Below are 288,358 nucleotides of genomic sequence, written 5' to 3'. Positions count from 1 at the left end.
TAGGAATAGCCATTTAGAAAACATATCCTTAGGGCCGATTCATACTCCTAATTTAGAGCCGAATAAAAGTCGGTTCGGCGCTGTAGAGCCTACAATTTGACGTCATTTGAGGTTCGGGGGGGGGGGGTGGGTACCGTCCTAAAGTCGGCTCTTCGGTGCTACTGAAAATTTCTGACGAGCCGAAAAGTGCCGAAACAGTGGTAAAATAGGAGTATGAATCGGCCCTTAATCTGTAACCGTTGTGAGGTCCGTATTGGGACATGGCTGACGCATTTCTGGGGGTCAGGAGAACCCCTGAATTAGACGGTAGACTTAATTAGAGCATGGAAAAGTATGGAATTTTGAAATTCGACATTGGTTTAATTTTACATTGTACAGAAAATAAACGGAAATATACAGTTGACATGCCCATGTGGATGGAACGGAGTTCCCGCTCCCCTCGGCGGCCAGGGGCGAACCACCGGGTCCGGGATGCTGGGGTTGCATCTCCACCACATCCATCCACCTCCAGTGGTAAGTTGAATTGATTTATGTCACTGGGCCAATAAGTTAGCTGGGTTATTTTCCCATGCAATACAGCCAAGTTAATTATACAAGTTGACAGCGGTCAAACACACCGTCGGAGCTCCGTGGTACTGGTAGGTAGAACATACAGTAGTAAGCCTGTGACATGTTCAAAATATAGACATGAATACCAAAGTCGATCGGGATGTATATTGAGAATTCCACTCTTCGAAGTCGGCGCTCGTAGCCTCGTACAGGGGTCCATTAGTCATCTATGGACTATGGACGTAGGGGGGGTCCATTTGTAGACATGGCTAACGCATTTCTGGGGGTCAGGAATTAGACGGTACACCTGAAATTAGAGCTTGGAAAAATATGGAATTTAGAAATTCGACATTGGCATGTTTAATTTTACATTATGTAAAATTTTCATTCCACAGCGAAGGTTCTCCTGCCCTTTTTGTTGGGAGAGTTTCCGCCGTCCTAAACATTTAGGAGTACATGTAAATGCACGCCATGTAGTACCAGCACCAGTACCTCCTCCAAAGGTAAGTTGAAATAATTTATGTAACTGGGCCTCATGCAATAACTTTCTAGGAATAGCCATTTAGAAAACATATCCTTAGGGCCGATTCATACTCCTATTTTAGAGCCGAATAAAAGTCGGTTCGGCGCTGTAGAGCCTACAATTTGACGTCATTTGAGGTTCGGGGGGGGGGGGTGGGGGGTGGGGGGGTGGGTACCGTCCTAAAGTCGGCTCTTCGGTGCTACTGAAAATTTCTGACGAGCCGAAAAGTGCCGAAACAGTGGTAAAATAGGAGTATGAATCGGCCCTTAATCTGTAACCGTTGTGAGGTCCGTATTGGGACATGGCTGACGCATTTCTGGGGGTCAGGAGAACCCCTGAATTAGACGGTAGTCTTAATTAGAGCATGGAAAAGTATGGAATTTTGAAATTCGACATTGGTTTAATTTTACATTGTACAGAAAATAAACGGAAATATACAGTTGACATGCCCATGTGGATGGAACGGAGTTCCCGCTCCCCTCGGCGGCCAGGGGCGAACCACCGGGTCCGGGATGCTGGGGTTGCATCTCGTCCAAAACCATGTATTTTGGATACAGGTAGGTAGAACATAGTAAGCCTGTGACATGTTCAAAATATAGACATGAATACCAAAGTCGATCGGGATGTATATTTAGAATTCCACTCTTCAAAGTCGGTGCTCGTAGCCTCGTAAAGGCAGTGACGTCCCTTAAAAGCGACAGGTTCTCTGTCTGCCGTCTCCCCTCTGCTCCGTTAACATTATGGGTAACTCATTCGATTTAAATGTGAAATACTCCTCTATTGACAAAACAATATATGTTGACAAAGACACTTCATACATTTGGAAACATATTTTTATTCAAATCAATATAGTCTTCAGTTCATTTCATATTATTTTAAAAGTAGGCTAACTACACTTGAATTTCATTGGACTTCAATGGGCTGGCCTGCAGTACACCGTTCAAATGGACCAGAAGTGGGGACGCAGTCTCATTTGGTGGTGTGAAATTTTTAGTCCCCGTGTGTCTCTATGCCCAACAATAGTTTTATTGTATTTGTGCAATACGTAAAGGCTTTTGTGTTTTGAGCTTGTACATAGCTATTTTTGCTATTTGAATTGAAATCCTGAATTATCTTTTGCCATTTCTTTTTTGGAATCCTGAAAAGTTCCCTTTTATTTAATTTCAAATGCAAATTTAGTTATAGTCATGTTAACTTTACGAACTAAATCCAAATACATGACTAAAATAAGTGTCTCCATTCATTACAGGCACCCCCCTTCCCATGCAACATTTGCTATCGAACATTTCCCAACGCCAATGATCTCACAAGGCACAGAGATCTTTAATCACTAACGGTAAGATTTTCCACGACATTGAATACAAATATTATCTTTGTAAACCGTGTGACAGGAGACACGTGTGAGCACACTTTGTGATAGGACTTGCAGTCAGTCAGGCACTGAAGGAAATGTCTCTACAATTAACCCATTCAGGACGGGAACTTTTTAATACATAGTTTAGTCATAGCACATCATAGTACATAGTATAGCATAGTATAGTATACATAGTTTATATGTATAGTTTCATTATATAGATATTCCACTGATGGACGCCCACGACATCCGTTTCTGTGCTGTGTGTTCACCCTCTAAATCGCCCCCGCAGTCTGAGGTTGGATTTGCGTCCAGCAGGTAGCAGTAAACGTAACGTAAAGGAAAAACAGCAAGGAGCACTTCTTTTTGATCAGCTTGAGAGGAAGGAACACATGGGAGAGAGGAGTGCCACCATTTAAAATCATTCACCCATACACCAATCGAGAGGTTCGTTTTTGGTAAAATTATGTTGTTTTACAACGAATTGCAAATAAGACACTTTTTATAGTGCATTAAAAAAAAGCTATCTGAAATCTTTATCTTTATAATAACCTTACAGAATGGAACCTACACCACCACCCAAACGTCCATGCCGTGGATATTCCCCCCGAACCCACTCCAACCCCCCTCCTGAGCAGTTGGCTCCCCCCGCATCCCAGCACAGATCCAGCCCAGATCTCCCGGAGGACGAGGAGGAAGCGGACAAGTCTCTCCCCTCCCCCATACCCGACCCTGAGGCTCCAGGGTCCAACTCCAATCCCGGAGGAGGAGGGACGATGACAATGAGGAGTATTTTACCACGACGAGTATCTCTCAGTTCTCCCAGAACTTTGAAGAGGAGTCCCTGGAGCCCCCGGAGGGTCCAAAGCCGCCTTATTTTATTTATTTTAAATAAAAGTTGTTTGTTTCTAATTTAATCGGAGTGATCATTCTAGGATGTACCAGGTAATAGGAATAGCTGTTTGGGGAGGCACTGGGGGGGGGGGGGGGGGGGGGGGGGGCACACTGAGGGACATAAAGTGGTCCACCAACATCTGAAGCCGGATTAGGTTTAGAAAGGGGCAGTTTGGGAAATTGGGCGGAAAAAGTGCACAGCCCCAGACCCAGCTCCAGGCCCAGCACCAGGCCGAATACGGTAGTTGTTTTGAGCATACAGACACCATTAACCGCAAAGCAGCCGTTACAAGGCCCCTGGCCGTGGGATTTAATGGGAGCGTCCCCCAGGTGTCCCCCCCCCACCAGTCAGAGTGACTGCGGGGTGCCTGCCCATTGTGTCCACATTAAAGAAGGCAAAATGGGTGTTGTACGCCTAGTAAAGCTGAATATGTCGACTCTGAAAGCTTAATTAAGCTTGAAAATTAATGCATTGTTTTGGGCATTAAAATCCTTGGGTTTGTCTGTTAGGCAAATAGCATGAATGTTCCTCATGGTAACAACACAGATAGCACAGCATCTGCTAAAACATTTTTTGACAAATTTACCTTTGTGTGTTCAAATGAGTTTTAAGCATTTAGCCTGGAATGTTCAGACCACCATAAGTGAAGATTTGTGTTCAAATGTCCAGACGTTTTTAGAATGAGCTGCTACTGTGTTGCAGGCAGTCTCAATCCAAACTGTCCTATACAGTGTGGGACGGATAGCGCACTGTAATATATACAGTATCTCAATGGCAGTCTAAAATTCTGTTAGTTTGACAAAAATAATAAGTTTTGTATTTGTTTCTCTGGCTTGGAGTATACTATAGCACTGAACCATACACTAACAAAGGCCTTTCAAAGACGCATCTGATGCCATGAGTGTGATTTCATATGGACTTGAACACTTAGTCATCATATAGCCTTTTTATTTCGTTTTTAAATTGTCAGTGAAAAAAAGTAGTAGACTAACATTTCGTCAACAAAATCAAACACTGTGGCTGAGTAGCCTGTTGTTGAGGGGACTCGAGAAGTCACTATGAACATTTAGACGAGGGAATACTGTTGCTTTAAGAGTGACTATCCAGAATGTTTCTTTTTAGAGTTGCTTTAGTCTGTTCCCCAGACTAAAATGACCACATTGATAAGTGACTTGAAATGTTCAATTTTTATTAAAAGAAAGTGGTTGTGATTATGACATGTCCAACACACTGCTCTGCTAACTAAAGTGTGTATAATACTTTATAAGACTTTGACCACACTGGTCCAGCATACTTTAACGCATTAAAACCGGGAAAGCATCTGTCTTTTGGGATTTTAGCAATATAGCAACATATACATTTCTGAAAACTCTTTACAACAGTGCATGGCTCTGAAAGACAACACTGGCTGTAGATCAGCCATTGTTGTGTATGTGGCCTATGAACACAACTTATAACGAAATAAAACACTGGAGAAGGGGGCTCAGGTTTATAGTACTTTACTGGTCAAAGACAGAACTGACACATCAATCAAGGGTATACAATGCAGCTGCGCAGGACCTAAGAGCGCCTAGCACAAGGCAGAGTGGTCTGCCACATAAAGTAGTCCCTGGAGAAGCAATACACTACAGCCATTATTTAACTTTTCTTTCAAACCATGTTGAATATTTAATCAATGTTCACTTCTGGGGGGTCCCTGGCACAAATCTTCAGATGGGGGTCCACAGCCATACACATACATATCATTTTGGGGGTTCCTTGGCACGAAAGTTTGAGAACTATACTGAAGGCATTGGTAGAATCAGGACAGCACAATTAGACAACTGGAAGCACCTGCCGCCAGTGACTTAGCCCATATGGCACTGCTCTGATTCACTCCCCACTGCAATCTTGAGTTGACCAAAAAATGCCAATAAATAGATTTCATGGATTTAATTTGGGCAGAGTGAAAAAGATGTCTTAGTCACTCTCATGACATAATGCACTTCCTTCAGAATGACTCATTTAAAGTAGAATTTAAACTCAGGAATCAAAGAAAAATAACCAAAAGTGACTGGTTATGTCAGCCAAAATGGAAGTAGCTAGGCAAGTCCCACATAGGACCATTCTAGCCACTCTCAACTAAAAACGACTAAACTAAAAATCACATGAGTGTAACAGGACAATGAGGACATGCCGCTGTTCTGTGCTGCATTGACTGACTGAGTGAGAATTTGAGAAAGCAGGAGTGTGGTACTGGAAGACTTTTATAGGGGTGTTGGGCGGGGCAACACCTGCAATCAGGAATGAACAGCAGGTGTGCAGCCTAATAAGGAGCACAAGCCAGATTTTAACCCTTAGCATGATCTGTCAGTTGCAATGTTTACAAGTTTCAAAGGGTTAGTTTTGTATTTGTTTCTCCGGCTTGGAGTATACTATAGCACTGAACCACATACACTAAGAAAGGCCTTCAAAGACGCATCTGATGCCATGAGTGTGATTTAATATGGACTTGAACAACTTTGTTGAAAATTCAACAAACGTCACAATCACATGGTCAGAATGTGACCAAAAGTCATATATCTCTGCGTAACACTACTACTAACCATAGGGTTAGCTTATTTAAAATGAAAGGTCTGAAACACGTGCTTCTAAAGGTGCAAGCAACATATTTCTCCGACATTTGGTTCAAGAGGTCTTTGTTTAATGTTAAAACCTTTTTATCCCAATGGGATTTCCTTTTTTCAATGTCCAAGCAAGTCTCAGAAACTGTTCCTAAACCCCCAAACAGGTGTCTGTGAACACCCTTTATATTAGAAAATTTGGCCTCTGACCACTAGAAGTGGGTGAAAGTTTGATTTTATTTTATTAAAAAAACTGCCTGTAGTTCCGTCCAGGAGGGAGCGGATAAACGTTTTTAAAGCAAACATTGAACTAACTAGAACTGCACTCTGTCGTGTGCATACTTGCTTGTTGCACACTAGTAGGCCATAAATGGCCAACTAGTGCGCAAGCAGAGCACGCAAGTCCTTTCGACCGCTGTAAACTGTCAAATCTCAGTATCTCTGTGAAGGAACGTTTGAAATGTATAATTTTTAGATGTAACTATTTGCTACCTACCTACTTTATGCATATAAACACCTAGTATTATTAAGTATGATTCAAGTTTCTATCTATATAAGTTTGGGTGAAGAGCTAGTCATACATATACACACCACGTACTCTGGTCCCAGCAGATCAGGCACAACTTGCTATTTTATTTTTACTGATTATGTATATAGTATACGTATGACTAGCTCTAAATGATGACGTAAGAGATATGGTCATTTGTGGTCGTTTGGTCCCAGCAAAGCAGGCATATACTATATAGGCATATACTATATATATAGTATATAGGCATATACTATATACATATACATATATACTATATAGAGTGTGTAGTTGTAAGTTGATTAGCGGTATACTGTGGTTACTTTGCGCCAAAAACCGTGACAGCTGTCCCGCCATTTGATGTTTATGCAAGAAAACAGCAAATCTGTGCCTGGTTTGCTGGGACCAAACAACCACAAATGACCATATTTCTTACGTCATCATTAAGAGCTAGTCATACATATACACACCACGTACTCTGGTCCCAGCAGATCAGGCACAATTTGCCATTTTATTTTTACTGATTATGTATATAGTATACGTATGACTAGCTGTAAATGATGGCGTAAGAAATATATATAGTATATATATAGTATATAGGCATATACTATATACGTATACATATATACTATATAGAGTGTGTAGTTGTAAGTTGATTAGCGGTATACTGTGGTTACTTTGCGCCAAAAACTGTGACAGCTGTCCCGCCATTTGATGTTTATGCAAGAAAACAGCAAATCTGTGCCTGGTTTGCTGGGACCAAATGACCACAAATGACCATATTTCTTACGTCATCATTAAGAGCTAGTCATACATATACACACCACGTACTCTGGTCCCAGCAGATCAGGCACAATTTGCTATTTTATTTTTACTGATTATGTATATAGTATACGTATGACTAGCTCTAAATGATGACGTAAGAAATATATAGTATATAGGTATATACTATATACGTATTATACTCTATACTCTATACTCTATACTGTATAAAGTGTGTAGTTGTAAGTTGATTAGCGGTATACTGTGGTTACTTTGCGCCAAAAACCGTGACCCGCCATTTGATGTTTATGCAAGAAAACAGCAAATCTGTGCCTGGTTTGCTGGGACCAAATGACCACAAATGACCATATTTCTTACGTCATCATTAAGAGCTAGTCATACATATATACACCACGTACTCTGGTCCCAGCAGATCAGGCACAATTTGCTATTTTATTTTTACTGATTATGTATATAGTATACGTATGACTAGCTCTAAATGATGACGTAAGAAATATGGTCATTTGTGGTCATTTATTCCCAGCAAAACAGGCACAGATTTGATGTTTTTCTGCATAAACATCGAATGGCGGGACAGCTGTCACGGCGGAAGAGACCGGGCGAAAACATTACTTACTGCTTGCGCAAGTAAAAACAAACATTAAGCCTGTATATAGGAGGGGCTAGCGCCCCTCAAAAATCACACCAGTGTGAAGTGAGGGGTGATGTTATCATTATACATCATCATACATCATCTCACTTTTGTTTTGTTTACACAATGGTTGTGTTTACACAAACACTCCAAACTGTCCATCCATTGTCAATGGCATTCAATGTTTGTGTTTGCACAAACACTCCAAACTGGCCATTCATAGTCAGTGGCATTCAATTGTGTTAGGACACGCAATCAGTTCTGTTACATGAGTCAATAATATCACTATGAAGTGACGTTGGTGTTCTCATCAGAATCACACAACCATCATGAAGATGTAGGTCTTATTTATAAATGGGCAAACATTTGCAACATTTGCAAACTACAATAAGGGAGCAGAAAAAAGAAGCAGCAGTGCTTCGTGGGTCCTTACAAATAGAAAACAGTAACAGGTGCTCTTTGGAGTTTCTGTTTGTTTGTTTCAGGACAAAGAAAATCAGCACTGGGAAGAAAAGGGACGGTGCCAAACTAAGGTCCAAGGCAACTCTGTTCAGTTCAAGTAGAAAAATACAGCTGAGCAGGGTTAATTTTGACAGCAAATTTTGATTTAGTTTTAGTCAGTCTTGAGTAAAATGTAATTTAGTTTTAGTCATCTGAAATGTTTTAGTGCTAGTCTAGTTTTAGTCGACTAAATATCGCAAGATTTTAGTCAACTAAATCTACAGTTGACTAAAATGTGTTATGGCGGTGCCTTGATGGTGATTTTACACTTGGTTGCATGTTGCATGTTGAAAATAGATCTACAAACTGAGCTTGAAGATCCGCTATTTTATAGTTCTACTGGATCTCTTCTCCACTAGTCCCTCCCTAACATTTTAGTCTAGTTTATATTTGTTGACAATTGTATATATACACTTAGTCTTAGTCATCATATGGCCTAGTTTTTATTTTGTTCTTAGTTTGTCAGTGAAGAAAGATAGTAGACTAACATATTCCTTTGACAAAATAGTAGCTACAAGCTCAGATTTTTTTGATCGGCAATTTTTTTGGCCAATGTTCCCCCAGAATGGAATATTGTGTGGGGTGGGGTCACTGAGGAGTGAGGATTGTTTGAAATATGCCCGTGAAAAGGTTGAGAGAGAGAGAGAGAGAGAGAGAGAACACTAAGGATTTTAGTTTGCTAGATTCAATAAATCAGCCAAGAGCACGCTTAGACTGGCGAAGAGTATCTCCTCTGACCCCTTACATGTTTGAAATGATGAATATCAACTGTTGCCCTCCATGAGGCGGTTTAGAGTCCCGAAATATAAGAAAAACAGGCTAAAGAACTCTTTTGTACACCAGTTCTGCTTTTAAACCTATTGTTCTTGTTCCTGTCCGCTTCTATGTGATTTGTGTCCTGTAATGTATATTTTGTAATATGTCTTGTCTGTATCTTGAACTGTGACGTCATGGACGAAAAACACATTTCAGTGAAAGCTGACAATAAAGTTGTATCGTATCGTATTATTACTGGATATATTTCCTGTGCCAGTACAAAGTACAAGCACAGTTTATGGAATTTATTTAACCCCTGCATCGGTTAACCTTTGTTTGATATAAGATGGAAAAGACAGAACAAATTTGCTATATAACATGAAAATGTACAGTATACAGAAAACTCCTGGTACCCATACAGTACAGTACAGTACAGTAGGTAACCTTTTTTACAAACACTGTGGATCAATTGCCTGATTCTCTCTATATACTGACATTGTATATTGCAATTTCCTTATGTCAAGCGTTGTAGATTAAATAATCTTCCAAAGATGAAGGAATGACGAAGTGAAGTGTTGAGACGGTATTGAGAAGATGCATACAGAGAGCAAGCCTCCCCAACCCTAATCCTAAACAGTTCTTATATTCTAGTCTTAACAAAGATGCTATACTGATTTTACTGAATGTCTATACAAGGCGACACACAAATAAGTATACCTTTGCTGACGTGGAGGAGTGGAGGAGTCAAGTCAGCTGTTAGATTGACAGCTGTAGTTGAATTAGACTGAGCACATTGGTGAGCAATTGGATACTGAATGGAAGGCAGAGAAATTCAGATTTTACAGAGGCCAGTTTCGAATTGCAGCCATCCGTAGGTGCCCTTTGAGAGCGGTTTTGAAGGAGTCAAGGGATTCACATGTCTTAATGACTGTTGGTAGGGCGTTCCACATTTTGGTGGCATAGGAGCGAAAAGAATTTAGTCCCTTGTTTGTGCCGAATCTGGGTTGTACTTCGTTTACATTAAGGAAGTATTTAGACAGGTACATGGGTATCTTGGTGGTGTATCGAATCTTGTGGACCAGACCCATTGCAAGATGCTGTACTCTGTCGTCGACCCTAAGCCATCCCAGCCTGTCAAAGTGGGCAGGGGTGAGGTGGGTTCGGGGGGTGAGGCCAAGTAGGAGCCTGACCAGTTTGTTTTGGGAGGTCTGGAGCCTTGTTTTAAGGGCCTTTGAGGTGCTGTGGTACCAAGAGGTGGATGCATAGTCAAAGAAACCTTGTACGAGGGCTCCTGTTAAGGTCTTCAAGGTGTTTTTGCTGACCAGTGAGGAGATCCTGTAAAGGAATCTTGTTCTTTGATTGACTTTTTTGATTACGTTGGTGGCCATTTTACCGGAAAGATTGGCCTCCAGGATGGAACCTAGGTAGGTAATTTGATCTTTTCGTGTGATAATATTGTCACCCACTCTAACCAAGAAGCCATCTGCCTTGCTGAGATTACTATTTGATCCGAAGAGGATGGATTCAGTTTTTCCCAGGTGTAAGGATAGTTTGTTATCAGCGAGCCAGGTGCAGATTCTACCGAGTTCAGAGCTGAGGGTCTTTTCAACCTGCAGTTTGTTCCTGTCCGAGACCAGCAGTGCTGAGTCATCTGCGAACAGGAACAAGTTGCAGTCACAAGCTGAAGTCATGTCGTTAACATATATTAGGAACAGTAAAGGCCCCAGTATGCTTCCTTGTGGGACGCCACAGCTCACTGGGAGGGGAGGGGACAGTGTTCCGTTCACCTCCACCATCTGTTCTCTCCCCTCCAGGTAGGATTGCATCCAGCTCACTGATGTGCTATCAAAACCAATAGCTTTAAGCTTGTTAACCAGTATGGAGTGGTTCACGGTGTCAAAAGCCTTTTGGAGGTCCAGCATGACCATGCCGCAGTATTTTCCAGCGTCCACCTCGTGTTTGATGTGGTCGCTCAAATAGAGGAGGCATGTGTCAACAATTCTACACATTCTAAATCCTGACAGTTTTCTGAAAAACCCTGTGTTTCTATGTCAGTCGTTCTCAAACATTTTCATGTCAGGTCCCAAAATGTAATTGGCCGCAGACCCCCATCTGAAAATATGTTGTTCCAGGGACCCCCCTCTCCCAGAAGCAAAGATTTGAGTTAAAACGATCACTCTGAAAGAATATATATTCAAAGATTTGCACCACATTTTCACGATTTTTTCAAAAATAGCAGATCTACAAGCTCATATATAGTGCGGCACTCGGTGGCGTGCTGTGAGCTTGTAGATCTGCTATTTTTCAATAGCTAAAGTATAACATAATGCTTAAAACACCAAAAAGGGGTTTCCACCCAGAATGGGTTAACTCATTTTGCTGGTTACTTACATATATATATATATATATATATATATATATATATATATATATACACACATTACACACACACACACACACACACACACACACACACACATATATACCGGTATATAGTTTTTGTCATATATTTAACCAATGAAAAGTCTTTACAGTCGCGCAAATGTATTCTATAATATAAATATAAATCATCTAAGCATATAGGCCTATATAGCTTGCTACTTAGCGGAGAGAAAGAAAAAAAAAAATATATAAAACATAAATATTATTTTAAAATATATTTCCGTGAACGGGAATGGCAGCTTCCTTATACTCAGCTCACGGGGGCTATAGTTCCAGACTGGAATAGTTGTCTGTCTTCGTGAGATTATAGACCTCATTGGAACACAGGTTCTTCTTTTTTTCTCCATTTCCTGTTTTTGGACATACAGGGTCGTGTGTGCCCCCCCCGGACACTAGTGTTGTTTTTGGCAGCACATTTTTATTTTAGTTTTAGTCATAGTCTCTCAAATAGATTTCATTTAGCTTTAGTCACATTTTTAGTCACCTGTAATGTCTTAGTGTTATAGTTTTAGTCGACTAAATGTCATAAGATTTTAGTCGACTAAATCCACGGTTCATTTAGTCGACTAAAATTTGTGTTGGGGGCCTTGATGCTGTCGTAATGACTGATTTGACACTTGTTGAAAATAGCAGATCTACAAGCCATTTCCAGCATGCAACCAAAAACGGTAGTTGACGAACTAGTTTTAGTCGACGAAAACAACACTGCCCGACACAGTAATGCTAGATTAGCCAGGATGGAAACCACACAAGCCTGTGATATGATGATGTGTTGAGGTGATCTCTGTCTATATGGACAGGCTTTGGACTGTAGTGCTAAACCCATATACGCCAGTCACTGCATGAATAGAGTGTGCTGCGCAGTGCATGGTGGAAAAAGTATTCAAATGTTTTATTTAAGTAAAAGTATACTATACTGCATACTGTAGATGTACTCTGTTACAAGTAAAAGTCCTGTATTTTAAATATGCATTGTGAGCTTGTAGATCGGCTATTTTCAAATGGTCAAAATGTATAGGGCCAGGAGTGGTTAATGGATGTTTTCCAATCAAAATTACAATCTCCAAAGTAACTAAAGTTTTCAAATAAATGCATCAGAGTAAAAGTACAATATTTGGATCCAAAATGCAGTGGAGTAGTGAAGTAAGTACTGGAAATTGGAAATACTCAAGTAAAGTACAAAATTCCTCAAAATTGTACTTAAGTACAGTACTTAAGTAAATGTACTTAGTTACTTTCCACCACTGGTGCTGCCTGCATGCGGTATGATCCGGGTTGCAGCGTTTGTCAAGATAAATACATCGAGGGCAAGCGAAAGAAAAAAAAACTCACTTCCCCGACCGCCACGACAGAAATAGTCTCCTCTTTGAAATGGAAAACAATTCTAAAGGTTTACGTTTGCCAGACCTATACGTCGTCGAATCGCTGTCACCGCGATATCTGTGAAATGGATTTTCTCGCAGTTTGTACACGGGCCAGCTGCTACTCTGCCACGGTACTGATTGCTACAGTCTCCAGACTCCTGTGTCATGGTTTGCGTGCCCGATAGTTTTGAAGTATGCTCCACAGAAGTACATTACGGTACAATATCAATATTTCTATGTATTCATGAGGTCATGTCATCGTGTCTATATCCATCAAATACATCTGTGTGTGTGCGTGCAGACTGTGGGCCTGTGCCGCGGCCTAGCGGTCCAGGCACCTCGGCCGGCAATCCAGCGTGTCGCGGGTTCGAGTCCCGAGCCCGTCGGGCCCTGCCGCATGTCCGCCCCCCCCCCCCCCCCCCCTGTGTGTGTGTGTGTGTGTGTGTGTTTGTGTGTGAGCGCATTCTGTAATGTATAGTCTATATATACAACCTTTGATAAGCCGTCAAATAATAATAATAATAATAAACTTTATTTATATAGCACCTTTCATGCATAAATGTAGCTCAAAGTGCTTTACAGGGCAGAAAAGATAATAAAAACAAAAGCAAAACAAAACAAAACAGCATTAAAACAGGCATGCAGTTAAAATACAATAGCGCAGTGTCAAATCAGGAGAAGGCAGTGGTACAAAGATAAGAACAGATAAAGCAAGGCAACGACATTAAAAGAAACAAGCAGTAATAAAATACAGTGAGAACATGAATAATAAAAAATAAATAAAAGATCACTTACAAGCAATGTTGTAGAGGTGGGTCTTGAGCTGAGCTTTAAAAATGTCTACAGAGGCTGCCTGACGAAGGTACAGTGGGAGCTTGTTCCATGCCGACGGCCCGTAGAAGCAAAAAGCTGCTTTCCCCGTATTCTTTTGTTACCATTTTTTTAGGCAAAGCGAGGCCAGCAGTGGAAGACCTTAGGGGCCGGTTTGGGACATATTTAGGCAGGCAGTCATGTAGGTAGGAAGGTGCGAGACCATTGAGAGCTTTATAGACAAGTAAAATTATTTTAAAATCAATCCTAAAAACAACCGGAAGCCAGTGCAGTGAAGCCAAAACTGGGGTAATATGTTCTCTCATCTTAGTTCTAGTTAAAACTCTAGCTGCTGCATTTTGGACAAGTTGTAGTCTGTCAGTTGTTTTCTTAGGCAGTCCTGAAAAGAGTGCATTGCAGTAGTCAAGCCGAGAAAAAACAAAGGCGTGGATTAGCGTTTTAGCATCGTCCAAGGACAAATAGGCTCTGATTCGTGCAATATTTCTAAGGTGAAAAAAGGCAATCTTGGTAACATGATTAATGTGTGAATTAAAATTCAATTCAGAATCAATAATAACCCCCAGGTTCTTTACTGCAGTGTTTCTCAACCCATGTACCGCGGCACTTTACTGTGCCGTTTGATCTGTCCAGGTGTGCCGCGAGATTTTGACCGAAAGTAACACTATCCCTCCCCCGAAAGCGGCGATAACAACATGACGACGGAACAATAGACTAACGACCATCGGCCATATAAATGTTAATTAGCTCCCTCCAGAAAGACACCACCAGAACCCGACAGCAGCACAGACAGCGCCGCCGTGTCACCTGCATCTGATGACGGCACAGCAAGCGGTCCCTCGCCGCCGGGGGGAACAACAACGGCGACTACTACCAATGCAACGCCTACAAAGAAAGCCCCTGCCAGACTGTACCGTGATGATTACATGAAGTTTGGCTTCACGTTTACTGGGGATACAACGTACCCGATTCCGCTGTGTATAGTTTGTGGATTCAAGCTTGCAAAACAGCGGCATGGTTCAGAGTAAACTGAAGCGTCACCTTGATACCAATCATGATGAACTCGCTACAAAGGACAAACACTTTTTCGTGAGTTTGAAAGAAAAAAAGGAGAAAGACACAACGAAGCAGGCAAGTCTCTTGATACGCAGTACCACTAAGACTTGTTGGCAAAGAATATCCAGCCATCACAGCCAGCGCAATGGCAGTGCTGCTCCCCTTTTCCACAACCTACCTGTGTGAGCTTAGCTTTTCAAGCCTGACTTGCATAAAAAACAAACGCAGAGAGAGACTGAGAGCAGTTGATGAGGAGCTCCGTGTCTGTTTGTCCAGCATCCCAGCCAGGATAAAAACTCTTTGTTCAGGAAAACAAGCTCAAGGTTCACACTAAGACAGAACTTTGTACAAAAGTGCTCAAGTTTAAGACCATTGTATTGTGGCAAAAGATTTTTGTTCTTGTTTTTACAACTTATTTAGAAGTATTACTTTGCATTGACAAATTGAACATGTGTGTGCTATATTTTGTATGAGTTTTCAAAGATAAATTGGTGAAACTGAGTCACTGTCTCTGTCCTTTTCTTTCTCTTTAAAGTTATTTGACGAGTTCTGTCATGTGTGTTTTTAAAAGTATATTGGGTTCATATATATATATACACCGGTATATAGTATATACACACACCGTATATCTAGGTGTGCCCCGAGATTTTTAGGCTATGAAGTGTGCCCTGGGACAAAAAAGGTTGAGAAACACTGCTTTACTGTACTGTTACTTTCTACAGTCAGGTTGCCAAGTCTGCTTATTATTGATTATTTCTGCTCGCTAGAACCGATTATGAGAACTTCTGTCTTATCCTCATTTAGCTTGAGAAAGTTCTCACTCATCCAACATTTGATGCTAGACAGACAGGTCAACAGTGGGTCTAAAGCACAGGGATCATCTGGGGCCACAGAGAGATATAGTTGGGTATCATCAGCATAGAAATGAAAATTGACTCCGTGATTGGTAATGAGTTCGCCCAATGGCAGTATGTACAAGGAGAAAAGCAGAGGACCAAGAATCGAGCCCTGTGGAATACCAGAACTGATGTCGTGTTTGTCTGAGTCAAACTCGGCTAGATTGACAAAGTAACTTCTGTTTGATAGGTAGGAGGTGAACCAGGACAGGGCCGTACCAGACAGGCCTATCCAGTGTTCCAAACGCTGTATTAAAATTGAATGATCAATCGTGTCAAATGCAGCCGTTAAATCTAGAAGTAAGAGAACAGAAATCAACCATAAAAGGCCGATTCTACAAATGCCTTCTTCTAAAACGGTGGAAGGAATATACTTGTATTTGGCCGCGGATCTCTCACCTGAAGGTTTTGTGCCAGAGATCCCTATAAAAGTGAAGATTTTAGTTTAAAGTCCTCCCCCCCCCCCCCCCCCTCCCTTCCCCTCTCTTCGGTAACAGGTACGGTCACCCCAAAACCATCTCGCCCCTCGATCTTTCCGCCAACACCACGCCGACCGCTCGGCCTGGCGGTTCTTGTATTCTTTATTCGAGATTAAGTTTAGGGAGAGGCATATAGTTTTACTGGGGTTAAGGTTAGGTATAACTGCTGCCCTGGCAAAACTCAAGCCCATAATATGGAAAGACAAAAACATCAGTCTGATGTCAAAGGTGAGACTACTGCGTTCACTTGTCATGTCAATCCTTCTCTATGCTTGTGAAACTTGGACTCTTACAGCTGAGCTACAGAAGAGAATACAGAGTATGGAAATGAGATGCTACAGAAGACCCATGGGCATCTCCTATACACCCAACATGTCACAATCGAGGAAGTACGGCAAAAGATCAGCCAAGCCATCGGCCCACATGATGACCTTCTGACCAATGTCATGAAGCGTAAACTGAGGTGGTACTACGGACACATCACCAGATCCTCAGGCCTTGCAAAGACCATCCTGCAAGGCACCATATATACGAGGTGGCAGGAGAAGAGGGAGACAAAAGAAAAGATGGGAAGATATCATCGGAGAATGGACACACTTGAAACTCAGCGAGGCAACGAGAGCTGCCGAGGACAGAGAGGGATGGAGAGAGCTGGTCAACAGATCGTCTGTGGTGCCCCAACGACCCTCCGGGGTTACGGGATAGGTGAAGGTGAAGAAGTTTTACTGTGGTTAAGTTTAGATATAGGGTTGGGTTTAGGCATATAGTTTTACTGAGGTTAAGTTTAGGTATAGGGTTAGGTTTAGGCATATAGTTTTACTGAGGTTAAGTTTAGGTATAGGGTTAGGTTTAGGCATATAGTTTTACTGAGGTTAAGTTTAGGTATAGGGTTAGGTTTAGGCATATAGTTTTACTGAGGTTAAGTTTAGGTAAAGGGTTAGGTTTAGGCATATAGTTTTACTGAGGTTAAGTTTAGGTATAGGGTTATGTTTAGGCATATAGTTTTACTGAGGTTAAGTTTAGGAATAAGGTTAGGTTTAGGCATATAGTTTTACTGACGTTAAGTTTAGGTATAGCGTTAGGTTTAGGCATATAGTTTTACTGGGTTAGGGTTAGGGTTAGGGTTAGGAATAAGGTTAGGTTTAACCAGTGGCGTGCACAGACATTTAGAGGGGCAGGTGCTCAAGTGAAAAAAAAGGGGCACCTTGTGCAGCTCGTGGAACCGGCCGGTTGCCTTAATAGTGTGAGATTTATAGATTTTGGGGCCTAAATTATATATTAGAAGCTTTTTATCAAGAATTGATCAATGTCACCATGGTCCACATAATGTACACAAAACAGTGGCGTGCACAGATAGACACTAGGGGGTGATCTAGCACGCCACTGCGTTTAACCTTATTCCAAATTTACTTAGGTTACTTTAGGAATACCAGGCCGCATAGTTCCGCCGGCTGTACGCCCGGGGCGAGTTGGTAAAGGGGCGAGTCGTCTGGTATTCCTTTCCTCTACACCAAATGTCTTCACTGAATAGAGCGCCCTCGCCGTTCATTTTCCTCATAGGCATTTCTTAAAGTATTTATTTAAAGATGGTTACGCCGCGGACAAAGCCAACTCGGATCGTGACAAATCATGACAATTAACACAATATTTTGGGCTGATCAAATCATTAGAAAGAAGAAAATAAAGGCAGGAGACAACACTATTTGTTTTGTTTTTCTTCTTATAAATGATTTGATCGGCCCAAAACATTGTGTTCATTGTCATGATTTGTCACGATCCGAGTTGGCTTTGTCCGCGGCGTAACCGTCTTTAAATAAATACTTTAAGAAATGCCTATGGGAAAAATGTATTGGGATTTATTTCCTGGGCCACTCGGGGAGGGACTGCGACGCTCTATAGGGTTCATTCATGTGGTTAAACTAACAGAATATCTTCAGGACACATTTGAAATGATTCAGCAAGTATTTCATGCACACATAGACAGCATCCATTCACTGTATCCTCACAGAAACCCCCCTCCCCCCTCCCGGACACTGAAAACAACAGTCTCTCACTCTAGACTGTAGTATACTCTCTGCTTCGCTCACACTTTCAGTACAGGAACCCCCCTTTTTGGTGTTTTAAACATTATGTTATGCTTTAGCTATTGAAAAATAGCAGACCTACAAGCTCGTAGCACAGCACTTAGGCCCCTTTTCCACCGGGGTTGAACCAGTTCGGTTCTTTCTTCCCGCCAAATATTGAACCAGTTCAGAGTGTTCCCAATGTGAACCACAAAACGGTGGTTCAGCTTTGTAATTGCACGCAGCGCTTTGTGAACCGAGACGATATAAGTGGGTGTGTCAGTAGGTTGGAACTTGTCAGTGGGTTGGAACTTGGGAGGTCGCAGACACAGTGACACACACACACGCAACAGATATTCGATGCGATCAACCATCTTTGAACAAAAATATGTTTACATTAATTGCCAACGCAAACATGAAACGATCCAAACGTATACGGATGCATCGCGATCCAGAATCCAGCTGAGACTTGCGGGGCGTTATAATAACTTGTAACCTTGACATCACAACCTCGCGGATACCGTTTACATCGGTTTGTGTTGTGCAACGCCCTCGGGGCGTCTGCGGGCATGACGGATCCTTCTCCCTTTCAACATTTTGTGTTTACGTATAATAGCGCCACCAAATCGTGACAATGTGGCGCAAATCTTTGAATATATATCCTTTCAGAGCAAACATTTTTAACTCAAATCTTTGCTTGCTTCTGAGGGGGGGGGGGGGGTTCAGATGGTGGTCCGCGGGCAAATACAGATCATTCTGAGGGTCCTTGACATGGCAAAAGGTTGAGCACGACTGACAGAATCATAGGTTTTTCAGAAAACTATTTTTTTTTCATTTAGATTTGGGTCTAAATGGGTTAATAAAAGCAGAGCGATGAGTCAGGTCCGACATTCACATTTTGGTATATGGCTTCACAGATCAGAGAGGAGGAGGAAGACGGCTCCACACGGAAACCAAAATGGGGTTCACCAATACGGCCTGATTCTAATAAAACTATAGGCTCGCTAATCTGGAGAAAATGGCTAATGTGTCGTGTTTGGTCTGTCATTTCGCTACTGGATAAATGATCCCTCTGGGCCGACGGTCGGGGGAAGTTGAAAGGAGCGCCGCATTCCTGCTGCCTCAGAAAACCATGTTATTTACTAGACAAGAAGAAGCCGCGCGAGAAACCAGAGCCATGTCACACTCAGGGAGAGATCCCATGCTCCGGAGCGGCAGATTAGTGACCAAACTACCAATTTCCTATTATAGCCCTCCTTTGAATATAGGCATGACACTGACTGATAATTCCTGTCTGCGATTGGCCGACGCCCTGCAGTGCTTCTCGGGGGGCTGCGATTATTGGCCGCCCCCCCGGCGTCACTCCAGAGACTTTGGTATATATAATATAAAGTGCCCGCCACAGACTGCCTGCTGTTTGCTGCGGCGTGTGTTGAGCCGCGACATAAATCGCTGGCCTTACAAATGTTCATTCCGCGTCGACGTCATCGCCAAAGTGTGTTGTCAGCACATGCACTGTCTGGGGAGGTGAACCCGAATGCCATCTTAACCACACGGTGATGTCATTTCCTGATTTTAGGGCCACGATATTGCGGTGGTGGGGGATATTGGAGTGGGGCAGGGGGGGTTGTGGGGGCTGGTAGAGGGTGGTGGTGGGAGCGCGCGCACGTGGGGGGGGGGGGGGCTGGAGGCCAGGGTATATAGTTGTTGGCCTGAATGGGGTCTAATTAAAGATGTATGAAAGAAAAGAGGCCCCTGGAAGGGATATAGGGGGGCCGGGGCCCGCCGCCGCCGCGCGTGGAGAGAGAGAGAGAGAGAGAGAGAGCTCTTACATCTTATGGACGGCACGAGACCATGTCTCCATGACGAGGCTTCCTCGCCTCGCCGCAAACGAACTGAGAGGCACTGCATGTGGACGTCTGCGCATTCTGAGAGAGAGAGAGAGAGAGAGAGAGAGAAACAGAGAGAGAGAGAGAGAGAGAAACAGATATAGAGAGAGAGATGTTTAGAGTGTAGACTGAGTGATTCTCAAACGTTTTAATATGCATTATAAGCCACAGACTTTGAACTCCCTCAAGGACCCTCCTGGGGGGGGGGGGGGGGTCGCAGGACTGCATGTTTACTAGTAAACCAGTGGTTTAGACAAGCAGGCATGGCGGCGGGCACAGACAAGCACGCACGCGCATACGCACGCACGCGCGCACGCACGGAGCAATGGTATATGAGTCAGGTTAAATCATATAGTTTGTTGTTCTGCATAGAACAGGCCATACGAGATCTTATTTCTCATTTCATCCTGTAAATCTATTCAAAAGTGGACCCTTTTGGTTTTTCACGGCACAAACTATAGAGGTATATATGGAAAATGCATGGAAAATCCTGGCAGTTCGTTCTCTCTCTCTCTCTCTCTCTCTCTCTCTCTCGTTATTTCAAGACCGGCGTTGTCTGCACAGACAAACGTGAATGAAAATGGCAGCCGCTTAATTGAAATAAGAGCGCCGACATCAACAACGGAAAGCATATCCAAGGATTGCGTTATAAATTATAGCTCCCACGCCGATCCAAAAAAAAAAGCCAGCTCCGTGCTCTGCTGCGCCCAAAGGAGCCGCTGCGCGTTCATTTGTGCCGATCTGTTTACGCGAGCGTGATTGTCTGAACGGAGCAGAGATTTATGACCTATTTACTCTCATCATCATCATCATCGCCGGTGTCTGGAAAGCCTGCTCAGATAAAGACGACAATCACAGATTAAATCATTTAGACCTGAGAAAAGATTCTATATACGATCGAATGTCTTCTAAATCCTGACAGTTTTCTTGAAAAACCTGTCAGTGCATTCTCCTACATTTACTATGTCAGTGCATTCTCCTACATTTAAAAACCTGTCAGTGCATTCTCCTACATTTAAAAACCTGTCAGTGCATTCTCCTACATTTAAAAACCTGTCAGTGCATTCTCCTACATTTAAAAACCTGTCAGTGCATTCTCCTACATGTTCACGTCAAGGGACCCCCAAAAATATATTATGTATTTGGCCCTCGACCCGCAATCTGGAAATATGTTGTTCCAGGGGACCTTTTGTTAAAACCTTTGGCTCTGAAAGAATATATATTCAAAGATTTGCGCCACATTTTCACGATAAAAATAAATAAATAGCAGACCTACAAGCTCGTAAGAGTGCCGCGCTACGAGCTTGTAGATCTGCTATTGTTCAACAGCTAAAGCACAACAACAACAACACAATGCTGTAAAACACCAAAAAGGGGTTGCCGCCCAGAATGGCTTAAATCAAACTGTGATTTTATCAGATAAACACACCGTTGTGCGGGTTCAGTTTGTATACTATTTGTTGTACGGTATATATAGACATGTGCACTGTGTAAATGAGGCGGGCTTTAGAAGAAACTGTGTTACATTTAAGATTTATTTTCCCCTAATTAGTCGAGGTTTTTGTTTTTGATTAACACTTAGCCCGCTAGCGTTTATTGAAAAAATGTGGATCCAATTCACGCCGGCATTTTTTCCCCTGTTGAGTTTTTGAAAAGGCACATTTCCAGACTTCCGGAAGTAGACATATCCTATAGTAAGTTTAACAGGGTCTCGCTCAACATGTTGTTTACAAGATGGATCTGTACCGGGGGGCACTGGAGGGCTCCACGTCGCCGGCTCTGTGCCGTCAAAGAAACGTTGTTTTGACCAAAAAATGCCATCTGGGACAAGGACTAGGAGATACAGCTATAGGCGATTGAAAGAAACGGATAGATGGCGAGGGCGATCTAAGATGGCGATCCATTGTCATGACGACAACAGGTATAGCTATACCCGATGCTAACGCAAGCATAGCACTATGGCTTGATCCATCGAAAGCGCTATAAAAAAGCGACAATTGCCGTCGATCTACGGCAACAGCGGCGAGCGTAGCGTCAAACAGCAGGCTTCAAATTGACCTGGATCTACGGCAACGGCGCGGAAACGGTTAATCAGCCCCTTTTTTGAGGAGGTCAGCCTTGTTGCGTGTAAACATGGCACGGCGGTACTCCACGGCTCATTTGCTAAGAAAATGGTGCATCGCGGGGGCTGTTTGATGGTGAGATCTTTTGGGGGGAGAGAGACACGCAGACCGGGCCGGGCTGGGGGCCCGGGGGGGCCGCCCCGCCACACGAGGGCCCCATGGCAGGGAGATGCCGTTCTGCTCGCTGGTGTTTAAGCCATTCTGTCCGGGAAAAACCCCCTTTTTGGTGTTGTAAAAAAGCATTATGTTATACGCTTTAGCTATTGAAAAAAAAAGCAGATCTACAAGCTCATACCGCGCTACGAGCTTGTATAGGTCTGCTATTTTTTTGGGGAAAAGTCGTGAAAATGTGCCTCAGATCTTTGATTATAAATGACAGAGTGAACATTTGGACTCAAATCTTTGCTTCTGGGGGGGGGGGGGGGGGGGGTCCCTGGAACAACATATTTCCAGATGGGGGTCGACGGCCAATTACATATAATCTTGGGGTCCCTTGACGTGAACATGTTTGAGAACGACTGACATATGAGTATTACGATTCATGTTCTGTTGTAAGTAGGATAAACTGACATATGAGTATTACGATTCATGTTCTGTTGTAAGTAGGATAAACTGACATATGAGTATTACGATTCATGTTCTGTTGTAAGTAGGATGAGTATTACGATTCATGTTCTGTTGTAAGTAGGATAAACTGACATATGAGTATTACGATTCATGTTCTGTTGTAAGTAGGATAAACTTTGACATATGAGTATTACGATTCATGTTCTGTTGTAAGTAGGATAAACTTTTAGCTTCTGCCTACTCCTTTTGATCATCTTCATGTTTTGTTTTGTTTTCATAACAGCTTACATTCATTGTCGTATTTGAAACTGAAGGATGATCAAATAAACTAAACTAAACATAGAAACATGAAGTTTTTCAAGAAAACTGTCAGGATTTAGAAGACATTTTGTAGAATGGTCCTCAGGTCTACATGGGTTATACCGGTTCATCCTGGGGCCAGGATTAGGACTCTACGGGTAAAAATAGGAAGCCGTACAGTATGTCTCTTGATTACAGAACAACAATGAACCCAACATGTGGTGCTGAGGGATGGCGTGTGCAGTAAAATTTCCTTCCAGGACCGCAGCGGATTTAGACCTGACGACGATTCTATACAAATGCCTTCTAAATCCTGACAGTTTTCTGAAAAAACCCATGTTTCTATGTATATGTCAGTGGTTCTCAAACATTTTCATGTCTAGGACCCCCAAAATTATATGTATTTTACCGTCGACCCCCATCTGGAAATATGTTGTTCCAGGGACCTCCCCCCCTCCCCAGAAGCAAAGATTTGAGTTAGAAACGTTCGCTCTGAAAGAATATATTCAAACGTTTGGGCCACATTTTCACGATTTTTCAAAAAATAGCAGATCTACAAACTCATAGCGCGGCACCGAGTGCCGCGCCGAGTGCCGAGTTTGTAGATCTGCTGTTTTTCAACAGCTATAAAGTACAACATAATGCTTTTAAAACACCAAAAGGGGTTCCCGCCCAGAATGGGTGGTTTTAAACCTTTATTTGCATCTTCGCTTCAAGTTTCAAATGTTTGGAGGATTCCCGATTTGGGAAGCCCGGCTATAACCGATATGTAAACACGACGAGGCACATGGACGGAGGCTCTCGTGCGGACACAATGAGACGAGAACGTTCCGAGGCTTCTTGTGTTCTCGAGTTGCACTGGTACAGTTTTAACCCGTTTATACCTGAGGCATGGGGCAGTTTGTTGTAATGACAGTGTCCCCCCCACCACCCCGATTGAGTCTGGTCTGAGGATCATTCTACAAATGTCTTCTATATAAATCCTGACAAGTTTTCTGAGAAAACTATATGTTTCCGTCAGCGGTTCTCAAACATTTCCATGTCAAGGACCCCCGGAAATATCTGTATTTGGCCGCCGACCCCCCATCTGATAATATGTTGTTCCAGGGGCCCTTATATTAAGCAACAATTATTTAAAAAAAGTTCGCTGTGAAAGAATATATATTCAAAGATTTGCACCACATTCGTACCATTTTTCAAAAAAATAGCAGACCTATACAAGCTCGTAGCGTTGCACTCGGTGCCGCGCTATGAGCTTGTAGATCTGCTATTTTTCAACCGCTAAAGTATAACATAATGCTTTAAAACACCAAAAGGGTGTTCCCGTTCTGAATGGGTTAACACAGCCTGCAGTGGATCCAATGTGCGGTTCACCAAACCACAGGTCAACATGTCAAACTGCAGATGTCTGTGACTGCATGCTGCTGCACTGCACTGAGTATCACTGTATTTACTGTGGTAATATACCTATCTATCACTCCTGTTGTATTCAACCACAACAGCAGAGGGCACTGTGCCCATTCACTGCTCAATTAGCCTGGCAAGACACCTGGTGTCTCTAATAACATAATCAGAGACTAAAAACGAGACACCTGTGGGTTTCTTTTTATTTTTATTGATTGAAATATCTATTAAGTTTTCAGAATGAAACATTTCAAGCACAACTCAATACAAAGACTGTTAACTGTGAGTCTACGACCCAATAAAGCATTACACTGGTTTACAAGAGGGTCCACCTCATTGTTCAATTAATCAAAACATTTTAGAGATGCACAAATAGACACTTCTATATAGCCAGAGAACAGAACAGGAATTCATCATAAAGGAGGTAAAGAGGGAAAAGAAACATATAGAAACTAGCTGTGCTGAGTAAATGTAACTTTTTAGTTTGTGCGTTTGTTTTTTGAAAAGGCTCAGATTTGGACTGCTTATATTAAAGCTGTAGGCTATGTGCGTTCAAACGGAAGAAAGACTCAATGTATAACTCTCACTGTGGTTATACCTGCACACCAATTTACTGTTGTTTTGGCCAAAGTCTGGTGAAAGTCTATATTATGGCCCAAATGGGTTATTAAAATGTAATAATAAATTGGACTCACACACCAGACTTTAGTTGACAACATGGACAACATGTCTGTTTCTACCCATTTAGACCGCTGAGGACGATTCTACAAATGTCTTCTGAATCCAGGAGGCATACTATCATCCGACAGAGCATTGCTCCAAAGGAGCAATGCTCCGAGGTGCGCTGCGGGTCGGGAGAGGGTTGCGGTTAGGTTTAGGTGTCTGCCCCGGGGGAGGTTAGGGTTAGGGTGAGGGAGGAGGTAGGTTGTCGTTCGGACCAATGCTCCGTCGGATGAAAGTACTGCACTCTCTGAATCCTGGCAGTTTTCTGAAAAACCCTATGTTTCTATGTCAGTTGGTTCTCAAACATTTTCATGTCAAGGATCCCCAAAAATATATGTAATTGGCCGCTGACCGCCCCATCTGAAAATATGTCGTTCCAGGGACCCACCCCAGAAGCAAATATTTGAATTAAAAACGTTCGCTTTGAAAGAATATATATTCAAAGATTTGCGGCACACTTTCACGATTTTTCAAAAATAGCAGATCTACAAGCTCGTAGTGCGGCACTCGGCTACGAGCTTGTATAGATCTGCTATTGTTCAATAGCTAAAGTATAACATGATGCTTAAAACACCGAAAGGGGTTCCCGTCCAGAATGGGTTAACTCTTTGTACATGCTTTCTTGAATAAATAAACAACCGTAATCGTCTTTCTGAAGAACTTCTGCAGTAGAGATATAATTAACATGCATTCAAATTTGAAGAGAATAATTTAAAGCCGTGTAGAAGAGTGTCATGTATTAGTATTATGTATAGTGGTATAGCCTATACATACTGGTAATTGGTGCATTCATATAGTGCCTTTATCCAAGACGCTTTATTCACACACCTTTACATAGATTGTGCATTACATGCACCCATTCACACACATTCACACACCTCTACATAGTATGTGCATTACATACACACACACATCCACACACCGATGGGGATGGAAACCATGCAAGGCACCAACCAGCGCATCAGGAGCAATTAGGGGTTCAGAGTCTTGCTCAAGGACACTTCGACACTAACTCTGGGGGAGCCCGGGTTCGAACTGGGAACCTTGCGGTTAACATCCGGCCACTCTACCCCTGAACCACCGCCGCCCCACCATACTGTATACTGTACTATATACAGTATGTTCAACCCTTCACTCGGCTGCTGCCAAACACAAAGGACAAAAACAAAATACAAGCTGTCATTAACTATGTAAGGTCATAATCAAACAAAAAACAATAACTGAAATGCACTCATTTCACTTCAATAACCATAGTTGCATCATTAAGCTACAGCACTGAATCACTAGTCACTTCAGTAATCAAAATAAACAGGTTGTTTTAACTCATATTTCTTCCATATTCAATTAAAGATCATCACATCAACTTAGCAAGCCTATATGCAACTTAAATCAAACTATTATAGCTAATTATAGCAGTTAAATTTGGCCTAGGAGCACAAAAAACATAAATAACTTTTAGAACAAATTTAAGCAACAAAAATAAACTGCAATGCAGAAACAATTAACGCACCAGTGGCATTCCCCTTGATGGCTTGAGGTTTCAGTCTTCCCAGCTCCAATGTTTTCAGTTAGGCTGCATCCGAATTGCTAGGGTTGTTCCCTACTCCCTACCCCCCATACGGGGATCCAGACTCTAGTGGACTCTATAGTGATGATTTCAGACAATACTCCCTGTATGGGGAGCACCGACTCTGACGTCAATATCGGTAGAGGGCGCTGTAGGTCCGCGGGTTCATGTACTTTTTATTTGCATGAAATCCCCATTAGGTTTTTTCAGATCGCCTCATAAAGAACTGTTTGAAAAATAAACAAATCATCCCGGCCGTTTCACTCATTTGGATATGAAGGATCAACTGACTACAAGAAACCAGTCAAAACGCTGCTGCTGAATTTTCGCTAGGAACAGACTGTATCAAATAAGTGACTGCAGGCTGTCACCTCCCTGCAAGGACAATTAAAAAAATAAAATAAATTCATGAATGAATAAAGAAAAAATAGGTTAATGAAAATATGTTTGCAGGCATTTAGGATAAAAAGGTTATTTTAAAATAACATAGGCCTATGAAAAATAGCCGATCTATAAGCAACGCGACGTCCGTGTTGTGAGCTTGTATCGGGTAGGCCTACTTTTGGTAAATAATTACCAAAAGTAGCCGATCTACAAGCTCTGCTCACAATAATAATACGGACGTTTGGTGTTAACAGAAACAGCAGTCCAATAAATGACTGCCTACATAATGAAGTTTTAATGTATTTATCGCAATTCAATTAAATAATGTTAGATAGCATATTTTTTCATGGCAGGAATTAATGAATATTAATAAAACATATGTTCGGACACAATTAATGTGTCTCACATGCATGTATTTAGCCTACGTTTGTGATAAAGAATCTCACAAATGTATTCTACAGCAAGCAACTGATTCCTCTCCTAACGTCATGCGCTGGGCCTGGGTGATACAATGGATCAGTAATACTATTGCAAATGAGTAATTTATTATAAATAAAATAAAACAATTTAAAATAAATGCACAGATCATTTGTCTCGAGATCTGTAGCTTCGAGATCCGCCAGGGAAGGGAAAACGAAAGTTTAAAAAGTACATTTGTGTTGAGTTATTTCGCTGGTTCAACTTCTGCCTCTTCTGAGTTGGAGCGCAATGAGCACATGCATGCAGAAGCAGCGCACGTGCGCAAACGCGTGCATGTGCGCTCAAGAGCGAGCTTGAGCAATGCATTATGGGGCAGATTTGCTTCGCTGTGTTTTTGTAGTGACCATCGGATGCTCCCTACAATTCCCGGTGCATTGTGGGATACTTCAGTCCACTATGTTAGGGTGCAAAAATGCTCACTACACATTCGGACACTACAACAAAATGGCGGAACGCCAAAGTAGTGCACTATATGGGGCATAGGGAATGAATTCGGACGCAGCCTTAGTCTTTCAGTTCTTCTGCTTTCTTCTGCTTCTCTCCATGCAGAGTTCTCCACTGCTGCTGCTCTCATACTGAACAAACACTTCCTGTTTTCAGTGCCTCTCCCCAATCAGTGATTGTCACCAGGTGCTGACTCATGATCAGTGATTGACACCAATGATTGATGCTAATTAGGCCAATTTGGGGTTTTGACAGCACAATGAGAAACCATCATGGATCGCTGTGGAGTTGAAGTATACTTTTGGAAATACCATGCATGTAACAGTACAGTAGAAACCCAGCCAGAGAGAGAGTGAGAGAGAGAGAGAGAGAGAGAGAGAGAGAGCCAGAAGACCTTAAGAGGAGAAGGAAGCCATTACACTTTTAAGATGTCAACTTCACTTTTGTGAAATATTGTTAAATATTAGAAGAACAACGTGGCGTATGGCGAAGGTAAAGTGAGCTCCACAACAAGGGGATTTTTTTTCTCTCTCTCCCTACTGATTGCTGAAATGTGCCAGCTTGGATTCATACTGCTCTGGGATTTAGCCGGGGATGGAATTCACTTTTAAATCATTCTGGACGGGAACCCCTTTTTGGTGTTCATAACTTCTAAGCATTGTGCTGTATAGCCTACTTTAGCTATTGGAAAAATAGCTGATCTACACGCTACGGCTACGAGCTTGCAGATCTGCTATCGTGAAAACGTGGCGCAAATCTTTGAATAAGTAGGCCTATGTATTATTTTCTTTCAGAGCGAACATTTTTAACTCAAATATTTGCTTCTGCAGGGGGGGGGGGGTCCCAAGAACTACAAGTTTCATATGGGGGTCGGAGGCCAAATACATTCGATTCTAGGGGTCCTTGAATGAATGAAACAGTATGAGAACCATTGATGAAGAAAACCTATAGGTTTTTCCGAAAACGGTCATGATTTATAGAAGACATTTTGTCGAATCGGTCTCGGTCTATAAGTGGCTTGAACGGGGAACCCCTTTTGGTGTTTCAACTATAAGCCTCGTGTTATACTTTAGCTATTGAAAAATAGCAGATCTGCAAGCGAGTGGCGCGCTACGAGCTTGCAGGTCTGCTATTTTTGAAAAATCGTGAAAACGCGGCACACATCTGTGAATATATATCTTTTTTTTGGACGTCGGGCCTAAATGGGTTAAAAGGGTCTGACATGGAGCGGCACGGCCTGGAACCCTTCATCCCTCGCATTATAGGAAAGAAAGGATTCTCCGTTTGCAGAGTATAACACAACCTCAGAGCTCACGTATAGGCAGGCAGACTATGGCTTTCACTCCCCTGCATTAAAACGCTCTCTATATACGAGGTGTCTCTGCTTGCATTTGGAAAAGCAGGGTGTCAATATCGCCCGTTTACGACACAGCCATGAAATGCCTGGACGCCGGCTACAACTATTCATTACTCACACCGATTCAAATCCACCGCGTAATCACTCGGCCGTGTGGGTAACGTGAGTAATGAGTATAACTCTGTCAGACAGTTATAGCAAATAATGAAATTAATTTATTTAATGGTTATCACAACCCTCTCTCTCACATGCGACACGGTACATTAACACTGTGTCTGTTCTGCCTCTGCCATTAACAGTAATACTCTCTCAGAGTCATAGACATACTGTATACTGTACAACACAACAATTTCACTATATATTAGTAGTCTCAGTATGTTATTTTTCTTTGCTTTTTAACCACTTTCAACCTACTGTAGAGCTCAAGTGGAAGCTTTATTTAATTTCATGTCATTTCATTTTATTTTATTTTATTTTATTCACTGATGTTCATTGTTTAGTCATGATATTTGCATATAAATACCCCCCACAGAGGCAGAAATTATCAAAAAACTTAAAAATCTCTGGACTTTTACCTTTAACCCTGAAAAAAGTAAGTAAAATGCCTGTAATATATATATTTTTTGTGATCATTACAATGTCTATAGAACATGTTTAATTTAAGGCACAATCCAGGATGGTTTAGAATGAACATACAATGGTATAGATTAGGGCTATATATTCATTTATACAGTAACCCCATCATGAATTGAAATATAGTTTTACTCCAATGTTTAACAATTCCAATGTAAAACAAGCCAATTCCCGAAAATACAGTAACAATGATTTACGTTCATAAGAGCCGAGACAATCACCTCGACAATGTCTCCACTGCATGCTCTGACGCACGCACACGCACACGCACACACGCACACGCACAGACGCACACGCACACACGCACACACACACACACACACACACACACACACACACACACACACACACACACACACACACACACACACGTTTATGTTTGTAGCACTGATTGGGCATGTAATATTTAACCCATTTTAGGACTGAGGCCCATTCTAAAAACGCCTTCATTCTAAATGTCAAGGACCCCCATATTTACACTATTTATCCCGCTGACCCCCATTTGAAAAGATATGCCAGGACCCCCCATAAGAGAAGATCTTTTTTACGGCTCTAGCAGTGATTCTCAACCCGTTTAATTTCAAGGACCCCCCCCCCCCCCCAGTTTGACATGAATTAGTCTACGGACTGCCACTGGTATAATACCACTGGTATAATACTGTGTGCATAGCAACCACTACGCCAAATGGGGTTCCCGTTATATGCAATATGACGTGCACATCTACGGTGGTCTGCCTACTCATCAATTATTGAGAAACGTAGACCCCGGTGTTGAGTTATAGGATACCTACGGCTTTCCTTTTCACCCGACAGCAACCATTTACAATTCATTGAGAAATGATTATGTGCTGAAAGGGTTTTTGAGGCCTGTTGTTTTGGGCAGCAGCATTTGATTTGAGTTTTTTTTTTAGTCCTATAGTCTTTTGAATAGTTTTCATTTATCGGTTTTTAATAGTCACATTTTAGTCACCTGGAATGTTTTAGTGTTTAGTCTAGTTTTAGTCGACTAAATGTCATGCGATTTAGTCGACTAAAATGTATTTTGGAGGCGCCTTGATGCCGTCGTAATGGCTGATTTTACGTGTGCTGAAAATAGCCGATCTACAAGCTCGCAACGCGTCGCGCTGCGAGCTTGTTGACCTGATATTTTCAGCATACAACCAAGTGTAAAATAAATGACTCCACTATAGTCCCTTCCTAACATTTTAGTCTCGTTTTTATTTCTTGACGGAATTGTCGATATATATATACATTCTTAGGTTTAGTCATCATAGCTTAGTTTTCATTTAAGTTTCTATTTAGTTTTCGTCAGTGAAAAAAGGTAGTCGACGAACATTTTTCGTCACAGTGTTAATCGACGAAAACAACACTGTGAATAATAAAAGCGCCACAACAAAGCATCCCGGGCTGCCCATAGAGTTAGTTAACTTTTCCATCACTGTTGTTCATTTTGGAAAGTCAAAGTTTCTCAAAGTTCATCACAGAACTACACAGCCTCGTAAGAGAGCTCACGGCTTTTAAATGAAACCCCAAAAGCATGTTTAAACGCAAACCAGAACCCTCTAATTATAAACTACACAGACGGTGTTGAAAGTCTTATTTAAATTAAACGCCACAAACACGACTGCGACGCCACAGGAATCGTAAAATATATGACATTGACATTATACTTTTTAATTGATATTCATATATTTTTTTATTACATTTTCATAAGAACTTTATTGGAGTATTATCCCGTTCTGGGCAGGAACCCCTATTGGTGTTATAAGCATTATATTATACTATAAATAGCAGATCTACAAGCTCATAGCGCGGCACTCGGTGCCGTGCTATGAGCTTGTAGATCTGCTTTTTTATCGTGAAAATGTGGCGGAAATCTTTGAATATATATTCTTTCAGAGCTTCAAATATATTTGAGGGGGGGGTCGGCGGGCAAAATACATATAGTTTCTGTAGGTCCTTGACATGAAATATTGAGAACCCCACTGACTTAGAAACATGAGGGTTTTCAGAAAACTCATGATTCAGAAGACATTTTCAAAATTTCGAAGTCAGGTCTAAATGGGTTAAATAAAATAAAAAATGCTCTAAAATTATACTTTCACTCCCATTAATGCCAAAAGGTCACTGGGCGGGCATCATGCTATTAATTTACAGTATACACACCATGCCCCCCCCCCCCCATAGGATAGGATATATGCATCCACACACAGTACAGTAACACACACTGTATACTGCAACTGTACGTTTATGCTGAGTGATTGACAAAGACAGGTTGCCGTATCGCACGGCAGTTCAGTTCAAAATCTCCTACACTAACAAACAAAAAATAAACCTCCCTATGATGTCACACATATAGGGAAGTTTATATAGGGCAACATTTGAGACCATGTGTGTCACGCACGCACGCACGCATGCATGCACGCACGCACGCACGCACGTGCACACACGCACGCACGCACGCACGCACGCACGCACAGTTTAGTGGTGTGAAAATCCCCCTCGTCCCATGGGAGCTGTCAAATTAGTGGTGGTTAAACCAGTGCGCTATACAGAGTCGAGGGCGGCTAATGCCTAATTCATACGCGTCCGTTCGCGACGTGTCGTTATAGCTTGTAGATCGGCTATTATTTTCAGCGCACAGTTCAGGCCCGAGAGGCATAGAGAGAGAGAGAGAGAGAGAGAGACAGAGACAGAGACAGAGACAGAGAGAGAGAGAGAGGCAGCGAAGGCACAGTCACGGAGAACCCACCCCCCCCCCCCCCCCCCGTGCCACAAGGCCTGGGTCCGTACTGAAATGAAACCATATGAGCATTAATATGCACCCTGGGCCCACGCTGAAGGATTACCTTACAGAGCTCCCAAATTATCCTAATTTGTTAAGTAAACACAGTGTTTTTTCTGTGGGACCTTTTACATGGGGGATAGAGGGATATGGGCGGTTGGGGGGGGTCACCGGATGTGGTAATACTACAGGACCCCCCCCCCCTCCAAGACCGGTGGCAAGGCTTTTCAGTGGTCTGTTAAAGCAATTTCCATCATAATGAATCTAATTTCCTCTCCTCTTGCCCACATGCTGCACCTTCGTTATATGTGCGGTTTAAACCACTGATATCGCTGTTTAACGCGGGGGCACAGGAAATATCAATACTTCCTTTTAGGCGACCATGAAGTCTAAACGTTTATTGAGTAGGAAAAGTGCTTCTGGAGATGTCTGACAAGTGAGTATAGGCATTACAGACGGCGAGGGTGGCTGTGGGGTCGTCCAAAGAGACAGCCGATATTCAAAGCCGACAGCCTCCGCTCTGAGTGGCATCCTCTAAATCGGTATTGCGAATAAGAGTTTTGACCGCAGACCGCGCTAACAATTGTGAATAAATTTGACTGAGGGACTGCCATTGGATTCTTTTGAATTATTTTCATGTCATATGAAAGCAGGGAATCATAGCTTCAAATTGACATGTTTGGTTGTTCAGTTTGACCCACCAGTTTAGGAGATATGGCTTATAGAGTATACCGGTAATGTCTTGCCGAAAACAGCGAGTTGAGAAAACAGGCTTGAAAGGTTCACTTCTGTGGTCTCACCTAGGTACATTTTTCTATTTTTCAGCTCTGACACTTATTTCAGACATGCTCTAGTTATGTGAAGAGTCTGCCTGTGCTATTAACTCATTTTGGATTAAAACAAATAGTTTTTCTCCTCCGGTGAAAAGCTGGAGTTTGCGCGATGGCAGGCTCTCAGTCAAATCTGGTCACAATTTCAAAGAGCTTCCAAAAGCATGGGATACAATTGACAGTGACATGCCACCGGTATAAAATGTTCCCCCGCTCATTTTTCTTTTACATGGAAATGTAATTTGACCGTCTATAGCGTATAATACTTTATTTACACGTATATTCCTACTATTTCCACCACAACTAAGTCGCTGCCTCGGGCAGACTGGGATATTTTCCCCCTCAAAGTCAAAGGCGTTTTTTCCCTCGTGGGTGAATATTCACTGTTTGAACTGTAAAAACAACAAGTCAAAGTAGGACTACATACAACAGCCAGAAAGAAATCCCACACTTGCCAATACCGACACTTTGCTTCTAATTATTATTTTTTTCTCAACACATTGCATGTCAGTATTAGAACACCATCGTTGATGTTCTGTAATTAGTTTTCTAGGCTACTTCTCCGTTTTAAAATGGGACGGCTAAATTGGAATCTGCAAAAACATAATGCATTCAACATGCATAGTTTCTATATGGATTATTAGTTGTTTACGTTGGCCGTGCGTGCGTGCATGCAGGCTTGACATTTTATATTTCTCAACTATTAATCTTTTTTGCGTGTGTGGTTTTGAAAAGGCAAGTTTATATAACATATGGAAGTCATGAAGATTATGAAATCCTGCTGACAGAAAAGCACTGCAGTATAAAGTATAGGGAAAAAAAACAAAACGAGCGTTTCAACGGTTGCAAAATTGCAGCGATAACATTGCCGAATATATATATACCTCTTGAACTGCCAAATGCATGTATTTATTACCGTCCGTGCCATGACGTGCAATCATTTTAGGGCACACGTCAGATCGTGCTTTTATAAACCTTGCAGAGTGACTTGCAAAGAAATATGAATACACGCACAGCTAAGAATGTGTCGGGGTCCGCAAGTCCAAAAACCCAAGCTGACGCAACGCGCTGCATGCACTTCTTAGGAAAGTTTCAGTATGGTGGGGTGGAGGAGGGGGGGGGGGGGGTCAGATAGCTCTCCCGGTCCAAAATAAATTGCCCACTTTTCCTGAGGCAAGGCTATATAGGAATGGTTCAGATTTATTGTGCGTTGCGTTTTTGGAGGAAGATCGTATGCATGTGGTCAGTCGCAGTGACCCAGCCTACCTCTCACGTTACGCCCTATATATAACATCCACCCTCAGCCTCCCTCACTCTCTCTCTCTGTCTCTCTCTCTCTCTCTCTCTCTCCCCTCTCTCTCTCTCACTCACTCACCCACTCACTCACACACGCACAACTTCCCTGGAACCAACCTCCTCCTTCCACACTGCAGGGCCTGGCTGCATGGCTGCAGGGCCCCGCGTCTTCTCCTCCTGTCATCCGAGATATACCTCCTCAGCCCTCTCTGACCGTGTTTACCCACACTCTCCGCCTGGCAACCCCGCCCGCATGCTCAGGATTACCCAAAGGCCTTTCCTTTCAACGCCTTGCAACCATCTCTAGCCTTATATCCTTCCATCCGTTTTTTTTTCTCTCTGGGAAAAATCAGGACCGTGGAGGTGTGAGGCGAGCTGAAGAGAGTCGGGGCTTTGCAAGAGGAGAGAGCAAAGCGATTGAGGCTTCACTATACCTCGACTCCTTTCTTTTCACTCTGCTCTCTCGCACCGCCGTCCAGAGTTCTCAGTGGGTCCCTCGCGTGTGTGCCGTTTTGGGGGGAAGTTTTGTGTGTGTGTTTTTTTTTGTTTTGTTTTCGTGGGGACTATGGATCACTCTCTGTTTGGCTGTTTGCGCAGCCCTCACGCCACGGCTCAGGGCCTTCACCCTGCCTTCACGGCGCAGTCGCCGCTGACCCTGCACGGGCGCTCGGACCACGTCTCCTACCCGGACCTCGTCCCGCCGGGCCCCGCCGCGTCTCCCTGCGGCTACAACGCCGGAGACGAGGGGGGCTTGTTCGGCGGCCTGCCTCACCACCGAGGCCACCTGTCCTCCCACTCCCAGCAGCAGCAGCAGCAGCAGCATCCTCACCACCACCACCACCACCACCACCACACCCCGCATCACCAGTCCAGCTGGCACGTCGTCCCCCAGATGTCCTCCTCCTCCTCCTCCTCGCCCAGCGTCCGGCACGGCGGCCTCGTCGTCTGTCACGAGGCCTCGACCCCGGAGCTTTGCTCCGCGGGGGGCGGGGCTCCTCCGAACCTGTGCGTCTCGAACCCGAGTCTGGGCGGTGGTGGCGTTGACCCCACCGCCGCCGCTGGGGCGCCGTCGTGCCTCTCGGGGGAGTACGGCCGGCAGAGTCTGTCTCCGGAGGTGTCGGAGAGGCAGAACAATAAAGGGAAAAGTGACAGTTCAGGTAAGACGATGAATGGTCCATGTGTATTAAGAACTGAGTGGCATTGACTCAAAGGTTTGGCCGGGATGGTTTGGTTTTGCTTGCGGTAAATTTTCGTAAAACCACGTTGCTTTATTAAACCGGTTTGGTACAGTTCTACCGCACGAAATGGTTTAGATTTGATGATGTAGATTAGGAACATACAGTGAATATCAGTTATACTGTATAGCCTATATACAGTATACATGTAACATTTGATAATAGGCCTATGGTTTTCTAATCAAGAGAAATACAATAATAATAATATTAATGTCCTAATCATGGATTTTTTTTGAGGATTTGTTTAGTGTCAATAAAGGCATTTTATTTCCTGAGTATATGGATCAATCTACAGGTTAATAATTTAAGCCGCCAGGGAAAAGGCACAATGGAAATTATATAACATACAGTATATTATTCAGGCATAATATAGTAAGATTACGTTAATATATGTTCAAGGACTTTCAAACCATAAAGTAAACTGTAAAATATATTATATTTGTTTGAGTGCTCGCACACATCACACACACGCGCACGCACGCACGGACGCATGCACACACACACACACACACACACACACACACACACACACACACACACACACACACACACACACACACAGACACACACAGACACACACACACACGGTCTGTGCATCTGTAAGACCTCAAACTAATACAATATTATCCTCTTTTTTTTAAATAGCCTGCTAATGCCTTCTGATGGTTCCAAACTCTTTTTTTATGTCTCTCTTGAGAATGAGAGCTCAGCTCTCAATGAGAACCGTACAGTATATGAACAAACGTTCAATAAATATATTTTTATTTTTTTGTAATTTAAGTACAATTTAATTTCCAGTAAATGCAATTATTAGAATATTGATTTACCTATATATATATATATATATATATATATATATATATATATATATATATATATATATATATAATTATAATTATTAATGACACATAATGAAAAAAGACATAACCCATTTTTGGTTCATATACTGCAACAGAACACCAGCGTAGCTTCCCGTAGCTCATGGTGATAAGATTTAAAATCATAGTGAGATGTGTTTTTTTAAATCATGGCTTAAAGTTTACATTCTCCTCATAACGTGATATTCCACCACCAGGCGATTAATAGCCTACAGGTGCAATGTTTTTGTGGAGCCGGCTTTTAAACTCTCACAATGAGCACACCTGGGTTCTGGAAAGACAAACGAGTATATAGTATAGTGGCTTTAGAAACGATATACCTCGAGTCACAGCTGTTAAAAACGTTCGCTCTGAAAGAATATAATTATATTCCAAATGTGTGCCACATTTTCATGATTTTTCAAAAATAGCAGATCTACAAGCTCGTTTTTCAATAGGTAAAGCATGACATAATGCTTCAAACACCAAAAGGGGTTCACGCCCGGAACGGGTTGCAGTGGGCACACCTGGGTTCTGGAATGACAAACGAGTTGTGGTGGTGGGGGTGGTGGGGGGCATCATGCCACACATAGGCTCTGCATGGCCTGACAGCGTGTCGCGTGTTCGAGTCCCGTTCATGACGACCTTTCCCTTCTCTCTCTCTCTCTCTCTCTCTCTCTCTCTATATCTCTCTCCCTCTCTCCTCATGTCCGTCTTCACTGTAACAGTGAATAAAGGCAGAGAAGCAAAAAAATTATCACGACTTCTGTGTCAAATAACCGCACACCACCATGCCTAATAAACACCCCACAATCAATCAATGGAAATTAATTGCTAGAGAAGATGAGGAGCAGCACACTTAAAAAAAATATATATATAGCATATGCTGCATGCGGCATGTTTTCACATTGAAGCTCTGAAACTCAGACAACCAATCGATCTGTATATATACACACACACACAGGGTGGGGTTCAGAATGAAAAGCTTTGCCTGGCTGGTAAAATGGCGGATGGTGGACATGCACGCTATAATGCTCTTTTTTTAAAGCAGGGCAACGGAGAGCAAAGTGCAGGCCATGTGTCGAAGCCAGCCGAGGTCTTTCATTGGTCAGTGCGCAGGGCAAGGTTCACCTCCCTGGGTGTCAGTCGACCGCTTTCTACAGGCCCTCATTTTGGACATAATTATCATTATAGGCGATAATGTAAAAAGGGAAGAAAAAATATATATTTTCATAAATAACTGATCTACAAGTTCACAACGCACCACGATGCATTGCAATCTTGTATATTAGGCTATTTGTTCTATATTCGTGCGGCGACGAGGCATTATAAATATAGTTTAACCCATTTAGAAATCTTGTGCCTTCTAAATCCTTAAAAAAAAACCTATGTTGCTTGCTATATATATATATATATATATATATATATACTGTATAGCTAAAATCTAAAATGACACTGATGCGTTCCTGCGGATTGATTGGGTTAAAGGCCTATATATATATGGTTGCAAACACAAAACCTTGCAGGTCAACAACGGTGACATTTCATGTCATGGAGCACCCATTCTCTATATACCTTTTATTCTTCTTCTTCTTATTATTTTTTATTTTTTATAACCAGACATCATGTCTCTATACTCCATTCAGGCCAAAAGACATGAAATCAATTCATCATGGAATACGGCTGTGCCAGCCTGAGTCTCAGCGAGTGCCATCCATGCCATCACGTTGACTGACATTCTGTCTACTTTAAGGCTTCTGCCAATGCCCATAACCCATTTAGGACCGACACCACATTCTAAAAATGTCTTTGAGAGACAGTTTTCTGAAAAACCCTATGTTTCTAGGTCAGTGGTGCTCAATATTTCATGTCATGGACCCCCAAAAATGATATATTCGGTGCCGCGCTACGAGCTTGTAGATCTGCTCAACAACAGCTAAAAGTATCACATAATGCTTCAAACACCAAAAGGCGTTCCTGTTCAGAACGGGTTAACCAAATCCTATTTCCCAACTTTAACTTCATTGGCACTTTACAGAAACCACAAAGTTTCCTTTCTTTTGGGACTCTGTATTTTCTTTTTCTTTTAGGAATGACGTTGTGATGATGAAATATACATGCGGGCTGTTAAATACAAACCTCCTTGGAAGATTATAGCGAATGAAAACAGAAATACGTTGTACGTTGTAAAAAAAAAAAGAGGCTGAAAATATAAGCGGAGCGCGCCACCACGGCAATTTCCACAACGCTTAACTGTACCGTGTGAAATAAATTAATGGCTTTGGATATCATGACACATAATACCTTGATCTGGTCAACTTTCTTGATGTCATCATAATGGCGTTTTGTAATACATATGAAATGTTTGAATGTCTGCTGTTGCCCTCACATTGTGGCACATGTGTCTCTTTCCTGGCAGTCTGCCGGCACGCTTACGGTACACAACTAATGAGAAGTACATATAGGTCTATATATATACACCAGATTTATGTGTTGTGTGGACCAGGCAAATGTGAATAAATTATAATATAAGTGAAGTATTAGTATAGTTTTTAGCAACAAAAAAAAGAATAACCCATTTAGACCTGAGGACGATTCCACTAAATGTCGTCTAAATCCTGGCAGTTTTCTGAAAAACCTCATGTTTCTATGTCAGTTGGTTTTCAAACATTTTCATGTCAAGGACCCCCAGAATATATGTAATTGGGCCCCGACCCCCATCTGAAGATATGTTGTTCCAGGAACCCCCCCCCCCGCCCCCAGTAGCAAAGATTTGAGTAAAAAACGTTCGCTCTGAAAGAATATATTCAAACATTTGCGCCACATTTTCACGATTTTTTTCTTAAAACACCAAAAATTGGTTAAAGTTGCAATCCAGAACTAATGTATGAATCATTTAAATCAGTACAGTAGGGTGCATCTACAGTGGTTGGAGTTCGTCCACTCTTCGGTATAGGATGGTCTGCAAATAGCTATAATACCGCCTGAAGAAAGTGAAGATCATACGTTAAGTGCAACATGTCTGTCCCTGACCGAGCGGGGATTCCCTCTTGAAAGAGCGCTAGACGTTTGTTCAAATATTGGGTAGGATAAAACATAAGAATTGCATAAGTGTAATGAAGGACAGAAGGGAAAGTAGAGTTTCACCCTAATAAAAGGGGGAAAAGGTCCATAATGCAAGTATGCAAAGTATTTATTTATATATAAATAACTAACATTTGCTTATATATCGCTACAACAAATATTGTCATTTAACATATAGGCACAGGTCTCCACCAGGGCAGGTCAGGTTGTGGCCTCCTGGTGGCGCTATGTGAAAAGGATGCCATTTCTTCTTACGCCTTGGATGGCAATTGGATGATTTGAGGCATGTTGTTTTGCAAAAATCCACCTGTTGGCGGCGCTATGACTGTGCCAATGTGAAAAGGGTGGGATATATTCCTCAGCCTAGTAGGAAAGTCCGTGAAAGATTTCACGTAAATTGCACTCATTGCGTTTATCATTTGAGGCTTTTTGTTCAAAAGCCAATGTTAGCCAATTAGGATGGAATATGAAAGATCGGACAGATCCGTCTTGAACACATGACTATAGAGATAGTGTGTAAAGATTTGCGGGATTTTTGGACAGAATCTGGAGGAGTAATATCAAGAAATGTGTTTTTCAAAAGTCGGCCTCCTGGTGGTGCTATAACAGGCCGTTCTGGAAGTTTTTTGGGCAGAGGTTCATCGTTGGCATCCAGGGAGTGTGCGTGCAAAAAACTGGCACCGACCGGGTTAATGGTGCCGGAGATTAGCTGGTAACAGACGGACGGAGGCACACACACACACACACACACACACACACACACACACACACACACACACACACACACACACACACACACACACACACACGGCATGGTTGGAGACAATAATACAGTAGTATTTGTCAATCTTCGTCACTTTGGACAAACTGTGAGCAACTGTAAATATACTAGTGGACAATGGACATCTCAACATGCTTCAGACTGGTCTGTCTGTATCATGAAGAGTCTGAGCATGGCTGAACTTGAGGCGAAAATGTGATTAATCTGCTGGGGCACCCCAGTAGCTCATCAACGGGTACACCCCAGTAGCTCAGCACCGGGTACCCCAGTACCCCAGTAGCTCATCAACGGGTACCCCAGTAGCTCATCAACGGGTACCCCAGTACCCCAGTAGCTCATCAACGGGTACCCCAGTAGCTCATCAACAGGTACCCCAGTACCCCAGTAGCTCATCAACGGGTACTATACCAAGGCACCAGTCAATCGGATTCGGTCCCCTTTTGCTCCGCTGTCCGGTCCCTCTCCTGGCATTTCTGCATCTCTATACTCACTGTCAAACAAGCAGACAATGCTGGAAGAAATCATCTTGAAAAGCAAAGAAAGTCGTGATGCAAAATGTTAACCAGCGCTGATCTTAAACAATGCAAACTTTGCAGTTGCAAACAATGAATATGCAATAATGAAGAATCTTGATCCTTGTCGGAAGCAGTAAATGTATGCAGTAAAATGCTGAGCGTTAATTTGATTCTGAAGTGTAAAATTAGCCCTCAGGATCTTAATTATTGCACAGGATCCAGGCTATATGAAACTAACAACACAAGGAAAATTCTGTGTAGACTAGAGACCAGTATTGTTTTTGTTGTTGTTAGTTGTTGTTAGTTTTACTCATAGTCTTTTGAATAGTTTATTTAGTTTTAGTCACATTTTAGTCACCTGGAATGTTTTAGTGTTAGTCTAGTTTTAGTCGTGATTTTATGTGATTTTACTAAATAAACTGCAGATTTAGTCGACTAAAATGTATTTTGGCGGGCCTTGATGCCGTCGTAATGGCTGATTTTACAATTGCTGAATATAGCCGAGCTACAAGCTCGCGTCGTGAGCTTGTATATCAGCTACAGTATTTTCAGCATGCAACCAAGTGTAAAATGACTTATACTGGATCTCTTGTCCACTAGTCCCTTCCTAACATTTTAGTCTAGTTTTTATTTCTTGACGAAATTGTCGATATTATATTTAGTCTCATAGTTTTAGTCATCACGGCTTAGTTTTCATTTCGTTTCCATTTCGTTTTCGTCAGTGAAAAAAGGTAGTCGACGGACATTTTTCGTTGACGAAAACAACACTGGACTAGAGACATCCTTGTCAGACTTGTACTGAGCACAGCACAGGGGACAGATCTGCTAACAGTCAGAAAAGACAAAAAATAAATCAGACACTTCTAGCGTACGAGTCCAATATCCCCATAATAAAACGTGATTGGCACTCCAAATAGTTTTGCTTCCATTTCATTTTCATTATAAACTGGCCCCTGCCATTTATCAAAACGCCCCCCCCCCCCCCCCTCCCTTTTTTTCTCTTCTCTCTTTCTTCCATTTTTTTCTTTTCTGCGTCGTAGAGAGTCAAACTGTGGCTGGAAAATGTTCTGTTTTTCATTTCAGATTCCCAAGACGGGAGCTATAAGTCAGACATGAACAGCAAACCCAGGAAGGAGCGCACAGCCTTCACCAAGGAGCAGATCCGAGAGCTGGAGTCCGAGTTTGCACACCACAACTATCTGACCCGACTGAGACGCTACGAGATCGCCGTCAACCTCGACCTCACGGAAAGACAAGTACGTTTCAAAGTACAGTACAGCGTGACGTGACGGACTCACCCCGCTCTTACACTGTCAAATTCCTTTGTACACTCGAAGAGTGTACAAAAGAAATGGACCCCCTTGGGTCTATATATGTCCACAGACAATAAGACCCCAAAAAGAAACAGGAGGAACCCTATATGAACTATCTATGAAAACGTGTCATTTATTGCTATGGTAATGCATGCTAATTAACGTATACCTTTTGATGTGAGCTTCAAACAAAACAGAAAAAAGAAATCTCAAGGGGGGAAAACTTAAATACATCAATAATTGCTGTAATTATTCAACGTCCACCACATTCACTCGAGAATCCCAGAACTTGATGTCTCGCATTGCTTGCAAATATGACACCGGTCAATATATATAGTATGGCTCCCATTAAAAAGCTGCACAGGACTTCACCGCTGAAAGAAAAGAAAAGAAAAGGGAACTGTGTTTTGACATTAGCAAACGGTTCGACATGTCGTACTAATGTTCTGGGGCTAATCGATTCCAAACCACCGGGACTCTTTGAAATGTCAGCGGCAGCGCTGCTGCTGGTCTTGGTGTGCCTGTGAAGTGACGTTCTGATGCTTTGTGTCAGAGTCCAGATGGTTTTTCTTAATCCTTGTACCAGAAACACTTGTATGTGAACCACACTGAGACAAAACCCCACCCTCTCTCTCTCTCTGCTGCCGTTCAACTCGACGCTTCAAAGTGTTTGGGAAACGTTATTATAATATGTGTGAATAATTATGGCGAAGAAGAAAGAGGCAGACGATATACCATTCCCGTGTTTGTCTTAAAAAGGAAAAGTAACAGATTCGTTTCAAAATCACATCAGACAAAAAAAGTTAACCGTGGTGGTGAGTTAGTCGTGACGGAGACACATGTCCAAATCCTGTCATCAGTGTTGTATTATACTGTCGCAAATTACTCTGATGTTGCAAAATCATTAAAAAAAAAAAAAAAAAAAAAAAACGCTCCCAAATAAACACTGCTTCATATTTTGTCTGCACGTCGGGGGGGCGGGGGGGGGGGGGGGGGGGGGGGCGGAAAAAAGAACCACAGCACTTTTCTCTCTACGTAATCTCAGAGCAAAACAGTACAAAACTCAGTACATCCCACAAGTGCTCCTGGAGAGAGATCTGTTTGGCTAAAGCCAGTCAAAGTGTCTTGGCTGAGGCCAAAGCCAGACAAACCCACCCAGGATTTAGGCCTTCCTGCCTGCAAGCTTGGGTCCCTCACCACTCCCCCTCATATTGGCTGGCCTCTCACACAACATTCCCAATACCAGTCCAATAAATCTGTGTGTGCGCGTGCGTGTGCGTGCGCGTGCGTTGCATTGCGTGTGCGTGGGGGTCGATCCTGGATCCAGACCACTTTAACATCATTACTATTATCTTACAGCCTTCGCCTCCCACTGTTAACTACTGTATAGCTTTACACGCCATGATTGCAAAATTGGCCGGCCTCCACATGCATGCATGGGACTATACAGTTTACAGTAGCCTAGAACCGAACGCGCAGCCGTACACACCGTATCGGCTCCATTCGACCTCGTTCCAAAAAGCCAGGGAAATGAAACGTGTGTATATACGTAATGTAACAGCATATCGGGGTAGTCTTCTTTTAGTCATACTAGTTGGTTTAGCGACTAAGCCGTTTATGAGAAAATGAGCCGCACATGCGTCTTGTTTACTCTTGTAAACTTAACTCCCGCCGTTTTGAGTGGCAGGGCCCGCTATGCGGCACGACCTAAAATAAATCCCACAGGATAAGGCCCGGCGTGAGGAAGAATGTTGTGTCACCGTCCCGGGGGACACACAAGGAGCGCTGAGTGGTGTGTACCGGTGTTGTTTTTGGCAGCAAAGTTTGATTTTAGTTTTAGTCATATATAGTCTTTTGAATAGTTTTCATTTAGTTTTGGTCACATTTTAGTCACCGGGAATGTTTTAGTGTTAGTCTAGTTTCAGTCGACTAAATCTACAGTTGATTTAGTCGAACAAAATGTATTTTGGCGTGCCTTGATGCCGTCATAACAGTTTTTTTCAACAGCTGACAAGCTCACAATAGCTGACAAGCGCGACGCGTTGTGAGCTTGTAGATCAGCTATTTTCAGCATGCGACCAATTGTAAAATGACGTATACTGGATCTCTTGTCCACTAGTCCATTCCTAACATTTTAGTCTAGTTTTTAATCTGTTGACAGAATTGTCAGTATATTTAGTCTTATAGTTTTAGTCATCATAGCTTAGTGTGTACTGCATGCAGAGGGGGGCGATGGGCAGTTTTTGGACAGTAACAAAGTATTTACTACATTTACTACTAAAATATACTTCTTAATGTACACTAAAATATACATTCAGATTGAATAAGCTGTTATTATAACTATAAGGTCAGACCCATTTAGGTCTGACCTCAACATTTAAAAAAAAATCTTCTAAATCTTCTAAAAATAAATATTTTCACGATTCTTCAAAAATAGCAGACCTACAAGCTTGTAATCGCGCCACTCTGTGTAGATTGTAGATCTGCTATTTTCCAATAGCTAAATTATAACATAATGTTTAAAACACCAAAAGGGGTTCCCGCCCAAAATGGGTTTAACTATCTAAGATGTTTTAACTTTCTGAATGTTTGGGGGGATCTTCATGGAAACATTCAAACTGAATGTGAAGGAGGCCTACTGGGAGGAAGCCATGTGTGTCATAGGCTCAATATGTCAGTTTGACACATTCAGTAGATCCCGTGATCTTTTGTGGCCAGATGTAATTTCTTGGGGTAGGACTATAGTAAATAATAAAAAAAGAAATCGCTATAACACTTTGTAAAAAAATATATATATTCAGCCCCATGCTCGAATGCCCCCGCCCCCCCTGTCAAAAACAGCTAAAATCCCTAAAACGAAAGAAAGCAGCAAATAAAAAGATCTCTAATAACCACCTAAAACATGAACCTTGGTTGAAAAAAAAACTTAAGTTGTCCTTTAAGCACTTAAGCTCTACTTAAAAAAAGAAAATCTCATATTTACAAAATTATATCGAAAGTGGAACACCATGCACAAAGATGATTTATCAGCTTCCATTTAGCGCTCCAGTTTTCTCTGTTAATTTTTCGTTTCATCACTTGCTATTTTAATTTCACTTGCCTCTATCCATGAGTTCAAGTGTTGTTTTAGTGTTAGTCTACTTTTAGTCGACTAAATAATAAGATATTAGTCGACTAAATCTACAGTTGATTCCGTCGTAATGACTTAAAACTTTCTGAAAATAGCCGACGCTTGTAGATGTAGCTTGTAGATTTTCAGCATGGAACCAAGTGTAAAATGACTTATACTGGATCTCTTGTCCACTATAGTCCCCTCACTAACATTTTTGTCTAGTTTTTTAGTTGTTGACAAAATTGTCACTATATTTAGTCTCATAGTTTTAGTCATCGTAGAGAGGAGGTTAATCGAGGGGAACCGTGGGGTTTTAGGGTGTAGAGGAGGTTAAAGGAGAATTCCATACTAGAAGGCTTTCTTACCTTTATTTGTAGTTAATTGTTACCTCCTCACCAAAGAGGTCCAGGTGTTATTTGTAGTTGTTACGTCCCCACAAAAGAGGTCCAGGTGTTATTTGTAGTTGTTACCTCCCCACCAAAGAGGTCCAGGTGTTATTTGTAGTTGTTACCTCCCCACCAAAGAGGTCCAGGTGTTATTTGTAGTTGTTACCTCCCCACCAAAGAGGCCCAGGTGTTATTTGTAGTTGTTACCTCCCTACCAAAGAGGTCCAGGTGTTATTTGTAGTTGTTACGTCCCCACCAAAGAGGTCCAGGTGTTATATGTAGTTGTTACGTCCCCACCAAAGAGGTCCAGGTGTTATTTGTAGTTGTTACCTGTACCTCCCCACCAAAGAGGTCCAGGTGTTATTTGTAGTTGTTACGTCCCCACCAAAGAGGTCCAGGTGTTATTTGTAGTTGTTACCTGTACTTCCCCACCAAAGCGGTCCAGGTGTTATTTGTAGTTGTTACCTGTACTTCCCCACCAAAGAGATCCAGGTGTTATTTGTAGTTGTTACCTCCCCACCAAAGAGGCCCAGGTGTTATTTGTAGTTGTTATGTCCCCACCAAAGAGGTCCAGGTGTTTTTTGTAGTTGTTACGTCCCCACCAAAGAGGTCCAGGTGTTATTTGTAGTTGTTATGTCCCCACCAAAGAGGTCCAGGTGTTTTTTGTAGTTGTTACGTCCCCACCAAAGAGGTCCAGGTGTTATTTGTAGTTGTTACCTGTACTTCCCCACCAAAGAGATCCAGGTGTTATTTGTAGTTGTTACCTCCCCACCAAAGAGGCCCAGGTGTTATTTGTAGAGGAGGTTATAATAGAGGGGTGGTCCTGGGGTTGTAGGGTGTAGAGGAGGTTATAATAGAGGGGTGGTCCTGGGGTTGTAGGGTGTAGAGGAGGTTATAATAGAGGGGTGGTCCTGGGGTTGTAGGGTGTAGAGGAGGTTATAATAGAGGGGTGGTCCTGGGGTTGTAGGGTGTAGAGGAGGTTATAATAGAGGGGTGGTCCTGGGGTTGTAGGGTGTAGAGGAGGTTATAATAGAGGGGTGGTTCTGGGGGGGTTGTGTAGGGTGTAGAGGAGGTTATAATAGAGGGGTGGTCCTGGGGGGGTTGTGTAGGGTGTAGAGGAGGTTATAATAGAGGGGTGGTCCTGGGGGGGTTGTGTAGGGTGTAGAGGAGGTTATAATAGAGGGGTGGTCCTGGGGGGTTGTATATAGAGGAGGTTATAATAGAGGGGTGGTCCTGGGGGGGTTGTAGGGTGCAGAGGAGGTTATAATAGAGGGGTGGTCCTGGGGGGTTGTGTAGGGTGTAGAGGAGGTTATAATAGAGGGGTGGTCCTGGGGGGGTTGTAGGGTGTAGAGGAGGTTATAATAGAGGGGTGGTCCTGGGGGGGTTGTGTAGGGTGTAGAGGAGGTTATAATAGAGGGGTGGTCCTGGGGGGTTGTATATAGAGGAGGTTATAATAGAGGGGTGGTCCTGGGGGGTTGTATAGTGTGTAGAGGAGGTTATAATAGAGGGGTGGTCCTGGGGGGTTGTAGGGTGCAGAGGAGGTTATAATAGAGGGGTGGTTCTGGGGGGGTTGTGTAGGGTGTAGAGGAGGTTATAATAGAGGGGTGGTCCTGGGGGGTTGTATATAGAGGAGGTTATAATAGAGGGGTGGTCCTGGGGGGTTGTATAGGGTGTAGAGGAGGTTATAATAGAGGGGTGGTCCTGGGGGGGTTGTGTAGGGTGTAGAGGAGGTTATAATAGAGGGGTGGTCCTGGGGGGGTTGTGTAGGGTGTAGAGGAGGTTATAATAGAGGGGTGGTCCTGGGGGGGTTGTAGGGTGTAGAGGAGGTTGTAATAGAGGGGTGGTCCTGGGGGGGTTGTGTAGGGTGTAGAGGAGGTTATAATAGAGGGGTGGTCCTGGGGGGTTGTATAGGGTGTAGAGGAGGTTATAATAGAGGGGTGGTCCTGGGGGGGTTGTGTAGGGTGTAGAGGAGGTTATAATAGAGGGGTGGTCCTGGGGGGTTGTATAGGGTGTAGAGGAGGTTGTAATAGAGGGGTGGTCCTGGGGGGGTTGTGTAGGGTGTAGAGGAGGTTATAATAGAGGGGTGGTCCTGGGGGGTTGTATAGGGTGTAGAGGAGGTTATAATAGAGGGGTGGTCCTGGGGGGTTGTATAGTGTGTAGAGGAGGTTATAATAGAGGGGTGGTCCTGGGGGGTTGTATATAGAGGAGGTTATAATAGAGGGGTGGTCCTGGGGGGGTTGTGTAGGGTGTAGAGGAGGTTATAATAGAGGGGTGGTCCTGGGGGGTTGTATATAGAGGAGGTTATAATAGAGGGGTGGTCCTGGGGGGTTGTATATAGAGGAGGTTATAATAGAGGGGTGGTCCTGGGGGGTTGTATATAGAGGAGGTTATAATAGAGGGGTGGTCCTGGGGGGTTGTATAGGGTGTAGAGGAGGTTATAATAGAGGGGTGGTCCTGGGGGGGTTGTGTAGGGTGTAGAGGAGGTTATAATAGAGGGGTGGTCCTGGGGGGGTTGTGTAGGGTGTAGAGGAGGTTATAATAGAGGGGTGGTCCTGGGGGGGTTGTGTAGGGTGTAGAGGAGGTTATAATAGAGGGGTGGTCCTGGGGGGTTGTATATAGAGGAGGTTATAATAGAGGGGTGGTCCTGGGGGGGTTGTAGACCCAGCTAATCCACTGGACGTCATCCGACCGGTCCGTTTTAGGCAGCATGCTATAATCATCACTATATGGACACAGATACTAAACAAGCTGTTGAGTCAGGCCATGGGGAACGGGCGCGGGTCCAGCGTAGGGACCCCGCGGCATCCGTCAGCGTGCGTCAGCACATACCTGGCCATGTGGAAGAAATAAGACCCCCGACCGACGCCATGCCAAGCCCTCCTAATCAGTAGCCCCCACCACCCCACCACCGTATATACTCCTCCACGCCACACCCCAAAGCAAGGCCAATGAAAAAAAACTGCCCCGAGACTGTAGCCCGATTCCTTTTTGGCAGCGCGGAGGTCGTATAATAATGATCCGGAGACCGGAGCTGAGGGTTAATGATTTTTTTTTTTCACTCCTCATAGCCTACGGTGCCAGAGATGTGCCCATGAAGTGACACTGTTGGGGTTTATATTATATAAGCTCTATGCCGTGTGGGAAACAGGAAAAGCAGAGTGGCGTCTGTGCTGTGCTGGCAGACAGGTCCGTTTCACCGGGGCCTGTAAATCTCCCAGACACCACCGTGACACCGTCAGACACACACACACTGATATAGTCGAGGGGTTCACTTCACATGCAAACAGAATCAGGACGTTATAGGGTTTCCTGACAGCAACCGGGGCGCGGGGGAATGACAGGGTTTTTACTGAGAGAGGGGATCCGTTGCCAAGAAAACCCTGCAGCCGATAAAAAAATGCCCCGACGAAACACATTCACAATGGCATCGGGTTACGTTATATACCTTGTGCCATGCGTCGTTCGTTACTTTGGCGGACGCGGAGACAGCTGCCTAGGATGCCGTACGTCCACGTTGGGACGTTGTGGGTTTGATTTGTTATCCAACGCAGTCGCATCGACTGTGTTTTGGGTTACGAGTGTCGAATGTATAAGGTAGCCCTGTTAACCCATTTAGACCTGAGGACGATTCTACAAATGTCTTCTAAATCATGACAGTTTTCTGAAAAACCTCATGTTTCTATGTCAGTCGTTCTCAAACTATTTCATGTCAAGAAACCCTAAAATTATGAATGTATTTAATACCCCCCCCATCTGAAAATATGTAGTTCCAAGGACCCCCCCCCCCCCCCCCCCCCCAGAAGCAAAGATTCAAGTTAAAAACGTTTGCTCTGAAAGAATATATATTCAAAGATTTGCGACGCATTTTCATGATTGAAAAATAAATAAATAGCAGACCCTACAAGCTTGTAGCGTGGCACTCGGTGCCGAACTATGAGCTTGTAGATCTGCCATTTTCCAATAGCTAAAGTAGTATAACATAATGCTTTAAAACACCAAAAGGGTGTTCCCGTCGTCCAGAATGGATTAATATCACTACGGCTAATCTTGGTCTATAGACTCCACAGCAGAAGGTTCAGCTGTCCTTGGGAAGGCCATGGCCTTGACTCACAGCTATCAGTATATAGCACGTACCATCCATCCTCACTTTCACACCTCATTTGGAGGCATGCTGACGCAAGCGAAGCAAAGTGCATTCAGCTGATTTATAACCACTAACTCTGGTGTGTCCCCCTTTTCTTTATTATGTGCTTCCTCTTCCGGTTTTTAGCAGGCGAAAATGGTTTTCCAAAAAAAAGTCGTGTAGATCAGTTATTTTCGCTATTCGTCGTAAGCGTATATAGGACTTACTTAACTGGTAAACAAATATATAATATCTATATCTATTTATATAATAATAATAATCATAATAATAATAATAATAATAAATATCTAAATCTATATCTATCTATATAAATAATAAAAAATAATAATATCTAATTAAAGCTCATCGTTACTTTTTTAATCATGAAACATAATATATTTTAAAAAAAAATACATGAGTGCAAACAAAACATAAATAAACTAAACCAAACCTATATAGCTGCATCCTGGCATCATGTGACACCGTCTGTCTGTCTGTCTGTCTGTCTGTCTGTCTGTCTGTCTGTCTGTCTGTCTGTCTGTCTGTCTGTCTGTCTGTCTGTCTGTCTCACTGTCTGTCTGTCTCACTGTCTGTCTGTCTCACTGTCTGTCTGTCTGTCTGCAGGTGAAGGTGTGGTTCCAGAACAGGAGGATGAAATGGAAGCGGGTGAAAGGCGGCCAGCAGGGGGCGGCGACGGGGGCGGCGCGAGAGAACAAGGAGCTGGTGAACGTGAAGAAGGGAGCCCTGCTGCCGTCGGAGTTCTCGGCGGGCATGGCGGCGTTGCACCACTCCTCCACCTCCCCGGGACTCAACGAGGACAGTCACGACAGCGACCAGAGCTCCGAGCACGCTCAGTTATTATGACCCTATTAAAACACACAGACTGCATGGCCCCTTTTTCCCCCCCACCGGTTGGGAACCGGTTCAGTTCAGAACCAACCCGTTTTTAAGTCCATGAGCCAGACCTCCGAAATTGGAACGTTAAACCCATTTTTATATTCAAAGATTTGCGCCACATTTTCACGATTTTTCAAAAACAGCAGAGCTACAAGCTCGTAGTGCGGCACCGAGTGCTGCGATACGAGCTTGTAGATCTGCTGGTTTTCAATAGCTAAAGTACAACATAATGCTTTAAATACCAAAAGGGGTTCCCGCCCAAAATGGGTTAAATTATGAATTCAGTGGGCAAAACCACACCTATATTAAATTGTTTATAGGATCAATATAAGTAAATTAATATATGATGACCCTTCCACAGGAATAGCCTTTTCATATTTATCACACATTTTGTAATTTTCACCTACAGTAGGCCATAATAGTAAAAATGCAATTAATAGTTGTCACCATGAAACTTCCCCAGTTGATAACTTACACTAAGACAATGATTTATTGTATTACAACATTTTCTGAAATTGTGCATTTAAATATGAAAATTAGGTATTGTGAAGGAAAATGTGCAAAAAAAAGCTACTATATACTGTGGAAGGGTTATCATATATTAATTTACTTATATTGACAATTTAATATAGGTATGGATTTGCACAGTTAATTCCCAATTAACCCATCCTGGACGGGAAAACCCTTTTGGTGTTTTAACTAAGCATTATGTTATACTTTAGCTCAGGGTTCCCCAAATAATTTTCCACAAGGGCCATATTTTGACTAGCGTACCAGGCTGGGGGCCGAGTCTGCACGCGCGAGGTCGAGGTCTTGCCCTGAAAATTCATTTTCAGGGCAAGACCCCATTTGAAAAGGATGCCCAGTTTGACATGCATAGGCTACTGACCCCCATTTAATGCCACTTATATCTGGGACCCTTAAAAAAAAAAAAAAAAAAACTTTTCTTTTTATTTATTATTCTTTCATGGGCCACAAGGGGGCGCTCTGTGGGCCGCAAATGGCCCGCGGGCCGCCTATTGGGGTACCCTGCTTTAGCTATTGAAAAATAGCAGATCTACAAGCTCATAGCGCGCCACCGAGTGGCGCGCTACGAGCTTGTAGGTCTGCTATTTTTGAAAAGTCGTGAAAATGACATTTTTTCAGGCCTAAAATGGGTCAACGTTCCAATTTCCGGAGGCCCGGCTCACGCAGACTAAAAAAGTGGTTCTGAAAAAGGGGTCAGACCGCCTTGTTGTTCAGGAATATGTCTGTTCCTACTGAGAGAGGTGCCGAGTTCTAAAGTCCAAGTGGGGAAGGATCATTGAATTGTCATCAGGACAGAAGAGGTTTATACTGGATGAAGTTTACTGGAGGGTTTTTTATGTCGGACACATGTAAAAATGTTTTACTGATACTTGCTGTGAGCGGAGCGTCATAACAAAGAGGCCGGGCGGGGGGGGGGGGGGGGGGGAGGGGACGGACGGACAAAGACTTTGTGAACATTCCAAAGACACTTTGCATTAAATTGAGTGACATTTTGCACTGTTAAAAGGATTTGCTTTGATAAATTTTTACTGTATTGATTGAACAAGGATTGCAAAAGGAAAAAAAGGGAAGGAAAAAAAATGTAAGGGTGGGTGTACAAAGGACTGAAAAGGGGACACACCACAGTTTTTAATAATTTATATTACATAAGGGTACTAAGCCTTTACTAAACTTTTACAGTTACATTTTACATTATAAGACGCTGTAACTGGACAAGGCATGTTTGGCAAAACATCTCTCTTTTGGATTTGCATTTAGCTTTTTCTTTAAAAAGTTTTACTTGCTTAAAATCATTACATGAAACAACAACTGAGAACTGTTTTTTGGAAGCAAATAAAACGCGACAAAATCAATCTCGTCGTTTTGGAAAACCTAAATAAAGCGACAGAAGCGACAAAAAAAAACAACACATTTTAAATCCGTAAGCAAGTTATTTTAGATTGAGGATTTCTTTGCCTTCGCGTATGCGTGGTCGTTCTATTTTCTGGAGTGGCATTTTGGCATGCGAGCCTGCAGCCTATTTTACATGTGCAGCTGGTTATTCAATAGCTCGTCGAGTTTGGATTTAGCTGAATTGTGGCTTTCCAGTTCTCCTCGGATCATACGCAGACACAAGTTGGACCGTGGAGTTTGTTGTATATGCACTTTTAAGGTCTAAAAACTCCAATCCCGGCATTTGTCACTCTTTGCGAGACGTATACGTATCTGATTAACCACACCCGATGTGGATATATTTGTATAAGACATTCTTCTGATCAAAGTGGTACAAAATGTCATTACTTCTGTGGAAATGGCACGGAGCTTTGCCTGGAGTCCGGTACTGACGGAGGGGAAATACTTAAGCAATATTACACGAGAGGGTGTGGTTTAGCGTGGTTGTTGTTGCCACAACAGTGATGCGGCCAGGAACGAGACGTGTATAGTTCCGCAAGCATCACTGAAGTGGCAATAATCACGTTAAACCACACCCTCGGGTGTAATATTGCAATTATACAACAGTCACCCTTAAAACTAAGAAAATCGCTGAAAAAACAAGTTTTCTTTAATGACCGATGTATAGTCACTACGACCACAAATGTCCCGAGACACTACCTAGCCTAGCCACCGAGTTTGCTAGCGCTCTGGGAAAACAGAGTTCTTTGTTTTGATTAGGTGTTACTAGGAGTGGTGCTCGTTTGATCCACGGCTAGAAGGCTGTTTCAACCAATCACATTGCTTCCTCGAAACGACCTGTTGTATAATGTAGGTTCATGCACGGCTCTTTGTCTCTGCCATATCCGTCCACTGTACATGTCACAGAGTTGTCAAAAGCATGACATGACAGAGCAAACGGCAGCCAATACTGTATGTCTCATTCACATACAGTACATGTAGGCCTACTGTATACAGCAGTGTTGTTTTTGGCAGCAAATTTGGGATTTTAGTTTTAGTCAGTATAGTCTCTTGCATAGTTTATTTAGTTTTCAGTCACATTTTAGTCACCCGGAATGTTTTAGTGTTAGTCTAGTTTTAGTCGACTGAATGTCATAAGATTTCAGTCGACTAAAATCTACAGTTGATACAGTCGACTAAAATGTGTTTCGGCGGGCCTTAAGGCCGTCGTATAACGGCTGATTTTACACTGGCTGAAAATAGCCAATCTACAAGCTCACAACGCGTCGCTCACAATGTCGACGGACATTTCTTCCATCTTAGTTTTAGTCGACGAAATCAACACTGCTGTACAGTACAGTACATGAGGCCACGGACAAAACTCAAATGCTTCTTCATGTCGGGGGGGCGGGGCAGAGAGTATTTCTAAACAAACTCACAAATACCGTAATGTCTTAACAACAGTGTTTCCTGATGTGTACATGAATACTTTATAATAAAAAAATATAAAAAATATAAAATTGTACAGAATGTGTAAATATGTAATTAGTTGGTTAAGTTGGGAGTTGATTTTTAGAAACAAGCTATCCATCCTGTTTTGCCTTGATTGGGCATAAGGTTCTAGATCAAGTGCATGAAGTTGTAAATTCAGCATTTTGTCATTTTGGCCTCCTTAGAGGCTCTCGTTTTAACAAGCACGTAATTTGGGACAAGCCTGCGACCGGCTCTCGGGTTTTGCACTTGAACATTTTTTGGAGAGACGGACAGACCGACTCCCGAGGGGATTATTATTTTTGTAGCTGCAGCTAAAAATGTATATGTGACATATACTCTGCCGAAACGTGCACTATACTTAAATAGACCTGACACCATGATTCTACAAATGTCTTCTAAATCACGACAGTTTTCTGAAAAACCCTATGTTTCTTATGTCAGTGGTGCTCAACCTTTTTCATGTCAAGGACCCCCAGAATTGTCTGTATTTGGCCGCCGACCCCATGTGAGAATATGTTGTTCCAGACCCCCCCCCCCTCCCCCCCCCCCCCCCCCCGAAGCAAAGATTTGAGTTAAACGTACGCTCTGAACAAATATATATTATTCAAAGATTTGCACCACATTTTCTCAATTTAAAAAAATAGCAGACCTACAAGCTTGTAGATCTGCTATTTTTCAATAGCTAAAGTATAACGTAATGCTTTAAAACACCAAAAGGGGGTTCCCGCCCCAAAACGGGTTAAACCAAATGGACCTGTATAGTGTAAGTATCTGCTCTGGCCATGGCAGCTCATCATGTTCATGTGTGGTGGTTTCATCTCACATATACAGTAGCCTATAACGTGCGTTGCCGTTAACTTCACAACAGCGGTTTGGGCTTATGGAGAGCGCCGAAGTCCTGACGTCACTCGCTCATCCCCTTCGGGTTGGGCCTGGTTCAACGGAAGTATAATTTCCCTATGGAGAATAACATGGGGGTCATCTTTAAAATCGTTTCATATATATAAGCATTGTGGTCCTAAAAAAAATAAACAAGCTGTCTCTGCTGTTATTGTCAGAGGGGTGTCTCTGTATCGTTTGCGACAGTCAGTCACTCGTATTATGATAGTCTGTTTCTAGCGAAAATGTTAACTAATTCAGTAGCGGTAACAATAGCGTTTTCTCTCAGTCAGTTGATTCTTCATATCCATACGAGTGAAACGGCCCCGGGATGACCTGTTTATTTTTCAAACACAGTTCTCATAGAGGCGATCTAAAATCCAATGCAAATTAAAAGTGTATGAAACCCGTGGATTTGCGCCCTCTACCGATGTTGACGTCAGACTTCGGTGCTGTATGGAGGAGCATGAGGGAAAAGCATGAGGGGAAATACATAATGTTTGGTTGGAGTCAGCTAGCTTTATGCAGCGGTGTTGTTTTCGTCGACTAAAACTAAGACGTGTAAGTGTTGTTTTCGTCGACTAAAACTAAAAAATACGAAAAATGTTCGTTGATTACCTTGTTCCACTGACGAAAACGAAATGGAAACTAAATAAAAAGCTAAGCTATGATGACTAAAACTAAGACTAAATATACTGGCAATTTCATCAACAACTAAAAACTAGACTAAAATGTTAGGAAGGGACTAGTGGACAAGAGATCCAGTACAAGTCATTTTACACATTTTACACAAGCACACAACGCTTGTGAGCTTGTAGATCGGCTATTTTCAGCAAGTGTAAAAACCAGTCATTACGACAGCCTCAAGGCCCGCTGAAATACATTTTAGTTGACTAAATCAACTGTAGATTTAGTCGACTAAACTCTTATGGCATTAAGTCGACTAAAACTAGACTAACCCTAAAACATTCCAGGTGACTAAAAAGTGACTAAAACTAAATGAAAACTATTCAAGAGACCACGACTAAAACTAAAATCAAAATGTGCTGCCAAAAGCAACACTGTTATGCAGATTGCGTTCATGTCTGTGCAGAGTAGAGTCGAATACTGGACAACTCACCCCGGTGCTTGCCCGTTTTTCCTCCCGGAATTTTCGAGGGGATAACTTTGTAATATGCTATTGGCTGTTTGTATTCTTTTTGGAAAAATATAAAATGATACTCCTGTGGAAAGGCTATATTATTTTACTTATATTGACCCTATAAACAATTTAGTATTATTTAGTATATGTATAAGGTTTTGCCCACTCAAATGGTACCTTGAACTTCACTGTAGTAGCTTTTCATAAATTATATTTGTACTTAGGCTGTCTGCTGTCATGCAAGTTTATAGTTAGAGAAAATCAAAGTCCAGCCGTCTGCTGTCCTAGCCTGGTTAATAAACCAGACTAATATCGCACGGACCGCGGGATATTAGTCTGGGGAGGCTCAGCTTGGATTTCATTTCCAGGGAAACATTTTCTCTTTGACGCAATTGGTCAGAGCTACTGTCAGTCAAAGGTCTCAAGCATTGAAAGTCACTGTACCAAAGCCCGCCCATATTGCATACCGTGTCCCGATTGGCCGCCCACATTCTCTGGTGTAGGAAATGGGCGTACAATTGAGCCTCTCCAGACCGAAATCCGCCGGCAGGCAATTTATTTTTGTCAACGGCTGATTCGGTCTGGTTTATTAACCAGGCTACTGCTGTCCAGCCTCTCCCACCCCTCACTGGGGAACATTCTGGGAGGAAAACAGAAACGGGGTGAGTTGTCTTGTTACTGTAGAGTCTACTGCAGACCAGCAATGTGTGTCTGAGCTTCGAGGGCCTTCGGTTGGTGGCAGCTTGGTTGGTTCCACTGTGCTTTAAGGACAGTGGTTCCCAAACCTTTTCATGTCAAGGACCCCCAAATTGACACTCATTAGCCCACAGACCCCCATTTGAAGAGATGGACCCCCAAATTGACACTAATTAGCCCGCGGACCCCCCCGCCATTTGAAGAGATAATGCCAAGGACCACCCATAAAAGAAGATTTTTACGGCTCTAGCAGTGATTCTCAACCCGTTTAATTTCAAGGACCCCCCCCCCAGTTCGACATTAGTCTATTTCTATTAGTCATTTCTATCTCTGAGAGACCCCAATTTGTATTGTAAAATCAATGTTAATATAACTCTGAGAGTGTACAAATGGAACCCAACGGACCCGTTACACTCTCAGAGTTACAGACCCATAAGAGTCCATTTGGTTCCTAATTATCATTTAGCTGGGGGTGTCAGGGTGCGATCAGAGGACCCAAAAGCAGTACGACCAAAAGGCAAGATTCAAAGTTCAGGATGTTTATTAAATTATAAACTTAAACTTCCCATAAAATGGGGCAGGCAAAACAAGGACACAGTAAACACGCTGACATGGAATGACGAACTGACAAGGGACTGAATAAACTGGGGTATATAAATAGACAAAGACTAACTAGACACAGGTGAACTCAAAATACAATCAAACACAGGATAGGCTAACAGGACAAAGAGGACACAGGTGAAAACACTGACACATCACAAGGTAGCTGAGACAAGGTAGGGAACAGCAACTAGGCAGACAGGAAACACTAGGGACCATACTACAAAATAAGATACACAAAACCAACCGGGTAACAGAAAACCAAACAGAACAAGACATGGCAAAATACTGAACATAAAACAACCACATAACCATTAAGGTCAAGCCACATATTAGTCCAGTGGTTTGGACATAAGTCAATGCTCAAATACAAAGGCAGAGGAGCGAGGCGTGACAGGGGGGACCCCCTGGAACTCCCTCAAGGACCCCCTGGGGGTCCCCGGGCAACACAGGAAGCATTCCACCTTTGTCAGGATGTGATGTGACATTCATCGCAAACTAATGAGGCCGAAAAGTGAAAACATTACTATTCCAATAAGTATTAGAAGAGTGTAAGTGAAAGTCTTCATTTTGTGTATCCCATGCTGTTCTGAACATCAAATTATTTTTAGTTTTGTATATATTGTTTGTGTCTTTCGCCTTTATTTTATATTTTTTTATAGAGGGACACAGACAGTAGGCGGGAGAGAGATGGGGGAGTGACATGCAGTAAAGGCCGTCGGGATCGGGATTCGAACCCGCGGGCCGCGGCACACTGCCAGACTGGATTACCAGCCAAGGTGCCTGGACCGCTGAGCCACGGCCCAGGCCGAACGTCGAATTCTTGCCCGTTATAATATTGAACCACTTAAACCCTATAGAATGCCAATATAGTTCAAATAGCTGATCTACAAGCTCAGAGCTGGTTGCAGTGCAACGCAGAGTGAGCTTGAAGATGCCTATATGCCCAGAATAGCTATAGGATTGCTATAGGATTCATGTGGTTAAAAATTAAGGTACAATTTTTGCACGGGGAGAAGACGCACTTAACCCATTTTGGGCGCCGGAACCCCTTTTGGTGTTTTAACCGTTATACTTTTAACTATTGAAAAATAGCAGATCTACAAGCTCATAGCGCGCCACTACGAGCCTGTATAGGTCTGCTATTTTTGAAAAAAGAAAAAAGTGAAAATGCGGCACAAATCTTTGAACATAATATTTTTTACGTCCGGCCTAAAATGGGTTAAAAAAAGCCTTTGTGTTTTTGGAATGCATCTGGCCTGTGTAACTTTTGATCTTGGATGAACCTTAATTCCACCTTGACCCTCGTGGGGACCAGCCTTTCCTCTCTGCAGGAAGGGTAATGTTGTCATTACGACGGGCCACGCCAAGAACAACACGGCCCCAAAAACTGAAGACTTTTCCACATTGGACTCAAGTGTCTGCCTCTGCCTTCTGCCAACAAAATGATTTAGTATCATTTGCCATATAGCGTAGGTGTTGATAGACGGTGTATACACAGGACTACGATACGATACCTCGAGCTATCGTGAATATTGCCGATCCCTCTCCAAACCAGCTCCGACAAAGACCGCTCGATCCAAGCGTTTAGCGCTGCGAGACAGAGAGAGACAGACTGCAGCAAGCAAACCGTGGCTTTCATCAGCGCAAGCAAAATGAAATAGATACGAGGATGGTTCTATTTTCAAAAGTGAGCCTCAGTTTTTCCCTCAGTGACCAAATGCTGCACGGAAGAATAACATTGACCACGGAGGATGATGCCTGCGTTGGATTTCTCACCGTTTTTGCAGACACTTTGGTACGCTTCCAGGCCTGGACTGGCTGGACACATACATGGTTCATCTGGGAGAGATTAAAAAAAAAGAGCCATCTGTGAAAAATCTACAACTGCTACATGTTTATTCAAATAATTAGGCATAACCGAGAGATCTGGTGTGATCACAGTCATCCTGGCTGGATGATACACGTTCCAGGGTTCAGGCCTGACGTCGAAGTTTTTAAAAAAAAGTTTTCTAAATCATGACAATTGTCGGAAAGATCTGAGGCACATTTTAACGATTTTTCAAAAATAGCAGACCTGCAAGCTCATAGCGCGCCACCGAGTGGCGCGCTATGAGCTTGTAGATCTGCTATTTTTGAATAGCTAAATTATAACATAATGTTTAAAACACCAAAAAGGGGTTCCCGCACAAAATGGGTTAAGGCAAGTATATATAGCGGATCTTATTCACTTTCACTGGGACATTATTTGGATTTTACTTTATTGAAATCGACACGACTTGACTTTCAGAGTTTCAAAGATTAACTCAGAAGCTGGAAAATGTGGATACGTGTTTATATATGCATACACTGTAGAGGATTAAATTAGCTTAATATTGTAATGATAACCTTTCGTAAGCTTAATTCCATCACAGGACGGTGAGTGGAGAGCTGACTAAATACGAGGCCGAGGGATTGAGTCGTGCTCAGGAAATTGTTCCGATTCTGAAGATTATGGCCGGATGATATTGAATGACGAAATGCAGGAAACCACATAGCCCTCCAATAACCTGGCAGGGGACCATGAGTGACAGCTGTTTTACCCATTTAGGGCTTCGTTTATTGGAATAAGGGCCTTTTTTCTTTTTTTTTTTTACAATTTGTGGTATGAAGGAATCGCCTGCCACACCAAGAATTGAAGATGTAAAAGCAAAATGTGCACTTCACACCTGGACTAATAAAAAACCATGTCTCGATATGTAATTATTCTGAAGGCAAGCTAATGCATTCTAACTAAATACATTTTCTCTACCATATGCGTTATGCAATACAGTAAATATAAATGACGCGCGCGCACACGCACGCACGCACGCAATGGGCAACTTAAAAAATAGAAGAAAAAAAATACACCATAGTAGTGATGTCATGGATTGGTCTCCAAATTATCAAGTTGTCTGCGAGTATAAGTAAATAAATATTTGGCCATATTTAATTTGGCCTGTCAGGGTGCCATCAGAGGACCCAAAAGCAGTACGACCAAAAGGCAAGATTCAAAGTTCAGGATGTTTATTAAATTATAAACTTAAACGTCCCATAACATGGGGAAGGCAAAACAAGGACACAGTAAACACTCTGACATGGAATGACGAACTGACAAGGGACTGAACAAACTGGGGTATATAAATAGACAAAGACTAACTAGACACAGGTGAACTCAAAATACAATCAAACACAGGATAGGCTAACAGGACAAAGAGGACACAGGTGAAAACACTGACACATCACAAGGTAGGTGAGACAAGGTAGGGAACAGCAACTAGGCAGACAGGAAACACTAGGGACCATACTACAAAATAAGATACACAAAACCAACCGGGTAACAGAAAACCAAACAGAACAAGACATGGCAAAATACTGAACATAAAACAACCACATAACCATTAAGGTCAAGCCACATATTAGTCCAGTGGTTTGGACCTAAGTCAATGCTCAAATACAAAGGCAGAGGAGCGAGGCGTGACATGGCCAAATATTGGACGCAACGTCAGGGGCCGGGCGAATGGGCAAAATATACCTACTGTATATGGCTTGGACATGGTCCGATGTCAGTGCAAATTGGTGTTCTTAAAGCCATAACCACACCAAAAGGGTCGGTTACCCTTTTGGTGTTAACGCTAAAACCGTCTGGACACCCTTGGTGTGGTTTTGGCCATTGGATTCCATGCGTTGAATCACTAGTAGGGACAACGGGCGTCAACGTGCAACAGGACACATATCACACAGTCGCAGCGGCGTGCTCAGACATTTAGAGGGGCAGGTGCTCAAGTGAAAAAAGGGCACCTTGTGTGCAGCGCGTGGAACCGGGCCGGTTGCCTTAATATAGTGTGAGATTTATAGATTTTGGGGCATAAATAATATATTAGAAGATTTTTTTTAATCAAGAATTGATCAATGTCACCATGGTCAACATATTGTACAACACTGTATACAAAAAAAGGGGGAGTTTTTTGGGGGGTGTTCCCCCAAAAGGGCACATTGCTGTCCAGAGGGCAAGGGCATGGTGCTCTAGCACCCCCTAGTGTCTATCTGTGCACGCCACTGCCGCAGGGACTGCGCTAAAACCGTCTTGACCCTTTGGTGTGGTTAATGCTTCAGGCAACGCGCAACATCACATCGCCACTGTTAGGCTATATATGGTTCCTGCTGTGACGTCAGTCACCGGGCGGCAGTGCTTAGTTTTCTGCTTGTGTGTGAGTGTGCGTGCTTGCATGCATGCGTGTGTGTGTGCGTGCGTGCGTTGCTTGTGTATGCCTTTACCCTGTTCACAAGGCTGGGACATACATGTGGTCACAATGAATCTGACCTTTGACCTTTCTTTAACCAACTACTTCTAATCCACCTCATCCTTGAATGCAAGTGGACCTGTGTGCCCCTTTTGGTGTTTTACGCGTTATGTTATGCTATTGAAAAATAGAAGATCTACAAGCTCATATCGAGCTTGTAGGTCTGCTATTTTTGGAAATATCATGAAAATGTGGGGTCCTTGACATGAAATATTGAGAACCGCATTGTCATGATTTAGAAGACATTTCTTATTAATTTCGTCCAAGGTTAAGATCACAGTGACCTTAACCTTGACCACCCATTTTTTATCCGTGGAGGATGAGCTGAACTATTTCTGTTTAGGTACGTAAACACATCCGGCTCACCAAATGCTGTCGGCCGTGAGACCAAAACCTGTAGGCATGATTTGAAACTACATGATTCATTCTTTAAATTTGTCATATTTTATCTTAACCCCTTTTGGTGTTTTAAGCGTTACGTTATACTTTAGCTATTGAAAAATAGCAGATCTACAAGCTCATAGCACGCTCATGGCGTGCTATGAGCTTGTGGGTCTGCTATTTTTATATTATTTTATAATATTTGCTTCTGGGGGGGGGGGGGGGGGGGTCCCTGGAACTTCATATTTTGAGATGGGGGGTCCGTGGCCCAATGGAGATAATTCTGGGGGTCCTTGACATGAAAAAGGTTGAGCACAACTGACATAGAAACATGGGTTTTTCAGAAAACTATTAGGATTCAGAATGCTTTTTTTTATCGACCTCAGTCCAAAATGGGTTAAAAGGCAATATTTCTCTCTATGTGTGGGATCCTGTGTGGCCGCTCGCTGACCGAGACACCTGCAGATTCATTCACTGAATGCTAGTTCAGTAGTGTCTCCGTGTGTCTCAGTGTTTCAAGAAAGCACACATTAGCCAACACAGCTCAGTATAATTACATGCAACTCAGGAGGTACAGTACTGTCTTATTTATATCTTGTTATAATGTTTTATTTTCTCCACCAGGCCGAAGGCATGGGGGGAGAGTATGTTTTGCACTCCGTCTGTCCGTCCGTCCGTGTGTGTGTGTGTGTGTGTGTGTCCGTGAGCAGCTAATCTCGGCCACCGTTAACCCGGTCGATGCCAAATTTTGCACACACACTCCCTGGATGCCAAAGATGAACTTCTGCCCCAAACTTTCCAGAACGGCCTGTTATAGCGCCACCAGGAGGCCGCTTTGTGCAAAACAAGTTTTTGCACAGTACACCTACAGATTTTGTCCAAACATCACGCAAATTGGTACACAGTCTCTCTAGAGCCATTCAACGAAACCGGTCTTTCAGATTTCTCAGACTCCATCCTGATTGGTTAAGATTGGCTTCCAAAGTTCACAGGAGTGCTCAGTTTCAAACAAAATGCTGCAAATCATGAACACATCGCGTGATTTCCGTGAAATTGTGCACCCACATTCCCACTAGGCCGAGGACGGAAATGCCACATGAACAATTTCAACTCAGCCTCAAGGTGGCGCTATAACTGGCTGAAAAGTGTTTTTACCTCTAACTGCACGGATCTGTGGATAACTTTGTATGCCAACTCCCTAGAGGCCAAGGAAAAACCTTTGCCTGGAATTTTTCACATCTGCTCTTTATAGCGCCACCAGGAGGCCGACATATGTAAAACATTTTTTTTTATACTTTTGTTGCCCTTTTATCCAACCACCAGATGAAGGCAAGCTGCAATGTCCTACATTCCTATCCTGGTGGAGACCTGTGCCCAGAAGGGCACTTTTTCTAGTTGTATTTTATATTATAGGTATAGAGGCCCAGGGCTTCTTGCCTCCTCCTGGCACTTCCCCTTTTGTTCTTTTCATGCTTCAATGTATTGCTATATACCAAGGGTTCTCACCCCCCAAATTAATTTGGGGGGTCCCCAAATAATTAAAAAAATAATAATAATGAATGGCTGGAAAATGGAAATTGAGAGTTTACATGCATGCATAAAATGTCCTTAATGATTATATCTGGTTCCAGTATTCATTTATGATATATATATATATATTATTAAGGTTATTTTTGCAGTCAGTTTGTATTGGTGGTGGGGAGGGGGGCGGGGCGGGGGTCGCGAGACATGGCCAAAGCATTTCCAAAAAAAAAGTTGAGAACCCCATGCTCTATACTGTGCTAAAATAAATAAATAAAAATCTAATCAAACTGTCGCGGCTAACTCAATGTAATCACTGCAACTCAGGAGGTACTTACTGTCGCGGCTAACTCAATGTAATCTCTGCAACTCAGCAGTGTTGTTTTTGGCAGCAAATTTCCATTTTAGTTTTAGTCATTAGTCTCTTGAATAGTTTTAATTTAGTTTTAGTCAGATTTTAGTCACCTGGAATGTTTTAGTCTTAGTCTAGTTTTAGTCAACTAAATATCATACGATTTTAGTCGACTAAATCTACAGTTGATTTAGTCGACTAAGATGTATTTTGGCGGGCCTTGTTGCCGTTGTAATGACAGGTTTTACACTTAAATAGCAGATCTACAAGCTTGTAGAAAAATAACGTAGAAACCGTCTTCCAGTGACATCATCGATGGGGAATACAAGCTAATAAAAACTGCAGGCTTTTTAGTCCTGAAAAGTTTCAATGCGAAAATGGAAGCCATCGTTCTCACGATAATGAAAATCTAAACAAATCTTGTTTAAAAAAATCTGCCTAATGATGATGTCACTGGAAGACGGTTTCTAAACTGCCCACAGCCCTCCTATGAGACACAGACTGAGTAGAAATAAATCGTGCCATTTTATCATGATTATTAGTGAGGACCTATTATAATGAAGATAGGTTGAAAAGTGGTGAAGTGGTCCTTTAAAACCCTACAGTATTATACTCTATTGTCTGACAAATATCGATGATTTGAAAACTTTGAAACGTTTGCACCACTACTTTGTTGATAAAACAAAATATTATATATATATATATATTATATTTTGCGTATAATGAAATAGATATAGGCCAGGCTTGAAAGAATAGTCAATAACGGGATACCCGCCTTGCTTCAATTCATTCTTTTGGCGAATGAACTATCTTTTTGAATCATGAAGTGTCGTGACCTCGAAAAGCACGTGTTGCTTCACATAGAGCTGCGGGAGGTGGCCGAGCGCACAGATATTCTTTGTTGCACTCGGCAGCGTGACAACATTATGAGAACTCTTGCAACCCACACGGCCTGTGCTGCTTTCAGAGCAACGCTGACCTGTATATACACTACGTCCAACACTAACCTCACTAGCTGCTCCCTTCCCTTCCCGCACCCCAGCACCACTACACCCCACCCCCACGCCCCACCCCAAACCCCTCTCTCTGGGCTGCGTGCCGAGATGTACACCTGCATGTTGGAGGAATACTATAGTATTCCCTGTCAGATGAGCTGCCTTGTGAAAAGCTCTCTAATAAGGCGTTTGTCTAACCCGTTCTGGTCGGGAGGGAACCCCTCTTGGGGTTTTTTTAAGAATGATATCCTTTACCTATTGAAAAATAGGAGTGAACTACGAACTACGAGCTTGTGTCGCTAGTGTCAGCAAATCTTTGAATATAATATTCTTTCAGAGCGAACGTTTTTAACTCAAATCTTTGCTTCTGGGGGAACAACATATTTTCAGATAAGGGGGGGTCGGTGGGCCAAATACATAATAATCTTTGGGGGTCCTTGACATGAAATATTGAGCACCACTGATATAGAAACACATATAGGTATTTCACCAAACGGTCATGATTTAGAAGACCTTTCTGTGAAGTGTCGACGTCAGGCCTAAATGGGCTAAGACACAGCCCACCCTCACCCCCGTGTCTCAACACAAAAGAGTGCAAGAGAACATGGCAGCTGGCTGCAATATAAAGAGAAAGGCTCACTTCCTGTTTCATCTGCTGCGTTGGTGCGGCGCAATCTGGTCCGTGTCAGCGCTACATATGAGTCTCATTTAATGTGTCAGTCTCCTGACAAATTGCCTACAGTGCTCGGGCTAATAGTCGAGTTATCCGTCATTACATTAAAACTGTTACTGCTGCTTATATATATACGCCAAGATATTAAAACTAGCTCTTTTTTCTAATGTAATGTCAGATCATGGCATCAATATATCTGTATCAACAACGGCAGAGAAGTAGCGCTTAAATAGAAGTAGAGTAAAACAAGATCAATGCAAAATATAAATGTGTGTATGAGTTGTCGAAATGAGCGCTGCATTAAAAGGCCAGCGTTGACTTGACTACAACTCAATGAAGTAGAGGAACAACTATGCTTCCAGATTTACATATCCTCTCATCCATGCGTACGTTTCATGCCATTATTTGCCAAAAGAAACACTGAGACAAGATGGCTGTTTGTGTCTGGGGGGCGCTCCAGTGTTTTTTCGCTCTGCAGACTGATGCAGTTAATAGTTATAGGGGGGGAGGAAAAAGGATTCACACAGCATTAAGCATGGAAAGAAAAGCAAGAAGCGTTGAGTATACCATCATCAATACAACAATGGGGCCTGATAACTTCTATGATATATTGTGCTAATGGCTTCTTCTTACTCAAATAAACAGAATTGCAGCTGATTTGTGAAGCCAGCGGGTGTGTTGTGGTCGGAGGTGGCTTAATTTCACATTCACTATCCTACACACTAAAATCTGGAGTGCTATAAAGTCCATTGACTATGCCTATAAGTTCCATTATTCCAAGGTGTAGAACGCAATCGAATGACTGATCATTAAAATAAACCACGAATGCTTTGAAGATTTTCAAGCGGGACCCGATCCAGAGAATGTAGAGCACCACTTTGCTGTAGTAGGCCCTATACAGTTTGTTTTTGGAGGAAGCCATTGGATAATACATTTATTTCAGCACGTTATGAAAATCAACTTGCAGACAACATAATGTGTATATGTGTACATTTACATGTGTATAGGTATGTATGTGTGTATGTGCGTGTTTGTGTATATATATGTATATATATATTTCTTCCATTATTTTACTACTATGTTTGTTTTAACCTGATTGTTTTATATTGTGTCACTGTTCAGCACTTTGTAACCTTGTTTCGAAAAGTGCTCTATAAATAAAATGTACTTACTTACTTACTTACAACTGAAGCTGGGCTGATAGGTCACGTGAAATGATACTGGTACCATTATTTGTCTTTGTAAAAGTTATGTTATTGTTGTATTTCAATGCATTTTAAAATGCAAATTGACTTGGAAAGTCCCTGGGGAAATATTATTGATTCACTAACTAAATTAAAACACCCACGACTTCTTAACAGTGCAGTGATGTTTAGACAACAATGACTCAGTCATTCGTATAAGTCTGATAATATTTGAATGACTTTGAAGAAAATTTAAATACTCTAAATAAAAAATAACAACAACAACTTGTAGATCAGCTTTTCTGCGACTGTTCACACCAGAATAGGGACACTATAAGGGTCAATGTGGTTAACAGAAACATAATGTGCAATGTTTTTGTACGAGGGCCGGAGCTGTGAATGAACAACGATGTGAATGGATGGATGGCCGGTCTGGACTTTTAATTTTAAACTCTGAATGTTTGCAAATGGACCCATAAGGCTCACTATTGCACAGCACTGTCTGTGTGTGTGTGTGTGTGTGTGTGTGTGTGTGTGTGGGGGGGGGGGGGGGGGGGGGGGGGGAATGGAACACACAACAGGTTTCCTTCTGGTGTTGCAGTCTTTATATAGATCTATCTGGTATGTTTCTGTCATCTTTTCATCCAGGTCTCCTGGATGAAAAGAGTAGGTCTCCTACTCTAGTCTGCAGCTCTGTTGCTCTGGCAGTCGGTCTCTACGGGTGGAACGCTCTCAAGACGAAAATGCATACAAACGTTTTAGTGGATTTACAAAAGGAAACTATGATTTACAGCCCCCCCCCCCCCACCCCCACCCACACACACACACACACACCAGATGGTTTAGCGGCACCAGATGTTGAATTGCGAGCACGTCTCGTCGGCCAGGTTGTCCGATACCTGCGTGTCGTCTGTACAAAAGACGACATAAATAATTGCGATGTTAATGTTATCGCGGTGGGGGGGGCGATGGGGAGAAATGCAGCCTATGTATGCGGTCGGGTGTCGGGAGCTGTTGTTGCCTCAGTGTGTCTGCAGTAAAACCCGACCGATCTTTGGGCTCCAAAGTCGATCCCGATTTTCCTATACGACTCTTATTATCACCAATGTTTTGTCCAATTCCTTTTTTTTGTATCAAGTAATTTAAGTGCACAAGTTTTTAATACATGTCTGAAAATAATAAACAAATATTATTTTTCATAGATTTTTCATTTCATTTTCATCTAAATATAATATTTAACTTTAACCTATTCATTGACAAAGCAAACCACTATAAGCCCTACTGAAAATCTCTGTTTTTTTTGCGAATTGAGATTACTTCTGAGCTTGTATAGTAGATTGAAAAAGTAAAAGGGGACACCAGGTTGAAAATGGTTAAAAATCTTCACATGTTATATCATCAAAAAAGTAAAATGACCGATATGTCGGCTAAACTGATATGTTGGTCGGGATCTAGCAGGCCTGTGCACCCATAGACATCAAAGGGGGCTTCATTCCCTGCCCCTTCACCCGTCTGTAAAACAACTGCCCTTTCCAGACCACGAATGCAGCGTTTACTACACGGTGAAAGAAATGCAACATTTTCTCCGAAGTCTCCTAAACATTTTTTTTCCCCTAAATCCATGCCGTTACACACCGCATATCCGGCAGATAAAGAGTTCAGGGTTGCGCCCCGAAAATAGCTGATCTACAAGCTGATCTCTCAACGCGTCGCAGCGCGACGCGTTGAGAGCATGTAGATCTGCTATTTTGGGCCAAAATGTCAGCCCCCTGCCTCTCTAACACTCTCTGCACGTGCCTGGGATCTAGTGAGTGGTTTCCTCATATGTCTGCAGCCTATACTAGATGCCCGAAAGCCGATCAGCCAGGAAATAATCTCCCAGTTTTATAGAAGCAGAACAGTTTGACATTTATGCGGTATAGCAAAGATATGATTTTCTGGTGGGGGGGATGTTACATCTTGTTCATCTCTTGACACAGAGCTTGTTTACTCTGATTTACAACACTGAATCTTCCTTCAAAGTCACTTTCCTGCTGCGTTTCCAGGGTTTTGTTCTTCGAGTAAAAGCTTGGGGATATTATATTTAGAAAAGGAAGCTGACCTATTTAAGTATAAAAATAAAAAAACGAAAGTAATTCCAGCGATCCGTAACATATTCATAGACAACTATGTCAACCACATTTTCCGTGGAAGTCCCACAATATCATTAGATTATGTTTATATTTTTTTCCCTTTTTCTGGGGATTTCCAGGTCTTCCCTCTTCCAGAGGGATATATCATTTCGCTCCGCCATACTTCATTCAGCTCACTGAACTCAGCTGTGTGCCTGTTTAATTTGCAATTTTCCAAGGTTTTGGTTTTCCAGTCATCGGGACGTTATATTCTAGCGCTTCCTTGATGGCCGTCTCTGTTGCAGCTTGACGTGCCGCATGCTGTCATTGCCCCGTTGGCTTTTTCCAACCACCGGCGTTCCTGACAACGCACCAGCGGGGCCGTCAGGACTTTTTGGACGACGTTCCGTTTCCGCGAGGACCACAAATAACCCGACACCGCGGCACGAGTGGACTTTTTACTTTTCTCTTTCCCCTCCCGCGTGCACCCTTAAGCATTGCATTATACTTTAGCTATTGAAAAATAGCACATCTACGAGCTTGTAGATCTGCTATTTTTTTTTTTTTTTATCGTGATAATGTGCCGCAAATCTTTGAATATATATATATTCTTTCAGAGTGGAACGTTTTTAACTCAAATCTGGAAACATCCCTGGAACAACATATTTTCAGATGGGGGAGGGGGGGGTCGGTCGGCTGCCAATTACGTATGTATATGTATGGTGGTCCTTGACATGAAAATATTTGACAAACATTGTTTTTTCAGAAAACTTATTTTAGAAGACATCCGTAGAATCGTCCTCATGGGTCTAAAGGGGTTAAGGACAACGTGCATATATGGCAGATGATCTGTAATAACCGACGTATACTGTAGCCTACTGTACCGTAAATACAAATATTTTCAACAGATGCCAAAACATCCATGAAATGTGCAGCGATAAAGAAAGCAATTAGGGGGGGGTAAAATAACAAACACAGACGGAAGGCTATACGGAGGATACGGAGGTTAAATACAAGGCCCATGTGGTGAAGCAGAGACTTGCGGCGAGGCGACGGCTGGTCCTTGGAGACTAAATAAAGCAGGAGAAGAGAAGGAGGGAAGTGAAGGGTTGCTGAAAGACAAACCCGAGTTCTGGCCCTCCATCGCCGTCCACACACACACACACACACACACACACACACACCCTCCTCTCTCTCTCTCTCTCACACACACACACACACACACACACACACACACACACACACACACACACACACACACACACACACACACACATGCACACACATACACACCCTTGCCATCCTCTCTCTCACACACACACACACACCCTCGCCATCCTCTCTCACACACACACACACACACACCCTAACCATCCTCGCGAGTAACGTTATGCCTGCCTGCAAGCCTGTCACATTTAAAGACAAACCCTTTCTTCTGTCCAGGCCTCGCCACTCTCTCTCTCTCACAAACACGCACACACACGCACACGCGCACACACACACACACACACACACACACACACACACACACACGTGCACACACACACACACGCACGCACACACACACACACACACACACACACACACACACACACACACATTTCTGAACATCCATGAAGAGTGCCCTCTTATGGGATTTCAGGCCCTTCCTCTCTAAAGCAGGGATTCTGTCTGGGAAAAAAGAGCTAGAACTTTAGGGTATACCGGTATAGGATATGAAACTTTCTGATTTCTATTGAGTGTCAAAATTCTCAATATATACACTAATATAAAACTACAACCAATAGTATTTGGTAGTAGTTTATTAACAGTTTGCAGAGTTACAGTACATTTCAAGCACAACTCAATAGAGAAAACTGTCAACTGTGAGTGGACGACACCATAAAAGCATTAAACGCGTTCACAAGAGGGTCCCTACGCAAAGCATTTGCCACCTTGCAATATGGTAGTTTGCTCATAACATGCTCACAGTGTCCAGATGCAGAGAGAGTTGAACCCATATGCAGAGTCACACAGCTAACAAGGGCAGATTTCAGAGAAGTTGAACGCAGGACAAAATCAGGAACACAAGAAAAAAATACAAAGCAGTCAAACACAGGACCTACTCGAAACTAGCCCAAACATTTAGACTCTCGTAGAGGTTTTTTTTTCCCGATTCTGACGAATCTCTCTACGTTTGTGCCTCAAAATCACTCTTACCTTGTGCAAATGCAAAATCTAAGCTGCTTTTTCGTTTGCCCCACTTGTCCGGTGGGTGTGCGTCAAACAATTACACACCGTAGGACCGTAGTTTTCAACAAAAAAGGTATTTTTATCCACTCTGTCCATACTCTGTCTCGGAATCTGGCGGCCATCTTGGTTTTCTCTCCATTGTAAATGCGCAAGAGAACCCTGGCCGCTAGGGGCGCGGGCAATGTTCTGTTGCGCATTTACCGCATTCACAATGGGGGATTCCGAGACAGAGTGGATTAAAATACCTTTTTTATTGAAAACTACGGTCCTATACGGTGTGTAATTGTTTGACGCTTAGATTTTGCATTTGCACAAGGTAAGAGTGATTTTGAGGCACAAACGTTGCTCGCTCGACCATATTTGGGGGTAAATCTTTTAGACTCTCGTAGAGAGATTCGTCAGAATCGAAGAAAGAAAACCTCTACGAGAGTCTAAATGTTTGGGCTAACTCGAAACCAGGAACACGCATCGGTGACACCAAACTATCAACTGACAAAGAAGGTTTGCAATGAGCTGCAGTTATATTACAGGGGGGCAGGCTGATTGTAGAAGTGTTCACAGGTGGGCTGACGAGGGAGTTGGAGACAGGTGAGTATATGGGACTGCAGTGTGGAGGAATGGAGGGTGGGAGTGGCCAGGGCTGGCTTGGGGGGTGCTTTCGTTATTCTACCACAGGTCGTTTCGAGGAAGCAATCTGATTGGTTGAAACAGCCTTCTAGCCGGTGGTTAAACCAGCACCGTTCACCACCTAATCAAAACAAAGAATTCAGCCGCTCTGTTCTCCCAGGGCGCTAGCAAACTCGGTGGCTAGGCTAGCTAGTTTATTGGGACATTTGTGGTCGTAGTGACTACATCTGTCACTTCAGTGATGCTTGCGGAACTCGACTCTGTCTCGTTCCTGACCACATCCCTGTCGTGGCAATAATCACGTTAACCCACACCCTCGAGTGTAATATTGCTTAAATGCGCACCGGGAGCGCACTCGCCTGTTAGTTTGCATTGCACAGTTCGCTCATAGTGCGCTATTTCCGAACGCGCCCGTGGTCTGTGGAGAGACTATAGACCCTGACACACATTATGCATTATACCCTATCACACCATGACTAATGCTTAGACTCTTAGGCCCTCATTTATCAATCGAGTGTAAAATCTGCCACAGATTCGAGTGCAGGTTTCGTAGTACACCCACGTCGCCACGGCATTTATAAAGTGATCGCAAACAGCTGATCCTTCCTTAATTTTGTTCTCACGTTAATAAATGTCACGGCTGAATTTGATCTGGCACGCCCTAAGAAATCAAGCCTCGCCCTCGTTTTTGCGACATGAACAACGGCAATACGTTTCCTGAAACCATGGTTACATGAAAAAATAGGTTTCTCCCGTGCCTTGCTGCCCGCCTCTCCCCCTCTCTCATACACACGCACAGCACGCACACGCAACTTGCAAGCCCAACTAACTGGTGTGTTGTTAAACAAATAAAGAACGAACACCTGCATGAATTAAATAAAGCGTGCGTGCGGGGGGTGAGGCGGGCAGCAAGGGAAGCGAAGCGAGAGGAGAAACAGACAACTAAATAAAGTTGTAGGCCTACCCTGTGACCAACTTTATTTAATTCATGCAGGGTCCCTGTCTGTTTCCCTCTCACCTCGCTTGCCTTGCTGTCATGCACGCACGCACCTACATGACACATTAAATAAAGCTGTCTGTTTCTCCTCTCGCTTCGCTTCCCCCTCACCCCCCGCACGCACGCACGCACATATCGCTATTTGCAACTTTAACTGTGTGTTGTTAGTTGTATATTAAATTATTAAAGTATTTTTAATTTAATATACAACAAGATATATTAGTGAACGAAAACCTGAACCTGTGAACCATAATTAAATAACAAATAGGCACACTGACACACACGCTGCTGTTTTACAGGTGCTCCTCCTGTCCTGTCTGTCTGTCTGTCTGTCTGTCTCTCTCTATCACAGTGGTCCGTCCGTGACCAACTGACCATGCACGTTCCGACGTTCGCCAGTCTATTTAGATTGCCTCGCAGTCGTTAGTCACTGTTATATGAATGTGCAGCCAAAACCATAGCCTCATGTGGCTGGTGCATGGGCTGGCTGGGTAATATACCTATATATCCGATGCAGTTCCCACTTGCGCTGGGAGCCTGGCACGGTACATTTGGCATTCGAGCGACGCGTCGGGTTTATTATATTGCACATACCGTAAGAAAGACATCGGCCTTCATGCTGTAGATTAGGCTACAGTAGGCTATACCTGCACGTTGGGACTCCGCAGCTGAGCTGCAGCAGCTGCTGCACTATACTCTCCAACGTCCCGTCATGGAAATATTTCAGCACAGACAGCCCAAATCCTCGCATGTACGTATATGCGCTCATGCAAAACACTGTTTAAATGGCTTAAGCATCTCTTGCAACATTGTTTTTAATTGCGCGATTTTATCTCCTACTAATTTCATATGACACATGTATTCCTTAATATTTTTATTTTTATTTATTTTTACATGTAGCCCATATACATTATACATACCTTTTATATAAACATTTTAGGAGTGAATACATATATGTTTTGATGCCTGTGACAGCCTCTCAGCAGTTCAGACAAGGCTGCTCCGCTTGTGTAAAACAGAAAAACAGCGTACGCCAGCTCGCGACCAGACGTGACTATTTGTCCTACTCAAGTTCAATTTCAAGCTTTGCCGGAAATGTTAAATGCCGAAAATGTCGGTAATTTCGGCGTGCGCCCATATTTTGGCGTACGCACGGTTGATAAATGAGGGCCTTACTGTATGACGGTGTCACTTTGTGAAAACAGTCCATCAACAAGCTGACAACACGTTGTGAGCAAACTTGTACTGTAGGTCGGCTATTTTCGGAAAGCAACACCAGTGCTGCATGACAATGTATCATTTAGGCTTAATACCCATTTAGACCTTCTACAAATGCCTTCTAAATCATGACAGTTTTCTGAAAAACCCTACAGTATGTTTCTATATTAGTGGTTCTCAAAGTATTCCATGTGAAGGATCCCAGAAATGTTATGAAATTGGGACCCCCATCTGAAAATATTGTTCCAAGCAAAGATTTGAGTTATAAACATTCGCTGTGAAATAATATATATTCAAAGATTTGTGTCACGTTTTCACGTTTAAAAAAAAATAGCAGACCTACAAGCTCGTAGCGCGGTACTCGGTGCCGCGCTATGAGCCCATATGTACCAAAGATATTAAATGTTCCATGCATTATATACAAGTCTTCCATGGTGTTCTTCCATCTATTCCGTAACGTATACAGACACAATATTGTATTTCTGCCACCCGGTTTACTTCCACCAATTAGAACATTCTGTTAGACTATAGAGTACAGGGTGTGCTTCATCATCATCATTACATCTTTCATTAGAAGTGTGAGAAATTCTACACGTCCTTTCCATGTGTCGTCTTACAGAAAGTAACTATATACCCCGTGTGACACATCTGGGCCAATCACAAAATGCCACATTTGCATATATATATATATATATATATATATATATATATATATATATATATATATAGTGTATGTATGTACAGTGCGTGCATGTGCGTGTGCGTGTGCGCGTGTGCGTGTGTACAAGAGGATTGGATAGAACTCTCACACCTACTGTACGGTACTGTACGTGGCTTTCTCAGACCACACGTTGTCTATGTCTGTGTCCATTTTGTTTATGGTTACGTGATGACGTGGTAGTGTGATTACTGATTAGTGAGTAACAAGTAAGAAGAAAACAAAAACAATCTTAACCCATGGTGCATGAATGCCCCACCACTATTGTGTTGGGTGGGTCCATCGTAGATCTACGTTGAACCCACCCGACACAATAGTGGTGGTCCCCAGGCTGCTCAGTCAGAATGGTGGTCCCTGGGTCAAAACCAGTTGAAAACCCCTGCTGTATCGGATCGGCCCTTATTTGGTCATATCGGTTCACATCGGTATCGGCGAATATGCCAGTCTAACCAGCGATCCGACACAGGGGTAAGGGGTCGACACTATGCCAGTCTAACCAGCGATCCGACACAGGGGTAAGGGGTCGACACTATGCCAGTCTAACCAGCGATCCGACACAGGGGTATGGGGTCGACACTATGCCAGTCTAACCAGCGATCCGACACAGGGGTAGGTTGTCGACACTATGCCAGTCTAACCAGCGATCCAACACAGGGGTAAGGGGTCGACACTATGCCAGTCTAACCAGCGATCCGACACAGGGGTAAGGGGTCGACACTATGCCAGTCTAACCAGCGATCCGACACAGGGGTAAGGGGTCGACACTATGCCAGTCTAACCAGCGATCCGACACAGGGGTAAGGGGTCGACACTATGCCAGTCTAACCAGCGATCCGACACAGGGGTAAGGGGTCGACACTATGCCAGTCTAACCACAGATCCGACACAGGGGTAAGGGGTCGACAGTGACACTATATGCCAGTCTAACCAGCGATCCGACACAGGGGTAAGGGGTCGACACTATGCCAGTCTAACCAGCGATCCGACACAGGGGTAAGGGGTCGACACTATGCCAGTCTAACCAGCGATCCGACACAGGGGTAAGGGGTCGACACTATGCCAGTCTAACCAGCGATCCGACACAGGGGTAAGGGGTCGACACTATGCCAGTCTAACCAGCGATCCGACACAGGGGTAAGGGGTCGACTCTATGCCAGTCTAACCAGCGATCTAACACAGGGGTAAGGGGTCGACACTATGCCAGTCTAACCACAGATCCGACACAGGGGTAAGGGGTCGACACTATGCCAGTCTAACCACAGATCCGACACAGGGGTAAAGGGTCGACACTATGCGAGTCTAACCAGCGATCCGACACATGTGTAAGGGGTCGACACTATGCCAGTCTAACCAGCGATCCGACACAGGGGTAAGGGGTCGACACTATGCCAGTCTAACCAGCGATCCGACACAGGGGTAAGGGGTCGACACTATGCAAGTCTAACCACAGATCCGACACAGGGGTAAGGGGTCGACACTATGCCAGTCTAACCAGCGATCCGACACAGGGGTAAGGGGTCGACACTATGCAAGTCTAACCACAGATCCGACACAGGGGTAAGGGGTCGACACTATGCCAGTCTAACCACAGATCCGACACAGGGGTAAGGGGTCGACACTATGCCAGTCTAACCAGCGATCTGACACAGGGGTAAGGGGTCGACACTATGCCAGTCTAACCAGCGATCCGACACAGGGGGAAGGAGTCGACACTATGGCAGGTAAATATAATGTTGGGGCACGTGGAGTTTGCTTTGGAGTTGCCCAAACTGCAAGTGCACTTTTGAATACGTATTTGATCCATGAAAATCCCCCTGAAAATAGTTCCGTGGGTTGATGTCGAACCGGAAAAATATGCGACCGTCGCGACGCGGAACAACAACAACAACAAGCAGTGAGGGCTGCTTGGAGTGCAGTTGAAACCATACAGTTCACTTGAATTTGAACTCATTTTCCCAGAAGCCCTTGCAGCCCAGAGCATTTCCGGTTTCGTCATCATAACAACGCGACGGCCTCGTCACCACCAGGTCCGCGGTAAATCCGCTATTTCTTTTTAACTATCAAAAAGAAACGCTGAATTAAACACATAAAACAAATAGCGGGTTTTATAGCGGAAACATGGATTAAATAGGGTTATGCAGCAGAACTGTTAATGTGTACAGTGTGGCGACGTGTGCCGACGTGGCACATACTGTCTGCACACGTGTACGCATAACAATTATGACACATAGGCCTGCGATATTCAGAATTTACAGCAAGGGATTGCTTGAAAATAATAAACAGCCAAAACCTAAGCCAAATAAATGCAAACTGAGGGTTTAAAGCTTTAAACCCTTGCAGTAATGTTGATGGTTTAGGACTTTTGGGGTTATTTTATTGACACAAATGAATAATTTGTTAATAACAGTGACAAGGACCGTATGTGTCACTGTTATTCACCGTTACCCCTTTTTTTTGGGGGGGGGGGGGGGACCTGAGCTTGAGCCTCTTCGCGGTCACGCGGACGCTCAAGCTCAGGGGCCCCCCCTAGCTCAGGGGCCCCCCTGGGCCTGGGCCCAACAGGCCCCGTTGGATGATCCTCCCCTGACCACGAGGGTTTGAGGACAACCCATTAAAACAACACGGTAGATGGAGATGGACAAGCTAGGACTCATGGGGAAACTGCAGGCAGCGAGCGTTTCCAAAAGGCCCCTAAAAACAGGTGCGTCAGTCAGGCCTTCCCTTCCTGACGTTTGAAAGACCAGCAGGGAGGTTTCGGAGTGAGAGTCGAGAGCCGTATTAAGCGGTGGCGGGCACGCAGAGGAGGGACTATAAACAAGTTCCACGGGAAATATAACGTTGAGTGACCAGGAGGAGTTCTATACACACATGGAACCACAGAACCTTTAACCACTTTACAGCCTGCTGGGGGAAACGTACACTATAGACAGCCCCGGGTGGATACGACTCATTAGAGGAAGGTTCACCTGGAGTGTGACAGATCTGAAAAAAGTCACAAAAGCTTATTTTGGGGGGGGGGGGGGGGGGATTTGGTTATAATGGTGATCCATTTTCTAAAATGGATTTTACAGTATAGTCGACGTCCATTTTGGAATTCATGGCGTACGTCCCACATTTTAATCAACGGAATGGAAAAACGCTACCATATAGTTATAACCCGAGACGTACTCTCATCCATTTCGCGATCAGGAGAAAAAAAAGAAGAAGGCTATGAAATTTGTCCATTTCCCCCCCCCCCATCTCAGGAAGCAGTAAGTCATCCGAAACGGGATATAGTAAATATATGGTGGACTTATTGAAAAAAGTGACCCCTCAATCCCTAACCTTGCGGGTTCATCCTCCGTAACAAATCACGTTGAATATACCATCGACAGTCCAAGACAAACCAAACGCAGGGAATCCATACACCTGTTTCTGCAGCAATTGTCCTCCTACATCAGCAACCGCAATTGGGCCTTTTAGATAAATTGAGGCCTACGCTAGCTCCTTTCAAAGTTTAATAACCAGATATAAAGTACATAGGAAAGAAGCACATGTGCTAATGGCCATCTCTCTCGCTCTCTCTCTCTCTCTCTCTCTCTCTCGCACATGTTTTGACCGGTCTTTCATCACTTTCTCCCTCGCTCTCTCTCTCTCCCCCGCACACATTTCTGAAAGAGGTCTGGCATGTGTTAAACCATTCTGGGCGGGAACCCCCTTTTGGTGTTTTTCTAAAGCATTATGTTATACTTTAGCTATTGGAAAAATAGCAGATCTACGAGCTTGTAGATCTGCTTTCTTTTATCGTGAAAATGTGGCGGAAATATTTCAATATTTATTCTTTCAGAGCGAACGTTTTTAACACAAATCTTCAGCTTCTTCTGAGGGGATCCCTGGAACAACATATTTTCAGATGGGGGGTCCGCTGGCCAAATACAGATAATTCTGGTGGGGTTCTTGACGTGAAAAAAGGTTGAGCACCCACTGACATAGAAACACGAGGGTTTTTTCAGAAAACTGTCATGATTTAGATTTTTTTTTAAAGAATGGTCCTCAAGTCAAAATGGGTTAAACTGTCCGGAATATGAGAAAGAGAAGGAAAGACGACGGCGTGGGGGGGGGGGGGGGGAGTGGAAGAGAGAGAGAGTGAACAAATGCGGGCCAAGGTGGGTGGGAAGCGTACAGAGAGAAAATAAGAGTGAAAAACGAACGGAGGAGGTAGAGAAAGCACAGGTCCAGATTATGAAAGTATAAAAAAATAAAATAAAATAAAACACGACGTCTCAGGCCTTTTTGGTCAGCGTTGCAGTGTGAATACTGCACTGGGCTTGAACCCTCTCATGTTAGCGCCACGGTCAACAGTGTATAATAAACTACAAAGGTTCTTTCACTGCGCTGCTGCCCACGCCGACACGCTCTGCGGGCGGCGCGGTGGTGTGGCGATGTGGCGGTCCCGGTCCCTCTGTGGGCCGCGACGCTGTGATCACAGCAGAGGAGGAGGAGGACAAACAACCATCCAGACCCGTCCGGTTCTGAGCCCTCCATCACGCTGCTTTCCACCTAACTCTCAGGATGATAGTATACGCTGTCTCCCCCCTCCCTTCTAGCACTGTCTCTCTGGCTGGATGTTATTGTTTAAAGAATAAACCCCCATATCCCCATCCCCTCACCCGACCCCCGTCCCTCTCGACCCGGGTGCAGGGGGGTGGTGTGGGGGTGGGGTTTGGCTCAACTCCCCCCCCCCCCCCCGACAGTGAGGGCTTCATAAATCTTCGCTGTGACTGGAAGTTCCTGGCTGTGCAGGTTTGGAGGGCGGACAAAAGCACCAAACGCGGTCAGGAAACGGCACTGCGGCAGCTAGCAGCATGCCCGAGGGGCCGTGGAATAACATCAACATTGGCCCCTGGCTGGCCGCGCGTGCGTGCGCTCACGTGTGTGTGTGTGTGTGTACCGACGGGGTCACGGGGGGTCGTGTGACATGTGCAGACAAACGTGGATGACTATAGGGGACAGTGGTGTGAAAAATGACACGAGGAGCGAACGGGAGTGTGAGGTGTTGTTGGCGCACGGAAGCTGCAGAAAAGCCCTGCTAATTGGTGGCTTAACAGGGGGGGGGGGGGGCTGTTCTAGAAAGCTGTTGCTGTTGCTTCTGCACTGTTGAGTGTCTGTCAACACACCAGCCTGACCGGGCATCGAGCGTTTCAACACACCAGCCTGACCGGGCATCGAGCGTTTCAACACCCAGCCTGACCGGGCATCGAGTGTTTCAACACCCCAGCCTGACCGGGCATCGAGCGTTTCAACACACCAGCCTGACCGGGCATCGAGCGTTTCAACACCCCAGCCTGACCGGGCATCAAGCGTTTCAACACACCAGCCTGACCGGGCATCGAGTGTTTCAACACACCAGCCTGGCCGGGCATCGAGCGTTTCAACCATAGACTGTGAAAAATATGGACAAAGTGCTCCCCGGGTCTAACATGGACGTAAAATGAAGCCTGTAAGTGTAATTCCTTGCACTGTAAGTCGCCATATTTCTAGATCCGTTTGGGCCCAGCTGGCCATTGGCTGGCTCCATTTGGGCCCAGCTGGCCATTGGCTGGCCCAGACAACGAGGCGGGACTTCTCCCCTTACTCTTCGTTGGTTTTTATTTTGACTGAACGGGGGGTGGATCCCGTTCATAGACTGTAACGTTAGCCACGCCCCTCAGAACATACGCGAATTTATGGTTATTTTTTAAATAAATGGGACCATAATTTTCCAAAAAGAATATTATGACATGAGAAATGAGACTTTAAACTAGTGAATGGAAGCAGAAAGTATTCATGACCATGTTTATTAAGGTAATACAGTCTAGGTGAAGTTGGGCCCAAATACATGGGCTGTTTTGGGCCCAATGACAGCGCCACAACAGGCCATTATATGAACTTTCAGGATGTCCCGATTTCCTTAGTGGCTTCACGAAATATCTGTCTGACTGCCCCCCTGGTTTCAACCCCAGCCTGACGGGGCATCGAGCGTTTCACTCTCATGCATGCGTAGCTTAGACTGCCCTCATGTGCTCTCTTCCCAGTGTGCCTCCTGCACTGCAAAAGTGTTCTCTTTTGTGTGAAGCTCCAAACAGTGTTGAACAGTTTTCATTTAGTTTTATCACATTTTAGTCACCTGGAATGTCTTAGTGTTATAGTCTAGTTTTAGTCGACTAAATGTCATGCGATTTTAGTCGACTAAATCTACAGTTGATTTAGTCGACATCAAGGCGGTGCCTTGATGCCGTCGTAATGACTGTTTTTACACTTGCTGAAAATAGCCGATCTACAAGCTCACAACGACGGTAAAATGACTCTCTTGTCCACTATCCCTTCCTAGCATTTTTTTGTCTAGTTTTTAATTATTGGCGAAATTGTCAGTATATTTAGTCTTCTTTTTGTCATCATAGCTTAGTTTTCATGTAGTTTCCATTTAGTTTGTCAGTGAAAAAAGGTAGTCGACGAACATTTTTTGCGTCTTAGTTTTAGTCGACGAAAACAAACACTGGCTCCAAATGGACCCCTCCGTTTGGTTCCGTTTGTAGCACACCCTCAGAGCTTGTATTAACACTCAGGACTTTTATATTGAGTGTAGGATGAAAAACGATAACAACTGAGGAAGGCAGCATGCTGAGAGAGATTACTCTTTCATATTGACAGATCTTCAATCCACAGAGAAATGTTTCTATTGTCCAGATTTGACGAGTTTCAAATTTATTTGGAAGTTTTTAACAATGACATCAATGGCAGACAATAATCGTTTTATTTGACCACATTTTAACCACATCCAAGAAGTACGGAGAGAAAAAACTGCAGACTAATTCTGAATTCACACAGCCGTCATTTCCTCCTTTTGTTCCTTTGTTTGACGATACACTATTTGCGTTTTACGAGACCTTCGGCCTGTTACGAGAGTTGTCAATATTACATATTAACACGGCAAATCCCCGTTGCACCTCAGCATGCACAGCTCCCATTTTTAAAGAGACTTTGCTGGCTCTCATATAGCGCGCGAGAGCGAGAGCCATATCCCAACAACCATGGATGGAATATGCACCATGTATTCTTGGGCCAGGAGGACAGGAGGAGGATGGAGGAGACGGTGGCGTGCAGAAAGTGTTGCGATGACAGAGAACGGTTTGTCCGGTGTCCTGGGGCTTAAGCCTCTGTTTGGGTTGGCGGCCCGTATACTGTGCGGCTCTCACGTGCCAAATACCAAAAGGCTCTCTCACACCCCATTGATAACATGACTGACAGGGTGTCCAGTTACCCCAGCTAGACTGCAAATCAATGCCTCATTTAAGAGCCCACTGCACGGTGACTGTCTGCGAGGAGGGAGGGAGCTCGAGGCGAACGCGATTAGTGGGCGACTTTGATTTCCGTCATTTACAGCCACGCTCTTTGGAGATAATGCCGACGCGGCATGTGTGCGCAAAACGGCGTGAGCGAGTGCATTTGGTGTTGGATTCGATTGTTGCACACTTGGAGCTCGTAGATTTTTCTTTTCTTTATTTCACGTGGCCTGGAGCGTGGCTCAGCGGTCCAGGCACCTTGGCTGGTAATCCAGTCTGGTAGTGTGCCCTTACTGCGTGTCACTCCCCCATCTGTCTCCCCATTTCCTGTCAGCCTACTGTCTGTCCCTCTATAAAAAAATATAAAATAAAGGCGGAAGCCGCAAGAAAATACATAAAAACTGAAAATCTATAATTTCTTCCTTCCGAGAGTGTGGCATTTGGTCTCCAGTAAAGCCCAACTTATGCTTGAATAAACTAAGCATAATTCTTGCAGCTCACCTCACATTATCTGCAGCTAAACTCCACTCTCCAATGCAGGCAGACAGCGTGCTGCAGCAGATGATGATCTGTGGAACTGAAGCAGGCAGACAGTGTGCTGCAGCAGATGATGCTATATGTGGAACTGAAGCAGGCAGACAGTGTGCTGCAGCAGATGATCTGTGGAACTGAAGCAGGCAGACAGTGTGCTGCAGCAGATGATCTGTGGAACTGAAGCAGGCAGACAGTGTGCTGCAGCCTGCAGCAGATGATCTGTGGAACTGAAGCAGGCAGACAGTGTGCTGCAGCCTGCAGCAGATGATGATATATGTGGAACTGAAGCAGGCAGACAGTGTGCTGCAGCAGATGATGATATGTGGAACTGAAGCAGGCAGACAGTGTGCTGCAGCAGATGATGATATGTGGAACTGAAGCAGGCAGACAGTGTGCTGCAGCAGATGATGATATGTGGAACTGAAGCAGGCAGACTGTGTGCTGCAGCAGATGATGATCTGTGGAACTGAAGCAGGCAGACAGTGTGCTGCAGCAGATGATGATATGTGGAACTGAAGCAGGCAGACAGTGTGCTGCAGCAGATGATGATATGTGGAACTGAAGCAGGCAGACAGTGTGCTGCAGCAGATGATGATCTGTGGAACTGAAGCAGGCAGACAGTGTGCTGCAGCAGATGATGATATGTGGAACTGAAGCAGGCAGACAGTGTGCTGCAGCAGATGGTGATCTGTGGAACTGAAGCAGGCAGACAGTGTGCTGCAGCAGATGATGATCTGTGGAACTGAAGCAGGCAGACAGTGTGCTGCAGCAGATGATGATCTGTGGAACTGAAGCAGGCAGACAGTGTGCTGCAGCAGATGATGATCTGTGGAACTGAAGCAGGCAGACAGTGTGCTGCAGCAAGATTCAAGATTGCTTTATTTGTCATTCTTTCCAGCAGAAAAAAAAACGAAATCCATGTTTCTCCTAGTTAAAAGACAACACAGGCTCTTACAAGAATAAATATGTCAAGTGCAAGACAATACTCTGAATATAAATACGTTCTAAAAACGACAGGAATCCATGAAGAAAAAGCACAGCCAGATAAATAGAATAAAAAAAACATTTTAAAAACTGAACAGTTCATGTCATCAGTTCATGTCCTATATCTGCCAGGGAGACAACCAGTAGAGTTCAAAAGTCTGATCGCCTGGGGAAAGAAACTGGTGATGATGACATGTAGAACTGAAGCCTTGGACAGCCTTAATTCCAGTGACACTCCACACATCAATCAGCCATTCTAAACCCATGCCTCTCCGAAGAACACTTTCAACTTTTCTGTTGTTTTAGAGAAGGTTGGCGGGAAGTTTGTTTATTATGTGCAGATATGAATGGCAGTGAGTGTGTGTGCGTGTGTGTGTGCGTGCGTGCGTACACACACACACACGCACTGGTTGTTCTGACCCTGGTGTTGGGAAGGACACCTACTGGCTGTTCTGACCCTGGTATCGGGAAGGAAACCTACTGGTTGTTCTGACCCTGGTGTCGGGAAGGACACCTACTGGTTGTTCTGACCCTGGTGTCGGGAAGGACACCTACCTACTGCTTGTTCTGACCCTGGTGTCGGGAAGGACACCTACTTGTTCTGACCCTGGGGTCGGGAAGGACACCTACTGGTTGTTCTGACCCTGGTGTCGGGAAGGACAGCTACTGGTTGTTCTGACCCTGGTGTCGGGAAGGACGCCTACTGGTTGTTCTGACCCTGGTGTCGGGAAGGACAGCTACTGGTTGTTCTGACCCTGGGCGACTAACGGATAGAGAAAGCATAGTGAAAGGATATGGTTGTTCTGCCTGAAACCGACGAGTGCATCATCTCCCCTGGCCGAGCGGGGAGGCCGTTTGGTCTCTCTTAAATACGGATTGCAGCTTTATAAAGACTGCTAAATGGTCTCTGCGTTTCTGTGGAGGGCTGGCAAATGTTAACACCACGTGGCCTTATAGCGGGGCAGAAGAACAACTGAAGATGATTCTTTGTCAGCAGCTCTTTGCGATTTTCTTCTTGCTCCACCAAAATACTCGAACGGCAGCCAACGTATACAATACTCGGTAAACATATTTCAAAGCCACGGGTTCAGCCATTCGGCTGCTTCTACTTGGCTGGCAGAGACACGTCTGTGTATTTCACTTGGCACGCACGTCTCCGGCTGAAATTCCCTGCGCAGAGAGTGGAATAATTACAACAACAACGACGACGACAAAGATTCAGCAGTCTTTTATTCGTCTTGCTGTTTTGATAAAAAAGCACAGGCTGGCATTATACAATGACTTTAACCCATTTTGGGCGGGAACCCCTTTTGGTGTTTTTTTGAGTATTTATGTTATGCTTTAGCTGTTGAAAAATAGAAGATCTACAAGCTCGTATAACGCAGCACTCGGTGCCTTGCTTGTAGGTCTGCTATTTTTGATAGATTGTGAAAATGTGACGCAAATCTTTGAATATATATTCTTTCAGAGTGAACGTATTCTAAGTCCCTGGAAAAACATATTTGCAGATGGGGGGTCGGCGGCCAATTACATATATGGATCCCTTGACATGAAAATGTTTGAGAACGACTGACATATAGAAAACGGTCAGGATTTTAGAAGAAATTTTGTAGAATCGTCGTCAGGTCTAAAATGGGTTAAACAGACGAAACAGAGCCTGTTTCAACATCCTGTGTGGCCCTAAGGTAGAGATATAAGCCTCTCTGGGTGCCTTTATGGTGTCAGTATGAAGCTATAGATGACATTCTGTATAGATGGGAGGGTCTGGGGGGCAGTCCTTCTGAGAGTCAACAGCTATATGTTGACAGCGTATAGCAGGGTGCTGGAGCGCTGCTTTGGGTGAGGACCAGTATAAGCTTGGCATATCAGGGACGTGCACACATAGACATCAAAGGGGGCTTCAGCCCCCCTGCCCCGTCTGTAAAACAACTGCCCTTTCCACTAGACCACAAATGCAGCATTTACTACATGGTGAAAGAAATGCAAAATGCCCCTCCTTTCCATGCCATGCCGGAAGGCAGCATTCAGGAGAATTGCCCCCCCCCCCCCCCCAAAGTCTCCTGAACTGGCATTTTGGCGTTGAACTAATTTGTTTCTAAATCCATGTCGTTACACACCGCATCTCCACTATAGCTAAAGAGTGCTGGGCTGCGCCCCGAACATAGCTGATCTACAAGCTCACAACGCGTTGCGCTGCGCCGCGTTGTGAGCTTGTAGATCTGCTTTGTTCGCTACTTTTGTCCAAAAGTGCCCTCTTCCGGGATTTCAGCCCCTGCCTCTCTAACTGGCCCCAGGTTTACTTATCTGTGAAAAGAAAAGCGTGGTCACAACGTATAAGACGGATGTGTCCTCCGGAACATCCGTCAGATGTGTTTCCCCCCGGATTTGCTGTCATTTCCTTGGGCGATCGATACTTCCGCTAAAAAAGACTCCATGGCAGGGCTTTCTTGTCGCAGTTACTGTAAAAAACGTATTTTATTTAAAATGCCACAAAACAAACGAACAAACCGTTGGCAGAGCCACGCCGTAAACAATGTCAGGTTGTCACCTTAAGGCTTCACTCACACTGTCACAACAGAATGTTGTATAGCTGATGCATGAGACTTGTTGACTGTTGATTGGGCAGCGGTGGCCGAATGGTTTGCGGAGCGGTCTTGATATCGGAAGGTCGCTAGTTCATATCCCCGGACCGGCACGTTAAAATCACCACCGCTGAAGTGCCCTTTGGACAAGGCATTGAAGTTCTTGAGCTTAGTCCAGTTACCCTGGGTAAACATAGTACCTTTCCTTTGTAAGCTCACAATTAATTTCCAATGGAAGTCATGTGGTTTGAAGAGACAAACGTGTTGGATACATCAGCTTGTAGGCAAAAATGTTGTATCAAACCATGTGACTTCCATTGGAAATGCATTGGGGCGGCCATGAAACTTACATCTTGCTTACATCTACCATGCAACATTGTTGTATGCTATACTGTATAGGTGTGAGTGAAGCCATATTCATCCTTTTAATCGTGGTTTCCTGGTTCCTCAGTGGAAAATGATTCTTGAGTATTATGGTGAGGAACTCTTGAGTCTGTGTACCGATTCAAGATTCAACAAAAGTTTATACAAAATCATGATCACACTTAAACTAGACTCTTTAGACGGTTTACATTTGGCTGCACACGCTGCAAATGTCCACGCCTGTTTTCTCTCAAAACGGTAAAAAGGATTAGCCTCAAGAGAGTAAGATTACATTTGTTTATTCATGGCCACTCCAACATGCTAGACAATTACAATGAATCGCAGGTCAAGGTTTTAATAACAGGTTAAGGCTTTAATAACTGATTTAAAATCAAGCGGTGCAAGACAACTTGAATTCAGATAAAAACAAATCCTTGATTAGTCCTAAACTGTGCATAATTGAAGCCTTTTTTTGGTGCAACCCGGCCTTATTTACAGTGAAGTGAATGTTCCCTCTGTCATTAGTAGTGTTAAGTAACAGCGTCAGCGTCTATAAGCGTTAACTATGCAGGCTTATCTGTGTGTAAACAAGCGACCAGTTGTGGGGCTGGACCTTGTACAGTACAGTACAGTACAGTACAGTACAGTACAGTACAGTACAGTACAGTACAGTACAGTACAGTACAGTACAGTACAGTACAGTACAGTACAGTACAGTACAGTACAGTACAGTACAGTACAGTACAGTACAGTACAGTCCTGGACCCAATCGGGTCAAATGACATAAATGCAGGCAGCATTATTTGCAGACATTGTTGTATGGAGAGGTACATTGTAAAAAAGACTGTTGGTTTAACCACCCCCCCCCCCCCCCCCCCCCCCCGACATTTCCTGCATGGCTGCCTGGTGGAGTGAGAGAGAGGGAGAGAGGGAGAGAGAGAGAGAGAGAGAGAGAGAGGAACAGTGATCCCCATGAGCGGCTCTGGTGGGAGTCTTAACACATTTTGACCTGAGAACGATTCTTAAAAAATGTCTTCTAAATCTAAAAGTTATCTGAAAAACCTATGTTTCTATGTCAGTGGTTCTCAAACCATATCATGTCAAGGACCCCCAGAATTATTATTATGTGTAATTGGCCGCCGACCCCCATATGGAAATATGTTGTTCCAGGGACCCCCCCCCCCCCCCCAATAAATAGCAGACCTACAAAGCTTGTCTGTAGCGCGGCACTTATACGGGCTTGTATATCTGCAATAATTCTTTGAATAGCATAAAGTATAACATAATGCTTTAAAAAAAAAAACACCAACTGGGGGTTCCCGTACAGAATGTCTTAATGGTCACTGGGCTACGGTGAAACCTGTGTCTCATGCTAACATGAAAACAATGAGTCTTTTATTGTTGCACATGAGAAGCACACCATAGTGTGCTCTTTCATTGGAGTGGGTGTCCATATCTGTTTTTGTAGTTTGTTTCTCAGCCAAAAGGGAGAGAGCTGCTAGCTGCCTTTGGATTTACAGCCCCCGGGCTTTATCACGCAGGATGCTTTCTATAATATTAATCATAACTGTAACAGTTGAGACGGTTTATTGGTTGAGATTTATGCCTTCCTGTCTGTTCAGATGTACGGAGTACTGGCGACGCTTTTCTGAATGTAATGTTAATGTATTGTTAACGCGTTCTGAACGAGAAACCCTTTTGGTGTTTTAAGCATTGTTGTAACGGCGAACGTTTTTAACTCAAATCTTTGCTTCTGGGGGGAGGGGGGGGGGCTCCCTGGAACAACATATTTAGATGGGGGTCGGCGGCCATTTACATAATATGCTGTAATTCTGGGGGTCCTTGACGTGAAAATGTTTGAGAACCACTGATATAGAAACATTGTTTTTTAAGAAAACTGTCAGGATTTAGAAGACATTTGTAGAATCAGGTCTAAATGGGTTCAAATCTAATGTAATGTAATGTATATTATTAATACACAACTACTGGTTGTGAAGCAACATTTCAACTCCCAGTTCTCAGCTGTAATATTGGACTGCGTGACTACATTCTGATGTGTATTTGCCGTATAGATGGATGGAAAAGCAAACACTTAAACACAACACTAGAAATATAAGAAATACAGGCTCTTTTGTAGCCTATACACCAGTCTGTTCTGCTTCTAAACCAAAATCGGCACACACAAATTCCTATTTGTATCCTGTAATGTATCTTTTTATAATACTAGCCCTTACCCGTTCTGAATATTATGAACACCAAATGATGTACAGTGTGGGTAATGCGATGTAATAGATCACATTACTGATTGGGAGGGAATTGTCCTGTTGTGTGTTGTAGTGCAGCAGCTGCAGGGTCCAGGCGTTGGTGGTGATGATACAAAAATCCTCCACAGTCTACTGTGAAGTTGTGAACCCGTAGCACTGATGCGAGGTCCGTGCCATGGATGGTCCAACTTGTACGGCAGTTGCTTTAGCCAAGCGCTGTTGTTTGGCGTGTGGCGTAAGATAGCCGAGGGATGTTTCTTTTGTGCTTTGGCATGACTTAAACTGTAGTTTTTGGTGGTGGTATAGAAAGAAGTGACTGTCCGTCTCTGTGTTGTTGCGGACAGGGATGGAATGTTGTGTGTGTGTGTGTGTGTGTGTGTGTGTGTGTGTGTGTGTGTGTGTGTGTGTGTGTGTGTGTGTGTCTCACAGCGTGGGGCTGGAGGTGCGGTCACAGTGGTGGGGACAGATGTTGCACTGAAAACTGTGTGCCAATATTAATCTGTTGCCGTCCCAAGATGCATTTCAGTGGTGACACTGCATGGTGGCACGTGATTTCCGGGGAGATGAGTTGTTTTTGACGCAAATTAATTTAATTAAGGTGATTGTTAGAATGTTTGGCGTGTGTAATGCGGGGCAGATTGAGGTTGGACAGGGCTGTGCGGCGCTATAGGTTCCGTGAGGCTGTCCGCGCGTTGTGGCGTTGTGAGGAGGCACTTTGCTCTATGCGGAAGTGGACAGACACACACACAGCGGTGCTTGAATTTAATAATGATATTGTGTCTGTCTTGTCTGTATCTTGAACGGTGACGTCATGGACGCAAAACAAATTTCAATGCAAGCTGACAATAAAGTTGTATTGTATCGTATGTGGAAGTATAGATTCATACTGTAGTGTAGGTGATGTAGTGTTACATCAAATAAATACCGGTATGCAGTATCAGAGCCTTGACAATTTATTGACACTTCTGGGCACTCTCATATTTTGGACAAAGAATTATGTTTAGGGTTTAAGGATGTCAACTTTGAAATGTGTCGAGTGCCTTTGAATTTATGATTTCATATTTCAATCGAAAGTATGAATCATAAGTGATAAAGGGATATTAAACTAGAAAAAGTGCCCCTCGGGGCACAGGTCTCCACCAGGGCAGGTCAGGTTGTGGCCTCCTGGAATATGAAATATCGGACAGATCCGTCTTGAACACATGACTATAGAGATAGTGTGTAACGATTTGCGGGATCTTTGGACAGAATCTGGAGGAGTAATATAAAAAAATGTGTTTTTCAAAAGTCGGCCTCCTGGTGGCGCTATAACAGCCCGTTCTGGAAATGTTGGCATCGACCGGGTTAACACATTTGATGCTAAAGACGAGTATATGTGTCTTACTCTTACTTTTTTCTCGAAACGACCCGGTTGCCAGGCAACGCCTTGCTAAGCCCCGCCTGCAGGCCCGGTTTCGTGCGCACGCAACATTCACTTCCTTATTTTAGCCCCATCTTAATCCATTAAGACCTGACCTGAGATCAGATTCTATATAATTTCTTCTAAATCCTGTCATTTTTTGGATGTCGGTAGTTCTCATACTTGTCAACGACAGGAGGAGTATATCATGTTTGGGAAATATGTGTGTTTGGAGTGGCTTGTTGTAAGCCAAGTTATTGTCTCCACCAGGCCAAAGGCATGGTGAGAGAGTATGTTTTGCACTCCGTCCGTCCGTCCGTCCGTCCGTCTGTCCGTCTGTGAACAGCTAATCTCCGGCACCGTTAACCATATGGACCCGTCCCTATTCTGGGAGTGAGCATTAGTCGAAAATAGCCGCTGTGAGCTTGTTGATGGTTGTAGAGGGGGAGAAAGGAGGGCGGATAGCATACACCTAATATAATAACCAATACTTAATAGGAGGGGGAGTCCAGCCTGGCCAGCATACACCATAAATGACGTCCTAGCACACAAACCAGTGTTGTTTTTGGCAGCAAATTTCGATTTTAGTTTTAGTCATATAGACTTCTGAATAGTTTTCATTTAGTCTTAGTCACATTTTAGTCACCCGGAATGTTTTAGTGTTAGTCTAGTTTTAGTCTTAAATATCATACGATTTTAGTCGACTAAATCGACAGTTGATTTAGTCGACTAAAATATATTTTGGTGGGCGTTGATGCCGTAGTAATGGCTGATTTTACACTTGCTGAAAATAGCCGATCTACAAGCTCACAACGCGTCTCAGCTTGTAGATCAGCTATTTTCAGCATGCAACCAAGTGCAAAATTACTTATAATGGATCTCTTGTCCACTAGTCCCTTCCTAACATTTTAGTCTAGTTTGTATTTGTTGACAAAATGTACAGTATATTTAGTCTTAGTTTTAGTCATCATGGCTTAGTTTTCATTTAGTTTCCATTTAGTTTTTGTCAGTGATCGTCATAGTTTTAGTCGACAAATTCAACACTGACATAAACCCTTAATGCCTTCTACCCAATGTATCATAAATAATCCCTACATGCCATATTGGTCTAATAATTATGGCACATAATAAATTACACGTTCCGGGCATCGCTGATGACCCAGATAGCCCATAATATAATTGCACGAAACCTTCCAAGTGATCAACTAGATATGGGAGACATGGCCACTGTCTGTGTCCCTTTTACATGACCATATATGGAGATCATTGATGACCATGACGTCGATTTTTTCCAAATCGCCCAAAACACTGAATGCTTAGAAGATGTTTAGAAGATTTAGAACACTTTCCTGGGGGTCTTTATGTGTGTAATATGTGTTTTTTAGATATTTTAGATTTTTTGCAGTGAGCCCTGCAGTGTCTCTGATGTCATCGACACTGGGCTCACTTGGACTATGGACTAGAATTCCCATAATGCTTTGGTGCACTGCTCCTCCTCCTCCTCCTCCTGCGACTACAACATATATTCCATGCAGGAAGTAAATGACGGCCAAGCTACACCAGGCTTCTCTCGCGCGTTTACTACATCGATCTGTCAGATGCGCGGCAGGTTTGTGCGGGACCTTCCGGGAGGATATATAGATACTCGCGGAGTCGCGCATGGGGGCATAAGCACGTAAACATTTTTGAACCGATCCTATTTTTTGAGCACGCGTAGGATGGCCCGCTGTATCCGTGCGTCTGGTGTAGCTGGTATCATTGACATATATTGGTCCTATCCACACGCACTGTACGCACGCAAAATTGCCTGGTGTAGCTTGGCCGTGACACTGTAAGAGACACTGCTGGACTCACTGCCAAAATCTAAAATATCTAAAACCATGCACGTATTGCACACACAAAGACCCCCAGGAAAGTGTTCTATAAATCTTCTAAACGTCATTAACATATATATTTTTAACTTTCCTCGGCCGCGCACACGGTTGTTCAGAGAGGTTGAGGTGCGTGCTTCTTTTCTTTAACCCATTTTGCGTGGGAATCCATTTTGGTGTTAGCATTATGTCATGCTTTAGCTATTGAAAAATAGCAGATATACAAGCTCATAGCGCGCCACCGAGTGGCGCGCTACGAGCTTGTAGGTCTGCTATTTTTGAAAAATCGAAGAGCGACTGACATAGAAGACATTTTTTAGAATCTGATCACAGGTCAGAATGGAAAACTGTCAGGATGTAGAAGACATTTTTAGAATCTGATCTCAGGTCAGAATGGGTTAAAGATCATAGATATTGTAGTACCGACATCATACACTGACTAGCCTCATGCGTATTACGGTAATGGGTCCACATTTGACAAAATCTTTATTTTCATGCATGACCTATACTCTGTCGCAGTTCCAGTTTAAAACTATTTCTTCCCATCACTTCGCAGGGCCATAAAAACATCCACATTTGTTGTTTGCAAACCTGCAAAGCAACATGTTCATGTACGCAGTGTCTGTGCAAGTGTAACCTATACAGTATGTCCACAGTATATTATGCAAGTATGCCAGCCTGTGTGTGTGTGTGTATAGCACAGTGGTTCCCAAAGTGGGGTCCGGGGACCCCCAGGGGTCCTTGAGAGAGTTCCAGGGGGTCCCCAGCTAAATGATAGTTAGGAACCAGATGGACCCTTATGGGGCTGTAAGTTAAATTAACATTGATTTTGCAATATAAATTGGGGGTCCGTAGACTAATGCATGTCAAACTGGGGGGGTCCTGGAAATTAAAACTGGTTGAAAATCAGTGCTAGAGCCGTAAAAATCCTCTTATGGGGGTCCTTGGCATATAATTCTAATGGGGGTCCGTGGGCTAATTAGTGTCAATTTGGGGGTCCTTGGTTTGGTTTGGGAACCACTGCTATAGCATACAATGTGTATACACGTGCATGGCGTTGACCATGGGTCGGTTCCAGCCAGTGTTGATTTCGTCGACTAAAACTAAGACGGAAAATGTTCCGAAAACTAAGCTATGATGACTAAAAATAAGAGTAAATATATTGACAATTTTGTCAACAAATAAAAACTAGACTAAAATGTTAGGAAGGGACTAGTGGACAAGAGATCCAGTATATAAGTCATTTTACACTTGGTTTGCGACGCGTTGTGAGCTTGTAGATCGGCTATTTTCAGCAAATGTAAAATCAGCCATTACGACGGCATCGAGGCCCGCCAAAATACATTTTAGTCGACTGAATCAGCCGTAGATTTAGTCGACTACAATCTTATGATATTTAGTCTACTAAAACTAGACTAACACTAAAACATTCCATGGGTGACTAAAATGTGACTGAAACTAAATGAAAACTATTCAAGAGACTAAAACTAAAATCTAAATTTGCTGCCAAAAACAACACCGGCTCCGGCAAGGAGGGGCGATGGAGCTTCTGACCGAATCCAATTCAACATGATGTATCACTTCAGAAGCGGAGCGCCAATTGACCGTAAAATTGACGTGCTGTTCCGTAGCGGCGCGGTGGCAGCGCTGAGCGGCCTCTCATTACTCGGGTTCCCTCCTAAAAAACCCTGCCATCCCGCATCTGGAGTCAATTAAGGGTGTCTGCCACTAACGAGGGAGTGGAGGGAGGGGGGAGCTGATGGGATTCACACGTGTGTCTGACGGCCGGCCGGCCGGGCGTCTTTTTTCTTTTATTGTATAGTGCAGCACATCTGCTGGCTCAGGTGGGGTTTCACCAGGGAGCCTCATCCTCCTCCCATTGGGGTTTATATAATACAACACGCAATTATATCAATCCAAATTAGGCCAGGATTACTCCATTTTTTAGGTTTTAGATTATTTTGTGTGGCATAAATCAGTGCCAACTCCCCCCCCCCCCGTCAGGTGTAAAGGAGCAACTTGGACACTCACGAAGGAAGCATGAGAGTTCCATAATGGGACTAGGTTGGCGGAGGGTGTGTAGAGCCCAGGATCACATTAGATAACTGACACAGGGGGGTCAGTTACAAAATGGGTTACAAAAACGTGGGATAAAAAAAAGAGGAAAGTAGCAAAACCTCTTAACTCCATTGGACCCTCAAACTGTCTGCCACCACCTCTCCCCCTCTCATGGAAGTAATTGACAATATATAAAGTCACCACACCAACTTTGATGAGGCAGTATTGCTTTGTTTTAAAAATATATGGTTTTCTTAATTTCCTGAAAAATGTACATTTTTATTTATTTATGAGGTTTCCTCCCGACAGCAGAGATATTCATGTTTTATTTGTCGTAAAAGCCAGGCAACTAAAATATTTGCGTTGGAGTCTTACACGGTTCTTAAAGTACTGTAGACTTAACGTCTTTGTAGTAGTAATAGCAGACTACTAAAACCTTTAGAGTTAAATCTTTTAGTTATAGTTGCAAAATCCGTAGCCTATACTTTTGATGTCCTATATATCCGGGATTTGAATTGAAACCTGGTCTCCCACGGGGCCGTGTGGAGACTAGGGGTGCACGGTTATGAAATTATGACCGATATCCGATATCCGGTTCTTTGCAGGGTCATATCTGCCGATACCGATTCTGACCGATTCCGATGTTATACAGAGGACCACAATGGAAACAATCCTTAATAAAGTATTCAATCAATTAATATAAGTATATACGCTTTTCCAAGTGTCTGTTTTCACAACTGAATGACTACTGAATGAGATAGTGCACAAATTAAATGTAGAAAAATGTACACTTTCTTTTTTACTTAAGATTGTACATCATGTGGCTTTTGTTCTAGACTAGAGGTACTAGACACTTTTGATTTATATTGAACTCATTGACGATTCTTTTTTACATTTTTCATTTAAAAAACAATTTGCTGGTGAAAACCGCTTCTATATTATTATTGAGACCGATCCGATACCAATATGTCATTTTTATGGTCGATCTGGCCGATTCCGATTATATGCTATACCGATTAATGCTGCATCCCTAGTGGAGACCATGCACACATTGATGGATGGGCGATGCCCGCTTGATCAGGGAAAATATACTATACTAGCACTCGTGAGCTTCAGGCGGTTAGTTTTCATTTCAGTTTTCATTTAGTTTCAGTCACATTTTAGCCACCTGGAATGTTTTAGTGTCAAGTCTATAATCTACAGTTGATTTAGTCGACTAACATGTATTTTGGTGGGCCTTGGGTGCCGTCGCAATGACTGATTTTACACTTGCTCAAAATAGTCGATCTACAAGCTCACAACATGTCGCAGCGCGATTTTAAGCATGCAACAAAGTGTAACATCACTTGTAATGGATCTCTTGTCCACTAGTCCCTTCCTAACATTTTAGTCTAGTTTTTATTTGTTGACAAAATCAACAGTATATTTAGTCTTCGTTGTAGTCATCATAGCTTAGTTTTCATTTAGTTTCCATTTAGTGTTTGTCAGTGGAAAAAGGTAGTCGACGGACCTTTTTAGTCGACAAAAACAACACTGCCAGTGAGTGTCCTATACTCCATGCCAGGGTGTACATTTCTCAATTGAAGAGCAGGGAGACCACCTCCAACTGGACTGCATCTTTTTAAGTCTAATAGATTATCGTGGATCATTGTCAGGAGGCCATGATCGAACCTTAACCTGACTCCGCCAGATTGCGGCAGTATTGAGTTCACACGTTCCCTCCTCCTGCCTGCATCTGGGATCTCTCGAGCAGAACCCGGAAGCAGCGGGACAAAAATCGGATATCATATCTCCATAATAATCTCGAGTTGTAGTCCTGTTAGGTGGAGTTTACATTTGCGCTGTGGTGGCAGCGCTTCGATATGAGCGTCACAGTCCCGCCCCCTTTCACGACGACACCACCAGGCCCAGGAAATGAATCGCAATGCATTTTTCCCCATAGACATTTCAAAAAGTATTTATTTAAAGACCTTTTAAGCGTCGTAACGAAGCCAACTCGAGTCGTGACAAATCATGACAACAAACACAATATTTTGGACCAAACAAATAATTACAAAAAAGAAAAACAACAAAACAAGTGTTGTAACCTGCCGTTTTCTTCTGCTTTCTAATTCTTTGTTCGGCCCAAAACATTGTGTTTATTGTCATGATTTGTCACGACAAGAGTTGGCTTTGTCCGGGGCGTAAACGTCTCTAAATAAATACTTTCTGAAAAGTCTATGAGGAAAATGAACGGGGAATTCTTTCCCGGGTCTCTCGAGGGGGCGGGACTGCGACATAAGTCTCGCGTCGATCCCGCCTCTAGCGGCCGCATATCGCTCCGGAGTACATCGTCTCTGCCCGAGAGACACCAGACGCTCCCATCTGGCACAATGCAAATGTTGTCCAGCAGGGGCAGTGGTTCCACCAGGCTAGATCGAACCCCCATTTCAAATGATTCTACATGTGCTTATGCTTTGGTTAAATTAAATGGTTCAAATGTCATAATAATAATGAGTATATGAAAGACTCAAAAGATGAATAGTGGTGATTTTGAAATGTTTACATTAGGAGTCACACCACAATTTGTTATGTTTGTATTGTAAAAAGCTAAAAAGCAAGGCTTTTGCACACCTACAGGACAGGCGACAGGTGCGTAGGAGAGGGTACGGTGCCCCAAAAATGTACGGTGCCCCCAAAATGAACCTATGCGGCCTTCATCAGGCTATCTTTGAAAGATAGCCTGATGAAGGCCGCACGCATAGGCCGAAACGTTGCTATTTCCCTAAAAATAAAAGTTGGTCACTGCATTTGAAGACAGTGTGCGGTTGTTTTCCTTGTTCTTTTTCTTTATTGTAAAAAGCTAAAAAGGAAAAAAATAAGCTCCACAGGCCTCATGAACAAGGAGGTTGGGGGTCCCCAGCCCTCCTGAACAAGGACCCCCATCTGAAAATATGTTGTTCCAGACAGTGACCTCCCAGAAGCAAAGATTTGAGTTGAAAACGTTCGCTCTGAAAGAATATTATGTTCAAAGATTTGCGCCGGATTTTAAAAAATAGAAGATCTACAAGCTCGTAGCGCGGCACTCGAGCTTGTAGATATTCTATTTTTCAATAGCTTAAAGTATAACATAAATACCTTTAATGTGTTTCTGTTACATTCCCTTAGTAGGTCTAGGGGTATTAATAAGGGATGCAACACGGCTGGCACGAGAATTGTGATTTATTCAACGTTTGTGAAAAAGGTATATATAAACAATAAAGAATACAACTGGAAATGCAAAACAAAAGACAGGCTATATGGGGCAACTCAAATAAACCATCAGAACTATCTAGCCCTACTCTAAAGGATCACACAATACTCTGACCTAACTCTAACCAATAAATGAAATGAAAAGGGTTACACAAATTCAATCTACCTAAACTGTCTACACTAACAACTGCCCTAACAAAGGTTTACAAAAAGTAAGCACCCATACGCCGTTATTTATATATATTATATTATATACTATATATATCTCTCTATATATATATATATATATAACTATAATATCAGTTGTATAACTTTAGTTCAGAAATCACAGATCACTATATATTATATTATATACTATATATCTCTCTATATATATATATATAATTATAATATCAGTGGTATCTTTAGCTCAGAATCACACAGAACACAGAGTATATGGCTCAGGGGACTCCACACAGGTTTAGCCCCTGGCCTATATGCTTTAAACAATGGTTTTACCCTCGAGCTTTAAGCTCCTACATGGACAGAGTACTTCACAGTATGAATGACTGAGAGACAATGCCAACGAGTGCATGTCACAGGTGCTGTTAAGTAGGGCTCCCAAGCTGGTCCTCTGAGAGCGGATTGGTTCCTGGTGACGAGGGGGGGTGGGTAGACAGAAGGGAGGTTGATGATTCGTCTCCGCCTCCACGCCCCACAGCAGACCTGTGACTTGAAAGGACTAATCAGTACTCTATTCATAATGTACCCTACTCTTACTCGTTGTATCCTAAATAATATATATATATATATATATATAGATATGCACATAACCACGTTATCATATACCATACACACATATATATATAGGCCTACTTGAACACCATAATATATATACACATATATATATATGCATAACCACGCTATCATATACCACATATATATATATATATATATATATATATATAAACATAATCCCCGATTATGTAACAGTTTCATTTACTTCACTCAACAACCACTTCAATTGAAGTGGAAGGCGTGGGAAGGTCCGGCCAGTCGCGCTGCCATTTATCTAATGGTTTTCATGGAACAGGACCTTAACGATCTAATGGTTTTCACGGAACAGGACCTGAATCGCTGAGCATCGGAGAACTTGTTCCCAAGGTTGTCGAAAATAGCACGTTAACGATACAACATCCAGATTCTGACGCGAATGCCCACGGCTTAACCCATTTTGGACTGAAGTCGATTAAAAAAAGGCTTCAAAAACCTAACATTTTTTTTACATTTATCAAGGAATTATCTGTATTTGGCCGCAGACCCCCATCTGAAAACATGTTGTTCCAGGGACCCCCACAGAAGCCAATATTTTTGTTTAAAAGTTTCGCTCTGAAATATATACAGATTTGTGCCACATTTTCACGACTTTTCAAAAATAGCAGACCTACAAGCTCGTAGCGCGCCACTCGGTGGCGCGCTATGAGCTTGAAGATCTGCTATTTTTCAATAGCTAAATTATAACATAATTCTTAAAACGCCAACAGGGGGTCCCGCCCAAAATGGGTTAAACCGAGCAGGGGGACGTTTTGAAGTCGTGCCAGTCGATTAACTGTGGCTTACAGCTGCGGACCCGTGGAAACGGAATTTAATTGCGTTCGTTATATTATAAAGAGTGAAAAAGTAAGACGGTGTAGGGCGGTGAATTAATGCCATGCCCCAGCGTGTGATATATGGCTGCCTTCAAAAGTATACTATAGTGGAGGTTTTTCTCGAGCAAAAAAGCTATGGGGTCTGGATTGTTAAAACCCCTTGTGACAGACATCTGCTCTTGTGTCGTGAAGGACTGTGGCAGTGCATGTGAACATGCATGCATGGGAGACAGTTATGGTGTTTCTCATTATGTCTGGCTGACTGTAAGCGCCGCGGTCTTACCACCGTATCAGGCCTTTCTTCTCACCGTGTGCATTCGTATTGACGCGGTCAGACATGCATTTGTGTTGAATTTGTCTAGCCTTTAATTGCTGTGACGTGCGTGCGTGCGTGTGCGATTGTCTATGCATGTCTATAGGTCTATGTATGCACGCACACACACACGCACAGTCGCACACACACACCTGTGTCCGTGGGAATACGTGTGTCTCTGATTTGTCTGTATAATGATGTAACACCTGGCCCCCGTGTGGGACGTTTGAAGGCTATAAGCATGTCCCACAGTAATTATTACCCAGCAGGCCCTGCAGCATGATGGCGGCGGCGTCTGGCCTGGGTCCCACCAGTGAGGTCACCACCACCACGTCCGTGGTGGTGGTGGACAGCCAATAAAAACGCACCTGCCTGCATGCCTGGCTTCTACAAAAGCCTCCCATGCACCGCATGCTGAAACCGCGGTGGTATTCTAATAAGGCGTGATTGATGAGGCATTATCTGGTGCAGGTGAGGTACGTTAGCCTGATTGTCAGACTCTGACCAGCTGCTCTGCAGTCGAGTGGGCGGGGTCTATGGGCTGGAAACCAGGCTAGGTGAGGTACTAGTGTATACAGTATATCCCCAGTTTGTAATATCACAGGGACAATCGTTTACAGGTCATGCTGCCAAAGACTATAGTCATTGGTTAGACATGGGTTAAGGTTAGGTTTAGGATGAGGGTTTGGAACCGGGTGCAGTACTTAATTTAGACAGTTTTTGGTTTAGACTAGTCATTGGTTAGACCACTCATTAGTCCTACAACTACAACCTATGGGGTGCATACATAGTTTAGCCAGTTTTTGGTTTAGACTAGTCATTGGTTAGACCGGTCATTAGTCCTACAACTACAACCTATATCTCAAACCCTCACCCTAAACCTATAACCTCCCACGGGGCAGCACACCTAAACCTAACCTTAACCCATGTCTAACCAATCACTAGTCTAAACCAAAAACTGTCTAAACTAAGTATACTGCACCCGCCAAGGCGATAAATGCGTTCCGATGTCGTCGTTATAATAAAGCGAGATAGGGTTTCTACAACCCGTTCTGGGCGGTAACCCCTTTTGGTGTTTGAAGCATTGTGTTTCTGGTGAAAAATACCAGATCTACTTTTGAGAAAAATGCCGAAAATGTGGCGCAAATCTTTGAATACCGTCGTATATGTTCTTTCACAGCGAATTAACTAAAATCTTTGCTTCTGAGGAGCCGTGGATCAACATGTTTTCAGATGGGGGCCAAATACAGATAATTCTGGGGGTCCTTGGCATGACATAGTGTGAGAACCACTGACGTAGAAACATGGGTTTTTCAGAAAACCTTTAGTATAGACATTTTTAGTGTAGACACATCGGCCCCGCAGGTCTAAATGGGTTAATCCATTCTGGACGGGAACCCCTTTTGGTGTTTGGAAAAATAGCAGATCTACAAGCTCATAGTGCGCTCATAGTGGCGCGCTACGAGCTTGTATAGGTCTGCTATTTTTGAAAAATCGTGAAAATATTTATTTCAGAAAACTGGAGGATTTAGAAGAAATCTTAAACATTTCGAGGTCAGGCCAAAATGGGATAATCGTAGGCATGTAACGATACACTCAACTCACGATACGATACGTATCACGATATGAGGTTCACAATACGATTTTTCACGATATTTTCAACACAATGATTTTCCAGACAAATTACTTTTATTTTTTATTTTTTATGATTTATCTTCCCCCCAAAGCTTTTTTCACAATTTGTATTTAACTACATTGCAAAGATAATTGCCTTCCTTGATGTATTAATGAGCATCAATAACGACCATCACCTGGGCACAGTCACAGACACATATACAGCTCCCCTCTCCAGGCCTCTACTGTCTCATTTCTATCCAAAATAATGTGAATATGATGGAATATGATTACAGCTGACATTTCTTATCACACACTAGCCCCCCCCCCCCCCCCCCCCCTAAAAAAATAAAAAATAAAAAGAAAGTTTTTTTGTTTTTGTTTTTTTTTATCGATACATATCGTCGGGATATAATATCGATATATTGCGATATACGATATATCGTTACATGCCTAGTTAATCGTGGTGCAGTTTGTCTTGAATGGCATGCTGTGCCGTTTCATTCAGAACACTATCATACTCTATAGCTGGCGTTCTTCCTTCATACCCCTCGACCTGCTACGGACGGCTCTGGGGCTCATATATCATCAGCCGTTTCATTACGGCTCTATAAAAAATGCTGGGGGACTGCAATTAATGGCTTTGGTGTTTCCTCTCCAGGAAAAATAATGTGGAGGGTTTTTTTTTACGGAAAACATTTTGCACGTATAGCTATAGCTCTTTTTCCGGGCCCTCCCTGAGCTTGGCCCTCATGGGGGGACCATCTGCTGACAGGGCCACAGGGGGCTAAGGGCCAAAGGGGGCTATACGGGCCACAGGGGGCTAAGGGCCACAGGGGGCTATACGGGCCACAGGGGGCTAAGGGCCACAGGAGACTAAGGGCCACAGGGGGCTAAGGGCCACAGGGGGCTAAGGGCCACAGGGGGCTATACGGGCCACAGGGGGCTAAGGGCCACAGGGGGCTAAGGGCCACAGGGGGCTACGGGCCACAGGGGGCTAAGGGCCAAAGGGGGCTATACGGGCCACAGGGGGCTACGGGCCACAGGGGGCTATACGGGCCACAGGGGGCTATACGGGCCACAGGGGGCTAAGGGCCACAGGGGGCTAAGGGCCACAGGGGGCTATACGGGCCACAGGGGGCTAAGGGCCACAGGGGGCTAAGGGCCACAGGGGGCTATACGGGCCACAGGGGGCTAAGGGCCACAGGGGGCTAAGGGCCACAGGGGGCTACGGGCCACAGGGGGCTATACGGGCCACAGGGGGCTATACGGGCCACAGGGGGCTAAGGGCCACAGGGGGCTAAGGGCCACAGGGGGCTAAGGGCCACAGGGGGCTAAGGGCCACAGGGGGCTATACGGGCCACAGGGGGCTAAGGGCCACAGGGGGCTAAGGGCCACAGGGGGCTAAGGGCCACAGGGGGCTAAGGGCCACAGGGGGCTATACGGGCCACAGGGGGCTAAGGGCCACAGGGGGCTAAGGGCCACAGGGGGCTAAGGGCCACAGGGGGCTACGGGCCACAGGGGGCTAAGGGCCACAGGGGGCTATACGGGCCACAGGGGGCTAAGGGCCAAAGGGGGCTATACGGGCCACAGGGGGCTAAGGGCCACAGGGGGCTATACGGGCCACAGGGGGCTAAGGGCCAAAGGGGGCTATACGGGCCACAGGGGGCTAAGGGCCAAAGGGGGCTATACGGGCCACAGGGGGCTAAGGGCCACAGGGGGCTAAGGGCCACAGGGGGCTAAGGGCCAAAGGGGGCTATACGGGCCACAGGGGGCTAAGGGCCACAGGGGGCTAAGGGCCACAGGGGGCTAAGGGCCACAGGGGGCTAAGGGCCACAGGGGGCTACGGGCCACAGGGGGCTATACGGGCCACAGGGGGCTAAGGGCCAAAGGGGGCTAAGGGCCACAGGGGGCTAAGGGCCACAGGGGGCTAAGGGCCACAGGGGGCTATACGGGCCACAGGGGGCTAAGGGCCACAGGGGGCTAAGGGCCACAGGGGGCTATACGGGCCACAGGGCGCTAAGGGCCACAGGGGGCTATACGGGCCACAGGGGGCTAAGGGCCACAGGGGGCTAAGGGCCACAGGGGGCTATACGGGCCACAGGGCGCTAAGGGCCACAGGGGGCTAAGGGCCAGGCAGCTTAGGGTAGAGTGTTTATTGCTTTTGGGGCCACGGGTCAGTGGGCTATGGGTATGGCATGAGAAAACATGGGCCAGCCAGTCATGCTCCTGTAGGGGAATCCATTCCTCTCCTCTGTCCGACCTCTCCCCTGCATGCTGAGATTATTCCCACTGACTCCTTAGACACATGAAGACTCCATTAGTACTCTACTATAGGCCTATACTTGACATGCCGTGTGCACTGACTGGTAACACTTTAAGCTGACACTTTAAGCCAGTGTTGTTTTCGTCGACTAAAAATGTTCGTCGACTACCTTTTTTACTGACGAAAACTAAATAGAAACTAAATGAAAACTAAGCAATGGTGACTAAAACTAAGACTAAATATAGACACTTTCGTCAACAAATAAAAACTAGACTAAAATGTTAGGAAGGGACTAGTGGACAAGTGTAGTTGCATGCTGAAAATAGCAGATCTACAACGCGTCGCAGCGTGGGCTTGTAGATCGGCTATTGTAGATTGGCTATATCTATGTGTGTGTGAATGGGTGAATGTAATGCACAATCTATGTAAAGCGCCTTGGATAAAGGCACTATATAAATGGACCATTTACCAAATATTGCCATTGATCATAATTATCTGTTCTTCTTTGCTTCTATTTGTATTGTCTCTCTCTCTCCAAGTAACCTGTTGTCTCTCTCTCTCTCCTATAAGTAACCTGTTCTCTCTCTCTCTCTCTCTCTCTCTCTCTCTCTCTCTCTCTTCTCTCTCTCTCTCTCTCTCTCTCTTCTCTCTCTCTCTCTCTCTCTCTCTCTCTCTCTCTCTCTCTCTCTCTCCCTCTCTCTCTCTTATAAGTAACCTGTTGTCTCTCTCTCTCTCTCCTATAAGTAACCTGTTGTCTCTCTCTCTCCTATAAGTAACCTGTTGTCACTCTCTCTCTCTCTCCTATAAGTAACCTGTTGTCACTCTCTCTCTCTATAAGTAACCTGTTGTCTCTCTCTCTCCTATAAGTAACCTGTTGTCACTCTCTCTCTCCTATAAGTAACCTGTTGTCTCTCTCTCTCTCCTATAAGTAACCTGTTGTCTCTCTCTCTCTCTCTCTCCTATAAGTAACCTGTTGTCACTCTCTCTCTCTCTCCTATAAGTAACCTGTTGTCACTCTCTCTCTCTCCTATAAGTAACCTGTTGTCACTCTCTCTATCTCCTATAAGTAACCTGTTGTCACTCTCTCTCTCTCTCCTATAAGTAACCTGTTGTCACTCTCTCTCTCCTATAAGTAACCTGTTGTCACTCTCTCTCTCCTATAAGTAACCTGTTGTCACTCTCTCTCTCCTATAAGTAACCTGTTGTCTCTCTCTCTCCTATAAGTAACCTGTTGTCTCTCTCTCTCTCCTATAAGTAACCTGTTGTCACTCTCTCTCTCTCCTATAAGTAACCTGTTGTCTCTCTCTCTCCTATAAGTAACCTGTTGTCACTCTCTCTCTCTCTCCTATAAGTAACCTGTTGTCTCTCTCTCTCCTATAAGTAACCTGTTGTCTCTCTCTCTCCTATAAGTAACCTGTTGTCTCTCTCTCTCCTATAAGTAACCTGTTGTCTCTCTCTCTCCTATAAGTAACCTGTTGTCTCTCTCTCTCCTATAAGTAACCTGTTGTCTCTCTCTCTCCTATAAGTCGATATACTTCGATTCTTGAAATTAAAATAGATTTTTCGATGCAGTTACTATATCGTTACACCCCTAGGCTTAACCCATTCTGGGCGGGAACCCCTTTTGGTGTTAGCACTTTAGCTATTGAAAAATAGCAGATCTACAAGCTCATAGGCGCGCCACCGAGTGGCGCACTACGAGCTTGTAGGTCTGCTATTTTTTTTAAATCGACTGACATAGAAACATAGCTTTTTCAGAAAACTGTCAGGATGTAGAAGACATTTTTAGAATCTGATCTCAGGTCAAAATGTCTCTGTGCTAATGACAAAGCCAACGCTGACATGAACCTTCTCATACAGGTCAAGGAAGCTCTGAGAAGGAAGAGAAGTGGTCACGTGACTGGGCTGCGCCATGACACTTTCATGGACACTTTCATGGGAGCCAAACTCACACCCGAAGTGCAATGAATACATGGCAGTGAATGGAGCCGGCTGGACCAGCTCATAACAAACCTTATTTATGAATAATTGAGACCTTTATCATATAATCGGTTCACACACAGGTTGTTTTATAATCACTTACTTTTCCATGTGCACAGAGTGCACATGCAGTATATAATTTTATCTGAGGATCTAGACAGCAGCAGGTATCGTTTCTGGCTTCGAAAGTATCGCGAGATTTGGCTGCCAGACAGGAAACGGTGGGAAGTCTTGTGATACTTGGTACGGCAGAAAGGTACGTTGTGCTCTTTAGATACCATACCTCCATACAAATTACACAGTGTACACATCGAAAAGCAACACAGCAGACAATGTATTACAATGTCTTCTGTTATTTTCCAGAAGTGATTACTTTACAAAAGGTCTCAGTCATATATAAATAATGTTTGTTCATGAGCTGGTCACTATGAGCTCTCATTGACTCCAGTGCATTCTGCCAAACTTCCGGGTATAGTTTGGCTCTCATATGAAAGTGTCCATGAAAGTGTCCTGGCGCAGCCCAGTCACGTGACCACTTCTCTTCCTTCTCAGAGCTTCCTTGATACAGGTACCATAATAGCAAAGGGTCACTGAGTTGCAGTGAGTTCTGACAATCATGTGGAGCATCTAGACCTCCATGTTTGTTTACCTGTCAGACCAATCGACGCGGGTTCTCCATCTCCACTCTCCGGGGAGGGACAGGACCAGTGGTAAGACTGGGATCTTGGTGGAAGCTCTCATGCTGTTGGAAGGCCCATTAAGCTGAGAGGATGCGGTCATGGACAGCCGGGTGTGTCGGTGTTGATCTATGCGTCCCAGGAGCAGCACTGCATGCTGCGGGCTGGAGCTGTTGTGATGACTGGGGGCTTCCTCCTGACTTCCAGGGTGGCTTCCGGTCAAGAGAGGCTCTGGTATAATTAGTCTGGCTCTCCTCCTCCAAATACAGCTTAAGCCATTCTGACCTGAGATCAGATTCTAAAAATGTCTTCTACTTCCTGACAGTTTTCTGAAAAATGTTTCTATGTCAGTCGTTCTTCGATTTTTCAAAAATAGCAGATCTACAAGCTCGTAGCGCGCCACTTGGTGGCACGCTATGAGCTTGTAGATCTGCTATTTTTCAATAGCTAAAGCATAACATAATGCTAACACCAAAATGGGTTCCCGCCTAGAATGGGTTTTAATGGGTGAAGGACAGTGGTGGGAAAAGTGCTCAGATGTTTTACTTAAGTAAAAGTATGAATACCGCAATGTAGATGTACTCCGTTACTAAATAGAAGTCCCGTATTAAAAATGTACTCAAGTAAAAGAACAAAAGTATCGGCATCGAAATGTATTTAAAGTACTAAAAGTAAAAGTACTGATGTTGCAGAATGTCCCATTTATTTCACATGTTCAAAATGTGTTCAAAATCGTTTGATAATGCTATTTTCACAAATGGCCGAAATGTATATATCATATGGTTGAAGTGGTTAATGTATGTTTAAGTAACTACTAACGTTTTCAAATAATTGTAGTGGAATAAAAGTAAAACTTTCGGCTACGGTAAAGTAGGCTACAAGTACCTCAAAAGTGTACTTATAAGTACAGTACAAGTAAAAGTACGCCTACTGGTCCTATAAGGAACAACTCATATCGTGCAGAGTCACCTGAAAATGGACACACACACCCTGGACTTCCACTCATCAGGACAAAAAAAAAAAGAAAAGTATATTGCTTTCTGATGTGTGTTGAATGTGTGTGTTTTTTTTACTAGAACACCGGGGCCATAAATCAAGATGTGCTCGCCCCCCTCCCCCCGTCCCCCGTCCCCCCTTCATTTGCGCTAAACACACCACCAACGAACCAACACACGCAAATATCCAACGAATGCACACCCTCACGCAAGCAATCAGACGAGAACGGGGAAAGCAGCACACACGACCAAAATAGCCGACATACAACGAGCTCGTATAGAGCATTGTGGACGTTTCGCGTTGTGAGCTTAATTGTATATATGTGTGCTATTTTCACGTGTGACAGTGTCATACAACAGAGCATAAATTATGAATTAGGGTTTACATAGCCACTAGAGGGTGACTATATGCCTTTGAAACCCTGCGTGTGTGCGTGCGTGCGACCGTGCCGTGCCGTGCGTGCCGTGCACGTCTGTCTGTGCACCAGATGTGGAGCAGTGAGAGTCCCTCGCTCGGCTCTGTAGGTGGTGGGTGTTTCTGAACGTGTCGGCAGCCATATGGACAGAGGGAGGGTTTGGAAACATCCCATTACAAGTCGTACATCAGAGGCCTGACAGGCCCCCGATTCCGGCCCTGTTTTGATTTCAGTCACGAGTGCAGCTGCTCCAGAGCCTTTTAGACTATGTTTTTTTTTTTCCCCAAGTCATTTTAACCCCTCGCAGGCCACGTATACGCCACAGCCTGGGCTATAGACCTGCAGGTGGTCCTGCGGGACACCAGTGTGAGATATTTAGCAGTATGGGCGTCTGGTCTGTTGCATGCATGAATCTTTTTTTTTTTTTTTTTTAATACTTCTGTTGGTCAAAGATTTGTCTTTGTGTGCATTCCCACGTTTAAAAAAAAAAAAGTCTACATGCGTGAGCTGGTTTAGAACGGACAGGGGCCGTTGAGCCTACTGTGAACTCACCGTATGTATGAGGCCTAGTATAGCCTACTGCGAACTCACCGTACTGTATGTATGAGGCCTAGTATAGCCTACTGCGAACTCACCGTACTGTATGTATGAGGCCTAGTATAGCCTACTGCGAACTCACCGTATGTATGAGGCCTAGTATAGCCTACTGCGAACTCACCGTACTGTATGTATGAGGCCTAGTATAGCCTACTGCGAACTCACCGTACTGTATGTATGAGGCCTAGTATAGCCTACTGCGAACTCACCGTATGTATGAGGCCTAGTATAGCCTACTGCGAACTCACCGTATGTATGAGGCCTAGTATAGCCTACTGCGAACTCACTGTATGTATGAGGCCTAGTATAGCCTACTGCGAACTCACCGTATGTATGAGGCCTAGTATAGCCTACTGCGAACTCACCGTATGTATGAGGCCTAGTATAGCCTACTGCGAACTCACTGTATGTATGAGGCCTAGTATAGCCTACTGCAAACTCACCGTATGCGCCCAGTTCCTTCGTTCCTGTATTGTTTATTTTCTATGAAGGGGGGAGGGGGGGGGGAGTTAAAAGTGCAAAATGAAATATTACCAAACGTCCTGGCCATGAGCGATAATGTGCGAGAATAGTAGAGTCTGTCTCTGAAGCGCAGGGAATTGTCTCAACTTCCAATACAGAGACACAGTGTGTGTGTGTGTGTGTGTGTGTGTGTGTGTGTGCGTGCGTGCGTGCGTGCGTGCGTGCGTGCGTGCGTGCGTGCGTGCGTGCGTGCGTGCGTGCGTGCGTGCGTGCGTGCGTGCGTGCGTGCGTGTTTGCGTGCCGTGGTCCGACATTTACAATCCCCACAATGCCGCGGGACATAATATGCTAACACAGCCATCACTTCCCTTCCATTCGCAACAAGGGTGCATAAACAAGAACTGGGTTAAGATTCAAACATGACAAATTATAGCTTTTCCTCGAAACTAAACTTTTCTTATCTCGCTCAGGGGAACGTCTCGGTCCAAGAGCAGAAACTAAATATATTGGCTGTTAACTCCCTTCAGAAAACGGAAGACACCGAATAAAGACTCCAACCTTTCTAAATCAACTGTTTGGTTGTGAGTAGAGGCTCCCTCTGGGAGGGATTGGTTTCTCCCTCCCAGAATGCCACACCTCACACTTTCCTAAGCCGTCCTCTCTCTGGCGTGACATCATAACTGATGGCCTATCCTGGCAAGTGTCCTTAACGAGGTCCACAAGCCAGTGACTGACACATGTGTACACTCACACACACATAAGCATGCACGCACACAACGTCCGCGCGCGTGCGCACACACACGCACGCACACACACACACACACACACACACACACACACACACACACACACGCACACAGGGTTCCCCTACATCTCCTGAGTGGTCTTGGCAGCTTGCGAAGAATATAGAGTTGGAGAACCACAATGAGAAAACCCAGGGAGGACCACTGCTCTTCATCTGGGGAAACAAGACTTGACTCCTGGCTCAGTCGGACCATCCACACTGGGCTATTTAGAGTTTTCTACTAGCGCTATCCGTCTCTCAACCTTTGTTATGCTTGGTGGGGATACTGACAGGGTCGAGGTGAACTATGGGGGAAGTACATTGAATCTTGTTGAATAAAATGCACGCAGGCCGTGCCTTATTGGCGAAAGATTATTCAGAGAAAAACAATATTTGAATTATCTAAAGATAGATGACCGACGGGGCTTATATTCATCCTCGTTGTGACAAAGAGAAATAGGCCTATAAAACCACCTAATGACAGTCGTAGTGTGCTGTGTAATTATAGCATTATCCCATTAATTGTTGTCAGATTGTCTGTCTGTCTGTCTGTCTGTCTGTCTGTCTGTCTGCCTGCCTGCATGCCTGCCTGGCTGCCTGTCTGTCTGTCCTAAATATGGACTTTACTACCTGTAGGTCATCAATCATCATTTCATAGGTAACCGGCCGTCATTATCATATCAGACTTTAACTAACTGTAGATGATTGGACAGCGTTATGATCCATTTAATTTACCTTGTAATCAAACTGCAACAGGAGTTTGACTATTAACTCCTGTTGAAAAAACCAAATCAGTGCCAAAATCAATTGAACACACAATTCAATCATACAGCTGATCAGTGACAAAAAACAAAACAAAGTTTCTCTGATCTCTTGACTGGATTAACAGCACCACCATCTGGAGCCTTCAGGAACTTCTGTTCTCACGTTAAACAAAATACTTTCTAATGACAAATTGACAATGGAACTGGTAGTTTAATATAAATCAGCTAGTCTCTATACATTACGGCATTTTACCTGAGAAATATTGGCTCATACAATAATTGGGCATTCCAAATTCCATTATTTTATGGTTTAGAAGTTCTACAATGAGAACAGATATGAGTGGTCTGGAATTCCAATGGTCTCTCTTCTTTATATGTATTTAATATTTTCTATATTTATTGTCTTTATACATTTCCAATGAGTTTAAGAAGCATAGACTCAAGGTGTGAGTTTAGCACTGTCTGTTTTGTCTATTAACTTCCCAGGCACTCTAGGGGCCGGCACCATATTTAGTATGATAGCTCATTGTGATGTATTCATATTTTACTATGTACCTATTTATACTCGCATGATTTTTTATCCTGTCTTGGTACCATAATTAGTCTTTTTTTGATACTGTGTAAGAGGATAACAGTTGACACCTGACTTGAATTACTTACTGTTGATTGTATCTCACATATTATATAAAGACCTCACTTCCTGTTATCTTGTCATAACGCTGACGAACGCGTTCATTATCAACTCTCGTTAATGGTAAATAAAAAAAGTGTGAAAAGGACATACAATGAGTGCTGGCATTTTCTTCATTTCAACCTGAGAAATATGCCACTATTAAGCTGTGTTGTTTTCGCCGACAAAGAACTAAGACGAAAAATGTTCGGCGACTACCTTTTTTCACTAAAGAAAACTAAATGAAAACTAAGCTACAATGACTAAAACTAAGACTACATATGTTGACAATTTCGTCAACAAATAAACTAAAATGTTAGGAAGGGACTATAGTGGACAAGAGATCCAGTATAAGTCATTTTACACTTGGTTACATGCTGAAAATAGCCGATCTACAAGCTCACAACACGTCGCAGCGCGACACATTGTGAGCTTGTAGATCGTATTGACTGTTAAAACAGTCATTACGATGGAATCAAGGCCTGCCAAAATACATTTTATCTAAAACTAGACTAAACACTAAAACACTAAAACAGGTGACTAAAATGTGACTGTTCACAATCACTTGCAATGTAGGCTGGCGACAAACGAGGAAATGACAGTCAGAACCAGCAGCTAAAACCATCAAAAAGAAAATACACATTGGCGTTTGTGCATGTGATGTTCACATCCTTGTACCATGCATCAGCATGAATTGTGGTAACACTCGGTGCAGGAAGTGCTTCAAAATAGGAGCTCTGGGTGGCCGGGGTTGTCTCAGCGCTTTTACTCTGAAAGCCATGACCCAGAAACAATCTACTAAAAAAAGTTGACTTTACATTGCTAGCTTACATTGCGATCATTTTAATTCATACGATATATGTTCATATTTTGCGGGAGAGACGGATGAGGAGCAGAAATGAAGCGCCAGCATATCGATCCGTTCATAACCACGGAGAGCGCCCTGGATTAGGAGATATGAGTCATTCTTTCCGCCGCGCTAACATGTAAGTCAACAGTAAGCTAATAATTGCCCAGAGCGTAGCATACGGCAGCCAAAAAAAAATGAATAGTCTTATCTTGCCCCGTATCTTTGAGGGTGCCTTAAGACGTCTACAGACGTCGGATGTACAGTTCGGTTCGAATCCCTAAGACGCTTATAGACGTCCTATGTGCAGTTTGTGTTAAGGAAGTATTTAGACAGGTACATGGGTATCTTGGTGGTGTATCGAATCTTGTGGACCAGACCCATTGCAAGATGCTGTACTCTGTCGTCGACCCTAAGCCATTCCAGCCTGTCAAAGTAGGCAGGGGTGAGGTGGGTTCGGGGGGTGAGGCCAAGTAGGAGCCTGACCAGTTTGTTTTGGGAGGTCTGGAGCCTTGTTTTTAGGGCTTTTGAGGTGTTGTGTTACCATGAGGTGCATGCATAGTCAAAGAAACCTTGTACAAGGGCTCCTGTTAAGGTCTTCAAGGTGTTTTTGTTGAGGATCTTGTTCTTTGATTGACTTTTTTTATTACGTTGGTGGCCATTTTATCACCGGAAAGATTAGCCTCCAGGATGGAACCTAGGTAGGTAATTTCATCTTTTTGTGTGATAATATTGTCACCCACTCTAACCAAGAAGCCATCTGCCTGAGATTACTATTTGATCCGAAGAGAATGGATTCAGTTTTTCCCATGTGTAAGGATAGTTGGTTATCAGCGAGCCAGGTGCAGATTCTACCGAGTTCAGAGCTGAGGGTCTTTTCAACCTGCAGTTTGTTCCTGTCCGAGACCAGCAGTGCTGAGTCATCTGCGAACAGGAACAGGTTGCAGTCACAAGCTGATGTCATGTCGTTTACATATATTAGGAACAGTAAAGGCCCTAGTATGCTTCCTTGTGGAACGCCACAGCTCACTGGGAGGGGGGGGGGGGGACAGTGTTCCGTTCACCTCCATCTGTTCTCTCCCCTCCAGGTAGGATTGCATCCAGCTCACTGATGTGCTATCAAAACCAATAGCTTTTAGCTTGTTAACCAGTATGGAGTGGTTCACGGTGTCAAACGCCTTTTGGAGGTCCAGCATGACCATGCCGCAGTATTTGCCAGCCTCCACCTCATGTTTGATGTGGTCGCTCAAATAGAGAAGGCATGTGTCAGTGGAGTGGGATGTTCTGAAGCCAGATTGGAACTCGTACATTCATTTATTTGTGGCAAGATACTTTTCAACCTGTTCATAGACTATTTTTTCCATCACTTTCGAGATGGAGCTTAGAATAGAAATAGGGCGGTATAGTTGCCGGGGTCTAATTTACTCCCTTTCTTGTGCAAGGGGGTTACTTTGGCCAGTTTGGAATCTTCGGGGACCTGTCCCTGTTTGATGGAGAGGTGTACTATGTGGGTGATTATTGGAGCTATTGAGATGGCTGAGTCTCTGAGGAATTTGGAGGGAATATTGTCATGGCCAGTGGCCTTGTGGGGTTGGAGGGCACTCAATTTCATCGTACCTCCTCAGTTGTTAACATAACTAGTTTAAAATCGTCTTTACAAACACCTAGGTTTCTAGAAGGTTGTAATGTGCTCTACACCAAAGAGCCCAGAGTGGGAGGGCAGTTTGTTAACCAGAGTTGTTGCTATGTTTGTAAAGAAGATGTTCAAGTAGTTGGCCACATCAAGTTTGTCAGTGATGAGTGTGTCGTTCGATTTGATGTTTATGTTTGAAAACCTGGTTTTTAGTTTCTGACCACAGCCAAGTTGATTGTTTAGTAGCTTCCAGAGCTCACGAGGATTGTTTTTGTTTTCCTCTGCTTTATCATTGATGAAGTTACTTTTAGCTGATTTAGTCATGGTAGGCCTACACTGTTTCTTAGCTTGTTTCGTTGGGTTTTTAGGATGTCCAGTTGCGTTTGGAGATCACTGTCGGAACGCTTGGCTAGCTTGGACTTGCATTTAAGAAGTTCAGATCATTTTTTGTCTCTGGCTTTCATTGCAGTCAGTATGTCCGAATTCATCCATTGCTCCGAGCGGGATTTGACCCTAATGGTTCTCAAAGGAGCCATGTTGTTTAGTACTGATGTAAATTTGGTTTTGAAGCCAAGCCATGCTTCCTCAACTAGTGAGCTCCTGAGCTCATCGGACCAATCCAGTTTCTTCAGTTCCAGGTTAAAGGCCTCGCTAGAGTAGGTTTTGAGGTCCCTAGATATGACTGTTTTGTGACAGTCAGACTTTAGTTTTTGTTTTTTGCGGGTACAGAAAATCATAAAATTATCACTAAGCCCACATACAATAACCCCTTTCTTGGAGATTCTGGATTTGTCCGAGGACAGTATGAGATCAATGACAGTTTGAGTAGAATTGCACACTCTCGTAGGTTTGGTAATTAGCTGACTGACACTATGTATAGATCACAGAACTTACTGAATGACTTAAACACAGGTGATTCCTTACGTTGCATGCAGTGGCGGTTCTAGGTGATGTTGGTTGGAGGGGCTGCCTAAGAAATCTTATGCTACGGGCCAATATACGATAGTATATGCTGATTGATTTATTAACAGTTTGCAGAATTACAGTACATTTCAAGTACAACTCAATACAAAAACATGCTATCCATTGTTCACCCTATACTACAGCATGTTCACAGAATACTGGTCTACAGCAACAACAGCATCAACATCACATTCCACAACAACCCAGCCAGTACCCATGCAGTGCTACTCAGAAAATCTATTACACTATGCTACCCAACTAGTTCAACCTGCAGCAATAGCATCATATTCCAGATATCAAAGTACAGCAATGCCACTATACTACAGGCCTATACTTTGTTACAGCAAATGCTCCACAACAACAGAAGTGCATGCCCACAACAAACACTCCACTGAACATTGTTTGTATTTGTATGTACAGAATAGATAGCTGCTCTTATACTGTCATTAATAATAACAGTACGCATGCACGCACACACACACGCGCGCGCGCGCGTCGGTGCCGTTTCGAAACAAGCAACTTGCAAGGCACGCACGTGCGCACGCACACGGCACCGAAACAACACTAACACACGCACACAAACACAGCCTCTCTCTCTCTCTCTTCCCAACTCAATGAGAGCTCGAGCCACTTTCAATGTGATTAAACCAGCGATTATGTTTCTTAACTTTGTGAGATGAATAAAGCAGACCACTCTACCTTTCTGTGGGTCCGTCAGTGTGCGGTCAGCTGTCTGCCCCAAGCAAGAATGTCAAACTCACAAAACGTATTCTTCGTCTCCTTTCCTTTTGTTATATCCAAAATGGACGATATGCTCCCAGTCTCTTAACTTAATTTTCCCCTCCACGGACACGGGACAAAACGGATTATAAAGTAAATAATAAACTTATTTCATTTAAAATAGGCTACTTCTTTCACATCATAAACAACCACACACGAGCAGGTGGCCAGGTGCTGTGATTGGTCAATAGCCAATGACCTCACGGTCTGAGGCGGGCATTAGGGCTGAGCACAGCCCTCTATTGGCTCTGTAGACTGGGGCTGAGAGATTTTAGCCCCAATGGCAAGTAAACCAAGCAGGCGTGTCTTGGCAGCTGTCAATCATTCAACGCAATGAAAGCCAATGGAAGCATTTTGGGCTGTAAAAAATCAGCCCATTTTGACCTATTTTGTGTTTTTCTTGTAACTATTTGATGCTGTTGCTGCTTTAGATTATGCCAGAATATAAAAGTATCTATTCTAAAACATTTTAATAATAATTTCTCATCTTTACTCCATAAGATAGGGGGGGCTCAGCCCCCCTTGCCCATAGATACGAGCAGGCCCGGCGCCAGGATGAAATGACAGAGGGGGCAATCGGGAGCAGGTATTGGACATGAAGACAATGCGCCACATTTGCATATCTATAGAGGGCGGAGGCGCACGATTTTGTTGGCTTCCTTCCAATGCCTGGAAATGTACCATTGTTTTGTCTGTAACTATTTGATCTAAGGGGGCAAAGAGGTTGATTTAGGGGGTAAATAACCCCTTTGCCCCCTCGTGGCGCCGGGCCTGGATACGAGCCATCCCTGGTTGCATGTCTGTATTGTAGTTGCCGATCAGGATTTTCTCTACACATTCCTCCCCAGCTAAGAACCCCTCAAGTATATCATAGAACCCATGTTGGTCAGGTGGTCTGTAGACGGTGCCCACTAATACCCTAATAGCATTTTTTTAACCCACACAGTTTCAATTTCATCATGCTGTAAGTCAGTACGAGTAACATATTCAGTGCCGTCGTCCAGGTTTGTAGGTTCTGGTAGTAGGCCTGGAGTGCGAAAGTAGGCTATTCTGAGTGTCCAAAGAGCATTGAACACGCCTCCAGGTCTTAAGTTAAGTAATAAGACCTGGTAGGGGAGAGCCGCCAAGGATGTAACATTTTGCCCGTTTCATTTTTTTACTCAGAGATCCGTTTATCTACACATGTAATATTTTCAGGCAACGGACCTACACATGTCTGCTACCATAAACCACTTCAAGTTATTTTTTTGATGAAACAGATCGGGAGTTATTAAACCGAACGTGGACGCTGTTTCAGTGTTACATTTGCTGCGCATATCGGATTAATTGTAACGGCATGCATGATAAATGTAACAACGCTAAAAAACACCATTAAACATATCGTTTTCAGCTTAAAGCAATTATATTTCATTAAAGCAACTCCTTAGCATTGTTTTCATACCATGGATGTGATAAGAAAATGTATCAAAAATAAGGGAAATATTAAATAGTATCGGGTGTACCAGTTTGGGCTTTTTTTTTTTTTTTGGTCAGTTCAGTGGGGAAATACATTGATTAAACAAACGTTTGATTGATTGAGTTGTACAATGTTATACAACCCTACAATAATTTTAGAATACACTACACAATACAATACAATTTTAGAACATATAATATTGGCCAATATGTCAAATATGTAAATATTACATATAATGGTATTTAATGGAAAGCGGACCATTTGTAACATGTTACAAATGGCCCACTTTTGCAAGTTGTTCTTTGCCGTTGCTTACAGACCAGAATGAACGTGAATTCCGTCTAAACACGATGCAAACTAATGAAGAACATAAGCATGAAGACATCCATGTGGATTTTTATTCACCAACATCAAAGAAAAAAATTGTAGCACACATATACTCCAGGTGTAAAATTATACGCCTTTTGAAAAAAGTCAGTTTTTCGCCAATAACTCCCCGTAGGATAAAGGTAAACACTTCAAACTTCCTGGGCACGTAGAGTACGTTGCTGTACACATACTGACGCGATGGCGTCATGGTGGCGTTGACCAATCAAGAGATAACGTCCATGTTACAACCGTGAAGCGTTACAATCGTGGCGGCTCTCCCCTACTTAAGACACTGCCCATAGACTGGGCAGGCCTGGACTGGTGGCCTAGTCTCTACTACCCACTCAATCTCCCACTCGTCACCATGTCGAGATCCTGACATAATACAGTGTGCAGGGCTGTTAAACCGTAATTCCTTGGGTGTGCCCCCGTAGTAGTAGCAGACAAGATAGTGTGTCGACATCATAAACGTTAACATTCCACGTTTTGATTCGTGCTGCAGAACCTGTGATGCATGCCCTTCCCTTTATGCCTGCCTGGCCTGCGGTTTCCTGTGTCTCATTTCCCATCGAAATGAAAAGAAACGCAAAAACAAACACTAATTCCTACAGGCCAGCGGTGGGAAAAAGTATACTCAAATGTTTTACTTAAGTAAAAGTACCAATAGTGCAATTTAGAACTATAGTAAAAGTACGGAATTGAAAATGTACTTGAGTAAAAGTGCAAAAGTATCGGCATCAAAATGCTAAAAGTAAAAGTAGGCTACTCATTGTGCAGAATGTGCCATTTCACAAAAATGTGTACGAAATGTATTGAAATTAGCCGATCTACAAGCTCACAATGCGCCGCGTTGCGACGCATTGTGAGCTTGTAGATCGGCTATTTTCAAGTGGCCGAAATATATAGGGTTGAAGTGGTTAATGTATGTTTTCTAATCAAAATTAAAATAGCCAAAGTAACTAGTATAGTCTAACTAAAGTTTTAAAATAATTGTAGTGAAGTAAAAGTATAAATGTTGGCTCTGAGATGTAGTGGATTAGAAGTAAAAGTACTGGAAATTGGAAATACTCAAGTAAAGTACAAATACCTCACAATTGTACTTAAGTACAGTAAAAGTACTTAGTTACTTTCCACCGCTGCATTTTACCTGATAAATATGCCACTATTAAGTTTATTTTCAGTGTCATAATAAAGAGCTGCTTGCATTTCTCATCTATAGCCACTAGGTGGCAGGATTGCCTTAACAGTCAACAAGCTAGTTGGTTAACGGTGTAGTCAGCATATAGTCTAAAGGAATGTAGACTTTTCAACAGAATATGCTATAAAACTGATTGCTGACATCCGTGTAAACTATATGGAATATTTCTGAAGATTTATATTTTTGAGGGGCCCGGCGCTATAGCCCCTCCTATGAACAGGTTTCATGTTTGTCTTTAGTTGACAATGAAGGGGAAATTTGAATGAATGAATGAATGAATAACTTTATTCCGAACATGATAAAATTAGACAAAAAAGTCAAATAATTAAAATAAGTGCAATATAGAGCCAATACAATAATATTCCCAAAACACTGGCCAAAAGTATAATATTGTTTTTTCCTTTATATTAGACAATGCGATGCGTCGCGACGCATTGTGAGCTTGTAGATCAGCCATTTTCAAATGGCCGAAATGTATAGGGTTGAAGTGGTTAATGTAATGTTTTGTAATCAAAATGTAAATCGCCAAAGTAACTAGTAACTGAAGTTTTCAAATAATTGTAGTGAAATAAAAGTACAAATTGTGGCTCTGCAGAGATGTAGTGGAGTATAAGTAAAAGTACTGGAAATTGGAAATACTCAACAAAAAGTACAAATACCTCAAAATTGTACTTAAGTACAGTTACTTTCCACCAATGCATAGCACTAGGCTTTATCTGTAACTGTCATGAATCATTTTATTTTTGTTTAATTTAATTTAATTTTGTTTGTAATTGTAACTGCACCGGCTGTACATCTCTTGCACTTTCCAGTGAAGATTACAAAAGCAATCCACTGAAGATGTAACGAAATCTCATAATTCTTTCGTCAAAAATAATAAATAATAAAATAGCCATCCAATTAATTGGTGTAGGCCTAATCCAAGAAGCTTTCAAGTTGATGATTCAAACAAAAGAGGGGTTTTTCTTTTCCCTGGTCCAGTTCAACCATTTCCAGCTCCTTTTCTATGCTCATATGAAAGCAGGAGGAGGGGGGGGGAGGGAGGGAGTGTGTGTGTGTGTGTGTGTGTGTGTGTGTGTGTGTGTGTGTGTGTGTGTGTGTTGGGGGGGGGCATTATTATGTTGGGTTTTCATTACCGGGGAAGGAGAAAACAGTCGTCCTTGTCCTCTCTCTGACGAAATGGAAGGATATGATCCCTTAATCCCATACGGCGTCTCGTTGTTTGACCCGAGGCGATGATGATGATGATGATGATGATGATGATGATGATGATGATGATGATGATGACGATGGCTCCCGCTTCTCTCTGGAGCTCCCCGCGTTTAGAGAACAGGACATTATGTTAGCAGCGCCACACGGTGGTGACCAGAGATACATTAGAGCAGCGCTTCTCGGGCTCATATTTTGAACTGGGGATCGCCCAAAATAATCATATTTTGAACTGGGGATCCCCTAAAATAATCATATTTTGAACTGGGGAGCCCCTAAAATAATCATATTTTGAACTGGGGAACACCCTGACAAGTGGGTGCCAAAATGAGTGGGTTGGCTGTGGCTCAGGAGGTATAGAGCATGCAGGTGGATCAGTGGGTCGGCGGTTCGAATCCAGGCTCCTGCTCCTGTCCACATATCGAAGTGTCCTTGGGCAACACACTGAACCCTACATTGCCTCCAATGAGTCGGTCGGTGTGAGCTCGCCACCATCGGTGTGTGAATGTGGGAAGTGAGTATAGGCTGGCGTCGACTGTTCACCGCTTCACCTCTCAATGTATGAATGAATGAATGAACCGTTGTAAGTGACTTGTTCCACAGATAAATATTGTGAAAATAGCCCCCTGGGGGTCCACACACACACACACACACACACACACACACACACAGGTTAAGAACCATTGCATTAGATTGTTAGACATAATTCATTTATTTATTTTTTTAAGTTTGAAATGCTGTTTGAAATAACTTGCCTACCGACGATGTCACATGTTTCTAAACTGCCCACAATCCTCCTCTGAGACACACAGACCAAATAGACAGTTTAATGGTGACCTCGTGAGTGAGGACCAATTGTGTGAAAACAGATTGAAAATGGGTGGATCCGTCCTTTAAAGTAATTTGAAAGAGATGTATCAAACATGTCAGCGACAAAACAACCTTTGAACTTCGCTTATACGGGAAGTGAGTGTTTTTAGTTTTTCCAGTAGATCTCCAGCAACAGATTTATACCGGTACACATAAGTCACCCTCGTCTGCCGTCCGCTGACATGTGTTGGCGATTATCTGTTTCCATTCTGCCTTCCCCTTCTTCCCCTTCTTGTACCTGCGTGAGACTGTCTCTCCTTAAACCCTCCGTGCCAGTGGACAGGGCTTGGCGTTTGAAGCCGAGCCCGTCTCTGATTTATGTAGAGCGTGTGTGAAATGTCACAGCGAGATGCTGCCAGCTCATATCATCATGTTGGAGACAGACAGACATGGACGGACGGACGGACGGACCAGGGGCTGAGACCAAGATGAATGAAGGCAACAGCTCAAGCGGAGTGCCATATATACTGTTCATCTCCAAACTCTTAGAAAAAACAGTGGCCAGTCAACTCAGCATCATATTAGATCAACATAATATCTGCGACAAATTTCAATCTGGATTCCGTCAAAAACACGGAAAACAGAAACAGCCCTTCTTAGAGTCACGAATGACCTCATGATGTCCTCTGATGTTGGTGACTGCTCCATCCTGGTACTGCTGGATCTCAGCGCGGCCTTTGATACCGTGGACCATCGCATTTTGGTCGATCGGCTAAATAAGTGGGTGGGGGTCACTGGTAGTGCCCTAGATTGGTTTCGTTCTTATTTAGCAGACAGAAGCTTCTCGGTGGCCATCGGCCCCTACTCCTCGGAATCCACAACCCTAACATGTGGTGTTCCACAGGGTTCTGTGCTAGGCCCACTCCTGTTTGTCCTATATTTATATGCTTCCCCTCTGAACCATTATTAAAACCTTCAAAGGAATCTCCTATCACTGCTATGCTGATGATATTAAATTATACTGTTCTTTCAAACCAGACAAAATGGATAATATGATCACCATACTCCACGAATGCATTACTGCCATAAAAAATTTGATGTCGAGCAATTTCTTGCAGCTGAATCCAGACAAAACGGAAGTCCTAATTGTTGCCCCAAGTAGGGTTGCTGAAGTCATTGCAGATCGCCTTGGGTCACTAAAACAAAACATATCCACCACCAACCCCAGAAACCTTGGCATTATTTTAGATCAGTCCATGCTTTTGGACAAACATGTAAACTCTGTATCGCGCACCTGCTTTTTTCACCTTCGTAACATTGCCAAACTAAGATCAGTTGTTTCACACCCGGAGTTAGAAACTATTATTCATGCATTTGTGTCATCACGTCTTGATTACTGTAATTCTCTGTTTACCTGTCTGTCTAAAACCGCATTAGGTCGCCTACAACTGGTTCAGAATACAGCTGCTAGGTTGCTGACCAGGTCCAGGAGATCCTGTCATATAACACCCGTCCTTGCCTCCCTACACTGGCTCCCAGTTAATTACAGAATACATTTTAAGACTAGTCATTACACACCGAGCCCTCCATGGCCAGGCACCTCCTTATCTCTCTGACCTGCTCCAGCCGTATGTGCCCAACAGGTCACTGAGATCCACATCACAGGCTTTGCTGGTTGTTCCTCAGACAAAGCGGAAAACCAAAGGCGATCGAGCCTTTGCAGGTTTTGCCCCTAGGCTATGGAATGAGCTTCCACTCCACCTAAGAACTGTGGACTCTGTGGACATTTTCAAAGGATTGTTAAAAACTCACCTTTTTAAACAGGCCTTTCCATAGCCGGCCTGGTTAAATGTTGATTGCTTTATTTTTACTCTACTTTTTTGTCTATTTGTCTATTTGTCTATATTTTGTCTTACTTTATTAATGACTTAGTTCTTAACTTGTTTTATTGACTATTGACTTGTTTTCATTTTCATTGTCTGTGAAAGGTGCTCTATAAATAAACTTTACTTACTTTACTTACTTACTTACTTACTTACTGTTCTATGGGTAATAATGGCAGCCACCAGCCAGAGCAGGTAAACATGGGAATGAGCTACAGTAAGTGTGCACAAAAAGGTGGAAGACTATGGAGACCGTTCATAATCACTGCAGATGTGAACAGTTAATATATTGTATTTATACGTCAGTTTGATTGAATACTTTATTGAAAATACATTTCAAAAGGATAAATTCACAAGAAAGCTGTTAGGCTTGTTTCCAGTGTGGTCCTCTTGGGGAAAGGGGAAGGGGAGCAACAGACAATAACGGTACAATACAGACAAAAACAGGAGGCAAAAAACAAACATAAAACAATAAAACAAAAAAATCATATAAACTGACCAATAAAACTGGATTTATTTTCTTTTTTCCCCTTACTTTTATTAATGTTTTTTTCATTTGTGCCATTTATCTATTCTACACTATATTTACACTATGTTTTCGGCCAACCATCTTTTTAAAGTGGATTTAAAAATATCAAAGGAACTGGTCACCTTGAGACTGGAAGGCAAGCCATTCCACTGAACTGCTGCCGAGTACAGGAATGATGTTTTTCCCATATTGTTATGAAAAAGGCAGGGTTTAAAATCAGTAGGGCTCCCTCTGGTGTAGTGCCTGTGAGTATCACTAACTGTTGCAAAATAGTCACTGAAATATTTGGGTGCTAAATTATTTCTGATCCTGTGAACTAGACACATTTTAAATTGCGATACTCTCTCCTCCACTTTAAGCCACCCCAGACTGGTGAAGTGGGCAGGGAGAAGGTGAGTTCTAGGATGCAACTTCAGGATCACTCTAACTAGTTTATTTTGAGAGGTCTGGAGTTTCTTCTTGAGGGTCATAGAAATGCCAGTATACCAAGATGTACAGGCATAGTCAAATTGACATTGTACAAGAGCCCCAGCCAGGATCTTTAGGGTGTTTGTATCTAAAAGGCTAGATATTCTAGCTAAAAATGTTGTTCTTTGGCTTACCTTTGAAACTACTTTTTGTGCCATATTTTCTCCTGAAAGCTTGTTGTCCAAAATGCACCCCAGGTAAGTAATGGATTCCTTGGCTGCCACTTCCAAGTCCCCCACCACTATTTTAAACCCAGGAGACTTCTTCAGTTTATCATTTGACCCTTTTTGATTGATTGATTGAAATATTTATTAACAGTTTGTAGAATTTACAGTACATTTCAAGCACAAACTCAATACAAAGACTGTCAACTGTGAGTGGACGACCCAATTAAGCATTACACTTGTTTACAACAGGGTCCACATTGTTCAATTCATCAAAACATTTAAAGACATACACCCATTTAGAGACATACAAATAGACATTTCTATGTAGCTAAAGAACAGAACAGGAATTCATCATATGGGAAGCAAAAAAGGGAAAATATACAAGCACTGGGAAAATATACAATATACAATATACAGTGAGGGAAATGGGGTGGGGGGGTGGGGGGGATTCAGATTTTACAGAGGCCAGTTTCGAATTGCAGCCGTCCGTAGGTGCCCTTTGAGAGCGGTTTTGAAGGAGTCAAGGGATTCACATGTCTTAATGACTGTTGGTAGGGCGTTCCACATTTTGGTGGCATAGGAGCGAAAAGAATTTAGTCCCTTGTTTGTGCCGAATCTGGGTTGTACATGGTTTGTTGCACTCCCTCTGGTGTTGTGGGTGTGGACTTCGTTTACATTAAGGAAGTATTTAGACAGGTACATGGGTATCTTGGTGGTGTATCGAATCTTGTGGACCAGACCCATTGCAAGATGCTGTACTCTGTCGACGACCCTAAGCCATCCCAGCCTGTCAAAGTGGGCAGGGGTGAGGTGGGTTCGGGGGGTGAGGCCAAGTAGGAGCCTGACCAGTTTGTTTTGGGAGGTCTGGAGCCTTGTTTTAAGGGCCTTTGAGGTGCTGTGGTACCAAGAGGTGGATGCATAGTCAAAGAAACCTTGTACGAGGGCTCCTGTTAAGGTCTTCAAGGTGTTTTTGCTGACCAGTGAGGAGATCCTGTAAAGGAATCTTGTTCTTTGATTGACTTTTTTGATTACGTTGGTGGCCATTTTATCACCGGAAAGATTAGCCTCCAGGATGGAACCTAGGTAGGTAATTTGATCTTTTCGTGTGATAATATTGTCACCCACTCTAACCAAGAAGCCATCTGCCTTGCTGAGTTTACTATTTGATCCGAAGAGGATGGATTCAGTTTTTCCCAGGTGTAAGGATAGTTTGTTATCAGCGAGCCAGGTGCAGATTCTACCGAGTTCAGAGCTGAGGGTCTTTTCAACCTGCAGTTTGTTCCTGTCCGAGACCAGCAGTGCTGAGTCATCTGCGAACAGGAACAAGTTGCAGTCACAAGCTGAAGTCATGTCGTTAACATAAATTAGGAACAGTAAAGGCCCTAGTATGCTTCCTTGTGGGACACCACAGCTCACTGGGAGGGGAGGGGACAGTGTTCCGTTCACCTCCACCATCTGTTCTCTCCCCTCCAGGTAGGATTGCATCCAGCTCACTGATGTGCTATCAAAACCAATAGCTTTAAGCTTGTTAATCAGTATGGAGTGGTTCACGGTGTCAAAAGCCTTTTGGAGGTCCAGCATGACCATGCCGCAGTATTTTCCAGCATCCACCTCGTGTTTGATGTGATCGCTCAAATAGAGGAGGCATGTGTCAGTGGAGTGGGATGTTCTGAAGCCAGATTGGAACTCGTACAGCAATTTATTAGTGGCAAGATACTTTTCAACCTGTTCATAGACTATTTTTTCCATCACTTTCGAGATGGAGCTTAGAATAGAAATAGGGCGGTAGTTGCCGGGTTCTAATTTACTCCCTTTTTTGTACAAGGGGGTTACTTTGGCCAGTTTAAAATCTTGGGGGACCTGTCCCTGTTTGATGGAGAGGTTAACTATGTGGGTGATGACTGGAGCTATGGAAAAGGCTGAGTCTCTGAGAAATTTGGAGGGAATATTGTCATGGCCAGTGGCCTTGTGGGGTTGGAGGGCACTCAGTTTTTTAAGTACCTCCTCGGTTGTTACCATTGCCATTTTAAAATCATCTTTACAAACACCAAGGTTTTTGTAGAAGGCTTTGATGTGCTCTACACCAAAACGCCCAGAGTGGGAGGGCAGTTTGCTAACCAGCTTTGTTGCAATGTTTGTAAAGAAGATGTTCAAGTGGTTGGCTACATCGAGTTTGTCAGTGATGAGGGTGTTATTCGATTTGATGTTTATGTTAGTAAACCTGGTTTTTAGTTTCCGACCACAGCCTAGTTGGTTGTTTAGTAACTTCCATAGCTCCCGAGGATTGTTTTTGATTTCCTCGGCTTTATCATTGATAAAGTTACATTTGGCTGATTTGGTCATGGCAATTACACCGTTTCTTAGCTTGTTACACTGGGCTTTTAGGTTGTGCAGTTTGGTTTGGAGATCACTGTCGAAGCGCTTGCACTTGGCTAGTTTGGACTTGCATTTAAGAAGTTCAGAGCATTTGTTGTCTCTGGCTTTCATTGCAGTCAGTATGTCCGAATTCATCCATGGCTCCGAGCGGGTTTTGACCCTGACGGTTCTCAAAGGAGCCATGATGTTTAGTACTGATGTAAATTTGGTTTTAAAGCCAAGCCATGCTTCTTCGACTAGTGAGCTCCTGAGCACATCGGACCAATCCAGATTCTCCAGTTCCAGGTTAAAGGCCTCACTAGAGTAGGTTTTGAGGTCCCTAGATATGACTGTTTTGTGACAGTCAAACTTTAGTTTTTGTATTTTGCGGGTACAGAAAATCATAAAATGATCACTGAGCCCACATACAATAACCCCTTTCTTTGAGATTCTGGATTTGTCCGAGGTCAGAATGAGATCAATGACAGTTTGAGTAGAATCACACACTCTTGTGGGTTGGGTAATTAGCTGACTGACACCATGCAGATCACAAAACCGACTAAATGACTTGAACACAGGAGCTTCCTTACGACGCATATCCGTATTGTAGTCGCCAATCAGGATCTTCTCTACACATTCCTCCCCAGCTAAGCACCCCTCAAGTATATCATAGAACTCATTCTGATCAGGGGGTCTATAGACGGTGCCCACTAATACTGATTTAGCATTTTTGAAAATTAATTCAACCCACACAGTTTCAATTTCATCATGCTGCAAGTCAGTACGAGTAATGTATTCAGTATCTTGGTGAATATACATGCACACGCCACCACCATGTCTGTTTCTGTCATTTCTAATGACTGAGTAATTTTCTATTTCAATCTCTGGGTCTTTAGTAGACTCATCAAGTTTAGTTTCAGAGAAACACAGTATGTTTGCCTTACCGTTTTGGAACAGATGTCTGATCTCAGCTAGTTTGGGACTCAAGCTATTCACATTCAAATGAAACAAGTGAAGGCCGTTGGATGCGACGATTGTGTTAATTTCGTCGGTGTTGAAGTAGTCAGAGGTGTGACTGAGGATGGGCGGTGGAATGTCCGTGGCTGAGGTGTGAATGGGGAGGGGCGGTGGAATGTGGGTGTCGCCGTTGAACATGTCTGAACATGTCTGAACATGTCTGGACATGTCTGTAGGCCAGGTCAGATTCATCCTGATGTCTGGGTCCGTGGCTGGGGTGGGAATGGGGGAGGGTGGTGGTCTATTATCCTCTGTAGTCCTGGGTTGACTGTGGGTGTTGGGGAGGGGGTGGTGTTCCTCGTTCAGCTCCATGATCACTGCCGCTGGGGTGGCTTCGGCGAACAAGACGCCTGCGGTGTTATGTGGGGGTCCGCTGGCGTTGGTTGTCTGCAGTTCATGGGCTGATCTTGAAGTTGCGTCCGTTGTCCGTTCCGTGGGGGAGGCGCTCGAGGCGCTCTGGAAGGCGTGGAAGCCGTGGCGCGTTGCGATGGGAACGTTCTTTGTTTGCGGAAGCACCAGTTGCTGCTGTGAGTGCAGTCTCGCTTGTGATCGGGTAACCGGTCCAGGATTGAAGTGAATATCACCCGATAGTAACAAGAAAAGAATAATCACAGTTCTGCGATCCATCTTGCCAGTCGGGGGCTTGTACTTGCGATTCGGGTTTGCTGTTAACAGGCCATGAATCGCTGCTGACCCAAAAGAAATGTGCTTACTTTCAATGCCAGTTAGGAGGTAAAAATCGCTGTGAAACTCCTCCGCTTCGATTCCGTGACGTTCCATCTCTCCTTGGTGGTGTAAGGTCCATGTTGAATTAAAGTATGCGTCCGTAATCCATAGCATGAAGAGGAGGAAAAAGGCGGAAAAGGTTGAAAACATAGCTAAAAATCGCTGTTGTCTGGGGAGCTCTCTGAAGTGCGACCGATCCGTTCGAGGGTCAGCTCTCAAGTCTGAGAGAATGGACTCAGTTTTACCAAGATGGAGAGACAGTTTGTTTGTCTGATAGCCAGACACTGACTTTAAGGAGTTCAGCACTAAGTAGCTTTTCGACCTCTGCTTTCTCCTTATGAGAGTCTACCAGTGCTGAATCATCCGCAAAAAGAAGTAAGTTGCAGTCAACGGCTGACTTCATATCATTGACATAATAAAAATAAAAGTGAACCTAAAATGCTCCCCTGGGGGACCCCACTTGATAGAGTTAGCGGCGAGGACAGGGTGCCATTCATGTCTACCGCCTGTTTCCTTCCCATCAAGTAGGACCTCACCCACTGAAGTGATACACTGTCAAAACCCAAAGCCTTAAGTGTATTCAGTGGCGTATCTACAATAAGGCGAGGACAGGTCTGTCCAAATCCATTTCTGGCCTGGCCAAAATCCATACAATGAGAAAAAAAGAGAGGACAAAAACAAGACCTGAGAACTATTAGTGCCATGAGGCCCATAGGGGCAGGAGCCTATCTCCTGTTTCTGTAGCCATGAGGCCCATAGGGGCAGGAGCCTATCTCCTGTTTCTGTAGCCATGAGGCCCATAGGGCAGGAGCCTACCTCCTGTTTCTGTAGCCATGAGGCCCATAGGGCAGGAGCCTATCTCCTGTTTCTGTAGCCATGAGGCCCATAGGGCAGGAGCCTATCTCCTGTTTCTGTAGCCATGACGCCCATAGGGCAGGAGCCTATCTCCTGTTTCTTTTGCAGGTGATAAGGCAACACAAACACATACAAACAAACAAACAAACAAACACAAACCACTCGTTATCTATTTTGTGACTTGGTCTGTGGCCACGTTATGCCTCACTGCTCCAGAGTCCACCTGAGCCTGACCTCTCCTCACCTCTCCCAGGCTTCTGAATATCACTCTGTTGACGTTCTCACTCAGCTGGGGGAGTCACATTCACAACCTCACCTCAAAAGGTGACAGACCCACCCGGTGGCAAAAAAAACAATCTACCTGCACTACTGGACCATCTCAAATCTCAAAACATTCCGCATTGAGATACCTGACCAGTTTTCTACAGCAGTGGCTCCCAGACAGCACTGGTTGTGGCATGAGACAAGTCCAGTTGTGCCTCGGGACTTTATTAATGCAATATACAGTATACCTGTACTGTACAACTATGCCAAATGCTGCTATGACGACTTGACGTACCTTTTCATTTCACTATATCAGTATATCAGAGATTAAAATAGGGTGCATTTTGCATCCCAAAATGCAGTTTATAGTTAAGGGACGCAATAAAATAACGACCTCTGCAAGTCTGCATTCACGGGATGCACTACTGTACTATACTGTACTGTTTTTATTCTAGTTTATTTTGCTAGCTTTAGTTAAAAAAATAATTTCTTCTTCTGTTTTCTACATGAATATAACCACATTATTATAACCATATAAAATGAAATGGGAGTTAAATGCTGCAATTTGTTAAAAATGGCAAAATATGACTCCCAACGTCGTTGAAGTGGGACTCATAGAAAGTCCCTGGGAATTCTAAAAGACCATCCCTGCAACCCGGGACTCATTACATTGAAAACCTATTTACATCACTGGTATATGTGTGTGCACCAACAGATTCCAAAGATGATGTGTGGTTTTAACAAGCCTGAGATTCTCAGGCAAGCGGTTCCACAGCTCAGGCGCCCTGACAGTGAAAGCCCAGCTCGCCCTTTGAGCTTTTAAGGATTTATAAACATTAGGATGCTTTAAGACAGCGGAACCTGTTTGAAACCTGTCTGAAGATTAACTATACTCCACCTTTGCCCTTTTCGAGTCAAAAGCTAATCATCTCTTGGGGCAGCCGATATGCTGTTCATTCCCACCAGCAATGTTTTGGCAGCAATTTTCTATTTTAGTTTTAGTCATAGTCTTTAGAATAGTTTTCATTTAGTTTAGTCACATTTTTGTCATCCTGGAATGTGTTAGTGTTAGTCTAGTTTCAGTCGACTAAATGTCATGAGATTTTAGTCGACTAAATCTACAGCTGATTTAGTCTACTAAAATGTATTTTGGCAGGCCTTGATGCAGTCGCAATGACTGATTTTACACTTGTGTTGTTGTACGACGCGTTGTGAGCTTGTAGATCTGCTATTTTCAGCATGCAACAAAGTGTAGCATGACTTGTGTTGGATCTCTTGTCCACTAGTCCATTCCTAACATTTTAGTTTAGTTTTCATTTGTGGACAAAATCGACAGTATATTTAGCCTTAGTTTTAGTCATCATATAGCTTAGTTTTAATTTAGTTTCCATTTAGTTTTTGTCAGTGGAAAAAGGTAGTCGCCGAACATTTTTCGTCTCAGTTTTAGTCGACGAAATCAACACTGATTCCCACCAAGTCTTATCTGTTATCAAGTAATTTTAATTTCCTAACAGTAACACCTTTATTGTGACCTTGTGAACCGTTGAATCCTAAATGTATCTTACTTACTAACACGCACGCAAAAAAGAAACCTTGCATTGCAATGCTGCAGAGAGGGTATAATAATTATATATAAATAATCAACGTGACAGTAGAATCGACACAGTGGAATCACATACATATGTTTCTTTTCCCTTTTTGCTTCATTTATGATCAATTCCTGTTCCGTTCTTTGACTATATGGAAGTGTCTATTTGTACGTCTCTAAATGTTTTGATGAATTGAACATGGTGGACCCTCTTGTAAACAAGTGTAATGCTTAATTGGGTCGTCCACTCACAGTTAACAATCTTTGTATTGAGTTTGTGTTTGAAATGTATACTGTAATTCTGCAAACTGTTAATCAATCAATCAATCAATAAATCAATCAATCAATCAATCAATCAATCAATCAATCAATCAATCAATCAATCAATCAATCAATCAATCAATCAATCAATCAAACGTAGAAGCTTGAAGCAACAGGCAAGGTGAGTGGCATCACTTATTGCTTTCTGAAAAGGGGATTTCAGTTCATTTATCACATGCCCTTTAGTATAGTGTCTTCTACAAACGCATCGCTTCCAACCTTTGATGTCTGGCTCCATCAAGTCCAGCGTGTATGTGTGTGTGTGTGTGTGTGTGTGTGTGTGTGCCGTGAATTCATCCAGAGCGCTATGATTTATTATCAAAGGTGTGGGTTCTTCTCAGCCGAGGCAGACCTGCGTTGGGGAGACGTTGAGACGTGAGCGAGCGCGGCAGGGGAAAAAAAGAGAAAGGGGTTGAAGAGCGGGGAAAAACACATTCGGTACATGTTAACCCATTCTGACCTGAGATCAGATTCTAAAAATGTCTTCTATGTCAGTCGCTCTTCGATTTTTCAAAATTAGCAGACCTACAAGCTCGTAGCGCGCCACTCGGTGGCGCGCTATGAGCTTGTAGATCTGCTCATTTTCAATAGCTAAAGCATAACGTAATGCTAATACCAAAATGGGTTCCCGTTCAGAATGGGTCAACTGGTTGGTTCAGACCGTGACGCCTTGTGAGCAGTGACTGATTTTACATAGCAGATCTACAAGCTCACAACAAAGTGTCACATGACTTGTATCGGATCTCTTGTCCACTACTAGTCCATTCCTATATAACATTTTAGTTTAGTTTTAATTTGTTGACAAAATCGACAGTATATTTAGTCTCATAGACATCATAGCTTGGTTTTCATTTCGTTCCCATTTGGTTTTTGCCAGTGAAAAAAGGTATAGTCGACGAACATTTTTCATCCTAGTTTTAGTCGACGAAATCAACACTGGTTCCCACCAAGTTTCACGAAGGTCTCATCTGTTATCAAGTCACGTCATAAGCAATCCAACCGGTTGCTATAGCGCATTTTCAATGATATCAAACGATTTTCTTCTTTTCTTCTCTTTTATTTTCAGTTGGGACTCCATGGCCACCATGCTCTTCACTCTTCGCACATCCGCGGTCCCGTTCACTTCCAATAATGCCTCATATCTCCTAATCCATAGGGAGCTCTCCGTGGTTTTGATCAGACGGATATACTTAGCTCTTCTGACCTGCCTCTCGTTCAATAATATGAACGCGAGGGACGCAATCGAGCTATTTTATTGAAACGACAAGAAAGGTAAGCAAGCTAAAATATGTCTCAGTTTTTCCCCCCGAAGAACGGAAGGGGGGGGGGGGGAGACTTTACAGAGTAAAAGCGGCCATATCTTCCAGGCACCCCGTGCTTCTACTTTGAAGGAATCCCGGCGCTGATTGTGTTATTAAGGGTCTCACAGGAACCCGAGTCCTTTCCCTGCAGCGGGCAGTGAATGGTGAACTCGTTCGTCATTCACTGAGCCGTCTGTCTCTCACTCTCAAAGGCTCAGGTTCAGGCAGCCTGTCTGTCTGTCTGTCTGTCTGTCTGTGTCTGTCTGTGTCTGTCTGTCTGTCTGTCTGTCTGTCTGTCTGTCTGTCTGTCTGTCTGTCTGTCTGTCTGTCTGTCTGTCTGTCTGTCTGTGTCTGTCTGTCTGTCTGTCTGTCTGTATACTAGACAGACAGACAGGCAGCGAGCCAGGCAGACAGACAGGCAGACAGAAGTGTACTGTATACCTGACCCCCAGTCCTCCCACACGGCCCTGCATGATAACACAGTAAACAAAGGCCTATACAGTACATTGTCTGTCTGTTGATCTACTGTATGTGCCTCCGAGTGTCTCTCTCTCTCTCTCTCTCTCTCTCTCTCTCTCCACTCCATCTAACGCGTTTACATTCCTGGGCCTAATCCTCCTATGCAGGCAGGCAGGCAGGCAGGCAGGCAGGCAGGCAGGCAGGCAGGCAGGCAGGCAGGCAGGCAGGCAGGCAGGCAGGCAGGCAGGCAGGTAGGCAGGCAGACCATGGTTCCGTTATCCCCTATTAAAGTATCTGAGAGTGCATAATAATAAGTGTATAATAACACTCACTGGCCAAGCTAAAAATACACTCGAATATAAATATAGCAATAGACCCCGTAAATATAACCTCCTCCTATACTGCCTGTATAATATAAAATATAACCTCCTATACTGCATGCACCAAACGACCTTGGAAATGAGCTCGTCGGGAACAGGGCGTTCCTTCTGATTAACAAGAGGCCGTTTACATTTCTGATCTTGATCTCAAATTGTAGTTGATTATCGTCCCGACTGTGAGAGGAGATTGGTGTGCGTGTACGTGTGTGTGTGTGTGTGTGTGTGTGTGTGTGTGTGTGTGTGTGTGTGTGTGTGCACACGTCTTATCTCCTGTAAAAAATCCTGGGACACAGATGTATATAGTCTCCGTTTCCCGCCTGCCTGCCTGCCTGCCTGCCTGCCTGCCTGCATGCCTGCCTGCCTGCCTGCCTGCCTGCACTGCCGCCTGCCTGCCTGCCTGCCTGCCTGCCTGCCTGCCTGCCTGCCGCCTGCCTGCCTGCCTGCCTGCCTGCCTGCCTGCCTGCCTGCCTGCCTGCCGCCTGCCTGCTCCCTCTCACTGTTTTTGTTGTCATTTTCCGGCCTTGTCTTTTCATCTCCCTTCTCCATCTTTCTCATCCCTCTCCCACTGCCCCCCCCCCCTACCCGTCTTTTTCACATAACTTTGATGGTACCAGCCACAGTAGATCCAGAAGCCAGGGTTAGCAAAGTAACAAAGTATAGCCTATATTTACTCAAGTACTGTGACATTTTTACTCCTATAGACAGCTATGTGTGTATTGTGGTATTGCTATACTTTTACGTAACAATTAAAAAATTTTACTTCTTCCAACCACTGCCTGGCAGTGTTGTTTTTGGCAGCAAATTTTGATTTTAGTTTTAGTCATAGTCTCTTGAATAGTTTTCATTTAGTTTTAGTCACATTTTAGTCACCTGGAATGTTTTAGTGTTAGTCTAGTTTTAGTCGACTAAATATCGGTGGGCCTTGATGCCGTCGTAATGACGGCAGCGCAACGTGTTGTGAGCTTGAAGATCGGCTATTTTCAGTGTAAAATGACTTGGATCTACTGCATGGATCTCTTATTTGTCGACGAATTGTCAACATATTTAGTCTCCGTTTTAGTCACCATAGCTTAGTTTCCATTTAGTTTCCATTTAGTCTGTCAGTGAAAAAAGGTAGTCGACGAAAGATTCTTCGTCTTGGTTTTAGTCGACAAAACCGACACTGCTCTGAGGCGTTGGATCTGTGCTGAGAGAACATTCCGTCCACCTCGACATGCTGCAGCCGCAAATATGTCAGCCGTCAAGAAGTCCATAAACCGTTACACGGTAGTTTATGGCCGTCGAAAAGATCACGAGGAGTCATAAATCTGGAATGAAATATTACCCTAAAAGAAACTGTTCGTGGACTCGGGCGAAGAAGTATATGTTTGCGTGTGTCAAGTGTTGTTTTCGTCGACTAATATACTATGACGAGAAATGTCCGTCGACTACCTGTTTTTTTCCCACTGACAAAAAAACTACATGAAATAAAAACTATTCAATTTATTTGTATTTTTATGGAATAATTTAAAGGATTCATTGGGGTTGTGTGTACAAATACAAAACCCATCGAACAGACTTCTCACATAGTGGCAACAACAACACTATAGTGCTCAGCATGGATATCGCATCCCCTTTCTGTCGTCTACTGTTGAACCAGCGATAAGAACAAAAGGACAAAGCTAATTGTAGAGAGCCAAACAATGGCTGCATCCTGGTGGGGGGGGTGATAGCAGCGGCTGTGGGCTCATGCAGGAGTCGTGGAGTTGTGGAGGGAGGCTCGGAGAAAAACAAGCTGCCAAGAGTATATTGTTTACAGACGAGACGAGGGGGCCGTGTGGCTAACATCCCTAGGGGTCAGGGGGGGATCACGGCTACTTTAGGAGGACTAACAATACTGAAAAGAAACACACAATCACTATAGCATGCTCTGTGGGGTCCTTAATGGCTGCCCGGGGAGAAGGACGAGTTCCAAAACGGGAAGTGAATCATGGAAGTATGAAGGATCTTGACGCAGAGCAAAAGGGAATAACATGCCAAGCGCGGTCTGACATCATTCTTGTTATTCGTTGCTTCCCTTGAGAGGGGGATCCGACTGCAGGATCAAGGTCATTGTCGCTGCCCCGGCCTACTGAGACATCCACACAGCAAAGACATGATAACATCTTGGCAACAGGCTCTGCTTTAAACTTCATCAACCCATTTAGCCGGAGATGTTAGATGTTGAGATCCCAATCATCCCGTGTGTGTGTGCGCGCTGCATCGTATAAACATCCACTCTCGGGTGAAATCTGGGCCAGATCGCGGGGCTCACGTTCTCGGAGTGGCTACTAGCCAGCGATGGCAGCTTGACTCCTGCACTGCCAACTGAGACCATAAGTCACGACAGCAGCAGCAGTAGCAACAGCCTTTTAGGGAGATGGAAACAGCGTTTGAACTTTACCGTGTTTACACATGCCGAGGCCCAACAGGCACACGGGTTACGTAATTTGTGCGAACAAGAGTACCGACTTCTCAGAGAGATAGAGGCATGCAAGACAGATTACATACCTAACGTATATAGCTGTGGGTTTAAGTCCACTACTATATTTGTGTGTGTATAGGCTACATGTTTTCGTGTGCATTGTGTGTATGCTTAAGTGAGAGAGTTGGATAGAGGCAGTGTTGTGTACAAATTGAATAAATGGTTCCATTTGTACCAACTTTCGTGCGGGGTTTTAGTGTGTAATTACTGTTCAACACTACCTCGGCAAGAATACAGTGATGGTGGGGGGAAAATAATTCCGTAATCAATGGCAGATCTGGAGGGCACGGTGGCACAGTCGGTAGTGCTGTCGGCCTCACAGCTGGCTCAATTTCCCTGGGGACGCTGTGGGTGTGTTTCCTCCTCCATCAGTGGCCATACCCGGAGGCGGGGTTGGCGAAAGGGCCTTTCTGTGTGGAGTTATCAATTGAGTGTCAAATCTGCCCCAAATTCGAGTGTAGGTTTCGTAGTACACGCACGTCGCCACGGCATTTATAAAGTGATCGCAAACAGCTGATCCTTCCTTAATTTCGTTCCGACGTTAATAAATGTGACGGCTGAAATATATCTGGCACGCCCTATGAAATCAAGCCTCGCCCTCGTTTTTGCGACATGAACAACTACAATACGACCTGGAAACCATGGTTACAGGAAAAAAAAGTTTCCCCCGTGCCCTGCCCCCCTCACCCCCCTCTCTCATACACACACACACACACACGCACACGCAACTTGCAAGCCCAACTAACTGTGTGTTGTATCTTAAATAAATAAAGAACGAACACCTGCATTAATTAAATAAAGCTGTAGGCCTACCCTGTCTGTTTCCCTCTCACCTCGCTTGCCTTGCTGTCATGTCCACGCACGCACGCACACACGCACGCACGCACGCACCTCAAGGCTACATGACACATCGCATCGCCATGAATGGAATACGTTTGTAAGCTGGCCTATATTAATTTTACCCATTCGTGCGCAGTGCATGGCGAAGGCGATCAGTGAGACTGCACACTGCTGTGATAAGTCCTGTGGGTGAGTGATGTCCGCATGAGAGATAGGCTACCATGTTGTCAAGGCAGTCATAATCAACGTTTATGGAGTGATTTGATCATTGTTGAACGAATCATAAACATATGGATGAAGGCTTGCATGTGTGCTGGTATGTGTTGGCGACGCACGCCGCGGTCCCGTCCTCCCGACCCCCGAAAATGATCTCGCTTTTATCTGAACTGTCAAAGCACTTATTTAAATGGTGAATGATTAAGCCCCTTACGCCTATAGCCTGCTACAATTGCAAATAGGCAAGCTGTATGCTTGTCATTGTCACTTGGAAATAAAGGCGTGCAGTCCATTTATGCCCTTTTTTATAATATCACAGTGATTATATAGGCATCTGAAGTCACGCTCATGCCGCATGCGCTCCCAAATACTCACACAAGTGCGCTGGCATAACAAGGCCAGTAAAGGACTGTTTGATTAAGCACAAACTAATACATTGTAAACATGTTATATTGTTTTTAATTGCGCAATTTGAATTACTTGTAAAGTTGGAAATCTCAGTTTTATATTAACATTTTAGGAATGAAAACCTATGCTTAGATGCCTGTGACAGCGTGTCAGCAGTTCAGACAATGCTGCTCCGCTTGTGTACAACAGAAAAACAGCCGAGGACAAAGCCTACGACAGCTCCCGACCAGACGTGATTTTTGTCCTGTCCCTTTTTTTTATTTTTAATCATACTATCATTGTTGATAATGATATAACGCCATTTAGTATTATAACAATAATAGGCCTATAGCAGCGGGTAGCCTATTTAAGGGCCAGTCAACTGTCTCCCATGAGAATGTTAGGTTTTGGTACGATGATGCATAGAAGGAAGCATCAGAGGTCAGTCCACTGCCCCCCCCCCCCCCAGGTTGGCAGAGGAAGTGCAGCGCCCAGGATTACATTAGATAATAGACACTGGGTGAAAAAATGGGTTACAAAATCGTGGGATGAAAATAAATCAAATGGCAGATCTGTGCACTCTCGATTCAAACGACGCATGTTTCATTATTCAAGCAGAGCTGCATGGTGTGTGGCTCATTTCACAGTTGTTATAGGATCAATCCCTGCGCAAAACTAGACCAGAAGTATAAGTCGTTTTCTTTTTAACGTGGCAGTGCTGTGTTTGTTATGCGTATTACACAACTTCTGAATCCAGGTCATTCCCATGTATGTCTGAGCTGTGTTTACAAAAACTGCACCACGGTTTGCTGATCTCTTGCGCGTATATCAAAAAGCCAGATCTGACCCAACCCAGTTCTGTTTGCACAGAAATATGAACTGCCTCCAACTCAGCACCGTCCTATTATCTCAGTTCACACACACACACACACACACACACACACACACACACACACACACACACACACACACACACACTCTCTCACACACACACACACACACGCACGCACACACACACACACACACACACACACACACACACACACACACACACACACACACACACACACACACTTTTATGAAAGCCATGTGCACGGCTTGAACCGCACAATCTCACCATGTGAATCTGTGGTGTGAAACACGCACGCACGCACGCGCACACACACACACACACACACACACACACACACACACACACACACACACACACACACACACACACACACACACACACACACACACACACACACACACACACACACACACACACACACACACACACGCTTTTATGAAAGCCATGTGCAATTTGTGCATGCACGACGTCAACCGCACAATCTCACCGTCGTCATGTGCACCCATGGCCTCCATATAGCAGGGTCTGCTGGAGCTATGCAGAGCTTATGTGGTCACACGTTTGTTTAAGCACAGACTTATGTGTTACTGCATGCCGTAGGAAACCGATGGGGTGGCTATTATACCTCAAAGCGTGGGTGGCCTAGGAGATGTTGTGTATACCACTCTATATGCTCACACAGCGTGAGAGTGGAAGTTAACACACACCAGCCCCCTAGCAGAGACAGAGAGAGAGAGAGAGAGAGAGAGAGAGAGAGCGCGCACGGCGCTGGCCGCTGTGTACTTGTGGGCTGCCCGAGAATGTGTTTACTCTATGGAGAAATCGCTGTGTTTTATATCCTGCTATGGTATGCAACGTTATGCAACTCTCTCCAAACTGACTGTGGAACCAGGGAAAAACAAAGAGAATCTGCGGCTATAGCAGGTTAATTTCCCCACTTACCAGTGAGCGAGTGGAAGCCGAAACGTTCATGTATAAAGGTCTCGTAATATCTGGAAGCCCCCACACATGCTCATGGGTTCCATTCATTGGAGCTTTTCATTATAGCGGACAACCCACTGTTTAATCCATTCTGAACGGGAACCCCTTTTGGTGTTTTTAAGCATTACATTATATAGCCTACTTTTAGCTATTGAAAAATAGCAGATCGACAAGCCGCGGTGCCGCACTACGAGCTTGTAGGTCTGCTATTTTTTTTTAAAGCGTGAAAATGTGGCATAAATTTCGAATATATATTTTTTCAGAGCGAACATTTCTAACTCAATTCGTTGCTATACTGGGAGGTCCCTGGAACGACATATTTTCAGATGGGGGTCGCTGGCCCAATTACACATATAATCTTGGGGGTCCTTGACATGAAATAGTTTGAGAATGGTTTTTCAGAAAACTGTCACGATTTAGAAGACATTTTGTAGAATCGTCTTATCGGGGTCAAAGTGGTTTAATCCATTCTGGACAGCTTTCACTGGCAGCCTAAATATACAATACAGAAATTAACAGCATGGAATCACTGTAAGGAGACAGAAACACATTACAAATTCTCTGTAGCGGACAAAATGTACCAAGATCACAGCTGGCCGCACTGATGAATTCCAGACTTTTCATGTGCTCCATCTTTCTCCATTCTGTGATGCTATACAACACATATCGGGGGTTGGATTTCAACAACAACCCCCCCAATGTATAATACATTTGGAATCCATATGTTATAGTAGGCTAAACATTAAATACATAAAAGATACATAAAAGGGACAGAGTAATAATATAAAAAGCGACAGTGAGCATGCAGCCTCTGTTTTGTTACATTTTCTTTTTAAATAAAGAAAAAATATAAACGAAAGAAATGCAGGGTAAAGATGAGGTGATATTTTGGGTTACAAATGGGTCACTATATTGTGACAGTAATCATTGCTAGTGTGTGTGTTCAGTAACAGTGTTAAATAGCTCTATATTGTGACAGTAATCATTGCTATAGTGTGTGTTCAGTAACAGTGTTAAATAGCTCTATATTGTGACAGTAATCATTGCTATAGAGTGGGTGTTCAGTAACAGTGTTAAATAGCTCTATATTGTGACAGTAATCATTGCTATAGAGTGTGTGTTCAGTAACAGTGTTAAATAGCTCTATATTGTGACAGTAATCATCGCTATAGAGTGGGTGTTCAGTAACTGTGTTAAATAGCTCTATATTGTGACAGTAATCATCGATATAGAGTGTGTGTTCAGTAACAGTGTTAAATAGCTCTATATTGTGACGGCACTATGAGCTTGTAGATCTGCTATTTTGAATTCCGTCTGCTCACGTCTTAGTGGCACCACTTCCATTTTAATTCGTATGAAAAACGGTATTCTGTGCAATGTGTTCTCTCTCGTGATTGGATAAAATGGGTATCCCGACATGTTTACTAAAGAGCAGGAGAACTCTTACTTATAACAGACACTGTATAATCAGTGAGTATTATCCATGTATGGAGACATCTAACACTTATTTCAAGAAAAATAAATATCACTCACCCTACGTTTAACTATTAGACTATCTCTAAATGTGGTTGGGCACTGGACGCGTTTTCCGATTTTTAGCTGGGCTTTTCCGTCGGTTTTCCGGAAAAAACGTGCAACCACCTTAAGTGTCTGAGGATACAAACTATACTTTAGTTGAAATGCTATATGCAATTGCTGTAATTACATTAAGTTTTGAATTGAAATGGTAACTACTATTACTCATGGGCTGATTAGAAGAATATTGGTGGTCGACGGTCGTGATCCAAAAACCCACAAGTTCACCCTTTTGACCTCTATGGCTTAATTTATTCCCAGCATTTCACGAAGGCCTCAACATCTGCAATAACACAATAATCAATGCCGTGGGCTTCTACATAAGCAGAGAGAGAAGACCCAATTTAGGGACCCTACAAAGCGGCCTGTGGTTCACGCTTTAAAATGATTTATATGGTTCAGACCAGGTCGTCCATTTAACCCATTTTGAGCGGGGACCCCTTTTGGTGTTGTAAGCATTATGTTATGCTTTAGCCATTGAAAAATAGCAGATCTACAAGCTCGTAACGATCTGTTATTTTTGAAACATCGTGAAAATGTACTTGCAAATCATTAAATGTATATTCTTTCAGAGCCAACATTAACTCAAATCTTTGCTTCTATGGGGGAGGGTCCCTGGAACAACATATTTTCAGATGGGGGTCGGCGGCCAATTACATATAATTCTAGGGGTCCTTGACATGAAATAGTTTGAGAACCAATGACACACATAGAAACATAGGGTTTTTTCTGAAAACTGTCATTACATGATTCAGAGAAGACATTTTGTGGAATCGGTCTCGGGCGAAAATGGGTTAAAGTATATTGCGGTGAAAGCTCTATGGCTGCAGCCACTGAGACCATAATCAGATTAGGTTTGATTTAAGGGGTCGAGTTAGATAACCATAAACCTTGAGAGAGCTTCAATCATGGCCTGCGTCGTCTAAGGGGCCACGCTGATATGGTATGGTTTTACGTGGAATGCATTGTGTTTTTATTAAACACAGAGTGAGAAAAAGACACCAGCAGAGGCGAGTAAAAGAAAAACGTGCAGATTAAGAGCAACAAACCTGTGCTTTTAACCTCTTTTTTTTGTACTTTCAAATGTTTTGTTCTTTTTGGCCAGTATTAATTAATAAGCTCTATTATTATTATTATTATTATTATTAGTAGTAGTAGTAGTAGTAGTAGTATTATTATCTAGATTATTAAATAGACCTTTAGTTATCCTCGTGGGGAAAATGCAGGTGTTATCACTGCCCACAGTAAACCATGAAAACAAGTACAGAGATAAAACTAAAAATTAATAAAAAAATAAAAGTTGAATATTTCCAGTATAAAGATTTAAATGTATAGGTATAGACTTCATGTCTGATCTGTAGCCAACTGCTACAGATCACAATTGTTATTGACCACAATGGTCAATAACAACACATTTAACATTTAACAACACATTTAACGGCATAATGGACCGGCATGGGACCAGTGTTGTTTTCGTCGACTAAAACTAAGACGAATAATGTTCATCGACTACCTTTTTCCACTGACGAAAGCCAAATGGAAACTACATGAAAACTAAGCTGTGATGACTAAAACTATAAGACTTATTTGATGACGATTTCGTCAACAAATAAAAACTATAGACTAGGCCTGGGCCGTGGTTCAGCGGTCCAGGCACCTTGGCTGGTAACCCAGTCTGGCAGTGTTCCGCGGGTTCGACTCCCGATCCCAACGGCCTTTACTGCATGTCTTTCCCCCCATCTCTCTCCCCATTTCCTGTTAGCCTACTGTCTGTCCCTCCAAAATAAAGGCAAAGGCCAAAAACAAAAAAAAAGAAGAAAAAAAAAATGTTAGGAAGGGACTAGTGGACAAGAGATCCAGTATAAGTCATTTCACACTTGCATGCTGAAAATAGCCGATCTACAAGCTCACAACGCAATCTACAAGCTCACAACGCGTCACTTGTAGATCGGCTATTTTCAGCTTAAACACATTTTGCTCGACTAAATCAACTGTAGATTTAGTCGACTAAAATCTTACGATATTCAGTCGACTAAAACTAGACTAACACAAAAACATTCCAGGTGACTAAACATGTGACTAAAACTAAATGAAAACTATTCAAGAGACTATACGACTAAAACTAAAACGAGCTGACATTTTTATAATCTGATCTCAGGTCAGATTGGAAAACTGTCGGGATGTAGAAGACATTTTTAGAATCTGATCTCAGGTCAGAATGGGTTAATGATCTTTGCCATGCTGTTACAATACAGGCCCCTTTTCACTTTGACTGGAACAGAGTGCCTTGTGGCTCGGACCTCTTTTTATTTCCTCATGTCTGAACCCTCGCCAACGAGAAGCACCTGTTTTCACTTGTTTTTTGTCCTGTCTTCAAGGACCATGCCACGCGGCAGCGCTTCTTTCTTTCCTCTATCCAACAACATGGCGTTATTCCGCGGCCTGGTGCATGGTGATAAGGTCAAGGGGGTCACATTAGGCTCCATCATGGAGACCTTCCTCGTCCACTTTTAAGACAACAGGTCATCACTCTGGACACTTGGCCTGTCGGTACACACGCTCACTGCAGGGGCGTCCTCACCACGTACTAATACATTTTTTTGTCCACATAAGGGCATGTGGGGGGGGGGGGGGGGGGGGCATGTGTGTGTGGGGGGCATTAAGGGCTTATGTGAGGGGGCCAATAAGGACTTATGTGGGGGGCCAATAGGGGCTTATGTGAGGGGGCCAATAAGGACTTATGTGGGGGGCCAATAAGGGCTTATGTGTGGGGGCCAATAAGGGCTTATGTGAGGGGGCCAATAAGGGCTTATGTGAGCAATGAGGGCTTATGTGAGGGGGCCAATAAGGGCTTATGTGAGGGGGCCAATGAGGGCTTATGTGAGGGGGCCAATAAGGGCTTATGTGAGGGGGCCAATAATTTCCATTGGCCCTTCAAGACGAACATTTGAGACAAGTAATGATAATTCCACTATCATAATTAATTATACTTTTAATGTGCTGGCTGCCATCAGTCAGTTTTAGTTTCAGACTAATGAGAACGTATTGCTTATTGTTCTGTCCAATGGCATGAAATGGCACAAGGGACGGAGCCCACAAAAAGACCACCCCCAGGTGGGGTTTGAGCCCCTATAGCTGCCCCCTCAGTGCTCTCTGCATGGCCCTGGGCCTCACCCCCTGACCTCACGCTATCAGACCCCACCCCACTGCAAGGGGACAGGTGGGGTGGGGGGCAGGGGGTTGCTGAGGTTTCCAAAAAGCCCTGGGGGGTGGTCCCCCCCCACCTTTGTTCCAAAACATCTCTGATCAATATTTGATCCAAATGATCGATCCTATAGAGTCTGCTGCCCTGATGATCAATCCAAAATGTTCTTATACAAAGTTCATTCCAGTGTTGTTTTCGGCAGCAAATTTCTATTTTAGTTTAGTCATAGTCTTTGGAATGACACTTTATTTAGTTTTAGTCACATTTTTGTCACCCGGAATGTTTTAGTGTTAGTCTAGTTTTAGTCGACTAAATATCATAAGATTTTAGTCGACTAAATCTGCAGGTGATTTAGTCGACTAAATTATTTTAGCGGGGCTTGATGCCGTCGTAATGGCTGATTTTATACTTGGCTGATTTTATAGTTGCTGCGACGCGTTGTGAGCTTGCAGATCGGCTATTTTCAGCATGCAACCAAGTCTCTTTCTTGGGGGTCTCGAACTTCATCCAAAGTGACAGAAAATGTAAAAGTCACGAACAAAGAAATTAATATATAGAGCATTGCAGTCCCGCCCCCTACCAGGGCCCATGCAGGAAATGATTCCCCGTTCATTTTCCTCATAGACATTTCAAAAAGTATTTATTTAAAGACCTTTTAAGCGTCGTACGAAGCCAACTTGAGTTGTGAGTGACAAACACATTTTTTCGGGCCTGCTTTTTTTCTTCTTGTTTTTCTTCTTTGAAATTATTTGTTTGGTCCAAAATATTGTGTTTTATTGTCATGATTTGTCACGACTCGAGTTAGCTTTGTACGACACTTAAAAGGTCTTTAAATAAATACTTTTTTGAAATGTCTACGGGGAAAAATGCATTGGGAATTATTTCCGACGCTCTATAGCAACGCTGCCTGCCATACAAGAACCTGATAATCCCCTGTATGGTTCTTTGGTTATAGTACTGGTTCTTCATCAATTTACAATTTTTACAATTTAGGCATTTAGCAGACGCTCTTAATCCAGAGCGACTTACATTTAAGCAAGAACAAAAGCATGGGAATACATCACATAAAAGCATTTATCAATATCATGAAACATGCGTAAGCTAAGAAAGTAACAGTGGAATATCTATATAATGAAACTATACATACACTATACATATAAACTATACATATTTACTACTATGCTATACATATGTACTATGGCGTGCTATAACTATATACAATACAATTATAGTGCTGTCTACATAACATGCTATAAGTCTGTGTCAAATGCTATCTAAGCCAACAGAAATGCTATCTAAGGGGTTAGGGTAAGTGCTATGGGCCATGATGGAGTCTGAAAAGGTGGGTTTTCAGGCTACGGCGGAAGATTGGGAGTGATGCTGCAGTTCTGACTGCAATGGGAAGTGCATTCCACAGTTTTGGAGCCAGAAGGGAGAAGAGTTTGGGACGTGTGGAGCGTTGTCCCGGCGTTTTTAGTGAGGGTACTTCCAGTTTCCCTGCGTTGGCTGATCTGAGTGCGCGGGAGGGTTTGTAGGGTTCAATCATACTTGTAAGATATGGGGGAGCCATACCTTTGGTTGCTTTGAATGCCAGCATCAGAGTTTTGTATTCTGTGCGGGCAGCGACCGGGAGCCAGTGGAGGGAGCGGAGCAGGGGGGAGACATGTGAGAATTTTGGCTGGTTGAAGACCAAGCGAGCTGCTGCATTTTGGATCAGCTGGAGAGGCTTAAGTGCACATGCTGGTAGGCCAGTAAGGAGGGAGTTACAATAGTCAAGTTTTGACAAGACTGTTGTCTGGATTAGGAGCTGGGCTGATTCCTGGGTGAGGAACGGTCTAATTTGTCGTATGTTATAGAGTGTGAACCTACATGATCGAGTGACAGCTGTGATGTGAGCTTTGAACGAGAGCTGACTATCCAGGACAACACCAAGATTCCTGGCTGTTGGGACAGACGTTACCAGGGCGTTGTCTACGGAAATAGTTAGCTCCCGCATAGGGCAGGACTTAGCTGGGAAGAAGAGAAGCTCAGTCTTGTCTGGGTTCAGCTTGAGGTGGTTGGAGGACATCCACTGTGAGATGTCAGCCAGGCATGCACCAGGCATGCATCATCGTATAGTTTAGGCACCGGGTTCTGCAATACAGCACCATATTTGTTCAGTTAATCTCAAAGCTATACACTGATTGAATACTGATAAGGTGTATTTTCTTGGAATTATAACCACACTTCAGTACAGAGAAAGTGGGACTTGGGGAAAAAAATCACACCTGTGTGAAGTTGAACTGAGTGGTGCAACTCCCCTCTCCTCCTGCCTCTCTCTCTCTCTCTGTCTCTCTCTCTCTCTCTCTCTCTCTCTCTCTCTCTCTCTCTCTCTCTCTCTCTCTCTCTCTCTCTCTCTCTCTCTCTCTCTGTAATTAGCAGGAAACAGTGCAACACTATCTCCCTCTCTCTGTTTCTTGCACAACAGCGCCACTTTTGCCCCTACTGGTACTCTAAACATAGTCACATAGGTTAGGACATACTCACATAGCTTAGGACGGACATTGCTGTTCCTTGGAGTGGTTGCACCACTCAAAAACATGCCCATCTTTTTAGTGTGACCACAGCGTAACATGTGTGTAAACGCGCTCACAACAAACAGGTTTGTTCTATAGGATAAAAGTCACTGGTAAGGCATTAGGAAACAAAACATTGACTCATAGCCTAGTAGCCAAAAAGTGAACCCGGACATGTTGAGTACACCAACGTTTTATGTTAGAAATGTTTAGTATGGGTCGCCAGCATGTAGAAACTGCCGGATGCTAACATGCATATGTTGAGCAATTTTCATAATTGGCATAATATGTGACCATACCATTAACAACCTATAGAAGGCAAAATATTCAACATTAGTTTTGCAAAACAAACACTCATTGGTCTTAAAACGGCCATGACCACATGACCGTTTTTAGTGTGTTTTTTTGCAAGACTAATGCTTGGAATGGATTCAGCATCATGAAAACCCCCTAGTTTGACATGTCACATGCTACATAAAGCATGATGACATTTTGAATATTTTGCCTTCTATAGGTTGTAATTGGTATGGTCACATATTATGCCAATTATGAAAATTGCTCAACATAATTATGTAAGTTAGCATCCGGCAGTTTCTACATGCTGGGGACCCATACTAAACATAAAACCTTGGTGTACTCAACATGTCCGGGTTCACAATGGGGCTCTATATGGGCTGGCTACTAGACTATCATGTTGGTTATGAGAAACAAAACAGACATGCTATGCTCGTCGTCAGACATCGCCTGGAGAGAAAGATTTCTGCTACATCCCAGGGATTGCATTTGGTTTGATCTGTCAAGTATACGGCTTTGCTGCAAGAACATTACATTATTTATTAAATAAATAAATAAATCTCCTTATTGCGCATCATCTGTATTCGCTGCACAACTCCGCTCCTATCCACAGGGCGAGTGTGATATCTTCAAAGCCATGACATTCAAAACCTAAATGAAGGCTCTCTCTCTCCGGGAAGCCAATGAGTCGATTGTAAGTCGAGTATACAGATGGAGGAACGATGACCCAAAAAGTAAATTTTTGATTTATTAAAGGACCAAGCAGTCCTGAAAGGACTTGGTCCTTTATTGTCTTTGTAGTTTTTTTTTCTTCCGTCAAAAATAGCAGTTCTGGCTGAACCGTGCAGTCGGTTTTCGCAAAATCTGGAGATATGGTAGAAGTCCATGCCAAACGGTGTGGGGGTGCGAACCCCACAACCATTGGCCAAAGGGTGGCGCTATATTGAAAATACAAACTTTGACCACGCATAGCTCATGAACCGTTTGACCATCAGCAATGAAACCTCGACACACATATGCGTCTCCTCATGCCGAACAGGTATTACTTTTGACCTCTGACCTCTAGATCACCCGCCATTTTGAATGATATGAAAATCAATTAAAATGCATATCCTCCCAGGATCTTTTATCAAAATGCACGAAAACTTCTACACGTGAGCTTTGGACCTATACGGACATGGGAAAGTAGAATACTTTAAGTGAAAGAAATGAAGGTTTTATGAGCAATTGAAAATTGTCGTTTTGTGAAATGTTGTCTTAACTTTGTTCTGTTGTAGTGCCTGTGGCTTTGCTGACCTCTGCTGGTCTCAAATGCCTCACCTGTCAATCACCTGAGAGTTCTGGCTGCCACACCCTGTGTCAGCTGTTCTTGATTAGTTGCAGGCTATATAAGAGGACCTGTGGCCAGCACAAACACCCAAACTGAACAGTTGTGTTCCCTTTGCTGCTGTTATTAGTTAAGTTTCAGATGGGCTGGTCGTAAGTATTCTTGTCCATCAGTCCCTGTTTTGCAATGCAGGATTTTAAATAAATGTGTACTATCTTTGTAAACGTTTGATCTTTATGTCCTTTTATGTTAGCCCTTGGTTGAGCCAAGTTTAAAGGGCCGTAACAATACTAGAAACTGATTTGTTTAGTGGGAAAAATGTATAAAGAACTTGATCCTGATCAAATCAGGTTATTTTTTCCCCTCTATTTGATGTTGTACAACAGTGATTTTGAAACAAAGACTGATTTGGACACACAGCCTTTCAGTTCAGGTTTTTTGTGTCCTGAAAGGATTCCCTTGCATGGATGGTTCTGGTACCGGATGGTACCCAGACCTGGCGAGCCGACCCCGAACTCTGAACCCCCCTTCACCCAATGTGGTAATCTGGTTCTCCAAATTGGAGAAAGAGACTGCTTTCCCTGAACTGAATAGGAACTGAACTGGGACTTTTCAAGTCAACAACTTAAAGTGGGCCATTTGTTTGTTTTTCATGAATGTTCAAAGCTGTTTATTTTCTCTGAAGTTTAATAATAATTTTTCAGTTAACCTTTAATCCCTGTTTCAGACTCATTTGATTGGTTTTCACTCATTGAGCTCCTCATCCGAATCTGGTATATTTTCTGGTTTATACGCAGTCAATTCATAAATCTTTATACCCACCTTATCATTAGTTATCCTTGCGCAACAACACAAAAACACTGAATGATTTTGCTTGTTAGCTCGGTAGGTAGAGCTCTTGCCTTTGCAACACAAGGTCATGCGTTCAAATCTGGGCACCGCCAACTCTGTGTATGAGTCAAGAACCCTTACCTTCCCCCCACTATAAAAAACCGACCCTGTCACAACTCCATGGTCTTTTTCTCAAGTTTAGTCTTCCATGTTTCTTGTGCATATTATTCTTATTGCTTATTGCCTTATTGCCTGATTTGTTTCTAGTTTGTATTATTTTCGTGTCACTGGGAATGTTTGTTCGTGAGTATAGGCCTACAAAGTAAAAACCAAAACATTGCATCGTGAAAAAGCCAGCGGTATTTTAAGATGGCACATTTGTTATCATTGCATTAGGTATTTGCAAGCGGTATTTGCAAACTGAAATGTGCAATATTGCATATAATTCTGCAGCCGCAAATTACAATGTAATGGTTTCATTATAATCAACACCATATGGAGATGATGATTTATGAGCTTTATGTTATTGAAACTTTTTTGTTTTGTTTCTTCAGGACCTATTTCAAGGTTTCACCGCGCCAAGTAGCTTGAAGTAGCTAGATGTAGCCAAAACACCCCCCAGGCGATCGACAACAACGGGAGGTATAATTAATTCTAACGCGACTATGATGATGATGATTCACATTTTTGTCACCCGGAATGTTTTAGTGTTAGTCTAGTTTTAGTTCGACTAAATCTACAGGTGATTTAGTCGACAAAAATGTGTTCAGGTGGGCCTTGATGCCGTCGTAATGGATGATTTTACACTTGTTGAAAATAACAGATCTACAATCTCACAACGCGTCGCTATTTTCAGCATGCAACCAAGTTGTGAAACGACATACTGGATCTCTAGTCCCTATAGTCTCTAGTCTCTTCCTAACGTCTAGTTTTTAGTTGTTGACGAAATTGTCAGTATATTTAGTCTTAGTTTTAGTCATCATAGCTTAGTTTTCATTTAGTTTGTCAGTGGAAATCTTTCGTCTTAGTTTTAGTCGACAAAAACAACACTGATAGCACGGAGACCCACGTTTATGGCGCTCAGGGTGTTTTAACAGCATAATAGGCAAACATTCAGCACGAATAGCAGATCTACAAATTCACAACAAGCTTGTATTTATCGACTATTTATATAGTCATTTATATAGAGCGCATTTATAAAAACAAATATAGGCCTAAGATTGCGACCAAAGTACATTACAGCACATTGAAATAATTCCACTTGTGTACACACACGCACACGCACACGCAGCACAATAATATGTTTATTATCTCTGGCCTGACACAGACAGTGTTGTAGGAAGCGTGGGGCGGGTGTCTGAAGACCTTCCTTCCTGGGTCTCCGTAGTGCTATACCGTCCAGTAACTGCTACATGCATTAACCACTTTAGGCATTTCTAATATTTTTAAAATGTATTTTTTTTCCTGAAAAACCTCATGTTTCTGTATCGGTGCTTCTCAGTATTTCATGTCCAGGACCCCAAGAAATATATGTAATTGGCCTCCACCAGAAGCAAAGATTTGAGTTAAAGACTGAAAACTCTGAAAGAATATATATTCAAAGATTTGCGCCACATTTTCACGATTTTTCAAAAATAGCAGACCTACAAGTTCATAGCGCGAGTGCCGCGCTATGAGCTTGTAGATCTGCTATTTTTCAATAGCTAAAGTCGACAAAATCAACCGTAGATTTAGTCGACTAAAATCCCACGAGCGGCTGCTGAGGGGAAATAAAATAGATAAGCATCGGTCCTCCTTCCAGAGCACAGTCCCGCTATATGTCTCTCCCCTTCTACATCTTCTTATTTTTTAACATAATTGGATCTCTGGGCATCGAGCGAGACCTGGGCATCGTGTTGTTTGACGAACGCGGGCAGACCCAAGGGGAATGGTTTGACGAACATAGGTTTCTTGAGCTATGGCTGACGCAACGGACTTGGAACTGATATTATTATTAATGTTGTGACCGACTGCGGGAAACTATTCCGCTTGGAATTCCCCCCCAAAACTGAAGTGGGAGCGTAGCACGATGACCTGAGCTCTCCGAGCAACGGAGGCTGCGAATAGGTTATGGCTTATGAGGTGAGTGGTTTGAGACGTTGTGGGTGGTTGCCTATGTGTTTAGACATTACGGTGCAGTTGGGACGTTACATTGCATGGCTGCCTACAGTATGTGTTTAGACATTACGGTGCGGTTGAGACGTTCCGGTGCATGGCTGCCTATGTGTTTAGACATTACGGTGCGGTTGAGACGTTACGGTGCGTGGCTGCCTATGTGTTTAGACATTACGGTGCGGTTGAGACGTTACGGTGCGTGGCTGCCTATGTGTTTAGACATTACGGTGCGGATGAGACGTTACGGTGGGTGGCTGCCTATGTGTTTAGACATTACGGTGCGGTTGAGACGTTACGGTGGGTGGCTGCCGAGCTTGGCTGGTGCAGTGCATGGCTGTCGAAGAGTTTAGCTGTTGCAGTGCATGGCTGCCAAAGAGTTTAGCTGTTGCGGTGCGTGGCTGCCGACTGAGTTTGGCTGCTGCAGTGCGTGGCTGCCGACTGAGTTTAGCTGTTGCAGTGCGTGGCTGCCGACTGATTTTAGCTGTTGCAGTGCGTGGCTGCCGACTGAGTTTAGCTGTTGCAGTGCGTGGCTGCCGACTGAGTTTAGCTGCTGCAGTGCGTGGCTGCTGATGGGATTAGATTGCGGTGGATGGCTGACGAGGATTCCAGCTCGGTGGGGGTCCGTGTTGAAGAAAACCGGTGGACGAAGAGGCCTAGCCGAGAACCTGGCCTTCCCGGCATGCGTGAGCGGTGCTCGATTCCCTGATGGTCGCCGAGCAGGTAGCTGGACAGGAGGAGCACAAGCATAGAGTTAGTATGGTCGGACCGACGTAGCAGTTGAAGTGTGAGTGGAGTCTTAAGACTTAGTTGAGGCTGGAGCAGGAGAAACAGTGCAGTTGACGGGTGAGTAGCAAGGAATACCATGCGGAACACGACCACCTTGAAGACAAATCATTTGTATATATTTCTGCACTATACCTGCATCGAGTTAGCGTGACTGTCGTGTTGAATGCGGAAAGCGGTCGAAGAGGGTGTATAATAAATAAATAAACCACAGCAAAATGTGACTTATTGAGCTGATAGTGGGAGCTCCGACCTGTGAAGCTCACACGGCTTGTAGATCAGCTAATTGAACGTGTTCACGCTCGACAGCGTCAACTCCGCGGGTGCGCAGGAGCAGAAGCACCCACGGGCCACTGGCAAAATAATGAGCCAATATCAATATGCAGTATATGCACCCACTGTCCACTCAAAGGAGAAACACTTTCCTCGTACGTTAAATGGTACGTCAATAAGCGACCGCCACAAAGCGACTGCTTTACTGTTTATCATTCATCAAAGTACCAACCGAAAAACAAAACTACGATTACGATCACATCTCACCACAATCCGCATGATTGAACATGAATCTGAACACTAGCAGATTGCCGTGGCAGAATGAATGGGGCAAGGAGTTGCCATGTTGGAAGAGACAAGCGGCCAGGTCCACGAAAACAAGCCACAACAACTATCTTGAATCATTATGAAAACGATCCGACAGCGTCATATAGTTTACCATCATGTTAAACTAAGGGTGCTTCGAATGAGCCGCGGGTTTAAACGACGACGTTCACCCGGCAAGTGATTTAACTAAAACAAGCCTGGGACGCTTATAATGAGACGGGCACGAGCGGACATACTCAAAGTGGTCTAGGATAGTGGCGACGCTAGTGTTGACTCCCGTGGCAACAATGGAATGCGGAAGTGCTCGTTCTATCTCAATGGGATAGTTCCAGCCAAAGGAACAATGTTTGGAACTATACGAGCGTGTCGTCACTCCTACTCTATACTGTGGGCAAACCAGTCGCCGTGTGTATTTTTTATCCTGCTGCCTTGGATGGATCGATACTACGTCCACATGAAGACTAGTAGTAGCCTACTGCTACGCAACCGTGAAAGCAACATTTAGTGCATGATCGCCCAGACGCCACTTGTAGCAGTGTAGAATGAGCGGCCTTTGTATACAGCAACGCGCGTTTATACAATGAAGCACTGGAGCAGCAGCAAGCAAGCGAGCCGGGGGGGGGGGGGGGGGGGGGGGTCCACAAATGACCAGGGTTTTATTGTGATTACATTCGGCTGAATTACAGTACATTCCACGAGCCTACTGTATACAACTCCATTTGGGTTAGCAAAAATAATAACTCAAAAAACTATAAATCTCTTGAATGTTGAATCACAAAGAGGTCATTGTCCCAGCATGTGGTTTGTAATGTTTTAAATTAGATTAAATGAAAAAAGAAAAAAAACAGTAGGCTAGTATATCTTATCACACTCATTATGAAATGGACCACATACAGATCCATTTAATATACACTCAAGAGTTAATCCATTCTTGGCGGGAACCCCTTTTGGTGTGTTAAGCATTATGTTGTACCTTTGTTATTGAAAAATAGCAGATCTACTTGTAGGTCTGCTGTTTTTGAAAAATCTTGAAAATGTGGCACAAATCTTTGAATGTATATTCTTTCACAGTGAACTTTTATAACTCAAATCTTTGCTTCTGGGGGAGGGTCCCTGGAACAACATATTTTCAAGATGGGGGTCGATGGCCAATTACATATAATTGTGGGTGTCCTTGACATGAATATGTTTGAGAACGACTGACAGAAACATAAGTTTTTCAGAAAACTGTCGGAATTCAGAAGACATTTTGTAGAACTGTCTTCAGGTCTAAATGGGTTAATATACACTTAAATTAGTTAAATTAGCACTGAGGATTTTACAGCACATGCAGGGCTTGAGGTTTGATGTTCTTTCAGAGAACTGACCTCTGGGCACTTTGATTCACTGAATCAAGACATTATCATTTATTTAGACAGCGATAATAAGGACTATAAGGACGATTCTACAAATGCCTTCAAAATCCTGACGGGTTTTCTGAAAAAAACCCATGTTTCTGTGTCAGTGGTTCTCAAACATTTTCATGTCAAGGACCCCCAAGATTATACTGTATGTAAATGGCTGCCGACCCCCATCTGAAAATATGTTGTTCCAGGTACCCCCTCCAGAAGAAAAGATTTGAGTTAAAAACATTTGCTCTGAAAGAATAAATATTCAAAGATTTGCACTACATTTTCACGATTCTTCAAAAATAGCAGACGTACAAGCTCATAGCGCGGCACCGAGTGCCGCGCTATGAGCTTGTAGATCTGCTATTTAAGTATAACATAATGATTAAAACACAGAAAAGGGTTTCCCGGCCCCAAAATGGGTTAACTTGTGTGTACCAATGTCATGAACCATTTCCAGGGGTGGTCGGTCATAGCTGAATGGTGTAGAGACTGAGGCCATCTTGGGAATCAGAAGGTCACTGCATGTTTTGCCTCTCTGACCCAGTCGAATACCAAACGACTCGCCCCTTTACCAACTCGCCCCCGCAATTCTTCTTTTTTATAATTTTTATCCCACGATTTTGTAACCCATGCATTTTTCACCCCTGTGTCAATTATCTAATGTGATCCTGGGCTCTACACACCCTCCGCCAACCCTCCGCCAAGCATGACTTGAACTCATGCTTCCTTCATGCCTGAGTGTCTAAGTTGCTCCTTTGCACCTGACAGGGGTGAGTTTCCCTGGTTGGGGTGTCCCTGGAACAACATATTTTCAGATCGGGGTCGGAGATGTTTGAGAACCGCTGACATAGAAACACCGTCTGTATTTAGAAGACATTTGTAGAATCGTTCCCCGGTCAAAAATGGGTTAAAGAAGAAGCAATGTTCACTGATGCCTGAGGAAGGTTTTGGTACACACAACGATAATGTCAGTAGTTTTGCCATCGCTTCACCGCAAACCAAAGCTCGAGGCGGGGTTTAATTGGCAGATATTAATATAATAACTATCACAAGGTGGTCATTGGGTCGGTGCTATTAATAACAGCAGTGTGACCTACTTGTAGAGTGAGACGGTTGTTCGTGTCATGATGCAGTGTGGCTTCTCCAGCTGTGTTGATTTCGTCGACTAAAAACTATGCCGACATTTTTTCGTCGACTGCCTCTTTCCACTGCTGAAAACTAAATGGAAACTAAATGAAAAGTAAGCTGTTATGACTAAAACTAAGACTAAACTAGAACTGCACTCTGTCGAGTGCCTACTTGCTTGTTGCACACTAGTAGGCCATTTATGGCCTACTAGTGCGCAAGCAGAGCGTGCAAGTACTGTGGACCGCTACAAACTTTCAAATATCAGCCTCTCTGTTTGCAATGTTGAATTATTAGGTTTAGCTATTTGCTACGTACCTTGCTTTTGGAGGAGAGTAAGTAGTATTTTGAAGTATGGTAATGATTACTTATGCCTGTTATGGCAGTGGTGTCAGATTATATACATGTATACTTAGGGGCATTACCTTTAGTCCACCCGACATTGAAACATGTCATCGTTACGTCACCATCGATAACCATTTATACCCTGGCATTGGTACATATATTCATCATGTCATATGCTCATATGTCTAGATATATGTGTATATGTCTATATGTATGTATATGTAATTTCTGAGTTGGTTAGTGGTATAATGTGGTTACTCGGGTGGTTTGATGCGTATGTCCCTTTAATCCACCCGACACTGAAACATATCGTTACGTCACCATCGATAACCAATTATACCCTGGCATTGGTACATCTTCATCACGTCATGGGACATACGCGGACAACATACCTGCTTTGTGCCAACATATGACGTCATATCAGCACCTGGCTGATAACATTACTTGCACGCTCTGCTTGCGCAAGTAATATACTGACAATTTTGTCAACAAATAAAAACTAGACTAAAATGTTAGAGGAAGGGACTATAGTGGACAAGAGATCCATGCAGTATGAGTCATTTTACACTTGGTTGCATGCTGAAAATAGCAAATCTGCAAGTAGCAAAACCATCCAGGCTTCACCACTGCATCGAGGACCCCACACAGATGTTCCTGGCCAGCACCTCCCCCCGCAAGGAGTGGACAACCCTCAGCCGCCTGAGGACAGGTGTGAGACGTTTCGGTGCAGCCATGTAGAAGTGGGGTTCTCTTGGACAAGTGGCCACTGCGAATGTGGGGATCCGCTACAGACTGTGGAACACGTTCTTACCGGCTGCCCCACATACCGGCCACCAAATGGTGATTGTGGCTAAAATGACCACTTCACCACTTTTCAACCTATCTTCATTTACAAAAATGTTATGATGATTATCGTGAGAACGATGGCTTCCATTTTCGCATTGCAACTTTTCAGGACTAGAAAGCCTGCATGTGTTGTTGCATGGTGGGAGATCGTATCATCCTCTTTGGAACACACATCATACCGGAAAGACCCAGGTCCACCTACCTGTGTCTTACCTATGTCTTAGACTTCAGTCCTAGACCCAGGTCAACCTACCTGTGTCTTACCTATGTCTATGTCTTAGACTTCAGTCCTAGACCCAGGTCCACCTACCTGTGTCTTACCTATGTCTTAGACTTCAGTCCTAGACCCAGGTCAACCTACCTGTGTCTTACCTATGTCTATGTCTTAGACTTCAGTCCTATAGCCTCAAGACATTATGCAAGCTGGCGGTGATTCAGTACGGTCTGGAGCAGTCCGAACTCACACACAGCATCAGGTGGGAACTATGGCAGCCATGACCAGCAACAGCAGCTGAGAAAAAAACAGTCCTCTAAAACAGCCAAACAAACAAACAAACAAACAAACAAAATACAATAAATTAAAACAGTGGATAAATAACATATTCATTTCATGGAGAACGCACACGTCTGGTGAGAACAGAAGAGTGGGGGGTAAAAAAGGACATAAAGACTCAGGATGGACGTAATTTACAGAAATGCAAATAGCTCCCCTTTTCCTTTCCATGCCATGCCGGAAGGAAGGCAGGCAGCATTCAGTAGAATTATCTCCTGAGAAAAGTCTCCTGAACTTGGAACGCAGTATTTTGCGTTGAACAAATGTGTTTAGAAAGTCACGTCGTTACACACACACCGCATCTCCACTAGCTAAAGAGTGCTGGGTTGTGCCCCAAAAATTGCTGATCTACAAGCTCACAACGCGTCGCACTGCGACGCGTTGTGAGCTTGTAGATCAGCGATTTTTGTCCAAAAGTGCCCTCTTAAAGGGATTTCAGCCCCTGCCCCTCTCTCTGCACGTCCCTGCTCTGGACTGTACTGCTGTCCACAGAAGGTATACCGACACACAAGCATGCCCACACACACACAGACATGCACACACACACACACACACACACACACACACACACAAACGTGCACACACCAGCCGCCGCCAACCAACCCCTAAAAAGCACAACTTGTTTTGACTGCATGGCATGCATGCCTGACAGGGAACGCTTTCTACCTATACTTCTTTCGCGCTGTCTGTCTGTCAAACACACACGCACTCACGCACGCACGAACAGACACACACACAGACACGCACACAACGGGCTGTTGTTGACACTGGATGGGGGTGTCTGTCTGTCAGTCCAACCCAAACACACCTGCAGGCATGTGTCTAGACCCGTGTTCAGCTCGAAAAGACATGCTGTACATCATGCAATGCCCTGGATGAGGTGCCGTCAACTATACGGTATAATTATGCACTGTATACCGTACGTACGTTATATATAATATTCAGATTTGGGGTTTAGCGTTATAGGATGAGACATTTAGCGGTCAGGTTGAGGGGTTGGAGTTTATAGTTGATTCATACTTAAGTTGCACCGCTGGTGTTTGCGCATTAAAAATAGCAGATCTACAAGCTCACAACAAGATTGTGAGCTTTATTCGGCATTAGGTTTACTTTTGAACAACACTTTTGAACAACATTCTAAAAATGGCATTCATGTCCTCAAATGTTTGATGTCCGAGGCACAAGTATAGTATTTATGCAAACATGCGTGCGTGTGTGCGCGCATGCGTGCGTCGTTGCGTGTGTGTGTGTGTGTGTGTGTGTGTGTGTGTGTGTGTGTGTGTGTGTGTGTGTGTGTGTGTGTGTGTGTGTGTGTGTGTGTGTGTGTGTGCGTGTGCATGTGTGTGCGTCACTCGTGGCAGAATTGTGGTGACACCGAGGTGAGTGTAAAAGTTTTCATCCGAGGAGAAAGATGGTGTCAGACTGGACTAAATAATTGAAACACGGCATCCACATTTAGTCCACATGGCTGAACAGATCTGGCAACAAACAGCCATATCTGAATGCAAAGAATGGCACGCACGCACACACACACACACACACACACACACACACACACACACACACACACACACACACACACACACACACACACTGTGTCTGCATGTTTCCTGCAGGCTGATTGCCTTCCTGTCTGTGCACTGGTCTCTTTCCGTCAATTCAACGCTTATTCTTGGTCTCCCGCCAGGCGGTATTTCTACCACAGTACAGCTCTTTTAAGACGCAACGGCCGTGGAACCCAAGAAGGGATAATAATAATATAGCATCACAATCAGTTTTAACCAATTAATTAACCCCAAAATCATACTTTGGCGATTCAAACATTCAAACGCCAATCTATACGAGCTATCGTGACGCTTTGTGAGCTATATTTCTGAGCGGTGCAACCACTCCAAGGAACAGCAATGTCCGTGTTCACCTATATGTGACGTTAACCCACCTACCTATGTGACTATAAGCACCAGTATGACTATACGAGTACCAGCAGGGGCGCTGTTGTGCCAGAAACAGAGAGAGAGATAGTGCTGCAATGTCCCAATAGGGTCTTTGACATTAATGAGAACAACTGCGCTATGGTAACTGAAGCCAAAATGTAGTAGAATCCGTTAGTGGTGGATATTGCTTGGTGATATCACGAATACAGAGGCCATGCTACGATAGATATTAATCACGGTATACATATATATCGATAATAAAACACTTTCAGGCCCACAGAGATCTAAATTAAAATGTCTAAACATCCTAACAAGGGGTCTGGGAAGGGAGTGCATTGCAACTTGCAAGGGGAGGCTTTGATAACAGAGGCACTGCGTCAACCAGATAATTCATGCCGTATCGATACAGCAGCCTCTCGATCGATACACCTATATCGTCCGGAGTTTCGATCGATATATTGCCATATTGATTCATTGAATGCACCACTCATAGAATCTGTGTTATTCAAATCAAGAACATTGACTTATCCACTTAGTTTCAACATGGCATCCCTATTTTGGGCAATTAAAAACATTTAAAATAATTTCACAAACTAAATGTAATATAGGATATAATAGCAGATCTACACGCTCACAACACATTGTAATATGACACGTGAGCTTGTACAGATTCACTATTGTTCACTATTCATAAGACGTGATGAAGTATTGGGCGGGCGGGAACCCCTCATGGTGTTTTAAGCATAATGTTGTATACGTTAGCTATTGAAAAATAACAGATCTACAAGTTCATAGTGCCGCGCTACGAGCTTGTAGATCTGCTATGTTTTTATCGTGAAAATGTGGCGCAAATCCTTGAATATATATTCTTTCAGAGCGAACGTTTTTTAACTCAAATCTTTGCTTCTGGAACAACGTATCCAACGTTCCAACAGCGTCCTTGGAACAACGTATTTTCAGATGGGGGTCGGCGGCCAAATACAGATATTTCTGGGGGTCCTTGACATGAAAAAGGTTGAGCACCACTGACATAGAAACAGGTTTTTCAGAAAACCTTTTAGGATTTAGATATTTTTTGGTTTTTTGAATGGGCCTCAGGTCTAAATGGGTTAAAAAGGGAACATTCGCCCAGGCGGTGGTGTAACCGTCTGGGCACCCGACTGGTAATCCAGTCGCAGTGTGCTGCGGGTTCTCCTGCAGGCATGAAGGGAAGGGCATGCATCACAGGTTCTGCAGCACCAATCAAAACGTGGAATGTTAACGTTTATGATGTCGACACACTATCTTGTCTGCTACTACTACGGGGGCACACCCAAGGAATTACGGTTTAACAGCCCTGCACACTGTATTATGTCAGGATCTCGACATGGTGACGAGTGGGAGATTGAGTGGGTAGTAGAGACTAGGCCACCAGTCCAGGCCTGCCCAGTCTATGGGCAGTGTCTTAAGTACCAGGTCTTATTACTTAACTTAAGACCTGGAGGCGTGGTCAATGCTCTTTGGACACTCAGAATGATCACGCCTCCAGGTCTTAAGTTAAGTAATAAGACCTGGTACTTAAGACACGCAAAATACAGTAAGTGTCCAAGTGTCACATTTAAAGTGAGACACTTAACCCATTTTGGGCGGGAACCCCTTCTGGTGTTTTAAGCATGTTATAATTTAGCTATTGACAATTAGCAGATATACAAGCTCATACTCGGTGCCACTCTATGAGCTTGTAGGTCTGCTATATTTTGAAAAATCGTGAAAATGCGCCGCAAATCATTTAATACTACTATCTTTCTACTACCCACTCAAACTCCCACTCGTCACCATGTCGAGATCCTGACAGTGGATATGGCCTAATTTAGCCCAAGGAGTGTTTTTGTGCAAAACTAATGCTTGGAATGGATTCAGAATCATGAAAACCCCCTAAACCCCCACATTTCTTGGTAACGATTTAGTTCCCAGATTGGTCAAATACCTATTCAAATGCCCATACTATAAAAACGTTCGCTCTGAAAGAATATATTATTCAAAGATTTGCACCACATTTTCACGATTTATAAAACAAAAATAGCAGATGCGCTACCCCACGGAGTGGGGTCGGAGTGGGGACACGCCACAGCATTAAGACTGAAAGAAGCAGATATAAGTCATACCAAGGAACTCGAGACGGTCTCATCAAAACGGAGGATAGTGTCAGAAATCATGTAGCATACTCCTTTCTTCATGAAGGGTAGCGTCTTGCATCACGGAGTGATAGCCAGCCGGTGTTATATAAACTATAATTTCTATTTACGAAACCTTTCCACGCGCAGAAGGATGGAGAGTCATATTATGAGGGATAGATAGAGATATAAGAGAGAGTTCTGCCTGTCTTGCATCGTTTCATGAACACTGTCTGCAAAGTGATAGCAGTGCTGTTATAAATGTAATGTATTTATGAACCTTTTCACACAGAGAAGGATGGAGAGTAGTAGAGGGATAGGTAGAGATAGAGGGGCTTCTGTGTGCTGGCCATGGAGCCATGCATGGGCACAGAGGGGGCAGAGGTGGAAAAACGTAAAGGACCACTTCACCACTTTTCAACCTATCTTCATATAATAGGTCCTCACTAATAATCATGAGAAAATGGCGTAATTTCTTTCTACTCGGTCTGTGTCTCATATTATAGGAGGGCTGTGGGCAGTTCAGAAACTGTCTTCCAGTGACATCATCGATGGGGAATACAAGCTAATAGAAACTGCAGGCTTTCTAGTCCTGAAAAGTTGCAATGCGAAAATGGAAGCCATCGTTCTCACGATAATGAAAATCTAAACATTTTTGTTCTGCCTAATGATGATGTCACTGGAAGACGGTTTCTAAACTATTATCTAAAGATAGGTTGAAAAGTGGTGAAGTGGTCCTTTAAGTAAAAGTACCAATACTGCAATTTAGAGCTATTTAGTTACAAGTAAAAGTACGGAATTGAAAATGTGTACTTGTACAAAAGTATCGGCATCAAAATGTACTTAGAGTACTCAAAGTAAAAGTATTGCAGAATGTCCCATTTCACAAGTTCAAAATGTGTACAAAATATTTTTGTAATCAAAATTAAAATCTCCAAAGTAACTAGTAACTAAAGTGTTCAAATAATTGTAGTGGAGTAAAAGTACAAATTTTGGCTCCAAGATGTAGCATTAGTAAAAGTACTGGAAATTGGGAATACTCAAGTGAAGTGCAAATACCTCAAAATTGTACTTAAGTACAGCACTTAAGTAAAAGTACTTAGTTACTTTCCACCACTGCAGGGGGGCAGGGAGCCTGGCCCACTGTGCATTGGGCACAGAGGGGCTCTGGCCAGGGGCAGAGAGATTAGGCCTATTCTGTATACCCAGGGCCTTAGAAGGACTCGATCCTCCTTGTAAGCTGCCTGGCTGGCTATATGGCTACCATCCAGACCTGCATTGTATTTATAGAGACATCTTCTTGGTAAGGGTGCCAGCCAAGTGGGTGCACATGGTGGACGAACACACGAAACATAAATATGTGCGTGCCGTGCGTGCTGCGTGCACCACACACACACACACACACACACACACACACACACACACAGACACACACACACACACACACACACACACACACGCACACAAACACACACGCACTAGTCTCCAATTGAGTGGTTCTCAAAGTGGATTCCAGGGACACTGAGGGGTCCTATAGTAATATATATATATATGAGAGCTGGAGAGAAACCGGCCAAATAAATACGTAAATAATATGTAAATGTGGGAGTCCTTGACAACCAACTGGCATGGATGATTTGCTGTGAATACGGTAATCAAAAGCAGGGCAGATGCTGGAGTATAGGCTAGAAGATAATTAGTGCTGATTCTCTATCAGGGAGCAGCAGATGCCCAAAGCACTGCAGAGATGAATGCTTCTCACTAGCTGCCTCCCTCTCCATCATTTCAGCTAGGAATCACACCCACACACACACACACACACACACACACACACACACACACACACACAAAAATGTGTGTGTGTGTGTGTGTGTGTGTGTGTGTGTGTGTGTGTGTGTGTGTGTGTGTGTGTGTGTGTGTGTGTGTGTGTGTGTGTGTGCCCAGACACACAGACTCGCTAATAAGACACACGTGCACACACACACACAAAACAACCAAAACACAGTCGTCACACACACACACACACACACTCCACCCACACACACACACCCACACACACACACACACACACAAACACACAGTCGTCACACACACACAAACACACAGGATAGAGCGCTACAGGCCGATCAGTAAAAAATAACTTTTTGTTTTTGTGTCTGTGTTGAACATATATTTTCCGAGAGGTATTTCCTGGTGAATATTCCAGGGAGGGCCTCATGCATTCTTTGAGTGTCTTATAAGAGGATTTGCATCCTCAATTTTGAGCTCTTTAAAGCTGTGGTGTAAAGTACAGTAGGCCTACGTCAAAACAAACAACTCAAATGACTCTCTTCAACTAGAGTACTAGTATAGACTGTGGGGTAAACTGTGGGGTAAAGTACTAAACACGTGGGGTAAATCTTAGCTGCTGCGCTCTCTGTCTCACACAGAGAGGCTCAGAAACATCTGTATGTCAGGAGGTGTCATTTAATCATTAAATATCATAAACAGGAGGCGGGGAAACCACCGTTTTTTTTACAGTCCTCCAGCGAGACACGGCAATTATGTCATTATTCACTTCTTCGTGGCAGACCGGGTGAAGTGAAGGCGTGGGCAGAGATGGTTCAGTAAGGCAATTTTGTTTTCTGTCAACATATCGAGAATAATCCGACCATAGACATATTTCTATGCAAAGACTTGATAATTACTTTTTGTGCCTCGATCCTGACACAAAAACAAACATGTATTTGTTTATTCATGTTGCCTTTACTTATCCAGGTAAATTAACGGTAAAGAATCAGTTTCTCATTTACAACAACGACCTGCATGGCCACATCATGGCATGAAAACAAGACATTCGAATAGATAACATTGGGTGCTTCTTGGGTGGTCCTCCAAGGTCCATTTAGACGATTCTACAAATGCTTTCTAAAGCCTGACAGTTTTCTGAAAAACCTCATATGTCAGTGGCGCTCAAACATTTACATTTATGTCAAGGACTCCCAAAAATATATGTAATTGGCCGCCGACCCCCATTTGTCGTTCCAGGGACCGCCTCCCAGAATCAAAGGTTTGAGTTAAAAACGTTTGCTCTGAAAGAATATATATATTCAAAGATTTGCGCCACATTTTCACGATTTTTCAAAAATAGCAGATCTACAAGCTCTTAGCACGGCACTCTGTGCCGCGCTACGAGCTTGTAGATCTGCTATTTTTCAATAGCTGAAGTATAACAAACACCAAAAGGGGTTCCTGCCCAAAATGGAGTATTATATTAATAGAGATGTCACTGGATTTCTCCTCCCATCCACTTGCATTAAGTTGAGTGCAGTGCCCGGTCTCGAGTCGGCCGCACCCATGGTTGTCCAGAACCGCCACAAAAGGCCTTTTTTATTTGGCGGCCATCTTAAAAAATGACCGCCATATTGGATTTTTCGCTGGCTCGGTTAAAAAAGTTAAAGAGGTGACCCAGAGGCATGTTCATGCCAAATTTCACGCTTGTATCATCAAGTGAAAGGTTCTCTCACAATATGGCTGTTAGCCGCTGTACTATCACTGAACTTTGAACTTTGACTGAACTTTGTGACTGAATGCATGCACATGTGACACACTGATAATTACAGACATCATTTAGGAGACTTTTGATCCGATCCTTAAAGGCAGGGACAAATGGAAGATTGCTATCAAACTCACATTGTCAATATGAGTCACAACAGGCACACAGCGGCCCGCCATGCACAAAGTGGCTGCTCAATGTTTAACCCATTCTGGGCGGGAACGTCTTTTGGTGTTTTAAGCATTATGTTATACTTCTATTGACAAATAGCAGATCTACAAGCTCATAGCTACGAGCTTGTATGGGTCTGCTATTTTTGAAAAGAGCGAACAACTCAAATCTTTGCTTCTGGGAGGTCTGTGGGAAAAACATATTTTCAGATGGGCGGGCCAAATACAGATAATTCTGGGGGTCCTCGACATGGAAAAGGTTGAGAACGACTGACATATAGAAACATTGGGGTTTTTCAGAACGCTGTCATGATTTTAGAATCTGGTGTCAGGCCTTAAATGGGTTCACTGTTAAGTGTGACCTGCGTGTTTCATGAGGACACGCGTCGGAGACGGTTAATGTGTAACTACTGTACAAAACAGCACAGCCTTGAATTGAGCAATCTGTTGTGAACAGACTGAGGTAAAACAAGGTTCCAGAGGGACGTCGCCTCACTGTAAAGCAGGGACGTGCACACCAGTGTTGTTTTTGGCAGCACATTTCTATACTTTAGTTTTAGTCATAGAAGTCTCTTGAATAGTTTTCATTTAGTTTTAGTCACATTTCAGTCACCTGGAATGTTTTAGTGTTAGTCTAGTTTTAGTCGACTAATGACTAAATTTACACTGAAAATAGCCGATCTACAAGCTCACAACGCGTCGAGCTGTGGTGCGTTGTGAGCTTGTAGACCGGCTATTTTCAGCACGCAACCAAGTGTAAAATGACTTATACCGGATCTCTTGTCCACTAGTCCCTTCCTGACATTTTTGTCTAGTTTTTATTTGTCCTGACGAAATTGTCAATACATTTAGTCTTAGTTTTAGTCGTCATAGCTTAGTTTTCATTTAGTTTCCATTTAGTTTTCATCAGTAGTCGACGAACAATTTTCGTCGACGAAAACAACACTGGTGCACACCAAAGGGGGCTTCGGTCCCTGCCCTTTTACCCGTCTGTAAAACAACTGCGCTCAACCAGACCACGAATGCAGCGTTTACTACATGGTGAAAAGAGATGCAAATGCCCTCCTCTCCTTTCCATGCCATACCAGAAGGCAGCATTCAAGATAATTGCTTTTTTTTTCTTTTCCGAAGTCTCCTGAACTAATTTGTCTTTACACACCGCATCCCCAGTTGAGAAAGTGTGCTGGGTTGCGCCCCGAAAATAGCTGATCTACATGCTCTCAACGCGACGCATTGTGAGCTTGTAGATCTGCTATTTTGCCCTGCAGAAAGTGCCCTCTTATGGGATTTCAGCCCCTGCCTCTCTAAAGCAAAGCGCCAGAAGGTACAATTGGTTAACGCTCCAGCTCTATCCTTTTAGCTCTATCCTTTTATTACTCTATGGTTCCGGGTCACGACGGTCGCATATTCTTCTCTTCGACAACAAACCCATGGAACTATTTTCAGGCGGATTTTCATGGATCCAAAGCCGCCGCAAATACTTCGGCGTATATATGCTCCAACGGTAATTAAACAATCCTGGCTAGCCTAGGTATATATTGGATATTAATTTAAAGCCCTGAAATAAAATAATGATCCAATAAAACTGAAATTAAGAAATGCTGAGATTAACCCGCTTTGAAACATATAATCTCTCCTTAATTAGTAAATCTTTGGTTTCTCTAGTCTAGAGTGTAATGTTTGATGGGCTTTGCACCAACACCTTGGGGATTACTCATGCGATTACTTGGGTTCCCCTGAGGCTGCAACAACGCGGCAATAATGTGAGTTATATAATGGTGAGATCAGATCACAAAGAAACCGTCTCTTATTTTGGGCGGGAACCCCTTTTGGTGTTTTAAAGCATTATGTTATTATACTTTATAGCTATTGAAAAATAGCAGCTTGTAGATCTGCTAGTTTTGAAAAATCGTGAAAATGTGGCGCAAATCTTTGAATATTCTTTCAAAGTTTTTTTTTTTACTCAAATCTTTGCTTCTGGGGGCGTCCCTGGAACAACATATTTTCAGATGGTGGTCCGCAGCCAAATACCGATAATTCTGGGGGTCCTTGACATGAAAATGTTTGAGAACGAGTGACATAGAAACATGGGGTTTTTAAAGGCATTTGTAGAATCGTCCTCAGGTCAAAATGTGTTAACACCAAGTACAGAGTAGTGTACCGGTTTCAACCATCCGTAAAAACTCTCTTGTACACACACACACACACACACACACACACACACACACACACACACACACACACACACACACACACACACACACACACACACACACACACACACACACACACACACACACACACACACACACACACACACGCGCATGCCTGCATGTTTAGGCCTCACTCACACCTTCGCAACAAACTGATGTATGCTTGTTGTATACAAAGGCTGTGATACATCCTGCCCCAATGCATTTCCAATGGGAGTCACATGGTTATTGACGCAACATTTGTGTTGTATGAGGGGGAGTGGGGCAGTCGAAACACAGCCGAAAGCCATACAACAGCTTGTGGTCCAGAATGTTGTATCAAACCATGTGACTTACTTCCATTGGAAATGCATTGGGGCGGCCATGACACTTACATCTTGCTTACATCTAGCATGCATCAATGTTGTATGCTAGATCGAAAGGTGTGAGTGAGGCCTTAGTGTGCATTTGCACAAACATGTACCGAGGAGAGCACAGCATGAACAACACACCAGTGGTGGAAAGGTTTTTCAGAATACTGTCAAGATTTAGAAGACAATTTACAATTTAGGCATTTAGCAGACGCTCTTAATCCAGAGCGACTTACATTAAGCAAGAACAAAAAGCATGGGAATACATCACATAAAAAGCATTTATCATGAAACATGCGTAAGCTAAGAAAGTAACAGTGGAATATCTATAATAATGAAACTATACATATAAACTACCGGTATACATATACTGTATACTATACTATGCTATACATATGTACTATGACGTGCTATGACTACATACAATGCAATTATAGTGCTGTCTACATAACATGCTATAAGTCTGTATCAAATGCTATCTAAGTCTACAGAAATGCTATCTAAGGGGGTGGGGTAAGTGCTATGGGCCATGATGGAGTCTGAAAAGGTGGGTTTTCAGACTACGGCGGAAGATTGGGAGTGATGCTGCAGTTCTGACTGCAATGGGAAGTGCATTCCACAGTTTTGGAGCCAGAAGGGAGAAGAGTTTGGGACGTGTGGAGCGTTGTCCCGGCGTTTTTAGTGAGGATACTTCCAGCTTCCCTGCGTTGGCTGATCTGAGTGCGCGGGAGGGTTTGTAGGGTTCAATCATACTTGCAAGATATGGGGGAGCCATACCTTTGGTTGCTTTGAATGCCAGCATCAGAGTTTTGTATTAATTTGTAGACATTTGTAGAATCGTCCTCAGGTTCAAATGGGTGAAAGGGTTAAACCTAACCTTATTCCTAACCTTAACCTCAGTAAAACTATATGCCTAAACCTAACCCTAACTTAACCCCAGTAAATCTATGCCTAAACTTAACCTTATTTCTAACCTTAACCTCAGTAAATCTATGCCTAAACCTAACCTTATTCCTAACCTTAACCTCAGTAAAACTATGCCTAAACCTAACCCTATACCTAAACTTAACGTCAGTAAAACTATACCTAAACCTAACCCTATACCTAAACTTAACCACAGTAAAACTATATGCCTAAACCTAACCCTATACCTAAACTTAACCTCAGTAAAACTATATGCCTAAACCTAACCCTATACCTAAACTTAACGTCAGTAAAACTATGCCTAAACCTAACCCTATACCTAAACTTAACCTCAGTAAAACTATACCTAAACCTAACCCTATATCCTACCTAAACTTAACCACAGTAAAACTATGCCTCTCCCTAAGCTTATTTCTAACCTTCATTCTCAGTAAAAACAAAAATAAAGAATACAAGAACCGCCACGCCGAGCGCTCGGTGTGAGGTCGGCGGGGAAAGATGGAGGGGCGAGATGGTTTAGGGGGCGACCGTACCCGATACCCTCTGGTCTTATCACCGGCCACACTGTCCTGGAGTTCATGGGTTTCCTCCTGTGGGTCTGCAGGGGGTCTCGCAGGAATGTCTAGAACAGCCAGCCGGGGCCTGCGGCCCCCTAACGTGGAACAACACAGAACACAGGCCTGCCTTGCAGTGTTGTTTTTGTTGACTAAAATCACGACGAAAACTACATGGAAACTAAATGAAAACTAAGCTATGATGACTAAAACTAAGCTAAATGTATTGACAATTTCGTCAACCGATAGAAACTAGACTAGAATGCTAGGAAGGGGACTAGTGGACAAGAGATCCAGTATAAGTCATTTTACACTGCTGCTGAAAATAGCAGATCTACAGATCTACTACTTGTAGATCGGCTATGTTCAGCAAGTGTAAAATCAGCCATTACGACGGCATCAAGGCCCGCCAAAACACATTTTAGTCGACCTAAATCGACTGTAGATGTAGTAGACAAAAGTCTTATGACATCGACTAAAACTAGACTAACAATAAAACATTCCAGGTGACTAAAATGTTTTTTTGATTGATTGAAATATTTATTTGTAGAATTACAGTACATTTCAAGCACAAAGTTTAAACTCAATACAAAGACTGTTAACTGTGAGTGGATGACCCAATTAAGCATTAGGCTACACTTGACATGTGACTAAAACTAAATTAGACTAAATCTAAACTAAACTAAAAAATTGCTGCCAAAAACAACACTGTTCGCCTTTCTTTCAGACACCATAGTGGTTTCTATACTCAGGTCAATCTTACATTTCTGGACAGTAGAACTAACTTACTGTACATTGCGGCTTCACGTCTGTAATAAAATAAATTTAAAGATACACAGCAGAATGTCATGACAGATGTTCCATAGTGGGAGCCATGCAGGGCATACCACAGTACAGTACAGGAACACACTGTATGCCTGATTAAGATTATTACTTATTGTAGGAGCCAAAGAATGCTTATATACAGTAATTGTCACTTGGTTGGTGATGGGTGTGGGCACCGCATTGACGTTCCGTTATTGGTGGGAGCGTCTGTGGGTGGCCCTTGGTAGTCAACAAATATGGGTGTCTGAACCAGCTCACTCCTAAGGCTGTTTGAACTTGGAGGCAGGGTGAGCTGGGAGGATACACTTTGTTGACCGCACAATATACTTTGTTAGTTTGATTCATTCACGTTTTGGTTGCTCACTGTTTTGATTGTTATTTATTAGATTCTTTGCACATATTTATTGCATATATATATATATATATATATATATTTATTGTATTGTAATATTTTGTGCACTGAGCTATATAAACGTTTTAAACTTTGAGCTTGATTGGATATGAATCATTTTATCATTGTTTTATCGAGCGTCATTACAATTTGTTTTAGCTCCCAGGTTTAGCCTGCCGGCATGAGTAATTATTATTACTCATTAGTTATATTGAGGCTAAATAAAACAGGATCTAGGATCAGACACATACTAGGGCATTAAGCAACTAGTCGACTATTCAACTAGTCGACTAGTAAAGCCACTAGTCGACCTTGTTGGTACTAGTTGACTTTTCTTATTTTTTTCAGATTTTGCAGGCCTCAAGATAAAAAAATAGATTTTTTAACATAATAGGAAATAGGTAGTTAAACAAGTAGTCGACTAGTAAACTAGGCAACTATAGTCAAGTGAATGCCCTAAATCAGGGGTTCTCAACCCCTGGGTCGCGACCCTTCGGGGGGGTCGCCAAATTATTTTGGGAGGGCGTCCCCAAATTATTATAAAAATAAATAAATAAAAGAGTTATTTTTAGCAACTGAATGGCTGGAAAATGGAAATGGTTTCAGTATTTATTTATGGTGTATTGTCTCTATTATTAAGGTCATTGTAGCAGTCAATTTATATTGGGGGTCGGGAGGGGGCAGGGCCAAAGCATTTCCGGGGGTCCCCGGCCAAAAACGTTGGGAACCCCTGCCCTAAATCACATAGATAGGGCTGTTCTTTTAATAGCCGCCATCTCCTCAAATTATATTCAGCCACGCTAAATTGGGACCCTGTGAGTTACAATTTAGCTGTCGAGGAGCCATTATGTAACATGCTGGCAACCATCCAGCTTGTCTTCTCCATCACTAGCAGCTCCAGACACAGTAATGAAAGCACTTAATGAAAATGTCTCAATGGAGAGAAAGTACTGTATACGTTTGTTTGGATACCGGTTCACCAAGTCGCCATGTCGAAGAAGATTCTTCATCGTTATAGCTAACATGCTGCCTTCATCAGTGTAGTATGTCAAACCCCACAGATGTTATAGTTCATTTCCAAAGTCATCAAATATTTTGTGCAATTAAATGGTCAGCTAGATGATGATGATGATAAAAAGGTGAGTATGTGAATACCAATGATAAGTACAGGCCTACCATTTCAGGATATTGTTTACTAATGAATTACATTGTTTCGGTACTTTGGTGTTTGAACTTTTTGCATTCCTACTTCATCTCTAGTGTAAACTCTAAACAACTATTCTCTCTCTCTCTCTCTCTCTCTCTCTCTCTCTCTCTCTCTCTCTCTCTCTCTCTCTCTCTCTCTCTCTCTCTCTCTCTCTCTCTCTCTCTCTCTCTCTCTCTCTCTCTCTCTCTCTGCCGTTGGAGTTACATAACATCTGGGCCTCAAAGTGTGATTAACATCCACACACAGCCTAGAGGAAGATTCTATTCATAACTGTGAACTGATGAACACAAACCACTCAGATCATGTTAACAGATTGGTCTGTGTGCTATACCAAATGTTGGAGATAGACGGGATAAAGGCCACATTTATACTTAAGGCTTACGACAATTCGTATTCTAATATGATTATAGCCCTGATAACGTATATATTAAGCAAGAGGAGAACTTGTACGAATCCTTCCGTCGTGTTCTCCTCCCGTGATTGTCTTAGGTTCCAGTGATGTTTTTGGCAGCAAATTTAGAGTCTCTAGTTTCAGTCACATTTTGTGACTGTTCAGTTTTAGTCGACTAAATGTCATGAGATTTTAGTCGACTAAATCGACAGTTTGATTTAGTCGACGAAAATGTTATTTTGGCGGGCCTCGATGCCGACTGTTTTTGCACTTGCTGAAAATAGCCGATCTACAAGCTCACAACCCGTCGCGGATCGGCCATTTTCAGCATGCAACCATCGAGGCGGTCTTGGTTGGTCTTGGTTGTCCAGAAACACTTGTCCGACTGCTATAGGCCCATATATGGGCATGCCCATAAATGAGACCAGTGTTGTTTTTGGGGCAGCACATTTTTTTATTTAGTTTTAGTCATAGTCTCTTGAATAGTTTTTATTTAGTTTTAGTCACATTTTAGTCACCTGGAATGTTTTAGACCCTGTAGGCCTATACACGAGGACGAGGATAATTGATTCCACCTGCTGCCTGCACAGCGTTAAACATTTTGCCTATTCTGCAGCTATACTTAACAAGATAAATTACACATAGGAAGGCTATAGGCTACTATAGGATTAGGCCTACAAAAGTATAAAAAAGAGGAATTAGAAACAGTGAAAACAGGTCGTTTATCGAGGAATATGGACAGCAAAATGTCCACCCAAGAAGACGAAGCACTTTGACGAGGTGAGTCCAGTCCATGCTACTGTGCACCTCGCAGAGACTATGACATCACCGTTTCAGCAAATATAAACATTCGCTATGCACACGGAGACGACACAGTCGCGTCTCCAAACTTTCCCACTCTCGAAGGTGGTTTCAAAATTAGCCGGTTTAAGTTTTAGTCTAGTTTTAGTCGACTATGGGCTCCATTTTCGTCACCGCTAAACCCCTTATCCCTAAACTTCTTTGCCTTTTTTTTTTTACTATTTTGAAAAACATTTTGAATAGTTCAACTAGCCAATCTACATTGACACGTTGTGAGCTTGTAGCAATTTAAATATTCAAAAATGTTTTGCAAAATAGTAAAAAGAAAAGGCAAAGAAGTTTAGGGATAAGAGGTTTAGCGGTGACGAAAACGGAGCCCTAAATGTCATAAGACTGAATCTACAGTTGATTTAGTCGACTAAAATGTATTTTGGCGGGCCTTGATGCCGTTCGTGATGACCGATTGTACGCTTGCTGCTGAAAATAGCTGATCTACAAGCTTGTATAGATCTGCTATTTTCAGCATGTAATCAAAGTGTAAAACACGACAAACTATTGAGATTTGATTAGTGGCCTTATGAGCTCTTGGGCCTGTGGCCCCCCGGCAACAAGCAGTTTGGACCATCACTGTCTGGACTCTGGGGCCTGTCAGCAGTGTTGTTTTCGTCGACTAAAACGAAGACAAAAAATGTTCGTCGACTACCTTTTTTCCACTGACAAAAACTAAATGGAAACTAAATGAAAACTACCATGATGACTAAAACTAAGACTAATGTTCTGACAATTTCGTCAACAGCTAAAAACTAGACTAAAATGCTAGGAAGGGGACTAGTGGACAAGAGATCCAGTACGAGTCATTTTACACTTGGGTTGCGTGCTGAAAATAGCAAGCTCAGCGACGCGTTGTGAGCTTGTAGATCTGCTATATTCAGCAAGTGTAAAATCAGTCATTATACGACAACATCAAGGCCCGCCAAAATACATTTTAGTCGACTAAATTAACAGTAGATTTAGTCGACTAAAATCATATGACATTTAGTCGACTAAAACTAGACTAACACTAAGACATTCCAGGTGACTAAAATGTGACTAAAACTAAATGAAAACTATTCAAGAGACTATGACTAAAACTAAAATCAAAATGTGCTGCCAAAAACAACACTGCTGTCAGCACCCTCTCTCTCTCTCTCTCTCTCTCTCTCTGGGGGGAGGAAACCCCCTCCCCGTCGGTCCATTGTTCTCTTCACACCGAGGCCATTAGCATGAAAACAGCAGGGGGGTTCTCACAGGACACTACAGAGGAAGGGTCTATAGGAACTGTGGTTCTTCCTGTCCAAACCTGGACATGCATTTTTCTGGACAGTTTTCTGAAAAACCAATGTTTCTATGTCAGCTTTTCATGTCAAAGACCCCCAGAATTATCAGTATTAGGCCGCGGACCCCCCCCCCCCCCCCCCCCCCATCTGAAAATACGTTGTTCCAGAAGCAAATATTTGAGTTAAAAACGTTCGCTCTTAAAGAATATATACATTCAAAGATTTGCGTCACATTTTCACGATTAAAAATAAATAAATAGCAGACCTACAAGCTCGTAGCTACGACCTTGTAGATCTGCTATTTCTCAACAGCTAAAGTATGACATAATGCTTCAGAGCACCAAAAGGGGTTCCCGCCCAGAATGCGTTAAGATTTGATTAGTGGTTTAAAAGAGTTGAACATTTATTTTATGGAATAAAAGCTTCTTACAGGGGGATCCTGGTGGGGGACCCCCGGGGGTCTTGAGGTTGTTTCCAGGGGTGGCGGTCCCCAGCAAAAGGAGGAAATGATTCTTTCCACCAGCCATAAATTAGCCCAATGAGGGAATGTATAAAATAGCCAATCAATCACATTCAGTTGTGTTGTGCGCTTATACAGCTATTTTCTGCAAATGTTTGCCTATTATGAGTATGACATAGGCCCAGAAATATAGGCATGTTAGTGTTTCATATGGCCAATGTTTACTGTAGTCTGTAGCGTTTAAGCCAAATGGTGTTGTGGGGAACCGACTCGCGTCAGACTTTGGCTCTCATTTACGTCTCACAAAAACTGCACTTATAGTTCACAATCCGCCAGGTTCTCACGGAGGGGAAGAAAAAGCATCCGAAATGTCAGTGGAAATATAGGATTAGGGTTTGTTGCAATATCGACACAGAGAGAGAGAGAGACTGCATTCACTTTGCTGCTTATTGTTGTTGTTGTTGTCGTCGTCGTATAACATATTATTCAGTAAACAAATGAAATGTGAGCCGTGGATATCAGGGTCGTGATTTAGCGGCTTTGTTTAATGACTTGTTGTTCACTGGGAGGCGACACATGCAGCCAACAGCAACACACTTTGTCTAAACGTGGCGTGAGAAGTGTTCAAGCTGTCCAAAAATATTATTCCTCACACAACAGCTCCCGCATGCCTAAAGGCAGAGAGAGAGAGAGAGAGAGAGAGAGTGTCTCCGTCAGCGCCAAGAGGCACTTGGACGGCCTTCGAGGCCTTAGCTATCTCGCAGCTAAACAGGTGCCTCCTGTTGGAACACGCTACAAGCGTCTGCCAAGAGGCACGCAGCCCTAAAGAGCACACATTTCACGGAATCTCTGCTCCGCTGCAGATTAGGGAATTCACTTCCAGTCATTTTTACTAGTTGACTAGTTGCCTAGTTTACTAGTCGACTAGTTATACCTATTACTAACTACCTATTATGTAAAAAAATATATATAAAATTAATATTTTTACATTTAAAAACGGTGTAAATTGGTGACTATAACTATAATCTACCTGATCTTGAGGCCTACAAAATGTAAAAAGAAAAAGAAAAAGAAGAAAAAAATATATATTTGTTCTTATCAACTAGTCAACTAGTAGGGGAGAGCCGCCAAGGTTGTAACGCTTCACGGTTGTAACATGGACGTTATCTCTTGATTGGTCAACGCCACCATGACGCCATCGCGTCAGTATGTGTACAGCAACGTACTCTACGTGCCCAGGAAGTTTGAAGTGTTTACCTTCATCCCACGGGGAGCTATTGGCGAAAAACTGAATTTTCTCAACAATTTTTTTCTTTGATGTTGGTGAATAAAAATCCACATGGATGTCTTCATGCTTATGTTCTTCATTAGTTTGCATCGTGTTTAGACGGAATGCACGTTCATTCTGGTCTGTAAGCAACGGCAAAGAAAACTTGCGAAAGTGGATCAATTGTAACACACGCCGGCTCCATTCAATACCATTATAGGTCATATTTACACAGTTGACATATTGGACAATATTATATGTTCAGTCAGCTGTCTTCATTACAGAGTGTATTCTAAAATTTGTGTAGGGTTGTATAACATTGTACAACTCAATAAATTAAACGTTTGTTTAATCAATGTATTTTCCCATTGAACTTACTCAAGCGCCCAAACTGGTACACCCGATACTATTTAATATTCCCCTTATTTTTGATACATTTTCTTACCACATCCATGGTATGAAAACAATGCTAAGGAGTTGCTTCAATGAAATATAATTGCTTTAAGTTGAAAACGATATGTTTAATGGTGTTTTTTAGCGTTGTTACATTTATCATGCATGCCGTTACAATTAATCCGATATGCGCAGCAATTGTAACACTGGAACAGCTTCCACGTTCGGTTTAATAACTCCCGACCTGTTTTATAAAATAACTTGAAGTGGTTTATGGTAGCAGACATGTGTAGGTCCGTTGCCTGAAAATATTACATGTGTAGATAAACGGATCTCTGAGTAAAAAAATGAAACGTGCAAAATGTTACATCCTTGGCGGCTCTCCCCTACCAACAAGGTCGACTAGTGGATTTACTAGTCGACTAGTCGCTTAACTAACTCCATGCCACATGACACCTTATGACGCCTATGGTATGGTTAACATACTTTTTTGTATTAAATTGTTATATCATGATGTTATCAAACATAAGACAGGCTACATTTCCCAAAAGGAAATGCTTGTATTTAATTCAGTCTGACCAGAAACAGGGAACTATATGTTCCCCACGGGCCTATATAAATTAACGAGGGGCGGGAGGTGAGTGGATTTCCCCTCTCCCGGCCCATGCAAATCCAACTCTGTGTACAGCACACCCAACTGTCTTCCTGCTGTATTCTCATCAGTGTTGTTTTTGGCAGTACATTTTGATTTTAGTTGAGCCGTAGTCTTTGCAATAGTTTTCATTTAGTTTTAGTCACCTGGAATGTCTTAGTGTTAGTCTAGTTTTAGTCGACTAAATGTCAAAAGATTTTAGTCGACTAAATCTACAGTTGATTTATCTACAGTTCTACAGTTGATTTGATGCCGACTCGTATAATGACTGTTTTTTACACTTGCTGAAATTTTTCAGCATGCAACCAAGTGTAAAATGACTTTGGATCTCTTGTCCACTAGTCCCTTTCTAACATTTTACACTAGTTTTTATTTGTCGACGAAATTGTCAGTATATTTAGTCTTAGTTTTAGTCATCGTAGCTTAGTTTTCATTTCGTTTCCATTTGTTTTTGTCAGTGAAAAAAGAAAAAGATTCGTCTTAGTTACGAAAACAACACTGACCAGACACAGGGAATATGTTCCCCACGGGCCAATAAAAAATAACGACGGGCGGGAGGTGAGTTATATCAAAAACTGAATGGATTTCCCCTCTCCCGCCCATGCAAATCCAACTCCAAATCCAACACAACTGTCTTCCTGCTGTATTCTCATAAACCAGTGGTTTGAGAGATTATTTTTACGGATCTAGCAGTGATTCTCAACCCATTTAATTTCAAGGACCCCCAGTTTTACATGCATTTAGGCTACGGAGCCCCCATTTAATAGCATTTCTATCTCTGAGACCCCAGTTCATATTATAAAATCAATGTTAATGTAACTCTGAGTGTACAAATGGACCCGTTAGGGTCCATTTGTACACTCTCAGAGTTACAGCCCCTTAAGGGTCCATTTGGTTCCAAACTATCATTTTCCTGGGGACCTCCTGGAGCTCCCTCAAGGACCCCTGGGAACCACTGTCATAAACCGTTAGGAAATACAGTGGCTGTCATCAATCAAGGAACTGATTGGGGGGTTTGTTCGAGTCACTCAGGTCACATTCTCACCTAATACTTCGGTAGACTCAAATGCGTATGGGCGGAGAATTTGGGATTCTTGCATATTTAATTTGCTGCGGTTTGCCTTCACACTGTTATCCGCAGCAATTGGAAACGCAGCAGGGGGGTCCTTTATCAATGTGTTCCATTCATAAACTAGCCTACACAGTGAAATCTATGGTTATAAAATTATACTCATAACGTGCATGTGTCGTGCCGTCTGGGACTGGACCCCCCCCCCTCTCTCTCGCTCTCACTATACGCAAACGCACGCAGCCACACACTGTTCTTTTGGGCATGGATCCGAGGCAAGCGCACTGATATAACAGAAAGCAGCGCAAAATGTTTACACGTTTATTGAGATGAAAGTTCCTACTCCCCACTAGTCGCCACACAGTGACAGCACTCCATGTTTACGGCACGCACAGACAGACAGACAGAATATTCTGTAGGCTATAATACTATTACACTGCACTGCAGTGTTTATGTGTTTTCTTAAGCAATTGATTAATGTACTCATCCTCATTTCGATCAGGGCTTCAGTCTCCTCATTCGACCACGTCTATCCACGGTAACGGGACATCTTTGCGCTGCGTAAAATATGCCTTCTCCGTCTCCAACTGTGTTCAGCTCCTCACCCGCCACATTGTTTGCTTCATTTCCTTTATTTACTGCGGATTGCATTCACACCTGCACCGAATCTTAATCAAGTGCGATTGGAAGCGAAGCAAAACCCCCGTCTTTGCTCGGAGTATAATGCAGTTCTTTGATAAGCATTACGATTCGAATGAGCCTTCACACCTGCCAAACGAAGTGCACTTTCTGAAAATGCGCAGCACGATTCGTTTTAATCGCAGCAAAGCTCTCTGGTATGAATGTGACCTCAGTGCTGTGACTGAAGACGTGCGCATGATCACGCACTAAGCTTTCCCAGGTGTGTTTTGTTTGTGCCCTATAGCCTTTGAAAACGGAGGAGGAAGGAAGGAAGGGGGTGAGACGTCTCAATCTACCGAGGCAGGAGGAGCAACTCGAGAGAGGCTTTTATATCATGCAGCTAGGTTGAGGCCACGTGTGTGTGTCAATTAGAGGTGCTAATTAAGCGTCACAGTTGCTCCCTGTACCTGCCGAGAACATATTAATCCTGTTGGTTCACCTCAGTAAACACCCAGCTCCTACTCAACACCCCTTTCCCCCTATGCATGCCGATACACACACATGCACGACACACACACACACTCAACACAATTGGACCACACACTTTTCACGTACCACTTTAGTTTAGGCCTTAACCTACTGAGGAACACATGTGATGAGACCAGGCTTTAGTTTAGGCCTACTGAGGAACACATGTGATGAGACCAGGCTTTAGTTTAGGCCGAGGAACACATGTGATGAGACCAGGCTTTAGTTTAGGCCTTGACGTCCTCAACAGGTCCGTGTTAATGATACTCTGTCCGACATCACTGTGCTTAACACCGGTGCTCCACAGGGGACTATCTTATCCCCCTTACTTTTCTCCTTACTGTATATACAAATGAATTCCAGTTAGACCAGGATATGTTTCATTTGTTCAAATATGCGGATGATATGGCCCTGGTTGCCTTACTGAAGAAGGGGGACACAGTGGGGGAGGAAGCATACAGAGCACATGTGTTATCTCTTCAGAACTGGTGCGATAAAAGCTCCTTAGGGATCAATGTGACAAAAACAAAAGAACTTGTCATTCATGAAAAGGAACCTGTGCAGTCCATTACAATTGGTGGACAAATAGTGGAGGTAGTAGACACTTTTAAATACTTAGGCACATATATTGACAGCAAACTCAATTTCAGTGAAAATACTGACCAGATTTTTTAAACTTGTAACCAACGCCTCCACCTAAACAGTCTATAAAAACCTGATAGAGGGAATCTTGACTTTTAACATGGCAATGTGGTTTGGCAATCTAAATGTAAAAGGAAGAAGCAAGCTGCAGCGAATAGTAAACCTAGCCTCAAAAATAATTGGGAAGAGACAGCAACAATTAGGCTGTATCTACAAGGAGGTAGCCTACTTCGTAAAAAAGCTATCAAGATAGCTAACGACCTCCTCTCATCCACTCAGGGAGTTCGAACTACTTCCCTCTGGTAGACGGTACAAAGTACCAAGGGCTAACCGTAACATTTAAAAAAAATATTTCATACCAAATGCCATTAAGGCACTAAATGATACCATGTCTGGCTAGATTTGTTTGTTTTCCAATGCATCTGCCACTGTTGTCCTGCACTTTTTTGCCATGAGAAAATAATTGTGTTAAGTGTTGTTGCTGTTGTTGTAACCGTTTGTTTTTTACTGTTTGAGACCGAAGACGAATTTCCACACGTGGACAATAAATTAAACTAACTAACTAACTAACCTACTGAGGAACACATGTGATGAGACCAGGCTTTAGTTTAGGCCTTGCAACCACAAGATCTTAGCCGTGTAGAACACGATCTAACTTCTAAATGGACTAAAGTTATGTTCATTCTATTTCTGTATTAAGATTGTATCATGGTTGCATAGTAGTAAAACCTGTTAAATAGCTGTAAATATGTGCCATTTGCTCTGTTTCTTTGTCATCCCTTGTCATCCCTCCATCCATTAAGGTTTTAATTACCTAGCTACTACTATCTTGTTTTAGTTCTTGCTATTCTCATAATCTAGAGATTAGGCCAACAAGGCAAACTGAATCCATCTATTTGTAATCCTACCAACGTGTGCTTTAATTATATGTGTAATGATAATGATCAATAAATAATGTAAAAGACACTGGTTTGGATTATATAAACACTGGAATAACAGTTTCAAGCGTTAGCATAAAACAGTATAGAGCGTCGCAGTCCCTCCCCCTTTCAGAACAACGAGTGGCCCAGGAAATGAAATGCAATGCATTCTGACCATAGGATTTTCTTTAAGTATTTATTTAAAGACGGTTAGGCCGCGGACAAAGCCAACTCGGATCGTGACAAATCATGACAATGAACACAATGTTTTGGGCCGATCAAATAATTTATAAGAAGAAAAACAAAACAAACCGTGTTGTCTTCTGCCTTTATTTTCCTCTTTCTAATGATTTGATCTGCCCAAAATATTGTGTTCATTGTCATGATTTGTCACGATTCGAGTTGGCTTTGTCCGCGGTGTAACCGTCTTTAAATAAATACTTAAAGAAAATCCTATGGTCAGAATGCATTGCATTTCATTTCGGCAAGTATTTGCTCCACTGCGATTGGCCAGGTGGTGCTGGGGTGTTCTGATTGGCCAGGTGGTGCTGGGGGGGGTGGGGGGGGGGGGGGGGTGTTCTGACTGCATGTTGTATTACGTCCCGTAGTTTTTCCACTATAGGGTTCACCAGATGGTCACGGGGAATATGGAGCCAGTCAAGGCTAAATATATAACATTTATCCCTCTCATTTATAAATAATTTCCATACTGTGTTAGGACTAGCAATGAAACATGGACAGTGTGCAAGTGCATCTGTGACAGAATGACATAAAAGGCCATCTGCCTTAATCGTTGTTTCCGGGCAGACTTTAACCGCTTCCACCTGTTCTGTGCACGTGCGACATTTTCAAAAACGGCAAACGAATTTGAATAAAAGTCTGAAATTTAAACAATTTCATAATTTCCTATTGCTAAACCAGCCAAATCTGCAAGCTCACAACGCATGAGCTTGTATGTAGATCAGTTTTTTGCTATTCGTCATACCACAAAAAATATATATAGTGCTTGACCACTTATACTTGCAATTATACTACTCAAACGTAGTAGAATAGGAGGAGGCATCCGAGGTAAGTTGGTGGTGGTGGTCAGGAGCGAAACATTAAACAGCACTTTAGCTGTCGCTCAATATTCAATCACTGCCGTGATAAAATAAAGATTATATACTGCGAGGTTTGTTCGAATCACAAGCCTCAAGGTATATGGATGTCTATGATGGTGTCAAACAGCATGAGGTAGCCTACATGCAAAATTAGGAAGAAGTTACAAGAAAGTGAATGGGGAAATTGTGCTAATGATGACTTATAAGCCATTCAGAATGGGAACCCCGTTTGGTGTTCTAAGCAGTAGGTTATACTTTAGCTATTGAAAAATAGCAGATCTACAAGCTCATAGCGCAGCACCGAGTGCCGCGCTACGAGCTTGTAGATCTGCTATTTTTTTTAAATTTGTGAAAATGTGGCGCAAACCTTTGAATTATATATTCTTTCAGAGCGAATGTTTTTAACTAAAATCTTTGCTTCTGGGTCCATAGAACAACATATTTTCAGATGGGGGTTGGCGGCCAATTACATTTGGGGGTCCTTGACATGAAAATGTTTGAGAACCGCTGACATGGAAACATGGGCTTTTTCAGAAAACTGTCAGGATTTAGAAGACATTTGTAGAACCGTCATGGGCTAAATGGGGGGGTTAAATCATTAGAATACAAATAATTTAATAAAATGGAGTCGTGGCCTATAATAATAATGACATGCTCAAAATAGGTAATTGTGATTAATTGGTTTTGATTTGAATGCGATGCAATCATAATGAATCAAGACATCAAGCGGTGTTATCTTCTTTTGTGTATAGGAAGTGGAAACATCCTGGACAGCCATCTAGGGAGACTCTGCTCTGGGTTTTTTAGAAGGAAAACACCCCTGAACGCCCCCATGCAGGACAGGAAACTGCCCATAGATCCGAAGTCCCGTTAGTCCGAACATGCACTGCTCCCGTGCTTGCGGTTAGGTTTAGGTTTGCTCCCGTGCTTGCGGTTAGGTTTAGGTTAGGGAATAGGGTTAGAGATAGGGATAGTAATTTCGGAACAATGAACCTTCTGACTAATGACACGGCACCGCAGGACATGACAGAGCAGGACAGGACGACCCAGGGCGGACAGACCGTGAGGGAGGGCAGAATCCATTTCTTGCGACCGACGTCCGTCGCGACAGACCTGTCCGTCGGGGGGTCCGCCGGTCCGTCGGGGGGTCCGTCGGTCCGTCGGGGGGTCCGTCGGTCCGTCGGGGGGTCCGTCGGTCCGTCGGGGGGTCCGTCGGTCCGTCGGGAGGTCCGTCGGTCCGTCGGGGGGTCCGTCGGTCGGTCGGTCCGTTTTTGCGTCGCGACCGTCGGTCGCAGGGTTAGGGTGGATGGATTCTGCCCTTGCTGCCCAAATGGTAACTCTGTCATTTCTCTACCGTTTTGGACGGGGGTGGTCTCTTTGGAATCGTGTGGCCCCCCTGGAGGTTTCTATGGGGGTCTCGAGGTTCGGGGACCCCTGGGGACCCCCACGGACCCCCAAATGGTAACTGTCATTTCTCTACCGTTTTGGAGGGGGTGGGCTCATTTGAATCGTGTCGCCCCCCTGGAGGTTTCTATGGGGGTCTAGAGGTTCGGGGACCCCTGGGGACCCCCAGGGACCCCCAAATGGTAATGTCACCTGTGGACACTAACTGTAATTGTCTCGCTGTCTCGCTGCTGCGCTGCGCCGCACAGACAGCAGCTTGTGTGTAACATGTGCGTTCGTGCCGTGTTGCTGGTATATTATTATTATTATATTTTTTGCGCCGCCGCGTTGTCTCGCTGCTGCGCTGCACAGACAGCAGCTTGTCCTTCCCAGCCTCCCCGTCCTGGACGGCGCAGAACAGCGTTGGATCGCCGGCCGCCTATCGTTGATCGCCCGCCGTCTCCTCGAGGACCGCCGACGCAGATGGTTTACTGCTATATGCCATAGTGTTTATTATAGCTACTATTATTATTGGGCATTTGCTAACTTAACGGTGTGGCACGTATTATTGTAGTGTACAGTACATTGGGTACAGCGGTCATTCAGGCTTCAGAGGGCTGCTTACAGGGGTGGAATATTCTCAGGGTTGGCTTCACCTGTCTCTTAGCGCCCCTATATTGGTGAACACGCATGTTTGTATTTTACTGCTGTGATTTTCGATAGAAGTGTTATCCTATTTTGATATAGGCTTATTGCAGTGATCGTTGGTGTGCACTTGATTTGCCGTGGCATCTTTTGTGGTCGTGTGTACTAATGTGTATACGATAATCGATAATATATGTGCACTAATCAATCTTTGGGCTGCTTAGGAGATTGGGTGGGAACAAACACTGTGCTATTATCCAGATTCCTGAGGTGGACATTTCAAGAGGAGCTTGTGATTATTGCTTGCCTAGGAATAGGATACAGTGTGTTAAGTTATGAGAAGTTCTGCAGCTTACACGTTGCATTCGGAGAAAAGATTAGATCCATTTAGCCAAGCATGGCATATTTATTATTATATTAAGGGCTCCCTGTCACGCATCATTCTCACGGTGACAGACCCAATACAATACAATCACTGAATGAAAAAACACCGGTCCGCTCCACACACAGGCAGTGGTCATGTGACCCGAGTTACCTGATCACGCCATAGGAGACAAACATGCATCCCATACCTTGCGCCTTGGCGCCTCACAGTGGCACAAGCACAACACTGCATATCACACAGAACAGCAGTACAGAATTACACACAATACACAAGTGAGGACATACATCCCGTCAAATCTCAACACAGTGCCTATTTATATTGCTATTTGCTACGTTTTAATAATTGCCAGTCATACAGTATAAATTGCCACATTGTTATACCTATACATTTACGTATTTTACTTGTATAGTGTTATATTTGATATCCTGCTACATGATTTTATACTTACCTGTTTTATCTCCGAGCTTATGCTGCTGAATATATTCAGAGTATACTCTTCATTAGCAAACTGTAAATAAAGTACTAAACGAAGGAAAAACCCCCGCGGGGATAACTGACGTTATAAGAAGATAACGCCCCTGCATGACACCTCCCTGGCCACCGTATAGCGCATTGACAGGTCTGTCTGTCTGTCTGTCGTAGCATGCAGATAGACAGATAGGGGGGGGGGGGGGCAGTTTGACAACAGCGGCTGACACATGTTCATTGATGATGATTAATAGGCCTACTGTATATGCTACTGTGCTGCTGGATCGTCGATAAATGGACTATAGGCCTACTGGACTTTGATGTTATACTGCACGGATATAAGCGAACCAGTTTATCAATGTTGGATAGTTGGATACCTGCATGCGCTCTTTGCATGTCACGGCAGATGGAGAGAGAGAGAGAGAGAAAGAGAGAGAGAGAGAGAGAGAGAGAGAGAGAGAGAGAAATGAGCTCCGTTCATTGGCTTTATAGGCAAGTGCAGAAGGTTTATAACGACAGGTGCCCACCTTAGAGTAGCCTATATATATTAACTTATTATTATTTTGCCAGCGAGTGCTTTGGCTCTTGCGCGGAGTTGACGCCGTTGTCTATAGGCCTACGTGCCAGGATGATTTTAAATAAATATGTCTCTGTCTCTGCGTCTCTAGAGCTATAAAATATATAGCACACATCATGTGTGACACATGTGTGCACATACACACACACACACACACACACACACACACACACACACACACACACACACACACACACACACACACACACACACACACACACACACACACACACACACACACACACACGAGATTCTGACAGAATGCAGCGGCGCATTCTTAAAATAAACAGATATACAAGCTTATAGTGTACCATAGCGTACATACCAGCATACTTACCGTTCAATAATAATTAGCATGTATTATTATTAACGAAAAACAAACAGTTTTTTCAAACAGTTGTTTGAAACAACTTCTGATTAGTTACTAACTTTACTAGACCAATTTAAAATAGTATTAGATGTTTTTCGTTAATAATAACTTATGCTAATTATTACTGAACCATTTTAGATGTTTATATTTCACCAACAGGCATGATATGAATTTATAGGAATAATAGGCCATCAGTGGCCACCGGTCGACTCCATTTTGCGCATTACGGCGCCTAGATTGAAATGACCACATTAATCAACAATAGACCATACTGTTCATTGAAAATAGCTGCAAAATCACTATAGTTGTGATGGGATAAAGTAGACCTTTTAAGTATAGTTACCAAGTAGGCCTACCATTAACCCCGCGATGCTGAGCGTGTGTTCCAGCTAAAACTAAGGGTAGGTCTATAGATTTTTAGGGTTAATTATTAGGACCCGATTTTTAATTTCATTCAGAGGGAGAGTCAAGGTATATATTTTATATATAGTGAAACATACATTTCATCGATATCCTTCATCGTCTTCATTTCTTTCATAGTTAAAGCAATTGCTAAGTGGTCTATTGTCTAAAAAAAACACACACAAGCATGAACAGTAGACATCTATTCATCATTATTTATTTCAAATCAAAATACAAACCACTGTCACCAACTCGTCTCGAAGTTCGCGCACACACACACACACACACACACACACACACACACACACACACACACACACACACACACACACACACACACACACACACACACACACACACACACACACACACACACACACACCGAACGGTGTGGTCACGGTACCGCTGGCTGGCCTCTGTTTTAACGTTAACGTCAAAGTCCAGTAGGCCTATAGTCCATTTATCGACGATCCAGCAGCACAGTAGCTGTATACAGTAGGCCTATTAATCATAATCAATGAACATGTGTCAGCCGCTGTTGTCAAACTGCCCCCCCCCCCCCCCTATCTGTCTATCTGCATGCTACGACAGACAGACAGACAGACCTGTCAATGCGCTATACGGTGGCCAGGGAGGTGTCATGCAGGGGCGTTATCTTCTTATAACGTCAGTTATCCCCGCGGGGGTTTTTCCTTCGTTTGGTACAGTTTGCTAATGAAGAGTATACTCTGAATATATTCTTTCAAATGAGGTTTGGCCTTATATCAAACATACATGCTCAGTATTTTTATTAATACATTTGCAACTATTTTAATAAAGGTTGTATATCAGTGAAGCCACCACAGCTCATGAAACATAATAGGCTGCATGGCTAACAGGGCTTAGTGCTTCCCTATACCATATCTCTCCTTTCTCTGGCTCTATGACTTATACGCCCATGAAAAATGGAAAATATAAATTTCATTGAGTGTATACCATTTGGAATTATACCAATCGGTTGAGATTTGGCAGATTATAGCCAATGTTAAATATCAACTTTTTGCGCACGGGCCATTGGGACTGTGGCGGCGGTGTTTTACCTATAGGACCTCTGCTTGGATTCATGGTGAGTGCGCACCGAAAAGTAATTGGAATATATTTTTCTTGCCACATTATAAACAAGTTTACTTTACCTCCTCACTGTCCTCAGTGTTTGGGACGGGATGTAGGCCTGTATCATGTGCTGTCTGCGTGCATATAGCGCTGCGCTCCAGTGAAATTGTCATTGCTTGAGAAAAACGGATAAGGGCAGCAGGCAGGTCGTATATAGAAAAGTAACAAAGTTTATTATAAGCTCGGAGATAAAACAGGTAAGTATAAAATCATGTAGCAGGATATCAAATATAACACTATACAAGTAAAATACGTAAATGTATAGGTATAACAATGTGGCAATTTATACTGTATGACTGGCAATTATTAAAACGTAGCAAATAGCAATATAAATAGGCACTGTATCTATAGGCAAGCAATAATCACAAGCTCCTCTTGAAATGTCCACCTCAGGAATCTGGATAATAGCACAGTGTGTAATAATAGTAGCTATAATAAACACTATGGCATATAGCAGTAAACCATCTGCGTCGGCGGTCCTCGAGGAGACGGCGGGCGATCAACGATAGGCGGCCGGCGATCCAACGCTGTTCTGCGCCGTCCAGGACGGGGAGGCTGGGAAGGACAAGCTGCTGTCTGTGCAGCGCAGCAGCGAGACAACGCGGCGGCGCAAAAAATATAATAATAATAATATACCAGCAACACGGCACGAACGCACATGTTACACACAAGCTGCTGTCTGTGCGGCGCAGCGCAGCAGCGAGACAGCGAGACAATTACAGTTAGTGTCCACAGGTGACATTACCATTTGGGGGTCCCTGGGGGTCCCCAGGGGTCCCCGAACCTCGAGACCCCCATAGAAACCTCCAGGGGGGCGACACGATTCAAATGAGCCCACCCCCTCCAAAACGGTAGAGAAATGACAGAGTTACCATTTGGGGGTCCGTGGGGGTCCCCAGGGGTCCCCGAACCTCGAGACCCCCATAGAAACCTCCAGGGGGGCCACACGATTCCAAAGAGACCACCCCCGTCCAAAACGGTAGAGAAATGACAGAGTTACCATTTGGGCAGCAAGGGCAGAATCCATCCACCCTAACCCTGCGACCGACGGTCGCGACGCAAAAACGGACCGACCGACCGACGGACCCCCCGACGGACCGACGGACCTCCCGACGGACCGACGGACCCCCCGACGGACCGACGGACCCCCCGACGGACCGACGGACCCCCCGACGGACCGACGGACCCCCCGACGGACCGACGGACCCCCCGACGGACCGGCGGACCCCCCGACGGACAGGTCCGTCGCGACGGCCGTCGGTCGCAAGAAAATGGATTCTGCCCTTGCTGGAGACCGTGGGGCTGGAAAGCCCTGAGATGTTCACACCCTTTAACAAAGCCCCATCAGACAGAAACAGAAGACACAATTCCTTACTAAACTCAACAGAACGGTTCCATAATTATGCTGCAAGTCTGTCACGTTCCAAATCTAATCCACAACCAACCAACCAGGCAGAGCATTCTGTACATCTAGGATTATACGGTACAACCATTACAATTAGTTTTGATGAAGTCTATGTATTTTGCCGTTTGATTTTGAAATCTGACCTACTGATTGCGGAATCAAATCCGATATATATTTGGTCTTCGATTTAAACATACCTAAACATTGCAACAACAAAAAAGAACAAAAAATGATTGCGGTATTTTGTGTTTGAATTATAGAGATGCTCCGATAATCGGCCAGCGATCGGTGATCGGCCTATTTCGGCCGATGTTCACTCTGATCGGTGATCGGCATTTACCCTATCTGGAGAAACTGATCTTTTACACTATTTAAGCGGTATAAATGTCAATCAGATATATAGTATAACATTTTGCATTTTTGTGACAGGCTTAAACATTCTCCCCTTCCTCCCCACACACAGGATTCGTTTTGACGTGGGTTTTGACATTATAATCATTTTGGAAATGTAAAAATTTTCACAAGATAAGTATCGGTATCAGACCTATCAAAAAACAATCAGTGATCAGTATCTGTCCCAAACAGTGTTGCCAACTTAGCGGATTTGTCGCCATATTTAGCTTCTTTCCAGACCCCCCTAGCGACTTAATTAGTGAAAAGCTTCTGGCGAGAAATTTAGCTACTTTTTCTGGTGAATTGGGGATAAATCGTGTTGACAGTCGCCAGAGATAAAAACCCTCATTTTTATTAATTTTCCTTCTCAGCCTAAAAAAAAAAGAAAAAAAAACTCGGCGCGTCTGGCTCAGTGGTTTCCTCGTCTCGGCTCGGTTATGTGCACATAACCGAGCCGAGTCGAGGAAGCCACTGAGCTCTGCTGTGACAGCAGAGTAATCTAGTAAGAGAGAGTAATGACACTCCCGTAGTCCCGTTGACTCACATTGTAACAATGGAATGAATGCGATCATCATCATCATGGTGTGCTTACACCCAGAGCAAGAAAGGAGGAAGCAAAGCACTGGCAGTGGCAGCTCACTTTAGTCTGCTAGTAAAAATAAAATACACACGCAAATGCATAAAGTATTAACCTTCTAACTCCTGTATGGATCAGAACAAAATAGCGTTCTAAACGTTAGTTGAATTGAGGTATGTTTTTTTTTAATTACAATGCGTTTAAACGAGCAGCAAATTTTCCGAGTTCAGACAGCACAGAGGGCTCTGACTGAAACTAAACTAACGCTGTCGCTGGCGTGTCGAAAAACCCCTACTAACCCTTAACAAAATACAAATTTTGTTTTGATGTCAGTTTGATGTGAAGTTTCATGGTGATATCCAACTTTGTCACGTCACGTATCGGCAAGAGATGATACAAAGTGCACATAAATGACAAATGTTTTTCTGGGCTGGCTACATATTTTCGTTGCTAGGGTCGTCTAAAAGTCGCTAGGGACGCTAAAAAGTCGCTAGGGGCGGCGCGCGCTACGCGCGCGCAAGGGCGCGCGCTGCGCGCGCGCATATCCCACCTCTAGCTACTTTTAGCTACTTTTCGAGGAGCCACTAGCTATTTCCGTTACTGGGGAGTTGGCAACACTGGTCCCAAAAGCATCCCTAGTTTCAATCACCGCTGACTGCATTGCGTTGGTTTGTTCAAACTCATTTGTTTTGGCTCTACACACCACACACTTGTGCACCCGCACATTGTTTTAACTATTTTACAATCCCTTTTTGACTGAAACGGAACCTTCCTGGTTCAGTATCAACAAGGAATCTCAAAATAAACCATTTTCCAGAGATATACACATACACACCTTGGAATCAAACTTGCCCATTAGAGGGGTTTTTTGTTTCTACTGTGAAGATTCTGGAGTCAAATTAGCTAGAAGTAACTGATAGATGTTTAAACCAAGCGTACAACATTGCAAAAATGTATTTTTGCAACAAACGCAGTGTAAGAGAGAGAGAGAGATTGTGAGTGACATTTTAAGAAGATAAAACATGGCTGCAACTATCAGTATATTACAAGCGAGAACTGGTGGTAACGGTGTTACGGAGGTGCCGTTAACATGGGGTGCATACTGCATACTTAGTTTAGACTAGTCATTGGTTAGACATGGGTTAAGGTTAGGTTTAGGTGTGCTGCCTCGTGGGAGGTTAGGTTTAGGGTGAGGGTTTGAGATAGGTTGTAGTTGTAGGACTAATGACTGGTCTAACCAATGACTAGTCTAAACCAAGTACTGTCTAAACTAAGTACTACGTTCTTTGCGCAGTGAAATCAGACCCAAAACGCACACTACGCACGCTTCTATCCAAGCAAGAAGTGGGGTTAGCGGTCTTTGCGCAGTGAAATCCTTACAAACAAAAACAACGAAACTCGCTTACAATACCTGGCAACCCTGCTTCCCGTCTTTCTATTGGCTCCCTGACGCCACCATGTGACCACGAGTTTCAGTACACCACACGACACTTCCAACGGGACTCCCGGAAATTACACACACACACTTCGTGTACCACACCACATTTTCTCCAGACAGACACACATCGCTTACCGACCGGACTCCCGGAAGTTACATACTATACACACAGTCACACACAGCGCTACGTTCTGTGCACATGCGAGCACGCGCGCACACACGCCCACGCACACACATGCGCGCACACACACACACGCACACACACACGCACACACACACACACGCACACACACAAAATGTTTATTTATGTCCACATAATGAGAAGTACAGGAATACCTTGTACAAAGGACATAAACAAACACATGCCAGTGCAGTTTGACAATAGGAGAGCAGCCAGTTACAACGTGCATGGACGGCAAAGCATCGTTACATACAGTACAGCTGACATGTCGGACACAGGGCAGCAGACATAAATCATGGATAAAGGAAACAACGCCTCCTCCAAATGAGGAGGCGTTGTTTCCTTGGCTGAAACTGATGGCTGAAACTGAGCAGTAGCCTACTGTACCTCGCTAACTGCTTGGCTCTCCTTTTGGAAAGGCCGGCCATTTGTAAGCCCTTCACAGCCAACTCATGCACATGCCCTAGGAGGCTGCCAAAGATGAAAAACTAAAAGTTTACATCTGTAGCCTAGCTGTGAGATGGTCTGCACTAGCTGCTGATACTTCAGCACTTTGGTTAGAAAAGGCTTCTTCCAGGCTGTAGTCAAAGCTACAGCCGACCTCGAGAATAAACACCTCTCTATGGTTTTCATTTACAACAATGACATCAGGGGTGTTAGCTGAAATGTTAGAGAACACAGAATCATCATTACACAGGTTAAACATCCTCGGCTTCACAGTAGAACGCTTATAAAGCATGATGGAGGACCTGAACATGGAAGAGATGTCTTTCGATATCAAATCCACTATTCTGTCATGCCTACTTATGTAGAGGCCCCTGTAAACATGGCAACCATTTACGACGTGGGACATGGTTTCAGCTATTATTTCAGCCACACACACACACACACACACACACACACACACACACACACACACACACACACACACACACACACACACACACACACACACACACACACACACACACACACACACACACACACCGAGGTGACTGCAATGCAATCATGGCAACCCTTTCCTTGAACGTGAAACGCAAACTTTAAACGCAAAAGTACAGTGAGCAAGTCCCAGACGGAATGTCAGATGTGTGCAACAAAGTGTGGGACAGTTTGGTTGTGATTGTCGACGGCTCAGGTAAGAAAGTCAGTGCTGCTAAATTGCCGCTGCAACGCAACTAGAGTTGAGCCGCCCGAAGCACGGAGAAATTCCCGTACAGAACAAGGTGGTGTGTAACCTGGCTTCCTGAAACCGTGTGACTCTGCAGAAACTGTACTCTCAAAGCCATCAGTGTGCCAGCTTTCATGTGCCCCTGACCATGAAAAGAAATCCCCAGGCCCCAGTCATAGAAAAGACTATGGGCTCCATTTTCGTCACCGCTAAAACCCTTATCCCTAAACTTCTTTGCCTTTTTTTTTTTTTACTATTTTGCAAATTTTTTTAATAGATGAAATGGCCAGTCTACAAGCTCACAACGTGTCAATGTAGAGATTGGCTAGTTGAACTATTCAAAAATGTTTTTTTTCAAAATAGTAAAAAAAGAAGAAAAGGCAAAGAAGTTTAGGGATAAGGGCTTTAGCGATGACAAAAATGGAGCCCCGTAGACACCACCCTCTTCCCTTTGATCAGAGAGGGAAACCAGCTTTCCTATACTAAAGTATTACTTGTTCCCAATCCAAACATATAGGGCTTGTGTACCCATTTTTTATGGGTCACACACTTTTTATTTAAAAAAAAAAAAGATTGTCAGAATATAAAAATCCATATATAATTATAATAACAATTCCACATGAGTATACGTAGACAATCTACAAGCTCACCATGTGTGGCATAGTGATGAGTTGTGATAGCTGTGAGCTATAAGTTGGAAATAAGTGATTGATTCATAATGGGTCTTTTGAGCTGAAATGGTCTGGGAGTCCAGGAGCTATATAGCCACAGAATCAGCGCAGGCACACCTGAACTTCCATGCGTGGCCAAAAGAAGCTGTCTGCCGGCGTCTCTTCCGGGTTTTTAAGACAGCTGGTGGATGGAAATGAAGCTCCACCCACGCGGCAGAGTGCCGCTGGGGCAAGCTTTTACGGGAATCTGGCCGACGCGGCAATCTGTCGCGTGGGTGGAGCTTCATTTCCATCCACCAGCTGTCTAAAAAACCCGGAAGAGACGACGGCAGACAGCAGCTTTTATCCGCGCATGGAATCCTAGGTGTGCTTATATAACCCAATGCCATTCAACAGAATCTGTGGGCCACGAGACCGTTCAAAATGATTATGAGGATCAAACAGCCCATTCAGACACTTCAAAGGGCCTTTGATTTTGAAGTTGCTGCTGGCTTCTAAAGCAAAGATACAAACACAACTGAGATGTCCCTAGAGAGGTCATGACTATGCAACAATGTTTTGTTTCCGTCTCTTGTTTAGAGATGTTCAGCATCAATGAAAGACACTCACCCCTTATCCACTTAAGGGGGTGAAACCCTAGGCCACATATAGACGTGCACACATAGACATCAAAGGGGGCTTCAGCCCCTGCCCTTTTACCCGTCTGTGAAACAACTGACCTCTCCAGACCACGAATGCAGAAATTTACGAAAGAAATTAAAATGCAGCTCCTCTCTTTTCCATGCCATAATAGCTTCCCCCCCCCAAAGACTCCTGAAATTGAACGCAGCATTTTGCGTTGAACAAATGTGTTTAGAACTCCATGTCGTTACACACACACCGCATCTCCACTATAGCTAAAGAGTGCTGGGTTGCGCCCCGAATAGCAGATCCGGGATTTCGGCCCCTGCCTCTCTAACACTCTCTGCACGTCCCTGCTAGGCCAGGTTGATATTGATATTGTAGTTTGTTTTACAGTTCAAGTTAAAAGCCACGAGACTGTCCTCCTTAAAGAATGCGTCCACAGACATGATGCAAGCAACACAGCTGCAGCTATTCCAATGCATGTGGGTGCGACAGATTTTAGATTTAGGTGTCTCAATACAGGGCATGCGCGTGAAATCATCATCATCAAACCCGGAAGTTATGCAGGAGTGCCTACTAACTGGCCTTGACAACCCATGCATCCAAACAGTCATCACTATCTGATTGCATTAAACAACGTTAAACTATGTTAAACTCACTTTTGCATGTTGCTTTGCCACTCGATGTGCCATTCACTTTAAGCATGCGCATGATGTGACAGAGCAGCCTCTGTCAGAGTAATATATGCTGTTCTACAATACATGTTCATTGTATTGTTTCTGTATGGTATGTGTAACAGGTTGATTCTCAGTCCCACAGAAGGTGCACATTCTGCTGTGACATGTGAATTAATATACTTGTGTTTATCTATGCAGATGCTGTAGTTGGGAAGCTGCCTTGATGGCCTGAAGTGAGCTCTGATTGCCTGTGTTGTTAAATGCCTTGTGATTCAGTGACTGCTTAGCCAGGGGTGGAGTCAGGAGTCTATATAAGGGGGAAATGGCTCAGTAGTGGGTGTGCTGCCATGTGGAGAGGTTGACACCAGTACCTCGCTGTTCACAGTTAAGTTGTGTTATGTTGTTTGAGTTCTTTCTTATCTTTATTATTCACTATGTTGTCCAGGCCTGGAACATATTAAAACGTGTCTTCACCTGCAAGTCTGCCTCATGTCCAATATGTCATTTAAAAGGTTTTATTACTGACAAACAGCCGATCCACAATCCCACTTGGTAACAATGCATACCCTCTATATACTGTCTGAAGCCTCTGAAGTGGTTGTCCAGAGTTGCAGGTGAGACGGGAACCCTGCTACCCCAATATGGAGATTCCATCTTGTATTGTCGGCCCGATAAGCAGCTGGAAATGAGCACAGAGTCAGGAGGTAAAAAGCAGCCACACTGTGGTTTATTCCAAAAAAAGAGGTTGACAGCATGGAGAATGGCAGATCACAGGCAGCAAACAAATAGGGCATGTTGGTGTGCGGCTCCACCATGCCCTCTCACTGAATCCAACACTGAGTTGGTGTGTGCTTCCTGGCAGCCTTTTATAGTCAGCTGAACCAATCAGTGCAGACTGTACCATATTACCTAGTTAAACATGCAACACTTTTCTGAACCCCACATAACCCACATCACTTGAACCTATAAATCTATATCCCTACACCGGTAAGTACATATCAATGATGCCCACTATTGCAAGATAACCCACATATCACATTATCATTAGCAGCTCCAAGGCATAACTCAAACACCCCCATGGCTATTTCACTGTGGTCCAGTCCAGACCAATACCAGTGCTCTGGTAGCCTGGGACTCTTTTGCCTGAACACACTGGAACAGACAGAACAGAAGCAGTCAGTATTCAAGTACCCATAACACAGTCTCATATTGCATCATTGTATTTTCATGTTCATAATACTTTCAATAAACCAGTTCAGCTCATGACTCTTCCTTTGTGTGCAAATATACATACTTAAATGTGCCCAATATCAGTAACGGAGGACCACCTCGTTACACATCTCATGTAGATTTCAGTAGGACATTAGTTTGTTTTGGGTTGCCCTGGCTACCTAACATTACCGATGTCGTCACAGTGCCTGATATAAAAGTAGAGCCCACACTGAGATAAACACCATTCACCACCTTGTTGAGGATCCTCCAACCACCTTGTACTGATGCAACATCACCTCCTACTGAGCTCTTCACTGCCCGCTAGAAGGATCCTCCAACCTTCGCAACATCTTCGACGCTTGACGTTGGATTTGTAGCGTCATCGAACATATTTCGCCGGAAGACTCAACGATAGTGTTCACCGGTTGTGTTCTCTCTCTTGGCGTGGAAATAGAAATGGCGTCCGCCAGCGTTCTCCTGTCAGCTGATCACTTCTGGTGTTCCATCTGTATGGATGTGTTCACTGATCCGATCACCACTCCGTGTGGACACAACTACTGCAAAGCCTGTATCACGCGTTACTGGGACACTACGGATGTGTGCAAGTGTCCACTGTGTCGGGAAACCTTCACGGACAGACCGAAAGTATCCGTCAATACTTTGTTTTCTGAGATGGTTCATCAGTTCAGGAGAAACCATCGGAAAGAAGAATATGAAGCAAAGACTGTGGTGATGATCCAGGACAGACGAGTGAAGGTCGAACGCTCAGTAAAGCTCAGCAGGAAAGATGAAGAAGCAGTCATATTCTCCAATTTCCACTGAGATTATGGGGTGAATGAATGTGGCCAGAGTCGCCAGACCCATCTTCTCTTTCTGTCATAGTGACATTGTCCTGCATCAGATCATGTCCAAATCAGTTTCTCCAATCTCCAGTAGCCTCTTCAGTTTTTTTGAGTGGTGCAACCACTCCCTTACGGAGCTATGTGTGTGGCTGGCTGGGTCTGAGCACTATGTGTGTGGCTTGCTGGCTGGCTGGGTCTGAGCACTATGTTTGTGGCTTGCTGGCTGGCTGGCTGGGTCTGAGCATGCATACATACATACATACTATACATAAATGCACTTTTCCAATCCGAAATACATGTCATGTCTATTTTGTACACTATTCTGAGGTTTATGGTCTGACTAAGCGAGTTTAAACTGTGATTTACTCTGTAACGGTAGATGGTAAGAACCCAATCTATTTTTTATAATACAGTATACATTCAAATCTATATTTTGATACATATCATAGGCACCAAGTCATATCAAAACACTGTCCTTGGATGTGTTTTTTTTATCAAAACTGTGTTTCTTCATAACAGGTTTTTGAGATACATGCATGAATAGGTTTAAGCATTGTGTTATACTTTAGCTATTGAAAAATAGCAGATCTACAAGCTCATAGCGTGGCACCGAGTGCCGCACTACGAGCTTGTAGATCTACTATTTTTGAAAGATCGTCAAAATGTGGCGCAAATCTTGGAATATATATTCTTTCAAAGAGAACGTTCTTAACTCAAATCTTTGCTTCTGAGGGGTCCCTGGAACGACATATTTTCAGATGGGGATCGTCGGCCAATTACATAATACTTTTTGGGGGTCCTTGACATGAAATATTGAGCGCCACTGGCACTGACATAGAAACATGGGGGTTTATCAGAAAACCGTCAGGATTTAGAAGACATTTGTAGAATCGTCCTCAGGTCTGACTAAATGTACTTCATTCCTTTCAACCACTGGAGGTGAGCATACTGTAGTAGTACTATACTCACAGCCAGGGACAGGAAACCGTGACCAGGGCACAGGGAGTGGTCCTTCCTCTCTTATCACTATTACGTCTTCCTCCCTGCGCTGACGACGATACTGTCCACACCCTGTACAGTTTCACACAGATGAGGGCGTGGAGGAGGCAAAAGGCCCAGATCAGCGTTCCAGTTCACACAAATCACCAGCATTCAGCATGTAGGCCTATACAACTTTTATCCGTATAGGCCTATTTGGAGAACTGCTCGAGTCTAGACTTCTCCCCTCTGGGACCAACAATCTACACTGTAAAATCATACATGTTATTTCCAGTCTGTCCAACAGCGTTTGTTTGATTGAAGTATATGTATTAACAGTTTGCAGAATTACAGTACATTTCAAGCACAACTCAATACAAAAACTGTTAACTGTGAGTGGACGACCCAATAAAGCATTACACTTGTTTACAAGAGGGTCCGCCTTGTTCAATTCATCAAAACATTTAGAGACGTACAAATGACTTATACTGGATCTCTTGTCCACTAGTCCCTTCCTAACATTTTTGTCTAGTTTTTATTTGTTGACGAAATCGTCACTATATTTAGCCTTAGTTTCAGTCATCATCATAGCTTTAGCTTTCATTTAGTTTTCGTCGTGGAAAAAGATAGTCGACAAACATTTTTCGTCTTGGTTTTAGTCGAGTTTTAGTCGTGGCAGGTACGGTACGCTGACAGAAGGTACAGTATGTACTCTTTGAGCAAGAGCAGGAAGATGCTTCCATTTAAGGCCTGGCTGTATGTATACATTGTGCATGAAAAGGTTAACCCCTCCAGATATAATATGCCCCATGCACATTCCTTCTTGGAAGTCATTAATGGCTGCATGTGCACCGCTCGTTTATTACAGGGAGCTCCAAACATTTATGACCGCATGTAGTGTACAATATACTACAGTACACGCAGCATGGGCGAGCCCGGAGCCAAGTGTGGAAGTGTGAGGGAGGGCTTCATGCGAGGTTCTGACTCGACGCAGTGTTACGGGTCGGCGATTAAGCCCACAACAAAGTTGTAGTTAGATAGGCCCACTAGTACTTATAGTGGACTTCACCCTGGATCAAAGGGAAGCGGAGTCGGGACAGGATTCTGCGATGCTGCAGGAAGGAGGAAGAAGGGGGGCTGATACTCTGGCGGTATGGGAACAACAACTGAACCCTGCGGCAGCCTCCGTCACTTTGATGAACCCGGGTCGGCTTCTCTCAGCCAGGGGCCATGGGAACAGGCAGAGTTTTAACCTGCCGTGCCATCCTGCCCTGCATGAGCCGTCTGTAATGGAAAAAAAACTGTAAACACGCACGCACGGGTCGCACGCACAATGGCTGAGGTGCTCCACTGCCATAACTACCTGTTAATATGTACTGGTTCTAAGCTACCTTAATAATGCAACGTTAACTTTATATGTTAATAATGTAATGCTCCTCCAGTAAGAAAATAACAGAGTTCTATATTTGCGTTCCTTCACCCTCGACGACGTGGTTGAAAAGATTATGAAAAGCTGCATATAAAAAAAGGCTGCGTAATATTTATTTGACTCACTGAATTTGGAATTCTCTTTGGAGCTGCTGGACTGGCTATAGGCTTGGCATCACAAACAGCACCAGGGTTTCTGGGAGCACATTTGCCTGTGCATGCTGTGCACCCAATCTGCTTGCATAGTCCACTATAGAGCCTCTGCAGTCTATTATAATGTTATCATCATATTCACCTTGATCACGATTATTATCCCAATCTGCGTGCAGGGTTTGATACTTTTGACTGTGTGTGTGTGTGTGTGTGTGTGTGTGTGTGTGTGTGCGCGCAATTTGCATACCTCCCCACTCTCATCACATACGTTCTCAAAAATATCAGGCCATTATTTTAGCACAATTTTAATACTAGATTTCTTATTCCTCATACTCATGGTCAATTTAACGTTTGATTCCATGGTCCATATGCAGGCACGTCGTTAGGTTGTAGATCTGCTATTTCGACAGAATGTTGAGCTAGTGTTTAAGCGGTCATCTCTGCTCTGACCAGTGCCCCCTCTGTGTCTGTTATTGTTCCAGGAGAAGGAACATGTCCTGGGCCAGAACTGGCTGTGCCCACTCTTCTCAAAACACACACAGCTACCAAAACCAACATCCTAGTACAACAGAAGCCAGTCCAGGATAAACATCTAAAATACATGGAACTCTTTTTACCTCTCAAATAAAATAACCCCAAAATCTGATAACAGGCTTTTAGTATTATTACACACTGGTATAATATCGGACAAAAAAATAAGAAATATCCTAAATATTTCTTTAAAAATAATGTTACAACTGCATTTCCTGGTGAATGTGTTTTAGCTGTATCAGCTACAGTAGGACTTCAAAGGGCCAGCTGCAATACAGAAACAGAAAAAGGTCCCCTCAACATTTTTCACTGGGAATATTCATGAGCATACAGACTCACTCCCTACAATACTTAACCTCTGGCTGTCACTGTTCAACTTGAGCTGGTTTCAAATGCAGAGCACAATATCTGTGGATGGGTGTTAGCTGGCAGTAAATACACAGTGATGCAATGTAAGGCTAGTACCCATTCCAACACCTGGAAAACACATGACTGACTCCATCTGTTCAAGCTGTCTTCTGCTCGACCATTTCAGGGCCTGCGGTGGATCAGGGGTAGAGTGGCCGAATGGTAACCGCAAAGTTCCCAGTTCGAACCCTCTGGGCTCCCCCAGAGTTAGTGTCGAAGTGTCCTTGAGCAAGACTCTGAACCCCTAATTGCTCCTGATGTGCAGGTTTGGTGCCTTGCATGGTTTCCGCTGCCATCAGTGTATGAATGTGTGTAAAGCGCCTTGGATAAAAGGTGCTATATAAATGCACCATTTACCCCTTTCTCTGTATTTACACTCGTGTACAGCTCATGCCAAAATAGCGTAAATAAATATGATATTAAAATGGTTAATTGATTCCACGTACACAGACGGGAGGAGCGATGCTAGTTTTCACTAGAGTGACATTAAGTAACCCGTGCTGTGACAAGATAAAGAAACCGGCAGTTGTATAAGTTGTCGCACTGTTGCTTTATTCAAGGTCAACAAATTGGATCAAAACATTCATATGAACACCCCTGCCAAACACACAGAGTGAAAGGGTGACACATGTAACAGAATCTCTCTTTTTAAGTACAAAACAAACCCCATCTCTCTTGTTTTAGTCTCATAAGCTTCATATAAAACTTGCGTTCGTGTATATAAGCTCGAAGGTCAAGAAAAAGGACCGATAAAGTGCATTTTGACTATCGTCTTGATTGATTGAACACTTGACTGTCTTTTTAGGTTCCGACACCAGCCTGCTTTGTATGAGGATGGAGATTTGACAAGGCAGCAGGGACGTGCACACATAGATGTCAAAGGGGGCTTCAGCCCCTGCCCTTTCACCCGTCTGAAAAACAACTGCCCACTCCAGACCACAATTGCAGCGTTTACTACGTACATGGTGAAAGAAATGCTAATGCCGCTCCTCTCCTTTCCATGCCATGCCCGGAAGGCAGCATTCAGGAGAATTGCTTTTTTTTCCCCAAGTCTCCTGAACTTGAACACAGTATTTTGCGTTGAACAAATGTGTTTAGAAATCCATGTCGTTATACACCGCTGTGCTGTGTGATGGGTTGCACCCCTGAAAATAGCTGATCTACAAGCTCTCAACTTGTGAGCTTGTAGATCTGCAATTTGTTGTCCAAAAGTGCCGGGATTTTAGCCCCTGCCTCTCTAACACTCAGCACGCCCCTGCAAGGCAGCCAATGGATATTCCTGCTGAGCCAATAGTCTGTCACTCAACAGAATTACACAAGACACATCCGCTGTGAGCAAGGCTGGTGCTAAACACAAGTCACACAGTCGCTGTAAATGTAAATGTTTAAACTACATGACCGACCGACAACACTTATTAGGAAGAAGGATCTGTGCATTCTTAACTTCTATTTCGTCAAATTGAATGTAAACTTCTTGTGGACCCTCTTCCCATTGTGCAACATGGAGACAAAATACTATTATATTAAAAAAAAGATTGATGTCTGCTAATTTGATCGCTCTCTCTAATACATAACTTATCTGGAATCTCAACAACAGCTTTGGTAAACAAAAATAATACACTGTTTTAGTGTTTTTCTTTTCATCAGTAAAAACTGCAGAACAGCAGGTATAGGCTACAAACATGAGTCAAGACACGAGTCTTGTTGGGAGTCCATAGTCCAGCATTGACACGCAGATGTTTGTTGTGGTCTTTGTTAACAGTATGGCGTAATACTTCCTTTAACAAATTAGCGCTCACCGACGCTGGATTGTCAAAGTCCACGTGGCAAAAGCACTGGCGCTGGCCCCGCCCCGGTGACAACAACACCATAATAACCCTGATCAAACAGTTCCAAATGGACTGACCAAATGCATCAATCAGCCACGATGTGTACAGACTTCACAGAGAAGTCAACTGCATTGGGCTCAAGGGCCACTGTGTGCGGGGGGGGGGGGGGGGGCGTTCCCTTCAGCTCCAACCACCCATTTCAGTCCTCAAAAAGACAGCTCTGAACGAGCGCCTTTCCTTCCCTGCGGGTCGCCAATCAATCATCTCTTCTTCTTCTGCTGCCGAAGCACCTTCCTCCTCTTCACTATCATGGCGTGGAGCTTCTCCAGGCCTTCCGGCAGCCCCTCTCCGATGATGGCGCAGGCGGGCTGCAGGTGCCAGGGCGTGGAGGCGCCCAGCTCGCTCAGCGCCAGCATGCGCTCCATCTCGGCCAGGCTCAGGGAGTTCCTGAGGTCCTGCTTGTTGGCGACCACCAGCACCGGCACCCCCTGGTTCTCCGCCAGCCGCGTGATCTTGTGGAGCTCCGTCTTGGCCTCCTCGACGCGCTCGGCGTCCACCGAGTCCACCACGAACACGATGCCGTCGGCGCAGCGGGTGTACGAGCGCCACAGCGGCCGCAGCTTCTCCTGGCCGCCCACATCCCAGAAGTGGAACGACGCCGTCGTCCTCCTCCGCCCCCGGCCGGGACCCCGCAGCGACATTTTGATCTTCTCCGTGTTGAACCCTTTCGTGGGAACGGTGTTCACGAACTCGTTGAAGCGCAGGCGGTACAACACGGTGGTCTTCCCCGCGCAGTCCAGTCCCAGGATGACAATGTGGAGGGCCTGGAATGACGGCAGGCAGGAGAAAAGGGCATGCTGGTGGTCCGATAATCCGTTCCCCATCTTGACACGACGCCGTTCGAGGACACCACGAGCCTAGGGGAGGTCTCTGCTTTCACCAGATAGTGCCACTCTTGATCCCAGGGGGGCTGCAGCAGGAACCTGGGAAAACAGAGGTTTCAAATGACGGCAACTGTAAAAACACACACAACGACAACACTATTGATTGATTGATAGTTGGCAGAATGACAGTACATTTCAAGCACATCTCAATACAAAAAAACTGATAGCTGCGAGTGGACGACCCGATAAAGCATTACACTTGTTTACAAGAGGGTCCACCTTGTTCAATTCATCAAAACATTTAGAGACGTACATATATATACACACACTTCTATTCAGCCAAAAGAACAGAACAGGAATTCATCATACAAAGGAGGTGAAAAGGGAAAAGAAACATTGCTTCAGAGAGAAGTGAATCCGGTAGCATGAGAGGAGTGAGAAATAAAGCAGCGGGGCGTATGGGAGCTTATTTGCACATGTAGCGCCACGGAAACCAACAGGGATTTGATACGCTAATTCCTATTCACTGGGTAGACTCGAGTCAACACTAGGACGCCTCTTATAATTCCACCCAGCTCGAGGTTCCAAATTCCAAATGATCTTATATCCCCCCCCCCCCCCCCCCCCCCCCCAGTAATACCGATATATATATATATATATATATATATATATATATATATATATATATATATATATATAAGTTTGGCTTGTTTTGGTTTTGGTTTTAGTCCAAAAGCTTAACATAACGCTCTTGTGTAGAGGTGATCAAAAAAGAAGAGAACAGAAAATGTAAAGAGGGAAAGATGTTGCTCAGCAACATACCCACACACGCGTGCGGTTTGAGAGCCGAATATTCCAACAAGTGTTTAATAGAATATAAAATAAACGGTTGACACAAAATTAGCGACCTTATATACGGGGGTATGTCTGTCTGGCACGCAGACTATATAACCTGACACACGAACTACAATGAAAACAACTCAAACATTACATTATTACATTGTACAATATTAAAACTGTCAAATTAAATTAGCGAAACATTAACACTATTTTTTTTTGCGTGGCGCGTACGTGCGTTTGCTGCTAGATATTAATTATATAAATGCATGTTCTTCTTTACCTGCTAATTCATTTGATCCTCCCGCGATTAGAAAACTGCAGAAACAGTTGCCGTTTTGCAGCAGCAGCAGGTAATGTAAAATGTAAATGTAATGTATCCTCATACATCCACTCATCCAGGGAGATAAAGTGCGTCTGGTTGTGACTCCTCCCCTCCTCTCCATTCCCCACTAGCAGCGGTCCGGAGGGGAGGAGGAGGAGGAGGGGCCAGATGCCGAACGCCGCGGATCTACAAGCCCACAACGCTTCGCAAACTCGACGCGTTGTGGGCTTGTAGATCTGCGGCGTTCGACGCGCGACACCGTCGCACCGGCGAAGAGGATTTTAATAAACCCCCGCCATTAACCCGCCCCCCAATGCCCATGCCCCCGGCGGTGATTGGCTAAAATCGCCACGGTGTTGGACGTTCTATCGTTTATAGCCAATCTGATTGGCGGAGACAGACGCCGGTCGTTTCTTGTCATTAACGACACACCCCCATAATAACGCCACCTGTTTCTTTCTGTCCATGATAGTTTCTGTCACTTTCTTTAATATGAATTTAAACTTTGAAGCAACCGCGAAAAGTATGAAAAATGCGAAAGTAGTAGGAGTTTAATAGCCTGAGGAATGATGGAATGTAGAGTAGTGCTAAACCTATGGTGAAAGTTGCAGACTAAACGTTTTAAGTTTTAACACTGACGCCACAGCAGTTTTCAAATGTATTTATTTTTTCATAAATTAAGGAAAAGTAAAAAAAAAAACTAAGAACATTTTGACATTCATAAGGCCATTACTATGAACCACCCCCAATTTCCAAAGTACCCAGCTGTCCTTATTTAGCCCATGACATTATAATATGTGGGCTATTATTGTGGAGCATGATGTCATAATAAGTAGGCCTAGAAATAAATTAGGTGCATGGTTATGATCCCCCCCAACTGTTCTGTTGTAAATCACTTTATAAATGTAACACAGCACAATTAACTAAGTAGGCTACATTGATTAGATATGCATATTTCAGTAAAGAGGATGGGCTATAGTGTTGATTGATTCAGGTCGGATAGCAGACAAGTGTTTGATCACAATCACCCAGGAAATAGGGCCATTGACATGGTCCGTATGAGAATACGCATGAACACAGAGCTAAAGAACACTGTATAGATTAAGTCTCTGTCTACATCACTTTATTATAAGTGAGCTGGACGCGAGGGTGGGTGAACAAGCTAATTTAGTTAATATTGTCGATATTCTATTCATATGCAAAGTACAAAACAGTCATCTTTTTTATTTCAGATTCCCACCTCAAGACAAACTGGGGATTACATGATATTTATTTTAGGCCTACCAATGTACGTTAAATCCGTGACTATTCATTCATGTTACTTGATCACCACCCCGTGGCGAAGAAGCTGCACTACACATACTACAATGTAGTCTACTTCAGTTTAATACATCAGAGTAAAAAAATAAAATAACAAACGCATGTGAAAAACATAAAAACTGTTCAGCAAGCATGGAAATACATTAGAGTAAAATAAAATAAGCAGTCATATTAAAAAAGTCATTAAAAAACACAAAAAAAGAGTTATGCTGCAGCATGCATGAAAAGAAACAGCTGAAAATGTCCTGCACGTGTTTGGGATTTGCAATTTTCTGTTTGTTAATCCATTTAGACCTGAGAACGATTCTACAAATGTCTTCTAAATCCTGACTATGTTCCTATGTCAGTGGTTCTCAAACATTTTCATGTCAAAGACCCCAAAAAATGTATGTATTTGGCCGCCGACCCCCATCTGATAATATGTTCTTCTCCCCCCCAGAAGCAAAGATTTGAGTTAAAAACGTTCGCTCTGAAAGAATATATTCAAAGATTTGCGCCACATTTTCATGACTTAAATAAAATAGCAGATAGCAGATCTACAAGCTTGAGCTTGTAGATCGGCCATTTTTCAATAGCTAAAGTATAACATAATGCTATAAAGCACAAATCTCATTCATATATGATGGAGAAATGAAGTCCCTAAAGTTTGAGTCCCCTGATGTTTGCGGCCTCTGGGCTCCAGAAGGAGGGGTCCCATCCCAGGAACCAGCCGGTCAATGTTGGTGGTTCGTGGTTCTGCTTGACGATGACCACTGGAGTCCGCTTGTCGCGACCGCCTGGGTCCGTCTCGATGTATTGCTTGGCTGCAAGGACACAAATACAAGTCTCAAAGAAGATCACAACAGTCGAGATAATAGCATATTATGCTATATATGTATGAGCTAACAGAGCTAGGGGTTAACCCATTTAGGCCTGACGTTAAAATGTGTAAAAATGTCTTCTAAATCCTGACAGGACAGACATTCTGTCAGGATTTGCGCCACATTTTCACGATTTTTAAAAAATAGCAGACCTACAAGCTCGTAGCGAAGGTACTCGGTGCCGCACTATGAGCTTGTATATCTGCTATTTTTCAATAGCTAAAGTATCTCATAATGGTTTAAACACCAAAAGGGGTTCCCGCCCAAAATAGGTTTAAAGCTGTATGAAGATTTCTTTTTTTTAGAGGACAGTGTAGAGCAGCGGTTCCCAAACCTTTTTGGCCATGCACCCCCTGTTACCTCCTAACCTAGACACCCCCCCCCCCACATGGAAATATAAATTGCATAAGCTATATAGAAACTATAGTAAAATACACACATCACTTTGTGCTGGGTTCAAAAAGTGACATATGCTCCAAAAGGTTTATTTATTGACGGTCAATAAATAAAACGTTCATGTAGCTATATGAGTGTGCGGGTGCCCTTCTCCTTTCATGTCATATAGAGACATACATTTCCTATTCATACACATATATGAACCTGAATATGGCATATATATGCAGCATAGGCTATATTCTGCATATACTTGCCATATATTGGCATAATAATATGTTAACATATTTAAAATAAAACCATAGCACCAGCCTTTTCACGTCGCGCATCCCCTAGAAGGCGCCCACGCACCACAAAGGGTGCACGCACCACAGTTTGGGAAACACTGGTGTAGAGTAGAGCATACACGGGCAACTGGCGGCCCCACCTTCACTTAATGTGGCCCTCAGGTTAAAATCAGATATATATATCTGATATATTATTGATTTCAGCTGTTACAATTCCTAACGTGCTTTAATTACTCCAGTCTATATGTAGCTTAATGACAAGTATTAAAATGTTGCCTATTTTATGTCCAATGTATTTGTATTTAGTTCAAGTTAACATAACTAACTATAACTAAATACTTTACTTTACTTACTTTTCAGGATTGCAATTCCAAAAATAGCAAAACAGAAAAACAGGCTTTCAATTAAAATAGTAGCAAAAATAGCCGACCTATACGAGCTCAAAACGCGTCGCAGTGCGACACGTTTTGAGCTTGTAGATCGCAGCCCCCTTTCATGACAACGCCAGGCCCAGGAAATAATTCCCAATGCATTTTCCCCATAGACATTTCAAAAAGTATTTATTTAAAGACCTTTTAAACTCGAGTCGTGACAAATCATGACAACAAACACAATATTTTGGACCAAACAACAAATAATTACAAAGAAGACAAAACAACAACAAAAGTGTTGTAACCTGCCGTTTTTTTCTTCTTTCTAATTATTTGTTTGGCCCAAAACATTTAATATTTAATCTATCTATTTTCCAGCAATAGGTGCCATCCCTCTGGAAACAGTCCACTATAGTTCCGGTGCCGAAGAGCAATAAGCCTCAAACGCTCAATGACTTCAGACCTGTTGCTCTAACTTCATTGATTATGAAACAATTCGAAAAACGAATCAAGTCCGAGCTCATGGCAAAAACTGAGCGCCTACTGGACTCCCTCCAGTCTGCGTATAGGGCTGGAAGGGGCGTTCAAGATGCACTTGCCACTTTACTTTGCACAAACACCTTGAAGGTAGCAAAACCCATGAAAGGCTGCTCTTTATTGATTTTTTTCATTTCAGCATTTAATACCATAGTGTTTTGGTTGATAAACTGGTTAACTCCTTTGGTGTAGGTCCTTGTCTGGTGGGCTGGATTCTTGACTTTTTAACTAACCGATCTCAACGTGTAAGGGTTAACGAGATACTGTCTAGCAAAAAAGGCACCGTAAGAGTGCTCCACAGTGTGCCGCAGATGACAAATGACAGCTAAGAAAACATTGAGGGATCCCAAAACCTTCTTAAAAACTTCCTAAGTGGGTCTAAGAACAAATTTCCTCTTAAGAACTTCTTAAGAACGGTTGGCGCATGAGGCCCAATGTCGACAAGACTCTGATGAAACTGTTTTACAGTGCCTACATTGAGTCTGTCATTTCTTTCTCCATTATCTGTTGGTATGGCAATCTCATTTCATCAGAGACAAGAAAGAACTCCCTATAGGGGAAATTGTAAAAGTGGCCTCTAAGATAATTGGCTCACAAATGAACAGCCTAGACCATATATTTAAGAAAGAGGTGTGTATCCTTTCTGATGCTGCTCACCCACTACACGGAGAGTACAACCTTCTCCCATCCGGCCTTCGCTTGCGAGCCCCTTATTGTGCCACAAAAAAACAGGCACAAACATTCCTTTGTCCCTGTCTCTATCTGCACACTGAATGCTGCTGTGGGTAGATCAAGGAGATAACCTTATGATAAGCACTTGTTGTTACTGTATTGGTCTCGTGCCTAATGTCTATGCACACACCCTTTCTATGGCCAACGTGCACTTATCGCATGTACTTTAATGGTTATGTGCACTTTTGTACTTTGGTATCTGCTATGTGAACTGTGTTTGTTTTATTTGTACTGTTTCATTGTTTAGGGCGGCGGTGGCTCAGGGGTAGAGTGCCTGGATGGCAACCGTAAGGTTGCCAGTTTGAACCCGGGCTCCCCCAGAGTTACTGTCGAAGTGTCCTTGAGCAAGACACTGAACCCCTAATTGCTCCCGATGTGCTAGTTGGTGCCTTGCATGGTTTCCACTGCCATCGGTGTATGAATGTGTGTGTGAATGGGTGAATGTAATGCACAATCTCTGTAAAGCGCCTTGGATAAAGGCGCTATATAAATGCACCATTTACCATTTTAATGTACTGTCTATGCTGCAACCCAATTTGCCCTTCGGGGACACTAAATAAACTTGAACCTTGAAACACATCTTGATGACATCATCAAGATGTGTTTCACCATGTCAATGGTTTTATTTTCAGACCTCCAGTTCTAGGAAACAAGAAATCGGGGGAACTTTTGTATTATTCCCACACAACACCTCTAAGGTATCTTAATGACATAGTAAAATGTTGAAAATTAGTGGAATGCCCCTTTAAGCATTAATGTGAAGGACAAGTGAGTTGTGAGAAACTCACCCGCTTTGACAGATTCTGTCCTCTCAATCTCATTGGCATCCTGGCCTATCCAGACAAACACCTACAGACAGATGGACAATGTTAGTTTGCGTGTGTTCGTTCGTTCGGTGTAGTTAGTAGTCGGGTTTGGTTGACTTGCTCACCCAATACACCCATACATATTTCTCATATTATACATTTCACATTTATTTCGCAATGACATTCATTCGGCATTTTTTTTAACGTGCATAATACACACAAATGTAACCACTGATTACATTTTGTACACAATCAGAGTTAACCCATTTTGGACTGAGGTCGATTAAAAAAAAGGCTTCTAGATCAATTTTTCTAGATTTTTTTTCTGAAAAACCTATGTTTCTATGTCAGTGGTGCTCAACCTATTACATGTCAAGCACCCCCAGAATTATCTCTATTGGGCCACGGACCCCCATCTGAAAATATGTTGTTCCAAGCCCCCACCCCCACCCCCAGAAGCAAATATATCAGTTAAAAATGTTCGCTCTGAAAGAATATATATTCAAAGATTTGGGCCACACATTTTCACGGTCTTTAAAAAATATCTCATAGCGCGGCACTCTGTGCCAGCGTAGATCTGTTATTGTTCAATAGCTAAAGTATAACATAATGCTTGAAACACCAAAAGGGGTTGAACACATGGCGTTGTATTAATTTTACTGTATGGATTATGTTCTACAGCTCCGTACCTGGTCCCAAACATCTAACAGCATCACATCATCTTCTGCCAGGTCAGCCTGTGTGAAGTCCCCTGGAACCTCTTCAACCTGTATCAGCACCATGTGTTAATTAACTTACATATTAATAACGCAATAAATTCAACAATAACTTATTTCAATACTGGGGGTAATACATATTACGGTTACTACACCGGTATAGGGTGTGAAGGAAATGTTTTGTGAACTTAACAAAAGAAGAATGCAAGTAATAATAACATATTACTATATATGCATGCACAAAGTAATATTGTACAGTAAGTAATTAATTTAGGTTTGCAAGTAGCCTCGGTACCAGGTTTTCATTTTTGTTGGTGCAAAAACTGAAAGCCTGGAGGAACGCATTGGCCGCTCTGGTCTAAAATTGGGAGTCAACTCTTCCGGGTGGGCGTCGCTCCAAATGATGTGACGTAGCGCTGCACTAGGGGGGAGAGGAGGGGCCGGGGGTGACGGACAGATGAGATCCAATCAGGGCGTGCGCAAATCTCAGCCGCGACCCGCCCCTCTAGACCAGAAACCTAACACGTTAGCTCAGGCTAGGTTGCAAGTAATATTTAAAGTATCACATTTTGAAAGAGTTGGCACTAAGGAAGAGTGATGTGATATATATATAATATATATATATATATATATATATATATATATATTATATATAATTATTTCTTTAAAAGTAATGTAAAGTACATGATTAAAATAATGTACTATAGGCCCTCATTTATCAATCGAGTGTAAAATCTGCCACAGATTCGAGTGCAGGTTTCGTAGTACACCCACGTCGCCACGGCATTTATAAAGTGATCGCAAACAGCTGATCCTTCCTTAATTTCGTTCTGACGTTAATAAATGTGACGGCTGAAATCTATCTGGCACGCCCTTAGCACGCCCTATTAAATCAAGCCTCGCCCTCGTTTTTGCTACATGAACAATGGCAATACGTTTCCTGAAACCATGGTTACATGAAAAAATAGGTTTGCTGCCCGCTTCACCCCCCTCTCTCATACACACGCACAGACGCACAGCATGCACACGCAACTTGCAAGCCCAACTAACTGGTGTGTTGTTAAATAAATAAAGAACGAACACCTGCATGAATTAAATAAAGTTGTAGGTCTACCCCGTCTGTTTCCCTCTCACCTCGCTTGCCTTGCTGTCATGCACGCACGCACCTACATGACACATTAAATAAAGCTGTCTGTTTCTCCTCTCGCTTCGCTTCTCTTGCTGCCCGCCTCACCCCCCGCACGCACACACGCACATATCGCTATCGCTATTTTGGCGTACGCACGGTTGATAAATGAGGGCCTAAAACTGTACATCCACTCTTTTTGTGCATAAACAAGAAGTAGGCCTACATTTAAGTCTGATAATGATGCACTGTGCATGTTCAAATCATGTATACAAAGTATATATTTTTTTAGAAACTATGGCCCTCATTTATCAACCGTGCGTACGCCAAAATATGGGCGCACGCCGAAATTACCGACATTTTCGGCATTTAACATTTCCGGCAAAGCTTGAAATTGAACTTGACAACGTTCAAAACCCACGTCTGGTCGAGAGCTGTCGTAGCTTTGTCCTCACCTGTTTTTCTGTCGTAGAACAGCGGAGCAGCATTATTTGACCAGCTGAGAGGCTGTCACATGCATCTAAACATATGTTTTCACTCCTAAAATGTATAAAACTAATAATAGCCTACATGTGAAGAAAATATATTTTGTAAAGGCATGTCATATGAAATTGGTAGGATATTACCAAGTGTGCAAGCTTATTAAAATCGCGCAATTAAAAACAATGCTTTAAGCCATTTAAATAGCGTTTTGCATGAGCGCATACCGGTAGCCCCCGACCCCCCCCCCCCCTCTCCTAACTTCATTCCATGACTGGATCGAGAGGCATTTGCATGCGCTGCATCTTTAGATTTTCTTTTCGCAGATAAGTAAGCCTGGGACCGAGGCTATGCAGCTATAGTCAAGTCTACCAACCAACTGCAATCTACAGCCATGTCTTTCTCGCGTCTCGTCCTTTTAATTAAGGATGAACCTGACGCACTCGAATGCCACTAAATGTGACATGCCGACAGTGCCTACTAGGCAGCAAAGTGGGGACCGCATCTCTTTTTGTCCCCGTCATATGGAAAATCACGGGGTGCCAACTTAACTCACGGACCTCCACCACTACAGCCTACCACCAGTACCAAGGTTTAGGCTGCGAGGCATGCAGCCTAATATACAGTAATGTCATAAACGTGCATGCAGGTCACGACAGTGACAGAGACAGACAGAACAGGAGCGGAGGAGGAGATGCAGAGTTGCAAAACAGCATTTGTCACGGGCTGAAACTCATTCCAATGACGTGAGCAATGTTATTTAATTAATGCTTCACATAATCACAGGTTCAGGTTTTCGTTCACTAATCTTGTTGTATATTAAATGAATGAAGACTTTAATAATTTAGACTACAACAGTAGCCTACAACTAACAACACACAGCAGGCGCGTAGCGTGGATCAAATGATTGACTGGGCAAATTAGCATGGGGGGGGGGGGGGGGGGCGCATCCCCGGCCGTTAGGTGTGAAGTGTGAACGGTTTGGGGGACCATTTAAAACAAAGGCGGCTTGCATGCTGTGGTTTACTAACCAGAAAGGCAAGCGAGGTGAGAGGAGAAACAGACAGGGTAGGCCTTTCTTTAATTCATGCATGATGCAGGTGTTCGTTCTTTATATATATTTAAGATACAATAACACACCAGTTGGGCGTGTGCGTGCGTGCGCCTGTGTGTGTGTGTGTGTGTGTGTATGAGAGGGGGGTGAGGCGGGCAGCAAGGGGAAACTTTTTTATTTGCTTTTTCCATTGTGTAACTAGGTTACCATGCGTTGTTTGGTCGTATTGCAAAACGTTCATGTCGCAAAAACGAGGGCGAGGCTAGGGCGTGCCAGATAGATTTCAGCCGTCACATTTATTAACGTCGGAACGAAATTAAGGAAGGATCAGCTGTTTGCGATCACTTTATAAATGCCGTGGCGACGTGGGTGTACTACGAAACCTGCACTGGAATCTGTGGCAGATTTTACACTCGATTGATAAATGAGGGCCATAATTGTCTTTGTCTTTTGTGTAGTCCGGCAACACGGCGGTAATCTGACGCTGCCAGATTCAAGAAGCTTGCTACACACATTTGTGGGGAACATGGTTACTCAATACCGCCCCCATCTGGCAGAGTCAGGTCAACACGGCGGCATACTCACGGTGAACCGGCCCGTCTTGTTGGAGCATCCGAACAGACGAGGTGGTTGAGACGTGCTCTGACTCTCCAGGCTGGCTGACGTCTGGTACTCTTGTTTACCCCCTAACGTTGCCCAGAAATCAGCTGCAATACAAACCAGAGAGAACGTCACAATGGTGGAGGTTTTTTTTTAAATATTTTTTTATCCCACGATTTTGTAACCCATTTTTCACCCCTGTGTCAATCATCTAATGTGATCCTGGGCTCTACACACCCTCCACCAACCTAGTCCCCATATATGGGGGACAAGGGGAGAGCAACGGACTTGAACTCATGCTTCCTTCATGCCTGAGTGTCCAAGTTGCTCCTTTACACCTGACAGGGGGGAGTTTCCCTGGTTGGACGTAGCGCGTGGAAGGAACACGTTATTCCAACCAGTTCCTTTCCCCTCCATCAGGCGCCCCGGCTGGCCAGGGGGAGGCAGTTTAGTGACCAGGATTCAAATGGTGGAGGTTTTAAACCCATTTAGACCTGAGGTCGATTCTCACAAATGTCTTCTAAATCCTGACAGTTTAGAGCGTCGCAGTCCCGCCACCCTACCAGGGCCCAGGAAATGATTCCCCGTTCATTTTCCTCATAGACATTTAAAAAAGTATTAATTTAAAGACCTTTTTAAGCCTCCAACAAAGCCAACTCAAGTTGTGAGAAATCGTGACAACAAACACAATTTTTCGGGCCGAACAAATAATTAGAAAGAAGAAGAAAACGGCAGGTTACAACACATTTCTTCTTCTTTGTAATTATTTGTTTGGTCCAAAATATTGTGTTTATTGTCATGATTTGTCACAACTCGAGTTGAGGCTTTGTAGGACGCTTAAAAGGTCTTTAATTAAATACTTTTAAAAATGTCTATGGGAAAAATGCATTAGGAATTATTTCCTGGGCCTGGGGACTGCGGACTGTGGACTGCGACGCTCTATAGTTCATGTCAAGGACCCCAAACATGATATGTAATAGGTTGCTGACTCCCATCTGAAAATATGTAGTTCCAGGGACCCACCCAGAAGCAAAGATTTGAGTTAAAAACGTTCGCTGTGAAAGAATATAATTATGTTAAAAAATGTGCACGTTTTCACGATTTTTCTAAATAAATAGCAGATCTACAAGCTCATAGCACGCCCTACGAGCTTGTAGATCTGCTATTTTTCAATAGCTAAAGCCCCTGTATAGTACTATAGCCTATAGCATCCCTGTTCTGGGGTGAACATTCTGTGAAAATAGCCGGTCTACAAGCTCACAACACGTCACAATGCAACACAACAGTGAGTTTGTATAGGTTGACTACTTTCGGTGGAGAATTGGTGTAAACTTGGTGTATTACTAGTGTACCCTAGTATAGAACTTTATGATGGGGTTCTAAACGTCTATAATATCAAAGACCCCCCAGTTCCATGTGCATTATTAGGCCATGGACCCCCATTTGATATGATTTGGATCTCTGCATGCCCACCACTGTGAAATCCTCAGTGTTTATTTTGACTCTGAGAGTGTACACATGGAACTAAACTGAACTGTTTAGGGTACATTTGTTTCCAATTGTACCCATATTTGATGTCATTGCCTAAATGAAAACGATTATGTCCGAGGGAGCCTGTTTTGAGAAACATTTTGTAATGCAATTTTAAAGGGAGGACTGTGTCTGTGACCTGACGTTGCTGCTTCAAATACTTACTCAAACCTCAATCAACAACTATTAATGAAGTATACCAAAGCAAAGTACATGAAGTACTTATAACTATAAGCCTCAAGTGTTACAGGGGAGGTGCTCAATAACGACTATGGACATTGTGGTTGTCTTATAAGCATGCAGCCCTGACGTGTCAAATGGCGTTTTTATATAATATAGCCACACGTGTACAGTATAGGCTATCTGTATTTGTCTGGCTTACAGACTAGCTTACGGGTCGGGTGTAAACTAGCCTCGGAAACCCAGACGTTTCGGTGTAAACCACAGAATGTTGCCTAAAGACAGTTGTTTAATAATCCCTGATCTTGGAATATACATGAACAATTCCTATAGTGATGTACAGCTGTAAAAAACAATAACAAAAAAGCAATCATAGCGTAATTAATGTGCTACATATAGCCTGATTCATACTTTGTTGTCGTGTGCCTAAAATAGCCGATCTACAAACTCGACACGTTGACTCGTCTCGGGGGTAGAGTGGCCGGTAGAGCATGGGAACGGCGAGGTTCCCGGTTCAATGCCGGGCTGCCCCAGAGTTAGTGTCAAAGTGCCCTTGAGCAATACTCTCAACCCCTAATTGCTCCTGATGTGCAGGTTAGTGCCTTGCATGGTCTATTCTTTTCTTTTTTTTTAAGATATTTTTTTTGCGGCTTACGCCTTTTTATTGATTTTTTAGGGGACAGATAGTAGGCTGACAGGAAACGGGAGAGAGATGGGGGATGACATGCAGTAAGGGCCGTGTCGGGCTCGGGAGTCTAACCCGCGGCACACCGCGACTGGATCACCAGTCCGGTGCCCAGACCGTTACGCTACGGCCTGGGCCGCATGGTCTATTCTTTATTCGGATCCCCATTAGCTTCCACAAAGTGGTCGCTATAGTCTTCCTGGGGTCCACACAAAGATGTATACAATAAAAACCTAATTTAAATTGAAAACAGACAAGATCTAGTTATCAGCTAAAACAGTGAAGTCGCTCTGCATTTAACAGAGACAACGAACCAATAGTAACAAATAGGCCTACAGTGTTTACACAAAAGAATTAAACATAATACAATTTCCTCCACCATCGGTGTATGAAAGGTTGAATGTAATGCACAATCTATGTAAATCGGTTTGGTTAAAAGCACTATACTGCAGTGTAGCCTATATATGCACCGTTTACCATTTACAACGTGCTGTGAGCTTATTGAGCGACTATGTTCAGTGTGTGATATACCTGAAGGAGTATAGCCTATAAATGAAGCATAAGGATTAACTACCTGGTTCCTGTCCTTCTGTGAGACGCTTGGTGGGGCAGCTCAGCACTTTGCTCATGTATTCTGCCCCTCTCTCCTCTTCAGCGCTGGAACCTTTGCCCACCCACAGATACCCTTGCTGCCCGCTGGGCATCTTCAGTAGGTAGGCATCGTTGGAATTTAAACTGGCAGCGCTGGCCTCAACCTGCAAGGGAAAAATGTGACAGGAAATCGTTAAATCAATATAATTTATATCAATATACATTATATTTATATCGGGATATGAGACTATAGGGGCTCCATCTTGCGCCACCCTTATCCCTTATCCCTAAATGTATTTGCCATTTTTTACTATTTTGAAAAACAAATAAAATTGTTCAACTAGCCGATCTATACATCGAGACATTGTGAGCTTGTAGATCCGGCTATTTGAACTATTTTAAACGTTTTTTTTAAATAGTCAAATAAAAAGGCAAATTAGTGCCAATTAGGGTTACGGGGTGGCGCAAGATAATAGCCCTAGATATCATCTGGGATTTCACAGGAATTAAATATCATAATATCATGGTTGGCATAATTGTTGTCCTTTCCTGGTTTTAATCACTTATTTTGTATCAGTTCAAAACATTTCACTAGTGAAAATAGCCAATCCACAAGCTTTGTGAGCTTATTTATTCTGAGCTCGCATTTATCATGACAACACACTGTTATGGTCACAACAGTTGAAAGGGACAGATAGCCTATACTAATAGAATCACCACAGGGGATCAGCCAATGGCAACCACATAGCAAACACATGGCAACCACATGGCAACTACATGGCAATGTGCTTATGGTCAGTCATCTTTTTCAGTAAATGGGATGTACACTTGTGGAATGCCAAAATAATAATAAATAATAATAATAATTATATATATATATATATATATATATATATATATATATATATATATATATATATATATGAAATTAAATGAAATCAAACCAAAGCTGTGAACACTAATTGTTAGATGTTACATATCCTGACTTTTTATTATAATGTGCATTTTCTAACTAAATATAATTGTACAAACTCTCAAATACCTTCAAGGACGTGCAGAGAGTGTTAGAGTGGCAGGGGCTAAAATCCCGTAAGAGGGCACGTTTGGACAAAAAAGGCGAAAATAGCAGATCTACAAGCTCACAACGCGTCACAGCGCGACACGTTGAGAGCTTGTAGACCAGCTATTTCTGGGGGGGAAACGCTATATGCGTTCGTGGTCTGGTTGAGGGCAGTTGTTAAATTTACAGACGGGGTAAATGGCAGGGGCTGAACTTTGAAGCCCCCCTTTGATGTCTATGTGTGCACGCCCCTGGCGTCCTTACCTCAGCGATCCTTGTGATGGTGTCAAAGTTCTTGCGTGCCTGGAAGAGGCGTGTTTGTGGCACAGGGGTCTGACCTCCCAGGCGGGAGGTGCCATTCCTGTAGATGATGAGAGGCTTGGACTTGAAGAGGCTCAGGAGATGTGGCGGCTCCTTCCCTTGGGACACTCTGACCTGACGAGGTCACACAGGAGGGGAATAATGTTCATATCACACTGAAAAACATGGCTAAAAGCACCCACCAGGTGGCGGTGGCGGTGGCGGCTCCTTAGCGTGAGACACTCTGACCTGATGAGGTCACACAGGAGGGGAATGCATTCATATATCACACTGTGGGCAGAGACGAAATGTTTAGGGGAGGGGAGTTTTATTTATTTTTTCGTTTCACACTAAACCCAAGCGGTTTAGGTTCTTAACACTTATTTGTAACACTTTTTAAACGTGTCAGTGTTTAGATTATAAACAGCAGAGCATGTTTAAATGCCGCATGATTGCACTGAGTCATCTGGCATTGTTCTCATTGTGAACCTATTGCAGAGTACAGTAGGCTACTATGCATACCCTACCTGGCAGGTGAAAAGAAGTCACCAGATTAGCATTTGAATGCCTGATCTGCATGTGTACAAGTGGACAGGCCACGCGGTCCACCCCCCACCACCCCCCTGCCCCCGGGCCAGGACAAGAGAGGTGTTAAGGTGGTTCAGACTTGGATGGTTAGAGCGGCGTGATTACATACAAAGTCGATGCAAAGATGAGAATTGCGCGAACGGTCGCGGCGCGACCTGGCACAGTACAACTGAGGCGAATATATATATATTCCATAGAGTAATGATATATTCAGGTCTAATTCCTCAAGGGGGCTCGAGCACCGCCGGAGTCTACGTCACTGACTGTGGGTGCGTTCGGAAATGCGCACCGGGAATGTGGTCAGTTTGTTGAGTGTGGTGGGCGGTGACGTCAGTCACAGAGTGCGTTCAGTGTGCCTTATTTACGAACGACCACAGCTGTGACGCATTCACACCGGCCAACCCCAGCTTCATGGTTGGGTCGCTCAGTGCGAGCACTCATGATCGGGCACACCCGCTGCGCAGCGCACTGGATTTTCGAACGACAACGCACCGAGTGCACTGAATAAACAAACGACAAGAGAGCACACCAGTGCGTTCAGGGCGCATTTCCGAACGCACCCTACTCTACTGAACAGAGCCTTACATCAAGGGCGCGTTCGGAAATGCGCCCTGAACGCACTGGTGTGCTCTCTTGTCGTTCGAAAATCCAGTGCGCTGCACACCGGGTGTGCCGAGTGCACGCACTGAGCGACCCTACCCTGAAGCTGGGGTTGTCCGGTGTGATTCGTGTGGATGCGTCACAGCTGTGGTCGTTCGGAAATAAGGCACACTGAACGCACTCTGTGACGTCACCGCCCACCACACTCAACAAACTGACCACATTCCAGGTGCGCGTTTCCGAACGCGCCCATAGACAGAGTTACGCAAACTGTGTTCACTTCATGGGGCTTCAGTCCAATGGCGGCTCTCCTACATAGACTCCCGTTGAGAATGGGGACAACCAACTGGGCCAAGTCCTGGACCGGAAGTAAGCAGAAATGCGTTGGACTCAGGCAACAGCCCAGCTGTAATGATCTTAAATCCCTTTATTTTAGATTGTTTTGCAGTAATAGTACAACATAAACTTTAAAGAGACTTTAGTTGTTACTGTACAATACTTTAAAACAGTTGTCATGTTGCACACATGCTTAAAACAGCTCTTTTTTTTTGTTTGCGCCGCCCTCGTTGAAAACAATGTATCTCCAACTACAGCTTGTCTCAGTTCAGGCTGCATGAACAGCGCTCGGGCGCTCGGTTTCTGCCCCCTCAATATCGTAACTCTTCTATTAGATGGCTCTGGTACTGAATGTTAGGAAAGGACTAGTGGACAAGAGATCCAGTATAAGTAGTTTTACACTTATGGTTTCATACTGAAAATAGCAGATCTACAAGCTCACAACGCATCACGCTGCAACGCGTTGTGAGCTTGTAGATCTGCTATTTTCAGCAAGTGTAAAAACTGTCATTACGACGGCATCAAGCCCCGCCAAAATACATTTTATAGTTGACTAAATCACCTGTAGATTTAGTCGACTAAAATCTTATGACATTTAGTCGACTAAAACTAGACTAACACTAAGACATTCCAGGTGACTAAAATGTGACTAAATGAAAACTATTCAAGAGACTAAAAAAATGTGCTGCCAAAAACCAACACTGATTCACACTGTATACTGAAGAAAAACCATGCAACCATGGCTAACAGCGCCCACCAGGTGGCGCTTTAGCACAATTAACTGCTCAGTATGCACTGCAACAAAGTCAACAAAGTGATTGGATTTGTTTTTAATGATTTCCTGACATTTGTTTTAATGATATATGCAAAGTGCCATATAAATAATGATATAATAAAAGTTGTTATTATTATTATTACTATTATTATTATTATTATTATAGACCAGGATTACTGCATGTTTTTTGTGAGGGTACCTACCCTAGGCGACACGGGGAGAACATGTGAGGGTACCTACCCTAGGCGACACGGGGAGAGCATGTGAGGGTACCTACCCTAGGGGACACGGGGAGAACATGTGAGGGTACCTACCCTAGGGGACACGGGGAGAACATGTGAGGGTACCTACCCTGGGGACACGGGGAGAACATGTGAGGGTACTATACCCTAGGGGACACGGGGAGAACATGCAAACTCCACACAGAAAGGCCCTTTCGCCAACCCCGCCTCTGGTATGGGCACTGATGGAGGAAACACGCCGCCAGCGCCCACGGTGTCCACAGCGGGAATCGAACCCAGGACCTTCTAGCTGTGCAGGGGCCCCCGGCCCCTGCACGTGTTTCTAATGTCACGTTAAACATTGTTATTACCTGCACAGCGTGTCCTCCTAGGGACTTGTCCAGCTCCACCGTCATGAAGGCAGAGGCTGTCACCTCATCCAGGGAGCTGCCCATGCCCTGCCTGCAATAAAAAAGACACCAAGAAGCCATTCAGGACGGGAAGGGAACCCCTTTTGGTGTTTTAATAGCATTATGTTATACTTAAAGCTATTGAAAAATAGCAGATCTACAAGCTTGTATAGGTCTGCTATTTTTCTTTTTCTTTTCGTGAAAATGTGGCGCAAATCTTTGAATATTCTTTCACAGCGAACGTATTTAACTCAAATCTTTGCTTCCGGGGGGATCCCTGGAACAACATATTTTCAGACGGGAGTCAGTGGCCAAATCATCATCATCATCATCATCATCATCATCATCATCATCATCATCATCATATCATCATCACCATCATTTATTTTTTTATCAGGTCAGGTCTAAATGGGTTAACCAGTGGTGGATAAAATAATTATTCAATACAACCTCAGTCAAAGTATAGGCTACTCCTGGTCAATTACCCTGGAACCGACTGAAAGTATAGCTCTGTCAATTTTGTGTGAATCATGTAAAAAAAATAATCATAGATTTTCCGGAAAGACAAACAATCAATAACAAACAATCAATAATAGTGACAACAGCAGATCTACAACTGATCTACAGGTGTTTTGAACTTGTAGATCTGGTATTTTCACTATATTTTAAATATTCATATGGTATTTTTCCCTTCCTAGAAATGTAGTTGAGTCGAAAGTACATTATTTGTCTTTGAGATGTAGTGAAGTGAAAGTATATCCAAAATACAAATACTCAAGTAAAATACTCAGGGGCACACATAGACATCAAATGGGGCTTCAGCCCCTGCCCCTTTACCAGTCTGTAAAACAACTGCCCACTCCAGACCATGAATGCAGCATTTACTACATGGTGAAAGAAATGCAAATGCCCCTCCTCTCCTTTCCATGCCATGCCCGGAAGGAAGCATTCAGGAGAATTGCTTTCTTTCCGAAGTCTCCTGAGCGTGAACACAGTATTTTGCACTGAACACATGTATTTAGAAATCCATGTTGTTACACCGCATCTCTAGCTAAAGAGTGCTGGGTTGCACCCCGAAAATAGCTGGTCTACAACCTCTCAACATGTCGCAGCACGACACGTTGTGAGCTTGTAGATCTGCTAGTTCCGCTATTTTTGTCCTCTTAGGGGATTTCAGCCCCTGCCTCTCTAACACTCTCTGCACGTCCCTGCTTATAATCAAATCAGGAAGCACAGTGAACTTGAGAGAGAGAGAGAAGAAACGATGCAGGGTATGCAAATCAAGCCTTATGCTTCCGTTATATAGAGTGCTCGAAGCTAAATATTATACTCTCTATCTATGCAATACATATGTGACCAGATTTGCCTGCATCAGAGCCTGCCATCGCGCAAATTCAAGCTTTTCACCAGAGGAGAAAAACCTATTATATATCTTTTTCTTCAAAATGAGTTAATAGCACAGGCAGACTCTTCACATACTAGAGCATGTCTGAAATAAATATCAGAGCTGAAATCGACATGTAAATATGAAATAAATGCTTAAACATGTAGCTAGGTGTAATGTTAGAGACCACAGAAGACATGTGAAATAAATGCTTAAACATTATTACTCTATAAGCCAAATCTCCAAAACTGGTGGGTCAAACTGAACAACCAAATATGTCAATTTGAAGCTATGATTCCCTGCTTTCACATGACATGAAAAAAACCCAGAAAAGGCTTTACCAGGTGTAGATGACCAGTCCTCTATAACATGGGTTTTCAACAGGTGGTCCGTGGACCACTGGTGGTCCGTGGAGGTATTGCATGTGGTCCCTGACCATTCATTTAGTAATGTAGGATTTGTTGATTTGTTTTAAATGTTTCCACTAGTTGAGAAACCGTGAAGTGAATGACCTGGTGACCTATGATGAGTCCATCCATGTAGTCATTTACTGACAAGAGGTCAAGAAAGAGGTCAAGAAATTCAACAGAAAAAGGGAGTTAGATTCTCAAGAAGGGGGAAGTGCACCGGATTGTCTGGTTGAGTCATTCATTATTATGAGGACATTTTACCAGTAGTAGTCAACGGTTGAGAAACAGTGGGATGTACAGTATACACATGGGATGCATATAGCAAGTGTTAACTTACAAAAGCACTAATCTTAGCCCATATCCCCACCCAACACAATAGTGGTCCCCAGGTTGATTCTAAGCCATGGTGGTGGTCCCTCGTTCACAATCAGTTGAAAACCCCTGCTCTATAAGTGCACAGAATGATGTAACAGTAACTCAGGCTTTACCAGGTGTAGATGACCTGTCCTCCTCTGTAAGTGTACAGGATGATGTAACAGTCTCCACCGTAGAATTGACCGTAGGTTTGGGGGTCAACAGCAACCCTGCCACCGCTCTCCACTCTCCAGATCTGTACAACAACAACAGCAACAATGATAGGGGTTGAAATGATCAATTGGATGATCTAATACAGTGGTTCCCAAAGTTGTTCATGCCAAGGACCCCCAAATTGACATTTATTATAGCCCGCAGACCCGCATTTGAAAGATATATGCCAGGGACCCCCCCACTAGAGAAGAATTGTATGGCTCTAGCAGTGAAAAGCATAGCTATACATCACATACATAAAAAGTATGTGAACGTAACAGAACGTAACAGTGGAATATCTGTATAATGAAACTATACATATAAACTATATACGTTATTATTACATCCTTTCATGGCCTAAACGAACAGCATACAGATTTATGAAATAATGGGGGAAAATAACCAACAGATTCATCATCAATTACTATATAAACGAATGAGTTACTGTTCTAAGGTCAGAAAATGTCTGGGTATCGATAAGTTACAGTACTTGGATTGTACATTTCTTATCAGCAATAACACAGGGTTTCAACTATAGGGCTGTTTAAATGAGGACGATTCTACAAATGCCTTCTAAATCCTGACAGTTTTCTGATTTCTATGTCAGTCGTTGTCAAACATTTTCATGTCAAGGACCCCCACAAATATATGTAATTGGCCGCCGACCCCCAACTTAAAATATGTTTTCCAGGGACCCCCCAGAAGCAAAGATACGAGTTAAAAACCATCGCTCTGAAAGAATATAAAGTCAAATTTCGCCCCACATTTTTTTTTATGCCGCACTATGAGCTTGTAGATCTGCTATTTTTCAATAGTTAAAGTATAACATAATGCTTAAAACACCAAAAGGGGTTACTGCCCAGAATGGGTTATGCCTTATATTTCCCTGTGTGTCCCCAGTGCCGTTGTCCACCATGTTGTACCTGGCAGGCCTACCTGTGTGTCCCCAGTGCCGTTGTCCACCATGTTTTACCTGGCAGGCCTACCTGTGTGTCCCCAGTGCCGTTGTCCACCATGTTGTGTACCTGGCAGGCCTACCTGTGTGTCCCCAGTGCCGTTGTCCACCATGTTGTGTACCTGGCAGGCCTACCTGTGTGTCCCCAGTGCCGTTGTCCACCATGTTGTGTACCTGGCAGGCCTACCTGTGTGTCCCCAGTGCCGTTGTCCACCATGTTGTAGCGGGCTGCCATGTGGCGGGACTCGTGGAGCTTGGAGGCGTCGAACTCCACCTGCTGGATCCTGGCGATCCTCTCGGTGACGAAGACCTTCCCGAAGCCCTCGCTCTGGTTCCGCTCCTTCCAGCCCGAGAAGAACTGCTTGAAGATGGGAGTCTCCCCGCCTTCTGGGAGAACCTGGATCTGTATCAGAGGTGGGTAGTGTCACAGTCTGTGACTTGCGTTATGTTTTCTTGTGTACCCTGTTTCATGGTTTTAGTTAGTTAGTGTTTTACCTTGTTACTGTGATTTTGTACTCTGTTGTTTCCTGTTTTTTGGTTAATAAACCCCCCTTGTATTCGACCTGCCTGTCCTCTGCCTTTTGTCTGCGCTTGGGTCCAACACATGCCTGTCCTGAACCGTGGCAGGTAGAGGTTAACCCATTTAGACCCGAAGACAATTCTAACAAATGTCTTCTAAAATCCTGACGGTTTTCTGAAAACGCTATGTTTCTATGTCAGTGGTGCTCAAACATTTGCATGTCAAGGACCCCCAGGATTATATGTAATTGGCCGCCGACCCCCATCTGAAAATATGTCGTTCCAGGGACCTCCCAGAAGCAAAGATATGAGTTAAAAACATTGGCTCTGAAAAATAGCAGACCTACAAGCTCGTAGCGAGCTTGTAGATCTCCTATTTTTCAATAGCTAAAGTATAACATAATGCTTAAAACACAAAGGGGCTATAGTATTTTTTTATTTCCTTTTCTTTCTTTTTTACAAAATGTTACTAAAACTATGTAAACCAATTATCTTTTTTTGTCAAATGAGTTTTATTAAGAACAGGTTATAAATTGTTAATTGGTGCAGCGTACAATATTTTCGTTTATGTAAAAACTATTACCAAATGTATACAATATACAAGAAAAAATGATATTATTCAGAGGCCAATTGAGTGACAATTCCTTGAAACGACCTGTGAAATATATAAATAGACAAAAATGGTAATAATCACCTATGGAGCTAAACCCTGATTGATTGCATTTATTTATACCGCAGGTTAGTCATTAGACCTGAGGACGTCAGGACGATTCTACAAATGCCTTCTAAATCCTGACAGTTTTCTGAACAACCCCATGTTTCTAATGTCAGTTCTCAAACATTTTCACAAGGAGTTGGACCCCCAAATATATATGTATTGGCCACGGACCCCCATCTGAAAATATGTATAGTTCCAGGGACTCCCGCAGAAACAAAGATTAGAGTAAAAAAAGAAAAAAAGCAGATCTACAAGCTTGTAGCGCGGCACTCGGTGCCGCGCTATAAGCTTAGTGGATCTGCTATTTTCAATAGCTAAAGTATAACATAAGGGATAAGGGATTGTGCTACATTTCCCTCTTTTAAATACAATCTGAAAAAATGGTTGCTTGAAAACCAAAGCTGCAACCATTCATGATTATTTTAGGTGTATTTATTTTTTATGCTGTGTTCCCTATTATGTAATAGTTGTTTGAATGTCTGCTTTTCCGTTTTGTGTTTGCTGTGAGGACTGCGGATGGAAATTAGCAACTGTGCTATATCCGGTGCAGTATTTACGTCCATGTGACGTCCATTAATATGCATTGTCCTGTCCAAATAAACAAATACAGTATAATGCAACGTACACCCAATGCCTCCTGGCTTGGCACTCGGCATAGCGTCATGTCCTGGGGGTGTAGTGTACTACTACTCGCCCTGATCAATGGGCCACGCCCTGATTTATAATCCATTGTACGACATTGTTACAATGACGAAAATAGCCGATCGGCTATTCTTGGCATGTATAAGCATCAGTGTTACTGGCTGATAACATTCACATTATATACCTTAGTGTTGGCTGGGTAGCCCATCTGTCTGATAAAACCCTCCGCTGTCTTCATGGCCTCTTTCCTTTCACTGGGGTTGGCCTTCTGACCTGCACGATATATCAGTGGTGGGACAAAGTATACTCAATTGTTTTACTCAAGTAAAAGTATACCAATGCTGCAATTTAGAACTGTACTTCGTTACGAGTAAAAGCACGGGATTGAAAATGTACTTGAGTAAAAGTACAAAAGTATCGGCATCAAAATGTACTTCAAGTACTCATATTGCAGAATATCCCATTTCACAAGTTCGAAATGTGTACAAAATCTATTGAAAATAGCAGATCTACAAGCTCACAATGTGTCGCGTTGTAGGGTTGCAGTGGTTAATGTGTGTTTTCTAATCAAAATTAAAACCGCCAAAGTAACTAGTAACTAAAGTTTTCAAATAATGGGGTAAAAGTACACATTTTGGCTCCGAGATGTAGTGGAGTAGAAATTGGAAATACTCAAGCAAAGTAAAAAAACACCTCAAAATTGTACTTGAGTACAGTGCTTAAGTACTTAGTTACTTCCCACCATGCACTGCAGGATATAGAGGAGATGAGATCCAATGCTGATATATATGCAAAACCAGCGCAGCCTGTTGCATTGTCAGAACCGCGATAAGCACCGTTGAAACGACACTGTCTGCAGCCGCCTCTGGGGGCAAACTAAGATATCACCGGGCCATAATGAAATATACACACAATGATTTAGGGCAGGGGTTTTCAACAGGTGGTCCCACTGGTGGACCCACTGGTGGTCCGTGAAGGTATTGCGTGTGGTCCCTGACCATGCATTTAGTAATGTAGCAAAGTGAAGATTTTGTATTAAGTGTGTCAATGTTGCCAGAATTACTGGGAAGTCTGAGGTTAATTTTAAGACATTCCACAGAAAAGGGAAATAGAATCTCAAGAAGGGTAAGTGTATACCAGTTACCTCATTGAGTCATCATTATTAGGAAATGTGCCCATATATGGTTGATTCTTAGTCACGGTGGTGGTCCCTTGTTCACAATCAGTTGAAAACCCCTGATGGATGGATGACCACAAAAAAAAAAGAAAATGCGGGTCACGATCTCAGCCCCTGACGTGTCCGTGTATGTCGTGACCAGAGCCTTATGATATAGACAGAGTTACGCAAACTGCGTTCACTTCATGGGGCTTCAGTCCAATGGCGGCTCTCCTACGTAGACTTCTATTGAGCGTGGGGGCAACCAACCAACTGGGCCAAGTCCTGGGCCGGAAGTATAGGCAGAAATGCATTGGGACTTTAAATGATCTTAAATCCCTTCATTTTGATTGTTTTGTAGTAATAGTACAACATAAACATTAAAGAGACTTTAGTTGTTACTGTACAATACTTTAAAACAGTTGTCATGATAAAATAGCTGCCATAAAATAGCTCTTATTTGCGCGCCCTCGTTGAAATCAATGTATTTACAACTCCAGCTTGTCTCAGTTCAGGCTGCATGAACAGCGCTCGGTTTCCGCCCCCTCAAGGTCGTAACTCTTCTATTAGATGGCTCTGCATGGTCGTAACATACAGTAAAGTATGAAATGTCAATGGCGTACGATGATGACACTATACAGCCAGGTTTCAACCTGACCCGAACACTGTTGACTTCCAATATGAAAGTCAAATATTGAAGATAGACGATCAACCTCCTACAGAGCCACGACCATAGAATAAAATAAAACAATGCTTTTATACATGTAGTTATTATCGCTCTGCTTTAACCCATTTTGGGGCGGGAACCCCTTTTGGTGTTTCAAGCATTATGTTATACATTACTTTAGCTATTGAAAAACAGCATGCAGCTTGTACTGTAGATCTGCTATTTTTGAAAAATCGTGAAAATGTGTGGTGCAAATCTTTGAATATATATATTCTTTCAGCGCGAACATTTTTAACTAAAATATTTCCTTTTTTGGGGGGGTGTCTGGAACTACATATTTTAAGATGGGGGTCCGTGGCCCAATAGAGCTAATGGGGTCCTTGACATAAAAAAGGTTGAGCACCACTGACATAGAAACAGAGGTTTTTAAATCGACCTCAGTCCAAAATGGGCTAGTATAGATACAGCAGGAGTTGAACCTTCATACATATTATCGCTCTGATCTAATAGATACAGTATAGGTGTTGTATATACCTTTCCACACAAAGATCATCTTGTTCTTGCCGTTGTCCAGAATGAAGCATTCGTCGGGCAGCAGGTGACTCTGTTGAAACGGGTTCTCCTCAGACACCAGGGTGACCGTCATGGAGCCGGACGCGTCCGAAATCTGGCGACAACAGAACGGACACGTATACAGCCGGGGTGCGATACTTAGTTTAGACTATAGTCATTGGTTAGACATGGGTTAAGGTTATAGGTTTAGGTGTGCTGCCCCCGTGGGAGGTTAGGTTTAGGGTGAGGGTTTGAGATATAGGTTGTAGTTGTAGGACTAATGACCGGTCTAACCAATGACTAGTCTAAACCAAAAACTGTCTAAACTAAGTACTGCACCCGTACAGCCATTATATAAGGCCTTGCAGTCACAATATTGAGACGGCTGTCTTGACACACTTAATGGTTTCCTGTGTCTTCTGTGTGTCATGGCCGCCTCAATGCATTTCCAATGGGAGTCACATGGTTTCATGACACAACCTTGTTGCATGGCTGTTGCATGCCCCCCCCCCCCACCCCCACAACAAGGTTGTGTCTTCCAACCATTGGAAATGCATCGAGGCGGCCATGACACACAGAAGACACAGGACACAAGTGTGTCTTGCGTGTGTCTTAGGTGTGAGTGAGGCCTAAATGTCAGTGATGATGATGAGGCACTGTGTGTGTGTGTGTGTGTGCAGGTGCGTGTGCATATGTGTGTGCGGGGGGTGCGTGTGTGCGCGTAGTAGTACCATGTAAAGCTTTGCCAGTTTCCTGTTGGCCATGTCTGCGACTGTGTCATCACTGTCATCTCCATCTGGGAGCGCTGGCTTTGTGCCAAGGACCTGTGGATTCAAACCAGTATAGCAGCAGGTTGACTCACGGTACATAAAGCTTAAGACCCATTCTGACCTGAGATCAGATTAAAAAAATATCTTCTACATCCTGACAGTTTTCCATTCTGACCTGGGATCAGATTCTAAAAATGTCTTCTACATCCTGACAGTTTTCCATTCTGACCTGAGATCAAATTCTAAAAATGTCTTCTACGTCAGTCGCTCTTCGATTTTTCAAAAAATAGCAGACCTACAAGCTCGTAGCGCGACACTCAGTGGCGCACTATGAGCTTGTAGATCTGCTATTTTTAAATAGCTAAAGCATAACTTAATGCTAATACCAAAATGGGTTCCCGCCCCAAAATGGGTTTTAAGACCACAGGAAGGCAATTATAACCATGAGCTGTGAACCAGCTGTGTTGATTTCGTCGACCAAAACTATGACAAAAAAGTGCTCGTCAACTACCTTTTTTTCCACCGACGAAAACTAAATGGCAGGGACTATAGGGGTGTAACGATATATTAACTGCATCGAAAAATCGATTTTAATGTCAAGAATCGAAGTATATCGAAATAAAACAGCAACATTGACTATTTATTGTATCGTAATCGTATTGTTTTGCAGTGCAAATAATCGGTATCGAATTGTTTGCCAATAATCGATTGTATCAATGCTACATTCTTGCATGTGGTATTTAGGAAAGAGAAAGAAAAACAGGGGTTTAATTACTTTAGTTTAAAATAACGTCAATGTATTTTAAATAGTTTCGTATCGTCAACCATGTACTGTGATACGTATCGTATCGCTGTTAGACTGTATCGTTACACCCCTAGTAGGGACACAGGCATCAGTAGGCAGGAACTGGGGATGGCAAAGAAGGACCGGGAGGTCTGGCGTGGCGTTGTGGAATCCATGATCTCGTGAAAAATCAACGTGATTGATGACGGCGACGTGTTGTGTGTGTGTGTGTGTGTGTGTGTGTGTGTGTGTGTGTGTGTGTGTGTGTGTAAAACAGACCGCGATCAACTCTGAGGATTCGCTGCCCTCTTCTTCGACCTCAAGCTTGGCGCGGCCATTTCTCTCGTTGTCGCGGATGCCGGCAGCCACCTGCGCTGCTTTGAGCCTCTCGAACTTGTTGCACAGGGAGCCACACCACTGGTAGATCACCTGGAGAGACAGACAGGCAGGCAGGCAGGCAGGCAGGCAGACAGACAGACAGACAGACAGACAGACAGACAGACAGACAGACAGACAGACAGACAGACAGACAGACAGACAGACAGACAGACAGACAGACAGACAGACAGACAGACAGACAGACAGACAGACAGACAGACAGACAGACAGACAGACAGACATCATTATTGCAAATATTGATTTAAGGGTGCCACAGACAGTTATAATCAAGCAAAAAAATATTGATAATTGATTATTTAGGAAAATAATCAATTAATAATCAATCCCTATTTTTCTATCTACAAGCTCACAACACATGGCACAATGTTATGCGTCGTGAAGTTGTTGATATGCTATTTATTTCTGAAATAAAACAACGAAGATATATGTTTAAAATACAGGCGGGAACCCCTTTTTGGTGTTTTAAGCATTATGTTATACTATAGCTATAAAAAAATAGCAGACCTACAAAGTTGTAGCGCGGCACTCGCGAACGTCTTAAACTCAAATCTCTGCTTCCTGGGAGGTCCCTGGAACAACATATTTTCAGACGGGGCTCCGCGGCCAATTTCGTATATTTTTGGGGGTCCTTGACATGAAATGACTGACATAGAAACATGAGGTTTTTCAGAAAACTGGTTTAGAAGGCATTTGTAGAATCGTCCTCGGGTCTAAATGGCTTTTGTAACCGCTAAGAATGGACTGTTGCAGCCCTACGTATGTTGTTTCTGTAAAGAAACGACCTGCTACACAACACCCTCCTTCGGTAAACACGCAGCAGGAGGAGTCTGTGTGTACAAAGAGGGCATCAATTCAACGACAGTCACAAATATACCACAGAGGCAGATGGCATCATGTTGGATTACATGTTGTTTACATACAAAGCACTTATACCTAAAGATAATGTGACTGGTATAATGTCGCACTGTCAACTGTATGTTGTTCTGTGTTCCGTCTATATATATACATTTTGGACTATCTTATTTTAGACCTGATGACATTCTACAAAATGTCTTCTAAATAAAACCCATGTTTCTATGTCAGTGGTTCTCAAACATTTTCATGTTAAGGACCCCCAAATATATTATGTAATTGTCCGCCGACCCCCCGTCTGAAAATATGTTGTTCCAGGGACGTCATGCCGTAGTCCGGCAGCCGAGGTGGACGGGTGGGAAATCTGGTAGTCTTTTTTTATTGGCCTAAAATATTGTCTATATCCACACATTCATGAATCCACTTGCTGACCGGCTGTCACTAATTGGGCATTTTTTTTATAGGGGTTTCTTGTGACCCTACCATTAACATCCTATGGCAGGCAGAAATGTTAAACTTTCCTTTTGCTTCATAAGTAGCATGTGACATGTCAAATTAGGGGGTTTTCATGATTCTGAATCCATTCCAAGCATTAGTTTTGTACATAATACACTCCTTGGGCTAAAAACAGCCATAGCCTCTTGCCCAAAATGTGCTGACCTCATCACATTTGTCATGACGTGTGTTTTTTGTGCAAAATGAATGCTTATTCAGAATCATGGAAACCCCCTAGTTTGACATGTCACTTGTTACTTAAAGCAAAAGGAAAGTTTGACATTTTTGCCTGCCATAGGATGTTAAATGGAAACTTCACCCATTTTGAAAAAATATATATGTTAATGGCTTTCCTGTGTGTAACACTTTCCTGTGTGTAATATGTGGTTTTAGATATATTAGATGTTAGCAGTGAGCCCAGTGTATCTGATGTCATGGACACTTGGGCTCACTTACTTCCTGGACTACATGTTGTCTCAGTAAGACAGCCCTCCCCCTATCCACAAGGAGGAGCAGTGCAGCAAAGCATTATGGGAATTGTAGTCCAGGAAGGAAGTGAGCCCAGTGTTGATGACATCAGAGACACTGGGCTCACTGCTAAAATCTAAAATATCTAAAAACCACGTTTTACACACATAAAGAGCCCTCCTCATAGACTTTTTATTTTTAGTCCTTTTAAGCCTCGCACAAAGCCAACTCGAGTTGTGACAAATCAAGACAACAAACACACATTTCTGGGCCGAACAAAGAATTAGAAAGGTTACAACACTTTTTTTGTTGTTTTTCTTCTTTGCAATTATTTGTTTGGTCCAAAATATTGTGTTCGTTGTCATGATTTCTCACGACTCGAGTTGGCTTTGTCCGCGGCGTAACCGTCTTTAAATAAATACGTTTTGAAATATCTATGGGAAAAATGCATTTGGGAATTATTTCCTGGGGCTGGCGTTGTCATGAAAGGGGGCGGAACTGCGACGCTCTATATAGACAATATTTTAGGCCAATAAAAAAAGACTATATACCAAATGTCCCACTTTAAACAAAAGAAGCCTGTCGGCTGCCGGCCGACTACAGGTCTTAATGACTTCATTCAGTGGGATGAGAAAGGCATGCGGGCGGCAGGTTCTCTCACAGCTCCGAGGTCCACGATGAAGCAGTCCCCTCTGTTGAAGCTGTCCCAGCTCAGGGGAACCTCCGTGGCCCTGACCACACGGCGGCCCTTAATGTGGAAGAGCCTCCGAGCGGAGAGGTCATTGGTGACCACGTGCTGGAAGCCTGATGCAACGCCTCCAGCCTGTACGTGGAAGAGAGACAGAACGGTGTTGATTTCATCGACTAAAAACCAAGGCGAAAAATGTCCCGTCGACTACCTTTTTTTCCACTGACGAATGCTGAATGGAAACTAACTGGAAACTAAGCTATACGGTGACTAAAAACTATAAGACTAAATGTACTGACAATTTTGTCAACAAATAAAAACTATGAGTAAAATGTTAGGAAGGGACTAGTGGACAAGAGATCCAGTGTATGTTTATGTTTATGTTTATTTATTTGATATGGACATAACAATCACATTGCTCATTGCACAATAATTGTACAACTTGTAGATGCATCGTTTACAGTGTGTTAGCACGAGTGCTAGTTTTCACCACTTGTCCATAGGAGACTTTTCTGAAAATACAAAGTTAAAAGATGTCATTTTACAATTAGTTGCATGCTGAAAATAGACGATCTACAGTACAAGACAACGCGTCGCGCTGCGACACGTTGTCGAACTAAATACATTTTGTTCGACTAAATCAACCGTACATTTAGTCGACTAAAATCTTACGATATTTAGTCGACTAAAACTAGACTAACACTAAAAACATTCCAGGTGACTAAAATGTGACTAAAACTAAATTTAAACTATTCAAGAGAAAACAACACTGAAGAGAATCAACACACACATGCTGTCAAATGTTCTTCCATTGCTCCTCTTTTCCCCCCATATGCTCCATTCCATGAGTCACCCCCGCCTCGCCATGTTGGCCAAACATGATGTTGTGGAATCAAAACACATTCTATAACCACATGAACCGTTTAGCGTCCCCATTCTGGGGGCAAGCCTTTGGCAGAATCAGACCCGTCTGGTGCTGTACTGTACTGTACTGTACTGTACTGTACTGTACTGTACTGTACTGTACTGTACTGTACTGTACTGTACTGTACTGTACTGTACTGTACTGTACTGTACTGTACTGTACTGTACAAGCCCTTCTCCCTGGCCTGTGTGTGTTTCTGTGTCTTAGGTGACAGTTGCGGTGAACAAACGCATAACGTTATTTTCGTGCTCGGACACAGGGACAGACCCAGCCACACACATACCTGTCCATAGGAGTGGTTGCACCACTCAAACATAGCAAATCTACAAGCAGTGAATCGGCTATTTTCTGTGATGAGTTTTGGTATATTGAGGGAAAAAAGGAGGGGGCCCTAGCCTAGTGTACAGTGTTTAAGACTGGTCAAAAGCAAGGATACCACCGTGAATGAGCAGTATAATGATATACAATCCGTGCTATTGTGACATTTCCATTCACTTATAGTTGAGACAGATCACTGGACTCATGAGAATCAATGGGATATTGTGGCCATACTTTGTATGTGATGCCTCCTTTGAAGTAGCCGGTGAAGGACGTGGATTCGAACCCTTGTATCTCCCTGTACTGAACGGGTTTCCCGCCCAGGAACTCGTCCAGCTGCACGGTGAAGATGGCCGCCGCCGTGCTCTCGTCCTGCGTGCACTCCTTGCCTGTTGCACAGTAGAATGAATGAAACTTTATTGACAGCCGTAGCCAGTAGATGACAAACAACAATTAAAAACATACAAAACAGTTACAAATAAATACATTGGTTCATAAAACTCTAAAACTCTCTCATAAAAAAAGAAGAAAATCTATAAGAGGCACTCGTACCAATGTTTCCACATCAAAGAGCGGTATCTAACAGTGCTAAACCTAGGATTAGTCAACATAGAGAAACGGAAGTGATGAGATGAGGAAGTAGTTTTTTTTTTTTTTTTAACTTATAATTTTTATCCCACGATTTTGTAACCCATTTTTCACCCCTGTGTCAATTATCTAATGTGATCCTGGGCTCTACACACCCTCCACCAACCTGGGGAGAGCAACAGACTTGAACTCATGCTTCCTTCATGCCTGAGTGTCCAAGTTGCTCCTTTACACCTGACAGGGGGGAGTTTCCCTGGTTGGACGTAGCGCGTGGAAGGAACACGTTATTCCAACCAGTTCCATTCCTCCCCATCAGGCGCCCCGGCTGGCCAGGGGGAGGCAGTTTAAAGACCAGGATTACTGCATGTTTTTGTGAGGGTACCTACCCTAGGGGACACGGGGAGAACATGCAAACTCCACACAGAAAGGCCCTTTCGCCAACACCGCCTCGGGTATGGGCACTGATGACGCGGAGGAGGAAACACGCCGCTAGCACCCACAGCGCCCCGAGCGGGAATCAAACCCAGGACCTTCTAGCTGTGAGGCGACAGCACTACCAACTGTGCCACCGTGCCCCTAATGAGGAAGTAGTTCTTATTACCACAAAGTCACACTTCATGATGTGACATTATAGCCACTTCACAGCTCACAAGTGTGACCTTTTAAGCAGTTATTTTCCATCTCACAACTCACAAAGACTTTTCAGTCGTTTTTCCCTCCAGCGCATATATGTCAAACTCAAGGCCCGGAGGCCAAATCAGGCCCGTGAATGAATTATCTTCGGCCCGAACTGTTTTTAGAACTGGCCCTCTGGTATATTGAACGGACCAATATACCAGAGGGCCAGTTCTAAAAACACCATAATACTACAAGTCCCACAATGCACTGCGAGTGCATTGTCACGTATCGAGGGCCCGCAAGCGCAAGCATGCGTTTTCTCTTAATTGATCAGCAGTGAAAGTATATCACTTGTGGTCAACTTTCAGCTACCCCTCTCCCCAAAAATGGCCCGTGTGTTGAAACACAGTCCGGCCCTCGACTTGTACCAATTTCTTTATTTTGGCCCACTGTGTATTTGAGTTTGACATCCCTGATCCAGCGGTTACCCTCTCTGCCACATTATGTATCCAATTAAATTCAACTCTATCTTTATTTCAGCAGTGGGGCGGCGGTGGCTCAGGGGTAGGAGTGCCCGGATGGTAACTGCAAGGTTCCCAGTTCAAACCCTGGCTCCCCCAGAGTCAGTGTCGAAGTGCCCTTGAGCAAGACACTGAACCACAAGAGCTTGTACATTGGCTGTTTTCAAATGGCTGAAATGCATAGGGTTGAAGTGGTTAATGTATGTTTTCTAATCAAAATTAAAATCTCCAAAGTAACCAGTAAAGTTTTCAAATAATTGTAGTGAAGTAAAAGTACAAATTGTGGCTCTGAGACGTAGTGGTAGTAGAAGTAAAAGTACTGGAAATTGGAAATACTCAAGCAAATACTTCAAAATTGCACTTAAGTACAGTACCTAAGTAAAAGTACTTGGTTACTTTCCACCACTGCATCTGGCTTGCACTCAAGCTTCTTGGAGCTCTCAGCAGAAGCCTCATACAGTCATAATACGCCACCATTGTTGCTAGTAGGCTATATATTAATTATAAGGGTGGATAGATAGTTAGTTACTTACTTTATTGACACAAATGTATAAAACATTGGGTCCAAACAATAATAAAAACCCATACATTCACTAGAAGTGAATGCTTGATTATTATTATTATTAGTATTCTGTAAGGTGTTGCAGTGCAGATGCTTCTGGTCGTTGGTGTAGTGTTTTGAGTGGATTGCAGAGCCTCTATGTTTTTGATGTTGTAAGTGTATCGTTGTGTGTTGACATGTGTACTGATTTGTCTATGTACTGTATTCATTGTGTTGTGCCCGAGGACCCCCTCTCGAGATGACGCATCTCAGGGGGCTTTCCTTTAAATACAATTTCAATATATATATATATATATATATATATATATATATATATATATATAAGTGGACATGTGGTGTTTCGTTGTAGTGAAGTGCTGTTTAATGGGAATGAAGTGCATTAGTAGAAGTCCCATTTGCGGCTCAGTGGCTTAATGATTATCGTGCTGGGCGGGTTTCCAGAAGAGAGCAGAGACTAAAACATTTTAGTGGTATATTGATCTGGCTACTGAGAAATGAAGTGGTAGAGAGAAACATGAGAAAGATAGTGAGACGGATGGACAGAGAGACAGTGAGACGGATGGACAGAGACAATGAGATGGATGGACAGAGACAGTGAGACGGATGGACAGACAGTGAGACAGATGGACAGACAGTGAGACAGATGGACAGAGACAGTGAGATGGATGGACAGAGACAGTTAGACAGATGGACAGAGACAGTGAGACGGATGGACAGAGACAGTGAGACGGATGGACAGAGACAGTGAGACGGATGGACAGAGACAGTGAGACGGATGGACAGAGACAGTGAGACGGATGGACAGAGACAGTGAGACGGATGGACAGAGACAGTGAGACGGATGGACAGAGACAGTGAGACGGATGGACAGAGACGGTTGGACAGAGAGATGAATGAACCACTTTCAGCATCCTCATTTTCCTTTAGCTCTGACAAATGTTGCATTAATTTGTGACACGTTGTGAGCTTGTAGATCAGTAATTTGTGCTATTTATCGTAAGACGGTGTTAATTGTTTCACAATATTTTGATTTAGTCTTATAGTCTTTTGAATAACACACCATTTAGTCTTCATCCTAGTTATTCTTCTGAAAAACCTTTATAGTCGACTTAGTCTTTAGTCTTAGTCAACAAAATTAACTTTTGTGTAGATCTGGTTGTTCCAAAAAAGGAGATAAAAATCTACCCAAATAATAAATCATATGTGACCAAGGACATAAAAGAGGTAATAAATGAAAAGAAAACAGCCTTCATAAAGGGGGGTAAAAAAGAGGGGGGTAAACAATGTCTGGCCTTCTTTGGCCCTTGGTCGTCGACCTACAGTCCAGACTAAAATTGGCTTTGAAAGTTCCCTTGAGAAGTTTCAAAAGGATCATCTTAGCTTTACAGTCCAACACTTGCACATGTTTGGATATGTACTAGCCTATGTCCATTCCTATATGTTTATTATAGGCCCCCTCTGTCAAAAATAGCTAAAATCGCTAAAACGAAACACTCATCTTTGACTTATCTAATTACAACCTAAAACATGAACCTTGGTTAAAAAAAAACTAAAGTTGTCCTTTAAGAATTTTTCAGCTGAGCTGGCTCCAGTGTGGCAACCAATATTCCAAACCTCTGTAGACACACACACACAATTCCCCTGTCTTGGAAAACCTCACACATAAAACCACTACCCAAAATCCAATGTCCAAAAGAACATAAGGATTATAGACCCATAGCCCTCACTTCAGTGATTATGAAATCACTTGAAAGAATACTGTTACAACATCTTGTTAGTATATTAACCAAAGATGAATTCGACCCCTGTCAGTTTGCCTATAAAAAGGGTTGCGGTACAGAGGATGCAGTTGTCACACTGGTCCACTTAATTACGAAACACCTTGATAAGTCAAATAAGAATTTTGCAAGGGTGCTGTTCTTAGACGTTTCTTCAGCTTTCAATACAATAGTCTGATTATACTAGTGTCAAAGATGGTACAGTTGGAACCGAATCCATATACTTAATTCACCGGTATGCTTCTTTTCTTACTAACAGAGTACAGAGGGTGAAGGTGAACACGACCCTCTCCGAGCTCAGCATTGACCACTAATGTTGGTGCTCAGCTGTACTTCACCCTTTATACTGACAGCTGTCGTACTGAGGAATGTCTGTCTGAATGTCGACACACCAAATCAATGCATTCTAAAGTACTCAGATGCTAATTCAACTTTAATGTCTCTTCTAGATATAGTTCCAGTGATCCTGGACTGCACCAACACAGAGTAAATACGGTGGTTGAATGGAGTGATAACAACGCTCTCATCATTAACACAAAAAAGACAGAAGAGGTTATATTTGGTGCACCACCAGAGACACACAGATCCCCCATTACTATAGTCAAGGTGAACAGATTAACCAGGTATGTTCATACAGATACCTAGGAGTAGTGATCATCTCCTGTCATGGACAGATCAGATTGAATCAGTGTGTAAGAAAGCAAAGAATCTATTTCCTTCGCCGTTTTAAGATCCTTTGGTGATAGTAGACGGATCCTTATTTTGTTTTTCGCTTCTGTTATTATGAGTGTTCTTCAGTACTGTGGTACCACCTGGTATCATGGATGTTTGTCTGTAGCCTTAAAGTCACAAAATGCTGCAACAACTAAACATTTGTTCAAAGATTGTTGGACAACCACTTCAGAGACTCTACTGTACATCCACGTATGATAACAGCATCCTAAGGTTAGCAAGGAATATCACCTCTAATACTAAGCATGTGTTGTATGGAGAGTATAGGTTGCTGCCTTCAGGAAGGATATATGGTGTTCCAGCATACAATAAGGTCAGACTGAAGAAGTCTTTTGTCCATCAGTCGACTCTGAGGCTTAATCAGGTTTTTGGCCAGGACTAGACTGAGCTGTGGACATTGCTCTGTGCCCTTATGTCTCTATGTATGTAACTGTATTTTTATTTCAGTTTTTGTGTCATGTCAAATGTGTGTATATATGTGTTGCATACAAGGCCGCTGGGCCGCAAGACAAATTTCAGTGCGAACTGCAATAAAGTACTATATCATATATCATCAACACTGTCGTAAGATGAACTGTATCGGGCTTAAGTGGTTAGTACAGGAAGGAAGTGGCTAACGGATACACTGCTCAGCAGTATGGCACGTTTGGTTTCAATACAGATTAGCAGGTGTTGAAAACCGCGTTTGCATAAAGACATATTGCCTAAAGCAGGGGATTAGGCAATATGGTTTATTATTATTATTATTGAGGGGCGCTAGCCCCTCCTATACACAGGTTTAATGTTTGCCTTTAGTTCAAAGTTTGTTTTGTAAACGCCATTGACAATGAAGGGAACATTTACGTTATAATGTGTCGTTGACGTCATATTGTCTCTTTATTTTTAATGACGCTTAATGTTTGTGTTGTTTAATGTTTGTTTTACATCACCATTACATCACCTAATCAACACGAGTTAGACTTTACTATATTCATGGCTGGAAAATGGAAATGAAGAGTTTTCATATTATAGTACATGCATGCACTTTCCTTAATGATTATATCTGGTTTCAGTATTAATTTATGATATATTTCCTCTAATATTAAGGTTATTTTTGTAGTAGTGGTGGGGGTGTTGGGGCATTTCCGGGGGTCCCCGGCCAAAAAGCGTTGAGAACCCCTGCACTAACGTATGTGCACACGTATTCCCTGTTAGAAATCATTAATATCTCAGGCTTCTGGTCCAGGAATATGTCAGTTACAGTATAGGCTATACATCATCATATGTGCGTTCTTGTGTCAAGCATGACAAACTTGCATGACTTAATTTACATTTCTGCCTGTATACAAAAGCGAAAAGCCACAAATTGTGGAATGTGGAATGTCAGGTATAAGGAGCACAGTAAAAGGAGCAGAGATCTACACACCTCTGGGTACATAATATACCTACAGTACAGTGAGTTTAAATGGCTGAACAGTTTTCTGAAAAACCTCATGTTTCTATGTCAGTCGTTCTCAAACTATTTCATGTCAAGGATCCCCAAAAATGTATTTGGCCTCCGATCCCCATTTCAAAATATGATTTACCAGGGACCTCCCAGAAGCAAAGATTTGAGTTAAAAATCGCTGTGAAAGAACATAATATTCAAAGATTTGCGCCACATTTTCATGATCTTTCAAAAATAGACCTACAAGCTCGACCTACAAGATCGTAGTGCGGCACTCGGTGCCGCGCTACGATCCATCCCTGTTGCCCCGGCTGAGTCCCTCTGTTTTCACGGAGGTCTTTCCCAGAAAGCGGAGAGGGGGAACAGCATAGAGGACATCCTGCTCTCTGTCTCCCCATAGCAGGGGTTCCCAAAATGGACCCCCAAAATTACACTTAATTATCACGCGGACCCCCATTTGAAAAGACATGCCAGTGGACCCCAATAAGAGAAGAGTTTTAAGGCTCTAGCAGATATTTTCAACCCGTTTCATTTCAAGGACCACCCCCTGTGTGACATGCATTAGTCTACGGACCCCCCATTTAATGGCATTCCTATCTCTGGGACCCCCAATTTATATTGTAAAATCAATGTTAATTTAACACTGAGGCCTCATTCACACGTATCAAACACTAATCAAGCAAATGTTTGGTCGTTTTATTTTTATTTTAGGCCAGCACAATGCTTTTCCAATGAGAGTCACATGGTTTGACCAAATATTTGTGTTTGATTGCCGATTGCTTGATTAGTGTTTGATACGTGTGAATGATGCCTGAGAGTGTACACAACTACACATGGAACCAAACGGACCCGTTAGGGTCAGAGTTACAGCCTCATAAGGGTCCATTTGGTTCCTAACTATCATTTATCTGGGGGAACCACTAGCCCATAGGATCCCACTCTAACAGATCTGTTAGAGTGGGATCCTATGGGGGGAGAGACACTTATCCTATTGGGACACATGGAGCCTCCAAGGTACACCATGTGTGTGTACCTGCATGGGATACCTGGGGTAGGACGCTCAAAACAAGAGCCCATAGCAACAGCATGGGAAGCTGTTTTACATTGACAGAAAAGGTTTTACATAGACAGAAAAGAAAAGGTTGTGCCCATTTATTCATCATGGGCTCAACAACACACTCAGCTGCGCTGCATGCTCGTCCCACACACACGCATGTTGTTTCCTACATAATGGGGCACGCGTTTACAAGGAAAATATAAACAGGCTTTAATGGTATAAAAGTGACTGCCAAGAAGCATGTATAGCTGCCTGCAACACACATTTCTGAACGTTTTGGGCTCTGTTTTGTCTTGTCTGTCTTGTCTTGTCTTGTCTGTCTGTCTGTCTGTCTGTCTGTCTGTCTGTCTGTCTGTCTGTCTGTCTGTCTGTCTGTCTGTCTGTCTGTCTGTCTGTCTGTCTGTCTGTCTGTCTGTCTGTCTGTCTGTCTGTCTGTCTGTCTGTCTGTCTGTCTGTCTGTCTGTCTGTCTGTCTGTCTGTCTGTCTGTCTGTCTGTCTGTCTGTCTGTCTGTCTGTCTGTCTGTCTGTCTGTCTGTCTGTCTGTCTGTCTGTCTGTCTGTCTGTCTGTCTGTCTGTCTGTCTGTCTGTCTCCTCCACTATATCAATTGATTCCCAGAGAGGAAACACACAGCCAGGCCAAGTTGCAATCAATCAATCCATCCATCCATCCATCCATGGACTCACCCAGCCAGTAGTGCAGGTCATAGATGTTGTGGTTCTTCGCCTTCACGGTCTTGAGGATGACATAAGCGTCTCCGGTGTAGAAGCTCCCGTGTGAGCCGCCGGGCACCAGCGCCAGGTCCATGTTCTCGATCCTCCAGATCTGCAGACCCGCCGTCTGGCCCGCCCTGTCAAACTCCCTGTGGTGCACCATGGTCGTCTCGTCGTCTGCAGCTGGAAGAGCAAATGAATGTGGAGCCCAGGTGTGGTGTGGTGTGGTGTGTGGAGAGAGAGGAGAGAGAGAGAGAGAGAGAGGGACAGTACTGCTTCTGTTCCTGAGGAAGTGTCTGACTGCAACTGTAAAGAGCCACTGTGTGCAGGGCTTTTTGCTTTCACTGAGCTTATGGGGTGGGTGTGTCTAAGTCATGCCAAAGTACACATGTATCCATCCAGGCAGGCAGGCGGACACAAACATGCATGCTTTGCAGTGGAGCGCAGAATGTTTTTTAACAGCGCACAGCACACAAACCCAAAATGGAACAGTTTAAGTTAGAGGAAATGACTCACTCCTTGCTGAACTTAAATTATCCTTTGCGTTGCAATTGACTGAAGTTCCCTTTGTTAAACTGATTGCCTCATCTAAATGAAACCAATTTATATTTATAGCCTATTGTAATGGGAAAATGACATTTCAGTCTATGTGAGCTAACTGTTGAGAGAAAATACTCTTCCACCTGTTACCAGCAGTCAACAACCTATTTGTGTTTAGACTAGCAGAATAGAACAACATCATACAAGGACATGTGTTAAACCATATAAGGCTATGTGTTAAAGAAGTGTCTTGTTACATTTTCAACCATGTGTATTTTTATTATTTTGGAACCCTCTCGAATTGTATAAGAGAGGATGGAAACCTGTAATTGGGAGTTGTCATAATGCTCCGGTGTTGTGCTGCTCCAGGACCGGTCTTGTAATAAACCAGTGATTGTGTTCTCAACACTTTTGACCTTTTACTTGATTTGGACTTCGACTTCTTTCCATATTTGATTATAAGTCTGATATTCCTTAACACTATACACTATTTATACTAGTCTAAAAAAAGGTAACTAGATAAAGTGTAAATGAAATATTGGACAGATCCCTTGAACACATGACTATAGAGATAGTGTTTATCTTTAGTTCGATTTTTGGACCAAATCTGGAGGAGAAATATAAAAATAAATACATTTAAAAGTCTGGTGGCGCTATAACAGGCCGTTCTGGAAAATGTGGGGCAGAGGTTCATCGTTGGCATCCAGGGAGTGTGTGTGCAAGATTTGGCATCAACTGGGTTAACGGTGCCGGACCCCTTTTGGTGTTTAAAGCCTTATGCTTTAGCTGTTGAAAATAGCAGATCTACAAGCTCATAGTGCTGCACCGAGTGCCGCGCTACGAGCTTGTAGATCTGCTATTTTTGAAAAATCGTGAAAATGTGGCGCAAATCTTTGAATATATATTCTTTCAGAGCGAACGTTTTTAACTCATATCTTTGCTTCTGGGGGGGGGGGGGTCCCTGGAACAACATATTTTAAGATGGGGGTCGGCGGCCAATTTCAGATAATCTTTGGGGGTCCTTGACATGAAAATGTTTGAGAACCACTGACATAGAAACATGAGGTTTTTCAAGAAAACTGTTGATGACATTTTGTAGAATCGTCCTCAGGTCTAAATGGGTTAATGCCTGATTCATACTTAGTTGCCATAGTGTCCCGCATGGAAATTGCTGCGCTACAACTAACTACGTAGTGCTTTGTAGAACTTGTAGATCAGCTCTTTTCAGAGAGATCACTGATGTATAAATAAAGCTTAATGTTAATGACACCAATACTTTTTGCCAGTCTGATGTATTTGCCAAATGTTATATAGGATCTTCTACTGTAAACCTTATCTAACATTTCTTCTTATCAGGAATCCAGGGAACTTCTGGTAAGATCAAGCGAGGTGCTGTATTGGACTTTGATCCAATAATTGGGCAGATCATAAATTCATAAATGCCACTTTCCGAAGGTGCAATAAAGACTGTGTGGAGCTGTTGATTTCCACAACCGGCAGTCATCCATGTTCCCACGATCATAATAGCAGATCTACAAGCTCACAATGTGTCGACGCATTGTGAGCTTGTAGATCTGCTATTTTCAAAATGACCGAAATGTATAGGGTTGAAGTGGCTAATGTGTGCTTTCTAATCAAATCGACAAAGCAACTAGTAACTAAAGTTTTCTAATAATTGTGGTGAAGTAAAAGTACAAATTGTGTCTCTGAGCTGTAGTGGAGTAGAAGTAAAAGTAGGCCTACTGGAAATTGGACTCAAGTAAAGTACTTAAGTAAAAGTACTTAGTTACTTTCCACCACTGACACTTTCCCTCACTGAACAGTCAAAAGGTGTTGGGGCTTCAACTTCCTCATTGTCATCTTGCCAAATAACTGTAACGTGCATTGTGCAACCAGTGTGTTCGTCGACTATACCTTTTTTCACTGACGAAAACCAAATGAAAACTAATATAAGCTACGATGACTAAAACTAAGACTAAATATGGTGACAATTTTGTCAACAAATAAAAACTAGACTAAAATGTCAGGAAGGGACTATAGTGGACAAGAGATCCAGTATAAGTCATTTTACACTTGGCTGCATGCTGAGAATAGCCGATCTACAAGCTCACAACGCATCGCTGCGACACAAACTTGTAGATCGGCTATTTTCAGCAATCAGTAAAAGTGTAAAATCAGTCACTATGACGGCATCAAGGCCTGCCAAAATACATGTTAGTCGATTAAATCTTAAGGTATTTAGTCGACTAAAACTAGACTAAACAATAAAACATTCCAGGTGACTAAAATGTGACTAAAACTAAATGAAAGCTATTCAAGAGACTAATGACTAAAATGAAAATGTGCCGCCCAAAAACCACACTGACATTGTGAACCTGGGTCTTCTTCTTCTACCACTCTTTCAAGAGGAAATATTATATGCAGTCAACCACCAATCATGTGGCTCTGAGAAACACCACTTTGACCCTTTGATATAATAATGATAATAATGTGTGAAATGGAACAGAAGCATGTGAATGATATTTGATAATTAATCAAAAATCAAATGCCTTGACATGTCTTGCATAACGTGTTCCTCCTTGTCTTGGCTTTGAATCATAGAATAGAATGATTGAAATACACATTGCTCGTAACTTTATGATTCGCAGGTTGAACAGGGCCTCAGATCTTAAGAAGGGACCATATACCTGTATCAAACCTTTTTCGAGATTTAGATTGTTTTAAGTACTTGTCATGGTCAAATGGCTATATTATCCCATTCTGAGCGGGAACCCCTTTTTGTGTTTTAAGCATTATGTTATACTTTTGTGTAGCTTTTGAAAAATAGCAGATCTGCAAGCGCGGCACTGAGCGCCGCACTACGAGCTTGTGGATCTGCTAAATGTGCCTCAAACCTTTGAATACATATTCTTTCAGAGCGAACATTTTTAACTCGAATCTTTGCTTCTGGGGGTGGGGGGGGGGGGGGTCCCTGGAACAAATTCTGGGGGTCCTTGACATGAAAGCACCACTGACATATAGAAACATAGGTTTTTCATTTTCTGAAAATCCTAACAAAAAAATTTAATAGAATCTGGTTTCGGGTCTAAATGGGTTAAACTTAAGGGACCATATGGTATCAAAATTCTTCGAGATTTAGATTGTTTTAAGTGCTTGTCATTGTCAAACAAGCTATATTATCTGAGCGTGAGATCATGCTCCAGCCAGTATGATGTGTGGCTTATGCACATGAACCCATGTTGAGGGCAATTAAAGCAACACCATCATACACTAAACAGCTTTCCTCTATCTCTCACAGTGACGTCAGCCCTACAATATATATAGCCTATATATTCCCTCATGAGTCCAAATTGGGCCATCATTTTAAAAGCAGACATGTCAAACTTCGTTGGTGACTTAATAATAATGCTTATTACCGCAGTTTTCAGTTCCCAGTTTCAAATTCCAGAATAGTGTTGCATGGAGGGTTACTTCCTCCACCACCACATAGCGTTGAACCCAGTGAGGTGTCCCCAGCCCTGAGTGAGGCATCAGCCAAGTGGTGTTGATTTCGTCGACTACAAGACTAAGACGAAAAATGTCCGCCGACTACCTTTTTCCACTGACGAAAACTAGATGGAAACTACATGAAAACTAAGCTACAATTGGCTAAAACTATGACTAAATATATACCGACAATTTCGTCAACAAATAAAAACTAGACCAAAATGATAGGAAGGGACTAGTGGACAAGAGATCCAGTATGTCCTTTTACACTGAAAATAGCCGATCTACAAGCTCACTTGTGAGCAGCAAGTGTAAAAACACATTTTAGTCGACTAAAATCTGATGATATTTAGTCGACTAAAACTAGACAAACACTAAAACATTCCAGGTGACTTAAATGTGACACCGCAGCCAAGTGCTGTGAAGGAGCCTGGAGGCCACATTGATGTTCCATGGTATATGGTGTCATATCTGCCCAACCAGACGGGTGAGGGGTGAGGGCGACCGTATGGAATTCATGATGTGTTCCATATAATCTATTAATAAAATGGTAAAGGGTGCATTTATATAGCGCCTTCACCCAAGGCGCTTTACATAGATGCATGATTGTGCATTACATTCACCCATTCACACACCGATGGCACAAACCATGCAAGGCACCAACCAGCACATCAGGAGCAATTAGGGGTTCAGAGTCTTGCTCAAGGACACTTTTGGGGTTTGAACTGTGCGTTTACCATCCGGCCACTCTACCACTGAGCCACCGCCGCCCCTAATCTCGCCTCTCTTGGAGAGATCAGAGAGCCGGCGGTCTGTGACTGTGACTCAAAGAACCCCCTCGTCTTCTCACACATCAGTAGCGTTACTTCCTCTTCTGGTCCCTCCCCCAGCCGCAGGTTCCTCATTGACTTGAAAAGAAATGCACTGTTAAGTTTTAGCTGTGAGTATATGAGGTGTATAGCTCATCTGTCATCTATTAGTTAACACTAAACGTTTATTTTATTGTTTTTGTTTGAGAGGCGCTATAGCCCCTCCTATATACCGCTTTAATGTTTGTGTTGTCTGAACAAACATTAAGAATGCCATTGACAATGAACGGACACTCTACGTCATGTGTGTCTGAGCAAATCGGCATATGTACATCGGTGGGAACCCTCGGACAATAAGGGCCGATTCATACTCCTATTTTAGAGCCGAATAAAAGTCGGTTCGGCTCTGTAGAGCCTACAATGTGACGTCATTTTAGGTTCGGGGGGGGGGGGGGGGGGGGGTACCGTCCTAAAGTCGTCTCTTCGGTGCTGATGAAAATTTCCGACGAGCCGAAATCATTTCGGCACTACAGCGCCGAAACAACAGTAAAATAGGAGTATGAATCGGCCCTAAGAGGGCACCATTCTTGATGATGATGTACGATGATTAGTATAGAGCGCCGCTCACTTCACACGGGTCACAGCTGTGATATTTAAGCTCAGTATTCCCATGGCAATCATAACTAGAAAAGTCGCAATTTTGAAAATTTCTATAACGCTTGAATAGTTTGTTATTCTTCGCAGACATACAGTAGCCAATCTACCAGCTCACAACATACCGTGTCTGTGAGTTTGTAGATCTGCTATATTTTAGAATTAAATAAAAAGTAGATTTTCTTTGGAAGTAGGATTTCCTTGGAAGATTTTATTGTTTTGTCTGTCAAATTCTGAACTTATATCCAACATATATAGGGCCCTAAACCCATAACACCTCATTAGAGTAAACAGGTTAAAAAAAAATACACCAGTGTGAACCGAGTGGTTCACACTCCTCTCTCTCTCTCTCTCGTGCGTTCGTGTGCGTGCGTGTGTGAGAGGTGGTCAACTTCACCTTGAATCATTTTCACCTGGGCTATGCTATGCAAATGCAACCACTATTGAAAGTTAAAAGCACACTGACTCAGTGAGAGAACGTATGTCCGAACAAATTGCTCTATCGCAAAAAGTAAAAGTCGAATGCGATTTTTGTTTTCGCCGCGAGTGACCCGAGACATTAAGGTACACCCTGTGCGATCGTGGTATTGGTACGATAAAAAACGTGGTTATAAGAGCGAGTTAAGAAATTGTGATTGTGATGAAAAAATTGCTGACTCATTCAGGCAGTTAACATGGAGTTTTATGACACATTATGATGGTACACCTGTCGCTTTCAGGGCTGTAGTTCACGTACCGTATGTATCTTGGCTGTGGTTGTGACATTGGCTGAAAGAGGACAAGTGTGGCTACAAAATTACCGAAACCCATGCGTGTAAAGTTAATATTTTGGCCGTGAGGACGATTTGTTCTGAGAACTTCAGTACAGTCTTCACAGTGGCTTCTCACTCTGAGCCGGTCTCTCTCTGGGCGTGCGACACTGAGTCGAGATTTTTGCTCAGACCAAACACACTTTGAACTGCGATAGCGGGCAAACCGTGCAACGTATTCGAATTCCGTCTGAACCACAACAAAGTCAATGGCCTCGTGTGCTGTTTGAGGTTTAAATCGTGTTTCTACGTAACAGTATGCCAGAGTAATGTGGCTCCAACGTAACGTGTCGTTTTCTGTTTTTACCCGCGTTTCCCCATTGACTTTGAATGGGGCATTTTCCGCGATGTTTATTGCGAATTACGTCGGCACGGTAACCCGAAACGGTAAGCACAAGCACACCATTCCCGGCCGAGCCGCACGTTTCAATGTATATATTGTGGGGCTTTGGTAAACCGTGCGGCCGGCCATAGACGTCAAAGTTTTGTGTCTTGACTACGATTACGATTAAGTATGTGTTGCGGATTTCAACCTGTGTTTCTGCCATTGCATGGCAGGCACCCAGAACAAATTGAAGGTTGTTCCAGGTGACAATAATTATATGTTTTTGTATGATCTCTTTTCTCATAGTAAAATAGTATTCTATTCCAAGTATTATTTTTTATCAATTAATTTTATTTTGATATAGTCCAAATGTATTTTGGAAAATCTATAGAATCATGTCCTAAATGTTTTATTGTAGCCTCTAGGTAGCCCATTGGGCTACTTGCCTCATCCTAGCACTTTTCTGTATTCTTGTACGTTTCATTATTTAGTTTGTATAATGTGTTAAATCAAATCAAATCATAGGAAACAAGACCAAATTATCAACTATACACTTTAGAAACAAGCCAAAAAAGTCGCTTATAATAAGCAGACATGGCAACACTAGCACCATGTCTTCTCTCTTTGGGGCTTTGTGCCAGCTAGTATAGTGCTCTACATACTCTATGGTGCTACAGCACCACCTACAGACTGGCCATAGATACTACAGGCGCCTTGAGGGTGTGGGTGCTGTTTTGGTCGTTGTAGTGTGAGTGTGGACACGTAGATTGCTTCTCATTAAGTGTAGGCTATACGGTAAACTTTTTGACAACGCCTTCAGTGATATCTTTTCAAACGTCTGTGTGTGGACGAAGACCTTTGGGTTTTTTAATGGGTTTATCTTTTTAGATGTATGTTTTTATCTGCATTAATTTATATATGCATTCATATTAAAATAATATCATGTTTGCATGTGTGGCAGGATGGACGTGCAATGTCACGGCCCATCTCCCATCCTTGTTGGTGGATGGACCAGAGTCACAGCCATCCTCCGCCCACTTAGTAGTGGGCTGATTGGTAGCGTTGTAAGACAGTGTGCCTTCGGCTTTGCGTGAGCGGTGTTGTCTCTCAGTCTGCTGTTTGTGGGTGCCATACCACGCTCCGGGAGCTGCTGTGTCCACAGACTCGACAGCTAAACAAAACTGTCCCGGCATGTTAGTGAGCACCTTGGTGCAGCCTCGGGGCTACAATTGACTCACTCACTCCTTCGGGAGGTCGGCTTGCGGTGATGTTAGTGAGCACCTTGGTGCAGCCTCGGGGCTACAATTGACTCACTCACTCCTTCGGGAGGTCGGCTTGCGGTGACGCTTCACCACGCCACCCAGTGACTTCCCTACCTGGCTTCTGCTACGTGAGGCACTACAGCGGTGCACTCGTCCCTCCTTAATGCGGGCCGGCACCACACCTGCTGCTTTGCTGGGAGTACATGGAAATCATCCAAGTGATCTGTCCACCCTCAACGGGAGAGCAACTGGTTTTGGGTTGTTTCTGATTAGTATTTAACTATTTTTATATTGTATTATATATTATATATATTATATATTATATATATTTTTATATTTGATCTATGCTGCCCGTCCTACTGATTCCCCTTGAATAACACCCGTGGTTAATGAGAAGTGATACATGTTTATTGTTCCACAGTGACGTATTGGCCTGTGTGCATATATATTGTATATTATCCTCCCTCTTATTATCATGACGGTATATGTTATCCCCCAGTGAATGCATTTATTATGGCCAGTGAAATGTTTTAATGAATGAAGTTCTAATTAAATCATTTTCGTACCTTTTGCAACCACGTTTCTGCCTGCCTCATTACATGTAAAACGAACCTGTGTTGAGGAGTCATTAAGTGCTCTGGGTGTTTATATCTTAGTAAATATCTCTTGGGGCGAAACTCCCCTTGTGGCGTAGTCTGGTCTAGCTAATTCATACCACCCTGTCACATTTGGCGTGGGTCGGCAGGACTTACAAATAAAAAATAGGCTTGGCAGAGACGTGTTCATTTTTTTTCTGTTTAGAACAGTTGGTTCCTGTGGGAAAAAAGTAAAAAAAAACAAAAAAAAAACACTGGGAGTGTATGGTGGCATGGATTGTGATTAATTTGTTATTATTTATTTTCTTTCTTTCAGTGCGAAGCAAAGCAGCAGTGTGTGGTGGTGGGACGTGAGAGCACCCCCTTGGTCACCTGAATTGGCTCCCTGGTTTCCAAGGCAGGGGTTGGGTACTACTCCAATTGGTCGTAAGTCTTGAAAAATTTCTGTTCCCAGCATGGCGTCGGAGGCTGAGCTACAAGAGCTCAGGGACCTGGTAGCGCAGCTGAGGGCAGATAATAGTTCGCTGAGGCAGGAACAGAGAGAGGCACAACCAGGTGGTAGTAACATTGTCTCCTCGGAGGTATCAGTCCCTTCCACTTTGGCGCCGCCTTCGGGAGCGGCCAGTGCTATTGCACCAGAAAGGTTGGTCTTTGTGCCGCGAGATAGAAAGTGCCCGTATTTCAACGGCAGGTCAGGTGCAAGTATAAACGAATGGGTTGAGGAGGCACAGGCTTGCATGCGCGCTCGCTATCTTTCGGCCATAGACCAAGCTTTTTTTCTGTTTGATCACTTGGAGGGAGAGGCACGGGAGGAGATAAGACATCGCCCTGCTGCGGAGAAGGAGGACCCCAATAGAATTATTGGCATTTTGAAAGACATGTACGGGTGCTCACAGTCCTATGTAGCTTTACAGGAGGCATTTTTCTGCAGGAAACAGCAGGACGGAGAAACATTACAGGAATTTTCTCTTGCTCTTCTGAGTTTAATGGAGAGAGTCAGACAGCGCTCACCGGCCGGCATGTCTAATGCAGGGGCCTTGTTGAGGGACCAGTTCACTGAACACGTCTTAGAGAGCTCCCTTCGACGGGAATTGAAACAACTGGTACGTCGGCGTCCAACCAGTACCTTATTGGAGGTTAGAGAGGAAGCGATCCGCTGGGAGCGGGAGGGCATGCCAGGGGGGGCAAGGGGCCGTAGTTATTCCGTCCCCTCGGCACATGGCATCCAGTATGCGGTTCACAGCGGTGCACGTCCATCAGGCGGTAACGTACTTCGGTCGGAGGAGTTTAATGAATTGAAGGACATGCTAAAAACACAACAGGAGCAGCTAAATCAGCTCACTCAGGCCATGGCACTTCAACATGACACTCCACAGAATAGTCGACCACCAGGTGGTGGTCCGGTGATCTGTTGGAAGTGCCAACAGCCCGGCCATTTAGCTAGAAGGTGTGTGGCACCTGTTCCATCATCAGCTAGGGACAGGTCATCTTTCCCCCACGCACAGGCGGAAAACTAGCACCCCCTGAACTACAGAGCCGTAGTTCGGGTGGGGACCCTACTGGCTCAAGAGGTCTTATTGATGCAGGTACAATATCAAGCTTAATGTCATCTTGTCCACATTTGGATGTGTGTATTGGGGGGAGAATGGTGCCTTGCTTGATCGACACTGGATCCATGGTATCCACAATAACTGAGTCCTTCTTTGTACAGAATTTCGAGCCATGGGGCCAGGATCGCCTACGATCGTGTCACTGGTTGCGGCTGAGCGCTGCTAATGGGCTCCCTATCCCTTATGTCGGCTACATGGAGCTGGACGTAGAGCTTTGTGGGAAAATCGTGCCGAAGTGCGGAATACTAATCGTCAGAGACCCTCCAACAACTCTTGCTTCCCAGACTCCTGGGGTCCTGGGGATGAACGTCATGGTTCGTCGCTATCGCGAGCTCTTTGGCCAGCATGGGGCTGCACTCTTTAAATCGCTGCCAGTATTGCAGGCCCCCAGTCCCATCGTAGAGGCTTTACAACGATGCCACAGGGCGGAAACTCAACCAGCTAGGTTTGACCTGGGGAAGGTAAAGGTTCGTGGCAGGCACGCATGGCGCATCCCGGCGGGCATGATGAGGCTGGTCGCGGCGACATGTACAGACCACGAAGTTCCCACCTCGGTCTTCTTCGAACCCCCAGAGTCTGGTCTACCTGCTGGTTTGTTGGCTTCTCCAGCCCTACTTACAGTGACTCGGGGCACGGTCTATGTCCCAGTAGTCAATGTGGGAACCACTGACGTGTTGCTTTACCCACGGGTTGTCTTGGGTGAAGTGAGCAGCACTCAGGTGATTACCTTGCCGTCGGGCGTCATCGAGGATGGATCAGTCACAGCGACCATCTCTTCCCAAACCGGGTGTACTTCCATATCAGACCAGATTGAGACTCTGGATCTGAGTGCTCTGTCGAGCGAAGACCAAGGGCCGGCTAGAGCCTTGCTGCGGAAGTACAGTGGAGTGTTTTCTGCCCATGAAGGGGACTTGGGCTGCACGGACTTGATCTCCCACGAGATTCCGTTGCTGGACGATGCACCAGTTCGCCAGAGACATCGGCGCATACCTCCCTCTGAATACGAGGTTGCAAAGGCCCATATTAATCAGCTGCTGGAGTCACACATTATCAGGGAGAGTAGCAGTCCATATGCATCTCCCATCGTCTTGGTAAAGAAGAAAGATGGTAGTCTCCGCATGTGCGTTGACTACCGCTGGCTAAACGCAAAGACGAGGAGGGACGCATTCCCGCTGCCCCGGATCGAGGAGTCACTGGATGCGTTGACGGGAGCTCGCTGGTTCTCGGCTATGGACTTGGCCAGCGGGTACAACCAGGTCCCGGTCATGGAAAAGGACCGTCAGAAGACTGCGTTCTGCACCCCATTTGGCCTCTTCGAATGGAACAGAATGCCATTTGGGCTCTGCAATGCCCCTGGGACTTTTCAGCGCCTGATGGAACGCTTGTTTGGGGATCAGAATTGTCAAACTTTACTTCTTTATCTTGACGACATTGTCATTTTCTCTTCCACCGTGGCTCAGCACTTGGAGCGGATGGACCTCGTTCTTGGCAGGCTGCAACGGGAGGGCTTGAAGGCCAAGCTGTCAAAGTGTGCTTTCTTCCAACGTGAAGTTCACTACTTGGGCCATGTGATCTCTGGCCAGGGAGTCTCCACAGACCCCGGGAAAATTGAGGCTGTCGCCAACTGGAGTCAACCAGCCACGGTCTCAGAGTTGCGCTCGTTCCTGGGCTTTGCCAGCTACTACCGCCGTTTTGTGGAGGGGTTTGCCAAAATGGCAGCCCCTCTGCATGCACTGGTAGCTGAGCTGGCAGGGACAAAGTCCAAGAGGGCTTCCCTTAGAGTTTCAGAACAGAACTTTCCTTCTCTATGGTCGGAGCAGTGCCAATCAAGCTTTGAGGCCTTGAAGAGGAAGCTTACATCTGCGCCTGTCCTGGCTTACGCGGACTTCTCCTTACCGTTCATCTTGGAAGTGGACGCCAGCCACAGCGGATTGGGTGCTGTCCTATCCCAGGAGCAGGAGGGCAAAGTGCGCCCAGTGGCATTCGCCAGCCGGGGTCTCCGTCCCACTGAGCGCAACATGACGAACTATAGCTCCATGAAGTTGGAGTTTGTAGCGCTCAAGTGGGCCATGACAGAGAAATTCTGTGAGTACTTGCTGGGGCATCGTTGTATTGTTTATACAGACAACAACCCACTGGCGCACCTCTCTTCAGCCAAACTCGGTGCAGTGGAGCAGCGCTGGGCCAGCGAACTGGCGCCATTCGACTTCGAGCTGAAATATCGCTCGGGTAGGAGTAATGGGAATGCGGACGCACTGTCTCGACAACACCCAGCAGGGGCGACAGAGCTACAGGGGTTGATTCCTGGTACCACCCTTCCAACCGTGCTGCGGCTGGCTGTACCACCGGAGCAACCAGTTCAGGCAACTCAGGCCACCATTATAGCTTTGCCTGGCCATAGCTTATCCGACTTGCAGACCTTACAGGCGGGGGATACGGTCATTCAAGAAGTTCTAGTTCACTGGAGGCAGGGGACACGCCCAAGCACTGCGGAACGCAAATTATTGTCTAAACCAGCAACAACACTGCTTGGCCAATGGGACCGCTTAGTGGAGAGAGAAGGCGTGCTATACCGTAAGGTTTTCCGCCCGGATGGGGCGGAGGAGACACATCAGTTGGTTCTACCTGAGGTCCTGAGAAAGGACGTTCTGACGCAGTTACATCAGCAACATGGACATCAGGGTGTCGAGCGAACCACAGAGTTAGTCCGTCAGCGTTGTTATTGGCCGGGTGTGTCTGCCGACGTGGCTCAGTGGTGCCTGGAATGTGAGCGGTGTCAGGTAGCAAAGGATACCAGACCGGCTGCACGAAGCTTCATGGGGCACCTTCTTGCTTCACGGCCCAACGAGATTGTGGCGATTTACTTCACCATCCTGGAACCTTCCCGGTCAGGTCACGAAAACGTCTTGGTCATAACTGACGTGTTCAGCAAATACACGCTGGCCATTCCCACTAGGGACCAACGGGCATCCACGGTGGCGCAAGTACTGGTCAATGAATGGTTTTATAAATTCGGGGTCCCTGGTCGCATTCATTCGGATCAGGGCCGAAACTTTGAAGCATCCCTCATCCAACAGCTCTGTAGTCTGTACGGGATCCAAAAGTCTCGGACTACACCGTACCACCCTGCTGGCAACGGACAGTGTGAACGATTCAATCGAACTCTACACAACCTCTTGCGCACACTGCCATCCTTCCGTAAGACGGATTGGGTTGACTATCTCCCGCAGATGCTATTCTGCTATAACACCACCCCCCATCAGGCCACAGGGGAGACTCCTCATTACTTACTGTTTGGTCAGGAACCACGTCTACCTGTAGACTTCCTGTTAGGGAGGGTCCCGGAACCAATAGCAGGCAGCGTAAATGCTTGGGTCACCGAACATCAGAATCGGCTGCAGATAGCCTTTGAGGGGGCTCGGGATCGGCTGAAGATTGCGGCAGATCGGAGAAAAGCGCTTCATGACCCAAAGGTCCGGGACCCGTCCTTAGAGGAGGGCCAGCTGGTTTATCTCCGGGACCTTAGCGTGAGAGGCCGCCACAAAATTCATGACCTATGGCATCCCGAGATTTATAGGGTAATTAAAGCCCCCAAGCCTGGGGGGGGGCGTGTACACTATTGCACCTGTGAAGGAACCGAACCAAGTGAAGCATATTCATCGCACACTCCTCAAACTCCGGATTGGGAAAGAGCCTCCCACCAGTAACTCTCCAAGTGACCAACAGGTAGAGCAGTCCTCCTCAGGTGGGTGACGATCACAGCGATGGCGACTGGTTTGTTCTGACATCAGAAGTACCCCAGGCCCCTTTGGCTTTGCCCGTAGATCCATCTCCAGTGGGGGCTCCCCTGTGTCCTTCTGGCCAACCAGATTCCACCTTGGCTGAGCCGGTCAACCCAGAAGAGAGCCCTACGGGGCAGTTGGATTTAGAACCCTCCGTTCCTCGGTTAGACGAACCGCTTATTAACGAAGATAGACAGGTGAGTCCAGAGTGTGGGGAAGCTGATCCGAATCGGAAGGATTCACCCCCCACTGTGCTGGTGACTCTCGAAACATCTGCGGTTGTGCCGGTAGACTTGCTGTCCAGCAGGTTACTTCCACTCCCTACATCTGACGAAATTGGCGAGGCAGTCCGGAGAACGGGGAGGTCTACAGCAGGCCAACATTCGAACCGTTACCATCTCCCACAGGCAGTGGATAGGGGGTTTGCATCGAATGCTGTCTCAGCTTCGTCCAGCCCTTGGCGTGGTCATCGTCGGGACGACGATGCAAATGGGTGGGACGGATTGTGGCAGGATGGACGTGCAATGTCACGGCCCATCTCCCATCCTTGTTGGTGGATGGACCAGAGTCACAGCCATCCTCCGCCCACTTAGTAGTGGGCTGATTGGTAGCGTTATAAGACAGTGTGCCTTCGGCTTTGCGTGAGCGGTGTTGTCTCTCAGTCTGCTGTTTGTGGGTGCCATACCACGCTCCGGGAGCTGCTGTGTCCACAGACTCGACAGCTAAACAAAACTGTCCCGGCATGTTAGTGAGCACCTTGGTGCAGCCTCGGGGCTACAATTGACTCACTCACTCCTTCGGGAGGTCGGCTTGCGGTGATGTTAGTGAGCACCTTGGTGCAGCCTCGGGGCTACAATTGACTCACTCACTCCTTCGGGAGGTCGGCTTGCGGTGACGCTTCACCACGCCACCCAGTGACTTCCCTACCTGGCTTCTGCTACGTGAGGCACTACAGCGGTGCACTCGTCCCTCCTTAATGCGGGCCGGCACCACACCTGCTGCTTTGCTGGGAGTACATGGAAATCATCCAAGTGATCTGTCCACCCTCAACGGGAGAGCAACTGGTTTTGGGTTGTTTCTGATTAGTATTTAACTATTTTTATATATATTGTATTATATATTATATATATTATATATTATATATATTTTTATATTTGATCTATGCTGCCCGTCCTACTGATTCCCCTTGAATAACACCCGTGGTTAATGAGAAGTGATACATGTTTATTGTTCCACAGTGACGTATTGGCCTGTGTGCATATATATTGTATATTATTCCTCCCTCTTATTATCATGACGGTATATGTTATCCCCCAGTGAATGCATTTATTATGGCCAGTGAAATGTTTTAATGAATGAAGTTCTAATTAAATCATTTTCGTACCTTTTGCAACCACGTTTCTGCCTGCCTCATTACATGTAAAACGAACCTGTGTTGAGGAGTCATTAAGTGCTCTGGGTGTTTATATCTTAGTAAATATCTCTTGGGGCGAAACTCCCCTCGTGGCGTAGTCTGGTCTAGCTAATTCATACCACCCTGTCACACATGCAGCTTCATCATTTTTCAAAAATAGCAGATCTACAAGCTCATAGCGCGGCACCGAGTGCTGCGCTACGAGCTTGTAGGTCTGCTATTTTTGAAGAATTGTGCAAAAATGTAGCGCAAATCTTTGAATATGTATTCCTTCAGAGAGAACGTTTTTAACTCAAAGCTTTGCTTCTGGGGAGGTCCCTGGAACAACATATTGTCAGATATCGGTCGGCGGCCAATTACATATAATTCTGGGGCTCCTTGACATGAGATAGTTTGAGAACAACTTTATGTTTACTACAAGCCAAAAGGGCTATAAGCCAAAAGGGCTTATCGTGGAAAAAGATAGGCAAACCCAGTATTGCTCAGTGGTTTAGGGAGTTATCATTGTGTCTTCCTCTGGAAAGAATCACTTATACTTTGAAGAATAAACAGAAGATGTTTGATAAGATATGGGGACGGTTTATCCAATATATTACGGTTAATGATTTATCTTATTTAATGGTGGAAACTGAAAATGTCTAATTGTATTCTCTGCAGTTGTTTGGTCTTGTGGCCATAAGGACTCTGTTGTTGTTACCATTCTGCCCTTATTTTCTTACTGTATTTATATATGTATATGTATTGTATGTTTTTGTTTTGTTTTTTGTTTGTTTGTTTTTCATTTTAAGTAATTGTATTGTCTGTATTATGTATTGTTTTGTTGTATTGTCCGTTTGTCAAAAAAAAAAGAAAAATGCAATAAATATATTGTTTAAAAAAATAAAGGTAGTGTAATAGTACAACTTCAGATACAGAATATCTAGACAGCAATATCAGTTTATCAGTGTCATTTTAATACCATCAATATCTAAATGACTTAAAATTAATTACAAAGGTTTTGAAAAGGCCATCACGAGTGTAGGAAGATGCAGAGCGGGTTTTCCAACGTGTGTGTGTGTGTGTGTGTGTGTGCGTGTGCGTGCGTGCGTGCGTGTCTGGATCGGACCGATCAGCAGGTGCTGTATTGCTGCCAGTAGGCCAAGGACAAGTCTGCCTATTAACTATAGGTAACTTGCCAGCTTACATTTAGCTTATACCTCTAGTCTACAGAATAGTCAAAAACTGTGATGAACATGCATCAAAATTATTTTTAATATTTCTGTTACTTACCTACCCCTATACTCATCCCATTATGGGAGATAAGGCTTCATTAATGAACCCTACAAACCCTCCCGCACACTCAGAAAACTGTGGAATGCACTTCCCGTTGCAGTCAGAACTGCAGCATCACTCCCAATACTCAGCCTTAGACTTAGATAGCATTTGATACAGACTTTATAGCATGTTATGTAGACAGCACTATAATTGCATTGTACAGTCATAGCACATCATGGTACATATGTATAGCATAGTATAGTATATGTATAGTTTATATTTATAGTTTTTTCATTATATAGATATTCATTCCACTGTTACGTTCTTAGCTTACGCATGTTTCATGATAAATGCTTTTTATATATGTGATGTATTCCAAAGCTTTTTTGTTCTTGCTTAATGTAAGCCACTCTGGATTAAGAGCGTCTGCTAAATGCCTAAATTGTAAATTGTAAATTGCAGCATGGCAGGTTCACCTGTTCCTGCTCTTTGTGTCACAGTTCTGCTGAACCCCGGGGCCTCCCAGAGTTATAGTGTCGAAGTGTCCTTGAGCAAGACACTGAACCCCCAATTGCTCCTGATGTGCTGGTTGGAGCCTTGCATGGTTTCCGCTGCCATCTGTGTATGAACGGGTGAATGTAATGCACAATCTATTATGTATAGCGCCTTGGATAAAGGGACTATATAAATGCACCATTTACCATTAAAAAAATGTTGTGATGCGATTCCCCAGCACACATCCGGCTCCCTGTTTTCTTGTACAGTTAAATGGTAAATGCTGCATTTATATATGGCGCTTTACATAGATTGTGCATTACATTCACCCATTTATACACACACACACACACACACACACACACACACACACACACAAACACACACACATTCATACAACGATGGCAGAGTAAACCATGCAATTAAGGCAACAACCTGCTCATCGGAAGTAATTAGGGGTTCAGCGTCTTCCTCAAGGACACTTCGACTAACTCTGGGGGAGCCCAACAGGGATCGAACTGGGAACCTTCTGGTTCCCAAGAGACCCTTGTGTACCCTTGGGCCACTGCCGTTGTGAAACACACATCCATCCTAGTACTGTACATGCTTCACTGACAGGCACCATCCCCAGCCCATAGAGTACAGTGCAACCCAGAGCCATCTAATAGAAGAGTTACGATACTGAGGGGGCAGAAACCGAGCGCTTGAGCGCTGTTCATGCAGCCTGAACTGAGCCAAGCTGGAGTTGGAAATACATTGTTTCCAACGAGGGCGGCGCATACAAGGGCTTTTTTTAAGCATGTGTGGGTTGTCATAAACATTAATAAACTTTAACATAAACATTAAAGTCTCTTTAATGTTTATGTTGTACTATTGCTACAAAACAATCTAAAATGAAGGGATTTAAGATCATTAAAGCTGGGCTGTTGCCTGAGTCCAATGCATTTCTGCCTACTTCCGGTCCAGGACTTGGCCCAGTTGCTTGTCCCCATTCTCAATAGAAGTCTATGTAGGAGAGCCGCCATTGGACTGAAGCCCCATGAAGTGAACACAGTTTGCGTAACTCTGTCTATATCTAAGGCTATGAGGTCACCAATACTGTATATTCTTCACTGACGGGCACCAACCCCAGCCCGTATAGAGTACTGTAAAAATAGATCTGCTATTTTTCAATAGCTAAAGTATAACATAGGTAATGCTTAAAACACCAAAAGGATTCCCGTGCTGAATGGGTTAAGCTAAAGTACCGATACCGCAAATGTAGATGTACTCTGTTACGTTAAAGTGCAACGTCTGAATTCAAAATTCTACGTACAAACATATTAAGTAGAACGTACAGTAGAACCATGAGGCCCATAGGGGCAGGAGCCTATCTCCTGTTTCTGTATAGCATGAGGCAGCTTGATGTACAAGTACACCCCCTGGACATGACGCTAATATGTCGCAGGGACTTACTTACCCCCCCTGATCTGGTGTTTCATAGTCATAATACGCCCAACCAGAGATGCACTATGGTGTATTTAAAAGGTATATTCAGTGATTTCACTTAATACAAAAATCACTTATATTTTTTATTTTGTTGTGATAACCCACCCTATACCCTATAGAGTGTGCTGACCATATAAGGAGTTCCTCCCTGTCTCCAGTTAACCCCTGGGGGTCAAAAAACATAGGTTTCGTTTTTGCCTATAGGTGGCCCAGCCTTCATCCAACCAAGATAGAGAGGGGCCTTCTGCCAATCATGATCGAGCGGGGGCGGGCCTTGGTGTGCGTGCCGTTGGCCTGTTGCGTGTCCCTCCCCACTGTAGTGCATGTGCATGTGCACATCTTGTTACCGGGGCGGACCGGGGGGGGGGGGGTCCAAATCACTGAATGCTCCTTTAACCCATTCTGGACGGGAACCCCCTTTGGCAGATCTACAAACTCATAGCGCTTCGAGCTTGTAGGTCTGCAACTTTTGAAAAATTGTGAAAATGCAGTGCAAATCTTTGAATATATATTCTTTCAGAAGACTTTTTTTATTTTATTTCAACGTGCCCCTACACTCCACAGTGGCGGGTTCTTTACCCCTGTGACATCCGAGCGCCGGCTAAATGGATTTAACTCAGACCCATGAGGCACCACAAACGAGACAAATGTGGACATCAACATTCAAAAGGTTGAACCGTTCGTTACGTTGTGGAAATGCCATTTCTCCCACCCACAGCTTCTTCAGGTCATGGCATCTGCAACCCATGACTTACACAGCCATATATGTATATAGGCGCAGTGGATGGTTACAGTATGTTATATTTTATATTTTTATAGACAACTTTGGCCTTGTTGTAGTTGTAGTTATTGTCGCCCAAAAAACCCCGCACGTGAGGCCTTTAGGAGGCCGCACCACCGTTACCCTGTTGGTGGAGCCTGCGGAATCCACCACTCCCGAATGAATGGTCTGGTGCCGGGAATCTGGTACGACGCACACGTCCTGCAGGTGAACCTGATGAGACGTAGGAGATGCCCGGCCAGGAGTCAACCCTCAGTGCCTATAGTCCCTCCACGCGCCAGGTGACCTTCCCGGTACCCGTCGGATGGCCCGCCCAGTACCGGCAGGGTATCTGGAGCAGTGGATTGTGTGTCCCATGGTTTTTCCCTAATGGGACTGATCGAAGGTAGCTACTGGTGATCTACTTGATCAACCCCGGCTGGGTCACACCGAGTGAGGGGTATGATGTTGGTAGACCCCGAAACCCTGATGACCTTGGGATACATCACTGAGGATACGTCCCAGTTGCATCCTTGCGATGTTTTTTTGTTTTGTTATATTTTTATACAGGACTTTGGCTTTGTTGTAGTTGTTGTTGTTGTGGTGGTGGTGGTTGTTTTTTTTTAAATAACATTGACTTGACGTAACTTAACAGTCGAGGCAGATCGATCGCAGCCTTACATCTTCTCCACAGACTTCTTCCCTGCTCTTCCTCGGCCTGCAGTATCTTTTGATCCATCAGATCCATTGTGTCGTACTGCTCCACGATGAGCTCCATGTTGTTTTCCTGTATCTGTTTTAATGCCAGCTGAGAAGCCAGTTCCTCCCTCTCCTTCTCCCAGGTGTGCTCCTTGGCTGAAAACTCATCACTCTGGGACTGCAGTTGTTCGTTCAAGCTCTGCTCTCTGGCGGCCATGTCTCTCCTCAGGTTCTCTTCCAGATCTATCAAACTCTCCATCTCCATCTCCAGGGACTTCATGCGCAATAGGAGGGCCTCTTCCTTCGCCTTGAACTTGTTTTTGACAGTTTTCATGTATTCATTGAAGCTCTGCTCTTTCACCGCAACGTCTTTCTTGAAGTCGTCTTGCATCAGTTTCCGTTCGGTCGCCCAAACGATCTCTATGGCGGCCCTTTCTTGTTTCATCAAGGCGCATTTGTCCTCCAGCAGCTGTTGGTTTGAGAGGAGGAGCTCCGCCTTTGCCTTAGCCTCCTTCAAGTCCTCGTCCAGGATGAGCATGTTCTTCCGTTTCGATGCCAGCTGAGCTGTGAGTTTGGCATTGCTCTCGTTCAGATCCTCGTCCAGTTGCTGCAGGCGCTGTTTTTCCTTTTCGGCCTCAACAGTGGACTGACCTTTAAGATCGGAGACGTGTGGTATCATTTTCGACACGAGTACCTCCACCTCCTTCAGGATCTCGTTGTCACGTTTAGCCTGCGCGTTGGCCCACTTCATAAGATCAGACATGTCTGCAGAGGAAGACGGTGTAAATGTCCTCATGTCCTTCATCTTGTCGTATTGAGACACCACAGGGGCATGTCTGGGACCATCAGCCATGGATGTGTGCTGTGATGTTGCCATGTCCGGTTGAAGCATTCTGTCTGTCAAATACTTCCACTTGTTTCCTGCTAACATACAGTGAATAGCTATAGTTACAGTGGGCTTTCGCTAATATACATATGATTGTGATGTCACTACCCAAGTAGTACAACACCACAGCCACCATATGCTGATTGGCTGCTACTAGTCTGGGTTCCAGCATGATTCGCTGCGTTCCGCGGGTCACGGAACACAGCGAATAAGGCTGGAACCTGCAGGCTAGGATGCTACGGCACTCATGAGATCCATTATTTCACTCGAGTAAATGTAGCAATACTCTAGTAAAATACTGTTAAGTAAAAGGCTGGTATTCAAAATGTACAAGGAACAAAAATATCTTGTTCAGTTTTTCAAAACCTTTTTGAGAATAGCTGACCTTATTAACTATCATGTCCCGAATATGAGACGACTCTGATTATAAGATGAACCCCATTTTTCAAGCAATTTTTTGTGGAAAAAGAACGTTGAATGTCAAATAGTTTAGATTTATAATACAACTCAGTTTTTTTTTTTATATTTCCATTGGAAGTAAAACCTAGTCTTATATTCAGGCCTGAATAATAAAAGGACCTATTTGGTTATTATTTGTAATAATATTCGGAATCTACAAAGTAACTATAGTAACTAAAGTTGAAAGAATTGGAGTCAAAAGTGTCATATTTGCCTCAGTATAAAGTATTGAAAAAATGGAAATGCTCAAGTAAAGTCAAGTACCCAAAACATTTCCACCACTCGTTCTGAGACCAGAGGGACAGTAGCCTGGGTAAACCCTCCCCCCTCGCCAGATAAATGTTGTCCAGCAGGGGGAGTGGCTTTACCAGTGACGTGTAATTCCTAACTATACACTCACTAAACTGGACTAAAAATAGACAAAGGACGAAGAGTATTTCAGCATCAAAAACCTCAGACGATCGGAGGGAAAAACACGCAGGCAGAGAGATGAGCTGAAGTGTAGATGGATTGTATTTATTGCAGTAAGTCAGACAAAGACAGAGGGCTTCCCGCGGCCCTTGAGTTGAGCCGCGGAGCCCTAGAGCACACCTGACCGTACGGTCAGGCTGCCCCCACAAGACTCCCTCTTTCACTTACAAAGTCACATTTTATACAGTTCCATCAAATAGAGGTGTTTTACACTTTTGCATATCAACAGTGGGGGATTGCATATAGTGACATCTGATTTTTATCAACGGCCCTCTTGGTGGAAACAATAGAGCATGCTAATTCCTGTCACACCCGGCAGAGCCAGTGACTTTAGCCTAGGTAGAATTATGCGTCCAGATACGACATTCCCCCCTTGACCATCACCATGATGATGGTCACATAAAAATATGGAACAATAATTCTATTACACCCCCCTTGACCCAATCACATGACATACTAAACATAAGAAAAGAACAACAGAAAGTGACACTTTAAAAGTTCCCAAAAATAATTCCCTGCACATTCATGCATATCCGATAATTGACATTTGCACTTCACAATTAACTGACATTTAAACACACCACAACTTTGTCTTACCCTGTGTTTCCATTTTTAAACACACAAGTTTTTGCAGACATGCTTAATAATCCCGTATATATTTTGAAATTGGTCCCGTTGACGAAAGCCTCGATTTTGATAACAGCACGCGGCGATTTCACTATTCTCTACCCCTTTATAGGCCTGAGTAAATGACAAATCTACCTACGCTGCTACTGTTAACTTATCTCACCTTTACAGGCTAAATTATCTCGATATTAACAGCAAAACCTCGCACGTCGCGGCACCTAACTGCCTTCTTCGTTGACTATTATTCGCACACTAAATTTCATACGAGAAAACAATAATTAGCTCTATTAATACCAAGACGAATTACGTACTGACGCGTATTGATAGGGGCGCTATCCTCCGACTGACTACAGCCACATCAATTGTTTTAATCGAGCTAAACATATTTAATCATTTCCAAGACCCCCATAGGCTCTTTAATCAACTTTTTAACTAATTTAAACTTCGACAAAACATACATCCAACACATGCCTACATTATATGTTGAATAAACTTACATTACACAAACGTTTTGAATACAGATAGATTGTTGAAACTCTTCCATCTGTTATAAATGAACTCTTTTAGTGTCGCAAAACATTGTCTCTTAACTTGTTTAATATCTATTATTCATTTGAGAAAAAGTCAATCTACATTAAAAAACCGTCACTGCTCCAAGATGAAGCGATAAACCAATACCAATGCTACTTTTTCATCAAAATTACTCTTAGTCCCACACGTATTACTACAGTGAAGTAATAGACTCACCTATTTTGACTACCATTTTCACTTTGAATACTTTAGCCCACAATTCGACACAGAACTTATTCATACTGTATTTTAAATCCTTCTCAAATATAATTTATCCCCTCTAAACATGTGATTTGTGACGTACCTGAAGGCATTCGTGGTCAAACTGAGAACTGCATCATGTTATGAAGAAAACCTGAAATGTTTTTTCCGCGCACTGCCACTCACGTGTGTGTCCATTGTCCTTCGTCCCATCCAACACACAGTCACACTCCCCCCTTCCAGACACTATGTGAAAATGAAATATCACATAATGACTGGAAAGAAAAATATGAACTCTGTGTAGCTACGGGTCGATCGAAACGCAACATATAGTGAGCTTGCTCTGCTCTGTTTGAAGAATGAAGAATGAATGAAAAACGTGGTCGCCGCTCTCGATCGCTGATGAGATGAATCGCGCCGTCTCGCCGCGCCCCGTGATGAAAGCTCTCGGTCGCCGCATTGTCGGACTCGGAGACCCCCCTTGGTGAAGACTCTCTCGGTGAAGACCTGTAGAACGCCTCCCTCCGGCCGCTGCTTGCTCGCCGTGAAGAGATGCATCCGCTCGCCGCTTGTAGTGTCGCCTTCCCCGCATGGGAACTCCGCCGCTCCCCGCCGAGATGTGGAGATCCGCAGGTCGCCCGTCGTTGCGCTGTAGAGGCGCTTCCTCCCGCTGCTGCATGGCGTGTCTGGAGGGCCGCTCCCTTCGCTTCGTCGCCGATCCCTTTGTTTCGCCGTCCGCCGAAAAAAAATCAAAACTCAACGCCGATTTGTCAAAAATTGTCCACTGGTCCACGGTTCTTTTAACCTGGCATGGAATTAACCACCCCAAAAGCTGTGTGTTCAGGCTCCATTAATGACGTGTAATTCCTAACTATACACTCACTAAACTGGACTAAAAATAGACAAAGGACGAAGAGTATTTCAGCATCAAAAACCTCAGACGATCGGAGGGAAAAACACGCAGGCAGAGAGATGAGCTGAAGTGTAGATGGATTGTATTTATTGCAGTAAGTCAGACAAAGACAGAGGGCTTCCCGCGGCCCTTGAGTTGAGCCGCGGAGCCCTAGAGCACACCTGACCGTACGGTCAGGCTGCCCCCACAAGACTCCCTCTTTCACTTACAAAGTCACATTTTATACAGTTCCATCAAATAGAGGTGTTTTACACTTTTGCATATCAACAGTGGGGGATTGCATATATAGTGACATCTGATTTTAATCAACGGCCCTCTTGGTGGAAACAATAGAGCATGCTAATTCCTGTCACACCCGGCAGAGCCAGTGACTTTAGCCTAGGTAGAATTATGCGTCCAGATACGACACCAGGCTAGAGAGAGAGTGCCCTCGCAAGTTGAAGAGGTATCAACCATTGATATCCTTCATCCTCCATCCTTCTATTTATGCGAAGGGGTTTGGATGGGAAGATTTGTAATAATAGATAAAAAGATAAACAGGCTGGAAACATGCCGAAATGTGGAGATAACTGCTGGTAATCAGTCAATCAATAAAATAAAATAAAGGTAAAATCTGAAATACAAGCATGATAGGTGCATGTTTGCAATGAACCATCGGTTATGATGTTGTTGCTGTGTCTAATCTTTTTTGAGTGGCACTATCCCCTCCAACGTCTGGCTTTCTGAAGTAACATCATATGGCATCCAAGTCAGTGGACTTTTAATGACGTAAAAAAAAAGTTTATGGACTTTTTAAACAAACATAGTACAATGTTTGTATAAAGAGGTGATGCGCCCCCTCACTTCACACAAGTGTGATTTGTGTTATTGGCTAGGAAGGTTCATTTAGGAACCTTATAGCAAATCAAATATTTATTTACTTTTTGGGGGCACTATAGCCCCTCCAACCCCTGGCTTTTGTGTGTGGTGTGCAAGCCAGGTCGGTTTATGGACTTTTTATGCTTGCCCTACTCATGCAATGGTGTTATTCGATGGTGATAATTAAAGACCAAAGGTGTTCTCCCCGCTGAACGCCACATATAAGAAGTTGTCCTCGTCCTTCTCGTTCTCGTACAGTTCTGCCATCGTAATGCTCGTCTGGTTAACAAACAGGTATATGGCCGTCTCAGGGGACAGCCGGATGCGTTTTCTGAATATGACGATGAACTGAGCCACGGTGATGTCAGGGGGAACCAGGTACTTCCTCTTATCGAGGTCAATGTCCACCATCTGTGACACCTCCAAACTAACCGGGACCCTGTCGGGGCACTTCTCACGCATCTTGGCTGACTATTTACGCCGATGCTCCAGGGAATGCAACTCTTTGAATGTCCCTTTCATGTTTGTTGATTCTGGACTCTTGCTCGATGTTGTGGGAAATCGATTAGATTTAGTCAAACATTCAATACGATTAGTTCAGCAACAATATAAGTGTGTTGAAAGATTCCCCATGTGTGACAGAATAACGGCAGGCGTTGTACTTATATATACAATATGTGTGATGTCACTATACCCAATCTGATGTCAGTGTTGTGACATTACAAATGTCGACAGTCATTCAAGACTGATGTCACAGATTTGGCCTCAAAGTGCCAATAGCAGAGGGTGGCCAGCCTGTAACGGACCCACAGGTAATACTTTTATTTTATTGTTGTTTAGTGTGAGGCAATATTGGACAGAAGTCCATTCATCTGAAGAGATTGTGCCAACAACTGATGCAGCTGATGAGACTCAGCTGTGGCATTGGGGTTAAAATCAAGGAAATGCTGCCTCAGTACAGAGAAGGCTTGAAACAGACAGCACACAAATGGTGTGGCTGAAGTTTGTTGGTTGTGGATGGTTAAGGAAAGGAAGGCCAAATTAAGGAACGGTCAAATGCCAACTAAACATGGAACACACACATAAGATATCACCTAGCTGGAAAGGGGGACAAGGTATTTTACTGATTTGCTTGCACTGTTGATATTATAGGCCCGTTTCTACACTCATATGAGATCATAAGAGGCACCACACACACGTCTCATGCACAAAACACGCACGGAGGGGTTCTGATCAAAAACAACATAATAAGGCGGTGGTTAGGTGGTTCCAACGTGGGATGGTCTGATTGGACAGGGCCAAGTTAACGCACACAACTGTATGCATGTACATTGACGACTATGTATTAACTGAGTATATATGCGAGACAAAGGATCTCACTTCTCCTCACTTTTCCTCCCTTTCAGTCCTTGTGTAACCTCTCCCCCTATACCCGTATCCCTCCTCTCCTTTCTGAAACCCATGTTAACTATATTGCAATAAATTAACTCATGTTACCTTGCTACCTGTCCGATTGCTTCATTCACCGACGGCGGCGTCCTAATCAGACTATACACTACAGTTGCAAAATATTGTAGACAGATTGCAGAAGTCTGTTTTATGTATTGTGTAATTTAGTGACTTTACTTTAGTGATGTATGGGAAATGTATCATGTGCCTGAGATTTGAAATGTTTGACCATGTCCCAGTTCTACGTTGAATTTAGAATAAAGTGGCAATGAAACTCATCAGTCAGACTTCATCCTTAAAAGGCCAGCTGGGTTCCGCTACATAGCCCCAGAGCCATAGACTAAGACAGAGTTACGAAAACTCTGTTCACTTCATGGGGCTTCAGTCCAATGGCGGCTCCTCTACATAAACTTCTATTGAGAAGAATGGGGACAACAAATAGGGACACGTCCTGGACCGGAAGTAGGCAGAAATGCATTGGACCCAGGTAACAGCCCAGCTTTAATGATCTTAAATCCCTTTATTTCAGATTGTTTTGTAGTAATCGTACAACATAAACATTACAGTGACTTTAGTTGTTACTGCGCAATACTTTAAAACAGTTGGCATGTTGCACACATGCCTAATATTTCTCTTATTTGCGCCGCCCTCGTTGAAAACAATGTATTTCCAACTTCAGCTTGTCCCTCTCCAGGCGGCATGAACATCGCTCCACAATCAAGGACGCTGGGACACTCCCCCAGAATCACAGCAGGAGATGATGTTCGATCGATCTATCTATCTATCTATATATTATTAGTCAATAAGCATATTTATAATACTACCATAATAACAATATACAATCACAGTCGTTACACTTCTGCAGACTCACTCCCGAGTCCCAACCTTCCGCTGTAGTCTGAAAACCCACCTCTTCAGACTCCATCTTAGCGTTAACGTTATAAAGTTTAACTTTATAACTTTACTGGACAAGAGATCCAGTATAAGTCATCTTACACTTGGTTGCATGCTGAAAATAGCCGATCTACAAGCTCACAACGTGTCGCAGCGCGGCGCGTTGCGACACGGATCTGCTAGTGGATTAGTGGATCTGCTATTTTCAATAGCTAAAGTATAACATAAGGGATAAGAGATTGTGCTACATTTCCCTCTTTTAAATACAATCTGAAAAAATGGTTGCTTGAAAACCAAAGCTGCAAGCATTCATGATTATTTTAGGTGTATTTCTTTTTTATGCTGTGTTCCCTATATGTAATGTCATGTAAATGTATTCCACTGTTTGAATGTCTGCTTTTCCGTTTTGTGTTTCCTGTGAGGACTGCGGATGGAAATTAGCAACTATGCTATATCCTGTGCAGTATTTACGTCCATGCTTCACAATGCTTCACCATTGTGAAGCATTGTTCTATTCTAACTAGAACCAGGTTCTAGTTTCCTATAGGTAAGGGGCAAAGGACTTACTTTTTTTAATGCTATCCCTTTCTGCTACTGTGAAGGTGTCGACAAAAAGTTTACCTAACTTTGCTACTACAGGGAAAGCATGATTTACATGTTATTTTCTTTATTTTTGTTACTCTTTGATTGCACTTTCTTGCACTCTCTGTCCCTTTGTTTGCTGTGCTTGCTTTTGTTTTGTTTTTTGTAAATGACCACCAACCAAAGAAAGTCATTGCTACTTAAGAATGTATGGTTGTTTTATCTTCATTGTTAATTGATTGCTATTTTCAGTTTTTTTTTCTACATTTGTGATATGCCATGGCTTAATGTGGTTTCTATTTTCTGAGCAGTTTAGGGTGTGTGGTCTAAAGAAATTCCACTAGGTGGCAAAGTTGCCCCAGTCTTTCTAGGCATTCAGTCTTTACAAAGTGACGTTGTGGGAGAGTTGAAAGGTCATTTTAAAACCAAGATGGCGTCAGCCAGTTCTAAACGAACCTTAGTCAGAGATAAATAAGTTTAATTCATGTTTTAACACCCCTTGGAAGGCGGGATGAGGTTTGTGAGATGGAGATTTCATAGTGCCAACTGCCAAGACAAGAGTGTGTGTTTATATTAAGTAGCCTATGGTTAAAAATATCGTTTATATTGCTCTAATGTAAACACTTTAAATGAATGCCATACTACAATGAATACAACAGATGTGTTTTTGGGGTTAATTTTAATTTGTCTAATGTCATTTTATAGTTACAAGATGGCTTACAATGGTTAAGAAGTATGCTTTTGTATGTTGCCAAGTTGAAGCTTACTTTTGGCTAGTAAACTGTGTTTATTGTTTAATTAGGGAGGGGGGGATAAATGGCCTAAAAATAAAAAAATATTGGAAAATGATTATGCCCATTTCAGGGATGGTGCATTGGGTCATTTGGGAGATATTTTGTATTGGGAGTTGGTACCTAGCATGAAATAAACCCCCCACCCCACCCAAGAAACTAAAGCGTACATGTTCATTTACCACTTTTTCACATTTTATTTCATTAAAGTTTTTAATTAAATCTTAGAGAGGACTTTGGTTCACCTGTCAGCTATTCCAAAGTTCTATTGTATTAAGGATCCAATTCAACACAACATCAGCCAAGCATTTAAACAGAATTGTCACAGGTATGTTTTTTCCCCCTTTTAACAAAATATGATAATTTAGCCTGGTTTGTGTCAGAGTTTTCTCCTACTTGTAACCTCATCTAATTTAGAATATCTCTTTCAGAGGAGTCACATCAGTCTGATGACATACATCAAAACCTGTGTGCGGACTCTCCTCTCTTCGACATACATCATCAAACATGGCAGAGCCAAGCCCCAAGACTAGATCTTCCGGAAACATTTATGATGCAGATACAGACTTTCCTCATTCCAAGGACCCACCCACAAAACTCCCCACACTGCAGAGTGTCATAAGAATGATACGGTACCACCTGGAGGTGGGCAATGGGAGAGTGACGACAAACATGGCAGCACTGGAAGTGGCAAAACAGGTCTACGCCAAGTACTACCACGACACTGTGTTTTGTGTTTCCTTGAGCACCATCCTGAGGAGGGTTGAAGTGGTCTGGAAAGAGTTCACTGAGGGCAGAAGAGGTATGGACAGACAGGGAAAGAAAACTCACTGGCTGTCAAACAATACAAAGAGTTATTTCATAGAAAGTCTGAGCTCTTTGATGTATTTTCCCATGACCCATTACGGCGGCTATCACTGGAGAAAGAGTGGGGAGTAGGTATGACTGAGATGGAGCACAAATACTATGAGGACCAGAAGACAGAGCGGAAGATGTCCTGCTCCAAAGGTGTAGACCCTGTCTGGTGCCATAGCATGATGCGAACCCAAAGGTTGAGGGAGAGGAGCGAAGAATACCAGAGGAAGAGAGATAAGCAGTTCCAATACCTAACTCTAGACCAGATCACAGATATGTTGATCGAAGCTGGAGCAGCCAGCTCCAGCAGTGATAAAGAGCAAGAGGGCACAACCCCAAAGCGACCGAGACAGATGTTTGAGACTGACACACATCAGCAGCTTCAAAAGGAGGGTGAAGAGAGTGAGGTTAGAGCAGACCCCAAGGGAAGGAAAAAACTCTTCACAGTTGCTGCTGCACCAGAAATGGATGAAGATCCGCTACCACAAGAGTTTCAACACATACTATTGTCAGAGAGAAAAGTCCGGGATGAGTTCTATACAACTATAGCCAATCTCTCAGGAAAGGGACTTTCTATCAGTGAGGCGAGCTCAGCTGTGATTGAAGTAGGCAACACTATGTCTTTGTATTTGAGTTTGTGCTTGAAATGTACTGTAATTCTACAAACTGTTAATAAATGTATCAATCAATCAATCAATCAATGTTTGCACGAAGCTGGAAAAGCGCTGGAGAATGTGATGAGGTCTTTGACAAGGATACAGTGCCAAGTACTAGAAGCATAAGGGAAGCTGCATCAAATTGAGGCCCAAAGTCTGTGTCTTGAATGACTTTATTGTATTTTGACTAATGTTTATTGTATATATTTGTGTCGTACATTTCTGCGGTTTTCATATCACCAAAATGAAAGAGCATCAGTATGAAACTCTGTCCCATCATCAATGTCCATTAACCAGTTTAGAATATTATGCTAAATATGCTGTTGCATTGTCTGTAAGGAAGCCAAACAAATACGTTTTACTCTTTATGTTCCTGACTATACACCTGTCCTGTTATCCTGGGTAGTGTTGGATTTTGCATTTGTCTTTTATATATATATATATATATATATATATATATATATATATATTTTTTTTTTTAATATGTGCCAATTTATGGCCTTTTTGCTTGATAAAGCAAATATTCCGATCACATTTTCTTCTCTGTTTAGACTAACCTACAGACTAGGCCTTTGAAAATGAGACCAGGGAATGATGGAAGGCCTTAGGTTATCCATTGTACTAACAAATGTATGTCAAATTAATCTGGATGAGGCCTATCAATATAAGAATTAGTCTAATATTTCCATTAACCTTATAGATTTCACTCATTTTCACTGTGACTGATAACATAAAGTTTCATGACGGAGGGGGTTCTAACCTGTATGGCGACATGAGGCTGGCCTGTCTCCTCTCCGGGTGCGTCCTTGTACGGCTTCAAATGTTGGCATAACCGCGACGTCGCATGCCTCATGGGCCAGGAATCTGATTTAATAACAAATTCCAGGGTTATGTTTTGTTCATATTGACTTGCAGAATTAAGTTTGACAAGCATTATTATGCTATGCAGAAAATGTCATACCTGGCTGGTCATAGATGGGAGAGAAGAGACGTGGATCTGCCAACATCATGACCATGTTGGCCAGGTCTGTTGATGATGATCCTGATTTGGGGTTCGTCCAGCCGCCTCAACATCAAAGGCATTTATGGTGGACAACTCACCCCGGTGAGTTGTCTTCACTTTCTGAGACGGCGGGTGAGTTGTCTGTACTTTCCGCTGGGGCAAGTTGGACGAGAAAGGACGGACAGCTCGCCCCGAAAGTCCAGACAACTCACCCCGGTGAGTTGTCTTCACTTTCTGACATTGCGGCGTACTTTCCGTGGCACCCATTACAGTAATTCAATTTCGGATCTAACTATCGGTTCATACAGACGTGTGCAGTCACGCGCTAATTATGTATTTATTTAACCGTAAAATCCGGCGAAACACTGTTGTAAGTAAGGAGTAGGGCGTCTCTCTCTCAATCTCTATGCAGCATTGAGGGGGACGTGGGGGGATTGTTTGGGGATAATGTTTGCACTTCAAAGGCAAAGTCTCACAGCTGTACAAAGTTGCTAATTAGACTGCACTCCCAACGAACACAGTTCTAATAGGCCTACTTATTGACGGAATACATCTGAATAGCAAAGCTATTGACACCCTCCCAACAACGATGATGATGGCTACTACTAGATATATATTATATAAGCATGTGATAAATTAAAGTGACCTTATATAACCATTCAGCCATCTTGAGTAAACAAATTAGGAGGGGTCCAGGTAATATTAACATCTATGGCCAAATTGCCAACACAGTTTTACACATTTCTTCAGAAGTTTCACACACACACACACACACACACAGAGAAATCAAGAACAGTGGATCTATGCCGTAATTCAGGAAGAAGATAAGGTTGAATGAATCTAGATTAGTTTAAGAGCCATAAACGTCAAGACGTCTAATTGCCAATTATGTACCGGATGCCACGGACGTCAAGACGTCTTCCCTTGGGAATTCAATTTAAGGGAAATATTAAGGCAAATATTCAGTAAAGTATATACAAGAGCTCAAAGGGTATACATATTCAGTCAGACAACTCACCCTGAAAGTGAAGACAACTCACCCCGAAAGTTGCCGAAAGTGAAGTCAGCTCACCCCCGGAAGTGAAGACATCTCGATCTCACCCCTGGTGAGTTGTCTTCACTTTCGGGGTGAGTTGTCCGGACAACTCACTCGGAGGGGCGAAAAGGGTGAGTTGTCCTATACATCACATAGACGTGGCAGCCTCTTCTACCGGTAACGGTATTCGTCATATGCTATGATCAGCACTCTGCCACCCGGTCCGGTCCCCGTCTGCATGTTTGCTATCTGCATAAGCTATTTATTTTTAATGACTGTAGGAGGCTGTATGGCTGCCACGGCTATTTTGGAAATAAACAAATACCATGGGGTGCATGTGCTTTTATACTATAGCCCCTACACAGGTGATATGCGCGTAAAAGTAATTTCCTTCTAAATAATACAGGATCTGTGCGTAAATCTGATTGGCCTCTACAAATTAATACGGAGCTTGTGCGTAAAACTGATTGGCCTCTACAAATGAATACATAGGACTAGGAGCCCGTGCGTATAAAGTGATTGCAATCAGATACAAGATACAAGTGATTTCCCCCCTGCTTACAGGGTCTGTGCGTAAAAGCGATTGCCCTGTGTAGGCTACCACACACGCACGCGCACGAGTGTGTGTGTGTGTGTGTGTGTGTGTGTGTGTGTGTACACACTATCTATCTATCTATCATACAACTTGCATTTCAAGCTGTCCATATAAGCTCGGTGCTGTAACGAAATGAAACAGTTTAACATTATTTGTTTTCTCCTCCCTTGCCAAATGAATTTAAGAATAATAATAAAAAAAAAGTCATCCCAATCTCAGAGACCTTTAAAGTGACCTGGTGAAATGGCACTATTAGGAGGTTCCCTGATTATAGTGAAATTAGAAATTATAGTTTTGAATTAGGAGAAGATACCTCTATTTTGGGCAATTGTGCATGCGTCCAGGCAGGGGCGTCAGCATGCGCATATACGGTAAGATCCATATGGTTAATTCTGATAGCCGGACAGATCAATGAATCTCTTTATGAAAGCTTCCCAATCCTTATTCAGTTCTCATGTGAAAGATCACAGAGTGCGCATTGAGAGCCTACCTGTTTCGATGATTTGGAATGTTAGATTTTTGCAATCGATGCAATATTTTGCAATAGATTCATTAAACTAAATGGAGAGGGAAAGGGCGCGCGCCGTGCGTATTGAAAGCCCGACAGCCCGAGTCTCTCTCTCTCTCTCTCTCTCTCTCTCTCTCGATGATGATGATCGATAGATGCGATCAACTTGTATACGTGTGTGTGTGTGTGTGTGTGTGTGTGTGTGTGTGTGTGTGTGTGTGTGTGTGTGTGCGAGAAAGAAAGAAAGAATAGCCAATAAATTGTTTAATTGATGAATTAATTTACATGGTGTTATGGGCAGTTTCCCAGAGTTCCATTTGTAGGCCTACTGTGTGCTCAGGGTTAAAATATTGATTATTATTGGCTTCTCTAACCAAGATGTTGTATTAAATATTGTTTTATTCCAAAATGTTTGCTAGCTGTTGGTGCCATACACTTTTATATGTGTTAATAAATGTTAGTTTTAAGACAAACTGTATTGTGCTCATTCATTTCAAGTCAACTATAGGCCTACAGACAGGCAGCGATATAGACCGATTCCGTACCGGTTTCATGGTTGCAGCCTACGTATTTCCTGTAGGCGGACTCGACATAGCTGCGGGAGTAAAACCCTCACCAGGCGCACCTCTTCCACTACAGTGAACGGCAGAGTGACTGATGTTAGTTTGCCTCAAACTTTACTCCTTTACCTGCTTTTTTACTAACACTAACATTACAAAAATGCCCAGAACATCGAGATGAACCTGTGTAGTTTATGGCTGCTCCAACAGTAGTGGCAACATAAAAAAAAAAAAAAAAAACGGAATGTCTAATATCCACCTCGGTGGCGGAGACCAGAGCCATTGAGTAATGGTTGAGACAAAGCAGTGAAGGGTCCTGAAAGATACGTAATTTCCCAATACCCAATCTTTCTGTTTTATGAACACAAGGCTGCTGTATTTTATACCTCATACTAAGCATTTAAAGTATGAGGTATAAAGTACAGCAGCCTTGTGTTAATAAACAGAAAGATTTGGTATTGGGTAAGACTTGCGTTATGTATCTTTCACTGCTTTGTCTCAACCATTACTCAATGGCTCTGGTCTCCGCCACAGCGGTGGATATTAGACATTCCGTTTTTTTTTTTTTTTTATGTTGCCACTACTGTTGGAGCAGCCATAAACTACACAGGTTCATCTCGATGTTCTGGGCATCTTTGTAATGTTAGTGTTAGTAAAAAAGCAGGTAAAGGAGTAAAGTTTGAGGCAAACTAACATCAGTCACTCTGCCGTTCACTGTAGTGGAAGAGGTGCGCCTGGTGAGGGTTTTACTCCCGCAGCTATGTCGAGTCCGCCTACAGGAAATACGTAGGCTGCGACCATGAAACCGGTACGGAATCGGTCTATAGGGAGGATAGTGGATGCTCGAATAGTGAGAACAACAGGCCGGCAGCTCCACTGCTCCACTGTCATTCACACTCCTAGAAAGTATAGAAAACAAGCGCACCCATACATTAACCAACCAATCGCGGCCTCAAAGCAGCAGCTGCTTGCTTCCCAGGCAACCATCTGAACCAATCACAGCGGAGAGAGGAGAGCGTGCCCCTCCGGTCTATGGGATAGTCGCCTCCTTCAGGCAGTGTTGCCATGTCTGCTTGTTATAAAAATTGCTTGTAAATATTTGGTTGTTAAAATGTTTCAAATATATTCCACATTTTCAAGATATTGAAAAAACAAACAAAAAACATACATTAACCATTTCATTCCGGTCATTTGAAGTGAAGCCCACACATTGTTTTGTTTTGTTGGCTGCCGTTTGAAAACATTTAATTTAAAAGGTAGAGAAAGATTACTGCTTTATTATTTTATAGCCTTTTTGGCTGATTGGTGACTCTTCTTCCTAATATTAGTATTGTTGTTTTTGTACAGTACATTCCTTTTTTTGCGGGTATGTAATTATATAATATCAACAGTCTGTCTAGAGACTATACAACAATTAATGCATACTATCACAGTATAGAGCATAACACTTATTTTAACAAACCACTGGTTTGCTTGTTTCTCGCACGGCGCCTGGCAGCCCAGTCAGTCAGTGCAGCGCTCTCCTCTCCAGCCAGCCTCCAGTCAGCTCAGCTCAGCGGGCAGACAGCAGCATCTCTGCGGGGGAACAGCACGCCTACAGCGGGCTGTCTGGGCAGCGTGGAGCCTCTCACTGGATCTTTCTCTACCAACAACACCTATACCAGGATAACAATGACAGTGGGTTCATAATGGACGTCCTGCCGCTGCTAGAGTCACCGAATACAAAATAAAAAAAACCCTCCGCTGTGTGAGTATATATATATACACATATACATATAATATAATGTTATGAATATGAACGGCTGGGATTTGCTGCTGTCACTGACAGGCTAAAGGCTACAGGCTAACGTTCATAACATGTAGTGTATACACACAGACAGAGAGGCAGGATGGACAAAACATGTAATAATGCTACTGTAATGGATACTAGTTATATTGACTACATGTACATTATGAGTACATACAATCTATAATTATTATTAGATGTGTATATCATCATGTGTACTGTACTATCCTACTTAATCACTGTACACATACTACATACTATTGTACTTGATGACTGCACAGTGTACACTACATATTTATGGCCTACTTAATCACTATAGTATTGTACATAGGCTACTACAGTATATAGTTCTGTTCTACTTAATGTGTACAGTATATGACATAGTAAATTATGATAGTACTGCAGTGCATACTACTGTATATACTATTATTGTGTGACTACATACTGCACACCATATACTTAAATGATGCCTAGCCTACCAGTGACACCATTATTATTATTATTATTATTATTATTATTATTATTATCAAAGATTTCATTTTTTTTTTGTAACTTTTTTAATTTTTGCGAGAACAATGTCTTCTATTCTAACACGTTAACTAACCAGGAATATAAAGCCTGGCTGTTGTTGCTATTAGCTTGGGATTTCCCATCGATGATGATGATGTCACTGGCCCGCCGTTTACACCAAAATAATTGTTGGTTCTAGAACTGGTTCCGTTCTAGCCTGGGCAGCATGAATACCAAACGACTCGCCCCTTTACCAACTCGCCCCCGCGGAATGTTTTAATGTAGCTAACAGTTAATTTAGTATTTCCCTCCCCCCTCTGAAATCTGAAATGATCTTGTATACAGAATTATTTGATTGTACAGTAGTCAATCTCTATACTCTGTAAAATGAAGAAAGAATAACATGACACAGAGACAGTGATTGCTTAATTAAGTTAATTTAGGACCTTCTAGCAGTTAATTTCGTTTTATTAAACACATTTCTTCCATGTAGCCCATGTTTTGTAATGGCATCATCATGCTATTACAAAACCCGTGGATATACAGAGTGACCTGAACAATGATAAATTAATATGATAATACCTTTTATATAATCACCAACATGAATTATGTTCGTTATTTACAGCTAGGTAGAGTAGTGGGGCGAGATGGAAAAGGGGCGACCGTACCTGTTACCGGCAGCATTAGTCTACTGAAAGCCCCCATAGGTCTCATGTTAGACCGAGCTGATTCAAATGTCATCTATAGGCTTAGCAGATGAGATTAAGCTTGGTTGAGCAATTTTAGTTATTAGCATAACATGTGACCATACCATTGACATCCTATATAAGGCAAAACATTCAAAATGTCATCATTCTTTAAGTAGCATTTGACATAATGAAACAAGGGGGGGGGGGGGGGTTTGGTTTGTAGTCATCAGGATGGTAACTTACGTCATGTTGTAGTCACTGGTTTGTAGTCAGGATGGTAACTTACGTCATGTTGTAGTCACTGGTTTGTAGTCATCAGGATGGTAACTTACGTCATGTTGTAGTCACTGGTTTGTAGTCATCAGGATGGTAACTTACGTCATGTTGTAGTCACTGGTTTGTAGTCATCAGGATGGTAACTTACGTCATGTTGTAGTCACTGGTTTGTAGTCATCAGGATGGTAACTTACGTCATGTTGTAGTCACTGGTTTGTAGTCAGGATGGTAACTTACGTCATGTTGTAGTCACTGGTTTGTAGTCATCAGGATGGTAACTTACGTCATGTTGTAGTCACTGGTTTGTAGTCAGGATGGTAACTTACGTCATGTTGTAGTCACTGGTTTGTAGTCATCAGGATGGTAACTTACGTCATGTTGTAGTCACTGGTTTGTAGTCATCAGGATGGTAACTTACGCCATGTTGTAGTCACTGGTTTGTAGTCATCATCAGGATGGTAACTTACGTCATGTTGTAGTCACTGGTTTATAGTCATCAGGCAGGAAACCAAATGTCCCTGTGATCAAGGGGCGTTGTAATTTTAGGGCCTACCCAATTAAAACCTTGATGCGGCGTATTAATCTGACACGTTTCTTCAAGTATGTCTTGGAATAGTTTGTTTGGTATATCCACATTTTATTCCATCTCGTAGCGACTGGCGAGACTAAAAACAAGCAAACTAAAAACAACCAAAACAAAGTGAAACCTCAAAACGGGAATAAGAGTTTTGTATTTAGACCGGATCACACAGTGATTTAGGAACACAGAAAAGCGGTGGAAAAGCCTGGTGACGCCACGTTAGTTCCGTCTAGATTCTTGGAACCGTGGTGCTTTCACAGAACAAGCCGTGAAGCGTCTTGCATTTCCACCACTTTAATAAAGCCTCATTGTAACAGTTGGCACCGGTTCGATTCTAGGCCTGTGGCCAGGAATGTTCCAAATTTGACCCGTCAAATAAGTGTCCATTTTCCGGGGGGAAATTCAGCCATTATTAATGGCAGTTATAGTTTCCATGTTCTTTTCTGTTTTTAAATGATGATTTTTCACGTGCTTTTTTGCCATTGTTTACATCACACCTGCATCGTCCTACCTGTAGAATAGTGACACGCCCACTTTGGTTCACACTTCAGGGCAATACTTTGGGCAGAACGACCCTGGTGGGAAGGTGGAGCAGAGTGAAGCGTTGTTCATAGTCATATTCATATTTTCGGTGGTGAGGTGACCACCGAACTACAACATGACGTCACTGAACCCCAGCCCTTCTCTCTGTTTTTACTCGCCACCGTTATTACAGCTCCGGTGGTCACCTCACCACTGGAGCGGTGGTCACCCTCACCACCGAAAATCCAGACTATGAATAGGCCTTGAGTAGACAGAACGACCCTGGTGGGAAAGATGGGTTGAAAATGGATGAATTGATTGGCTAAGCCCATGATGGAGAGTTGTTGTTAACCAAATGGACCCGTAATATAAATGATATATTTCTTTAACTCCCGAGAGCGCACAATAAATTAAACCAAATGAACCCCTGCAGTCCGTCCGGGTCCATTTGGTTTCATTGTACGCTCCAGAGTTAAATTATTGTTATACATCTGCATTACTTAACCCAATTTGACCTGGGATCAGATTCTAAAAATGTCTTCTACATCCTGACAGTTTTCTGAAAAAGCCATGTTTCTATGTCAGTGGTTCTTTGCTTTTTCAAAAATAGCAGACCTACAAGCTCGTAGCGCGCCACTCGGTGTCACGCTATGAGCTTGTAGATCTGCTATTTTTCAATAGCTAAAGCATAACATAATGCTAACACCAAAAGGGGTTCCCGCCCCAAAATGGGTTAATCATATACAGCATGGACTTGTGGACAAAATATTTAGTTTTGGGGTCTGAGAGGCTAAATGTCGTCCAATGGTGGTTCCGTGGCTCAAATGCAGCATAAATAATGGACCTTGATATGAAAAGGGTTGAACTCCACTGTGTCGTGGCATCGAGAAGGTTCAGGATGAAACAGAACGTTGTTAAGTTTATAAAAACAATCCCAAGACGGAACACAGAAGATGTTTTTATTTTATTTGATTCATTAGACTCTCTGTCCTAAAAGAGAAAAAAAAAAAGCTACGTGTTTATCAGAGAAACCGTCGTCAAGGATACAGACACAACAAACTTGAGTCGTGAGACTTATTTCCGTTTGTGGTCCAACATTGATGTGAGACAAACAATAACGCTGCAAATAACAGGCTATATGAGCATGCAGGAAGTGAGTTTAATGTTGTTTAATATAGGATATAGAATATATGTCTAACATAGGACTTTTCTGTTTGGATGTATGGGGCTGTCAATCAGATAGGACTTTTCTGTTTGGATGTATGGGGCTGTCAATCAGATAGGACATTTCTGTTTGGATGTATGGGGCTGTCAATCAGATAGGACTTTTCTGTTTGGATGTATGGGGCTGTCAATCAGATAGGACTTTTCTGTTTGGATGTATGGGGCTGTCAATCAGATATAGGACTTTTCTGTTTGGATGTATGGGCTGTCAATCAGATATAGGACTTTTCTGTTTGGATGTATGGGCTGTCAATCAGATATAGGACTTTTCTGTGTGGATGTATGGGCTGTCAATCAGATATAGGACTTTTCTGTTTGGATGTATGGGCTGTCAATCAGATAGGACTTTTCTGTGTGGATGTATGGGTTGTCAATCAGATAGGACTTTTCTGTGTGGATGTATGGGCTGTCAATCAGATATAGGACTTTTCTGTGTGGATGTATGGGCTGTCAATCAGATAGGACTTTTCTGTGTGGATGTATGGGCTGTCAATCAGATAGGACTTTTCTGTGTGGATGTATGGGCTGTCAATCAGATAGGACTTTTCTGTGTGGATGTATGGGCTGTCAATCAGATAGGACTTTTCTGTTTGGATGTATGGTGCTGTCAATCAGATAGGACTTTTCTGTGTGGATGTATGGTGCTGTCAATCAGATAGGACTTTTCTGTGTGGATGTATGGGCTGTCAATCAGATATAGGACTTTTCTGTGTGGATGTATGGACTGTCAGTGTCAATCAGATATAGGACTTTTCTGTGTGGATGCATGGGCTGTCAATCAGATAGGACTTTTCTGCGTGGATGTATGGGCTGTCGATCAGATTAAGGACTTTTCTGTGGCTTCGTACATGTGTGGCTGGTCAAGACTCACCTATGGCTCCCTACATGCGTGGCTGGTTAAGACTCACCCTTGGCTCTAGTCTCTACATGTGTTTTAGTACGTCGGACCGACCAAACACATGCACCCAGTCTTTCCACCACTGGTGAGTCAGTGTGAAGCTAGTGTGTGTGTGTGTGTGTGTGTGTGTGTGTGTGTGTGTCCAGTGAGTGTCCAGTGGGTGAACAGGCCGTCAGTGTGCTGCTGTGGTCAGACAGACAAAGAGCAGTGTCTGTGTGGAGTGGACAGTAGACTGTCCATTGAGGAGTCCGTTGACACATGATGACCTGACAGACAGACCGTACGTGTTTTGTGTGGTAGCGTGTAGTTGCTGACGCCAGTTCTTCAGCAAGGGGGGGGGGGGGGGGGTGATCACCTACAGCAGGCTACAGGCCTGTCATAATTATTACATACCAATGGACAAATATATAGAGGCATGTAATGCGCGTGACTGACATCGGCATCATACCTGGGAGTTATGCGGGGAACGCCTAATGACTGCAAAAACAAAACTATAATTTCTACTCTCTGTGGAGTGAAAACAAACAATTCAGTATACCAGCACAGAGCCCTGAGGCATCCCATTTTCTTTTTTTTGGATTGATTGAATATAGTCTATAACGACACTCAGTCCATCAGAGTACAGTCACACTCTGTCCAAAAGGCATAGCACCAGTTTACATTTAGGCCCTAATATGCAATCAGTTCATACATGAACAATAATAACAGCAACAATTCAATATCATCATAGGTAAAACATTTTAAAAATCCATCACATAAAAAAAAAAGAAAAACACTGTATACAATGAGGGGAAAGGGGAAAAAGGGGGGGGCTGCTGAACCAAATATAGTGTTTACTTCAACCTGTTTTGCCCTGTCGTGGGGCACAACATTCTCTACATGCATTTCTCCACACGACGGACATTCTCTACATTTTTCAAAATAATGGCCCATCGAGAGAGCTCACAATGCGTGGTAGGTGCGAGATGTTTTGAACAGACAAAGTAGGAAACCTTGTAGGCTATACAGGGGTTGACAAGCTTGACACTAAGGTCTCGGATGCACATCGAGCAAGTATACAGGTCATGTTCTACTTATACAAAGGTCAAGACCACTTGTCCGAAACCTTTATAAACTGATAGGTACTTCATTTTAACACATAGGGGTTCTGATTCTCATACGTACATGTTTATGACAAATACCTACCAGTGTTGTTTTTGGCAGCACATTTTTATTTTAGTTTGAGTTATAGTCTCTTGAATAGTTTTCATTTAGTTTTAGTCTCATTTTAGTCACCTGGAATGTTTTATTTAGCTGCCAGGGGCAGGTGGGAAACCATTATTGTTTTATTTAGCTGCCAGGGGCAGGTGGGAAACCATTAGTGTTTTATTTAGCTGCCAGGCGCAGGTGGGCAACCCTTAGTGTTTTATTTAGCTGCCAGGGGCAGGTGGGCAACCCTTAGTGTTTTATTTAGCTGCCAGGGGCAGGTGGGCAACCCTTAGTGTTTTATTTAGCTGCCAGGGGCAGGTGGGCAACCCTTAGTATTTTATTTAGCTGCCAGGGGCAGGTGGGCAACCCTTAGTGTTTTATTTACCTGCCAGGGGCAGGTGAAAAACCCTTAGTGTTTTATTTAGCTGCCAGGGCAGGTGGACAAGCCTTACTGTCATTGCCTGACAGATTCAAGTTATTTAATCTGACAGATTCAACAGTTATTCCTTGCTTAGTTAGCTTTGTTTTCAAATATGATGCTTTGTACGGTTAAAAGAAGAATTTCGGACTAGAATTTTTGTTTTTGTATATATCCTCTCTTCATAATGTATTGTAAATAGTATCCCAAGCAAAGCGGCACACTTATTTCGATTGAGAAAATTAGACGATAAACTGAGAACTCTATGCTGTATTGATGTTGGCACCATTAGGAGAGATAACAGGCAAACGTTGATCAACAATAACAATGCTTCTACATTCTCTAATTGTGTGCACTTCTTGTAAATGAAGTAGTGCAGATGTGTAACAATAATGTAACTCTTGCGAGCATGAAATCAAACTTGCGGGTCCATTTGGTTTCATTTTACGCTCTCAAGAGTTAATGATCTTTAAGGGTCCATTTGCTTACCAATTGGGTTGTCCCCATCCGATCACATGATCGGGGCCGATCACGTCATTTTCAAACGGATCGGGAGCAAAACAGCGTGATCGGTAGTACTAGACCAGGGGTCGGCAACCCAAGATGTTGAATGAGCCATTTTCGACCAAAAAAATTAATTCAAAATCTATCTGGAGCCGCAAAAAAAATGTAAGCCTTAAAATGCTTATATAATGAAGACAACAGGGCTGCAAGTGGATATTAGCCTATCTATCAAAATAAAAAGTGCGCTATGGTTCAAGCCCGTTCGGAAATAGCGCACTGTGCAATGCAAACTAATAGGCGAGTGCGCTCCCGGTGCGCATTTCCGAACGCAGTCAACGCACCCTCCATTATTATGCCATGTTTTTTGCATTGTGTTCTTACCCGTTTAATGTGATTTCTGTGTGTGGACATCGCTGGAGAGCTTCTCAACATTGGGCATGTAAAATGTCACTTTAATCTTCACACACGACTGCAAGCTCTCATCGGTGAGGCGTGTGCGGTATTTGGATTTAATGTAGTTCATGTTTGAGAATATCTGCTCACAAAAGTACGTTGATCCAAAGATGGATAATACTCCAAATGCGAGTTTCTTCATGTTCACATAATTGTCTGGAAGAGCATTCCATGTTTTCCACACAAGTGTGTGGGAAGGCAGAAGGGAGCAAACTTTTAAGAAGTGGATCGCAGCTAATTAAACTCCACCACTGCTGGCTGCTGCTTTGCTGTTTCGTTGCAACCCGGGAGATAATAAAACGTCTATATGACTCCTTCATATAGTCACCGTCTGTGAATGGCTTGCCACGTTTTATTTATTGTTTGATAGTTTGTCACTGCAGATTTAGCCATGGTGCGTCATGGCAACTGCAGCCTGTTTTACGCAATCGCTACATTTACATTGTAAACGTGTACATAAACATTCAGATTCCAAATATAAAGTCCTCGCCACATGTGCCACGGGTGTTAGAATGTTGCTGGTACAGCGATTAGCATTGCTGCATCCCGCGTTGTTTAATAAAAAGCATTTTTATCCGAGCAGTTATTTACTGGCCATTGGCTTTCAACTACGCGCCCCCACCCGGTGTGCAACTGTTTCCCAACCCCGTTTGAGAAAAGGGGCGCTCGGATAAAAATGCTTTTTATTAAACAACGCGCGATGCAGCAATGCTAATCGCTGTACCAGCACATTTCTAACTCCCGTGGCACATGTGGCGAGGACTTTATATTTTAAATCGGAATGTTTATATACACGTTTGGACTGCGATTGCGTAAAACAGGCTGCTGTTGCGTCATGACTGACAGTCATGTTTCAGGGCTATACTGCAGATTAAGCATACAGGCAATCCATCATAATATTTATTCTACACACTTTTTACAAAATTGGGAAACTTAAGAATGTTTCTGTCACGTTTGGCCTCCTACAGAAACCATAAATGAAAAATAAAAATGTGAAAAAATAAACATTATACATTTTCATAGATTATTTTGTAATGCTACAGGGAGCCACTAGGGGAGTGCTCAAGAGCCGCAAGCGGCTCTTGAGCCGCCGGTTGCCGACCCCTGTACTAGACCCTATATCAATATTATATCCATATCATGATATTAGACTGGATATTGTCTGTGATTTCGGATATTGTACTATTGTGATATGGCATATCTCTGCTGTCAGGAGGAAACCGCATAACTCCAAAATGTTCATTTTTCAGGAAATTGGAAAATATACATTTTTCAGGAAATTAAGAAAACCTTATATTTTGAAAACAAAGCAATACTGCCTCATCAAAGTTGGTGTTGTAACTTTATATATTGTCAATTACTTCCATGAGAGGGGGAGAGGTGGTGGAGTTAGTTGCTTTAGCGGACTTTTTGAGGGTCCAATGGAGTTAAGAGGCTTTGTCCAAAGCACCTTTTACTACTTTCCATTGGTTCAATATTTGCGAAACAACACACAGACGTAAAGGGTGTTCAATAACACTGATTTATGCAAAAATAATAATAATCAAAAACCTACAAAATTGAGTTATGAGGTTTCCTCCCGACAGCAACGATATATTAAAATATGGCTATATCGGATATAAAATCAGTATCGGCATTCGGCAGAATGGGCAGATACTCAAAATGAAATGGTCGGAATCGGATCGGGGGCAAAAAAAAAAGAAAAAGAACGTGATCGGGACATCCCTATGGTTACCAACTCATCATTTATCTGGGGACCACCTGGAACCCCCCCCCCCCCCCCCCAAGGACCACCGGTGGTCCCCGGACCACCGCTGATATATGTTGGTAATGTTAATATTCATGTTCAGAGTGCCTCGGTGATTCATGTACGTCTCTATATTCTCTGACATCAGAGTGACCCCATGAAAGGTCAATCCACCGCCAGAGATGAGCTTCTGGTCAATATTCCCCTCTCTCTATTTTCTCTGACGCTAGTCATTCATAAACGATAAACGTAATACCATGCAGTGATGGTTCTTAGTCCATGAGCCATCCAAAATTGGAACGTTAATTATGAATTGAGTGGAGCAAAACCATACCTATATCAGATTGTTATCACCATGAAACCTCCCCAGTTGATTACTTACACAAAGACAATGATTTAATCTTTTACAAATCTTAATTTTTTAAATATGCATATTAGGCATTATATATGAAAATATGCAAAATAAAAAAATATATATATGAAAAAGCTACTATTGTGGAATCATATATTAATTTACTGTACTTATATTGATCCTATAGGCTATAAACAATCTAATATAGGTATGGTTCCCAACCAGTGGAAATGGGGGGAGTGTAACACATGGAACCAAATGGACCCTTAAAGGCCTGTGACTCTGAGAGTGTAACACATGGAACCAAATGGACCCTTAAAGGCCTGTGACTCTGAGAGTGTAACACATGGAACCAAATGGACCCTTAAAGGCCTGTGACTCTGAGAGTGTAACACATGGAACCAAATGGACCCTTAAAGGCCTGTGACTCTGAGAGTGTAACACATGGAACCAAATGGACCCTTAAAGGCCTGTGACTCTGAGAGTGTAACACATGGAACCAAATGGACCCTTAAAGGCCTGTGACTCTGAGAGTGTAACACATGGAACCAAATGGACCCTTAAAGGCCTGTGACTCTGAGAGTGTAACACATGGAACCAAATGGACCCTTAAAGGCCTGTGCCTCTGAGAGTGTAACACATGGAACCAAATGGACCCTTAAAGGTCTGTGACTCTGAGAGTGTAACACATGGAACCAAATGGACCCTTAAAGGCCTGTGCTCCACAGCTCCACAGCTCCACAGCGTCGGCTCTGTGCCGTCAAAGAAACGCTGTTTTGACCAAAATGCCATCTGGGACAAGGAATAGGAGATACAGGCGATTGAAAGAAACGGATAGAAGGGATTATTATGGCGACGACGATCTAAGATGGACGATCCAGTGCTGTGCTAACAACACAGCTAGCTAACCCGGCTAACGTGAGTAGCATTATGGCTCGATCGATCGACTGCACTATAAAAGCGCAATTGCCATTCATCAACAGCAATGGCGTTAAGCGCTGGTATCAAAATTAGGCTTCAATTGGCATTAATCAACTGCAATGGCGCTGAAAGTATTTTAATAGACTAATGTTTTTCCTTGTGTTTGAATTATTTGTTCTGTATCTGAATCTGTGTAGCAGGGTGTGGCTCACAACACAACCTCAGCCTGATGGCCTAAAAGTCTAATATCTCCCCGACAGTGGGATATATCCATATCCAACGAGTCACAGAAAAATAGCAGATCTACAAGCTCATAGCGCGCCACCGAGTGGCGCGCTACGAGCTTGTAGTTCTGCTACTTTTGAAAAAAATCGAAGAACGGCTGACACAGAAACATAGGCTTTTTCAGAAAACTGTCAGGATGTGTAGAAGACATTTTTTGAATCTGATCTCAGGTCAGAAATGGGTTTAAGAAAATATGTTGGCTTTTCACGCGGGAGACCCGGCTATACGATTCCCGGGCGTTTCTCATGTCATGTTATTTTGTATCATGCTGTATGTAATGCTTTGGCAATATGACAGTCATCATGTAACAATAAAATGTATTTGAATTAGAGAGAGAGAGAGAGAGAGAGAGAGACATCTACTGTGTGAGAGAGAAAGAGGTATTGATGTGGAAGTACTGACCCACTAATTGAAGTCCCCCCCCCCCCCATTCACACACACACACACACACACACACACACACACACACACACACGGCCCGAGGTCTGCTATTAATGCAGACGTCTGTAACCACGTACGTAACCACCCTACTGTACTTACTGTAGTTCAGTCGACTGGCTTGGAGTCCCCCAGGGGACTGTACTAGGCCTCCTCTGTCTGTTTGACAGACAGACAGACAGACAGAAAGCTGCCCTGCTCAGCAGCCTGCAGCTGTATCTAAAAGAGAGTCATTGTGCAGAGCAGAGGGCTAGACAGATGGCCATAGAATGAAGACTGTAATGATACCCTCTCTGTGCACGCACGCACAACACGCACGCACAGCACGCACGCACGCACGCACGCACGCACGCACGCACGCACGCACGCACGCACGCACGCACGCACGCACGCACGCACGCACACACGCACACACGCACAGCGCAGCACAGCACGCACGCACGCACAGCACACACGCACAGCACACACGCACAGCACACACGCACGCACAGCACGCACGCACAGCACGCACGCGTGCGCGCCCAGGCTACACCCATTATAGGATGTGATTGTGTTGTGCAGTGCGTGCGCTCTTGGCCGTGCAAACCAAATGGCCTCTCTCTCTCTCTCTCTCTCTCTCTCTCTCTCTCTGTCAGTCAGAAGTATAGACGCTGATTCAGACAGACGGAGTGTGTGCGTGTGTGTGTCTGTGTGTGCGTGCGTGCGTGCCAGTCTGAAGTATAGACGCTGATTCAGACAGACGGAGTGTGTGTGTGTGTGTGTGTGTGTGTGTGTGTGCGTGTGCGTGCGTGCATGCCAGTCTGAAGTATAGACGCTGATTCAGACGGACGGAGCCTGTGTTGCTCGTCACAACGATTCCAGATAAGAGAAGTTCGTTTTTTTTGGGGGGGGCGTGGGGGGGGGATTAATGTACCGTGCCACGGAAGTAATTAGGTGGTCCTCGCTCACTCCTCACACTACAATACAAACGTGTGTGTGTGTGTGTGTGTGTGTGTGTGCACATGAGGCCATAGAGAGCAGACACAGTGGAACAGAAGTGCTGACAGCCGACAGGCATTAGTCCCGACACTCTAACCCTCCCTATACCCCTTAGCTCACAGGTTAGTTTTAACCTGCCACGCATGTCGGGAGCCACAGGTTAGTTTTAACCCACCACGTGTTAGTTTTAACCCGCCACAGGTTAGTTTTAACCCACCACATGTTAGTTTTAACCCACCACATGTTAGTTTTAACCTGTCACATGTTAGTTTTAACCCGTCACAAGTTAGCCTTAACCTGCCACGCATGTCGGGATACACAGGTTAGTTTTAACCCACCACATGTTAGTTTTAACCCGTCACAAGTTAGCCTTAACCTGCCACGCATGTCGGGAGACTCAGGTTAGTTTTAACCCACCACATGGGAGTTCCAGACCCACAG

The 288,358-nt window shown here is 43.4% G+C and overlaps 3 protein-coding genes and 1 pseudogene across 7 annotated transcripts; 1 reads left to right on the top strand and 3 right to left on the bottom strand.

Annotated features, from left to right (window-relative positions):
- Nucleotides 1-35,098: 35,098 nt before the first annotated feature.
- Nucleotides 35,099-52,755, top strand: LOC310863591 (homeobox protein MOX-2-like). Of its 2 annotated transcripts, XR_014569681.1 has the most exons (4): nucleotides 35,099-36,188; nucleotides 42,587-42,759; nucleotides 51,062-52,044; nucleotides 52,432-52,755. XR_014569681.1 is itself a non-coding variant. In XM_083772043.1 (3 exons), the coding sequence occupies exons 1-3, from the start codon at nucleotides 35,597-35,599 to the stop codon at nucleotides 51,299-51,301; spliced, it is 1,005 nt and encodes a 334-aa protein (XP_083628169.1). In that variant the 5' UTR covers nucleotides 35,099-35,596; the 3' UTR covers nucleotides 51,302-52,755. The 2 variants fall into 2 exon arrangements, 1 of the variants encoding a protein (XP_083628169.1); XM_083772043.1 differs by having other exon boundaries at nucleotides 51,062-52,755.
- A 16,223-nt stretch (nucleotides 52,756-68,978) lies between these two features.
- arl4ab (ADP-ribosylation factor-like 4ab) lies at nucleotides 68,979-202,517 on the bottom strand. 3 transcript variants are annotated; one of them, XR_014570077.1, is made up of 3 exons: nucleotides 202,390-202,517; nucleotides 199,515-201,368; nucleotides 68,979-69,026 (listed from the first exon to the last, which is right to left on the bottom strand). XR_014570077.1 is itself a non-coding variant. In XM_083778685.1 (2 exons), exon 2 carries the CDS (start codon nucleotides 201,267-201,269, stop codon nucleotides 200,646-200,648), a length of 624 nt encoding a protein of 207 aa, XP_083634811.1. In that variant the 5' UTR covers nucleotides 201,270-201,368; nucleotides 202,390-202,517; the 3' UTR covers nucleotides 199,083-200,645. The 3 variants fall into 3 exon arrangements, 1 of the variants encoding a protein (XP_083634811.1); XR_014570078.1 differs by lacking the exon at nucleotides 68,979-69,026 and adding an exon at nucleotides 164,823-164,895; XM_083778685.1 differs by lacking the exon at nucleotides 68,979-69,026 and having other exon boundaries at nucleotides 199,083-201,368.
- A 567-nt stretch (nucleotides 202,518-203,084) lies between these two features.
- Nucleotides 203,085-240,559, bottom strand: scin (scinderin). Its single transcript, XM_083778636.1, has 16 exons — nucleotides 240,225-240,559; nucleotides 232,493-232,647; nucleotides 230,989-231,150; nucleotides 228,393-228,542; nucleotides 227,291-227,383; nucleotides 226,542-226,674; nucleotides 224,369-224,457; nucleotides 222,493-222,708; nucleotides 221,272-221,393; nucleotides 218,951-219,041; nucleotides 216,024-216,194; nucleotides 214,683-214,863; nucleotides 211,699-211,820; nucleotides 208,427-208,504; nucleotides 207,720-207,780; nucleotides 203,085-204,554 (listed from the first exon to the last, which is right to left on the bottom strand). Exons 1-16 carry the CDS (start codon nucleotides 240,412-240,414, stop codon nucleotides 204,391-204,393), a joined length of 2,178 nt encoding a protein of 725 aa, XP_083634762.1. The 5' UTR covers nucleotides 240,415-240,559; the 3' UTR covers nucleotides 203,085-204,390.
- A 24,843-nt stretch (nucleotides 240,560-265,402) lies between these two features.
- Nucleotides 265,403-265,741, bottom strand: LOC310859266 (gamma-aminobutyric acid receptor-associated protein-like 2; annotated as a pseudogene). The gene has a single exon. The product of its transcript is annotated as a gamma-aminobutyric acid receptor-associated protein-like 2 (transcript).
- Nucleotides 265,742-288,358: the final 22,617 nt, after the last annotated feature.

The sequence above is a fragment of the Protomyctophum parallelum genome (genome assembly GCF_964188405.1).
Source record: "Protomyctophum parallelum genome assembly, chromosome: 1".
NCBI classification, from domain to species: Eukaryota; Metazoa; Chordata; class Actinopteri; order Myctophiformes; family Myctophidae; genus Protomyctophum; species Protomyctophum parallelum.
Note: the sequence above shows the minus strand (reverse complement) of the source record. Positions and strands in the feature narration are given on the sequence as shown.

Excerpts from the sequence above, each read along its gene's own strand:
- scin (XM_083778636.1), bottom strand. The coding sequence starts at position 240,414 with ATGGTGCACCACAGGGAGTTTGACAGGGCGGGCCAGACGGCGGGTCTG. Across the intron at positions 232,648-240,224 it reads TGACCTGCACTACTGGCTGG|GCAAGGAGTGCACGCAGGAC; the intron begins GTGAGTCCATGG and ends ACTGTGCAACAG. Across the intron at positions 228,543-230,988 it reads TCATCGTGGACCTCGGAGCT|GTGATCTACCAGTGGTGTGG; the intron begins GTGAGAGAACCT and ends CTGTCTCTCCAG.
- arl4ab (XM_083778685.1), bottom strand. The coding sequence starts at position 201,269 with ATGGGGAACGGATTATCGGACCACCAGCATGCCCTTTTCTCCTGCCTG.
- LOC310863591 (XM_083772043.1), top strand. The coding sequence starts at position 35,597 with ATGGATCACTCTCTGTTTGGCTGTTTGCGCAGCCCTCACGCCACGGCT. Across the intron at positions 36,189-42,586 it reads AGGGAAAAGTGACAGTTCAG|ATTCCCAAGACGGGAGCTAT; the intron begins GTAAGACGATGA and ends TTTTCATTTCAG. Across the intron at positions 42,760-51,061 it reads TCGACCTCACGGAAAGACAA|GTGAAGGTGTGGTTCCAGAA; the intron begins GTACGTTTCAAA and ends GTCTGTCTGCAG.